This window comes from Trachurus japonicus, chromosome 15 (genome assembly GCF_045865225.1).
Source record: "Trachurus japonicus isolate A0001 chromosome 15, Traja_1.0".
NCBI classification, from domain to species: domain Eukaryota; kingdom Metazoa; phylum Chordata; class Actinopteri; order Carangiformes; family Carangidae; genus Trachurus; species Trachurus japonicus.
The window spans coordinates 17,133,524-17,417,276 of NC_140921.1; the positions used below are offsets into that span (position 1 = coordinate 17,133,524).

Here is a 283,753-nt window from a genome sequence, read left to right on the forward strand (position 1 = left end):
TGATCGCGTTCATCCTTGAAATAATGTTTCTTTAAAAAAAATAAAATTGTTTAATTATATTTTGGATTTCTGAATGAACTTATTCTAAAGTTACTCTAACATTATGTTTGTAATTACATATGGTTGTGGTATTTTCTTTGTGAAACTACATTAGGCTACAAATATAAAATACCACAATCATAGAACAGGAAAAATCACATTATTCAGATTGAACCACTAACAGGTCTTTTTTGCCCCAGGGTCAAGCGTTAAATACCATGTAATGAAATACACTCATGTATGAATGAGATTTGAAAGTTAAAGCAGAAGTAAGTGATATATTTGTGTTAATATAAGTCTTAAATAGTTATATCTTCCGACAGCAATCACTTACATAGAGTGTTTGGTCTGAAACACGGGTCTGTCAGTCACTCTGCTCTGCTCTGAGCCGAGGAGAAAACATTTATCGTATCCTACAGTTTTTATCCAATGAGGAGAGAGAACGGCATGCAGGGCTGTGTGTGCAGCCAAGGGACGCCGTGAATGTGGCGACGTAGGGATGAGGACTGTTATGGTGCGTTCAAGGAAACTCGTATTTTTCCGACTGTGAAGTGGTACCAGTTCGATCTGGTACGAGTTCACCGGTCGGAAGTTACGAGTGGCCGTTATAGTGACTTTCACCGGTAAAACAGGTCGGAAAAACACGAGTGGGTTGCCTGAAACGCTACAAAGTCGTAAGTTGTGACTTGAAACTGTAATTTACGATTTCAAAAGCCTGCCTGGAACGCAGCATTAGCGAAAACGACCGGACCACTTACTTCTGCTTTAACACATTTGGACATTTGAATGACATTTCTACCTTGAAGAATTAAAGCAGAAGTAAGCGATCCGGTCGTTTGGGCTAATGCTGCGTTCCAGGCCGGCTTTTGAAACCGCAAGTTACAGCTTCAAGTCACGACTTACAACTTTGTAGCGTTCCAGGCAACCCGTAACTTGTGTTTTTCCGACCTGTTGCACCTGTTTTACCTGTGAAAGTCACTATAACGGCCACTCGTAACTTCCGACCCGTGAACTCGTACCAGATCAAACTGGTACGACTTCACAGGTCGGAAAAACACGAGTTACAGGTTGCCGTAAATTTGTCTGAATGGGACAAAATGTCCAAGAATTGTTGAATATTTTGGAGAGCATGAAGGCTAGTTGGTGGGATAACTATCACAGGATTGCCCCTAATGATGATTGAATTCAATGTAGCTGCTTCACTGTCAGGTTTCTGGTGCACAGTCATTTTCTTCTATGCTGCCATGTCTTGAACAGAGAACAGATCCATAGTTAATCCAAATTAAATAGCTAATTATCAACATTAAATCACACAAACATGTGAGGGAAAAATACAGACACACTGTTATTGTTAAAATGGACCACTTTACTCTTGCACAAGACATAGTACATTCTCAATAGAAAAATAAAATTGCCTGCTTTGCTTTGGAGCACATTTTAATATAATTGTGGCTCTTTTCTAGAACAACCCAAACCAACACACACAATTCAAATGTGGATTTCAAAATGGTCATGTCTCTGCAGCACAGATTCCTTCAACAAAACACACATTCATTGAGCTTGTTTTTTTTTTGGTTTTGGCTCAAGTGTCGTTTCCTTTTTCAGAAAAATAAGACAGATGCTTGTCACAGTAAAACATGAAGCATAGTTACCGACAGCACAGCAATGGTGGATACAGCCAGGAGGTGCTGACAGAGGAAAAAGGTCCAAGAGAGGCAAGAACCATGCATAGCCATGTGTTTGGAAAGAGAAGTAAAAATAAAAAAAACACAATCCAAACAGCAGAAATGACTTAAATTAGCCAAGTAGAAGTAACTGAATGGTTTATTTAACACAGTTGTGGTTAAACAGTGGATGAGGACGATTTATAAAGAAATTCTGTCTGAACCACAAAGAACCCCTTCCCACCCTTTTCAATCCAAAATTAGTTTCTTTTAAATATAGTTTCTTTTGACTGAATTCTCTTGCACATAAATAGCATCATTATTGCTCATTAGAAAAACAAAAATCTCTGAAAAGGTACAACTCACACATACTGGCATCTACAATATGGCATTTTGTTGGCCACGCTAAACCTAAAGCAATGGCAAATAGAAATGGTTGCGACTGAATTTAATTTACTTAAAACTATGAAAATAAGCCTTTCCACGCTTTAACATACTTTAAATTATGCAAGGTATGAAAAGTAACTCCTCAGAAAAGAAATCTATTGTACACAGAAACTGAGGTCAATTTAACACGAGGGAACTAATTAATTCATTTATACATGTACATGGGAGACAATAGGTCCAAATAAAACAAATGATGCTTGTTTAGTGAATATTTACATTTTTTTTTTAAGATGATCAGTGTTACAGATTAGCTTCATTTATTTTAAAAGTGTCAGTTATTCATCAGCGCCGTTTGTCTGAGATATCCGAATGTGATCACCAGAGACTTCTTCACCAGACTCGTCGACTTCCTGATCCTGAGAGACAGAAAAAGCCATCAGTGAACGTAAAGTTACTTCCTGCTTCAAGATAAAAATGAAACGGATCAACAGATGCTGAGTTGTTTTTTTTAATTTTTTATAAATACTGCACCTTTTTCAGCACTGCCAGCAAGCCTTTGACAGTAGACATCAAGGTGTTGGACGTCTTGCTCATGTGGTCATGGTAGATCGTCTTCTTTTCCTCTGCAGCCTTCAGAGTCTGCTCAGTTTGGCTCAGAGTGCTTTTTACCTCCTCCAGCTCCCGGGACAAGGCTTTGTTACTCTGCTCCAACTGTGCTTTCACCTTAGCATCTTCATCTGGAATGAAAACAGCAAACTTTGAGAAACAGCCACACAGAAGTTTGGGAAACATTTAAGTAGAGCTGACATCACGAGGCCAGGTGAAATTGCATTTTCTTTTCTACCACTGAAGAATCAGAATAATGGTGCGTTCCAGGCAACCCGTAACTCGTATTTTTCCGACCTGTTCCTATGGTTACCCGTTAGAACGTACAGTCAAACTCGTAACTTCCCACCTGTGAACTCGTACTAGATCGATCTGCTCCCAGTTCCCAGTTCGTAACTCGTAACTTGCCTGGAACGCTACAAACTAGTAACTGGTGACTTGAAGTCGTGACTTACGGGTTAAAAAGCCTGCCTGGAACGCACCATAAGATACTACGCCTGTGGACAAGGGGATTTTCAAGCTGCACAACAATGAAAATGATAATGTTGTCAGTTGATCAAACACAAGTTAAAGGTCCAGTGTGTAATATTTTTATTTATAAAACGGAAAGGTGAAATCCGGCAATCTGATTGGTTGTTAACCGTGGTATAATGAGCATATGCCACGGCTACTATTCTAAAGCCTTATCACAGCACAGGGTATCACTCCGCGTCAGGCACGTATGAATGGTATGAATGGAAGTTGTTGTCATGTATCCATGACAACGGACTGTTGCAGTCCGTAGCAAAAGACAGTTGATGTTTTTACGATGTTAAAAGATGGACTTAAGTAGTTGAATTCACATGTTTAAGGTGAACTTTCACCTCCGGGGAGGGTTAACAATGGTACAGGGGATTGAGCAGTGACTTTCACCTGAAAAAAAAGACGAGGAAAAGACGAGATGCAGAGCTAACTTGGAGCTAACGTCTGGAGAGGTGGGACTGTTTTTTTCCACAGTGAGGCTATTTTATTGGATATGTATTTCTGGTTGAATAAAACTACGTGAAATTGATTGCGTATCCCTCTTTCATATTGCCTTTATTGGTAACCATTTTATAAAAGCAATATATCACTCCAGTCCGTGGTATATGCTCATTATACCACTCTAAGGGGGTTGTCGTCCTGTCATATACCACGGCCTGTCGTGATATATTGCTTCATGGCCTATTGGCCTTACAATTCTTTTATATATACACATAGCAAGGGTCTTGCTTAGAGAGTGTCGCCATCTTGCGCCGCCATGGTTGTACGGAGTGGAAAATCCAGCCGACCAGAGAGCACGTTTCAAGAGTTTCACGTTCATAAATAAACAATAGAATTACTTAAAGGTTGAATATGTAGAATATTTATTAAAAGCTATATTTTTTCAAAAATAATACATCCATGGGGCCTTTTGAGGGGTACAGAATGAAAGTATTGCTTTTCCATAAAATTTTTTTTTTTAGTCTGAATTATTATTTTTAATTTTTTTGACGGGCTCGACAATGACTTTCTGTCAACGTTCTGTTTACATTCGTGCCTGTAGCCGACATGTGGCTCAGTTCTCCGCTGTTTTCCTGCCTCCTCCCGGTCCTACGCGTTTGTTTCCAACCAAGCCTTTTTAATAATCAATCGGTGGATCAATGGATTATCATATACTTGTTAGGATGGGTGTATTTGTGTAGTCTTATCTGTCATAAACACGTTTATCGTCGCGGACTTTCGGTGCCACGGAGCTCCTTTTTTTTTTTTTTTTTTTTCCAACTTGACGAGAGCAGTGACAGCGGAGGCTCTGAGGCTCTGAGCAGCAGCGGTGTGAAGGCAGAGAGCCTCCACTGTCCCTGTAACAAGCTACAAGTCATTTATTATGCTGTTAATGACGGTAAAAATGAAACATAAGGTAAATATCCTGCTTAGCTCTCCTCCTCTGCTGTCCTCTGATCAGAGCGGAGTCCCTAGCAACGGCCCGTTTTGCCTAGCAACGGTCTGGCAATCGACTGCTGGAATTCTTTTTCTGTTGTTTTTCTTGTAATTCTACATAGTCAACCTTTAAAGCTTCAGTTGGTAACAATTATTCAGTCATATTTGCTGGAATTGACACTATATTCTGATGGTCAGACATTAAATGAGTAATTTGGGACAAAATCCAACTCCTCTGGCTCCACCTACAGCCTGTAATCGTATTTGCCAAAATCCACCGCGCCCGACGATTCTCCACCAATCAGGTAGATGGAGCAGGAGGAGCAGCCAATCGCCGTTCCTACACGTCGTAGTAAACTGACGAAAGTGAAAGTAAAGTCTGTGACTTGGTCGGAAATTTTAAGACAATACACCGTCAGCTCCCTCTTTTCACCTCTGTCATACCCCCCCCCCCCCCTCCACACACGCAGACACACACAAGAAGAGTGTGTTGGTGAGAGAGATGTGAGATCGTTTTGGAGTCTCCGGTTGCTATGGATACGGTACGTCTTTTGTGGGTGCGTTTATGGCTACTTTGTGTGCGTGCGCCTACACGTGTGTGTGTCTGTGTGTGTGGGGTGCTTGGCAGAGGTTCATAAAGAGACCTGACGAAGTATTGTCTTGAAATTTCTGACCAAGTTGCGGAATTTACTTTCACTTTCATCAACTTACCAACTGGAGCTTTAATAGATAAATAATAGACACTTTGTATTGACTTAGTATCAGCAGTATCTGTGAACATACATTGATTGGATTGATAATGACATCATATGTATGGAAACATGCCTAACACAGGCCCATGCTGAGAGTTTTGTGTCAACTACTGCACATAAATTGCTGTGGTGCCTTTTGTGTTTGTTTATTATTTTGGTGGAATTACTGTCTTTGATGGAGAGACAAGAACACACTTAATGTCCTGGTGGGGTCCTAGATAAGATGCTGTGTTCCTGGACAAAACATTTTAGCATTTTTTTTTTATCACTCTGAAAATAACATTGCTGAATCCTGTTTTATAGTTTGTAATTTGGAAGTTGGAAGCAATGTGCCAGTCCACATCTCAGCAGATTATCACAGAGGGACGAATGCTGAATGAAGTGAGACTGGGCTTATTTGTAGCAACGCTCAAATTGAGCCAGATCACGGTCCTGATGGACTACTGACACAGAGTGTAGCTTGCAACTCATGACACAACTAAATGATTTTCGAAGACAACATACGGTAAGTGGTAGAAAACAGTTAGCATCATACCCATTTTAGTATCCTGCACCATGAGCTTCTGTTCGATCTCCTCTCTTGCCTTCTCACTCCTCTCCAGTTTCTGCATCATACTGCCAACGTCCACCATGGCTCCATTATAGACGATCAGATTACCAGACTCACTGGCCTCCGACTGAGTGCGAACTTTGGGAGCAGGAAGTAGTCCTCGGTTACCTAACAGAGCAGAGAGAATTTTATTGGGCCATGTGGCTGCCATTTATTTTATGACGCTTTCGATGTCATGACAGATTTAAAGGTGGGGTACGCAGTGCATTAAGAAGATGTTGTTACCCAAGAGGTTTTCTATGAGGGCTTCATTAAAAGAGGGAGTGGCTTCTTCTTTTCCCCTGTCAGTCAATTTACGGTAGTAACACGACTCTCTGACCACCGGTTTGTTCAGCAGCTTCTTTATCTGGAAACAGTCAAGAACCAAAAAGACAATTTATTTAAACTGATGTGCACATCCTCCAGATGACGTACAGATCCAGGAACGGACTATGGACGTGATTCAGTTTGTGTGGGTATGTGTTTTCACCTGAGCACGAGACAGGTGTAGCCCCAGTGTGTACAAGATCTCCTCCAAGTCTCTCTCCAGCAAATAACCACAGTGGCTCTGATCAAAGTAGACGAACGCCATCAGGAGCTCCCTGTTGTAAGTGACCATCTGCTTCTTCTCCTGGCATAACAACAACCACATTTATAACAACAAGCACAATGACACTGGATCAGAGTGTAAATAACAGGCCTACACTAGTGACAAACCAACCTTGTCTTTAGAGGACCTCTCCTTTGATGACTTGCTGTCGTCTTTGCGGTCTTTCCTGTCTCTGTCATTAGAGTCATCATCATCCTTGTCTAAGAAATAGTCCAAGAAAAGTGAGGAGGACCGAGTGGGAACACACAGAGCATGTTAGTCAAATGAAAAAGGTGTTGACTTCCTTTGTTATTCCTCATCAAAACCAGAAAGCAATGTAGTATCACAGGTAGGGATGCACATTTTGATTTAATTTTTTTTAACCGAAAACCGACGCTTGTTATTATTAACCATTAACCGATAAGATTGAAAAATGCTAAAACGCTTGTGGGTGCGATCAACAGTGTTTTTTTCCCCCCTTGACGTTAAAAAACAGCTGATCAACCCCACATCCATTGTTCTCTGCCTCAGCTGATTGTGCTCAGTTGGAGGTTTGATCGTCCAGTGTTGAACTGTTTTTATACAAAGTGCAGCCAAATACCAGACTGAAGAGAGAAGAACAGCAGATCGAGGCTCCTCTGACCGCTCGTCTGTGGAGCTGCAGGTGAACCGGCTGCCGTCCTCTTTTTTTTTTTCTCCCAGCACCGTTGTTACAGGCGACGCGCATCTATGTCCGTGTAGGCTACATTTATTGTCGGACCTTCCTTCATGGGGACTGCACTGCATAACTGGCACATACTGTCAGTCCTCTTGTGTAACTCTTTGCTACTAAATATGACTGAAGGCACGTGGAAGTCTGCACGTGTCGACACTCCCCCATGAGTTGACAACATAAGGAGCTAATAGAAAAAAAATGTTAACCGATAGTATTAATCGGTCAAAGTTCTTGCTATCGGTTAACGGTTTATCATGTGCATCCCTAATCACAGGTCCAGCATGAAGTATGATTTCTCAGTACTGCCTATCTCATATTGTGTGAAATTCAAACTTAATTGGTACTGAAAAAAAACAACAACATGCAGTACCATCATCATCGTCATCATCTGCATCTTCAGCCTCCATGGGGTCGTATTCTTCAGCATTGACTGCACTGCCATCATCTTCATTCTCCTCTTCATCACGTGACTCCTCCTTTTTCAGAGACTTGTCATCCGTCTGGTTAAAAACACAAGTCACACAAATGCATGAAAACACATTATTTGTTAAGCAAATGACAAGACTAAAAACCCCAGGCAAGATTAAATGACTTACCTTCCTCTTCTCCTCCTCATCTTCTTTGGTCTTCTTTACTGCTGGTTCTTCATTTTCTTCTTCTTTTTCCTTCTTTGTTTCACGCTTTTCAACATCCTTCTTCTCCGCCTCTTTTTTGGCTTTCTTCTCCTTTTCTTTCTTCTCATCCTTGGCAGGAAGAGCAGCGAGGGCTTTGTATATGCGATAGCCAAAGTCTCTCTGTAGCATCTCATTAAAGAGCTCAGCAAACAGGGAGACCTGGACAGAAAGAAAAACAGACATTACTAATCTGCAGAGGCAAAAATGCTGGTTTATGGGTCAAACCTGATGCTATTGGCCTTACACATAAAATATAGTCAGGCTCACCTCAAAAGAGTGTTCCTTGTTGTCTTCCAGTCTGTAGTCCAGGAGTACGCTCAGGGACATGACACTGCAGTCAAATTTGCCATTCTTGGCTGCCCAATTAGGGTGTACAATGATGGTGGGTTCGTCAGGGAGGATGTAACGCCTCTCCCTCCGCTGGCGTTCAAGCTCCTCCAGCCTCTTCCTTTCTTCCTCCTGACAGAGAATGACACTTGAGTTAGAGAAAACTTAAGGTGAAATTTGAAATACCATATGAATCAGTCCAATATGAAACGAGAAATCCTTAGTGCAGCAACAATAACAAAAAACGATTTGAAACTATTCTCAAATCTTTTCTGCAGAAATATTTGGTTAATAATACATTTCTCAGTACCTCTCTGTCTTCCTCAGTGCGAACTGGCTCCTCTTCCTCAGCAACTTTGGGCTCTGGTTTCTCAGGCTCCTTGGACTCCTCCACCTGCTCCTCCACCTTCAGCTGCTTTGTGAGGCGAGCGATCAGCTGCGACTTTAACCCCTTGGAGCTTAGAGAGCGACAATCAAGTTCCTTCCGCAGGTCATTAACCTACAAGGAGAAAACCGGAGAGATTTGTCAATTTTAAATTTGTTCTTCGTCTGCTCTCCACTCAGATTCTGCTGCACCTTTAACTCCATCTGTGCTGAGTCTTACCTTCATTGATTTCGGGTCAAGTTTAGCCCAGTGTGTGGGATTACTAACATCCTTCGATTCGTCATCATCCTTCTCCTCTTCCTCCTTGACAGGAAATCATTAAGATAGAGACAGGCAGAGAGAGAGAAAGAGGAGGGATAGGAAACAGTCAGAACAATCCTCATGGCCTCTGTGAGCTTCAAAGTTGATCCGTGCAAGAAGCAAGGTCACATTTGTCTTTCATTGTCTCGTTCCTAGTGAGCTCTCGACTGTGTTTAAGTCCACTGCTACTGAAGCGTACACAGGGAAGCTCTCTAGCTCTTATGAAAACCAACAGAAATGCCCCCCAGCTGCCAATCAATCAATCTGTGGAACACAAAAAAGGTAAAAATCAATGAGAGGTGTGTCCAAAAGGTGTGTAGGTACATCAGGTGAACTGAAGCTGGGCTCCAAACGGAGTGAGGATAGGGTGGCCCTACCATGGCCTATGGCTGGGGTATTGGGTATTGCCATTTATGGGTTTTATACACCTACGTCAGATAGGAGCCATCTGTCCTTCTGTCCAACCAACTGCCCTGGAAAAACCAAATTCTACATATAGTCCAAATGAAAATGTAGAACCCAACAACAAGAACAGACAAGAAACAGCACTTAGGGGAGGTTGTCTTTTCGAAGTCAGATGATATCAAATTGATGTGAAAAATCATAAAAAAATACACATTTCTACAAACACATTGTTAACGTGCAACTGACTCCACAGATTCCAGTTTTAAGAAAAATTATGGATTTCCAGTGTTTTTAAAAATAACCACTGGTTAAAATGTGTGAAAATTTGTGATCAAGCAAGTTGCAAGCACCCAAAATGAAATCAGGTTTTGTGAGCATTTTTCAAAGTAATGCTAAATAAAATGCCAGGATTAAAATTAATTACTACACCAGGATTAGCACCCAATTATGAAGCGCTTGAGGAACTGGAAGCTGTTGTATCAGTTGCGATCAGGGCCTACACAACACAACCTAGTCTCACTGCTTCCACTGTATGTGTCTGCTGGATGTGAGGGAAGGTGGGAGTGCTGATGGAGGAATGGAGGAGTTGGAGCAGAGGAGAAGGGATAAGGTGGAGGAGTAAACAGAAGAAGCCTAGGTGAGATTTGGTGGAACAATAAGCTGCCTGTGTTCGTGTCTGTGTGCGTGAATGGTGAGGTGTGCAAATTGTGTCTGATGTGTATCTGGGGTTTGTTTTTGTAATTCCTGTGCCTTCCTGTGAGAAGCGGAAATGAGAAGAGAGGGATTAGCGGTTCAGTGCCTGTTCTCCATCCGCCTCCTTTCGCTCGGCCGACAGCTTCTCAGCCAGCTGCTCCCGGAGTCGCCGTGACAGCACCTCCCACTCTGAGCGGGTAGGAAGACAATGCCAAACATCCGGAAGAAACAAAACCACTGTCTCCACATGAGCAGGGACTGTCCGCCCCTTGTGTGTCTCCTCCGGCCGATGATAGCGAATCTCTGCAAAACGATACCTGTCGCAAAGGAAGAGGGTGCATTGGAAAGAAACATTCTGGTCAGGGCACAATATAAAAGGCAAGCCCCGCTAAGGCGAGCCTTCTACAGCTACTCCCTCCCATTAGGTCACTGAATGATAGTACACATCATTTCAGTGACCCTTCTCCCACAGAACACACAGCATAGACAAATGGACCCAGTCTGCAGCTCTCCAACTGTTGTCACAGGTTACGGCAGCCATTTTCAGAAAGTTGACAGACAAATCACATCAAATGAATCACACCCCCAAATTCACCCCCATTATAGCTTCAGCCAATTGTGGAGGAGTGTTCTGCATTTAACCTAGGATACACTTCACGCACTATATTAGGGTTGTGCGAAGAGAGACAGAATCAACAGGACAGTGAAAGCCAGTTAAATATGTAAGATATTTAACAGAGGGAACAGAAAAATAAATTAAAAGTAATGGCAGTGTCTTCTGGTCCAGGCTACTGCTTCCAGCCACAAAGTCCATGCGTTTGGTTTTTCATCACAATGACATATGCATATGTACGTATAGTGTGACAGAAAGAGAGAGCCAAGACGACAACACACAAAAGGCCAAAAGAACATTGCACACAACACAATAAATAATAGTAAATAATAGGTAGCAAATTAACAACACAATAACCATTAATATAAAAAGGAAACAAAGAATGTCACCCAACATGTTCAAAATGAGATTTAGTATAGAGGTAGTAAAATAAACACAGCATATTATAGATGCTCAAATTTGAATTTTAGTAGCAGCAGTGTTAATAGGTTTTGAAAGAAACACAATCAATAAGACAAATAAATACTGATGAAAATAGCAGCTCTTACCACTGAGTGCACAGACTAAGGTCTATGCCTGTGAGTGCCTTGCAACAGCGTATGGCTGTCTTTATGAGGACTGAGGGATCCTTCTCTGGTTCAGCTCCATCCAGAGAGGGAGACCAGTGACCACCAATGGCCATGGCCTCATCTTTACCTCTCATTCCCACCAAAAACTGAAGGAGAAAGACAGACGGGCACAAAGGAGAGCCAAAGAGTACATGTTAGATGGAAATGTGGGAATATGGACAAAGAGGTGTGGAGGGTGAGAAGAGCAAAATTAAAAAATAAAATAAAAATAGAAGAGGACAGAGACAGAAACAAACAGGTCAGCAGTATGTCTGGAGAGTCATACATCTGAGGAACCAAAACAACCAGACATTAAACCACCAGGGTCATTTAAACTTGGAGGCCAACATCAGTTGGGAGGTTTCCACATTGCAATTTCTCAGCAATGGAATAGGATCATTACATCACTGCCGGCTCATGTGCATGTTACAAGCAGGGAAAGGATGTGATGTACCTTAATGAGTCTAGCAGGATGTTGGAAGGAGTCTCTCAACTCCTGGGGGTCTTCTGCGAGAGCACAGGACTTGTGGTAGAGCTCCTCTATACTGGGGTTAGCCAGCAGCATCACCTGAACCATAGAGACGCCACATTGACTCATCAGTAACAGTCTGAACTAGAAACATCCTGGTGTAGGGACCGAGAGGTTGTTCTTGAGTAACTGTAGCAGCACTAGCACCACATTCACCGACATATAGACCTCAATAATATCAGCTACATGTTGTGCTTAACGACAAACCCATGCATTTGTTTCTCATTTTCTTCTTTAACTATGTGGCTTATTCAAAAAAAGGAGGGGAAATCTTATTTTCATTTTGAGATTCAGTTTGTACTTAGTCTACCTTTAGATACACATATCTGGAATATTTTTAGATGTACTATTTAGTTTCATGTTGAGTACAGTTTTTGGATCGCTTCCTCCAAGCGGAGGAAGCGATCCAAATAAGACATAAAAACATGCGATGACTTTTCTCGACATCTGCATTTATTAGTTGCACATTGTTTTGTACTGGAGGCGCTACAGTGTGTGTTATGTATCAGTGACAATCATACCTTAGCACTGTAGGTGTGGTTGGCATCAGGGGGGTCAAGCACAGCTGTGTTCTTGACTAGAGGATCCACCTCTTTGTGCAAGATGTGAAAGTTACAGGCGTTGTTCAACAGGAAGGGTCGTGTCAGAGGGAAGGCTTCCACCCAGGTGAAGACAGCATCAAAGAAGTCGCTGGGAATGTAGAGGCTCTGATAGCGCCTCCTCAGCTCCATCATGTCACAGCTAGAGCTGGAAAACACAGACAACGGTCATTACCTCAACTATATATACAGACAATAAGACGTACTGAAGAATGTTTGACAAATCATGGCACTGTGATTAGGGATGTCACGATTACTTGTTTTCACAATTAATCGTGGTATTTAGGGCTGACCTCCAAAAGTCGACTATTCGACGATTTGATTCGGAGGGGTCTGATTCGACTATGAACCTCGTAGTCGAATCTAACCAAGACCGTACTATTCTGACTATATGGGGGTGCCCATGGGCTGCTGAGCATAAATTGTTACATAAAATGTCTTTTTTCGTTATAAAAAGCCTATTTTGATACAAAATCTGCCTACTTTCTGTTAATAAAGAGTTCAAAATGATGTGTGCGTTTAAACGGTAGTCTTAGCTTCTTACTACGTATTAATAAATCACCCACTGCAGTTGCACAATCAAATGAGCGGAGGGTTTGGTTTTTTTTTTTTCTTCAAATGAGCGGAGGTGAGCAGTAGGACCGTCAAAGTCACGGTACTCAGAAGTCACTGCAGAACACTCACGGAGTGGCAAAAAGACAAGAGGCAGAGCCGCCAAAGTTTAAAATCAAGGAAGTCTGACAGTCTAACTTTGTCAGCATTTATCATGCATGACCTAACAGAACAGCAAAACATTGTGAGGATACATCTGACTTTGACCGAGTTACATTCAAGAACCTGCTTTCAATCACGGAAAATAAATGAACTCCAGCAGTGATTTTTTTTCGATGGATCAGCTGTGTTTACCATTTCAAGTGTCAATCGTTCTGATGGTTAGACAGATGAATTAGTCTCTAACACATCCTAAAGTTTGACATGTCAGAGTTTTTCAGAAGAGGAACTTGTTTTTTTTTCCGACTTCCGAGTTGTAATGAACGCACCATAAGTGTCGGGAGTCACAGCTGTAATCTCGTCCCTCTGCAGCCTGTCTGTCTCTCTGCCGGTGCCGCGGTCACACTGTGTGTGTTACAGGATTGATTAACGTAATGTACGGATTGTCGAGTTCTTCTGACCTCAGTTTGTTTTGATACTACATGTTTTACCCAGTTTCTCTGTGTCCACGACCACCGCTATCCTTCATCACGTTGAGGGATGTTTGATTTGCCACTCACAGTCCGAGCAAAAGGAGCGTTGTCCAAGGCAACGTGACATAAACGCATACCCTGGCTCACAATGGCTACTAAAAATCATCCAAAGTGTGGGAAATAAATAAAGGTATTTGTTTTACACCTACCATATTTTTTGGGTGTTTTAGCTCTTTTGTTTGAAACGGGAAAAAGTCGCAAATTTGCTGCTATCTAAAAAAAAAAAGAAAAAAGAAAAGGTTCGACGATCAGTCGACTATGGCATGTCTGACGAATCAGATTCGACTATGAAAATCCTTAGTCGAAAACAGCCCTAGTGGTATTAAACAGCACAATTAATTAATCGCAAAAATTCCTAAATACCGTCACTTTCCAAAAAAAGATTATGTATGAACCGTGTTGGCAGATGTGCGCCAAAGTAAAGGTAAATGCACAGATACTGGTCCATTTACCATTTTAACGTAACATTGAATTGGTAGGAATTTAAATGCTAGAGTGTCATTTGTAATTTTAAAAAAAAAGATTAAAATTAACTTAAAACATTTGGTTTCGATGACAATTAACAGGGGTAGACAATAAGGGAAATTTGCTTTTGAAGATCACTGGCCCCACCATTCTAACCACTGGCCCAAGACAATAGGTATCGATCCCCATATTAACGAAAAACAACATATCCCAGCCAATTCCTGCGGTCTCGCCATCGAGGCTGGAACTTTCTGATACCATTACTAGTCAATTTCCAACATTCTTGATACTTATTCAATACCACGATCTTGTAGTTTCTTGAGATTTTGGGGGATTATTTTGTTATATGTATTTTAGTGATTATGTATGAGTTGGTATATTTGTGTTAAATTTTTGTATGTTGTTATTTATTTGAGTCTGAGGATTTATATCCTGTATCAGATATTTTTCATTCAATTTCATTAAAGAAGGTCAAAAAAAGTGCTTTTAAATTCATCAGGCTACTTTATTTAATAAATAAATAACTGTTTCACATATTTAGCCTCCACTGTGGTTTAACAATGAAGTAAAAACAGAGTTAAAATGGTAAATATGCCTCAACACAAACATGAAGTTATGTAGTCATTACTTTTATCCTCCAAGTAGTTCAGTGATATAACTGGTGTTCTCATTCATTCACGTTTAGGCTGTTTCCACAGATTGGTGCAAAACTGACTCATTGTTTCATTTTCAGCTCAGTTTTGCGTTTACACACGTTTTTTTGTTGTTGTTATTATGGTCTAAATGTCACGTGACGTGCCACCGCTGTGGCGCACACCGAACAGCTGGCGCCCCAGCGCGAGCTCTGGCCCGTGTGTAACGTTCGCGTCGGTCCCGACAGGACTCGACCCGACGCGCTGAGGAGGAGGGAAGTTTCATGGTTAAGAAAAAGGTTTTTATCGGTTCTTGTGACGACCTTCTATCAGCAGCAGTGAGTGAGCTGGAGCTGCAGCTGCAGCTGCTTGCAGGTGGTGCTGACGTGCCAGGGCACAGCGCTGGCTGCGCACAGAAAGTAGATGTCTCTGTCGTTGATCGGGTCGGGATCTCTTAGCACTAATTACCGAGACGATTTGACAGTTATCATTTCAAACCACAGGGATTTAATGTGAAATTAGATTTATTTATTTACTTGTTATATTTTTTTCAAGGCATTATTTTCACTGGCCCCACCGGGCCAGTGTTTGGAGCGTTCTGGTGGCCCTGACGGTTTGAAAAGTACGTCCGGGCCACCGGGCCATTTATATTGTCGACCCCTGATTAATGACTTTAATATTTCAAACACTTCCCCTGGCGGATTAGTAATTGGTCATATTTTAATAGATATTTAAAATATTTCATAATTAGTAATGTATATTTTAACTATATTTGATTTTACACAATAATAGTGTAGTGAAATTAAGTAATGCATAATAATCGTGATAATCGTAATACCGTGATTATTTCTCTGACAATAATCGTACAAAGAAAATCTATAATCGTGACATCCCTAACTGTGACCCATTACTAGGTATGCAGCATGAATGACTGAAAAGATGGCACTCACCCGTCTAAGCTGAACTTGGAGAACTGGACAGTGTAGCGAGGCACAACCCTGCGAGGCCGGCGTGGTGAGCGGTCGCGTCTCGGTGAGCGGTCTCTGGAGCGCTTGCGCGTTGGTGACCGCTCTCTCGACCGCCTGCGTTCGCGGTCTCTGTCTCGGCTGATGAATCAAATAAAAACACTGAAGTGAGTAACCGACTGATAGTGGGCAGAATTACACAGGAAAATGACAGAAGCAGCATTTAATAGTAACTGTTAGTGGCATCTCACCTGCGTTCTTCTTTTGTCCTGAGGATGAGTTCAGGGCCTCGATCATTGCGACTGGGGAAACGAGGTGGAGGTTCGATGCGTCTGACAGGCTGCGGCTGTGGCATCATCCTCACTGGGGGCTGAAGCAGACCCCCTGAGAACACATCTACAGGAAAAAGATAAAAAAGCAAAGCATCTGCTTGTTTAAAAGCACTTAAAACACCACATACACGGCTTTGATTTTGTAGTTGTACCAAAACAGCTACAATAGTGATGATAGTGACGGTGAATTTGTCCAACTTTAAATCCAACACCAGATAAACACAAGCAAGAAAATGTTAACCTTTGGGCGGAGGCTGAGGCAGCAGAGGCTGAGGAGGGTTTTGGAGGAGCGGGGCCAGAGAGGCAGCAGAGAGCTGGGCCTGCAGGAGGGAGGGAGGGGGAGCCTGGGCCGGAACACTGAAGGTGGTTGGGGGAGGTAGCGACTGCAGCATGTTGGGCGCTGCTTTCATCATGTTCGGAGCTTGAGGTTGGGCCTAGAGAGAAGAAGAAACATAAAGATAAAGCAAATGTTCAAAAGCACGCCTGAAACAATCCTCACTTTAACATGCCACTGACTGCACAACAGATTAGATGACGAGTTCTACAAAATCTTGGTCAGTGGCTGCTTGAAAGAAAGAAGCTGGGAGAAGATCTGAATGTCTGCTTGAATGAAACAATTGCAGAAATCGTATCAGAGGTTCCCTGTCAGGTCGTCCTAATCAAAGAGAACCGGGTGTCAAACAAAATCAACCCAACGGGTGTCTGGCTCATCCTAGTTTTCCCTATGGGACGCAGCCCTAATGTCAGAGAGACTTCAGATGAATTTGCCAAAAATAATGATCCAAGATTTAACCTGTTTGGAGCAAAAAACAGAATCTTTTCATTTGTTTATCAAACTTTTGGGATGAAGAAAGTAAGAGGCACCAACAAAAGGTGAAGGATAAAGATACATTCTCAAAGAGAAACCTGTTAAATACTGTTTAAGAATTTTGTACTTTTGTACTTGTGTCATGCAAGATTATTTTACGTAAGGCCAGATACAAATATCTGTATAATAATGTGTCATATTCCTTAAATAGCCATCCTCTCATATTCACAGTTGATGCCTGACTTGTTATCTTACATGTTGACACAAGAATGTGTAACCATCTTTTAATATTTGATCATTCACTACTAAATATTGTCTGGTGATTTGAATTTCATGTCCAGTATAGAACCTGTAATCCAGACAATTGGGAACATATACCGGTACTAAAGCTATGTATATATACACACACATATCCCACTGCTTGGTAAGGCACCGATTAGTGTGGTTTTTCAAACCAAACTGTAACACCTAAGCTTATTGCAAACCAATACAGCTTCTTTAAATGTATTTTTAGAGCAGCATTTACAGCATTTAGCGTTATCACACTTCTACAAATCTGAGGTATGTTTCTGGCATGACTTGAAATAAGGTGAAAAATTATTCCTATTTATAGCAGCTTTTCCTGAAATCCCTGTCATCAGCAATGTCCCCTGCCGAAAGTGCAAAAAACCTCTCAAACAAGTATAATAATAAGTATAATCGCTCAAGCAACATTAGTTTGCTTTCCAAACACCGCAAATATAATGTGGGTAAAAAAAAGACTCATCTGCCACCCAAAGTACATTCAAAATGTGTTATGAAGCAATTGTATAATATTTGTTTCTCTGTCAGACACATTAATGTACCTTAAAATAGAGAAATGTATAGTTAAACCACAATTGATTTCTTTCTATCCAGTAAACTAAAACAACCAGCAAAAACTGCATTTAAGAAAAGATTTAACTATGTGTACATTTCACCTGGAATAGGTTAAGAAAAGGGAAACCAACTGAGTGGGGGAAAGGACCAAAACAATGTGATTCAGGGCTTGGGGGTTACATTTTGTCTGTTGTCCGCAGTGGAGTGCATGTCTGAGTAGCGCAGCTGCATTCCTGGCTCATTGTAAAGGCTGCCGAGCTGTGGGGAAGCTTGAGGTAAAGGCTGAGGCTGCTGCTGATGCTAGGAGGGATTAAGAACACAACAGTCAATAAAAGACAGAGAGGTACAGGGATAAGAGCAAATCTGAAAGAAATAAACACATAATATATTAGGAATCTCCTCAGACTAAGACAGGTGGGTTGTCCTGGGTTTAAAATGAACCCGTGAATGCCATTTTTTAAATATTCACAATTCAGATGGATGTGTTATCATTATCTCCGAGGCAAGTAAGAAAAATGTTCCAATGTTCGCTCGTATCAGTAAGCTTAAAATTAACTGACACAAACAGACAAACATGAAGCACAGATTAATTAAACCAGTTTCAAATGATTAGAAGGCACTTCCTGTCTGATGAACTACTACACTGGTACATTAGTGCAATCTTGTATTATTGTACTGAATTGTATTGTACTACTAAATTGTACTAATGTAATGAATGATAGGGTTATTCATGAAACCTCTGAGTGTTCTCACCGACTGGTTTGCTAGCTGAGGTAAGGTCTGGATACGTTGGGCGTTCCACTTGAAGGGCATATTTGGGTTGTACACAGCTTCCACTAGGACCCTGTCGCCCACCTGGGGGGTCTTCCCCTTCACAGCACTGAAAAGATATATTTTTAAAAAGCATTCAGACATTATGTCATGTACAAGGCACGTGTATATAAATAACAGTTAAAATGAAGGCCTGGGGAAGGAGTTGGATGAGGTGACACCGACATTTTAATGCATACAGTGAAGAATTCACGAGATGCCAAGGGCCACAATCTATTTCACCTTAGCTGAAAGAAGACATCTTCATCTACAAAGCCAAATGTGTCATGTAGCTTGTTGACGACACCAGTGAAGACTCGCTGCTTTTGTGGCTGCGTCTGCTGTTGGTGACTTGAACGTGGTGTTGGGTAGGACACAGTAATCTGGGCTGTCTGCTGGGGATTGGAGAGGCTCAAGCTGGTGGGCAGAGCGACGGGGGGCTGAGAGTAAAGAATAAAGAGAATGGTTAAAAAACGGCCCGATTAACACACTTTCTTTGTCTAAACCCAGGTCATTAAATATCAGTGTCACTAGGTAAGAATGCAAAAGGAGGCATTCTTCCTTTTCTCCTAAAGATAAACTAAACACAATTACCTGAGAAAGGAGCGCCTGTTGAGGCTGTGGGAGCTGTGAAGGAAAGGAAAAAAGAAAACATGAGAGTAAATATTTTGCTGACTTGATTAGTGATGATTTGGCACAGCAAACAGAGCCACACTTTGTGCTCTTCTGACAGTTCTCTAAATACGATTACTGTGTGTTCACTAATGGATCTTGCTGAAACAAGATCAATTTAGTGCTGCATATAAATCATGCTGTCAGTTGAGGGGCTGTATCAAATTACAAAAGCCTTTTACTTTCACATTATTTGACACATGAGAAAACTGCCTAGTTATTGGAAAATATGTAGCACAAAAGAAGCGGAAAAATTGATAATAATGATTTCCGCAGTGAATTTAAAAGCCAAGAAAGTGATACCATCCATAGGAAAATCGATGCTTGGGGAATTTTGAATATGGATTGTGTATAACATGGCCTGTGCTCTCACAAATAAAGTGTGATGCACATAAGTAAAATAAGTCTACACCTCACCTGATGAGGTACATTGTACAGTTGCTGTTGAGGGGGTTGCTGGGGAGGTTGCTGTTGTTGTTGCTGCTGCTGCTGTTGTTGCTGCTGCTGCTGCTGATACTGCTGGAGAGCTGAATTGATCTGAGACTACACAGTAGTAAGAAAGAACAAAGGAACATGGAAGAGATCATAGTAATGAAATAGAGTTAGATGGGACCGTGGCATATGACACAGATTGATGACTGCTGGCTTTGAGCTAGCTTGATGTGACTGACCTGCTGTAGTGCTGCTGCAGCCGCTGCAGCAGCCTGCTGCTGCAAGGCAGCAGTTTGCTGAGACAGCTGATAGTTTGCAGCAGACTGGTTGCTAAGAGAGGCTGCAGCCAAGGCTGACTGCTGAGAGTAAACAGAGGGAGATGCTCCCAGAATAGATGACTGCTGCACACCCAGAGCTGCAGAAAAGGAAAATAAAGTGCCAGGTTCAGAGAAGTGTGGACACATGGGAAACATTTTCGAAAAAAGAGATGGAGATGTGTTAGCAGGTGTAAAAGTCATAGAGAATGAATCATTCTAACCCAAAGAGTTTCAATTGGCCTTCTGATGACTTGGTATACTTACAGTGCAGGCTGTTGAGGTCAAGAGACTGTCCTGAGTGTCCCGGCTGGGACACTGCTGTGGCGGCAAACTGAGTCGCCCAGGGCGGATTCTTCTGTCCCCCAAACTGGGCCATGACTCATGCAAGTTGAGGGCAGTCTGTGTTCACCAGGCCAATGCTTGTTACTAAAAACAAATCAAGTAATAAAATCATTGAATCGCTATTAATAAAACATTACAATATGCTATGTCCAGTTTGTAGTAGCACACTCCATGAATCTCTGGCAGTCAGGTTTTTGCTCTGAGTATCGATCAAATAAGGTGCAGCACAGAGACGTGTATGCCTATGCCTTTGCGGTCAAAGATAGCAATCAGTGAATAAACAAAAAACACCCAAGTCAGCATAAACACTGCACAAGAATCAAGGGAAAGACCATTAGGCTACATTATGAAGGGAATGCGGCACCTCTCTAACCTCTCTGGTTTTTAAATGCGAGAAAACACATTTAATTTCTCCAAGGCTAGCACATTGTTAATACTGACCGGACAACCCACAGCAACGTTTGACTTTAGCGAGCTCCTACTGTTATAAAAATATATATTACAATCACTAAACAGCAACAAGAGCAAGTGAAATGGTTGATGCATTTGTGGGAAGAAGTCAGTATTTGAAAAAGAACATGTGTTTCATTTTCAGAAAAGAAGTATCATGACATGTTACCCTTTATTCTCTGCAGTGCTGCGGAGATTAGTATAATAACCGCTGACACAGCAGGCTGGCTAACGTTAGCCTCACGATCAATTGACAGTAGGCTAACATTAGCATACGCCGATGCTGTTGTGGTTAACAGCAGCAGCTTGGAAACACTGTTTGGGGGTTTAATTATCGTGCCCCTCACCGACACTGTTAAACATGTCTATTTTTGTCAGCGACGGCCACGTTAAATCACAGCATCGACGCTAAAACACACAGTATGCTGTATACACCACTAGCTAACAGTTAGCATCTGCGCGTCGCTAGCTTTGTTGCCAGATTAGCCTCGTGCTGGATTTGTTATCGAGCGCGAGGCCCAAATTAACGCTGACCGGGCTGGTAATGGTTTTTAAAAGCATAAAACACAGTGCCGCTAATGAGAGCAAGTATCCTACATGCAAATTACCATTGCACTTTGTATGTACATTAAATGTTAACATTAACTGACGTGGTAAGGTTTTGGTCAAAACATAATCAACACATCCTACCTCTGTCCCCTGCACCGGCCGATGTACACACAATCTGCGCGTGCGTAGGCTGCAGAGAGAGAGAGAGAGAGAGAGAGAGAGAGAGAGAGAGAGAGAGAGAGAGAGAGAGAGAGAGAGAGAGAGAGAGAGAGAGAGAGAGAGAGAGAGAGAGAGAGAGAGAGAGAGATCACCATGGTCCAGTCGGCGATTAGAATATAATGGCCTATCTGTTTTATCTGTCAAACAAACGGTCTGTGTTGCCTGTAGCTTTAGATCAGGAATAGAAGGGGATTAAAATGTAGTTTCACTGTTCTCTTAGAAATTATAAAATAACTAAAAAATATATATATATATATTCCAGCCTAACTTGAAATCTTAATGTCCATGAAGGTTGTTTTGGAACATTTTGCTGGATCTGTGTTCAAGAGGGGTTGATTCTTCTGTAGGCTTGTAGGCTATGTATCATACATCTGTTTTTGAGCTTACCTTTACTGATTTGAATGGGCTGGGTGAAACAATGGGACTACCTGTCTACAGACTGCAATACAATGCGGCATCACCACTAAATTCAGCAATGGTTGGTGTAAACAAAAACCATACATTTCAACCTCCATCTAGCAGGACTGTAGCATTAGTGTACTTATTTACAGAAGAACCTGAGTATATCTTCTATGCATTATCACTCCAAAAATAAAGCTTTTTTCTTTCTGAATGCCTTGGTTTATACCAATAACAATATTGTATAGTAGTAATAAGGAAATCAACAACAAATTATTTGCGTTCATACTGTGAACTGTGTTTAATGTGATACAGTTAATCTTATGAGTGGAGCACAAAGCACATATATTGCATACAGATCTTTTATGATGCAAAGCCTACTTCTGCGTGGTGAATACTTGTAGCCTTTTACATTTAATTGAATTTAATGAATGATGCATAAACAGGAAATCATGTACAGTATGATTTTCTTTGGGTTATTACGATGACAGTGTAACACGCTATCAAATCATTCATTCTGAATGATCGTAACCAAAACCTCTCCATCCTATTAAAATAGTCTTTCAAAATATACAGTATCTTTAAGTAATAAATACAACACAACATTTACAGTGCTCAGAGCAGACCATTTTTGTTCAGAAAATGACTGCATCTTCTGTACGGGTATACAGAATATCTTCTTTCCTCGGTGAGAGTTGCGCATAGCGTGTAGACACAAATTACAGCTCAAACTCTAAACAGTATATGCACATAAAATAGCAGGAAATCATTTTCTCTCTTCATTCACTCTTATAATGGTAATTACCGGAAATAACGCACAACTGTGCTTTTACATAGTGAAACATGTTTCTTTTAACAAAGTTCATGAGTGTGTTGGTCAAGGAAGTTTCTAGTCTTGTAATTTGCGTTCCAACTCTGAGAAAACCTTTGCATTGACTTCATCCACTTCGTCTTCCACCTGAGGTAACAAAAACAATTGACAAAATGTTTAATGTGACACAAAAGTCTGGAAAGGCTTTCCACTAATAAATGAGTAAATCATCTTTTCTTTCATTGTTTCACTCTACTCTAGGCATTAAAGCTGGAAAACTGATGGACAGAATCCTGCTTGGTTTCATTGCTCTGTCTTGTTGGTCTGAAAATTCAAATTCAAATTGCATGGCACAATTTGTTGCTCAACAAATATCCAAATGCAAACTTGTCCAGATTTTGATAATCACCTGTTCCACATTGTCTACTTCAGGGATATAAAATTGCAGCATGTTCTGAATCCCGTTCTTCAGGGTCACTGTCGAGCTGGGACACCCTGTGCAGGAGCCGACAAGCTTCAGTTTGACTGTACCATCCTCAAAACCTTTATAGATGACATCACCTCCATCCTCCTGCACTGTAGGCCTAGTTAAGAGAAAGAGACCATATCATGTTGAACAGAACAAAAAACAAACAGGACAGATAGATTAGAGTAGAACAATACCACAGAGGAAATATTATACCAACTATCTAAAGATAAGTTTTCCAACTGGAACAAAATGATTTGTACCTGATCCTGGTGTCGAGAAGCTCCTTTATCATACATACAATCTCGTCATCATCTTCAGAGAGAGCTACAATACAGAAAGAACAGTGTGGAGATTTGCATGTCATGACTCATGATATACTGTATAGTGAAGCAACTGCCTAACTTCATGATGGCCAAAATGACCACAATGCAAACTCACTGCTTTCATTGTGAACTGCCCCTGTGGTTATTGGATCACCACTCTCAAAGAACTTGGCAATGGCCTCCAAAGCATGGCGCTTGATGTCCGTCCATTCCACATCTTCATCTGTCTGAGAGGACACCAAAGATCTCATGCATGTGTTATCTCTCCACTAAGATCTCAAAGCAAATAAAAATCACAGTGACAAGGAACAAATCCACATTTAATACTTACTTTAGTGACTGTGATGAAGTCAGGGCCAAAGAAGACACTTTTTACTCCTTCGATTTCAAACAAGACCCTGAGGCAAAAAAACTTATCAAGTTAAAAATGAAAAACATGCCATGACGCACTATGGTCTGTGTTCATTTTAGTTCATTTTGTGATGATAACATCCATTTGTGCTGCTTTTATCAATGTTTTCAGTTTAGAAAGTTTCAGACAAAACGTATCAGCACAAACATGACATAGGCTCTGACATGACATTGGCTGCCCGCGAGTTTTAGAATTGATTTTAAGATTTTACTAATTGTTTTTAAAGCCCTGAATGGCCTGGCTCCTGTCTACATCCGTGATTTGCTTTTACCATACGAGCCTGACCGCTGCCTGAGATCCGCCGGTGCTGCCCTGCTTACGGTTCCAAGGTCCCGTATTGTCACCAAAGGTGACCGGGCCTTCGCTGTCCATGCTCCACAGCTGTGGAACACCCTGCCCGGCGATCTCAGGCAGGCGAGCTCAGTGGCTTCTTTTAAATCTCTTCTTAAAACTCACTTTTATCGATTAGCCTTCTCTTAATTTTGTTTTAATTTTGTTTTACCATTATTGTATGATTACTTTGTTGTGGGTGGGTGATTTTATAATTTTATAAAGTTTTATTATGTTGTTGCCAGGAAGTTGTATTTGACCTGTTTTTATTTCTGTTGTTATTGTACAGCACCTTGTAACTTGTTTTTGAAAGGTGCTATATAAATAAAGTTTATTATTATTAAAGTTTATTATAGTGTAACTATCAAAATGTCCATTTGCCACATCTCCTGTTTGTATTCTTCAACTGAGTAAATTTCCATTACCTTCACAACTTGAAGACACAACATTGAATTAGATCAATAAAGGTAATATGTCATTTTCAAATGTCTACTTAATCAAACTACAAACAGTCTTGTGAAAATACAACATAGTACAGTAAAATTGAAACACAACCTGGCTAAAGATGAACTTTCAGCTGAACTTGGAGAGGGAAAGTCAAGTGTCCCACTTCCTAGGACAGGTTTACCAGGGAGAAACTTCAAACTTCTGGGGTTTGGAGTGTCTTGAGTCTGGATGGAAAGGTGTCTTACTGAAAGATATGAAAATAATATCTTAGTAAAGCTTTATGTTTTTATTTTTCCTGTCCACATATCTGAAACCATTAAGCAATGAGTTAGAGCAAGATGACAATGATTAACCTCAGATTATTGGACAATCTCCCCTTTGTTTATGACATGCTCATCATTTCCCCAGGTGCCAAAAATACAAAGCACAATGCTATATTGGTGATATTACGAGACAAACACTAAGTTAGTTCACCTTTTCAGTAAAAATATGGGCAACAATTCATATAACAAAAGGGTTTACAGTCATTTTAAGCACCGGGGCCCAACTTTAAGTGGCCTCAGTGGCACCTGGGGGTCCCTAGGCTTTGATTAAGGAGGCCAAACAATGGTCTCTCACTTGAGAAGTGTGTGGTTCCCCTGCCGAGCTGAGTCTGGACTCTTCTGGAGCTCTGGGCCGAGCACTGTGAATGGTATGAGCTCCTGTAAAGAGTATTACACAGCGAAAAACTCAGTGAAAAAAACAGGACCTCGACACGTTTATCAGTCATTAAATACTTGTGGCGGCGCTGATGGACGGAAGCAAATGTTGAGTCGTCGGCTCAGGGTTTTTGGTGTATATATAAAAAAAATAACTTACATACGTTTCTAGCCGACAATTAATCACGTGGAGATGACAGAGGATTTTATGTGGCTGGCTAATATACATAACAGGGATTAGGAGAAACATACGAACTAATTTAAATACAATAAACAGTGGATATGGCTAAACCGAATAACATTTATCGATCTGCCCACATGGCCATTGGTTTGATGGGATTAGCGACAACTCGTTGCCTAGTGTCGCAGTTTGCCTGTTAGCTGATTAGCTTAGCTATTAGCACCATCACGTCTGCCACTCGCCGCTATGCGCCAACTTTATGCTGTACACACGCATCAAAACGCATCCTATCAGTGGTACACAATAATAATATGCGACAGAATTAGACGTTCAAACCTAAAGTTGGCCGTATTTCTTCTTCGTAACAACTGCTGAAGACCCCATCTCAAGTGCGCGGCCATTTTGTTTGTTTTGAAAATGAGGACCCCGTGTGGTCGGTAGAAAATCAGCCTGATCATCACAGGTCGGTAACTCCCTCGCTGAAACAGTCATATTGATCACATGGGAGAAATATGAAGATTATCCATTGTGAATTAATGTCCAGTGGGCCTAATAAGATCTGAATAGTTCATAATTGTGTTGTCATTAACATAGGGTCTTGGTTGTTCTTCAATTCTATATTTAGGCCTAGGCTACATAAAATGTACAATTGATAAAATAAAAACTCCCCAAAAATAAATAAACGAATGGAATAATAAATTTTGCACAGAATCATATAGGCTATATGTTAAGAAAAAATAAAATAAAAATTCAAGAATAATTGCCTTAAGTAGCTTTAGGCTATTATTGGTTGGAGTCTAAAACACAACTGGTAACATTAGGCTATGTAGTGGAGTGAAAAGTAGGCTACAGTACAACATTTCCACCTGTACCATTATGTTTTGGAGAATTCACACGTCAGTGAGGACTGAAGCCCATGTATTTCAAAATTTCAGAAAGTAGGCTACCTTTATTGACAAGTTCCTCTCCACTACTGAGGTTGTTGTTATTTTTCTCAGAATAACAACACATTAGGGACATGACAGCAGTGACATAATTTATTGACACAAAATTCCTTGCAACAAAATAAAATAAAAAATACTGATGTTAAATAATGATAACTCAGGCATAAATATGCCACTGGATGACAGGAAAAAAAACAAAGCACATTACACAACACATTCAAAGCCTTTCTTAAGTAACCAAGATTACAGAACTAACAGCAACAGTTTGGTTTTAGAAATAAACCCTCTCAAAATTGGTGTCTGTGCACACAAACACACACATCTTTTGGAAGGGTTCATATCACAAATACAGAAGGAAAACAGTGCAGCCTGTCTAAAGATGTGACATTAAAGGTGATTCAGTTTGAAATGAAACAAACAACTTGTCTCATCTGTGAGAGAGGCCAAACCCATATTTCCCAACATTTACTTCAGACAGAGCAAGGTGGTGCTCAAAGGAGTGGCAAAGACACTAAGACTCTCCCATAACAGGGCTGTACTTGTAGAAGGCTAAGAACACCATCAGAAGCACAACTGTCTGCTGAACCTGACTAACATTATATATCAATCAGGGCTATTACTTGTTTTTTTTTTTGTTTTTTTTGCTACGTATGAGACTGACTCCATGAGGACTCTATGAACACCTGAAGAGATCGGCAGCTGAGTGCGTGAAAAGGCAACAGGACTAGCCTACAGACAAAAACTAATTTTAATTAGTCACTTGTCGTCTCACTTACCATCGCAACATGGTGCTCTGGATTTGGGTCCCCATGTCTCTCTCCCTGGTTTCCTTCGTTGGAACATGGTCTGTGTAAGTTAACCCGAAACTCACACTTTGTTTTAATTTGTCTTTGAGACCATGTTGAAACTATTAGAACTTGAGTTTTTAAGTTTTTTAAGTACAACTTTTAATCTGCATTGTCTATGTGTAGTCATACGAAGTTTACATTACTGTTAGACATATTGAAGATCTTAAATGAGCCAGTAAATTAATCTGTGACTTCACAATTATATAACTGTTGAGAGAAATACACCTGCACTCCTTCACAATTATCAGCATTTCTATTTAGTTGATGTATGCTTTTATTATAACATTTATTATGATATTTAAGGTCTGTGTTTGTGCTGATGTATGGTTAGAGCAGCATTTATAGGAATGGAAAATGTCCCAGCTGTCAACATCTGACATTTACTGGAACAACAGTCCTTGAAATATGTGATCTGACGAGTTTTGTCTGTTGTGTAGGTGTGTAGCTACACCAGACAATCAAGAAAGACCAAGACACAATATTGTTTAGAAAAATATCTCCTTCAACTGAGACATGAAATATCCAAATTAATGTGGATAATTATTAAGCTCCATTAGACATTGACCATCCAAGCTGTGGTTTTTTTGACTATTATTTTTTTCTTTGTCATTCACCTCTGTTTAGTCTTCAACTAAACATCTTATATTTACATGCAGTTTTATTAAACTGTATTAATCAGTATTGGAGTTACATCTTCTCATTGTCAGCAATAGTTATAGCAGTTTATTGATTAATTAGTATGATTTGTATAGTGATGAACAGATGCCAGAAATGTTAAGAACAAAGGTGATACAGTAACCAGAACATTGGAGTTCTGGGAAGTCACGCTGCCATGGGTTTTACTGAGTTGGAAAATATTTATTTAACCTCCCAGATATCATAAATCTTAAACTAATGTAGTCAACAGGAACAAACTGTTAATGATCTACTTTTAGTTTGAAAAAGGTGGGAGATAAGGTTCTTTGATGCCGCATTACAATATATCAATAATGGAAGAAAAAAGAATACAGTATTAGTTTGAATCATAATTCATATTCAATCAATAATCATCTCACATATTTATAAAACTGCAGCATTTTTCCTCTGTTTTATATGTATCCAGATATGGCCTAGCCTTCTCCAATGGTCACGTGTGCTCCCTCAGTGACTGGTAAGTGTCATGATAACAAAACAAGAAAACAAAGATATATAATCATCATCTACATTTGGATGTGACAGTTTCTCCAAAACTTTCATTCTCAGGGACACTGACAGGAACTGCAAACCGGGGATGTCTGGATGTTGCTCTGTTCCCACCATAAGGTAAATTATAGTTTACCTGCGCCCACCTTTTGCTTATTCTTTCCACTGAAATTGAATAGTAGACACAGTGAAATGAACAAATAATGTGATTTCAGCGCCAGTGGGACCCTTCCACCAGAAAATTCACTTTTTACTGCAACAATCAACGCTGCAGCCTTTCTGTGTGAGTTTACCGAAAGCCGAACACATGTAATTCAGAATGTACTGTGCATGATGTGATTGATATGTGTTACACCAACTATGATGTCCCTTTTTAGTTCTGGTCTTCTCCATACTCCACCATGCCCACGTGATGGAGAAACATGCATGTCATGCCATGCTGAGCAAGGTTGCGCTGGCCTTTGGTGTGGTGTCAGCCCTCGCGGCCTTCGCAGGAGGAAACTGCAATGTAAGTCGTGGACTTCCTGCTGGGTTTGAGAGCGTTTACTTTGCCGCATTACAATCCTCCTTCAGTTTTACATGGTTGAAGGAACATACTAAGACAGAGAACAGTGAGCTGTGTTCTCATTGTGTAATGTTAACAATGTGGCAGAACTGCTTTGATTTGCATAGCACACAAAGTAGTTAGCTGAGTCATATCACAACTCCATAATCCTCAATTCCCCAAGGCTATCAGTCTAGTCAGAGCTGGCCCCAGCCATAAGCGAACTAAGCACCTGCTTAGGGCCCTGTGACCATTAGGGGCCCCCCAAAGGGCAGGCAAGTAACCTTTTAAAATTGTAGTGCGTAACTTCTGTCGATCCTTGGACAACTCTGCGTAATTACAAAAAACTTTAATTGCTGTTACATTTCAAATTGTTATTGCAGTTTGCTGTTACAAAACCAAAAAATTGAAAGAGCAGATGATGTGTTTACAGTAAATGTATTGTCTGTTGGTTTATTTTGTTACTTTTAGTCGACCTTTAGGTGACAGTCAGTATCTCAGTACTATATCAATTTAAATACTAAATGTAAATCAACTGCAGGCTGCAGTTTTAGCTGAATGCCATTTCAGAATAAAAACCATAGATGGGTAAAAACCTGCCAGGATATGATAATGACAGATTAGAAAAATGAAATAGTATTATTGGCAGTAATAGAGGTCACCGAAATAAAGATTTTGCTTAGGGCCCCATGGAGGCTTGGGCCGGCCCTGAGTCAAGTAGCAGTTTTTTGTAGCCTATGATACATTTTCATAATACCAGACCATAAAATCATTATTAGCAAATATTTCTTCCCCTCATATAAACAAGGACACACATATGAATGTTCAGGGAGTCTCTCCAAAAGGATTGGATTAAATTCATCAGGTGGTAATTATTCTTGTTTCACCCTGTCCCATTATAGTTTTGATCAATCACTAATTCAACGATACAGATAATCGGTGAACACTAATCATTTACAAGTTTCTGCCCTGATTTCAACCATCTCTCCATGTATTGATCCTGGAAACTGCTCTCCGTCTTCCACAGCCACGTCACCTGGTGCTCCTTCACTCCCTTGGAGCAGCCATCAGCTTCACGTGCATCTGCTTCTACACTGTACTGCTCACTGCGCTGACCGGGAAGTGTGCTCTGACAGGATATGAAAAGTTCCTCTTGCCTCTACGCATCGTCCTCAGTGTGCTTCAAACCATCGTCACCATCTGCTGTATCCTTTCATAGAGCTTGGGGTAAATTGAAGTGTTTCCTTGTGGCTGGATGACAGTCAAGTTTATAAGGTTCATTTGGTGTGGCTCTAAACAGGCCGTGTCAACAGCTGACCTCAGCAGTGACGCTTGAGTAACACACTCCAGCTGCAGTACTACAATCCCCTTTGTGCTTTCCGTGTATCCTGCTGCTCTGTTTACAAAGTGGGACCGGCCACTACAGTCCCTCTGACAGGAGTAGATATCAGTAGCATTTTAGCCATTAATCTTTACCTATTTATACTTTCCTTGTAACACTTACCTTCACATTTCACACTCATACATAATAGAGCCTGCACAACGACACCACATCCTGGAGTTTAGGGTTTCATCAAGTGTTGCCACCTGTTTTTCCCAGAATTGTTCTCCTTTTTCATCAGCTGTCCCAGGGAAAAAGAAATCTCTCCCGGGACACAGTTTGTCCCGGTTTTTGGGGGAAATATAAAAACCTTGATTTGGTTTATAGCATGTCACCATGAAACTCCTCCAAAGCAGAACACATTCTATCCATTGCTGTTCTACACTCTTGCGCGGACGCATCAGTTTTTTTCCCCTCGGCCAGATCACACTTGTCTGCCGTTTGATTCAGAGTGTAACGGGATGATAATGAACGGACAACATGGAGAAAAAAAAAACTTTGCTCATATCACACTGGGCTGATTTTATATTATTATAGCCTATTATTATTATTATTATTATTATTATTATTACACAGCCTATCAACCTGTCCAATCAGTAATTGGACAGGTTTAAGATGGATGTTGCAACTTTATTTTTTTGGATCAAACAAGTAGCCCTTCGTGAAGTTTTTCAAGCAGATTGCAAAAGATACGTTTTTCAATTGTGTTAATACAACAAAATGAAAAAAAGATGAATTTGAACATTTTAAAAGTGTCGCCTTGGTCTTCTGGGCATCTCTAGACCTATGTGCTATTAGTGCTTTAAGACATTTCTGATTTGTCCATAGTCTTCAATAGATTTATTATAATCTGTTATCAATTTTGTTGGGTGATCAACTGGCTGCCACTAACTTTCTCTATCTGTCCTTAACTTGAAAACCTTCAGATACGATTTGTTTCACCCAGAAAGAGCATTTTTACGTTCACGTATCGGCCATTTTTGAGTGGATGCTCAGTGTCAACTTGGAGTTGTTTGAGCTCAGCTACGTGGTGGAGTTTTGCTTCTTCTCGTCCTTCATGATTTCAAATCTGTTGGGCAAACGAGGAGAAGAAAAGCCTCTCATGATGACGGTGTCCTGATGTGAGGCTGCCAGGATCCAGCTGAGGCACAGAGGCAGAGATGATAGACTCACTCAGACATCTGTAAAGACAGTGGCTGGACCATGGCTAGAGGATCAATGACTCTTTTTTTTTCTCCCCATTGCTCATCTGAAATGGATTTATATTAGTTTACAGATTACGATTTCTCCTCCTTCTCAACACTGTTGCCTGCCATAGTGATTTTCTTTCCTGGGTATTTCTGTTCCTTTGGTCAGATGTTCTGTATTTATTGAGACAACAGGGTTGTACAGCCAGTGAACAAATGATGTCATGTTGTACTACTTGTTCTACAAGTGACGTTGATACTATATGCCACAGAACAATTAACCTGAAGTGTGATGTTACACCTCACTGTATGTTTTTTGAGCAGTACCTTCCTGTTGGATGAAGGCATGGTCAGCAATGAACTTAGAAACCCTCATCAGGTACACAAGTATGGACCAAAAGTTGTGAAAATCTCACAACTTATTTGTTGTCATCTCTCACTATCGAGGTTCTTTAATGGATTTAAGCACTTAACACTTTAATAAAACCATGACCAGCACACAAACTAAAACATCCTCTCACACACAGACTAGAAAGACTCTCTTTGAGAAGAGAGGACGTTTTAAAATGCCTATTAGGTCATGTGACGTCTTCAGACCCTGTTAGACTGGATGAGTGACAGAAAATAAGTTGAACAGTTTTATGACGGCACACTCTGAAAACCTCAACAGTGTAATATGCACAAGTATGCAATGTTGTTAATGTTTGTTACGCACAGAATGGGGTGTTGCCTGACCGTATCTGTTCCTTTATAAAGCTTGTGGGTGTGTCAAACTAGTGTGAAGATATCTGAATTATGTTCCTCCACAGGTTTAGTTATATTGTCAACCGTTTGTTAGTCAGAAGGATTACACAAAAAGAATTGAACCTATTTGCACCAAACTTGGCAGAGGAATAGAGCATACGGAGGTCTGCACTCTGAGCATATCATGTTCACTTTTGTAAGGCACCTTGAAGGCCCTGACAACAAAATATCCTACTTGGTTGAACACTGGGATCCAACATAATAAAATCATTTTTGAACCAATGTAGGAACAAATTTGGGCTATTCCGCTTTTTTCCAGTCCAAAATTTGAGCTAAGACACTGATTATCAGATTAAGATGAATAGTAATGCTGCTGGATATAGACAACAATCTGCCAACAGGTTTGAGTCATTTCCCTCCCAAAGTCACCAAAATAAAGTACTGCAAGTTTAAATCTTATTTTTTGTGATTCAATGATGCACCTGAGACACAGATGGCCATGAATTCTCACAAAACAAGGCAACATGGTTCTGGTTTTAATGCAAAGCACTTAACCTTTACTTGAAAGAAGGTAATATACATCCTGGAATTACAGATAATAAAGATACATTATGACCAAAGTCATTTCACAATGAATATCATCTTTCCTTCGCATCAACCAAGAGAGGAGTGCGACATTATCTACAGTTTTTGTTAGGAAGAAAACAGTGAAAAGCACACCTAGTCTGTCAGCATCTTTACTGTATGGTACACTGTAAAAAAAATGTCATCTATATGCAGTAGTCCACATTATTAACCTTAACAAAAAAAGAGGAAAAAAAAAAACAATTTGAAAAACACGAATTTCATGGTTGTGTTTCAACTAAGTAGTTCAACTGCAATGCATACATTATAAATAAATGTAAGGGGAAGAGGGGGAAAAAAGTTCAAAAAGTACTACAAGCAATATTTAATAATTCCAGCATGGCTGAAACAATTAGTGGCCTTACATCCAAACCCTACACTTTGGAGTGTGACCACAGCTTTTACAAACCTTTAAGATACTGTAGATTCTTCAAACTGCTGCTGTCCGAAAGTCCAACTCATGCTTAACACTTCTGGATAAATCAAGTTAAAATTGCCCTTAAAATTTGTTCAGTGAAAGGATAAGTTGCCTACCATCTTCTCCTGTGAGGTGAGAAACACTTATTTTTTTAAGGAATGAGAACTCAGCATGAGAAAAACACAAGGCCTTATAAGAAAGAAATGTTTTTTTTTGTTTGTTTTTTTGCAACTCAAAGCCATTAAGTACTGAAAAAGCGTGTTCTCAGCTAAGCTAGGGAAGGTCACTGGTATTATCACAGAACTCTTCAACTCTAAAAAGGAAATTGTTTGTGTTCTCTTGCTCACATAGGACATTTCAGCCTTATGCTATTCTCCTTTCTGGCCTTCTCCTATTCATACCTATAGCTCCACTGATTTCTCTTATTGGGGGAAGCTCCAACTGAACGCTATGAACAATCGTCTTTTCAGTAAAAGAAAATGACACTACAGTAGTTGACAACTCAAAAAAATTATTAATGTGATGATGTGGGTTGGTAATTGTTTAAATCTACAGCAAGTTGAAACGGTGGAGGGCGGGTGGGGAGGGGGGTTCAAACGGAGTACATGTTCTTGGTGGTGGATCCGCTCTTGCTGGACGTGTCGTCGTGTGACTGGTAGCCGATCATGGCTTTGATGGGGAGGTTCAGGCGCTCTTTATAATTTTGCCTGTGGAAACAAGATGGAAGTTGAATTGCTGGCGTAGTGTCACCATCTAGTGGCCACCTGCGGTATCCGTGTGTCTTTTGCACTTGAATCCCACTGACACGGTGACTTCACTACTTACCCTATCGTCATGATGGCGTCCCTGTTTTGGCAGTTGCTTGTCCAGATGGCTATTTTGTCACCTTTAGGTCTGACGTTGACCACAGCACCACACACATCTTCACTTGCCTCATCGAATGACTCACCGACTAAACACAAGAGCTGGAAAACACAAAATGTCAGACACCACGTGAATTATACTTTTTTTCTTTTTTTTTTTTTTAAAGCCACGACTCTCATGACGATGTCAGCTCACGGTTTTTGCTTGCTCAGTGAACACTGCTCTTACCGTCTCCATCCAGTAACGGTCGAGGTCATTGTGTCTTTGTTGTTTATTGAGAGTCATCAGCCATCGACCCCCCAGCTTGTTCCTGTCGTCCTCCCACATTGGTTTAATTCCATCCTAGCGCACAAAGTCAAACAGTTGATATGAAACACGAGGACCAAAATGGTGTCACAATCTTGCAGCACTACTAGGAATTTACACTTAACTGATGCTCAAATTAGTGCATTTTTACCTGCTACAAACATCCCAATAGTTGACATGGGAAACAAACTGTATTTTTCTAATAAAGGAGATATGATACACACATAAAAGAGCCTTACCTTAAATAAGCAATAATCACAGCCAAAGCCAAGTTTGCTTGGTTGCTGTATGTGGTTGTATAATCTGTAAAAAAAAATAAAATAAAATGGATAGAGTAAGAAAAATGATGACTTGGGGATGAGTTTCATCTGCTGAGGGTCAGACTGAATATTAGTTAATCGTTCAGGTATCATCTATTATTATATAATCGTATTTCATATTTTGGGTAGAAGTGACGCCGCTACAACCCAAGGTACAGGACAATTATAAAAAACATGGCACATGGAAAGAAATACTGCAATATTTGATATTATCAAACCAGATTTTAGAAATCTGAACCTTTTGTCAAGACAATACCTTAAACAGCAGATGTAAATACTGAGAGAGGTGCAGCCAGAGTAAAATGAAAAAGGCTTGCACCAGTCATTACTTTGTTATTTTTCTGTGATATGTGCGTCTGTCAATGTTAGATACAGTGTTAAAGGGATAGTTCAACATTTTGGCAAATTGGCCCATTGCCATAATCGCTATAGTCATAGCAGTAGGTTCGTTACCTTTAATTGTAGGTGTAAGCTATTTTCAGTACGGCGGAGCGCAGCAGCTGGCTGCTCAGAGCTACGCTATGGAGGCTAACGGAATTTCTTGGTTTCCCTCATTAAACTCATCAAATTCAAAATCCCAAAACTCCACAGCGCTTTTGTAGACAAGTTGTGACCTGCACAATCACCACGCTATGAGATAATGACGGAAGGATACGAAACGGAGCCGTTTTCGAGGTAAATTCATACAAAACCGCTGATGCGCGTTGCGTTCAGGGACAGTTTTTCAGCAAGCAGTCTCCGTATTTACCCTGTATTTACCTCGAAAACGGCTCCGTTTCGTATCGTTCCGTCATTATCTCATAGCGTGGTGGTTGTGCAGGTCACAACTTGTCTACAAAAGCGCTGTGGAGTTTTGGGATGTTGAATTTGATGAGTTTAATGAGGGAAACCAAGAAATTCCGTTAGCCTCCATAGCGTAGCTCTGAGCAGACTGCTGCTGCGCTCCGCCGTACTGAAAATAGCTTACACCTACAATTAAAGGTAATTAACCTACTGCTATGACTATAGCGATTATGGCAATGGGCCAATTTGCCAAAATGTTGAACTATCCCTTTAATTTTGATAAGAATTTTTTATTTCATTTTAGTCTTAGTCACTCACCAAAGACTGGATTTAGTTAGTCACATTTTAGTCTTTTAGTTAAAAATTATCCGTGGAAATCAGTTTTAGTTTTTGTCTCATTTTAGTCTTTTGAGTTTTGTTATACTGTACTAGATTGTGCAAAATGTTGTTTGTCATGGTAGTAAAAACTCCATTGTAAGCATACCTTTAAGTAGGCCTATGTGATTAGTAATTTAAACTAAGAATGTACCATATTCTTGTATAATAAAAAAATAAATGTCTAAGGCTCGTTAGAAAAAGTGCAATACATAATCATGTCCTTCACAGTGAGTTAGTTAGTTCCAGATAAAAAAAAAAAGTTTTTCCGAACAGCTGATGCATCTTAAATTTTTTTTACTTCATATCGTACTCTTGAACTGGTGTATTATTTGAGACGGGACTTCTTGTAGGTGGCGAAAATGCACTGATTAGTTGTCTCTCACTCACAACAGTTGTACTGCCTGTCTCGGTGCAGCGCGATCAAGGCGCTGAGGATGGTTGTAGTCTAGACTGTCTGGCAGGCGTCACCTTTTTCTTCACATTTTTACTTCTCAGTTCATAATGAACAGAGATTTCATTTGAGTTTTTGTTATCAGTACTTCTTAAATTTAGATTCTCGTTACAAATTAGTCACAGAATAAAGGGTCATCAATGAAAAGTTTTCGTTAAAGTTTTAGTTGACAAAATTAACACTTTGTTTTGTTATACCAAAAACCCTGTCTCCATGCTTGTTATCAAGTGATAGAAAATTCATTTTACAGTAACCATTCTACCAAACAGTTCAGACATTCCAGAAAGTGAGAAAACCATGAATACAATGCAGATTATTCAAGAATACTTACGCCCAAAAGTCTTCCACTGTGTCAAACTTGGAAATGAGACGCAAGTTCTCTGTCCAGCTTTTGCTCTTGTCGTTTTTGAAATACCACAGGGCCCATCTGACAGAGGGAAAGACAAGAATCAAAACACTCAGCACTGGGAGAACTGTGGGAAAATGACTTGAGCACAGTTAGAGAATTACAAACATTTCTTCTTTTTACGGAAATCATGACATTTTTAAACAGGAAAAACAAATCGGGAACATTTCTAATAGTCTCAGAATGATGAAATGTCTAAAAATGCATTGGCTAGAGTTACTTTGTGTGAAAAACAAAATTAACTTGAGCCTGATACCATAGATACACACGCCCAATTTCCCAAAAGAACACAACAGCTCGTCACAAAAGCATGCATATCAATGCAAAAAGAACAGAGAAAGCCGGCCATCAGAAGCAGCACAAATGCAGCCTTTGTTTATGATGGGTGCTGTTATTCTTTCATCTATCCCCAGGACGGGTGGGGCTGGGAGGGATGAGGGCAATGCAAGGACATCATCTGAACCCTGTGCCCCCCACCACCACCACCACCACCACCGCAACAGTAACCGAACAAAGTCAAATTATAGGAATAGAATGTAATTGTGCCGTATAGCAACTCTACTGACAAACATTATTAGACAACACTGCTCTGCTCTCAAGGCGATCTGTATTCATGCCTTGTCATGCCATATGGAAAAACATAGCAGACAATAGATCAAGTCAGGGATGCTCCTCTCAACTTTGACAGACTAATACTTGGTGAACAGATTAAAATATTCTTAAATATTAGTCCAGTTTAACCTTTCTCTCAGGTGTCGGTTGCCACCTGAAATGCCAAACTCAGGTGTAACCACTTGAGCCAACTGTGGGCTTTGATTTCGAAATAAACAATATGTGGTGAGACTTGATGATCAGCAGAGTGTCTGAAAGCAGCAGCGATCTTTTCACTTCAGACTGAACCATCAGAGGCATTTCTCTTCTAACAAGACAGGGGAAAAACCTGGAGTTTGGCTGGACTGTGTGATGGTTAACGTGTGAAAAACTGGGGGTCTATGATTCAAAAGTTATATGGAAGAGCTGCAAACAACTACTTTCAATCGATGGTGGCTAAAGTCTGCTCAAGAGAGTTGTTAAATTACGCATGATGACATCCAGCCAAAAACACACCATATGATGCTTCAGCTGGATTAAAATATTCTGGACTAAAGTGTTGTTTAAAATAACCCACACTTTGTCCAAATAGGTAGAATACAAACAGATACTGAATATACATTTGGGACTTGGAGAAACAAAACTGTACTGTAAAGAAAGATCTTTATAGTAGAAGAAGATTAAAAAAAAAGTCCAGCCTTGTTCTCAGACTTTCTCTCAGAGCCAGATAAAACATTATCCTTGTGATGAGTAAACTGAATTTCATGTGTGAAAGAAAGTTAACAATGTTAATTTCTGTGTGGTTGTAGGCACTTGAGATTTGAGAATAGCAGCTGTTTGCTGAAGACTGTAGGTTTGTCTTTTAACACCAGTAAATCTACAATTTCTTTCAGGAAACAGGTTCACTTCATCAATTCATTTATTTATTTTACACAGCACCTTGAGTCCTCTGAAGGAGAACATGTCTTCAAATGAGTTCACAGACTAAATATGAAGAATATTTGTGTTTCTCATTCTCAGCCCATTGATTCGACTGTAGACTTATTAACACAGAGCTTTTTCAATATGAGAATTCAGGGTTTCAAAAACTGAATGTGTTTCCCCTATTTATCAGCAGCTGTTGGTTTACCCTTTATTTCAGTGCCAAAACCATGTTGCATGACTTGAAACTTGAAAGTGATCATGTCTACTTATGTTACAGCGACATAGAGCTGCGCAGCCTGTTCAAATCCATCTGTGCATTCATCTTCGCAGAACACAGAGTAATATGCAGGCTTCTGACAAAAATGAAAGTGCATATGTTATTAACACTGTTGCATTTCCCATTTCAAGCAAGTTCCTACCAGCTGACTTTCCCATGAGGTCAATTACTTCAGCTGTCCTGACAACTGAGACTGAACCTGTTTTTAATTGGTGAGAATTGGCTTTGAGGAGCAAAAAGCCATTGTGGCAAACTGACGCTACATGTACCTGACTAGGTGAGTCATTCATAAAGCAAAATGATCATTAGTGTTGACAACACCAGGGAGGCTACAACATGTTTGTAAATAATATTTGACATTTCATGTGGTTAAGTGAGGCAAGAATGAAGAGGCAACACCTTGCCATCTCAGACATTCATCATTAAGGGTGTAGTACGGTACAGGCATCACAGCACAACAAAGCATCTACTACGCACTATAAAAATCTGGCACCTAAAACCAGATTTGTGGGATAATGTGGACCAGACAAGAGCAGCAGAGGTGGAACAACCTTGAACCCTGAAGCTGGGCTGCACAAGCAGAATGGCCTAGAAAGTGACTTACTAAGTGAACCATTCAGCAGACCGACAGTACAATGAATGGGTCGTCACCACCACAGAACTGTTACAACATTTCTAAAAGGACAATAGTGAACAACAATTGCAACATTAACGTGCAGAACAGAAAGCAGAATTCTTCTATGCTTCTGATTTTAGGGTAACTAAACCCCACATATATGGTACTTTTCACCTTTTCACCTGTAAATGACATAGTACTTCAACAAAATACCAATATCCACCAAATGGGTCTGAATTTTACTTTTGGTGCTCTGAATCATTTCTCTGGAAAGACAGTTGTTAAAACACATTACTACAGAGCACAGGTTTACAAAGCTTTATCAGTTAAAACAAAGCCTTTGTTACAATTTGACTTTGTTCTCTACCCAAACATAAAAACTAGCAGTGTCCTTTATCCAGTTTCTGTAAGGAGGTCTAAGCACTTTAAGTTGAAATTCCACAGCAGTGACTAATTTTGGATTGCAAAATCCATAAATGACCTTTGTGTGTCTGATCAAAGAGCAAGTGCCAAAGTGAGGACCTTCCCCCAAACAAGATAGACGGATGAAATGTGCTCTTCAGGGCAATGGGGATGAAATGTCGACTTAATTTGCCAATTGTTAAATAACTATGTCAAGATAGACCAGAATAAGTAGATAATTGACCTTCTAAAGGGGAATGCACTTTACAAGACAATTCAGTTTCACTGCCTCTGATGTGTTACATAGCTTGTTTCACAGTGAAGGTCTCTCCTCCAAGTTACTGTATGTGAAATAAGTCAAGACACCTGGTAAAATGTTATGTCATCGTATGTTGTGACTATGTAGCCTATGAAGAACCAAAATTTGAAAACAAACACATTTTATTACCACGACAGTAAAGCATAACGTTGTCAAGATGCTGAGTTCTGGTATCTGTTCCTACAAAACCTCTTCAACAACCTCTGATAAAGTTAATACGGTACTATCAGTGCTGCAAATGATGTGTATGTTTAAGGGACACACACCTTTCAGTTACAACATCCTGCCAAACAAAACAGATGTTTAATTCTCACCTGTTTTGCAAAGGGTGTTTGACATACTGCTCGGGATTTGCAACGACTGGGGTCTCAGTCGGCTGTTCTTCAGTTTCAGCTGCTTTCTGTGGAGAAATAAGGCATAAAAAAATGTTGTATGTAAATGATGTATCTTCTATGATGTGGTTTTGGGTCAGTCTCATCCTTGCATTTCCACTGATCACTATCATAAAAGTGCTGAGTTTGCACAAGCTTCACGCAAAGGTGACATTAGGAGGACATAAATAATTTTCCAATCTTTTATTATGAGGCTAAATTAGGGATTTTGGTTAGTTATTGGGGCTGTAGCTAATTATCGTTCTCAAAAAATCTGCAGCTTAGTTTTAATGATGAATCAATTAAAAGTTTTGTCTAGAACACATAAGAAAATAATGAAAATATTGCCCTAAAACCATCTCAGAGGCAAAGGTGACATCTTTGATTGCCTTAAATGTCTTTACACATCCCAAACTCATGTTAACTTCAGTTAAGTATGAAGCTCCAGCATGTAAATTTCATCACTTTGACGAATAAAACAATCGATTATTAATACAGTTACCATTTAGCAATGGTTTCAGTCCCAGCTACATTAAGTCAGCATCTTAAATGAGGCCTTGTTCTGGTTTTAAAGACATTAGTATTAGTTAGTGGCCTATTTTACTGTTCCAGCTGCATAAAATAAACTCTTGAAACGCCATCATGTCCACAATAGAGTAATTGGTCTAATACCCGAGCAAACATATTTCATATTATAACACATTGTCACTCAATCGAAACGTATTCATTTTTTTAAGTGGGCAACTAACCTAGATATTTGACAATCGTGTCTAACTCTGCAATGTCATCATTTTTGGACATTGTGCGCAACAGCCCACATGAAACAGCAAGCTTTAGGTTGGTAAAATAAGACATAAAAATAAAATGGCTGAGAATAAAGCCTGAGCTAACCAACCTCAGTTTTAACAGACGAGCTATGCTAGCTACGGGCGAGATACACACGTGTCCAGACAGGCGAAAAAAATTAATTAATAATATAAAAGTATGGGCATTTAAATGTGCTGACGATTAATTACAACCACCATATGATATTGACTCTGATATCCAAGTAGATAAAACCACATGAATGACTGGAGTTTGAATGAACGACGTCCAGTCAGTCAGTCCCTCCCTGCCAACAAAGTCTCATGCATCACATTGCTGCTCATGCTAATGCTAACCGCTAACCGAGACCCACGCCAACAAGCGACGCATCTGTCAACCTAAACTCTCAATACTTCACTTAAAAAAACACCGGTCGCCTCCTTTTCGAGGGAAAAGCGCGACTGTACAACCGACCCAAACGATACGGTTAAGGATGTGGCTAATCTTCCCGTGCACATTGGGTCGTTTTTTCCCCCCCAGCTCTCTTGTCTCTCCCTCTTACCGGCTCCGATGTCGCCATCTTGACAGTAGAAGTGTTCTGCCCGTTCAGCAGCGCTCGCTCCGCTCCTGCGTCACTCCCGGTCACTCCCCAACCACTACGGAAGCCGCCTAGGGAGCGGTGGTGTATCAATAAAAATATAATTTAAAAAAATGCTTTGGAGATCACCGCTCAGGTGTTGAGTCTCAGTCTGCCATCACTTTTTAGTCTTCAAATTAACATTGGAACAGTCTTGAACGTTTTTCAGGCTAAACTGATGGAGAGATGGAGCAGGGAGATATAAAATTGCGTTAATTAAATGGGCCTAGTGCCATATTCTAATAGCCTAATAATAATACAAAGGGTCAGGAAATTACACAAACTACCCTTGTATCGAGTCATACATCAGATCAGTGTGAGCAAAGTTTTTAAAAAAGCATCATGCTATCACTGTTCAACACACAACCGTACCTTGACATCTTGTTCTCATAGCACCAAAAGGAAGTCAAACTAATGGAGAGATGGAGCAGGCACCCCCTTGTACACAATTGTGTTTTTATTAAACTGCCTATATGTATAAAGCTAATCAGGTTCATATATTAAACAGGTACAGTGAGGATGTCCCACTGCCATTTATAAACAAACCATGTTAACTGATACCAATGAGCAACGTCGGTCACTTGCATGATAGGCCTACCTCTGAGACAAGACATCTGCACTATCTTGAACCACCTTCATGTCGCCACTCCCGCTTCAGTTTTATGTGTATTTTTTTTTCTTTTCTTTTTTTGTTGTCCAAGAAAGTGACTGTATAACTTAATTTGAATACAGACAGACCTATGAAGATATACACCACAGAGACAAACAAGACAAGAATGTAAAACTTAACATAAAGGGTCAACACATGAGACATAAACAAAACCATGCTGTGGCAGAACTGGGTCAGTGTAACACTAGATAATAATACTGATAAGTAATAGGCTAGGCTACTACAATCATTGTAAAGAGGTAATAAAAAATAATAATAATGATGAGGGAGTGAAAGTGAAAGATAAAAAACAAATGTGTCATCAAATTAAACAAGGACACAGTCCAGTATGACTAACAGCTTTACTGGCCCCCAAGCTTCTGGGTACCAGTGTCACCATGTAGGCTATAATGTGGTAGAAGTATAGTAGGCCACTTTCTGATTCGGCTTGTTGCACATTTCTAAACCTAGATATTCTGAATATTCTAAATACTTAGGCATCATCACGTATTTGAACAGAAGAAGTAAATCCAGGGTTGGACACAAGGAGTGTAGCCTTTAAGACAATGAGTTAGGATCTACACTCATACTGATACTGGGTGTGACCTAAAGTGGTGGGCCCGTAGCCTCACTTTGGTTTGTTTCCAATAACTCTTATAGCCAAGGATTCTTCCAAAGGCTGAAATTCAGGAGGTTTTTCTGTAATGTTGCCACTGTTTGAGCATTCAGTGCCCTTAGCTTTAGCACATTTAATACACAAAGTTATAGTGTGCATGCACTAAAGTAATGGCCTTGACATGCCTTCAGAGTGGTCAGAATGAAAGAGAAAGAAGGGTGTGTCTTTTTTTTTTTGTAAAGAATGACTCAAATTTCCTTATGGTCCAAGTTGTTATTAGTTTCAATAGTTGACAAGAAGACAATTTATAGCCTACTTGGATTGTTGCACTCCCCAACACCTGCAGGGTGGATATGGAGACAATGAAGGGACATCTACTGGGCAAATGGAGTACGACAGATGATTGTCCTGGAGGGAACCAAACAAGAAAATAAAAAAAATGTTATCCTGTTGACACTGTTGACTCATTAGATGGTGGCATTGTTTTTCCCTCTCTGATGCTTGGCCGATGTATGAGCAGCTTGTGGCCAGAGTTACAACTGGCATCAGCTGAAAGAACATTGCATATGGTGCATCTTTCCTTCTTAACAGCTCGTTCCCAACCACAATGCACTGAATGGTTTTATAAGGGAAACTGTTTCTAAAATTTACTTGTGTGGTTTTGAAAATGATCATAGTGCTGATTTTTTTTAGATTCGACCAAACTGTTGCTCCCTTGTGTTTTTTTGAGTCATCCCGGTGAGTCAGGAGCAAATGATTCTACAACGTCAGTGTCATCTGAGAGAAAATAACAAGCACATACTGTATTTATAGCTCTGTAGAGAAATTGTGTAAAAAAACAAGTGATTCATTTACTAGGTAAGGACAAACTCTAATAAAAAAAATACTACATTGATGTTCCCTAGAAGTGAGACACAAAGATGACTTTTTAATTAATTTACTAAACTGCTGATTGGCTCATGTTTATCACACACATACTATACATGAACAACAAAGAAAGACAGAGGAAATCATGATCAGGTCCAAAATATAAATATGATTTTATTTCACAATCCCGAAAGAGATCAGCCATCCATAAAAGGAATGCTAAATTTAGTCTCTTCTCAAGTCTAAACTGTATATACTTTCAGCAACGTACAGTAATTCAGTTTCAAAATAAGCAAGATCATCCATTGTCTAAACACCATTAACAGTACAGTAAAAACAATATGGTTCACCTACATATTTACACATTTTCTACTATTAAAAGTTCTTTTTTTTTCAGATTTCTGAATGCTGGTGCTAGTTGTTAGTTCCTTGTTGATACAAAGACTTTAACTGTGGACTGAGAACATCCTCCACAGTGGATCAAAAGAAACATTTAAAAGTGTAACTTTGTCAAGTGATGTTCAAAATCTGTTCCTTCTAAATCAACGGATTAAAAAACTGTATACATTCATTTCATTCTGTGTGTACGTTGTGATTTTTGAGAGTTGCTGGAGAGTTGGGTTATCCGTGGAAGACATTTGAGCTCTACATGCACAACTATTTGCTTTTTTTTTTTTTTTTTTAAATGTTACTGATACTTGAAAGACATCATGATTAATGGTGGGATACTCGGTTTGTTTTTTAGCCAGTAATTATCCAGAGAACTTACACAAACTACCTTTGTATCATCTTATACATCAGATCAGTGTGAGCGGAGTTTCAAAAAAGCACCATGCCATCACTGTTCAACAAACAACCAGGTTAAGTCAATGCATGTACCTTGACATCTTGTCCTATTAGCACCAAAAGGAAGTCAAAGTGTGTAAAAAAAAAAAAAGGAAATGTTATTCCACCAGTGTTAGTGTGAACATCAGTGAAAGGTCGTAACATTTGTGCTGAAAAGCTTCTCTTTGATGGGTAAAATATGAATAAAACAAATAGAAATCCTGATTCACCCGGAGTTGACACCAACCCCCTTATTCAGACCCTGTAAAAGAAAAAAGCTATCTGTAAACAAAGTCTTCACAAGGGTCGAGCACCCGAAATCGTCTTAGGCATTTGTCTGAGTGGGATCTGAGTAGTTTGAGTGGTTTTCCAACAAAAACAGAAAGGAAAATAAATATATTGATTATTCAGCATTAGCTAACACAGTTTTGTATTCAAATCCAGAGAATGGACATAAAAGAACTGGCAAACTTTTGTTGTTATGTATGTGACACTTTGTGATATCTGATAAAAACCGAGGTTTCGTTAGCACCAATAAAATGTACAGTAGGTTTCTGAAATCCTATAGTCACACTCATGCCCTATGAGAGACATTTTGAATTCCTTATCCAGAAGGTGGATACAAGTTAAGTGCCAGTAATGATAAGCACCTCATTGTTGCAGCATTTTATGATTCCTCATTATGCTAAGTTTTGAATTTCCTTAGATATGTATGCCATTTTCATTGAAGTGAATAAAAGTCAAATAAATGCAAACAGCTGTAAAAATAAAGCGGGGTTCATGCTAAACTGTCTTATATATCTCTATCTGTACATACATATTCAGGCCTATGGGTTGGGACCTTTTTCAAGTTAAGTTTAGGAAAATAAAAAAAGTGCTTCTTTATATGCCATACATATCTGTGAATAAAAGACAAACCATTCAGACGCAGAGAAAATAAACAAAACGACAAACCAAAGAAGTACGTTTCTCTCATCCACTGCCCACAGACGTCAGAGGCAGCAGAAGGAAAAGCACAATGCTACATGTGATAATCTGTAGTAAATAATATGAACAATATTAGTCTTGTTTTCTACATTATGTGATGTAATGAGTTTGCTTAACAAAGGTTACAGTGAGAATGGCACCAATGTAAAAGCCAATGAGATTCATCTTATGAAAAGAGAACTATTGGCTGAAATAAAGAGCATAGTCCTACTGTACAACATAAATTCTGAGCGTCAACACATAATGCAGGTTATCATAGAAATCTTGCAGTAAACAGGCTTACACCAGGAATTAAATAGAAATCGTTATGATCACAATAAATAATCACATCTTTTTTGTTCTTAATCATGTATATAAAACCAGTTTAAAAACGTCTTTAAAATGCTTCAAAGCACCATCTCTTTACAATGAAAACCAACACCGAAAAACTCACAGTTAAAAAGCCGACAAACTTTGGTCTTCCTCATCACTTTGAAGGCAGAGACGAAGAAGGGCAAAGTGAACAAACGGATATTAGAAAAGCACAATGAAAATGACATAAAAATGAGAGTAGCAGTTTGAAGTTGGTTGAGGTAAGGCAGAAGCACAGGATGTAGGAGTTTTCTGTGTGTGTGGGTGTGTGTGTGTTTTTGTGTGTGTGTGTGTGTGAATCATGTCGACTAAGTCCAGCGATTGTAAGGGCCTGTCACTTGGGTAAGAGCATACGGGGACACGGTGATGACACCATCCCTCGGGAGGGTGCATGCTTGACGTGTGGGGACATTCATGACCCTCGTTGTTTCCGTCTCCTCCCCTGTCTCGTCCTCGAGCTCCACACCTCCGGCTCCGTTGCCGTTCTTTCCCACGCTGCCCTGGCTCTCCTCCATTCTTAATCTCTCAGCCTCCTCCTCCCGGTCCCGCTCCCTCTTGGCCATTTTTGCGTCCCACATAGCCATCCCGTGGCCTGGCTCGTTCAGAGACTTGTGCTGGTAGAAGACCAGGGAGATGCGGGTCGGGTGGCTGCGGTTCGGCCTGAGGATGGGGGTGGTGGCGTGGAGCTCCCGCCGCGCACACTCTATCAGGATCGAACCGTGTGACGGTGCCACGGCAACTCCGCCGATGTCGTGGTCCAGGAAGTTGTGCTCGCTGTCTGACCACACCTCTTCCTGTTTAACTTCCTCTGGGTCAAGAGGGGGAGTTTGTGGGGGAAGATGGAGAGACGAGAGCGGAGGGAGACCCCTCACCTCTGCCGCGCCATCTCCTGCAGCCCTGTGGAGTCCATTGAGCCTGCTGAAGAGGCCCTCGGAGGTAGGTCTCGGGGAGAAGGAGGAGGGAGGAGGCGCACTCCCGCTGGGGGAGGGTCTGGGCAGAGGAGAGCAGTGCTCCTCTTTGGGCTCAGTTTTAAAAGTACAGGGGTAGTCACTAAGGGCATTATGTGGAGGTATACGTTCTGAATGAACACTGTGGTTCCCAGGTGCTGGAGAGTAACCATTCACGCTGTCACTCATCGTCTTGTAACTGAGAGCGGAGCCGTTATGTCCGAACTGGAGGCCTGCCATGCCGTGGTGGTTGGGGGAAACGATCTCCCTCTGTGGGGCGACTCCTGCACCCGGAGTGGGGAAGCCACTGATGCTCTGGCTGTAAGTGCTGTGTTGGATCCTCTCCGGTGGATACCTGTCAACACTGGCAGGTCTGGGTGGGACTCTGTACGAGCCGTAGCAGCCCTGTGGATCTGTGAATGAGGAAAATACATATATTTGTAAAAAAAACTTGTACATTGAAACCTCAGTAGCCTACATCACTTACTATAATTAATTAACAACATGGCCGAATTTAATACCTTTGTTAGGCGTTTCGCTTTTCACTTTCCCAGGAGTCCCAGGTGTCAGCCTGAGCTTCTTCTCCATTCTCTCTGCCTGAGCCCTCTGACGAGCTTCCTGCCTTATCTTACGGGCTGATTTCACCGGCTCAGCCAGTAGACGCACCTGATAAATACATGAAAAGAAAGTGGTTTAAAACATGATATATGTTTTTTATTTCATTTTGCATTTCTGCAACAAAGGACTCAATCCACTGACTTTGCAGTTAGACTGAAAACGAAAACGCCACCCCTCTGATTCCTCACCTCTCGGGGAAAGGCAGACAGCACTTGCAGAGCACCACTTCGGATTTTAGCCCACTGGCCCTCAACATGACCAAACTCATCCCTGTCAGAGATCTTGTAAAGTGGCAGGACATGGAGCTGCTCATCCTCTGGTATGTTACGCACTGCACGGTTATCTTCCTTGGTTAAAGTGCAAACCTGAACAAGGACACAGACAAAGGAAAAGTTGTTCAACCAAATAGCAGATGACTTCCAATCAGTAACTCAAGAGGCTGGAACAAAAGTAGAAGCAAAGACCTTTGACATAGCCGGGGGTGTGTTTACACACATGACATAGAAGTAGACGGCACGATGTCACACTCATTGCTTGCTTACCACAGTGCTGCCATTATTCATGTTGTGAGTGTCCTTGTGAGCGTGAGCACAGAAATCCACACAGGCTGTGACCCCAGAAAACGGACGTCCCTCCCTCTTTCCCAGTCGGCAACCGTTCCCTGTCTCCTCATTTTCCACCTGTGAGAGGTGAAGGACAAGACATGGTGGTGGAAACAATAAACAATTAACAAGAAAGTCAATAGAAATCATATCATATCATATCATATCATATCATATCATATTATATCATATAATATCATATCATATCATATCATTATATTATCATAGGCATAAATATTTCATACCTGGTTCTGGAAAGCCTCAGGAGCCAGTCTTTTGTAAAGTGGTGCAAGGTCAGTGGCGAGACTCTGAAGGTTGTTCTCTATTTTCTCCTCCTAAAAGTAACAGATTTAGAAGTTTGGAGGTGAATAAGAGCTGATTTTAAAAACTTCTCAAACTGCTCTGTTGATCAACTGGGTTTGCTTTTATTAATATAAAATGCACAGAAGCAACAGAACTTGTTTTTCTTGGTATTCATAGTGAAAACTGACAAAACTTCAAAGCCAAACGTGACAACAAGGAACCAACACTGATTACACACAGGAGACTCTGTAACACATGTTTTCCTTCAGGATCTTTGCAGGCTAAGCACTACCTCACCTCCTCGCGGTAGTCTCCAAGCAGGCGAAACTTGCGGGGCACTTTGCTGCGGGCAAACTTACAGCCGTTGAAGTACATACTCCAGGAGCAGCCGAAGGAAAATGAAGCTCCACATGTGTCTGGGTCCAGACCCTGGCAGGCACATGTACGACTGAGGAGATGGAGAGGAGGGGGTGTTAAATGAAATAAAACTGCAAAGAAGTGGTGTCACTGCAACTCAGAACAAAGAGGTACCCACTCCTCATTGAGGGCGCAGCGACGGCTGGTGGGGGAGCCAAATTTAAAAAGGGTCTCTGTGAGCTCCTGGTAGAGGTGGTCCGCCACCGGCCGAGGGATTCCCTCCCAAGCCAGGATGAGGATCACCAGCACAGCGCTGTCGCAGTAGTGCCCCGGCCTCTGGCGGACCAAACACAGCAGCTTCTCCTCCTCACTGCCACGCCGGATTACCTGTTAGATGATTGTGAAACACATGCAAACAGAAAACAAGCAGGTTATAACCATAACAGAAGAATGACATCACTGTAACAAATGCAGAAAGATAAAATGAGAAAATGATGGATCCCAGTGACCTGCCAAACCACAAGTTTGGTTTTTAAGAGCCGGAAATAACAGAAAATTGTTATGTGTATGTGTAGGCCTTAGGGATTAAGTTGGAAATGATTATATTTATACAAGTTATAGTTACATGGTTGCGAGCAGGTAAAGGTTTTCTGTGGTTATGGTGAGAATCTTCTTTGTCACTAAATATAGGTGGGATCCTCAGGAATAAAACAGACATATTGAGGACATTCGGGAGATTAGCATCAAAATCAGCCACATACCCATTTAGCTATCGGACACCCTTGGGAGCTCTTTCCTTCCTTCCCAGTATAAACAACGATTTCCACCCTCACTGCACTTCCTTTGGCACCGTACCTGTGACATATACACAACACACATAAGACAAACCATACATTAATGCCATTAATCACAGAGAACAAAACACTGACAACACATTGGTCAACATTTCGTAGCTACCCACAACTGGTGACACAAGACAAATCAGCAATGCTTCACCGTAAGTTCCTCTACTGAAAATGTATAAGTAGTGTATAAACACTTCATATGTTGATTATGATGCACTATAATGTAGAAGAAGATTGTTTATCAAAGTATTTGCCAACAGTTCATTTTCCTCCAGCTTCTATCATAAGGTGAGGCTACCATTATAATTGCAGTGTGTGTATTACAACACAGGGAAAAATATACTTTGAGCAACTGATCAAATATTTGCAACCTACAATCAATAATACATTTTAATGCTTTTATGAGCGAAAAAAAACCATTAACTGCAGGATTTAATTTTTCAGTTAGAAGTGGCTGTCAGACGGACTGCAGTGGACCTCTAGTTGTTTTAAACACGCTGTCGTCTTGGTTTACGGGCCCCTCGTCTCAGCTTTGGGGGTTTCCTGTTTCAACATGCTGTGTGTTGTTGTGTGTAGTCGAGACGGAGCGTACATGTGTAGCGCTAGCTCAGCAACGCTTCCTTTTAATGACAGACTCTTTGGTGCGTGACCCCGCCCCATTCCACTGAGCCTGCGGTTGACTAGCAGGTTCTCATGTTTGATAGTAAACACACCCACACACACGCACACACAGTGTAAACAGAGTGGTAGTAGTAAGTTACTCTACCGGTTTTCCATCAGTTCCCTCACTGCAGAAACACTAGGTCCTGCCCCAAGGTGAGTGTAGTAAGGGCCTTCCTCCTTTTCAATGATTTGATCTGTGGAAATAAAAAACCCCATAAAGATCTATTGGACTTGTAATGCTGGTATATATTTGAGAAAAAAACACGATATAAATACATGATATGATGATATATATGATTACACATACTCTTTATAAGGGAGTTAGATTAATGTTAAAGTGATATGCACAGTAAATGTAGCTGGAATCAGTTCAGGGGACACCACCTTGGAAATCCACATTTCAAGACCAAATACAACAGAGCGGGTCAACAAGGCTTCACTAAGTATCTCAAAGCTTCCTCCAAATATGGCAGAGAAATGCGGCCTTCTTTTGCTTGAATTGGCCCTTAAATTAGGACACGGCTAGTGTGTGTGTGTGTGTGTGTGTGCTTGCATCAGAGAAAAAGAGAAAAAGAAAGTCAGTTTGAGGTCAGAGCAGATTTACTCACTAAGCTGAATACAGCCAATGTGATACCAATGTAGACTAAGGGGGGAACAACTCACCCATGCATTGACAGGATGGAAGATCAGCCAGTTTTTTGGAAGGTGTATTGAGCAAGTTCTTGGTAGGGGTATCCAGAAAACTCATCGGAGACTCCAGAAAGCTGTTGATGCTATTCTTGGATGGAGTCGACTCCGCTGAGTGGCCCATATCCCCTTCAGTAGCCGTGGACAGGACAGTGACAGGCCCTGACCTCTCCAGCTTGTAGTAGCTCTGCTGGCTTGGAGGAGGGGACTGCCGAGCCCCTGAGAAGCCGTTAGCCAGACCGTGGTGCCCAGCCGTGTGGCTGAGGAAAGCGGCGTTGGCCGGGCTGGTGTTAGGATCAGCACCGTGTTGCAGCCCACCACAGGGCTGCGCTACCTGAGATAACAAATGCCTTTCGCGCTCCTGCTCCGGTCCTGCAGGATGACCATTGCATGGGTTGTGTTGGTGGAGAGGACCATGTGCAAGAGCCCATGGCTGGTTTTCTTGACCAGTGTGGTGAATCCTTGACTGAGGGTTATGATTCTGTGGCACTACGGGGGCTGTATTGTGTGTGTTGCTGTGATGGATGTGTTGCCTCCTTTCCTCCTGAGCCTCCGCTAAGTATCTCTTCATGTCTATTTGAGCCTGAGGCAGAAACAGGTTCCTCTTGTGGTGAAGGCCTGGTTTCCCTTGTGGGAGAGCCTTCTGGCCTCTGCCCCTGTGGGGCGTCTCTCCGTTTGGCATGCGTTTTGAGAGTGGGGTCCTGCGGCCGACCCCTTCATTCGGCCCATCGCTTTTCTTCTTCCTGGGCTTGGATGGTGTAGCTTTTGTTTTTTTCACAGGGGTCTTTTTCTGACTTGGGGGGAGCTGGGATTTGAAGGTGTATTTAATGGCCGGTACGGGTGTTCCTTTGGGAGGGTTATTCTCCGACTGCTGGCTGTGTCGAGCCTGGATGATGAAGGCCAGGTCTGCCAGCTGAGCTGCCACCTCCTCCTCATCTCTGTTTCTCCTCACTTTAGCAACCATGTCTCTGTCCTCCCCAAACATTCGCTCATGATCTTTACTGAACTTCACGTCAGCGGGATCTCTGAAGCCGCCCTCTGACTTGATGACATGAGAACCAAAGCCCTGCTCTGTTCTCCTGCAGGCTGCTCTATCACTGTCTGAGTTGGCGTCCAAGAGATCCTGCAGAGATGGTTTGTTAGAGTTTGACCCCCTGGAGCACTGGATGACATTCCCTTGTCTGGCCACAGGGGGGCGTATGACTGACATCTGGTGTAGTGGTGAGCTAATGACGGAGACTTTGTTGTAGCGGATAGCCGGTGTGGGTTTGGCTTCTTGAATGGTCGTACTTGGGTTGGAGGTTGAAAATGGGGCAGCAGTAGAAATGGGATGTTCACACTCACTTTCAGCTTTAATGGACCCTGGGGTGCTTTCGGGTGTAGCTGCCAGCTGAGTCAAGGCCTCAATAGCAATAGCCTGATCAACACTGAGATTTCTGCTCTCTGCCAAAGACTGCACGCTTGGTAGCAAGACACTTGGAGGAGGTTCACTTTTAATAATCTGGGGAGTCCTTTGCAGGCTAATGGGAGTGCTTTTCGGACACAAGTCAATCACAAAGTCCTCTGGCTCTTTTTTGACAAAGTGCAAATCTGGCGGCTCTGTTTTGATGAAGCGAAGAATGGAAGAACTTGAGCAGAAGAGTTCCTCCTCCAATCCCTTCCTCTCTGTGACAGAAAGACACACCACAGCGGCCAGCGTGGAGAGCGGGTCTTCACAGACCTCATCCTCATCTCTCCGCTGTGCGGTGGCCTGTTCAGTGATCCACGTCCACGGCTCCTTCATCTTGATCTTCTTCAGAGGAACTGACATGTCATCTGGAGGAGTCCTGGGTCCATTCTCAGAGCAGTCCTTAGGGATCGTAGCTATTATAGTCCTTTGAGGCTCTGATGTCATCATAGTTCTTTTCAATGCAGACTTCAGATCAGAGTGTGACCCACTGGTCATGTTAGCACCATTAGGTTTTGTCTGTAAAGTTAGAGAAGAGCATACGTGTTGGTGAAGTGCAACGCTGGTCAGCTCCAGCCCCGGCTCTCTTTTAGTAAGTGCTGGCCGTCCAGCTTGGTCCAAGACCGGGTTGCGGGTGAGCGAGTCGTTGATGGGGGGAGACTGTGTGTAAGGTATGTGGCCTTCCTCCCCGTCATCCTCCTCTGCTGCCGTGTGGGTGTCATCCATCTGTGCCTTGCCTTTGCCATTTACCGACTCACTTTCTGGAACCACCTGAGACAGAGAGAGGGAAACAAGAGGAGAGGGGTGACTCAACAAGCTCTGGCAGCGTACAGTGATTCAGCTTGTTCTAAACAGTCACGGCACACAGCACAACAGATTGGCTCTCTGCATGACGTGAGCATCTGCTGCAGCCACTGTCAAGCCTGTGGAAAATATTATGACATGTGAAAACAAAGAATCAGCTCTCTCTAAATCTTGCAGAAACCGATCTCTATACAGAGTTGATAAAAAAGGAGGCCTCAGTTAGGACTGAATTCCTGCCGGAGCTGGGGAGGGCTGAAAGCCACAGACCCACAGGTAGCAGAGAGCCAATGAGTAAACATTTGAAGTCACGCATAGTTCAAGATTGCGTCACTACCGGTGGGTCACTGAGGGCATCTGTGCAACGTGCATGTGCATGTCTTATTTGTGCTGAGTTGGTAGGTGTGTTCCTGAGCATGTATGCATGTGCATGCAAGCACATGTGATTATTCGCAGCTGCCTGAGTGATTAACCCACTAGGGTTCTTATCCACATGGAGCTTCACTACAGCACTGCTTGACCCCTCAGCTAAGACGGATTCTGACTGAGCTACAACCATGCAAAGGTCCACAGTACTGACACATAGACTGGCCCTAAAAGGAATGCTGAACACCCAATATCCTAGATTATGAAGTAAAGATAATCATAGACGTTAATCTATAAATAGCGGCAACAAGAGGAGACAAAGGTTAATGCAGTTTTTTTTATCAAAGTCACTTTGCTACTGCATTGTGTCAGAGTTGTTTACATGTTATCTTGAGCCAGTGAAGTAAACCATGAATGAATTAATACAGTAGTCGTGCAAGTGCAACTAAATATGTAAAAGCCGCTCATTATTTTTTCAACATCTTGAGTGATCATATGATCAACTGAAGTTCAGTCAAGCTGTTTCTTATTTTAGGATTTAACCCCACATCACATTTACAACTAAAGCCTCCAGCAGTGAAAGACTGATTTAAAATGCTGCAGCGTGACAAAGATAAACTAAAATTACCGCCTCGTGGTTGTATGCCATGTCTGTCCAGACCCATATAATTTCTGCAGTCAAGACTTTGAAGAATGATCCTCGTGTGTAAGTTCAATGAGAGGAGCAAAAAGGCCGTGACAGGAAACAATGCTTCATATAAGGATGTTTCTGCAAACAAGCTACATAAATCTAAAGCATGTACAGTATGTTTCACTCATGGCACAGAAGATCTGTACAATCACCACAGTATCAAGGGGGGCATCCAAGATTAGTGTCACCCAGTTCAGTATTTGCAAAAATGTGAAATATGGTCACAATGTCCCTTTCTGTTCTGCTCTGAGTTATCGTGTTGAATAATGGCCAGAAAAGTGTCTTTTGCAGAACAATACACTTTCACCATGAAGTTGACCCCTGATCTTTTGCATATAAAAGAACATCCATTCATAATTTTAAATACTAAAGCACATGTGTGAAATTTTGTCATTGTCCTATATGTTCTCTCAATAAGATCCTGAGATATACAGACATATGGACGGACGAACAGATGGAAAATCCCAAAACTCAGGATTTGGCAACAGCACTGAGGCATAACAAAAGTGCATCATGTGCCAAGACTCAGCTGACAAAAGCATCTTAAACTCATTTGCAGGACCTGCAGGGTTATGCGTGCATTACTGTGAGCTGTGTCAACAGCATGTTTATGTGTGCGTGTGTCAGAGGCATCACATTTTCCCTCTAATGAACAAGTGTGATTGCAGAGGAGCCGGAGATTCATTTTTTATCACTGTTTACCTGACATAAACACTCATTAAACGCCATCACTGCCACTGTTTTAATGCACTTTACAGACAGAGACTCTCACTCCAAGCTGACAGATCAAGAGCAGCAACAGTACTTCAACATAAACCAGACTCTGTGAGTGCAGCAACCAAACAGAACACACTCAGGTTTATTAGCTACATGTGTTCAACTTTGTTCGTCTCTCTGTTTCCTCCAGACAGGTTCAGACAGAATTAGGTTACACCGATATACTAATTTACTGCTTTTAACAACAATCAATAGTAAACCATGTGCCATTAACCATGCAATTACTGACGTACCTTCTACCTGCACAGCCACATCTGTCCAGGAATTGACTGATAATATAAAAGATAAGAAATTCTGACACATCACATTGTTTGAATTTCAAGCATGTTTCAAGCACCACATGTGTGATGGCTGGTGATGATAACTCATGAAGGGGAGAGCACCAAAAAGTAAGAGATGAAGTAGTCATCAGCGCTGAAGACTTGGATAAAGTTGGGAAATAAAAGGTGTTGAAGCAGAGCTGAGGACTAAGAGGATTAATACTGAACCACTTTCGAATTCTAGACCTGAAGTGCATTTCAAATATAAGGAGTTTTGACAGAGAAGAAGCTGCTGTGTGAATTTTGTTGTTTGATTACAAATGTGGTGACAAGAGAGTAAAGGGGGTAAAAATAATACAATGTCTGTATTGTATTGTTTGGATGGTATGCTCTGCCAATGTCACTGGAAAAAAAATATGCATCTACTTCTTCAGCAATATTATTTTCCCTCAGTCTAATTTCTGACATGGAAACACTTGTTCTTAAAATATGCACAGGGCTCGTACTGGTGAAGCCGTTGTTTACCAGTGATGGCTGCATGTGGTGGCTAAAAATGTTTTTCATATTTACCTACAGTGTAGCTATGCCTGAAATATCTCTCAACATGGCACCACCGTGTGTATGTTCTTGGCCAGTTATCCACAGGAATTCAACGCAAACTGCCAAAAGCTGTTTATTAAAACAACGTTCGGGGAGGATTTTTCTTGTAGGCTGACACTAAACTGTTGCCTGACAAAGCCTGAGAGAGTTGCAGTGACCGTAATAAAACATTGAGATCAGACATGATTAATCTGGTGGAGCTGATTTATCACCGAGCCTTTTCACTCTATGATCCATTACGCTTTCTCCCGAGCCCACTACACTATGTCAGGACCGTGGCTTACTACTATAACACAGTGCTGATGCAACAGATAGCCGGAGCTCAGGCTGAGGCAATACTGAAGCTGCCAATGCAACGGGGTGAGATGCCTACTCTGCACAGCACGTGGGAACGGTCCACCACGGCGTTCAAATGAGGCAGTGAGAAAACGAGAGAAAAAGATGGGGGGCAGAGAGAGAGAGAGAGAGAGAGAGAGAGAGAGAGAGAGAGAGAGAGGGAGAGAGAGGGAGAGAGGGGGGAAAAGGCAGTGTGTCTGCCACAATAAACTGCTTTCAATGACAAAGCAGCACTGGCCGGCTTCCAGCACTGCACCAGACACACGCGTGTCTCTATGTATGTGTATGCGTGTGCCTGACTGTGCATCCATTTGTGCATCCAAGTGTTCATGATTTGAAGCTGACATCAAAGTACAGCCCCTGTTTTTAATTATGTTGCATTTAGCCCTTGTGATAACAAAAAGCCTAATTCAGGATGTAAATGCGGAGTCATGTGCTCTCATTTAGCCGCCGGGTCTCTGGAGAGATCTGGGTCTGTGGTGTGTTTAGGGCTGTGTCTTTTGTGTTGTGCATGTTGTGTCTGCCTTGGGGGGGTGGGTGGGTCGTCTCGAGCCACTCGCACTGTAATGTGCTGTTTTAAATGCAAACACAGTCTTCTTTAGCGTCACACAAACAACTTGCCCAACGGACCGTCAGAGCTTTAAGAATCAACACGACTTGCTAGAAAGTGTAGCCGAACATTCAGAGAGCGACCCTGGCAACACAAGTGTGACCGCCGCTCGAATCCTAACAACCCTCTCTCAAGGGACAAGTCTCCTGGGAGGCTGGAAGTGGTTTGTATCCATTCTTGACTCAACACAAACACACTCACATAGCTAGTGGTACGTATAAACACGTTCACTTCTGGGCAAACAAAAGACAGAAGCAACTTGGAGCTTTGTTCTTCTTGTACACTTTGTGCAGAACTCGTACACAACACTGCCTCACAATGAAATGTTGAAAAAGCTGCTGCTTCCTTCCTGGCTGAGTTTATGTAGTGGTTTACATGTGTTTCTCTCAACACGTGAAAATTTCCTTCATTCATTGAAGAGAGCGTTTCCTGTGTGCGCTCAGCTCGATGTCACGTTGTCAACACACAAAAACATGCTATATAAAATGACAAAGAAAAGCCTCATATGTGGCAATTTACCTCATAAAACTTGAAAGATCTGGCTCCACACTACAGCGTGAAACAGAGCTTAATCAACTATAAAATTATACAGATTAAGACGGCATCAGAAACAGAGCGACCTTCTCTGCAAACCGCACAATAATAATACCATTACTACTGCAGCCAAACAAGTCAAGCCTGCCAAATTACAAGTTACGACCCAAGGCTTACAAGCGCTCCACTCCTCTGCTGAGCAGTCACAAAACAGCAGGTGTAGAAATATGGCTGTCCAAAACATTGCAAGAAAGAAAGAAAAAAGGGGAAGCAGAGGGGGCTTCTGGCACAACGCAACGGCTTAAAAAAGACATGCAACGGGGGAAAGAGAAGAAGAAGGGTGTCTGTTACCGTGGAAACTGACCTCTTTGTCGCTGACTTTGTTGTCACATCCTTTAAACCCACCTGGAAAAGACAAGCCAAACACACAGAAGCCCAGATCCTCAGTGATTCAGTAGGAACAATAACAACAGCAGCTTCCAAATAAAGCGCTCCAATCAGCTAAATCCAGGGTGGCAGAGAGAGAGAGAGACAACAGATGATAACCTCTAGATGAGCTCCACTGTAGCTGACCCATCTGCAGCGAGACAATAGACCCCAGGGTGAGCACTCAGGCTGCCTTTACCTTGTCTGTCCTCGGAGGAAGCCCCTCCGGTTTAGGCAGCATATCCCTAAAAGGTATTGGTGGCCATCTTGCTTTGCCTTCCTTCAGCCTCAAAAGACAACGCTGGCTACAGTAGCCGTGCGCAGGGCAAGCTCCTGGGTGTCATGACTAGGGCGACTGTGAGCCGCTGTAGCAAAGTGCTGCTACAGCAGACGCGCACACATTCGCTGCACACACACACACAGACATATAGACACACACACATACGGGATGCCTTTCGCAGACGCAGACAGAGGCTCATCAGCCAATGGCGTGAGGACCTTAGCGGCTTGTAAATTATCTTCCATGCCTAGACTCTCCTAAACAAAGGATCCCCTATGTGGGCTTTTTACTCCAGCCTTACGCACATGGATTGGATGCAAGCTGTGGAACGGATACTGCACACATGCTGGATCGGGATCAGAGGAAAACAAATCCATCACCGCTGAGACATTAACCCCTGTGGCAGCTCACCAACACTTCTTTTGTGCTTATTGCTGATTCTCCCTTAATCCCTTTGCCCACTGATGAAATGATCAGTCCATTAAATGATAAGTTGATAGTATATCTACAACTGATTTGTTGCGTAAGTGCCATGATGAAGTAAAAATGCCAAAAATGTTGCTGCTCCCAGCTTATCACATGCTTTGTTTCCCTTGTTTATATCAGTGTAAATCACATATCCCTTGGTTTTAGACCGCTGGTTGGACAAACAAACGAAAAACAATTTGAACACTTTAGTTTGAGCTCTGGAAAAAATTGATCTCTAACAGTTTCTGACATTTTATTGACAAAGCAATCCGCCAGCTCATCAAAAAAAGTCAACTGATTAATCAAAATACTTATTCTATTAGGCTGAGGCTGATATCACATGACGACGACAGTGGCCAGCTTGCAGATGTTTTGAGGCATGTGATCTATTATATTATGAGGAAGTGATGCAGCCTGTCATATTAGACACAGTATTAAGCGTGTTACATCATGCTATGCCTTTTAACAATTACAAACACTGTCATCCACATGGCAACATAATTTTACGCAGCGCCTCAAACACATCGCACACGATCCAGGAGGAGGGAGGATGTTCTCAGCATCCGCGCTCTTCCTCCTCTCAGTGTCTCAACAAACCTCTCACTCGCTCATCTCATCCACCCCTGAGCTTTTCCCTCTTTCTAAACGATTCTCTGAGGAGACACTGTAGCGAGAGAAAAAGCACCAGGACAGAGAGCAAAAAGACAAAGAGAGAAAAATGTTATGTGAAAGTAAATTGCTCCCCCCCACTTTTTTTTAAGGCAACCATGTGGCCAAGAAGCCGAGGTCACACCAGGACACAGAAACATGAAGGCAGCCTGAGCCAGAGCCTGTCGGTAACTCTCTAGTAATCAACCTCAGCCGTGTGTTTGATCGCGGAGACGGAGAGCGTGCAGTTACACACAGACACAACAATGAAAACTTATATCTGTGCGGTGCGCCGCATGCAATAAATGGTCAAAACATCAGGGATGAAACAAATGCGCGACCAGGTCACGGTGGAAGATGCAGTCATATTGATGGATTTAGCAGTAAGCCTTGCCAAAATCAAAAAGGTATTCATAAGCACATTACACACAGTAGTTCAGTGAAAGTCAAAGAGAAGTATGCACACCTGTGACAGCATTCGTTATGTCCCAATATCAGGAATTAACTGGAATGTTTGAATTGTGCGTTGAGCTTCAGATTTGTGTTCCTCGTCCTTGTCCCATTGTCACGAATGTGTTTTTTTTATCACGCTGATGAGTTCAACTGTCAGTCAGTTAGGCAGTTACAGGCTTATAACTTATCATAGTCAAACTCCTGCATGGTGTGGCTTCGTGTATATGTGCCTTGGAACAAAGCCTGGCGGTCGATGTCATTGCCTGTTGAGTGCATTTGTTTTTGTCTCGATTATTTTGATTTATTTTGATGAAAGGAACAGCTTCAAAGATACGGCTTCTAAATTCATGAACGTACAATCACCATCGACCAAACCAGAGAAATCCTATTCAGCGTAGGTCATTTTCCCAAAGCTTTCCAGCACACTGTAAAACAAACACAGATGCAGACAAAACACTTGAAATATACACAAGGCATGTGTGTGGTGTGCTGGGGCAAACTTCAACCCACAAAGTAAAGATTTCTCCTGCTCTGTCAGTAACAGAAAACCTCAGTCCACATTACAACAACTGTTATTCTCAGCTGTTTAATCACACTGTGGATTAGTGCCTGCATATTTAGAAGTTACAGTGCCCACCCACGAGGACGTACTGTAGCTTTTCATTTTTGAAATCAACCTTGTATGGACTCACCGCCATGTACAGCTTAATAATTCTGTATTTCACTACTATATATCTCAAGATTAACTCCCTGACTAACAGTAATGGATATGACCCACCTTACACATGGACAGGTTAAGGATGGTAATTCATTCCACGCTTTCCAAATTGTCGAGAGTTAAAATATTTTCAGATTGATGGTGGCAGTTATCGGTGAACTCCCAGTTGAATGGGAATGTGACAGGTCGTCAAACGGGTTTGACATTTATGGACACTTCAAAGAACTGTGAAACAGGTTATCAAAACAATGAAGCACGCCTGTGTACGAGACACACCTACAAACCTCTGTGAAGTCAACTGTTACCTGCCATGTGCAGCATATGGACTTAACACTTAATTTCTCACTAAGGCGGATGTTTTTATCCAAAGGGACTTACAAATGAGGGATATAAAATCATAAAATTCAACAACTAAAGAGTGCAACTTCATTTATACAACATTTAAAAATATATATATGTCCTTTAATGTATAAAACACACCATTTCAAAATATTACAGTTTTAAAATAAGAATATTAAGTACAGTAGCAGTAGCCTACAGTGCACCTCAACCTTCAAACCACTCCTCCTCCTGCAGCCACTCCGTTTCTTCATCCAAAAATACTCCACAACTACTAACAATATTCCACCCCACCCTTAATTTGCAGCACAAGTGTCCCATATGTTTTCCTCCTTTAACGAGCTACCCAGCTCTCGTTAGGAACAAGTAGTCTGGACATTAATCACCCTAAGCTACAGTACACGGGCATGTAAGCGCGATAAAGAAGGTCGCTCTGCAAGAGAGTCGTAAACTGTCTCTGACACATCTGGAGGCTGACCCGCTGGAGACCAGCCCGGTGATGGAGTTTCGCCAAACGCAAATGTTACCCATGGTTGTCGTTACTGCTGCTGAAACTAATGTAAACTTGTCTCTCGTTTGCATGTCAAAACTACGTATCTCTGAAGGAAGGCCAGTTTGTAGAAGTTACTACTCCTCTGATCTAGTAAAGTTGGTCTCTGAAAGGTGTATGTGTGTGTGTTTATTGGCTGCTTTAGTCTCATAAAATGTAAGTAATGGAAAGTCAAATATCAGGTCTAATTTATTGTTTGTCCACTACAGAGCGCTCAGGGTGAGACCTTTCCGGCTTTTGTGGATCTGTGCCCTCCTGGTAAGATGCACACTTTCAGGTGTGATGCATTAATGGAGTGACATAACTCAGATCCCCACTTAAACACTTGTGTCATCCATGTCTGCTATTGCTGCAACAAGCCACTAACTTTATGGTCCTATGGTGGCTGAGTGCCGGGGGTTTAAAGCCTGTTAGCCAAGCTTCATTTTACGTTTATTTGTCAAAGCTGGAAGGGCAGTCCTGGTCAGTAAACTAACAACATCGAAAGCAACTGTTTTTAGCAGTTTATCTGTTACTAAGCTAATTAGCCACAAATCTAACTAATGCTTTGGTTTGTAAGGAATAGACATGAGCCATTAAAAGTGTAGCAACATATTCATTAGGCATAAGTAATGTAATAGTATAAGTGCTGGCTAAAATAACAGACCATGATAAAGACTATGATTCAAATGAAATCACATACATAGTGTTGCATTATGGGTTGTTTGTGTTTATGTTTTCAGAATGAATGCTAGCTTCTTTAGCTAACACTTGCCCATCACATGCATAAGAGGCTGGCTATTGCAGTGTTAATGAGAAAATACAAGAAACAATCAAATGCACAATTAAATGACAGTGAAATTTGATTTGCTCCTCAAGTTTTATCTTATCAAAAGGTTATGTTTGTTTTTTTTATGTAAGCAACTGTTTTTGGCAATAGAACAAGTTTGTTTTTCAGCGGCTGACTAGGCAACATAACAGAGAGGCATACGCAACACAAACGTTTTATTCTAAAATCATCAAAATCAGTATTGAAATTAGTATCAGCCTAAAAATCCTTTCATGGATGAAGCTCTAACAGGAGTTGCTTTAGTGACACATTCAAATATCTCTTTGCACAATAACACATACAAACATACAGAGACCATGAATTATGAGTAGTAATATACATGCATGCAGCTTCATGTGCATTTAATCACATTAAAAATGCAGCCATAGACCTTGGCCGAATGAAAGCTGATCTTCCTTGAGGAGAGACCGTAAAGTCTGTGTTACCTGAGGAGGCAGCACTATGGCTCATATCTAACCGACTCCAGAGGCTACTCACATATCACACTGCTCATTTGTCCAAAAGAACATCTGTGGACTCAAGACTTTGACTTAATGTCTACAAAACAGCTTTCTGCACTGCTTTATGAATGTTCTCTGCCCCTACAGCAAACACAAACAGATATGAATGCAGGTTTGCGGCTTTCACATTTCCTGTGTGGATGATTTGTAAACCATGGGTGAGGATATTTTAAGGACACAATGGACTCACATTCAAAATTCCATTTCACACACATAAACACAGAGTGCGTTATGTAACATACTACAGTCCCGCTGCTGAAAGGAAATATGCACCATTCAACACCACACCCTAAACCCACATGGACCCAATTTAAGGGCTGGCGGTGGTTGGTCAAGGGACACACATGAAGGGACAGTGGGTCACTGCAACTCTTAAACCCCCCCACTCATCATAGACAGGAGGGAGAAACTTTAAAGCCTGCAGGCATTGACAAAATTCCCTCTTTAATCTCATGTCTGTGTTGTCTTTCTATTTATGTGTTTGTACCCACTAATTTTGTCAGGAAGACAAACACACAATGAGAGATAAACACAGACATACACATGTACGCACACACACTGACCCATATATACCCACACACAAACACCATGCAGCCCGAGCAGCATGGGGGCCCCCCAGATCCTCTCACAATGAGACAGGAAAAGGCTTACTTAAGTTTGCGCTAGTGCAACATGCTGACTTAGCATGTTGGCCATTTGACTGCACGTGTCTGTGCACGCACACGCTTGCTCCCACACTCACGCGCGTCTGCAGACAGATGCATGCAAACTGTAACGGTGCATTTAAGAGTGACGGATAGCTGAGTGGATAATCACTGATGAACAATAGGAACACATGGACAAGGCAAAGAAATAAACAAACAAACATGTGAATTCATTAGTTTCATTACAATTCAGTGGATCTCATCCTGGTGGAGAAGTTGTTTGGGAGTGAGAGAGATGAGAGTTTTATCCTCTTCAGGTGTATGTACTAAATTAGGCAGGTCAGGTTGATGCATGAATAAACTCCAGAAGGTTTCTCTAGAAGGAGGCCATTGTGTGCCCTTGGTGGGATTTGAGTGGCATTTCTTTTGGGAGTGCAAAGTGAGGATTTCTTTTCACCCAGAGAAACCAAGTGGCACGACTTCAAAGCTTATCCAAGGACTTAAAGCCTTACAACAGTCAGAACACGGCACAAATTCACAGATGCAGGGACCCAAAGAGAACCCAGGGGTGGAGCATTAATGGTATCACAGTTTAACTCTACACATGTTGAACTAAAACACATACAAACTGCCAGGTGTTTATACGGCTCCTTGCGTTACAAATGACTGACTGTGCGTTAAAGCGAACAGACACCATCTGAGTGGAGTCCCACACGGTCCCACATCATTAAGTGACTGTCTCTGGCTGGATGTGAGGCGTCCACCAGGCACGGGCTGAGCCATACACCTCCTCTGATGTGTAGTGTAGTGGGCTCTGGCCAGATCAGTCACCCTAAATCAAATAAAACAGACATTTCCCCTCGTTCACAAACCCTATTTCTGGGCCACTATCCAAGCCCCGCAGCTATTACAGATAACTACCTCACAGCGTTGTTTTAAATTTAATTGGCTTGGAGCAGGTTAAGAGGAAATACAAAGCAGCCCTCATCAGAGGCAAGTACATGTAATAAAATGTGCGGCTGAGCTGAGGATGGGGAGAAGTCCGAGGAGAGAGAGTAGGCTAAAAGCACCACGCACTCTGCTTGGTCATAATGAGTTGGCTCTGTTCAAACGTTGGCAGTCTCTCTGACATTTCACGAATCTTCCTCGCTACCTCGGCCCCCTTCTGTCCCACACGTTTACGTAATGAAGAGGGCAAAAAAGAAAGAAAAAAAAAACATAGTGTGGAAGCGCAGCTGTCCTTCAGCTCACTGCCAGGGAGCCCACATGGATACTGTAAAAGGAGGAACCTGCACACAGTCCTTGATGTTTTTTTCTGTCAGTGACGAATGCAGAATACAGCAAGACACACTTAACTCTATCATAGCTGATAGAGTAATGATCATTGTCTGCATGGTTTTCTGTCTTCCAGGCAGCAAGTTTTTTCATTTCCCCTGGGCAAAGTAAGGCATCATCATCTCTAACAGACTTGCAAACTCCCCAGAGAAAGATAATGCACGGCAGTGAACATTTTGTCTACTTGTTGCAGAGGTTTTTAGAGTTGTGGGTTTCTATATTTTCCGTTCAGTGAAAGACATGATCTCTACACACAGGTCACTCAGAGGCCAAAAAGAAAGATGTTTCAAGTGAGTTTGTTTGTTTGTTTGTTTGTTTGTTTGTTTCAAGCCAGCTTTACAAGTGACAGAGGTTATAACAATTTGCTTTTTGGTTAATTTTCTTAATTGCTTCATTATGTTTTTTTTAATGCGATCATCACAACAAATCATCCCACATATTATATCAATGAATGATGAACTACAGACTAGTTGCAGACATTATTAAACATTTAATTCTATTTCTGATACTGTTAGATGGCAGCACTACAGACTTTTTCTCAACTTTGACACAATTATCAGTTACATCATGACTATAAAATGTCTTGTTAACAGATTAATCAATGAAACTGATGTGAGTATCTGTGCATGTACAGTTCAATTCTGGCTTGTTTCAGGACATTTTTACTGTATCTTATGTCTATTTTATCTACTAACTCAAAACCCCTCATCATCTTTGTACATGTTGCAGATGAATCAACTCACACAGAACATAGTAATGTGTAATTTTCACATTGCTGCAATAGTGCACAAAAGCTTACTTTCTAATTCTTATTGTTACTTAGCAACATTTACCTCACTGAATGGGCGGATTTAGAGTGACGATTAAGGTAGTCTTGTCTTGTTTATAATGTTTATCCCATGTCGGCAGCCCCACCTCGCTGCTGACCCACTATGAGCCAGACAACCTGCGTAGTTTAACCTAATTACCTGGATGTAGGTTACCGAGTTCGTAGTCTTAAACCCACCGTAGTGCGCGTCCACTGGTTATCTCCACTAATCCTCATTACAACCCTGAGAATACTCCATCGGACGAACGAGGCAGGTCAAAGGTCAGCACCAGACAATAAGGTCACCATGGCAACCGTCGGTGCTGAAGACCTCCACAGCTGCGCGTGAGAGGGGGAAGAAGAGTTCAGACCTGACAGGACCGTCTGCGTGGGGACAAATCACTCTCACTTAACATCTTTACATCAAGACTGATCCATTCGAGAACAACGAGTGTGTTCGGCTGCACGATGGCAAGAACGAGCACGAAAGCTAAAGACAAGCTAAAAAAATTAAAAAAAAAACCTCATTCAAACACACATGCAGTCATATGCATGCACAGGTAAGAGTCAATCACATCTAGACAGATACCGCTTTGAATATCTGCCTTAATGCCAGAACAAACATTCACTGCTGGGGGCTGGAGGCTGTTGTCCTCCCTATCAGAAAGCTGTCTGAGGGCTCAGCAAGTATTTTCCTGATACGCACGTTATCTCAGCCATGTTATTCCTCTGGCTAATGCATTGCAGCAGAAAAAGCAGGAGAAAGGGAGACGTGCAGAAGATAAAGCAGTTTGCAGGAGGAGTTGGGCTGAGTTGGCTAGTTTAGTACAAGCCTGCAGGTTGCTATTTGTAAGAAGTATAGTGTCCACTGTCCACTGTCCACCTGCAGCTGCATTGTACTGAAATGTGTCCTTTGCTATGTAATTATGGTGCACCTCAAAGTCACCTCAAGTGCATAATACACTGGTAGGAAACACCAGCACTCACAGATACAATACTATCAGTAAATGTATTTGCTGGACATATGTCATATAAAAAACAAAGGTATATCACAAGCCTCTTCACATTTAAGTTGTGGTCATCTAAGCTCATCTCCTTCAGACGACCGAATAATTTGTGTGTGTTTTTTTTTAGAAATCTTAGTATATCACATCTGCGTTGGACGGGAGGAGTGAACAGGTCTCAACAACATACCCGAAATGGAAAATACTAAATCAGCTGAATGCAATGGGTATTACCTGAACTGGAAATTGTCCTTAACTGAACTCTTAATGTATGTTTCACATTGTGTTTTTAAGAGTTTGTGTGACTCCAATGTGCTGCCAGCACCGGCCGACTGAGGGGGCAACTGTTTACAACGGGTCACTTCCTGTTTGTTCAAATGCCAATGATGATCGTGCGCTATCATGTGTTTGTTTGTCCTATATTCCCCAGATGTGAACGTTGATGAGACTGTTGATGAGTGTCGACGTTACAGTTGTGAGTCCATGAAAAAAGTGACTCAGTTCATGCAGCCTACAGCTCTAAACATGTCAGGACTCTCAGATAAATTCACTCCACAAACACAGCAACCTTTGCACTCTATGAACTGTGCAGTTGTGTTTCCAGCGTGTATGCTCCAGCATGTGTGTGTGTGTTTGTGTGTTGTTCAGGGCCAGGTCTCAACCTTGTCTTCACTGCCCAATACAAGGCGAGGCCATGAGGGGGCCATCAAGTCTGAGTGAAACCAGACTCCACTCTCACTGTGCACAACACTCACTCTTTTTCTTACAAACACAAAATCAAAACAGTTTTTGTGTTTTGTCTTTGCCTACACAATCCCTACACTGTTGACTTCGTGTAGTGTTGTGTGTGTGTTTCATGTCATGTACATAATGAGCTCAGTGACCAAACTAAATCAAATATGGCCACACCAATCTCTAATATCTCATTATGGTAAAACCAGGAACAGATCAACATGCCACTACATGACATGAACTCCTCTGTGGCCTCTGCCCCTTTCTGTTCACTGGCTCCTGGAGTTGGAAAAGTTTGTTAGAAGGGTGTGTGAGCTTGATCAGCAAGACTGGCCAGCAAGTTTAGCAACGTATTAGTCACACTTTACATAAATGTAACACTCATAGCAACCATGCCGTGCTTCCTTGACTTTCTTTTTCTTCACATTTAAATACAAGTCAGTAGGTGTGGACTGGACCTGCAGCTCATGACACCAATGATGCCAATGACCTTGGTGGATGACAGCGGTTCACACATTTGTTGTTAAGAGAGAGATGGGGGGGGGGGGGGGGAGGGGGGCACTTGGCTCTGTTGCTTTCCAGTGAGTCACACTGTCTGCTGTCTTCCAGCAGCAGCATGCAGCACGTGCTACATGAGCGCATATGCTGTCAAGCATCAAAAGTGACAACCACATATACTGTTATAAATGTCCCTTTATGGCTGTGGCACACACACACACACACACACACACACACACACACACACACACACACACACACTGACCCACATTTCAGGGCATTCCAAATAATACGTTTGTAAATCTCTGCCTGGCCTGATCTCTCCCTCTTCGCCCACGGTTATACTCAGAAATAGAGCACAAAGGTCTTCACTACTAATACAGTAGGTGTTATATAATCAGCCCCAATCTCCTACCGCCACTGCTACCACTCTGAGGTGTCTGCCAGTGAATGCATGCACATGGACCCTCACTCACTCACTCACAGTTGTGCACACACATACCTTCCCCCGGCCACATGGACACCACTGAACTATGTACATGGTTATGTAGCTCTTGTAGCCAGCTGCTCCGAGGAACTCCTATTCCCATCTAACAGAATGATAGAGACCATGTGTCTTTCTCTGGCCCAATGCAAGTATATTATAGATAAACAGCCGTAATTACAAAGGCTTGGTGCAATTAAACCAACAGCTTGTCTGGATAATTGTATTACTACTTTATTATGTTCCATTTACAATTAAATGTTGCGCACAAAATTGAATCTGGCCCGTTGAGAGTTAAATGCAGATGGCGTCTTCTTCTTCTTCTTCTTCTGTGGACTTACTGCATATGGGAAGCAACATTTTTTATCTAATTGAAGTCATGTTTCTGGTGACTGAACCAAGTCCAATGTTCACTCTCTGTTTAACTTCTGCTTCAGTCTTAACTATCTCCAGAGAAAATACCTGAGTTTCTAGGCTATAGCCCACTGAACCTTCAACAGTAACTTACTCAATTTACTGAATGAAGCTGATGACAAACCTGCTGGCAAAGCGCTCCTTATCTACACATCCAGAAGTTAGGGTGCCACATTATTATTCATTTGAAGTACGTAATTTCTTCAGCTATTTCTTGGCTCTATTATGTTCACCTACTATTAACTGACTTTGCCTATGTGCTGTTTAGTGCTGAGCAGGTAAAGTACGATGGGTTTAGAGCTTTTTCTCTAAACACACCTGCTTGTTGTGATAGGAAAGGACACCCTGAGAACGGTGAGAGAGAACCAAAGCAGTGAAGCCTGGTAAACGATGAGCTAAAACTCACACAAAGCTCCATAAAGTCAACGGGGAGCGGCAGATTCAAGTGACAAATCTCAGTAGGCTCATCACTACAAGTGACAACTTTCACACGGTCGCACTGGAATTGTCACTTTGTCGTCACGGTGACATTTGATAGAAAAATATTGACTAAAACTACTTTAACGTTCACTGTGATAATATTCTGCTAAAACCAGCATCATGGAGGTTTATTGTCTGACCGGGACTCTTAAAAGTTCACAGTGCCACTTTGTGCAAAACCATCCAGCTCAAACTGGCTTTAATTGCATGGCCATATCCTTCCAGACAAAGAGGCATGCACATACACTCACAATGTGCAACTTATAAAACAGCCAGTTCTCCTGCTTGCACGATGGACGGCACACACTTACATATGCAAACACACACACACACACACACCCAGAGAAAAGAAGCATACTCTCACCACGTGCTGAACTGCCTCCAGTCATGTGACTGCACCTTCCTGTTTCACACAGGTCATCTTCAACACTCTTCTACAATGTCATGCATGCATTCACACCTGATCTCTGCTCTCCACGTGGGCGCTCTCTCACACACACACTAGAGTACTTCCCCTTTTATCACTCAGCTCATTCCCCGACATATAACAGGAAGACACAGTGAAGTTAAGCGTACAGCGTCTGTTGAAACCAACCGAGATAATTCACAATGCGAAAGTGAAACCTTCTGTTTCAACTGTCTGGCTGACTCAACTCCCGATCGGTGCTTTGAACAGTGGACAGCTGTGGAAGCTTGGAGATCAAATGCAATGATGTCAGACAATAACAACCTACTCTTTTTTTTTTCCTTCAATTGCTTCAGATCAGCAGTTTGCAGATGTAAAAAGTAGCTCCGGTGTAATCACACTCAAGTTGTCAACTAAAGACCTGACTGCAACAAAACCCTGTGATGCTATTACATGTGATTAACGTGATTGCAGTTTAACACAAGCCTCACCTGTGTGGCAGACAGAGATGAGGGTCTTCTCCTCTTCAGTTCCACACACTTCCTCAGCTTACAGATCTGGTGGCCAGTCCTGCGGTTGAGGCAGCAGCTGCACTGGCCGCAGTTGATCTTCCTCAGACACGGCTCGCAAGCCCCACACCTGCTCCGCTTCTTCCTCTCTCTCCTCTGTGATTTCGGAGCGGTCCAGGAGGGCGAGCGGCCGCCGTCTGCCCCCCAGGATGTGGGCAGAACGGCAGCGGTGGGCTCTCCGTAGCCGGCCTCCGACTCGGTGTCAAAAGAAAAAGAGGAGCGAGTGCTTTCTGAGCTGTAGGACAAAGTGGAGCTGCTGTCCAGGGAGGGAGTGGAGATCTTTGGCACCGACTCCGTCTCTGCCACTGCGGCCACAGGGCCGTCCTCGCTGAGGTTTGGCTCGCGATGAGCTGTAAGAGCATCTGTGCTTGACTGAGGAACTGCTGACAGCGGAGATGTCTCTCTCTGGCTGCGATGCTCCGACGCCTCTGTGTTGGACTCGCTATCTTTGGTCTGCGTCTCTGCTGGTGTGCAAGCTTGTCTGTCTCCCTGAGGAGAAGGGATCTCCGGGCTTTGAAGTTGGCGTAGCACCGCCTGGCTAGAATCCCTCCAGCTTTTAGGTTTGAGGGAGTCACTGTGGATAATAACCGGTGTGTTTCTTTTCACTAGTACAGTCTGCAAAGTCAGGGCAGTTTCAGGAACCGCTGAGGACTTTGGGAAATGAGGTTTAGCACCATGAACTTTAGGTTGCATGTCTGTCTTACCCTGGCTCAGTACCTCTGGTTCAAGTGCCTCTGAGGCGGAGGGGGCTTTGGTGGGGTTTGAGGTAGCTGTGTTGGAGACTTGTAACAAACTTACAGGTGATTCTGACTGTGCTGTCAGTTCATTGTTAGACTTAGGAGGATCTGGAGGGGGAGAGGCTGCAGCACCAGAGCGGAGGTCAGTAGCATCTTTCTCCTCTTCTTTTTCTCCTTGATCTGCTCCCTCGCTGTTTCCCAGCCTCTCAACAGTCTCCTCCTTCTCCTCCACAGTCTCTTTTTGTCTCTCCACCGCTTTTTCTGCCTCTGAACTCTCTCCTCTCTCGCGATTTATCTCCTCTTCCCTCTCAGTGGCAACAATCGCTCTCTCATCTGTCCTATTCCCTGTCAAATCCAGCGAGTTACCTTCTTGTTGATGGACAGCGCGCGTGTCGTCTTGGTTGCTGTCACCGTCGAGATGATCCGGCTTATTTTCAGGGACAGATGAAGTGGAATTTCCCTCAGAGCGACCGGGCACCCCCGGTGAGCAGCTTCTCGTTAGCGCAGACTTCTCCGAGGGGCTGTCTTTGCTTCTGTCGCCGCAGAGTTGTAGCCGTCCGTCAACATCATCGCCCACGAGGACCCCCGTCGTCCACCGCGGGTCATCCTCGCTGTTATCACAGACGGTGTTTTTGTCTCTCTGGGTTGCAGTGCCATCACAGCTGCACTCCACACAGTCCTCCAGTGTGTCATGACACGGTGCCGAGTCCGCCTTCAGAGGGCTGCCCTCTTTAAGGTTTTGAACTCCCGGACCCAGGTCTTTGATATTTGCTGCAACTTCAAACTCGGTTTTGAGAGACACTGGGAGAGTTTCGTCAACATCATCATCGCCAGGGTCCAGCTTCTCATCTTCCTCTTCATCCTTGTGAGGAGCCGAGTCGTTGACGGTGGCGCCTGAGGGCTTGTTTCTTGTGTTTCCATGCTGCGATGCCGCCCCTCTCCCTGCGCTCCCCCTGCCGTTTCTCCCTCCTCTGCAAGGTTTAGGAGGCTGCAAGGGAGTAACAGACACCCGCGCGCCCCGCAGGGACGTCCTGCGCCCTAGGGGGGCTTGTAAGTCGCCACAGTGGTCGGGCAGATTGCTCGGCCGTCTAAGCCTTGCAGATCCTGTTACATTTAGGGCATGGTTAACTCTGCCAGGAGACCTCCCAGGGCCCTGACCGGCGGCCCCACTCACCCCTCTTCCACGAGGGCTTCGGCCCGACTGCACCTGGGTTCTGGTTGTTGGCTTTTTTGGCTCTGCCGGTGTTTTCTGAAGCCTCTCTGCGGCTCTTCCTTGGGGCTTATTGGAGTTACAGGTTTGCCTCTTGGTGCTGATTACTTTCTGGGCATTTTTTCTCTGAGCAGGTGTCTGTCTCCTGGCAGGTTTGGTAGTAGCAGGCATGGCTGAGGGTGTGCAGGAGAAAGGTTTCTGGCAGCCAGCATGGGAGCCAGGTGAACGTTTATCTGTCGCTCACCACACAATTTGTTTTTAATGCTTCCTCTTTAGTGTTTTCCTCTTTGAGCCGTAAATTTGGGTGCTGTTTCTGCTGTGTAATTGCAGTGCATGACCTATAAAGGCATAACAACAAGAAGAAAACAATCAATAACAGTCTATAAGCAGCTTTAAATGTGCTTCCAGTGTAATAATGACAAATTGTAAGCATAGAATAACACACTCAAACACATACATTACAACTTAATGACTGAAAACATTATAGTATGAACGCCATAAAGTTAAATCTCCAACATGTTGTGTTACCATGTGCTGGAAATGACACTTTCGCCCCGCCTGAAATATACTCGGACGAGCAAATGTTGTAGATAGACGTGAATAAAGACGATTCAGTGCATCTATACATCGCATAATATCGTGAGTAAAGATGTCATGAAACCAGAAAAGTGGATAAAAACATATGAAGTAAAGCTTCCCGAGTGGCTTCAGCAGTTTAAAGGGCAGGCAGGTTGAGGAGTGGGCTCTGGCCGGAGGTCGGATCCTGTTTTCGTCTTTCTGACTGGCGGAAGAGGGGGTTATTACCGTGTAAAAAAAAAAAAAAAAAACGCCTTCAACGTCGCTGTTTATTATTATTATTTTACTGCACTTGACCGCTGTCATTTAAAGCGCCGCGTGGATAGAAATCTCAACACGTCCGGAAAGCTCACTTTAGTCCAGGTTGTTTTGTTGCCCGCGAGGTTTTATTTACACGTTTACGGCTGAAATGCTTTACATACCAGAGAGAGACAGTTGCACTGTCTGAACTGCTAATAATACTCCGCTCCAGCGAGACAGCGAGACCTTGTATTGGTTTCCCTCCTCGGCAAATATAGACTGCTGGCAAGTTCAATCCTCTCACGACGATGACACATGGACATGGTACGAGCGCCGACGTGAACGCACATCGAGTTGGTTTTTTAAAAACGTGCACCGTGTTGGTCTTTGCGGAGCACGACACCCGTTAAAATGTAAATCCCTCTTATGTCAATCCATTCAGGGCAGCCCCGCTCACTCTCCCTCCACCAGACGCAACCCACGGTCTCCGCTGGCCAGAAGCTCGTCGTCGGCTCTGGAGGGAAAACCGGAAAACCTGGGGTGGATCAGCAGACGTCATTTACCCCCAACGCTCCCGCTGCTGCTGCTGCTGCTGTGTGTGTGTGTGTGTGTGTGTGTGTGTGTGTGTGTGTGTGTGTGTGTGTGTGTGTGTGTGTGTGTGTGTGTGTGTGTGTGTGTGTGTAAATGTGTATATAGCCTATGTGTGTGTGGAGCGTGCTAGAAGAGAGGGTAATCAAAGATAATTAATCTTTGATCAAAGGCAATCAATCTGTGATATGTAAACTGAATGGGCAGACTGGGGTTGAATATTTTATACATTTAAAAAAAAGTTTATTGAAATGTAGTAAAACTCATGTAATACGTTATGGTATTACAATGGTATAGTGGACAATATAGTTGTATTATTATTTTACAATATTGTGTTGTGACAAGGATGACATTCATTTGACAACAACTATCAAACATCAATTTCACACTTATGAAAAAGTAAAGTAGGCTACTTATAATATACTTTTGACGTACAGTATAGTGCAAAAAGTCAGAATATAACCTGGATGTACAAGGTCATAACATACACAAGTTAATGATGTTCATGGGAATCAATGGTAAAAGCATTGAAAAGTGGATGTGAATTAAACACACACACACACACACAAAAAAATAAATAAAAATAAAGCAAACGTCATTCAACATTAAATATATTTTAAAACAATTCTACAGGCAGATAGCACATTTATAATAATTATGATAACCTACAATAATAATAATTTACCATAATTATGTAATTTCATAATTTATTATTTCATGGGCCATATCAGAGCCAATAAGACTGAGATTAATAGATTAACAGTCTGTTATATTTTGTTTTTATTTTCATGTAAGAACAGAATATAGGCTCGTATATATTTCTGTTGCTTTGATTGACAAAATAATACACTTTTCATTCATTGATTAAATGCATAAATCTTGAAATGTTAGAGTCGGCCATAGAAAATATTATAACCAACTTTACACTAGACGTCGTGTAACTAATATTGCTAATTAATGGTCATTAGTTTGTCGGTATGTTTTTATTTTTATCGTGTAGTCCCGCCCCACTTGTTTTACGTCGGCCTACGTCACCAACATGCGACCGTTTGCGGCCACCAGCCCCTGAGTCGTGAACGGGCGAAGGACACTAATATATTTCCGTGAATCTTGGAAGTGGCTCTGATTCATTCAGGACTTAAGCTTTTGTCACGGTTACTGTTTAACCCGGGACAGTGAAGGTCGGGCTGGTCCGGATGGTAAATCCGCCCGTTCAGATCCAGGATTGTCCCGACCGAGGCAGGTGGGAGAGGAGACAAGAAGCAACTCAGCGAAGGAGAAACAGATTTGTTGAAGATATATATATATTTTTTTATTATCAGACCAAAGCTTCCACTTGTTTCGCTTCTTTTTGCCCCTCGGACGGGTTTTTTTTATTGTGAGTATCACTTCTTATCAGACAGTCACAGGAGTGAGAGAGTGAGTGGCGACTCTTGACTAAATCCTGGAGGAATTTATAGCCAATGATTGTAAACTGATAGCTGCACCTGAGTATCACTTTACTTTCTTGTACTTGACTTGAGTCTCGTCATTCTTTGCACTCCATTATAGCAGAGGGGAATTTATAGCTGCTGTTATTTTACCTGTGACTATTTGACACATTGGACATGCAGAGCTTTTAGACTATCATCCGCTTTTAATCAGTAATGCACGAGCATTGAGCAATAATGATAACAGGCAAGGCAAGGCAATTTTATTTGTATAGCCCGTTTTTACAAACAGTTTGTCTCAAAGGGCTTTACATTGCATCATAACATAACATCCTCTGCCCTTAGACCCTCACATCGACTGAGGAAAAACTCCATAGAATAACAATCTAAAGGTTAAATGTGTTTTCTGAATTTACTGCTTTTTTAAACTGATACTTTCAGTATATTTTCTTGACCATGCATTCATAATTTTGCTTACAACATTGACATGAGTCACATTTCTATGCAAGACTTTTACTTAGAGTGGATTATTTTGGCAGTGTGCTAGACACATGTTTAGTTAGGATCTGGATGCTTAAACCTCCACTGGAACCTGTGCACATTGTTAAACCATGATTTATCAACCTTAAGCCTTAAATCATTTTAAAAACAGACAGGGGTTTGCTCACAGAGATACATGCAGTATTTTCCAGGATGATGAACGGTGCGTTTGTGTTTCCACTCTGTGCAGCCATGGATGTGGCAGATTCCTGAGCAGAAAGGATGACATCGGAGGCCGCGGTCTCCACCCCTCCTGCGATAAGCAGCAGCCCTGCTCAGAGGGACTACTACTGGCTCCGCTCCTTTGTCGCTGGAGGTAAGATCTGACTAATCACCTTCTACCATCAAGGTAAAGATTTGCCATTGGGACAGAGGTTCAGGCCTCTGTGTCTGCAGGACGGCATTCCTCTACCACAGACAGACACACCTCCTCCTTTGCCTCGCTGTCTCCTGCTTTCTTCTGTCACCAACAATCAGCCATCTTACTGACCTTAACCATGCTGTAGTAGATACTCACCGTCTATTTTCTGCAAATGCCCACTAAAGCTGTAGAGCCCAAACATGTAGCTGACGCGTGCTTCAAAATAAAACCCCACAGTCCGTGTTCCTCATTCAGAAGGTTTACTGAAAAACGTTTCTTTCTGTTACCAGTCAAAAACGGTGCTGAAAACTGACAAAAACAATAATCCTGTTCAAACAGGGTAGAAAACTAGCGTGCTCTCTCGACTCCATGGCTTTACTTAATTAACTAAAATACATACAACTACAGTAGTTATTAGTCTTAAATAAGCACTCATGAAAACCTTAAAGACCAAGTTATTAACTTGCTTTGCCTCAAACAACATGCAAGCTACAGACATGTACCAGCAAAACATTTGACTTTAGACATCTGACACTTCCTGCACCTGACCTCGTGTGACCCTACTCTAACGTCTGTGATATTTAGTGATATCTGTGTGAATGCTCTGTTTTCTTTTAGGTGTTGCAGGATGCTGTGCCAAGACTACCATCGCTCCTCTGGACAGAGTCAAGATCCTCCTGCAAGCCCAGAACCCCCATTACAAACATCTAGGTAAAGTTTTAGGAGGCAGAACATCCAGTAACCCAAGTAAGTTCTCAGACATCTGTATGAGGTAAAAAAAAAAACTCTGATCTTTTTTTGCAGGAGTGTTTTCCACCCTTAGAGCTGTGCCAAAGAAAGAAGGCTTCCTCGGCTTGTACAAGGGCAATGGGGCGATGATGGTCAGGATATTCCCCTATGGAGCGATCCAGTTCATGGCCTTTGACAATTACAAAAAGGTGCAGTGTGTGCTTAAAATACTTTCAAAGGCCAAAGTTATAAGAAGTGTGTGTGTGTGTGTGTGTGTGACAGGCTTTTGTGGTGTTGGTGTGTGTGTTTTGTCCTGCAGTGACATTTTTAAGTGAAATACTGGGAATCTTTTATTGGTGGACCTGTTGACCTTTGTTTCCTCCCTGCTGATCCTTTTACAGCTGCTAAGTAAACAGATTGGGATCTCTGGACACATCCACCGCCTCATGGCAGGATCTATGGCAGGTAATTCATCTTCCAAACCGATAAGACGAGGCTGGTTCACTCGGTGCCAGCTGGATATCATGTGCTGCCCTGGCAACTTTCTTTTCTCACATACGGTTCCTTTATTGTTGGCTTAGCACACGTTGTTATTTGTTCCTCCTGAATCAAAGACGCTTACACGCGTCACCTCAGTGCAGACTTATATTGCGACAAATGCATCACCAGGATGTGACGTGTCTCGCTTTGTTAGTGTGTGATACTAATGTTCAAGAAAGTTACACGTGCCTGCATCAGCATAAAGAGATTGAGAGCGGAGTTATTTTAGCAGCCAAAATGTGTGAGTCAATTATGATGAAGCAGAACTGTAATTACAGACTGTGCCTGTCTAATGTGTGTTTTCAGGGATGACTGCGGTGATATGCACCTACCCTCTGGATGTGATCCGAGCCAGACTGGCCTTCCAGGTGACAGGAGAGCATCGCTACACGGGCATCGCCAACGCCTTCCACACCATCTACCATAAGGTGATCCACAAGTGTGAAAAATGGCAGCATTGTTTTCATTGATATTGTAGCATTTGATTTAAAATGCACACAAATTAAACGCTCTCTATAACTTTCAACTGCAATTCCTGTTTTTCCTTCTCTGTAAAGGAGGGCGGTGTTCCTGGTTTCTACAGGGGACTTACACCAACTCTTATTGGAATGGCTCCTTATGCAGGTGATGATCTGCTCCACCAGCCTCTGTTTACGATGCAGTGAACAGTGTCCCTCCTGTTGCGTTCGCTTGATTTCTCTTCCGCTCGTTTTCATCCTCCAGGTTTCTCATTCTTCACCTACGGCACCCTGAAGAGCCTCGGATTGAAACATTTTCCCGAGCCCCTGGGACGCCCCTCCTCGGACAACCCCGAAGTCCTGGTTCTGAAACCACACGTCAACCTGCTCTGTGGAGGAGTGGCCGGTGCCATCGCTCAGACAATATCGTAAGTGCTGCAGGCAGCCGGGCAGCTGACGAGCTGCAAGGAGGCGAGAGCCGCACAGACGATGAGCTGACAACGCGGCTGGTTAATTTGTGGTTTCTGGCCAGGGTGTGGTATTGATAGCACTAATTCATCGGTGGTCAATGTGTCACATTGTGTTTCCTCTCACTAGATACCCCTTGGATGTGGCCAGGAGAAGAATGCAGTTAGGAACAGTGCTTCCTGACTCTGAGAAATGCGTGTAAGTAGCACAGATTTTTCTACTTTGCATGTTCTCTTATACCATATACAGCTCTGGAGAAAATTAAGAGACCACTTCAAAATGATCAGTTCCTCTGGTTTTACTATTCTTAGGTATGTGTTTGGGTAAAATGAACACTTTTGTTTCATTCTATAACCTACTGACAAAATTTCTCCCAAATTGGAAATAAAAATATAGTCATTTAGAGCATTTATTTGCAGAAAATGGCAACAGGTCAAAATAACAAAAAAGTTCTGGTGTTTTCAGACCTTGTATAATGCAAATAAAACAAGTTCATATTCATTTTAAAACAATACAACACTACTTTTTAAACTTAGGAAGAGTTTAGAAATCAAGATTGGTGGAATAATCCCAATTTTTAATCGCAGCAGTGTTTTTAAAATGTATTTATAATCTTTATTCCTAATTATATATGATTTGGTTCAGGTGATCAGCTAAGTAGAGTGAGGTGTGCTTGTGTTGGAGTTCAATAGACACTGGAATCGATGGCTGCCATACATGTAGAGAAGCTGATTTATTAAGAACATTTTGGAGTGGTCTCTTTATTTTTTCCAGAGCTGTATAACATCACATAAACATGACATTGAATAACTAGACCAATTTGTGTTTGTTACATGTGTCTCAGATTTGTTATGAAGTGAAACTGTAGTCTTAGGGGTGACACTTAACTCATTGAGTGCCAACCACGTAATTTCTCGTTTTTCGTTCCCATGCGTTGAGTGCCAAAAACGAAATTTTTCGTTTTTTGCTTTTTTTTTAAATTATGAAAATAGACACTTTAATACACATTATATGTAAATTTGGGGACTCTACGACGAGGAGAACTGAAATAGATGACGATCAAAGTCACATGACAGCTCATGATCTGGAAGTTTTTATCATAACTCAGCTTCTGCAAACGGAGTTCTGCATGCAGATGCAGCGCAGCTGCTCCGCTGCTGCTCCGCTCTCACCTGCGAGGCTGCAGCAGCAGCAGCTGGGAGCTGAACCAGGAAGCTCTCAGCCCACTGTCCCGCCCGGTCTTCATCTGGAGCAACACCGTGTCCTCCCCAAAGTCCTCCCGCGGTAAAATCTGATGGTCTCTGGACCAAAGCAGACCGCCGGCACCGACCCGTACCACAGACGGACCGCGACCACCGGCGGGACCGGTGTTCGCGAGCCGCTGTGGCCGGCAGAGCCTCACGTTCCGCGGCGAGAGGCTGTGACACGGCACGGTGCGTCTGTGTTATTGTTGTTTAGTGGCGCCCCCCCCGCCCCCGATGGTGGTTTTGTGAATAGAACAACAATTGTTGTGTATATTTATCTTATACGAGCCCTTTGATCCAGAAATGCGAGTGTCAGAAGAGCGACAGGCACAAACAGCGCACCTTTCATAAAAGACGCTCTATCTCCTTTTCTAGAAAAAAAGGAGGGATTTTGGTGAAACCCAGCCATGTTTAGCTTGACTTTTCTCAGGAACGGAGGCACGTAGAAACAAACGGTTTGTGGCCATTTGAAGGATAAAGTTAAACCTTTCAAATGAGCTACAGTATGTGTTGGTGGCAATAATATAGAATACACTATGGCTCTAAAATAAAAAGTCAAATATGGTCTAATTTGCCGGTACACTTGACTAAAACTTTGGAAAGGAGCGCGGCACTCAATGAGTTAAAAAAGAAATTAGATGAGAACTAATTGCAAGTGTGTACAGAGGGTAATTATTGAGTGGAAAACAGCTCACAACACACTGCTGATGATTTTCATCCCATCATAAGTAATTGCTGAAGAGCTTATTTAGCTAAAGAATCAATTGGGACTCATGTCTGTTCTGAAGAAGTCAATAATGCCTCTAACTGGAGGCGTTATTTAAAAATGAAACTGTTTACAGCAGCTTCAGGCAAGTGGTTGTGCACTTTCCTCAATCTGGGGATCTTGATAAATGATGTTCGACCTCCGTTTCTCCTGTTTTCTCTGTTGCTAGGGATCCATGTTTTTAAAGAAAGAAATCAGGAAAAACAGAAGCAGTGTTTTGGATACAAAATGGGGAGTTTCCACTTGAAATAGTTGGTTCCACATTTGGTTTTGTAAGCAGAGGATGATGGAATCCATCCTTATAAGTGAAGAAAAAAGATTCCAGGGCTGTTTACGTTTGATAAAATGATAAAACCGCAGCACTTAAAGAAGTAAGAGTAACAAATGAGCTGTAAAACTGCAGCAACATACCGGTCATACCTGGACAAGGTCACGTGAAGGCAGTGCAAACATTGCACAATGCTCTTGCATCATCTCTTCCCGTTTAATTATTTAAGATTTTTTTTTAAAGAATGAATTCAGTGACTACATCACCGCTCTACAAGGTCATTTGTCTCTTATCCAAGAAAATAAAGAAACATAGAAAACATAATGTTTTTTTTTTATGTATCTGAATCAGTTTGAATAATCCACAGTATCTTGTTTTGCACTTGAACAGATCACTGAGCAAGACCCTGAGGTATGTGTACACTGAGTATGGGGTTAAGAAGGGATTGTACCGAGGCCTTTCTCTCAACTACATCCGCTGCGTCCCCTCCCAAGCTGTGGCCTTCACCACCTACGAGTTCATGAAGCAGACCCTCCACCTGAACTAGCCGCTGCGTTTGCACATGGACCCGTATTCACTCTGAGCCGCGAGAGCCGCCGGACCTGGATGCTCTACATCAGACTGAGCCGAGACTCGGTCGCCACTTCTTGAACTCATCAACGTGGGAATGGCCTTTTCCGTTAAGTCACTGAAGGCGCCGTGGAAGTGAGTTAATGCCTGAAGTCAGAGGAGGCTGGACGTCAGACGGCGAATGTCTCCGTGTCCGTGCCCTTTCGTTGCCTCTAACTTCCTGCCTCTGTGACTCGCCACCTCTCAAATGATGATTTACGCAACTGCACGACATGTGGCTTTAATGCGAACAAATCCCTCATCAGTGTCTCCATGGATACAGCGGGGCAGTGACATCTTTGGTCGGGATCTGCTGGTTAGGATTGGCTCGGGGCAACGATCTGCTCTTAAACGGTGTTGTTGACAACACAACACAACACAACACAAAAACCGTCTGATTGTGTAGCAGCCCCCTCTCTCTCTAACAGAGACGCCCACACAGTCTCACTTGTCTCTTCCAGCTTAAAATGATCAAATTAAGTGTCATTATATTCCCCCAAAATCGTTTATTTTAATCCTCTGTCACCCTAAGCACTTCGAATCCACAGCTACACATTTTCATTATTGTTTATCATGTCTTCTTTCTAACGACTTTGCCATTGTAGAGAGGTGGCTGAAGCTGATTCATTCAGAGATTCATTCAAATGAGATTCATATTTTTTTTTTTTCAGGGCTTAGTGTGTCTTGAACTTTGTGGTGCAGTAACTATGGGAGACAGATTCTGTTCTGTCTTCTACACAAATCTAAGATTAATATATCAACTAATTTCACCTGCAGGGTTTTCAGTTTGAGGCAACTTCACATTCTATTGCCAAACATTGATTAGAGCAGTTACTGTTGTCTCTGTTTTCATTGGCTGAAATGTTTTTTTTTTATGTTTGTCAATGTGCTTTCAGAGGTTTAGTGTGTAGGTTTGATGATGACGACTTATGTACATAGATGCTCGGCTGTAATCAGAGGGATATTACGGAGATGTTTAAGATGTCGGCGCTGCAACGTCAGGTTCGACGTTTGTCAGAGGGAACTCAGGAGAAATTTGCACTTCATGACTGTAGCTTGTTCTTTGTGTAATTATTGATTCAGCAACCTGTTGCCACTGGGTGGCAGCACTGATCTTGGATTTAATTGTCTACCATCAGACCTAGGTAGTGGGTACAACGCTCATACACTTTGGTATCTCTAACTTTTAGTTAGAGTAGGGTCTTTGTTAAATTTTTTTCCCCGTTTTTGCCTAACCATAGCCAGTTGTCACATAGTGATTATAATGTACACAGTGTTTTTAACCCAGTCCAGCCAAGATGTCGTTTGCATTTATTGCCCACGACGGCTGAACATTAATCACTGAATGAAAGCGTTGTTTAATCATGCACCATCAACCCACCACCGGTGTTTTTGCGAAGCCTCGTCAGTTTGCTGTACGAGCAGCCGCCCCTCTCTGCCTCTTGCTTTTCTGTCTGCATCCAAATGTCTTACTTCACCAGAGAGATTGATGTGTTTTATGGGAGTTGCTCCACATGCCTCAGTTGCTGCCTCAGCTTCTAGATCACTCTATGTCAGTGGAGAGAAATGACAAAAAAGCAGATGCCTCAGAACAGATTTTTCCAACCTTTTTAGCCGGTGACCCCCTTAAAAGATTTGTCCTTCAACAAAGAGGCGACGTGGTATTTCGAAAAAGAAAGCACAAATGACAGGAAAGTCAAAAATCAGGCAGTAAAATGAAATATTTTTCCTCTTTTCTATCCTATGAATCAGTTTTTACATTTAATACTTGATGTGTATTGTACTCTGTTGATCCTGATCCAAGTTTTTTTCCCTTACTAGAAAAAAAAAAATCAAAACACACCCTTAAGCTAACTATATGTGCCATCATCAAATGCATATTGTAATTTTGTCAGGTGTTGAAGCTAAAACCCTGGGGTCATAACTGCTGTGTCATGTTGTGTCCCAGTGGAGGGGTCCGAACATCCAGGTTGGGCATCACTGCCCCAGATTGCGTTATATTACGTTAGATATACTGAGTTTGCTTAGACTACTGAGCACTTTGAAAGCTGTTTACTGTGGAAGAAGTGGGAGTGTCAGAAAGGCTTCAGTCAGATTTAGCAACTAGCAGCTCCTGTTGGACGGTTGCCACCCATCAACCAGAACAACAAATTATAATGATAATATAACTTATATAATTAACCTAAGACATCAAACACTGAAAAAATATCTACAGGTACGTTTTGAAGATGAATGTAGACGGATACAGAAAATTTTCATTTCCACATTCTGTGTTCAGCCTCGTTTTAATGTAATAACTGGAAACAGGACGGCTGCTCCAAACAGCTGGAACGACTTGTTTTATTTAGACGGCGCTGAACAAAGAAATGAAAGAAACAAAACCTACAAACCTATAATTCTTACAAATCACCATGAAAAGTGTGTGTAAATGAGAAACTTCTAACTATTGATTGTACGTAAGAATAAATGGACTCCAGTATCCAACTGTGCCCACCTGCCTGGGCCTGAGAGTATAATCACATACTCACTGGTGATAAGTGGCAGCCTCCATTTGGGGAAACAGAATATAGTTTTCAGTAACATTTCTGCTTCTTTTATGTTCATGTGCAGTACTGCTGTTTACACGAGCTTTCATCTAGGCTACTGCTCTTTTGATTTCTGTGTCCTGTCAAAGCCTCCCATCAGCTCAGCTCTGTTCCTGCTGCTCGCCGCAACAGATAATTACATAAGGAACGAGGAACAAGAAATATTGAAGATATTTATAGATGTAAATGTATTTAATGGCTGTACCACTTTATCAGGCTCTGTTGGATGTGACTAAACAATGAAAATGCCTAATTTTTTTTATGTTTTCAGTTTTATTTTCTCTTTGTATGTGTTCAGTTTTGTCTGCTGTGCTTTTTATAAGCAGAATTACATTATACAGTATGTCTTAAAACCATCACCCAGCCTTGTGTCTTTATTTTGTCATTGGATGTGATCACTGATGCTGTGCTGTCACACTATTAGATCCTTTTTTTTTTTTTTTTACAGTAACTGAGGAAGAGAAATGTGAGGCAGCAAACGAACGAGATTATTCCATTTCTCACTTTGCGCTTCACACGTTCGCTGGCCTGTTAATGCTGCTGTTCCAGTTCAACCTCCAACGCTACAGAGGAACTCTTAGGCCTCATTTGCATTTTTTTCTAAATACTGAAGCTGGAATACACTGCCTGTTGTTGACAGATGCCACATGCTGATTTGACTGGTAAATGTGATGTGTAAAAGATATGTACGTTCACATGTTCCCTCCCTGCAGCCCACATTATTCCTGTTACTGGAATTCATTTTTTTATACTTTAATCCAATCAAATCTCTCTCTTGTTGTTTGCAGATAAAGAAAAGTAATTTGATATCAACTTCAGGAAAAATAATAATGCTTCCTGTTCCCACGTTGAGGTCGGTCCCCCAAAGAGGGATGGACATGCCGTACTATCGTGTGACTTCATTCAGTAAAGGTGGAAGTCACCTATAACAGTGAGGGGAGGGTTGTGTGTTTCCTGCTCCACCTTCTTCTGCCCTATTTCACATTTTCTTGGTGTTTGTCAGTGAAACAGTGTTTTGAGCAAGAGTGGGGGGGAAACGTGCTATCGTGAAAACCTTGATGCGAACCTTTCACCGTTTGGATTCAGAGTTGTTTTCCTGCACATTTCTTCATCCTGAGAGGACGTTTGGACATTACTGTCTGCCATGTCTTCTTACACAGTGACAATTGCCACAGGGAACCAGTGGTTCGCAGGGACAGACGACTATATCTACATCACACTGGTGGGCACGGAGCAGTGCAGTGAGAGGACGCTGCTGGACAAACCTCTGTACAACGACTTTGAGAGGGGGGCGGTAAGTGATGTTACACTGCTGTAGGGCCGAGTGTGTCGGTTTAAGTCTCGACACCTGCACACAGACACTGGGTATGTTGACACTCTGCATGTCAGTACAAAAGAGGAAGAAGTTACTTCTGAGTTGTAATTGAAGATTAACGCTGTAATAAAATCAACAGTTGGAGGGAAATGGATCTTTAAAGTAGGAATTCAACAATCATCAAGTTTATTTAGTTTTTTCATTATATATGTAATATTGATAATATATCTTTTAGTCTTAAATTTTGTTCTTTATAAATTACACTGCCATCATTTTATTCTCTTCTACTCTCACACCTACAAACATCAACCAGATGATCAAATTTTATTTGCATACTGTAGCACCTCTCTAGATCTGACATGGCATCATGTTTTTCAAGCGTTAAGTAAAAACACATTATAAAAGGAGGCTAATATATAAAATAAATGAAGCAAAACCAAATTATAGTGGGTCTAACAAAACAAAATGTTCTTTATGCTGTCTGCCAGTTCTCAAATATTTGTTTTTACCTCTCATGCAAACCTTATTTGAGTGAAAATGTAATGTAGTTTCAAAAGAATGATTAACATTTAGGTAAAAAATAAATATGGCTCACTGAGCCAAATAATGTTTTCATTACAATCTTTGTCATATATATCTTAACCTCCTAAAACTCTCTCTACACTGCATATGTACACTTTTTTCCCCAACCTAAGTTCACATCTAATAATAAAACAAAGAATTAATAAGCCCAATAACATACAATTTCCTGTTTTAAAAAGCATCTGTGGTTTCACCATGGTCTGAACTTCCTGATGAGATAAAAACTAATGTTACATAACCATTTCCCAGCTCATGCTCCTTAATTCAGCTGCAGACTATGTTGCAGGTGGACTCCTACGACGTGAGCGTTGGGGAGGACCTGGGGGAGATAGTGTTGGTGAAGATCGAGAAGAAGAAGTACTGGGTGTACGATGACTGGTACTGCAGGTACATCACAGTCAAGACGCCGTCGGGAGACTACGTGGAGTTCCCCTGTTTCCGCTGGCTGGTTGATGACAAGGAAGTGGTGCTCAGGGATGGACGAGGTAGTCGTCACTTCATTTGCTCAGAGTCTGCAGCACAAAAGTCAAACAAGCTCTTCCTCCCCTCACTTTGTTTTGTGTCTATCACAGCATATCTGCCGCAGGATGATAAGACCAGTGTGGTCAAACAGCACAGACAAAAAGAGCTGGATTCGAGGAGAAAAACCTACAAGCAAGTTCACACCACACACACACTTTGCCTTTGTATTCAGTCACAAGCCACTCACTAATGAACCTGATGTCTTTTTCAGATGGAAGGAGTGGCAGCCTGGCTTTCCCATGAGCATAGATGCGAACAGACACAAGGATTTGCCCCGGGACATCCAGTTTGACAGTGAGAAAGGAGTGGATTTTGTCCTGAACTACACTAAAGCGTATGTGCTCCATTTGAACTGAAAAGGCTGTTTCAGTAAAGCTTCAACAGGTTTACACAGCTTCGCAGACAGCTGACGCCCCTCAGGACAGGGCACAGCGAGTCAGAGGAGCCGAGCACTTGATGTCAGCTCATGATGTCATGATCAGATGTTGAGCTTCTGCCTGAAAACATGTGTCTATTTTCAGCACACAGGTGTACCTGGAAAAAAAAGAGAGGTGTAAATGTTTGTTTATGGACAGGGATATTTGCATTGTGCCTCCAGGCAAGATGTGTGAGCCCAAACTTAGACACAGTAATGCAAAACAGGTCCGAAACACAACAGTGTGCATCGTGCAGTGGCTCTTGAAGAGAGAGGGACAAACCTTTGAAAATGGATGCATGATGATGTTTACTGTGCGAACTGAAGGAATGAGCTGAGATGGGAAATGAGTCTTGCAATTTTACATAGCGAGCTTTAAATGTGTCTGAACTGCAGCTGCATCTTTGCAAATGGAAAGTTCTGAAGTTCTGAGTTTGCATTTAAAGCAAAAAAGACCATTAAAGAGTACGACATGTAGTTTACTTGTCCATTTTAATGGCAGAGTCAGGACACTATTGCCCTTTTCTAATGTGACCATAATGACAGATGATGATGATGATGATGATGATGATGATGATGATGATGATGATGATGATGATGATGATGATGATGATGATGATGATGGTGGCTTTCCAGGATAGAGAACCTGTTTGTGAACCAGTTCATGCACATGTTCCAATCGTCCTGGAGTGACTTTGCGGACTTTGAGAGGATCTTTGTGAGAATCAAAAACACAATCTCAGGTATTGTATTATATTATATTATATTATATTATATTATATTATATTATATTATATTATATGATATTATATTATATTATATTATGTGTGTAATTTTCATGTCATTTTATTTTACTCAGAGTATGTGATGCAGCACTGGAGGGAGGACTTCATGTTTGGATACCAATTTCTTAATGGCTGCAACCCTGTAGTGATTCAAAAATGCACCAAACTCCCAGACAAGTTTCCTGTCACTCATGAGATGGTGTCTGTCAGCCTGGAGAGGGAGCTGACTCTGGAGGAGGAAATAAAGGTAGACATGCTTTTTGTCTGTGTCTCCGAATCTATTAAACTTTTTGTCAATTTTTCCGTTTTTCCAAAGATAAAAACATTGGCGGTCAGCTTTTTTTTTTAACGATAACTGCTCACGACGGTGCTTCATGTTAGAGCAACACTATAAAAAAAAAGCAATGTTCTGTTCTGGCTCCAGGCAGGTAACATCTACATAGTGGACTACGAGGTGTTGGACGGCATCAGTCCTAACTGCACAGACCCGTGCACGCTGCAGTACCTGGCAGCTCCCATTTGTCTGCTCTACAAGAACGCTCAGAACAAGATCCTGCCCATAGCCATACAGGTACAGAGACGCTGAGCAGCAGAGACATATTATTATTCTATGAGTAAGACATTTCCTTCTGCAGCTGACATGTTGCTATAGACACATTTTCTCGCATGTCCTCTGTCTTCTCCAGCTCGGGCAGATTCCAGGTGAGAACACCCCGATCTTCCTGCCCACTGACGCTCAGTACGACTGGCTGCTGGCTAAGATCTGGGTGCGCTCTGCCGACTTCCAGTATCACCAGACCATCACACACCTGCTCAGGACACATCTGATGACAGAGGTGTTTGCGATTGCCATGTACAGGCAGCTCCCAGCTGTTCACCCTGTGTATAAGGTAAAACTCTAACTGATCGACTGGTGAATTGATTGGTTGATTGACAGACTGACTCACTGACTGACTGATGTCTCTTCTCCCAGCTGATCATCCCACATGTGCGTTTCACCATCGCCATCAACACCAAGGCCAGAGAGCAGCTCATCTGTGAATGCGGCATCTTCGACAAGGTGAGAACATCTGTAGTTTCTTTTCCTCTCGATGCAAGACGGGTGAGACGTGGGTGGTGATGATGTTGCTGCTTCTTCTTCTTCTCCATCCTCATCCAGGCAAATGCAACAGGTGGAGGTGGTCACGTTCAGCTGGTGCAGAAGGCCATGAAGTCTCTGACCTTCAGGTCCATGTGCTTCCCTGATATGATCAAGTCGCGTGGCGTGGAGATCCAAGAGGAGCTGCCCACCTACTTCTACAGAGACGACGGCACCAGAGTGTGGGAGGCCACAAAGAGGTGAGGGACAAATGTCTATGGAGGAAGACTTTGTGCTTTTGAGGGAATAGGAGGAAACAGTTGTGACAAAGCATAAACAATGGGAAGCGACATTTCTATCGCCATATGTGTGTGTTTGTTTGTAAGAGAGAGAGGGAGAATTTCAAAAGGAGCAAAGTTGTAGAAATTCCTCTATATGTGACCGATGTGCTATTTCTCTTCCTGGCAGTTTCGTGTCTGATGTGGTGCATATTTATTACACCAGCGATGAGAAGGTGCAGGAAGACGAGGAAATCCAGGCCTTCATTAAAGATGTGTGCAGCTTTGGGATGCAGGACTTCGATCACTGTGGTGAGTGCACGTTGGAGATCTCCATTTTTGTATAAATTTTTCCTTTAAAATTTCAACAACAATCGAAAACACAGCAGCTAACCAAGCCATAAAGTTTCTACTCTTCACAGTGGGAAGCGCCTCACTGCTCTTCAATATTTCATTAGTCTAGGTTTTTCAGGGGGAGGCAGGTACGACTGTGAACAGACAGCACTGCAAACTCAAATCTGTTCTGTCGTAGATGAATAGTCTGAGGGTGAAGAAAGGACACTGATGGTGTCACTGATCGAGCAGCACTGTTGTAACATGCTTCCTGTGTTTCACCATCACCTGAGTGCATGGTGCAAGGACCCTTTTTTTTAAACATGGAAACTTGCAAAATAAGAGGAGTGAGGTTTTGTAAAGACTGAAGCTCAGTGTGTTAACTCAATCTGCTGACAATCTGTGCACAGAGTTTCCCAAGTCTGTGAAATCACGTGAGGAGCTGACAGAGTACCTGACTGTCGTCGTGTTCACCTCCTCAGCGCAGCACGCAGCTGTCAACTTTGGGCAGGTGAGAAATAGAAATTTATTTTGAATCTGACATTCAGTATTTTTACTTCATGAGGCTGATTCAAAGTTTTAAAGTTACATGAAATCACAGTTGTGTATTCTTATATTAGTTGACATCTATGCATTGTGCATTTGTGTGTGTGCTCTGCTGCACACAGTAGAAGAGGGAGTACTCATCCTTGACTTAAGTAAATGTCCCAAAACTAATTAAAAAAAACCTCTTAATTCAAAATCCTGCAGTTAAAGGACAGAGGAAGTAGCAAATAAATAAAACCCAAACCCTGATTAACCCTAGTATCAAAGGTAACAATGCTGGTAAAGTACAAACTCAAATACAATAAAATATGGCATGAGTCAATTCTTAATATCGATGCACACAGTGTATAAATAGCATTTTACATTTGTGACTGAGTTGGGTTTTAATACTTTAAGGTTTAGTCCAGTGGCTGCATGTACTGGATTAGAAAATGACTGCTTCTACTGTCTGTTAATAATTCACCTCCATCCATGAAACCACATGAAAACCCCTCAGAAATAATCCTTAATCATTTATTTCATTTACTAATCTCATCATTAAATCATATTGTAGCATAAATAGCTGTGACGACCTGTAGTACTTGATGTGACTACTGCATATGTGTATATTGTGTAGTACGACTGGTGCTCCTGGATCCCCAACGCTCCCTCCACCATGCGGAGGCCCCCGCCCACCAAGAAAGGCGTGACAGATGTGAACTTGATCATCGAGAGCCTCCCTGACCGTGGTCGCTCCAGCTGGCACCTGGGGGCCGTCTGGGCCCTCAGCCAGTACCAGGAGAACGAGGTACAAGGGGAAAGGACACACACTCACACACACACACACACACACACACACACACACCACACACACACACACACACACACACACACACACACACACACACACACACACACACACACACACACACACACACACACACACACACACACACACACACACACACACACACACACACACACAACTCATGCCAGACTGGGTTGTTTTTGAGGACGAGCCAAAACAATCATAAGTTTTGAAGGATCCCTCTGCTTCAACATGTTTTTTTTCCTCGCAGTGAATAACCTGCCTCCTCCCTCCTTCCCTCCCTCCCTCCCTCCTTCCCTCCCTCCCTCCAGCTGTACCTGGGCATGTATCCTGATGAGCGCTTCATCGAGAAGCCAGTGAAGGCGGCCATGGAGAAATTCAGGAAGACGCTGGCAGAGATAAGCAACTCCATCAAGAGGAGGAACGAGGGAAAGAAGCTGCCGTACTACAACATGTCCCCGGACAAAATCCCAAACAGTGTGGCTGTCTGAGGAGTAAAAGTCATCATCATTAGGTCTCTCCTTGATATTTTACATTGAGGTTTTGCTGATGTTGCCGAGCTGTCCAAACATGCTGTTAGGAAACTCCTGTGTGTGTGTACGTGTGATTTTGATACTGCTGTAAATTTAAATCTGTGTGTTATAAACCGTTTCCTCATTAGTTTGAGATGAAATTTAGAAACAGGAAACAATAGAGGTGCCAATTAAAGCATGTTTTATAGCTGTAGTCGTCCCCCATCCTCGGAGATAAAATGTCAATTTTTTTTTTTACATTTGATCTTACTGATGCAACTTTTTTTTTTCCTTTTGTATCGTAACATTTAAATTAAGAACATAAGAAAAAGACACATTAAGCATTAAAAGTAACTTAATTTTTATTTGGTTGTTCTTTTATACTCTACATACTTTGTTCAAACATGGGAAATTAAACTGAAAACACATCAATATTTTTTTTTAAACAAGTACTTTTACCAAATTCTTTACAGTTACTATTCCAAAGTAAATTCACAGACAAATTTGTGGAATGATATCATAAGACAGGGGAACAGTCATATATGTTCAAGTCCAGTCAGTAGTAAACAAATGTAGCTTTATGCAAGTTACACTATTCCCAGACATGATGGAGTGGAGCAGACAGGGCAAGGACAGAAAGATCTAGACTCAAAGTGCCTTTCCTACTCAGCCGATATCCTGCTCAGAGACACTAAGAAATAAAGCAAGAGTGAAAAAGCTGCTCTCAGAGACACGCCTGCTTGTGAAAGCATCCTACAGCGGCTTCAATCTTCATCAAGACTACATCAAAACATCTGTCTCAGACTTCATGAAAGGAGCCAGCTCCTATGAGAAGAAAGTAAAAAATAAGAAGCACAATCCACCGTTCATCTTCACTCCTCCATTTCAAAGAAACTGAACGTCAACATGTTCTGTGTTGTGTTCATGTGAAAAACAAGAAACATTCAAATGTGATTAAATGTCTAATATTCTGCATATTTTAAAAACAAATTTCAGCAAGCAATTTAAAAAGCAGATACTCACATTAACCTTTTTACAACACCAATATCTGAATGACAAACTAAAGTGCAAAACAAAAGAGTGGAAGTGATTTTCTGTTTTTTATGACTGGGAAAAAAACTAAGTGTAAGTTGCATAAAATTACCAATGAAAGGGGATCTTAAATGAACAAATTGTACTCTGTTTTCTTTTAAAAATAAATACAACACAAATTCTTTTATACCCAGAGGACGCCCTGGACATTAAACACCAGTACATAACTATAGAATAGAATAACAACAAAAGGGTAATTGCACTTTTTATCTGTCTAATTGCACTGAGCCTCGTGGGTTTTGAAGTTTCAGACACATGTCTCATTACTAGGTCTTAATCCAACTCGGCACACAACAACTCCCTTGGCTCATATTATGTATTAAAATTGTATTAGACTCCAGATCTCAAGTCACCATGGGGCATATACACAAGTAACACAAGTACGGTATGCACTGTTGCAAAAAACAAAGCGTTGATTTCATTTATTGCTGCTGCTGAGCAGTAACTGTCATGTACTGTTGTATGTATGTCGTTGGACCATCGCCGCTCACAGACAGTACACTGGTATCAAAGACAGATTTTTAAAAATGTGTGTGTGTGTGTGTGTGTGTGTTGCTGGAATGGCTGTGAGGCTCAACATGAGCCCGGCATCGCTGTGCTCCCACATACACAAAAGCACTTACAATGACTGTAAGCCCCAAAATACAACGCCCCAGAAATCAGCCGCTGCCTACATCAGGCTGCATCTTCAGCTTCACACCAGCAGGTGGCACTGGAGTCAGCTCAACAATGGGCTGACGGCCTCATCTGTCACAGATACTGTATAAAGCATATGGATGTATTGGGTTTTATTGCAAAATAAACAACCTGATTGTTGATGAATGTCTCAACATTTGGTGCTGGACTACTGCAGTGACACTATTTAACATGTGCTTCACTGTGCTTCTATTAGAAAGAAAAAAAAAAAGGTGCTGGAACAACTTGTCATGTTTAAACCACATAAGGCCAGATGTGATATATACTGTATATATATATATATAAAAAAAGAAGAAACACACTCAATCAAATGAGCGGGAACACACTGGCTGTCTTGTGATTAATACTAAAATAGACATCCTCCACCATGTGAGAGACTCCAGCAAGAAGAAACAAGACGCTTTCACTGACACTGAAATTTCTACTCATCTGAAATGCTCAGTAATGATCCTAACTGTCATGTAGAAACATCGCATCAGGAAACCTGGTGCTCTGTGCTGAAATGTGTTAAACAGAACTGTGCAGATGGATTGTAAAATGTGCCTGAAGCTCATTCTGCATGGTGTTTTTAATCCAAACTATCTTTTTGGGATCAATTAATGCACCGCCTGCCCAGTGGGAGTGACAGGAGGACAGACTGAAAATAGGCAGCTGCAGATTTCCCAAGGCATATCCCATGACTAAGCAAACAAATCAACATATTAAAAAACTGCACATATCACACTGTAAATACTGTGTCATTCGCATGATAGAAAAACACGAGCGACTTTGTTTATGCCCAAAGGCTCTTGTTATGGACATGGAAATTATCTCGCAATTTCCTGTGACCAGTAAAAAATGTCGTTGTTGATTTTTTTTTTTGTATATTTTATTCATTTTTTAATCATTTTTTAAAAAGTTTACATTCTCAAAGCCTTCAGAAAGTTCACGCTGGGGTAAAGAAGTCATGTGGCTGTTTTTTTTTTCCATCACTACAGCCATGAGTCTGACGTATAATAGACCCATCAATCAAATCTTTCTTTTCAGCACAATTCCATTTTTTAACCCCATTTCCTTTTTTGTCATCCATGGGAGGTTTTATATATATATATCTATATATATATAGATATACATATATATGTGTGTATGTATGCATGTGTACGAAGAAATGCAATACAGGAAACCAACATTTCCGTGTTTGTTTGAGTGTGCTTCCCCCCCGCCATGTATGACATATACGATTAATTCATATTAGAGACAAAAAGAGAGGAGCTATAGAGAAAAGGAACTAAAAAACAAAAGTGCTTCGATGCATGTCCAGATCGAGGCCTGGTAGGATCCAGACCGGCTCGGACTTGACAGACCACAGCAACAGAGATGGCAGTGGCTGGAATGTTCCAGAGATCCGATGCGTGGCGCTACATACTGATCCACGGAGGGTTAGCCCAAGACTCACAGGAGGTAAAAACGAACAAATCTAACAAACCCACAAGCAAACAAACCACGCATCAGAGACGTGTAAACCTCCAGAGCCGTTTATGAGTCCACTTGTCTCAGTCCTGCTCTCCCCGAGGTGTACATACAAGAGTGTGTGTGTGTGTGTGTGTGTGTAGAGCAGTATGCTCCAGGCCTCTTTAGACATTTACAGAAGTCAGTAAAAACAGTCCAGTCTGAGGAAAGCAAAGAGGCGGGGTGGGGTGGGGTGCGGGCTGTGGGTGCAGGTGGATGGAGGGACAAGGACTGGAGGGAGGGAGGTGAACAGAAGACGTTAGTCGTGGTCCGTCTGTCTCTGTGGGAGAAGTTATATTATATTATTATAAGATGACCAGAAGAAGACAGTGCGTCAGTCTGTGGTCACGGAGGGAGCGTCTGATCGTTCCTCAGTCATGGTGGGCCTGTGTGTGTGTGTGTGTTTAAGTGTATGTGTTTGTGTGTGCAGTATGGGTAGGACAACCAATGGCATGGACTGCGTGGTCAGACATGGAGCACCTCCATACTGTAGTCCTCTGTCTCTGTGTACTGGGAGGAGTTTGTGTCCGACTGGGTGGGGGCCAGGGCCTCTTTGTTCTCCAGACTGGGCTCCATGAGCGGCGGCTTCTCCAGCACCAGCTTTTTACACGTGTCTGGCCGGTTCTGGACGTATATGACCCGGTTGTAAGCCTTGAGTCTCCTCCATAGATGGATGTAGACTTTGCACTGGACGTACATGAAAACCAGTCCACCCGTGAAGCCGATGGCCACGACCACCAGCTTGGTCCAGAAAGGCCATTCCAGGATCCCTGAGGAACAGAAAACAAACACAAAAGAAACATGCACAAGTCAGACAGAGACCAGACTTTGAAAAAAATGTAAAACAAATTGTCTACAGTCTAGTACAGGTTCTATGTACAGTCTTGAAGTTCACGAGGTCACAAGGTCAAAATGCACAAGCGCAAAAACAGGAGGGAAAAGAATGGTTCAATAAGCTGCTGCAAGTTTCACAGGTACTTCAGTCAATCATTCAACAGATCAACCTTCAACTACAATATGCTTCAACAAGGAATGTATGCAGTTGGGGAAGCTATCGTACAATGCAGTGTACATGTTGTATGGAAGACAAATGGACAGGAAAGCATCACAATGTGCTGTGTATTTTCAGAGAAGCAGTCTAAAGTTCAAGGGCCACACCAATGTTTTCACAAAGCACAGACTGTAGAATTTCCAGTTTTCCAAGATACTAAACTGTACCTTTCATCATATGTGTTTCAAGACAGATATGACGTTCATTCTGAAATTATCTAACCAAAACAGGTTTAAAGTTTGGAGTTTCGTTCTGTGGCGACTTGACTAGACACAAATTTGACCTCGTCATGCCTCTCATTTCCTGTCATCTCTTCAGTGTCACTGTCAAATTAACAAAGTGTCCCTAAAATAATAGTACACAACAAAAACAAAACAAACTGTTTGAAAAGTGGGGCCAACACAACCACACACTAAAATAAACTACAACCACAGCAGGCATTACAAAATGATTAGCAGTAATATACACTATGAACTATTGTTCATTTGCTTAACTGTGCAAAAAAAAAAAAAAAAAACATTTCTGTGGCCCCTGAGGCTGTTGCAGCATTTCTGCAAATTGCTAAACCTTGAAACATAAGGCTCCTAGCAAGGGGTAAGAAATGGGCAATTTGCAATTTTTGGGGAAGTGTAAATACTGCTGCGTAAGAGTCAGCTGCAACATCATCAAAAACAAAAACTAAGAGAAGAAATATTGAAAAACAAAATCAAAAAAGTCTGTCTTCTTGGAAAATACACAGCTGCCCTGCAATCCTTCGGTCTTTTCATGTGAGCTATTACATGTCAGGTGGAAGGAGGAAAAGTTAAGATGCTAAATCCTACTTGAGTGAATAATGTATGAGATGAAATGCAAGAATGCCTCATATTATGGGAGGAACCAATTGAAACAAGGCAAACATAATCACCTTGGTTTTAAGAATGCTAATGTTCAGTGCTTTCTAAACTGTGTCAGCCTGTGGACTGTGACTAAATTCACTTGTAAATCAATACATGAGGTGACTGTTGTTGCTGGTGCTGCCTTTCTTTATGACTTGGTTCTGGGGAATATAGACACTGCTTGTTTTTAAAAGGCAAAGCAGTCGGCGGAACCAGTGCACCTGTTTCCTCTTATGAGCTCAATACGTCGGTGCGGTTTGTTCTAATCAAGCCACAACACAGGAAAAAAATAAATGACAGTGTGTTCTTCGACTGTGTGTCTGTCTGCGTTCATTAGGTTGTGACATTCAGTGGGTGAGTGAGAATATAACCAGCCTGGTGAAGTATTATTTCTATATTTAAATAAAGGCAGGAAAGGCAGGGGAAGGGGTGTAAAGTGCAGTTGGAAGAGAACTGGATACGGCTGAGAGAAAAGGCTGACAGGGAAAACACAATTTGAAAGTCAAAAGGTCAAACTTGAAATGTTTACCTGGGATTCTTCCGGCTGCATGAGTAAAGAGAGTGTAAGTATTACCAAGGACACAAACAGGTTGATAGAAAAAGGCAAAGCCAGAAATGCAAAGTGAAGTCAAATATTACAGTTGCAGACTTTAGGGTGTAATTCATCATGCAACATACACATGGAAACTGCTTCACAAATCACAGTAGACAATAAAATACATTTCAAGGTGTCTTACATCTAATCGGCTGAAATCTGCAAGCAGAGCGAGAGAAAAAGACAAATGTGGTTCTGTGCTTGGCAGACGACAGCCGGTCCTGGTGAGGGAATATTTGGCATCACCATGGTGATTGAACCTGACAGGCCTCAGGGACTCCAACAAGTCTGAATCATCAGGTTGGGCTAAACAGGCACAGGCTGCTCTTCCATCTGCACACTGTCTCAGAAAGCACCAAATATGCCAGAGAGGAGTGAGTGGCAGCAGAAGACGTGCCACCGGATGTTACAGAAGCTCATCATTAAGACCGCCTTCTCCATTTTTAGCCTTGATGGCAGCAGAACGGCGCTCTGAGGAGGACGGTGGCGTCAATCTTTCCGTAACTAAGTGCTTCTGGCCGTGTTGGTCAGGATGGCAGCACGCATGCTACGAGCCGCTGAAAGGCTCTTGAAGCGTCTGGTCTTGTTTTCTTACCCTTATTGTGATGTCTTAAATGATCACAATGCCCTGCTGAGCGCCTGCTGGAATATTGCCTGCAGCTTTTACAGTCCACGGCTGGCAGCAGGCTTCATGTTGGCGCATGCATATAATACTCCAAAATGTTGGTGACAAAATCTGAAAGCTCATCATGGGCTCAGACAGCCCTCCTCTCTAGGAAACAGAGCACACGCAGGCTATGGGACAGAAGGAAGTGCCTGCAAATTTCTTAAAGGAATAGTTTTTGGGGAAATACACTCAAGACTTCAGTAAGTGTCCAAGCCGCGCCAGGAAATAGTCTGGCACATATTAGCCCTAGTAAAACCACACCAGTTTTGTTTTTTGTACAACAAACTAGATCTAATGTGTTAATAAGACAGCTTTATTGGTGCTGGCAGGCGAATCTGAATACACTTGAAGAGAGGCAGTCTGCTTGCAGCCTTTATACTAAGCTAAGCTAACCAGCTGCTGGCTTCATATTTAGTTTGAGGCTGTAACAATCTTTTGATCTAACTCTAACAAAGAAGGAAAATAACTGCCACAGGATATTTTATCTTTGTATTCATGATTTTTATTTTTGTAGGCTACCTTTAACAATATGACTAACTATGAACTGCTGGCCATTTTAATTTGCAGCACACACACGAATACAAATCCTGATCTAACCAGAATCACCTCTCTTTGCAATAATAACCTCTGAGAATTTCAATCTAAAGCTGGATCTGGGACGATAAAAGCCTATATCTGTTTTTTAAATCTCCTTTCTTCTCTTCTTTTATCTCTTAACTTTCTCTTTCATGAGCGTCAGGTCTAAAATCAAAGTGAACTGACAAAACCCTTCTACACATTCGTTCGTTCTCAGCCGTGACTTTGATGCCCACTGAGCTTCTGCAAGTGAATTACGCCCCCGCATGTATTCCAGTCTTGGAGAACATTTCACACTATTCACACTCACTACTCACAGCACTGAAATTACACTACAGTTATGCAGAGCTGTCATTAAATACTATGCATGAATGACTTGGAAGACGGAGGTGAATTTGTGGATGAATGGATGAATGTAAAACTGCAATGTTCTTATGTTAATTCCTGTGTGTGTGTTTGTGAGTTTGATCCTGGCGCTGACCTTGTCTAATTTCATCTGCTGTTCTGTCGATGAGAACGTACAGCGACCACACCACGCAGGTGATGGCGATGACGTGGAAGGTGACCGAGCACATGATCTTCCTTCTCTCGCTCGCCGTCATCTGTAGCTTCTCCCACTGCAGAAGAAAACACAAAGGAAGGACATTTGAGGAGGTCAAAAGGGACTCGGACAAATAAATCAAAACATGTTTCAAAAACACAAACTTCACACTTCTTAGCTGCTGGCTGTCTTGAGCTGTTTTCTGGGCCGACCCAGAGCGTGAGCTAAATATTTAATGGTGAGCAGGCAGCTCCTGTGATCAAGATCCAATGCTACATAAAGCTTCTTGGCAGTGTGAGCAGGATAGAAAAGAAAAGTGGCATGCAGCACTGAGCGCACAAAGGCCAGCTACCCCGCTGCCTGCCAGCCAGCTCAGTTAACACACAGTAGCACCTTGTCTGTCACTGGCTGCACAGCACGTCAGGAAATGAGCCCAGCGACACAAGAAAAACACAAAACACATCGCCGGCATACGAGCTGCGCAGACTCTCAAAACATTCAAATGCATTACTCATGTACTCATTGATGAAATGGCGAGTTTGCAGTGTCATTGCGACAAGGAGCGGGTCTGAGATGAAACCGAGCATCCTTTGATAAACACTTCATACCGAGACCGACATCCTCATCTCATCTCGAATTTCTCTGCACGCTCACTCAAGAGCAACTTCAATGTTCACCACTGGGATTCAGAAGCCATTAACAGTGGAGCATTTGTTTAAGGCCTTTTGTGTAGCTAATGAAGGGTGGAGAAATTTTAATTAGAATGTCCTGCTATCTCCAGGCCACGGTGATTGATAAGAGTCTTTAATGAGAGTGTTCTGCCTCTAAAAAGTTCCACTTACGAGAACAGCTTCAAAGCTCAGTGTCACACTCGTGTTATCTGCGTGACAAATTGCAGACAGTGTCTGGTATTTTCAGCTAAATAACAAAAGAGCCTAAATGTATGAACCGATTAAGACTGAACTAACAAATATGAGCATTCATTGACTTCAGATCCCACTTCAGGCAAATCTGTACTGTAGGCGTGCACACTGTGTTTTACCTTGCGCAGCGGTTTGAGCTTGGTCTCCATGATGAACTCGTATTTACAGAGCTCACAGCAGCGAGTGTCAGAGCTCTTGATCCACTGCTGTAGACAGGACTGGTGGACGAAGCGCAGGCTCCCCGTGCAGTGGCATGGTGTGATCAGAGGACTCTCGTCATCGCCTTCACAGTGACAAATCCTGTGGGAGCCAAAAAATACAGTCAACACTAAGCCAAAGGCAAGACAGCTGTAACAGAAGGCAGACAGGGGGGGAGAGGAAAGATCAAAAAGAGAAAAGTTGGCAGGCAACGCTGACAGATATTTCCCAAAATTCAAGCAAACTTGAATTGTGGAGGATATGTCAGCCAACTTGTAGCGTTCTCCAGTGCAAGGTATAATAAGATAAGGTGTTAAGAAGATGCTCAGACACAGATGAAGATATATGCCACAGATAGAGAGATATGAAGCACACCGAGGTGGAATATAATTTCCCAAATATGAAATGCACATTAACACCCTGGACACAGAATCAATACACGTCCCACATGAATGAACTCGATCGAGAAAAACTAATTTGATTCAGTGCACATCGTTTGCAAATCACAGTGACAAATGACATTTACAAGAACTCAGAGGATTATTCTTTGAAAAACTGCAGTGCAAAATTGAACACAACAAATCTAACCTCAGATAATCTGCAGCTGGGGCAGCAGCAGTTTTAGTTTTGGAAATGACTGACACAAGTTCCCTGTAATGATACGCTCATTAATTTGACTCGTACAGGAAGAGACGACTATCTGATCAACAGCGATGTACATCCAGTTTCTCATTGCGGTTTTCTGTCAGATGAAGTCAAGTGACTCTTCATCATGGTGCAAATGTGTTGAACGAATGAATTACAAACTGGATGATGCTATTTTGTTGATTTTTTCATACACTTCAACTGTCAGTGTTTAGGGAAGTACATGAACCGCCTGGTTGGCAAAACACCATTTTTTAACAGCTTCTTCAGTCTACAATCTGGATTCACTTTATCAGGTGTATGCACTATGCAATGTTGTGTTCATCTCCTGTAGATGCCTGCAGAGTCTTCAATAAGTTATTCTGAGCACAGATACTGACAACTGGAACATTTGATTAGGTGTGTGCGACCTCTGGACAGCTTCTTCTCAGAGGAGAACCAATCAGATTTTTATTTTTAATATCAGACTGGAGCGGTTCCCCTCTCTCTCGTCCTCAAGATTACAGATATCGGACACTGTCTGACAGGTTGGAGGACGACAGCTACAGTATTAATCAGCCCACACTAAAAAAGAGACTGTATTTGTCCAAGTACGACTCTGCCTGTGCAACTGCTGCTGAGACAGATTGTATGAGAATCCAGACTGTGTACACACTCGCAGCAGTAGGTCAGTCAGACTCAGGCCAAAGTGGTGAGTTTCAAAATGAGGTGGTTGGAAAAAGGTTATATGAGCAACCTATTGGCCTTAAGTGAAGTCAATATCACATGCACACATCCCTGCATGGAGGAAGAGGAAGATAAAGTCGTTACGATCTCACAATTCAATGTCAGAAATCTGACCTTGTTGTGGCTGCTCAGACCGGGGCTGAGCGCTCACTGAATGAGGAATGAGCCCAAAAATCAGCTGCTGTTTGTTTCACCATGACACAACTTTAATTAAAGGTCAGGCTTATGTCCCTGGCGAGACCAACAGAGCCATTGTAAAGGGAAAAAAAAAATCTGTTGCACTGTAGAATAAAGTGCACACGATTCGTTTGCAGAGGCTCCATAGATACACGAAGCAGCTATACTTCAAACCCACTTTTTCTTCCAATTTCTTCCAGCAGATGCATAAACTAGCAAAGGCTTCTACTATGTTTTCCCCAGAGTGAGTCGCAGAGTGCAGTGGCACTTCTCACTGGGGAAGAAGAGACAAGTAAACAAAAGCATAGAGAGGGGTGAGATGGGAGAGGGAGAGAGAAATATTTTTTTTTCAAGTGGTACTGTCCTTACTCTGGTTCAGAGGAGGATAAGAAACACACACATGTACTCCCACGTGACGCCCCCACACATTAGAAAGTTAGCAAGCAAGATAACGTCTATTTCCAGACTTTACTGATCTGGCCGAAGCGTTACAAGATTAAGAGACAAAGTGAACGAAGGAGGATAAAAATAGGTCATTTCTACGGATTTCTCAAACAGAGGAGGAGGAGGAGGAGGGAGTGCAGTGAGGACTGAGGGATTAAAGGATAGACGAGGCATAATTAACATCTCTAGAAGAGGCTTTTTTTTCTCTCCTGTTGGTTATGGCCAGGCTGCTTTGTTTGTGTTTGTTTGTATGGATTGCAAGATGAACTGCAGATTTTCATCCCACACATACTGTACTGTATTCCTATTTCAATTTTTAAAAGAGAGAGAGAGAGAGAGAGAGAGAGAGAGAGAAGAGAGAGGGAGAGAATCAGCCTAAGGACTTGGACTCTCTTGGTGCTCACATCAAAGGCTGGTCAGATTTAACAAATTATTCTAATGTTCATGTGGATTCTCCATAAGCGTAGGAAGGGATAACCATAGAAACATCCCTACACCTCCACATGGAGCAATGGTGGATATAAGATGATCAGTAAACAGCATGAGAATCGTCTCTTCTTCTATCAAGACATATACTGTAGGTTTCTGCTAGAAGGAGCCTAAATGATATTACTGATTCAAAATGTACCCAAAGATCCAAATATCACAGAGCACAAACACGGTGTTGCCATCCAGACATATGAAAATAATAATCTTGCAGATTTACAGCTAAATTATCTGTATCTGTGTCGTCGCAGCAGCACGTTCCAAGCACCGTTAGGCATGGGAGGGAAGTTAAAATTTAATTTTCATCACTCGAGCAGCCAAAACACTCCCTGTTTAACAGTAATTTTAAGATGGCAGATGCACCGTTAGAGTATGTCAACATTAAAATGTGAGAGGGAAAACAGAGTCGGGGAAAATCACAGGCACCACAAGCTGAGAGGGAAACAAGCTCGGCAGTATTACAGCTCTGGCATTCGCTTTCTTCCTGCTCTCACTTGTCTGTCTCCTCGTACTATTTTCTCCTGTGGCATTCAGATGATCTTTGCACTCGACTCTCTCTGTGTGTTGCTTTAAAATCCCCTCCCTCCGGTTATTTCTTGCTCTGCCTTCATCCTGAAATGTTTATGTATTTATTTTCAAATTAATTTTTTAGCACCAATCTGTTTTTTTCCCCCCTTTCTTCTGCTAAACAGATTTTCATAGGGGCGGTGGCAGCGGCGGGGTGAGACGTGTGAGGCGTTTTGTTTCCTCCTGTTTAAGTTTAAGCTCTACACTCTCTGCCAGAGACACGCCGATCATAGGAAAACACAATTGAATTAGTGGCAGTACCACTAGGAGCCATCTACCTATTTCCTCCTTTCCTCTCTCTGCATGTCTAAGAGGTTACTTGTCTCTCTTTGTGTGGCCATGCTTGCCTTGAAAGAGAATATTACATTTCCTGAGAAGGGGCTTATCATTCAGGAGAAGGTTAAGGAATTACACAGACTCTAGCTGGTTTATATTGCAGATGTCAAAGCTTTAAAAGGTACCCTATGGAGGTTGTGAATACTAGCAGCTCCATGCCATTTTGTGGTTCTCTGGTAGTACATGCATGAGGATGACAGGGGGCGGTGATGCAAATAAATAAGAGCTACAAGCCATTGAAAAACAAAGAAGAGAAGCGGTGAGTCAAGAATTGGAGATGGTGAAAAGGCAGTAAAAACAAAGAAACCTGAATGTTAACGACTGCCATTTACTTCAAAGAAAGAGTTAAATGTCATCTGTGTTTGCCGCTCTGCTGATCAACCGATGCCAGCAGTGAGGTGTAAAGCAGCAGAACAAAGCGAAAGGCAAGTAAAAGCATAACCACAAAGCACAAGCAACACAAGCTTTCAAAATAATCAGAAGCTCCTGAGATGTTTTTGAGAAAGTCAGTTCATTAGGATACCCACAATGCATTTGGAGGAGAAACACTGACTGCAGATATAGCTTAGTTTGTGCCGCTGATGATTTTCTGAAAGGTGACATTTCGGATAAGGAAATGGTGCAAGTCAGACTTATCAGACATCCAACTGTTCTGTTCTGAAATGTTGTCAATAAAAGCACTAACTAATAATTAACACGTTGCTCCGTGTAAAACAACTACACGCCCAGATTCACACACACGCACGCACACACGTGAACTTTGACAGGTGAGGTCAGCCTCTGCTTTGAGCTCACGTTTTAAGCCACCTGACAGAAAGCTGGCACGACATGTTTGTGTGTCTGTGTGTGCAGTCAGAGACTATGCAAACTATTTGAAGCCAATAATCTCTCTCCTGATCTCTGGCCTTCACCTTGCCAATTCTAAGCTCGTGTTTCTGTACCAGTCCACATCTGACGTGTAAGGCGTCTAATCTGACCCGAGTACATGCACAGAGTAGACCACAGCTCAGGAGACAGACATACACTGTACAACTGACATTTTCTTTCTGTTTTAGACTCAATTCTCATTAATCGACTTAAACGCTTCCAGGCAGGATATTGACACAGGTACTGTGAGTCAGATGAAGTCGGTATTTATTTCCTTGGCAGCTTACCACCAGCACACCTAGGGTGTAGGGTTACATGCAGCCACGACCAGGTCTGTAATAAAATATTCCTCATCCTGTTCCTTCTATCATGGCCTGGCAGTGAGAAAGACGGATGACAGCTCGGTTCAATCAGACAGACGCCATTGGTTCAACACCATTTATCGTACTGGGTGTGCCTCTGTTCCACTATTTATAAGACAGACACACACTCCATTCCTCAATACTATTAAATTCTCGAGCCTAATCTCTGCTCCTCTATAGTCTCCTTAACGGTGCCATTGCCCCTGTTCCTGCCTTTACGGCAAAGCTCGAAGCTTATGGCCAAAATCCATCACAAATTTCAGCAGCACATGTACGACACTTTAAGGCCCCATCGATCTGGTAACAGTGAAATATTATTTAAAAAACTCAGTTTGACAGCACAGTGAGAAATATGGCAGAGCACTGAGCTAACAGTGAAACAAAATGAAATGGTATGAAATGAAATGAAGCCACATTTTCTGCTCTAGACACAAACACAGACACGAGGGGTTGGACCAGGGCAGCTGAGGGTGAGGAATACAGTGTTGCAGTGTGTGTGTGTGCAGACTAAAGCGTCTATGTGTCGGGTTCCTCTGTTTAACAGGTCCGCTCCGAGCAGAGGTTTTCAGGACAAATGCAGCTGATTGCTGGGTAGTTACACTACGGGATGAGAAGCTCTCCACTACTCCACAGGGCTCTGGGGTTCACTGCCACGTTAACGGCACAGGGATGGTCTGGGCTCTACCAAGTCACAGTAAAGGGTCGGTGTAGATTACACCATCCAGACAGTCACCCACCTGCAGCAGTCCCCAGAGAGCGAATAAGGTGACAGTGGCCCAGTTTTCTCTGACAAAGGGGATGGGCAGCAGTCCAAGTCACTGTCCTCATCCATATAGCACAAGGGGGCAAGGTGGCCGCCCGGCCCAGCCACGGCGACTGTATCTGGGTTTGCCACCTGTCCCGTTCCCTTTGGAGCTGGATCCTCAAACACGTCATCGTCTCCTAGCAGGTCCTCGGGGGGAAACCCTGACTCGCTGCCTTCCAGCAGGGCACTAGAGGACTTGGTGATGTGGAGGTGAGAGGTGTAGCTGCCCAGCTCAGAGCACTGCAGGCTGGCCGAGGTGGAGGACCGAGAGAAAGGGAGAAGGAGACGGAGGAAGTGGGCGCTTGGGGACGGATGAGGGTGGTGGAGGTGGGTGTTGGAAAGAGGGGGAGGGGGAGGGGGAGGGGCGTGGACGGCAGGGTTGGATGGATCACAACTGGCAGGAGGGATGCCCAACATGTACTTGTAGTTGTTGGTGAAGGAGGGGACGAGGTGGGGGTGGGTGCGTGTTGAGAAGCCGGGATTCGGGTGCTGGTGTGTCGGCGCCGCGGGCAGCTTTCCACCGAGTGTGTGCGCCCTTCGATCCAAGCCGGGCGGCGGCGGAGCGGGCTCGGGCTTCAGCTCCAGCTCTCCCTCGGAGCAGGTGCGATCTATGAAGTGCAGGCCGCGGCAGAGACTGTCCACGCGCTGGCCCACGTCGTTCAGAGACGCGGAAAACCTGAGCGAGCCGTTGGGTCGGATGTTGACGGAGGAGGGGCGGAGCAGAGAGAGCCAGTCTCGCTGTTTGGCGTGTTTGGAGGCCGGCGGGGCGTCCGGGCAGAGGGTGGTCACCGAAACGCCTCCTGATCCTTGACATGTTTTACCGTTAGAATTCAACAGAACCACTGTGGCCTGTTTCTGACAGTCCTGATCCTGACTGCTGGTGTGAGCGTGATTGCGCATGTGTGTGTTTATGAGAGGAGAAACGACAGTGGTACAAAACAACAGGATAAGGAACAGGAAAGGGCAAAAAAGAGAAATGAAAAAGACATCATGCATTTGAAATCAAAGGAATTTGAATAAAAGGAGATAATAGGTTTTAGAAGCTCTGCCTGAAAATGCCAGACGAGACTGGACGACCCATTTTACAATCACATCCGTTTTACAGCAGGTGACACACAACTCCACACAATGACACTGTGTTGTTCAAAGGTAAAGGGTAAAATATCACCCACTGATAAGGCCTTTTGCCAGTAGTGGACTAATAAATGGATCTGATTTATTCATATTATATCACTCAGTGGCCTTTAGAGTGAAAAGAGGCTGGTGGGATTTGTACCTGCAGATGTCCTGGCTGGAGGGAGAAACCGACGTCCTTGAAAAACTGCATGGTGCGTTGACAGAAGTCGGGCTCCCTGCCTGCAGAAACGAAACAAAAAGGACAAAACAAGGCAGTTTAGGATAGACAATACAATAATGAGATGTCTAAGTGAAACCTTCAGGCGAAACAACTGCTGTATTATTCAGCAAACGAGATCAAATCATATCGCTCCACCAGGAAGAATCATGTGTGGTGAGAATTATCAGTCTGTCAGCGACGATCTCTACTGAAGAAGAGCAAAAACACGTCACACACTAATGCACAGGATGATAAAAAGGAAAAAAAAACCCACAATACTGGCAGTTAATCTATCTGATTAAAGTAGTGCCAGGCGAAATCTGTCTCCACGCGTCACAGAGCCTGAAAAAAAACAAAACAAAAACACACAAAGTGAGGGAGGCAGACTGCGAGACGGAGAGAGGGTCATGAAGAACGAGGAGTTGAGAAAGGCACAGCTGGGGCTGGAGGAGGAGGAGAGATTCAACATCCACAGAGAATTTCTCAAAAGGTGCAGGTCTGCAGTTACAAGGCTATTAGCTACATATTAAAATAAATATCTGCAGTATTATCCATTGGAGGTTTCACCAATATTCATTTTCCACAAATGATAGGGTGAGGACTACTTTAAATGCTCCTGAATGTCAAAGGAAACTTCTGGTTTATTAGCAATTGAGTTGAGATCTGGCAACACAACAACAGTGTTACTGCTCCTGCAAAGTCTGACAAGGTAAGAAGAAGTATGTCAGACAATCAGGCTGTAAACAAATCAACAGATTGGCTGGATCATCCTATTACATACATGAAATATCAGTGATAAAGTTGCTTTCAGGCAATGACACCAGAATGTGAAGAATAGGAAAAACTCCAGCCCTTCCTATTAAGAAATGTTCATGTATTATGTGAAGATAGTGCTAGCCTTGTAGTCCCATCACATAGATATCCTATAATTGCTGCTTCTGCTGTGTTACAAATTTGGAGTTGTTCATTAACACATGCAATGAGATACAAAATCCCCAGCTCCCTTTAAATGAGCTGAATCAATTGTATTAGCGTTAATATTGGATTTTAATTGGCTGCAACTGCCAGATACGGTGGCCTTTGAGCCTGTTTTACTGCAGATTTGTTGTAATTTGTATAGTTATTTTTTACAGAGAGGGTTTATATTGTTGCTGATGTTTTCAGTTTGGAGGCTGAAATTAACTTCTTTTTTCTTTACTCAGCCTGAAACTGAAACTGTGACCGTGTCTGTCTGGTCATCTGACTAAGTTCCAGCTCAGCAGTCAACACGTGTGCATACATTTGGGTATCATTACCCATGGGAATGACAGCTAAAGCTAAAGAACCCATAATTAAGGAATAGTTTGGCCTTAAGGGAAACTTGGGAGAGCAGCAGCAGGTTAACAATGACTTTTTGGACTCATCACGGCAACAAGACTCCATAAAGTTTTTAACCTTTGAACAGAATCAGAGCCGTTTCCCTTTACTCCCAGTCTCTTTGCTAAGATTAGCCGAGACATCATCATTTGGTTCTAGTTTCGTGTAAAGACATAAAAGTGGTATACATATTCTCATCTTAACCTTTAAGTAAAAAAGAACATTTACTAAATGTCAGACTATATCCTTAGTACATGGCCCCAGGGCTCTTACACAGTGACAGCGACTGGACAGGGAACATAAAGAGCAGGATCAGATAGTGTTTGGGTTACTAACGTAAAGACACAGGGGGCCTGGCGATTTCAACGAGAAACTAATTACCTATTGATTTCATTTCTAACTAAGGGGAAATTTATAGCTCATGGCCTAACACTGGTCGATGTGGAAATTCAATGCCCAGCTTTGTCCTTCAGCCTGTTATTCTGACTGGACAGCACAGCTCCTTTTTATCTGCCATTTTTCTCGCATGACCACCCACTCTTTTGTATCGCTGTTGTTTAATAGCTAAGCTCATTATACATTGAATTTTACCGCAACTTATTTCACTTCTCTAAAAGATTCCACTTAATTTTCTTAATCTAACAGTTGAAATTCAAGCGTGCTGCCTGAGGCTCCTGCAGGTGTCAGCGCTAAGGGCTAAAAGCAAAAACAAACGAGGCAGTTTTGAGAAGTGGCTGAGAGACAAATAGATCACATCAAAGCAATGAAACACTATTATTTTGCAACTAACACCACTGTATATTTAACTACGTGGGTGGAACATGCTGCTTCAGCGTTACACTTATACAACAATAATAACCACAAACAAAGAAACTGATGACACACGCTGAGCTGAAGCCTCGAGGGACTGAAACAAAAACAGAGGTGGATCATAACTGCACTGATGACACTGGGCGGTGTCTGTGTTCACTATATTACTCTGGGTGCGTAAACACAATGTTCCTGTGCTGAGTTACCCCCTGTTAATCATTCATATCGCCATCGTCGGTGTCAAACAGTCAAAACGACAGGGTGATGATAACACCGTCGAAATAATAACGATTAACTTCCTCACAGTGTGTATGACACTTCAGGTTGCCAACAGCCCTCTCCTGTGACGAGGACCTTTGATGAGTAAATGAGAGGCTGCGTTTGTTGGAGACCCTGAAGGCTGCAAACGCTGATGTTTTTTACAACCGATGATAAATTGTGTTAGATGGCTTCAATAATGCAACCTCTTACTTTAGAAACTGTAAACTGTGTAAAGAAGCATATTGTGAGGTGCTAATTAGATAAAAAATCCAGCCACACATCATATTCCCATTGCAATGAACACCTGTTTCTCATGTTCGGTGAAAATGTCTCCCAATTCATTATGATGACTACTCATTTAATCTTTCTCCTTAAGGACTTCCAGCATCCACATCTTTCATTCGTGCATAAATTATTCGCTCTCCTACTTATTATACCTGCTCTTGTTCCTCTAACGTCTCTTTTCTCCCATCTGCTCTTGCACGGCCTCCATTCTTCTTTTACCTTGGGAGATGCAGCTCTCATTTTATAGCCACAGGAGCCTTTCAAAGAATAACCTTAAAGATCTAACACTAACAATGAATCACTGTCTCCTGCAGCGTGATGCTTCTAACAAGCTGGACACACAGCTGGACAGACAGATGTTCACAAGATGCCAACAGAAAAGCAACGCAGAAAATAAGCTTAAAAGTTTTAATATTTCTTCCTCACCTTGTAAAGAGAACAAATCCACTTTCAACCATATACCACACGGTCTCCATCAGTGGACAGAGTTGGTGGTGATGTGAATGAGCTAGGCCATGTGATACAGACCAATACCACTTTCTGTACAGTAACTGGTCAATCCATTTGAGCATACAGAGTAGAGAAAGAGGTAAAAGCTATGTTGGCTCACACAGCTTCAGTTTCCCCTGTTGCTAATATCTATGCTAACTGTCTACTATGGCTGTAGCTTCTTATCTAACGGGACAGATACAGAGCCGTCATCTTCTCAACGCAACAAAGTGTACATCTTTCAAAACTGCTGTTCTATGTGAGAGGTCCTTACTATTAATCTGCTATCAGTGGATTCATAACAGACACTGAGCTCATGTGTGAACAGATTCAGCTTAACGACAACTGAGAAAATTGATGAGCAGCACCACGTGTCACCAGATAAATCTCAAAAGTGGATCTTCAGTTTGAGAAGTTTTTGGGGTGTGATATAAAAGTGAAGAAGACTTTCAGTTTTTCCATTGAACTTCTGGCTGCCTACACAGGGATTATACAAAATGAGTTTTGCATTGATTCACTTGAGACTAAGAAGATGTGTTCGCTTATAACCTTGGAGCAGGTTGGTGCTTTATGTTTTTTCAAGCATTATGCAACAGTGCTATGCAAAGTACTATAAATTAAATTTTTAATCAGCAAGTTCTTTTATCATTCTACTTCAATCACAGTTTATTTTTTCCCAGATGACTCATTTCAGTGTTCATTTCAAGTTTCCCCACAGCTCTCACAAGGTCACAGTTAAATCAACATTCAGGATCCGAAGTACATCCCTGCTGTAATATACAATAAGTGTGCTGACATTATGTACACAGCCAAGGGAGAACCCACCGACAGGTTGTGCTGATAATGAATATCTCTGCGATTCCTATCACACTACGTTTCAGTGGCGAGCATTTCAACGTAACTGCATCATGGCTCCGGGGTATTCAAACATCACCAGCTGCAGGAGACGCACAACAAGAGCCGGAGGGAGCAGATAGTTCAAGAGGAAAGGCTAGTTTCTATGATTACAGTCTAGTATAGTGTGTATACAATCACTGATGTGTGGCGCTAGAGCAAATCGCTGCAAAATTCAGTCTCAGACCTAATCTCTTCTTCTGACACAAGCAAGTGCAGAAAATCCACTGTCAGCTTAGATGCTACTTTTCATAAGCTACTCTGAGAAAAAGTCAAACACTGTTTTTTTTTTTTTTACTGGGGACACTCCACGCACATTAGAGCCGGGGTGACTAAGCAGCAGTTTGTGCAGAAGGCCAAAGGAGCGTTGGTTGATCTGACCGGCCAGTCATTTCTCTGATATTTTACGTTACGTCATCTCCGTGTTTTTCTTTGGGATTTCATGATTGCTGGCACTGGCACAAACCAAAAACTGGCAATTGCTTCAGCTCTTAACTGTCACAACTGGTTTGTGACAAATTTGTTATCTATTGAGATTTTAATAACATGTAAAGAAACTGTCCTTTACACTGACAAGGCATTTGCTGCTCACTAGGAAACAGATGTTTGTCAGAGATACACAGGGAAGTCTGTCAACAATATTTATGGGAAAGGACTGTTATTTTGAAGGGACTGATGCCGCATTCATGTCATGTGAACTGGATAACAGAGATAGAAAGTTTCCCACTGTGTGTTCATGTCGTCTGACAACTGAAGATGTCTCAATAATTACACAGCTGATAATGTGAGAGTTAAAACTTCTGTGAATTGATTTTGTACAGCACTCTACTTATTAAATCACAGCTTAATTACAGTGAGCAACAGACTGTTTTTTTTAGCTGTCTTCATTTTCATTAAGCACAAGGAACTCATAATTAATTGCTGATAATGATAACACAGCTGGCTCATCATGGCATTTGAGACTGATGTCAATGTTTTTTGACCATTTAATCTCTGGACACAGATGATTTGGGTCATTTAGGAGCTCTATTTATTTCATATTAAAGTGTTTGCTGTAATTCTTCGGTGGCTGTAGAGTTGATATAATTAGCTGATTAATCGTTAAGTAGATCAGAAGAAAATTATGTTTTATTACTGATTTATTCAGTCACCACTTGTAATCATAACTGGCAAACAGTTTTATTCAGGTTATCGCCTTGAGCTCTGAAAATCTGAAATAGTGAAATAGTAGTTAGTATTTTTCTAGTTTCTGACGTTCTTCAGTAAAATGGCTCTTCTATTGATTGAACAATAATCTGCAGATTCATTTATCATTTGGAAATAATGATATTAGTTGCAGGACAACCAAGTATGAGCAACCAGCAGTAGCAGTGATTGCATGATTTGGCTACTTCAGAAACTGAAGAAAGAGAAAAGTGCATTTCAGTCAGTATTTACACTTTTTGACTACTGCTGATAGCTCCATTTTACAGATTTGCAGACAAATAAGCAATAATGGCCCTTTCCACCAAAAGCATTTTGTAATGAAATCATTGAAGTCTGGTTCCTCCGAGGACCAGAGGCAGCTTCAGCAGAAGAAAATGAGCAATGCTGCCAGACTGAGCAATTCAGCAAAGACCACCAAAAGTATGATGTGTTCCAAGAAATTAACAATTAACTTCACTTTCTACAGAATAGTGGTTTGGCTCGGTGCCGGCTTTTAACATCAGTGGTCTGCCAAGCTGAACAGAGCAGCAGAACTGCTCCCTCAGAGATCTGGGGGGAAAGACCCCGGTTGTGCTCTGTAGCAATGGAGCCTAAAACACCAAAAAACTGCAGCAGCTTGAATTTTAGAGCACCACCAGATGTTTGGCTGCCTATCAGCAGCCCACTGAGCGGTGGGTCGCTGCTTTGTGTCTTTATGAGGACTTTAATACTTTAATTCCTTCCCAAACAGTGTAGGAGGCATCGCACAGCTCCCTGGCACTGTGCTAAAGAGAGAAACGGCTACAGCTAAGCCTCCTGACCTCACTGAGTGGAAACTCAACTCACGCCAAATCAACGGGTAATCCTCAGCCCACACTCTGTGCACAGATAAACCTTTCACGGCTGCTTTTGTATGTTCAACACTGACCGTCCTTTCATATGACAAAAAAAGAAGAAGCTGATTGTTTGCCCTCAGCTCCACCTCTCTATCACAATTCTCCCATTTCTTCTAAATAGCTCAATAAAAGACACTTTCTGTACAAGTGAATCAATGAGACACACAAACATAGAGCAGACAAGAAATAACAAGTTTCTGGCTCTCGATGTGTCTGTGTTTTTCGAACTGAGACCATACACTTTAACCCCCCACAGCGACACGTTCACTGATGGAGGTAATATCATCTTCATGAAACACTTTGCCCCCTGGCGAAATGCTGCAGCTTGTTTTCCTGTTATCACATAACCCTCACTCATGACAGGTGTGTGTCTCATGACAAGGGAGTGTTACTGGATATCTAGAAAGTGGATTCCTTCCTGAGTCATCCCCAGAATGATTAAAGGACTCGCAGCAGTTCACCAACTGTCGACATGAAAAATGTCAGAAGCTACAGTACATCCTGCCAGGTTATCTGTATAAAAACTAGAGCAAGCATTTTGACAGAATTAACAAATTCTTTGGATGTTTGAGCTCTCGCATACACATGATCCAAACTGCATTTCTGCGCCAAGCTAGAGAGATGTTACGAAATATCCCTCTCACGCTGATGCTGTGGTTATTTATGTAGAGAGAGAGAGAGAAAGAGAGAGAGAGAGATCTTTTAAATAGGTCAACAATTGGATTCAAGCACATTTTGATCTGACACGAGCTGATGTGATTCAGCTTGAATTTGTGCCACGTGAAGCAACGGAGGGGTTTGTTTAGGTGTCCTTATCCTGAGTCTGGCTGGAATTCATGTGAAAGTGAATGAAAACAATTAAGTCAAGATCGGCTGTTAAATCCGCAACTCGTACAGACAAGATACATGTGTAAATGAAGTGAAGATCTTATCAGCTGTGTGTTTTTTTCTATGATCCAAAAAGTGCTTCGTCTTTGCAACATAAATGATCTTGAACAACACTGTATATTCTTTCGGCAAAAAGGAATATTTGAGTCACAGTTGGAAACTTGAAAATCTTCCATCCCGTCCTGCCAATACTGCAGAGAGCAGGGAAACTTATAAATTCACTGCATATATGCATAAAATCCTCCTCTGTAGTCGAACAGATCATATTCTGATTCAAGCAGCTTCCCGGGAAAGTGGTTTCAGGAAGACGGTGTGTTACTGATAATATATTTCCCCTCTATCAGTAATCCTCTGTTAAATCTTGTTGTGTGTTTTTTTTTCCATTTGAGCATTTTGTAGTCTCTCAAGAGTTTGGAGGTGACTTCTTGTACTTGTTTCCTCACTCACTCAGTCCAAAGTTGTCCAATGATTCATAACTTTCCTTAACCACTGGGACTCTCAGCAGACTTGTCCGTCCAGAGAACAATTAATACAGATTTAAAACCTGCCAGTCGGAGGTATTTCCCTTTAGGAAGGAGCAGGGAACACCAGCTGGCATGCAGACTGCTGATTATTAATTAAAGCTGTCAAACTTAAGAGCCCTGTTCATACTTTATGTCTATCACTCCATTACGCTCACATTTGTCAGAGGAAGGGCAGTTTGGTTAGGACATTCAATGACAATGAACGGTGCCCGGAAACCATTAACTAAATAAATCGGGGGCCTTGATTTACGGATGAGATAGCTGGACGTTCAGGTTTCTTGGTCGTCTCGTGTGTGTTTGTTTGAATTTCTCAGACTGCCGGGGATGACCTGAGCCAATCTACAAGATAATTGATCTGTCTCAGCTATTTTAAGCCCCGTCACAACTATTGAGCCAAAATAGCCTGAGCCAAAGCAACTCCAGTCTCTCTGCAGACACTAATCAAAACAGTGGACAAGTGGAAAGTGAAAGTAAATTCACTTACCAACATCTCTAAAGCTCACCGCTGAGCACGTTCGTCTGATTTGTTTAATCAAGGTGTCATTGTTTGCTAAAGTATGACTCATTTTTTAAGCGGGAAAATGACATCAAATTACATGTTTTAATTGTTATAAACCCATGACAGTTAAAGCAGAAGTAAGCGATCCGGTGGCTAACTTCTTGTCAGCCGATGGAGTTAGCAGCAGTCCCCGCCCTCGTCATGGATCTATTGGTCCTCGTCCCTACGTCACCACATTCACACGCATCCCTTGGCTGCACACACAGCCCTTCATGCCGTTCTCTCTCCTCATTGGATAAAGGTTGTAGGATACAAGGAAAGTTTTCTCCTCGGCTTACAGCAGAGCAGAGTGACTGACAGACCCGTGTTTCGGACCAAACACTTTATAAGTGATTGCTGTCGGAAGATATAACTATTTAAGACTTATATTAACACAAACATTTCGCTTACTTCTGCTTTAATGTGTAAACGCTTTACCTACATTTGGTTCACTTAAAACTGATTTGTATAGTGCCAGATCATAATGAGGCAGGTACTTTACATGGTAAGGTCAGGACCTTACTTTATAATAGAGAAACCCAACGGTTCCCACAGAGCAACGACAGCGTGGGAGGTTGTCAACTTCCTGCTTAACTTAGTTAGTTTCACATTTTAACATACAGGTGAGAGACTGGTGTTCATATTCTCATACAACTCTCAGCAAGACAGAAAACACATGTCCCAACATGAAAACTATTCCTTTAAAATGTTGTGCATTCAGTTTCTGCTTTTATGAGTTTCAGTTACATAACATATCCCATATTTTTTAATCAGCTACCAAAGGTTGTTTATATGGAGGTGATGATATTTGTTTTTCCATAACCACATGAGCAAAGGTGCACGGATCATATCTCATACTTTGATTTGTGTACTTTAAGACATAACATTTGTTTTTATAGCTGTGCTTCCTGGTTTGACCTTGCTGGACTTTGTACTCAACTGTGGTTAAACTGGGGATGTGTTCAGCTGGTCTGCTCCTTAAAACAGTCTGGAAATGGGCAAATGTGACAGCCAAATAAAAAAAATCTGCATATTAAATAGCAATTAAATTGAATTGAATAGTTAAATTTTTTTTTAACACCACTAAAACAGAGTCCTCTTAAACTTCATTTAGGTAAATGCCATAATCAATCAGTGAAGCAGTTTTCATAACGCGGTCAGTGTCTGTTTTATGCAGCCATAGAGTATAGTTCTTTCTAACCTGGGACTGGTACACTGTCTTAGAAAGCAGTTTTTATGTTGAACCATAACTGTGACCCAGAGAATGAGTGTTGGGTTATTTATCATGAAGGTGCAGTAACTCCCATCATGTTCACAGTTAAAGAGAAATTGGCTTGTGGATCAAACATAATTGTTCGAGTGGTCCCATGGTGATGATGCGACCCTGACATCTATTAGCACAAGTAAAGGGTTTATCCTCTAAGAGGCTCAGGAGAGAAAGGTTGAAAAACTCTGCAGCCGGATTCGACGCAGGCCCCAGCTTGGAGAGGAAAGAGGGGGAGAAAACAGAGAAAGACAGGAGTCACCGAGGACAGAGGTTTATACAGTCTGTCTGACAGAGAGCCACGTCGAGCTGAGATGCTGAGGTGTTAAGACGTGTCTGTTTTGTGGAGGTCGATCAAAGAGGGGGCTCTGATTGGGACGATGTGACGCCAGAGAGGCAGGTTATCCATCAGCCACTCTCACGCTGCTGCATGTCTATCTGTTCTGTCAATCTCAGCCTCCACAGCTCACCTCACCGACGCCCGCCTATACTGAATCCCTCTTTTCTCTGTAGAGGCCATATATCATTCATTTAAATTTTTCTATTTGCTTGTGTGCTTTGCTCACCTTTGATATATTGCTGGACCTGCTTGCCGAATGACCCAGAGGCTTCTCATTCTGCAAGAGAAGAAAACAAACACAAAAAAAAAACTCAGTGAGTGAAAACACCAACACATTCAGACACAGGAGAGAGATGCTGTATAGCCTCAGACGAGAGCTGGTATGCGCCTCCATAATTACTATCCGCATCACATCTTATTTGTAATGAATGGTGCCGTACTGTTTGACATCAACATGTTATTTACATTTGACCAACTGAGACAACGCAGATGTGTAAAATCCACATGTGTTAATTGGATTCATCCTTTGGGTATCATGAATGTGTCTGCACCACGTTTCGTGTCACTCCATGCAATTAGCTGAGATACATCGGTGGTGGAAACACCAAACAACACAGTGACACTGCCATCGCAGGAGCCTGACAGTAGCAAAGCTAAAAATGGGAGTGGAGGCAGTTGTCATTATCATGCAAAGACCTTTATGGTGTAGATAGGGATTGAAGAAGGTCTTGTTACACAGCAGGAAAAGGTGCAACTGGTGGTTGTGTCTGTCTAACAAGCACAGCAGAACTACATTTCTCAGATGCTCAGGGACTAGTGATCCTGAGCTGTTTGGCATCTTAAGTTGGTGAATCAAGGTCTTCTGGCGCAAGACGAAAGGAGGACAAGCTGATTACATAACACATCCGTCCAAACCTAAAATCAAACAGTGTCACAATATTTGTATCACTACCCAGGGAGCGAAACAGGGCAGCACTTCCAGCGCTCGGCACAGTCGAGTTTTGTTTTGAGCCTGTAATGATCCTCCAATCCCACTCGGTGTTCCCGGCTTGCATCAGAGACTCACAAACACTCGCTGGCTTGTTGTGCTGCATTCAGCGCGGGTATTAACGCCTTGCGTGGTTCCTTAATGAGTAATCAATCATAGTTGCATAATGCAGAGTTCACACTGGGCCTGACAGGGCTGTGGCGCTTTGGACATAAACAAATCTTTGCAAAGGGAAATCAGCTCAGTGGGGAGAGAGAGCATGGACGGATTAAACCGTTAGGGGGGCAGAAATTCACTGCTGCTGTATCTATTTGCCCCCTCCATCTCCCCCATCTCCCCCCCAACTTCTCCTGCACACAGTGGACCACACAGCTTTATCGTACACCCACCCACACAGCCAGGAAAACAAAGTACTCCTATGCTAGAATAATACCACCAAGCTATAAAAGTGGCAGTTCATGATAATTTCATTACACTTTGATTTATATAATAAGATCCATGTGAGCACAAGAGAAACTAATCCAGCTGATACCGACACAGAACAATACATCACTTTCCTTATCAAGAATTTTTTGACTGCCTTAAGCTTCATTCTCTTCAGAGGGGGAGTCTGCCACAGCAGTGAGAATATTTCAAGTATATTCTCTTCTCCAGAGGGATTACGATTCATCCTGAGGGGAACATCAATGTCTGCACCAAAATTTTGTGACAGTCCATCCAATAGTTGTTGAGAGATTTCAGTAGTTGGAAATTCAGCCATGCAGAGGAGGAGGGACACAGGAGGACCCAAATACACACACACACACACACACACACACACACACACACAGTATATATATCTCAATCCTGACAACTTTCCTTATGTTTTTAAGATACACCAGCAGCTGAAGTGCCATCCTTCTCTTAACAGGACACACACACACACGCCACAAAGAGACTACTTGACATGCTACCAATTCTTAATTACTTCAGCACTTCACTTGTGTCCTAGCTGCGACTTGTTGCCATGGTGATGGAAGATGACTGTATGTACCAGGTTTCCATCAGTCTCTGTTTCTCCCCGCTTCCTCTCATCTTAATCCTTCTTTTCCTCCCATCTCACTTAAACGCCTGAGGACATAAAAACACAAGATATACACACACACACACACACACACACACACACACATTTTTGGTCCCTGCCATGCTGATAAGATGGAGGCTTACGATTTCCGAGATCCAACTCTGTACGATGACTATGATACGAAATATTTTTTATTATCTGCAGTGCTATAATGTTGTAATGTTGTGGTCAGTGCAATAGACGTATATCACATATATCTTAAGTCTCACAGAGCAATACCAAAAAGTTTCTGTTATTTGATGAGGTGAAGCGCTGACATTTTATGATGTCACCCATAATCTCCTATCTCGATCTACATCCATTTAACGTTTTAAACTGCCAGCCTCTTATAAGATAAACATGCAGTTAGATTCTATATATTGAGTGTAGATAAATAGAAAATAAACACATCGATGTTGGCTTGTTGTCGCTAGTACTTCTGCAGACTGCAAAGAGAGGCAAGAGCTCTGTCGTGCACTTTTCTAATGGATTAAAGCAAAGCACATCTCCATGTCATTACCTCTTCAATGTCTTCAACACACTGTCACAAAATGGTAAATGCAGCTCTCAGTGGGTGCAATTTGTAGAGCAAATCAATTGTCAGATTGACACAGAGGGTGTAAAGTTAGTTTTTACAGGGGACGGCATGCAGCACGGGGATAACAGACAGAGCAAAAGAACAGAACAAATTGATGATCCTTGCCCTTAATCCTTCCATGATGGAGTAACAAGCAGATATGCTCGGACTGGAGGTTTCTGGCGAATAACAAGGTCACAAATAGGCTGATGGTTTTTATAGACACAGCGGTGATTAGAGCAGAGAGGACAAGAAGATGAGAGGGGAAATAGATCAACACCATTTCTAGTGTGTCCTCTCTTTTATTCCACATTTTTTCACTCCCAAACTGTGTTAGCTACAGCACAAGGTCTGGGAGTCACCTTCCCTGCCACCATGACTGTAGTAGACTATAAAGAGTCTTATTCTCTGGGCTCATGCATAATTCTGATAAAGAAAGACTCAGGTTTCACTCTCTGCTGTGTCTGTCTCTCTCCGCGTCCTCCGAGGGTCTGTTAGCAGCCCAGGCCTTTGATAAAAACAACTTTCACACCGGACTCTGAAGAATCGAGCTGGTGAAAAGCTTCGGAGAGTATGACAGAGGAGGACAGGTCATATTCAGAGGCATTGCCGTGTCCTTCAGGGCTCTGTTCTCTGCCCACAGAGAGGAGGGCTCAGCTCAGTTTTATGCAAGAATCTCTAAAGATAAAAACCTTTGTGAATTTAACTGTGCCTCTTTGAAATGTGTCTATTCTTCCACAAAGTTTTTCTATCCTTAACACAACTTCCTCAGTTGAAGCCACCATCTATGCCGTCGTGGATGCAGAAGTCACAGATTGGTCTGCAGACTGTACAGGCTCAGGCTGACACTATTTCAATCAATCCGGCAACAATTTTTATATCAATTAGCTATTTACCAAATGTTTGTGTGTTAAAATGTGAAGTTCTGCTGATTTCTCTGTAAATTTACGTTTATAATTCCATCAAAGTGCTGAAATTAAATTGTCTTTGTCCGACCAACAGCCCTAATCCCAGAGATACGCAGCTCACTGTCATAAATGATGAAGACAAGAATTTAATTCTCACACTGAATTAAATTAATCAGAAAAAATGGGCAGTTTGGCAGAAACAGAAGAAGATAAATACGGTATACATCTCTGTGCTATTTTCTATATCAAATCCTGTTACTGTAGGACGGGTTGTGAAAAGAGCCAGTAAGTTAGGAGAATACACCAAGCATCTAAACGCAAATGTCCCGTATTTTGTGTGAAAATTCAATATTAGTGAAGTGGATCTCGTTACCAGATGCTTCCCTCCTGGTTTCTGCACCATTTCACACCAGCTTCGTGCCAGGGGCAGAGCATAAAGATAGGTTTTGTGTGTTTGAGGTCAACCTCTTCTCAGAACACAAACCTGAGACTCTCCGCCAGGGAGCTGCTTACAGCACCATCTGCGCCCGCCTGTCCCAGCACAGACATGAAATGGGATTTCACACGATAGGTCAGGGTCGCCAATGAGAGATGCTTGTCAAGCTTGTAACCTTTCACCTCGTACTTTTTTTCTTTTTCTTTTTTGTCATGAGAGATCAAGAGCTGGGGTGCAGGCTGGTCTTTGCCACAGTCTTATGTATTATCTAAGCACACACACACTCTCACACTTTCACTGACATTGTGTCTATTTTCTGGAACTGCCTCTATCCAATTTGACTTATCTTTGTTTCCTGGAGTATCTTTCAACATCGCTCGGAGAACTTGCCTGGACCCTGCCGCATCTGCTCTCCAGCTGAGAGAATGATAGTTTTTGTGACACTCGTAGAAATAGTAACAGTGCATCAGTTTGTTTGTCCAGCTGTGAATAAGCAGCCCTGGTCCTCCTAAGTGACGGTAAGTCATTTGCTGCAGTGCATTATGGCTGTTACTGCTTCCATCAGAGGGGGGAAAAAAACAAAAGCTCCACCATCAGACCTCATCAATGCCAATAGCAACACGAAAAGGCCAACATTTCTATTGCCTCAGAGAAGATTCACTTATAAATGCATCATAAATATAAACATGAAACACTGCAACACGCTTGGAGGAGAAAGCAAGAAACTCTGTCGAGTCACTGCAGTGACATAATTAACTAACACCTTCATCTTCCTCCAGCTCCACTGTCTACTGTAATAACACACTTCCAGAGGTTAATGGATTCACACAGAGTAAGAAAACAGCTTTTGGACTGATGACTGGTGGGATATGTGAAAGCATCTTCATTCAGCATTCAGTTTGAAAGAAGGAAGATTAATTCTGACAGATAAAGAGCAACAAACACGTTGGGAAAATGGCCTCGATCCAACAGCGGCTACTTTGCCCAGTGAATTAATATACTATGTCTACTGAGCAAAAACATATTTAAGGTCAGCGTACATACAAACAGAAGCTCTTTTCTGTGTGAGGGGCAGTCGTTTTATGTGGCAGCCACTCTGTTGAAAAAGGGCCAAATAATACACTTTATCATCTCCTGCTACAAAGTGCTGATGTGGTAACAAGACAAGGAAGGAGATCGTAGGAACAAGACAACGCAAAACACACAAAGCAAGACCCAGAGCAGTCAAATGAATGATAGCTATCAGACAGTGGTAATGAGGTGACTGTCAAAGGAATGAAATCAGGGAAATTAATGGCCAGAGCGTTTGTGTGTCTGTGCGTGGGAGAGGTTTACTGGAAATGACTTTTCACATCTCTCTCTTCTTCCTCCTGTGTTTTTTTCTCTGTAAGTGTATTATATCAAAGTGACCTCTGCAAGCTGCTGAACTTCTCCAACCAAGAGAGACGGTTTCATTTCTCCACTCATCACAGTTCGATGTCCAGGAGTTTCCCCACACGCCTTTCAGAGCTTCAATAAACAACAGGGCTGCAGCGCTCGCTGTATTTATCTTTTCCTTATGCACAATATATTTTAAGTTTTACTACCTGCTGTTCTGCCGCCTGAATGCAAACACAGCGGGGATCTTTGAATATAAACATGTAATATACACTATGTATTGATTAGAAAACTGGGAATAATCCTGGAACAATGCACTGCAGGGTATATACTCCAATCATAATACAAGTCAAACCTCAACAATATAGTCCCTCTACCTTTAGATGAGTCTCTTCAACAGTATCAAACATCCTTATAAACCCGAACTAAGTCTTTGTCTGTTTAAAACAATGGACAGTTTTTGAAAGACAGACTATACATCCTCAAGAGGCTGATCTAAATAGTGCATGTACTTACACTTGTTTTTATCAATCAGTAATGACTAGTGTCCTTTGATGCTTTTGTCTGCTGGAGCAGCAGTATATTCAACATTGAACAGAAAGAGACAGGACAAGTTGGACTTATTATTATTATTATTATTATTATTATTATTATTATTATTACTACTATATTACTTATGAGCTGCCTACCTACCTACCTACCTACCTACCTACCTATCTATCTATCTATCTATCTATCTATCTATCTATCTATCTATCTATCTATCTATCTATCTATCTATCTATCTATCTATCTATCTATCTATCTATCTATCTATCTATCTATCTATCTATCTATCTATCTATCTATCTAGCATCAAAGAGTGGAAGGCTCAGGGTCATGACTGTGTTGTTAAAGCCTTTGAACACCAACACATGTGAAACTTAGCGTCTCCTCAGAAGTGTGTGGGTGTGTGAACGGCGTCTCCACACTGCTTTTTGCTCTGCTGCTTCTGCCAGGGTGGGACCAATTACACCTTTGTCATTCTTACTGGTGCACGGAGTCTGGTGAGCTCCTGTAATTCCCAGCATTAGCTCTGCCCACCTTCAACCTGAGAGAGGTCTAATCACCCAGGACAAGTGAAAGCCTCTGTGCAGAGCCTTCAAGTCATTTGTGAGGCAACAGAAGTGGAAAGTTGTATTTCTACGATTATTTGCTGGACATCAATAAACCTAACTAACCTTTTGGAAAATCCTATCCCTGAGGGGTGTGGGTTTGTTGAAATTGGGAAGTATAGGGAGGGGGATGAGTCAACATCTTGTCTGCTTTCACATGGCATGAAACCATTAAATGGCTTTACATTGCACGCCAGACTTCACTTTGAGACAGCTTGCAGCATTTTCTGTGGTCTGGTGTCAGTGAAACATATGCATGGATGCACACACACTCGTGCATCTGACATTCAGGACTTCAAAGTCACTGTTAAATCAGCACCAGGCCAAAAATGGTTATGAGGATGATTTTTTGCAGAGGCAACAACCATAACCACTATTTTAACATTATTTACACTGACATTTATGCCGGTATAGACAGGAAACGTGGGGAGACAGAGGGAGAGGGCTACGACACGTGACAAAGTTCCCATAGAGTTGAACCATGAACATTGCGATTATATGGTCGGTGTCCCCACAACCATAACCACTTTGTTTTGGGAAAAGCAATAAAGTTGAAGACAAACAGACATTAAAGTGACAGGTAAAGGAGTAAAGCTTGTCAATCTCCAGGGATGACAACAGAAAACAGAGGGTTTAGCCCGTGGCAGACAGCTCAGGGAAGTGTTTACATCTGAACAGCTTTCACTCAAGTAAATGGCATAAGCATACCATGATCTGCTTAGGGCTGATCCTTCTGCCAAATACAGATCTTACAATCAGGCCACTGTTTCGTTTTTTTTCCCCCCTCTCATTTGTTTTTTTTATTGCTCACATTGCTCCAGACAAGCTCACACTAGATCTCCTTCCCAGACGGAGATAACTGGGATTCCTCTGAATATCTTCAACTCCTAATAGACGTCTCTCTCAAATCATACACATCAAGTGCCAGCGATGTCAAGTAGGCCATTACAAACACACTTCTTGACTAGAAACAACAGAGCAGGCATGCACAAACATGCAGACAAAGATATTTTGTGAGACAGAAAGATATTCGAGTAAACACTAGACTGAATGGCTCCTCCCACCTCGGAGGTCACAGTCACACATCCGTTCGGCAAAAGCCAATATCAAACACCCACCCCCCTGAAAAAGAGTCCCATCAGGAGAGGAAGCCAGGCCTTTATGCGGTTTCCTGTCCCTGTCAGCGTCCAGTGGCCACTTAGGGAGGAAATGCAGGCTGCGTCTGAGTGGGCAGCTGGGCAGGAGAGCAGAACCAGATGAGAAATCTCAACTATGCACAGTGAGAACAATCAGCAGAGAGCTCGGCTGACCACAGACATCTAACCAGACCCAGGACGACTGCATCTGGGGGGGGGGGAAAGGGAATCAACTGTATCCTGGACAGTACGCTATACCGGCAGGTCATGCACAAAACGAAAACAACTGTAACGAAAGACCTATTTGAGATTTCGCTCTCCTCCAAAGCACTGTTACATTTGTAGACCCTGTGTCTTATATTTGAGGGTGTTATCATGCGTTCACACAGAAGGCATGAGCTCAGCAAAGCCCCAGCCTCACTGTGTCACCCTGCCTGCAACATCTGTGTCTCTATGCAAGTGTGTGCTACAGCCACATCAAAGTGAAGTAGCATTTAAAACCAGACAAGGAGGAAACAGCACAAGCCGGTGGTGGTGCGCAAGTTCACACACTTTGACATGTCTGTGAACAAACACATCTGACTTCTTTCTTTCCTCTTCTGCAGAATCTAAGCTGTGGTTTGCCTCCTCTTCCTCCGCCGCCTCCTCCTGTTGCTCCGTCTGCCCCTCATATCTCTTCATCGTGGACATAATTGCATCAGTATGTCCAAACAGGATATGGTAGAAGACAGACAGTGACCATCATACAGTATACAGTGCATTATGACCTGTGTGTCTAATCAAGGTTATATAAAACTGTATTATAGCAGAATCTAAGCCTACACCCATAAGACTTATAGCAATGAGCAGCCTTGATAAGACAGTACCAGAGGTCAGTCATGGAGGATGAACAGTGAAACAAAAAGTAAAGTGAGATATGACAGCTCAGGGTGACCGCCCAACAAAGAGAACAGGAGATCCAAAGACTGCATGAAATATTTTTGTGACTGAGCGGTAAAGTCACATTTCCTCATTAGCTGCACTTTGGGTTGTGCTCTTCCGCATGACATAAGTCATTATTTATGACTAGTGTGAAAAAGTCAAGCTACAGATAATTAGTTCAGCGCAGTGCCTCCTAATTAGCTGCGTCATTAGTGTGTGAACCTTTGGTCCCCTTGTGATATAATCTTTCGATCACAGGCTCACAGAATCAAAGAAGTGCTTGCACAAACCATGGGGTCGCCTTAGCAGAGAAAAGAGAGACAAAAATGACCGATATTCATGTTAGAGGACAAAATAGAAAACATCAATTCAGAGAAACTTCAGCTGTGAAGGGATTTAAACACTCTGAAAACGAGTCCCGAGGCCCGAGCCCCACCAAATATCTTCTTTATAGCTAGCAGCACTTAGCAGCTGCTCAGAGACGCATGGCGCTCTGGCACCATCTGGGAATGGGAAAACCATATCTGAAGTGCAGGAACATTCACAACAAGTTTTTCTCTCAAGGAAAAAGCATCCTGTACTGAATACTAACAGCGTTAAGTACTCAGTTCTCAGCTCTGTCGAAATTTAAAAACCAAGCTCAGAGCAAAAACGCGAAGTGGAAAGAGAGGAGACAAAGCTGTGAACGGATGTGCTACTGTGGCCACGTTGCAAAATATCCAGTTCAGCCGTCATCACATCTCTTGCTCGGGCCGCAGCACTCTGTCTCTCTTCCTTCCATCCTCTTCCTCATTTTTTTCCTCCATCCATCCTCTCCTCCTCCTCCTCCTCCTCCCCCGTTCTCCAACAGGTTTTAAGCTCTGCCATGACATGTGACTGCATTAATCCCAACCCCCCCTCCTCCTCCCAGCTGCAGATTTGACACAAAGCTCTGTGATTTGGTGCGTCAGTCGATGATGTGATATGCTAAGCTCTGGACAGAGAGTGGAAGTATATATCACAGATATACATTTGTATATTTCTATTACTCTGCCACTGAGGCAGTGTGTTGTTGTTGTTGTTGTTGTTGTTGTGCATCCATTAGTAAAACAATCACACTCCTCAGAGAAACTCTTTGCACTTTCACATCAAACAGTAAGGCAGGGAGCAAAGACAGAAAACTAAACAGAAAAAAACTCAACATGGTTCAGCAGAAGGGTGAGTGAGTTCGCGTGAACCTAATCTGACCAGATAAGGTATTAATAATCACTTAGTCTAGCGATCTATAACCGAACGCTGTGACAACACGCACATACTGTAGCCTAAAGAGAAGGGAAACAGTGGTTAATTAAAAAAAGGGGAAATGACTCTTGTGAAGTAGACGCATAATAACAATGCTGATGGGAAGTGCAAGTTCATGTTTGCTAGTCATGTACAGTATTGCTGTGCTGTGCTGTGCACCCCCCGCTCACCCTGAACAAAGGGCAGAGGCGCAGGAGAAAGTGGGTCAACCCTTCACACTGAAGAGGTGGCAGATGAGCCTCTCAACCGCATAAACAAACATGCATGGTAACGTCATGCATGCATGCCCAGATAACATGCACTAAATGTGAAACTTATACAAGGTTCAGAGTCCAAGAGAGAGATAACATAGATACATACAAAGGATGAAAACAAACAAAATGTACCTGCAAATGTAAACGTATAAACTCAGATATCACTCTGATGGTGCTGCTTCTGCTTGACAGGATGAACACATTTCATGTATCCCTTCCTCTCTCTCGCTCTCTCACACACACACACACACAAATACACACACATTCCTGGCAACTCGTTCATCTCTGGGCTACTGCAGCAGAAGCGCTCTGCCATCACCACGGAGACAGAAGGCCTCACCATAACAACCACTCAGTGGAAACTACGATGAGCTCCCCTTTCAATTCATTGTCATCGTCCTTCCTTTGCAACAGGCCTTCATCTACACACGATCAGCTGTGCATGTAGATGCGGTGTAAGCGGCTGCGTTTGTTTTCTGACATGTTGCAGATCATAACAGCCCCTGGAGGAGAGAGCTGTGACGTTGGAAATAATCACGACAGCGACAACAACAACAACAACAACAACAACAACAATGGCACTGGCAAAAACAGCTCAGGAGGAGACAAACATCCACAACAGCAACGGCATCAAGAACAAGAATGTGTTACCTGAATCTTCATCTTCCAGCAGGAATTCATGTCTGGATCCTGAAGCCACCTCACCTCTCTTTCACACACATGCACACACAGTCACACACGTACGTACACCCACACACACCCTCACGCAGACAATGGTTCCTCAGGGAGGTTACATGCCCCTTCTGTAAATCCTCGATGTGAGCTCAGACAGGGACAGAGCGAAAGAGAGAGAGAGAGAGAGAGAGAGACAGGAAGGAGAGCGAGCGAGCGAGCGAGCCAAGCCTCAGCAAATACGGAAGCAGAGCTGAGGCAGCCGTCACCGTGGCGACTGCAGCTACGGCAGCAGCAGCACAGCGCAGAAACAAAGACAGACAGAGGAGAAGATAGCGAGAGGGAGATGGCAGGCAGAGGGAGGGAGAACAAGCGGCTGCCCTACATTTTCCACACACACACACAGACACAGAGGCAGAGCTGCTGCTGATAGTCCAGGCTTGCGCCCTCTCAGCTGCACACACACACACACACACACACATACACACACATACACATAAATCCACACACACAGAGTCAATCCGGTGCTGTAATCTCATTGGCCGAGCAACCACTTCCTCCAGCTGATCTTGATGAGGGGTGGGGGAGGGGCAAACTATTGTTGAATCATTCATGAGAAGGGGGTGGTATCCTTTAAATAGACTCCCTCTGCTCTGCACACTAAGCTTAACCTTAAAGAACCTCCTCCTAACACGACTTAAGCCGGTCCTGCAACTACTGCACTACACACCCACACACACACACACACACACACAGAGACGTCTCTCTCTGAATCCATGACTGTTTTTGGACAAACACTCAGCCTCCAAACCTCCTCTAACCCCACTATCATCGTCCGCCCAATCAGAGGAGTCATTACTGCTGGCTTCACCAATCCCCAGCAGGCACTGAGGGATGTGAGGTGGAGCAGAGGGTAATTTACTACACACACACACCCTCAGCTGTATTCAAGGGCAAAGCTTCAGCACCATCACTCACATTCTGGGCAACACCACAGCAACACTGATGGCTGACGTCCACTGATAAACACGGCAATTAAACCTTAGCTGCGATTCAATTACAATAATGATACAGGGTTGTTGAAACAAAAAAAACCAGAGCAAAATAAAGCCATAGAAAGGAAGAGACTAACAATTTGTGATGGAGATAAATAGTTATCCAACATAATGTGTTAATTACAGCTCTCTAAGTGGACTGAAACCAACTAGAGACACATCACCAGTATACAGTTATGATTCATACAACTCAGCTCTGGGTGAGTGGCACTTTATTAGGTAAATATCTCTTTCACTGAGTGTTTTATCATCAACCTGCCATGAGTGGTGGTTAATAAAGATAAACCTTCATAAATGGCTTTTTTTTTTTTTTTTTTGCAACCCTGAGGACGTTAATAAGGACTTTGATATGAAAGTTTCAGGGCATTATAATAGATGGTGTGTTATTTCACAGCATGACCTGATAGGCTATGTCACCAATTTGTGTTCTGGTTGTATTTGAAATACTTATAATTATGTGTCTGGGTGAAATGCTTTCAATGGCCAGCTCTCCTGATCAACATTCATTTCAATATTCAATTCTTAGTGCACATTCATATAAAGCTGTGAAAAACTACATGTTCCTGTGTGTGTATGACATCTCTGGTGACAGAGGAACAATTTGATGCACAATGAAACTTCCTGTTCTCCATCTACACACTGGAGAGACACATCGGGGCCTTTCCATTGGATAATGAGCTGAGCAGCACTTTGCTTTCATTGAGGAACTCAGCTTAAACAGCTTTAGCCTCTAAATACAGTCTTACAGCGGGTCCACTAGCCCGGCTCGTGAACTTTGTCCAGTGAACACAACAAAGAGATTTTCACAACAACAACAACAACAACAACAACAACAACATTTACTCAGATTTTTCATTTACTTTCATTTTATGTATTTCTGATTGAAATATTGCATTGCACTTTGTTTATATAAGTTACTCTGATGAATCCGATTAAGACTTAAAGCAGAAGTAACCGGAATGTTTGTGTTAATATAAGTCTTAAATAGTTCTATCTTCCGACGGCAATCACTTATATAGAGTGTTTGGTCTGAAACACGGGTCTGTCAGTCACTCTGCTCTGCTGTAAGCCGAGGAGAAAACTTTCCTTGTATCCTACAACCTTTATCCAATGAGGAGAGAGAACGGCATAAAGGGGCAGTCCTCTCTGTGTGTGCAGCCAAGGGATGCGCGTGAATGTGGTGACGTAGGGACGAGGTCAGGGACTGCTAACTCCATCGGCTGACAAGAAGTTAGCCAAAACGACCGGATCGCTTACTTCTGCTTTAAACTATGTATCATCTAGCAAGTTTCTAAAATTCAGCGTAAAATACAATTATGACATATGACAGATTTGTATGTATTTATTTTCACACACTCCAAATCTGTATAAAAGAATTACTCTTTATAGATACAACACTGAAATGGCCAGTGGGTAATGATTAGGGCTAATACTTGTCTCCCAGACAAAATGAAATGTCAAAAAAGTTCTCTGACATTTGTCTTTAAACCAGTTTTATCCTTTGCAAACTCTTGCACTTGATCACCTAAGGGTATCACGAAAGCCTACAGCAGGCTCCAGGTTTCTGTGTTAGCTAACTTGACTTCCTTCCAACCTAATACCAATGCTCTCTTTTCCCATCATTTAAAATGCATACATTAGGTAACAACGGCCTTCAACTGCACTTACAATTTGAGCTGGTTGGCAGACATATAACCTAATGAATGTAATTTATAGTCAAAACACTTGCGTATCGGCCTTGTCTGACCAACACATTCTGTTTAACAAGGTCAGTATCCAGACAGTCCCAGCTGTAAATCCTTATTTTACACAGAGCGGAGTAAAACGCTCCATTCTAAATATTCTGGTATTTGACCAGGCTATTTTTTCATGTGTACTTTAATACCGAATGCAAAGTCCTACAAACAATATGAGAGCTGGTAGTCTCTAAATGAACACTGTGGAATTGGTTCCAGGCAGCAGTTAAGTGATGAGGCAACAGCAGGCAACAAAAGAGCTCCTGATTTCTGGAGTGAGGTGAATATAACGACTCCCTAACTCCATTCAGAGGGACTCTGTGCATGCTTTGAGACAAACGGATATGATTCGGCCATCAAGTCTCTAAGGGGAGAAAGTAGGACAGAGAGGAAAAGATTAGTAAGCCAAGGTGAGACTAGGGTAGAACTGCGGATGACGCAGACACAGCTTTCTGGTAAATGCTGGGGAGAAGTGAGCTACATGTAATTAAACCAACAGATTAACTACATTTAGCAGGAACCTGCTGTTGGTTAAACTACTTCTGTGTGCATAGAGATTTAAGTCATTTCCTGAAACTGCAAACAATATGGGGCCTTTAAAGGACATTTAACACTTTTTTTCTACTCTACAGCAACTGAACCCCCTTTGACAAGTCCTGGGGCTGCTGTAAAGGCATGTCCAGGCATGTCCAGGCAATGTCCAGGCAATGAATTTCGTCATGCAGTCATCACCAAACACTACAACAACGTCATCCGGGGTTAGGCCTTAAATCACCATGGCCATCCTTTTCCAATTACCGTACACAAAACCAAAACATGTTCTGTTTCCAATGAATAGTGGGTTAGGGTTATAGGGTATTTTAGGCACTGTATCTAAATTCAATTCACTGGCTTTTTTTTATTATTATGTTTTATTAAGCATCACATACACATTGAATTAATAAAGCTACTTAGAAAAAGGAGCGACTTTGTTAAAATTGACAAACTAGATTTCTCCCAAGGGTAGCTTTGCAGTAGTTCAACTTCTTCCAGTGTAGAATAATTGGCAGTTTGCTAAGATACGTCTCAAAGTGGCTTCCCCAAAACTGGCTTACAGGCCTCTTGACTGTAACAGAACATAATAAGCTGGTGATCTTTAAGCACAGCTCGACAGCCTCTCTGCAGGGCTTTCAGACTGAAAGCCACAGAAAAACATGGTTTGCAGAGAGCAACAGTTGGACTGAATTTAGCACCTGTCAGAAAATATCAATCATCACTAATATACAAGGCTACTGCCTGATTGAGTTTAAGATTAGGATTCAGGACAGTGCAAGGTCAGACGCCTGAATGGAGAGGACACAAAATACTGAGACTTGAACTTGGCTTAAGAAAGAAACTTAAGGCAAAATGTGAAGGGAGGGAGCAAGGAGAGAACTCTGACAGTCTGATTTCTACTGGGGGAGAAACATGTCAGATTTCCCACTGGGCGTGAAATTGAGCTGTAATAGCCTTTTCAGTTCATATTCAAATACAGTCATGCATACTGATAGCTACAACACTACAGCTTGTCTGCCTGCTGCATGTTTCAATCAAATCCACCGTAAATTAAGAGAAAGAGACAAGAGGAGAGAGACCAAAATGAAAAAGAGGAGAGATGGTCCGTGAGAAAAAAAATCAAAGACATACTCTTAAAGTTACCTACATGGAAATCTTTTGCTGCTTATCTGCTGTAAAGTGTGCAGTGCTTTGATCTGGAGCTTTGCTTTTCATTTACATATCTGTGCTTAATGCAGTGGAGGATGGTGTCTGAGCCGCATGTTTTCATGCGACAAAATCTTCAGACACAAGCACAAACCTTAAGTGGGCCGTCACTGCGGCAGCACGACCAGGGCATAATACCATCAGTTCACTGTCCCAAAATAACAAGTGGCTGACTGGAGCAGTTTCATTGATTTGTGGCTCTTCCCCACCGCCCACTGTCCTCTTGCCCTATATCCTGCAATCTTTTCAATTTTGACACCCAATGAAGCTTATCCATCTCGACCTGTGAAGGCTGATGGAGATTTGCGGTAGGGGGCTCCCGCTGTGAGCACACAGGACAGTCAGCAGGGTCGTCACACAGACGGTGGGGGGCGGGGGGGTTAGGCAAACTTTAGAGTGACCTCCTTCTGGAAGCCACACTTTAAAAGGTTATTTCTGGCAGATCTGTGAGGCTGGCAGCAGGACTGTGGATTACTGCAAAATCCAGAGTATGACAGTCACAGCCGGGGCAATCACAACTCCTCATGGACAATTTTGAATACTGTGTAAATTAACTACTATTAACTGTAAGGATTTCAGGTTTCTCCCTCAGGTTATAGAGTTTGAAGTCGATTTTGGAAATTTGGATCAGTAAAACTGTCTTGACTTGACCTGGGACCACAGGTGGATGATGATAATCACTAAAAACAACAGCAAACAAAAGTTGCATCTCTGATGGTGTAAAAAGTTCAGGGTTCATCCTTACCGAGCCTGATCTGACACTTTCACGTCAGGAAATCTTTGATTGTTTGGTTTTGAGCGATCTGTCCACTCTGAGAAATGCACACAGTGCTTCTGTCAGGTGTAATCTGCAAACATCAGATGTGATGCGTGAGTCTTTTTGTGGTCTGGTAGTGTTTTCCAGGGATGAAGACTTCAGTACAGAGAAGAAACAGCTCTGTATCGCTAATGAGTGACTCACAGTTATGTCCCAGATGAGAACATACTGTACTTAGAAGAAATATGGTGATAGACAAGGTCACTGTGGCTTTATCAGAGTAGCTGTTATATCACAATACAAGAGAGTAGAGACTGCATGAGACTTCTGTAATATCTGCTAATGAAAATAAATGAGAAAACAGACAGTCCTCACTAAAGTACCGGTAACTAATTTAAAAGAAATTCCACAGTCCTGGGCATATTTGATCCAGAGTAGCCTACACTAGAATAATGCATTCACCCAGCTGTTCATAGTTATCTTTTAATAAGTTGTTTAGAAGTACAAGCAGGTTTGGATCTCACCACTATGTAATAAAAAATGTGTTTCACACTGAAAAAGACACGCACATGATTTTGTAGAGGAGGTGGGTAAGTTCATTTAACAATCTAACAGGAAAGTACACAGAAAACCAATGCAACGGATGTGATATGTACAGAGCATCTGCCTGGAGCTAAAGCCTGTTTGTGATGGCCAATGCCCAATATGCAGAAAGCAGAAATGAATGAAGGAGTGAAAATGCGAGTGAGCAGCAGCTATTTGGATCATAAAATGCCTCATAGCAGCAAGAACTGGGGAAAAATAGTAAATATCTTGCAGCCACTGAAAGAGACTAGTTGAAATTATTCCAATTGAAAAGCGAAGGGAAGCGACAGATCAAACCAAACCAAATGTAAAACCAAACACTTGGTCCTCATACTGAGAGTTTTAACTGTGGGTGTTTCTCTACCACTCTGGCCAATTAATTCAATGTTTTGGTTTGGCAAATTGATACCTCATTAAGTTTGGAAAAGGTTATGGAAGTACATCCATTTGCCTACTAACAAGGATAACCACCTACTGCTATATTATTCCCTATTCTTTTCAATTTCACAAGTGCTCAGTTGTGTTGTGAGAACACTGTCATGTCCATGTACAAATCTTTTTCTTTCTCTAATGAAGTTAGAGCTCTGTTTACCCACTCAGATTTATTCTGCCACTTTAGGGATAAACCCAGCAACCTCCTAGTCACACGCTGTGGCACTGAAAACGGCACCAAATAAGAGCATGAGGGGTAAAGCCCCACACACACACGACTGGTCAAGCTGTGAAAGACTGATTTGCGGCTCTTTTAATGATTTCCTCACTGAGCTCATGTTTGTTATTCAATGTGCAATAACATCCGCACTCGCACGCACGCACACACACACACACGCGTCACACTGAAGATATGCGCTTGCCTGCAGCCAAACAGCCCTCTCTTTAATGTCTGCCAGCATCTGGGATTATCAGCCTTTGGAAAAGCGACAAAAACAGCACCTGCAGCATTTACTGTGTAGACCTAAGCAATGACTATCAGTATCCACATCAGCACCGGGGGCTAGTGATAACCCTCTAAATTAGATAAGTATTTCACTAGTGCTTTGGGATCTATAAGGAGCACAGGACGACAGCAGAGGCTGGCGACAGACATAGATCCTGCGTAACACTTTCAGCAGGGTGGATGGATAAACCCTAAATGCTTCTCAAGTCACAGTAGAGGGCTACTAAGTATGACGAAAATCTCAGTCACTTAATTAAATCTCCATGTGAGGGTGCGCTTGAAAAGACGAGTCATCAAGAGCTATTGAGATGCAGACGGTGGCATGGAGCCACGAAGGCTTGTGCTTTTTTACCCTCAACCCGGCTGACCCCGTGTCTCCGGCGTCAGACAATTAGCGTGACATTGGGTGATATGAAAAAAGAATAGCCCAGATATTAAAGGTTGAAACCGAACGGCCACAAATGTAAACCGTTTGCTCATTCTTCTTACTGAGAGGGGAGTAATTACAACAGCAGTAAGCATTCTTTGAGGTAAAATCAATGGGCAGCCTAAGCTCTGTCTCCTATAAACATCAGCAGCCTGATGAGGGCAATTAAGATTGCTATCATGTTGTTCTCAAATCAGAAGGAGGCATAAACAGTTTTAAGGCCAGCTCTGCTTTTTTATTTTCTAAGACTTTTTCAGCCGTAGTAGAAAAAGGTTCACTCAAACCATCCATTTCTTCAAAAACTCTTCTGCGTACAACTCTGGCTGTCCATGTGGATCACTGCATGTATTATTTATATATAAAGATGTATACATAAAAAAGCCCTTCTCCATCTCTCCCCTCAGTGCCTGCATCCACTCCCTTTAGGCCACTAGCTATGACATCATCAATCATTGCCTGCTGTTAAGCAGATGGCGCCTTATTACTGACCCCAGACAGGTGGACAAGTCTGTGCATGTGTGTGAAAAACCCTCAGTGTATTTGCACACTCATAAAAAAATCAGTAATATCCTTCTTCATCCACAGCTGCACTTTTACTTTCCCTGCCCTCAAAGATCTGATCAGGATTTCAGGGTTGTGCGCAGATTCCCTGCAGGATGCAAACTCACAGCAGGGAGCTCCTGGCACACAAACACGCCCGGGGTTACAAAGCTACCTTTCCTGCATCTAAATCGTCCTTCCATGTGTTCAACTATGGCCAGCAGGTTGAAATAAAACTCAGTAAAAATAACAAAAAAAAGGTCTTAGGTATTAGCTCATGTTTAATTACAGTTATGGAGACGCGGCGGAGCCAGAATGATGAAAATGGCATGAAGTTGAACTGATTCAGCTCTGATCTGGATGAACAGAAAGCAGCATGCTTCCTCACACTACACAAAGAGTTGGTATAAATAATTCCTCTACGTCCTACCATCAGAGGACAGCTTCAGAGGTGTGCTGTGTTGCCAATGAACAAAAAGATGGTAAAACAGTAAACAGAAACTCCTCAGACAATTTCATTTCTTCCCAACTTAGCTTGTTTGTAACCTTAGATGCTTTGATGTTCTGTACACCAGTGGGATGCAGCACTATTCACTCCTTTACGCTACCGCTACCTGAGGCGAGTAACCTTGGAGTTTCACACCCTCTTCCTCTCCCACCTCCGTGTGCTGATGATGGATGGATGGATGAAGGATGGCGCAATGAATCTGTCCTTCTCCCACCTTTTCCAATCGCCATTTTAAAAAGGTCCAGTCTCATTTGGTTCCCAGATAAACATGGTCCAGAGCAGCAGAAGCAGCAATTTGCATTTAAAAGCTGCTCCCCTCACATGCCTCATGCCTGCAATTCATTGAAAGGTACATTTGCATTCTGATTGCCTGAAAATGCTCAAACCCAAAAAGGACAGAATTTCAGTCAGAAGGAGAACCCAGGGAGCTAAAATACTCTGGATATAACTGCTGTAATTGCTTGTAATTACAGAAAATGACACGTTGGAGTCAAGATCACAGAGTTAGTGGAAGAAAACAGGGCACGATTAGGGCGAAATCTCTCAAGACATCTACCAGACATTAAGAATCCATCACATCGGTCTGGAGGCAGGTTGCAATCAAGTTTAACCCAAAATTAGAGATATTTAAGAAATCAGATTGTTGTGATGCATCAAAATGCATGTTCAAATCCACTGGTCATGAGAGGGTAGAAGGACCAAGAGCTAATCTCAGCTCTACTGCCCCCTGCTGACATGGTCCAGCACATGCCCTTACTCTAAAGGTAAAAACAAAACACAAAAAAGATATGAAGCTATCATTGTTTAACTTTCGTTGACATTGTCAGAGAGATGAAATGTGCCAGTTTAATGTTGGTGCTTATACCGTTGGTGTCATAGCTACAATGTTGCTGTATAGAGGTGTTTCTCATTTTCTTATCCCATCGATTTACATTGTGGGATGCTCTTCTGAGTGGTGAAATCATCTGAGAGAATCACTGGGACCAGCCCTTCGACAACCGCTGCCTCAGACAACACTCCTCTAATGCTGTACTCCTAACACACACATTGCACTTAAAGCCCTTTAAATGGACTGAACACAAGGGTTTTGGGGGGTATTTCTGTTTATGCAATTGTATGTGTTGCCATGTATCAAGATGCTACAACGATATCTTGTGTCTTTTCAACAATGACAGTCAACTCTTGAATTTAAGCGGAATATTAGAAACAATGACGCACCATCAATAACTATGACATCAGTTTTAATTAACAACTCTGTGTCAGTGTCAACAAAAAATAAACCGTAAATATATACATCTTTTTTATTGTAATGGATTACATTAGACTCCATTTGTGTACCTAATACAGTGAACACTGAGAGTGTCTATATACAGATTGATGATGTTTTTGATAGCCACCTGACTTGTTGTGCATTCACTATAACAACATATCCCTTAGGTTTTGCTCATCTTAGCCTTTAATTGGAATGTAATTTAATTTAATTGAAGTGTAGCAATTGTAAACTTTCTCCATTTTATCTATGATTACTGTGAAATTAAATGTTCTAGGAAAAGAGGATTGGGAATTTACCAAAATAAGAGTTGCATGGCACAGAAGACCAGTGGAGCGCAATAACAAATGCAATGTTATCCAGGTATTTCAACAAACCCGCAGACCTGGAAGTTTCTGGTGAGTCATGTTGACAATATCTGAAAATTTGGCAGTTGATTCGACCCCAAGGTAACAAGTCCCTCCCTTTATTCTCCCCTGCTGCAATCCCAAACATGCCACACCACAGCCCCGTTTATGACTCAGCTGAAGCTGAAACATGGCCTGTCGCACGTCCTTCCACCTTGTTATCAAGTCTGAGACCACGTTGCTTGATTGACAGGAGAAAAGGTGTTGCTTTCACATGCTAACTAGCTCGCTGCTTGTCAACACGCTCTTTCCCATTTCGCCTCCATATGGATGAAGCTTCTACGACATCGTGCAGGATTGTTCGGTGCCACATGCCACAGCTGCGAAGGGCTCACAATGAGGGTGCAGCAAGCTGTTGTGACTTGCTTCAGATCATTTTTATGACACTGTGTGACAGCGCCAAGATGAGCACAATGAATGAGGAGCACATCGAGGAGACAAAACAAAAAGGCAGATTTGAAATCACAATGCTGCGTTAACATGGTGCTCACTTTTGATTGACTCCTAACTCTCGCCCCTTGAGGGTTATTTCGAACTGTTACAGCAACTGTCACACTCACAAAGTGCTGTGCTCCATGACCGCTGCTGCTCACATTAGGCAGAGGGGGTAACGCGGGGCAGAGGCTTACATCCAGTGCTGAATGAGCGAGCTCCCCAGGACACAGAGGTTGTCTCTTTGAAAGAGAACTGCATAGCTTATCAAACCGTAACTATTAGGCCTCACATTCTCCGAAATGATCTACTTCACCCCGGGTTAGGAGGAGAGAGAGAGACAGAGGGGAAAGATGGAAGAAGGTGTGCAGAGGGGAGCAGACCACATTTTACAAGTGAGTCTTTTGAAGTGATAAGCATGAAGTTAAAATCCCATTGCTCCCAGCTCGGCCCACACTCCAACCTTTACTTTTTTCTCTCTTTCCAACTCCCACTGCTCCAATCGGAGGCATATTCCGCGACTCCCCATCCTCCTCTCTCATCTCTCACATCTGCCCTCTCTCTGTCTACGTTTCATCTTCATCTTAATTTACTCAAACCTCCTTCCAATCAGTGCTGCTATCTCACTCCACCTTGTCAATATTTATACCCGTTCTGCCCTGCGTGTGTGCTAACAGCTTAAAGCAAATATCATTGGTGAAGAGCATGATTTCCACATGAAATGGGACTGAAATCAACTCTCAAAGAAGGAGCAGATGTTGATACTTTCCTGATGACATCTTTTGGCTCTTACAGCAATTCTCCACTGCATGTTCCACCCCTCTCTCTCTCTCTCATTTTTTATTTAAATAAACACTTCTTTAACACACATAACAGCAAAACACAACACCGAGACACAGCTCTAAGTAATCAGCTTGGTCTTATTTCTCATATTATGGTTGACACGACAACCTCACCCTTCTGGAGTAAAGATAATTAAATACAGATTAAAAAAGAGAAATACAACAAAATGAAATCTAATTTGGGGACAACTGGGGAAGGTGATGTTCTTTGCAAAGGAAAAGAAACACCCCTGTAGCTTTTAGAATTGCTTGGAAGAATCTTTCAGTGTACATTTTTGATTGAAATGTCTTTTATCCACAATGTGAGAGGACGTGTTGGTGATTTCTATCTCTTCAATATTAGACGTCCAGCCAATAACATCACTCAAGCTGTCGGATCCACGTGAAGCCTCAGTAAAGACAGCTGAGGGATGCTGAATGGAGCAGTAATGGCATCAGGCTCAATAAGTGTCCCACTTTCCATCCATCAAGCATTTACAGTCTAATATGCCAAGATGTGCACACCCAGAACATGTGATCTGCAGGTGTGCTGACATTTTCCTCCACACCTCTCCCTCCAACACAGCTTGAGGCCTTACAACAAGTTTAACAGCGTCTCCTTAAAGTTTAGAGCTTTGTCATGCATAGAAGCGCATTTTCATGCCAAAAACAAAAAGTACATCACTCCCACCTATTTCACAGAGTAAGTAATTAGTGATAATTAGACATCCAGTTCTCTTAGATGCACTTGTTTTGTGGGTTGTGAGGGGTGTCGGTGAGAAAAGGCATCAACCAGCTAACAACAAAGATATCTAATGTCCTCAACAGTAGAAACATTTGATGGGAACAGCCTCCTAAATCGTACAAAGTGTCCTTTTTGCAGCTTTGTTCGGATCAGTGGCCATCTATATGTTTTGTGTCCAGCCCAGTGTTTTGAGTGGTCAATAGGAGGAACGCATCAGATCCTCTTCCACCAGCAATACACCATTGTCCTGGCTCCATTTTCTGTCATCACATTTTTGTCTGCCATAGCGTCTCTAGGTTTGGAAGTTGGACACACACACACACACACACACTCTCTCTCTCTCCCTCTCAACAGGTTTGCAACCTATCCAAGGGAAAAAAACCTTTTTTCCTGCCCAGATCTGCACACTTCCTGGTGACAGCCTGAAACGCAGCAGTCTCAGTGTCTGCACGTCAGCAGCTCCACTGTCAAGACGACTGTCATGTCTGTCAAATCACACAAACATGCAATGTAAAATAAGTAAATACAAAGGAAAACACAGACAGGTCTTAAGTGCCCTCGACAGGCAGCAGTTTGCTCTCTCTCTCTCTCTCTTCACGCTTGCCTGCATATGTGCTCTGCGGATGTAGCTCAATATGCAGCATTTTAACAGATTCATAATGCGACAGCGACCCCAGTGCAAAGAGACAAATATGTTCTCTCACATAAACATAAACATCCAAACTGTTTTTTTTCTTTTTTTGCCCCCAACTGTATTTCCGCAATACTGAGCAACTGCAGCTCAGGCCTCGACGTGTTTGGTACACAGCACAGAAACAAACAACATATGCAAGTGTGTACAAAGCATTCCTGAACATTACTGCTAATATAAGCAGTGTGTGCGCTCCTCTGTACGCGTGCCAAAACAACAATTGCAGTCAAATTGAGTTTGTTAACCTAAAACTGGATAATGGTGGTTCAGAGAGAGAGAGACGGGGGGAGGGGTCTAATCCTTGAAAACCTATAAAAGGGGTCCTTGTGGTGCAAAGTGAAAAGATAAAAACAAAGATGCTTTAGGTCATACAGCTCAACAAAGTCCTTGTGTGGTGGTTTCCATGGTGATGACTCATTCCCTCTGCATGATTGTCCCCTGTGCTCATCCTGTGTCACCGGTTTGTGAGATTTTTCCACATATAGCTCGATCATAATCTATTCACAAGCCTGAGGGAGGCCACGGCCCTGAAAGAGATAGAGGGAGAGCAGAGGGGGGAAGAAGCGTGTTCGTACAGACGTGCATTCAAAAAGAAGCAGCCTGATTGCTGTCAGCCCTGGCAGCGTGACCTGAGGCGACGATGGATGATGGAGCAGCCGTAAGCCTCCTTGGGCTCGTGCGTCAGGTGCCGTGGGGTCAAATAAACACATCAATCAAAACGATGGAGGACTGACTCTGAGTATCCACACACCACCTGCTTTTTTTTTTTTTTTTTTACGAATAGGCTTCACCTGGATTTCTGATTCAGGTGTCTCTCTTGCAAGATCTGCACCACGGAGGACGGAGGGCGATATCGGTCCTCTAGGGAGGGACCGCTACCTGGAAACTCATTGAAGAAGCAGAGAGGGAAACCGCAGCGCTCACTGGCACATACAACACTCGACAGCTCTGACAGAAGCGAAGCTGATGCGTGTCTGTGGTGAACAGCAGACAGTGTCTCTCCTCACACTGCTTCACTCATGCCAATACTGCTCTTATTCGGTCTTAGCTCCCGTTTCTACGGCAACAACATGCTCCTCTCTCTCTCTCTCTCTCCCTCACTTCTTTTGTGATGTTTACGATGGACAATAACTGTGCGCTCTTTCACCTTATCTTTTTTTTTTTATTCTCGCGCCTGGCCTCTCTGTCCATTGCTTGTTCGGCGCACGCTACCTGCACTCAATTTCTCCTCCTGGTAGAAGGAGGTGGATGTCAGAGCCAAGCTGCAGTCCCGTGCCCTCTGCAGTGCTCGGTGAAAGCCTCATCAGGACACCAGGCACCGGTGCATTCATGCAGCTGTGCCATCCGCCGAGCAGGAGGGGATGAGGACAAGCACTAAGAACACAATTTCATGGCTTCAGGAGTGGCTTATGACCCATGTTACATGTCATCTAGCCTCTCGCTTCCTATCATCTGTATCGGATACTCTCTCGTCCATAAGTTGGAACAATTGAGAGAAAACATTTGACCTAAAACTAAACATGTAACAGCCACTGATTTGCCAAAAAGGTCAGGAGATAACCTGGAAATACAACCTACCCTAACCCTCTTTATAACCCTCAAAAACCTTCGTTATCTCTGCTCGAGGTGGACCTCAAGATTTTAAAATGTGCACTAGGTTTTGGAGCTGCAGACATTTACTAGCAAGAAACATCTGGCATTTTACTCTGCCTATGGGAGCTCTTTGTGAATACCGTCTTTCTTTTCAACATAACAAGAACAGACACTGCCCCACGAGTGAAGCACAGTGGGGATAATGTAGCAGATTTGCCCATTAACTAAATTCTCGTAGTATACAGTGAGATTGCACCTTTGATTTAGAAAGAAAAAAAAAACTGATGGATTTAAACCGACCTGCTCATCGTTTGATTCAAAGAAGCATTAATGAAAGAATCATGATGTGGCATGAAAGCTAATTTGGCTCTTTAAAGCTCTCCTGTGACAATGTTACACAACTGATCTCACATGGTGATAATATTTTGTTGCTAAATGGCACAGATGATGATCAGCGCAGCACAGGTGGGTAACAAATATCCCAGAGGAGGATCATAATTTGGAGCAAACAATTTTCATAATTGATTAGATTTGTAAATTATGTATTGTTAACACATAACAGTGAGTGCTGGCATTTATAGCAACAAAAGGCTTCAATCCTGATCCAGATCTTTTTTTTTAGTATAGTATCTGCCAATACAATGTTCTCATTTGTGATCTATAATTTCTCACATCACACAGCAGCACTGTGTGCACTTAAAAAGGAACGGCGAGCACTTCATGTTTTTTGAAGATGTGCTTCAACAGCAAATGGAAAACAATGTACAGCTTTGATGTTTTCATTTTCTCAAACAGCATCAGCTATCAAAATGTCACTAATTTAAATAAAAAAAAGCAAAAGCACAGAGCATCTTTAAAAATAGGACAGTTTGTTTCTCTTTGCTGCTTTCCTATATGGCACACAAGGATAGGAAACAATACAAGTGCTTTTTCCTTGGTGACTTAGTGAAAACTTGACGACAGCAGCTCTTAAACGCCATCACTCCTAACACATGTTGTTCAAATATCACAAATGGATGTTGGCCTGCTTTAATTTTCCATTTTAAAATAGTCCCACACAGACCAGATTCTAGTTGAACCTTAACTTTTTAGAAAATGTTGGACACATGACACATGCTGCATATAATGTCCACCTCCATGTCCATGTGGCAGCCTCAACAGACACACTGTAATGTGGTAATTTAATCTGAGCACTGTGATTGTATTGTGCTAAATTTAACTATTCTCTTTCAATCAAAAGACGTCTAGAATCTCGATCTAGACGTTTCCCAGTCTCTCAGGCCGATGCTGGACCTGCCAATTACAGCCTCTGTTCTCTAGCTTTCCTGCCCACAGTAGAAACAATTGGACTCGTCTCATTTGGTTCTGTCCTGAGAAAAATGACTTCAAGGCCCAAATCAAAGGTAATGATGGTTTGCTCCGCTGTGCCATTTTATGCTCTGAATACAGTGCCGAGAGGTCACAGTCAAGCCGTTCTGGCCATACAATAAAACAAAGAAACTGAGGTAGAAGAAGTTTGTAACTGTGTTATTACACAGGAATAAGTCACATATTTAAAGGAGGAACTGTAAAAGAATGGTAAATATCCTTCAACCAACTTTCCCTCATTAAATCTGACCTGAAGTATCTGCTACAACTATTTTGCTGTGAAAAAAGGGATCATAACAAACATTCTGCTTGCATACCTTGCTGGTTCATCTGATCTCTTGCTGTTAGCCTGGATAACGTGCTTCAGCCTGAATGCAACTTGTTATAACAAAAAGGATACACAAGCTCTGCCTGACTGAGGTGCTGATCCCGCTACGCGAGTGCTACGGCTCATGGCAGCAGCATTACGGTATAAGCAGTCGTAGGATATGATACAGACAAGTGAAAAAAAAAAAAGCAGCAAATGAGTAAACATGTGCAGCTGTTGGGCATCTGCCTCCCCAGACAGCCAGACAGCAACAAAGAGGAGTTCACGGTGTGGTCACAAAAGAGAATCCATAGGCAGAGAGATTAACAGCACTAATCTGCCACTGGATAACACCATGAGAGGATGATGGAGGATGAAGAAAAAGAGGAGAAGGCGGGAGGAGGAAGAGGAGGAAGACGGATCAAGACATTGAGAGAATAAGGGATTGGACAATGATGAGATGCAGCCTCGTGGCATGAGACTGGGTTGTGTGCTTGTGCCTACAGTACATGAGTTCATGAAATGTACTTCCCCTACAAATGACCGACAACTGGGAATCTCATTATCATACCTCACTGAGACAAACCAGCAAGCAAACTGCCCCACTATCCTCACTTTATGCACGAGGGACTAATTAGGAGCCCGTGTGCTCCCCTCGTACTGGCCACCACACAATGGAGTATGACAGAGATGCGAGCCGAGCTGGGGGTGTGAGATCTCCATTTGAGGCAGCGACTGTGCATGAGAGTTTGCAGAATCAAACCAGGGGAAGCATCTGCAGTCCCCAGGATGATGATGATGAATTTGGGCGCAGTGGGGGGAGCCTCCACCATTGATCTGGCTGGATGTTGCGGTGGAGCGTTTGAGGCCATGTTAGTAACAGGAGTCAAGTCGGCAGGGCACAGGCAATTAAATGGCATCCTCCGACACCCAGCGGTGACACCTCCCCTTGAACTGATGGGAGAAACAGATGCAGATGGGGAACAGAGCAGAGACTGAGGCGACAGTGAGATCTTCTACCTGTTCCTAACTTAATCTATCACCACACTTTACCTCAAAACTTCCTCCTGCATTACTTTTTCTAGCTGTGACGGCTCTCCACTTGTGTCTGTGTGCACTACTGTGACAGCCATTCCCATAACAGACGACATCTGAAGCCTGAGCAATATGCTTTTGTAACTTTGTGTAAAAATAAATTAGTTCTCTTTAATGTTATTCTGGTGAATTTGGTGGCTTTCGCTGCGGAGAGCTCTTATGGGTTCAGGCGCACTTTCTGTTCCTGTAGTGTGTGACAGGCTGAACAAATCTCCACAGGTTAGTAGGTTAATAGCTATACATCTGCTGAACTAGATTATACAACTGCCCACATAATATGCAAATCACGAGATTATCATTTGAAAACATGTTTTTCCCTAAGAGAGCATCGTCAAGCAGATTAACATATAGACGCATTCACTTGCAGAGTCTTAGCAGTAAAGTGTTAATTTTGCGATGTGAAAGTGTGTCTATATATGCTGTGTTAGTGCATGTGTGTGTGAGAGAGAGGGTGTGTGTGTGTTAAGCTAGTGGAAGGTGATGGGGCAGCGGTTAATTAGAAGATATAGTTTCTTCTGAATGTCTCTCCCTGCTAATAGCTGCTCTTCTGAAACCAAAGGCTGATGCGCACACACACACACCCCAACACACCCCCACACACACACAAATGCACCCCCTCACACTGGAAACAAAGCAAACCCTCCTTCCACTACCTTGCACTACACTATGTCTACTAGCATACAGGGGAGCTTAGGGGGCTGTAATTATTTCTCGCCATTCCCCTCAAAGTCTATTTTCCGCTGCCATGGGTCAACTGTAATCTCATATATAAAACTTAATATGGCAGAGTGTCACAGTTATCGAAAGAAAGTAAAGTAACCCTAGTGCAACCATCACAGAGGGCTAATGAAATGAAATCTTTAACAAAGTGAGGCAAAGTCCTAGCTCTCTATGCAGTCAAGGCCGGGCCATCATGTCAATTCATCCACATTTAATTAAGTGGCCCGGCACCGTCAGGTCCAGCAGGAGTCGTGTGCTAAAAACAACATGCACGCGTGTGTGTACCTGCAACCTGAGGACACATCTTCACATGCGTGTTAGCGGATAGAGACTCAGATAGCGAGACAGAAGGAGACACAGGTTGTGAATAATGCAGGTTGGCGGTGAAACTTGGGGTTGATGAGTCAAATATTGACACGCTGAAGTTCATTTATCAGGCTATGATGTGGTTTGATGGTTTCACACTCTCAGAAGGGAATTTGCTGCTTTTTTTTGTAACTGTCATTGCAAATATGAATATTTGTCTTTTTGTGAAGATAAACATCGTGTTTGGCTTACAGGAATTTGGGAAGGGACATAAACTAAAAAAATAAAAAAGAAGTTTTCCCTAAAAACTGATTCAATCCATCACCTTACTACCTACTTCCAGAGCACATACAGTAAGTAAGCAGTCATCACTGACTTTATGTTTTCAGTACGTCAGCATCTTATGGTGGGATGTTACCGGGTTTTAGTCTGAATTCCCTGAGTGACGTATGTACAGTAAAGTAAGTTAGTTTGCTGACATGCAACATTCACACCTTTATGACCACTGCTGCCAGAACAAGGAGAATCCCATTTCTCCTGTGTTATCTGCTCTCTCCAGCCTCTTCTCTCTAGACAGGCTGCACCACCTCTTTGGCCTCAGTACACCTACACTAGGATACATGTATACGGTGGAGTTTATACGCAGTTTGTGCTAGAAAATGTGTGCTCCCGTCCACGTTTTAGTGACCTGAATATCAACTGGATTAACATGTGTACAGTAAGTTTACATACTGTGCACGTGCATGTGTGTGTTTGTGTCAGAGGGAGATAATTCATGCATCGGTCGGTGTTCATCCTGGAGGAAACACAGATAGAGCCGAGGCATGCAGGATAAACCGATCACATCCTCCGGTTCCAACCAGATGTGACCACCTTGAGTTGACTCCTTCTATACTCGAGTCACACAACATGTCAACACTATTTTTCCTGATAATTCAGCATTTCACGCCTATTTTGCCCAGCCCCAAGGCTTTCTGAGCAATTATCATTTTATCATATTTCCATTTGCGAGGCCCTAGGCACTGCAATCTGGAAGGGACTGATTTGGACAGTTTAGATCTACCAAATGTTTGGAAAATGTTTCCTTGCCTCGAGAGAAATATATTTTTAAATAGTTTTAAACACATTTGTAGAATTTAATCGAACAGTGTATGGACGGTATTTTAAAGTACTGGGTGTTTTCAGTCTGCCACTTCAGCCAAAATGGTTCAAAAACATCATAAATGTGAGGGTGCTGTCTCAAGCGGTGGACAAGTAGTAGCAAATTCAAGGAGCAAAAACAAGTTGGGCCAATAAGCTAAAAGTTCTCAGTCAAATAAGCAGAGACAAGCCCATTAAACAGTTCCTGTCTAGCCCGGAGGCTGTGTTGGAAGTCTCTGCTGTGGTGGTCAGTGTTTGATCTCAGTCTCTACAAAGAGAGCAGCAATGCTCCACCAGAGCCCAGGAGCTCTGCAGAGCGCGGCTGTTATCAAGCCGCCAAACATCAGAGCAGAGACAGGGAGTCTTTCTATGTCCTTGACTCTGACACTCTTGTACTGAAGGACAAAGCTCCCAGCACTCTGTGCTTTCATAAAAAATACATGCGGCATCAAAAGGGCGGATATCGAGTATCACAGTGTTCAGTTTGTGCACAGTCACACAGATACGCTGCTAAATATAAGACTAGTGTGAAGTGAACAAGGCCCTGTGCGTTGGTGTGAATACATGTGCGACGGTGAAAATGAGAGCTACAGCTGTGTCCACTGAAGCTTTGCTATATTTTGCTGGGCGCGACCACATGATGCACATGTAAATAACTTACAGTAAAAGTGGCAGAGTGTCTTCGTAGATGGGGTTAAAGAGACAGGACAATCAACAAACAAACCGTCCTTACAAATCTCAAACAGCAAAGCGAGTTTGTTTTCTTTCCTTCGCTGCCAACCTGTACCAGAGCTTACTTTATTGTCAACTCATGCATAATCCATTCGCTGCACTTCTTATCAAGAACACCAGACTCCAACAAATCTGACCGTATTATTTGCCAAGGCTGAGAACTGTCAGGGAATTTTTCTTTTCTTTTCTTCTCTTTTTTCAAAGTCTTTTTTCCCCCAAAAAATGTTTTAAAACTTAATTTATCTGCCCAAATACATGTTCTCAAGTCCACGGCACATGGACACAAAGCCCACAAGCACATATCCAAGGAGGATTTCAAAGAAGACAAATGAACTTGAGTGGAGGAGAGAGGCCGGGGAGGGGCCAGCAACAGTTAAAGATGTGTTGGTCTCTAAAGGAGCAGCTGACTAACTCTGAATCCTAAGTAGAGGAAAGTTCTGATTTTTTTTTTCCTTGAGGCGCTAAAAGACCAGTTGTGTTGTCTAAGAGGGCCAGATGGGCCTGTGCTCTGTGACTAAGCTCTGGGCACGCACACACACGGGCACACACACCTCTAGGACCCTCAAGCTGATCAGCATTCAAAGTAAACGCTGCCGTTCCTCCCTCCCCTCTCTACGTTTTCCTCTCCACTCTGTTTCTCCATTCTGATGATGGTCCCACAGGGAGGACTGGAATAGCTGCTGTTTATCCACTTATTCTTAGGGGGAGAAAAAAAACCAAACTTCGTGTTTCACTTCCATTTCCCAGCCAAATAAAGGTAACCTTGCTATGACAGACTATGACAAGCCTGTTCAGCATGCACTGTACCAAAAGGTATCCAAACAAACCCACATCTGTATTCAACAGCAGGATGTAATACCAATTTTTTAGATTGATTCCGACTTTACTTTCACTTTTCTGCAATGACAGGGCGCCGTTGTAAGTTTCACAGTGAGTACAGATAAGGACAGTAAATGAGTCATCATCGAGGAGTTTGAACAAGTAAAAGTACATCTGTTAATGCTCAATTTCAGCATGCGTACTATCACTTGTACAGCGCTGGGAGGCTGAATCGTTGTGCCATATGCAGCATGAAGAAGCCTCTTAAGAACACCTGTGCTGCTGCACTTGGCGCCCAGGCTCTATTGTGATCTAATGAGGCCGAGGAGCGAGGGCAGACCACGGACATATTGTCTTAGCACCTCGCTTTGTTCCAGAGCTCAAAAAAGCAACTGCGCTGTGAAGCCACTTCACTGAGGTGTTTGTTGGTGCTGGAGTACAGAGAGGAGATGAGATACACGAGACTGAGCGCAGAAATTAACCATGACTTTTGTGTTTTAGAGAGTAACCTCTCCTGACTGAACTATTGGTTATTCTGCCCTATGAATCTCCCCATAGCAATTTCAACATTCAAAATGACCTCTTCACCCCCACCCCCCACCCACCGAGGTGTTATGATTGATGACCAGCTCTCTTCCTCATGCAAGTCTGTGCTGCATCTGTCTCCCCAGTGTGCAATAAGGAAAACCTGTCCTTACCTCACCTGCCAAACAACTCTAAGCAGAGGCCATGGTTATGTCTCTCATATCGACTACACTACAGCAACACGGCTCTATCGAACCTGCTTTCATGCACAATGAGACCCTTACAGATCGTCCAGAATGGCAGAGTGGCATGTCTGCTTTTCAATCACCCTGAAAGGGTAAATGTCACTCCACTGCTCATTGACCTCCACGGGCTACGTGCAGCCGCCAGAATCAAATTTAAGTCGATAATGCTTCCCAACAGAGTGACTTCTGGGTCTGCATCTACTTGAACTCACGCAGCCTTGTGCTCCTTTTTCGGCCTCTGCTTTCCACCAGGGAATGTCTTCGAACACTACAGTCGCTGCACACTAGACAGCCACACTGCAGCCTGTCCTTGTCTGTGGTTTCCCAATGGTGGCACAAGCTACCACACGTTAACAGATCAGGGGCTTCCCCCTCCGTCTTCAAGAAGCTCTTGAACACCTCCTCTCCTGACGCCTCTAACACTCCAGCACTGATGATTTCCTTGCACTTTATCTTGCTGAACAGATTGAAGACTCTAAGGTCTCCTACTGTACTGACCTTTGAATGTTGTTCATCAGTCGCTTTAGGTGAAGTGTCTGCCAAATTAGGAAATATAAATATAAACTGTAAATCATGCACCAGATTTTTTTTAAAAATTAATTAAACTATGACCTCTGGAATAAATAAAAGTCAGACTAAGGTCAAATTCTGTGCTCAACTTTTCATGTAACACTAATCCTCCTCATAAGCAGTGACCAGATAGACTGGTTGAGGCCTGTACTTTAACAGATCAGCAATTCCATTTTCTTTTTTTGGTGAGAAAATCTTTTACTACAGAATAGATCGTAAAAAAGAAAAGAAAAGAAAATTGCTCCATGTTGGTGATTTTACCGATTCGTTTTGTAAATTTGAGGTAGTAGTAGTAATTTACAAACCATCATGAATGAATCTATCACCATGACTGCTGTACCTTTACGAGTTGACCACATAACTGCAAAACCAGATGGCCCAGAGGCAGTTTTAGGCACAAATGGAAAAGCAGACCAGACTTTGACCACTCTCGTTAGATGAAAAAACCTCTGCTCAACCCACAGGCAGCACAGGAATAATTTATTAATGAGAGAAATGCTGTAATGTGGACTTTATCTTGCCATGTTGGGACTGACACCCGTGGCATTGAAAAATACTTCCCGATTGCCCTCTGATGAAACACTACAGGACACCTGCGGTAACTTTCTCCACCTGCCATCCTGACACACATTTGACTCCCATCATTTAGAATTCAAACCCATTTGCTTTTGTCTGATGCCTGGCTGACATTTCCACAAATATTCAGTGTATTCAATAGGTTTTCTAATTATCATGTGTGGCAACAGTCACTTTTTATAAATAAAAACTTCACACTGTCAAACTTTGCAATGGCACAATAAATAAATAAATAAAAAAAAGCAACAGAAGGCATCCGGCAAAAATGACTTCCTGTGGTTCCGTGTGTGAAGGCAGGAAGAGAGTTACTAACGGTCTTAAAGTGGTGCTGACAGGATAGACTTTAGACATATGCAACTCAGGCACATTAAAAACTACTGATGATATTAAACTAAGGCTTAAAAATGAATAGTTTTTTACAGTGTATAAATACAAATGGCGGCCAACGCCTTTTATGGGGGATGAAAATTGGGTTAGCAACAACTTTGTTAAGCTCTCATCAATAGTGTATTTTCATTATTCCTACAAGCACATTTAAAGAGCAAATAATGAAAATCAAATATATAATAAGAGAAAATTAAACAGCACGACAGGTCCCTCCCTCCACAACTGAGACAACACAGTCCACGTATATGAAATCCGATACGTGGTTTAGTTAGGTTTATGCTCAAACACAGCTTGGTTAGGTTTTTGGAAAGATCATAGTTTGAGTCACAATTGCTTCTTCGTTTGGATTAGAGGAGCTTTAAGAAGAAACTTCAAGAAACTAACAGTGACAGTCGGTAGGAAACAGGGAACAAACAGCAGTCTCACATGTTTAAGTCAAACATTTTGTGCCGATTCAGAGCTCCTACAGTCAGTGGAGGGATTTGTCACTAGAACAATCGAATGTCATATTTGACCATTTGCTTAGCCTTAGATAAGTGATGCTCTTGTTTTTCTTGGTGAGACAGTTTGGACTTTTTCCATCTTACTGCTCTGCCTTTTATTCTCTGCTGAACTTGCGGTAAAAGTTAGGTCAGAAATATCAAATGTAGGCAACATTACTCTACTTCTGCCCAGCTGATACAGTATATGCTTCATGTGATCAAGCTGTATCCCCAGCTTTAAGTCGTGTGACCTGATTCGACTGTTTAACTCTTCACGTACCTGCTTGTCCTTGTCTTTAGCTTTCCCGCTGCCCGACACCCGCGATGAGGTCACATCGCGGGGGATGACAGAGATTTGGTGCAGTGGCATGTTCATCCCAGCAGAGCACAACCAGGGACGCTCACACACACACTTCCTGTCCTGCTGCCAGGGCAAAGGGCATGATGGTCTGAATTGCGACGCCTCACCCGCACAGCCCTGCAGAGGACACACAGAGGACACATGGAGATTAGCTACAAGGGAATGAAAACATGTATAAATTAGAATATAAAATCCAGAGCTGGTGGGCTGAGATTAAAGTTTACCGTCAGATACAATAAATGATTTTTGTATTGGCTGGTTGTGTATATCCTTCATTATAGGACTCATCTTGACTGCGCATAACTTTCATCTGCATTTCCATATCATCTGGTGCTAGCTCTTCGGTATCTATTTATTATTAATCCACTGCATATAAACCCATTCATATGCAACACTATTTACTCATCTGCCTCCTTTCCTAGTTTATCTTTACTTGAAAATCTTTTTTTTTAGTAAACTGTTCAAGTGTAGTCTTCTAGTTGTCTGAGGAAATTGCACTGATGTCAGTGTTGTTTTCTTCTTGTTTTTACTTGCTGTCTTGACATGCTCTTTGTGCCTTGGAATTGCCCTAGGGGGACAAATGAAGTTTTTTGAATTGGGTTAAATTTAAGTGGTGAAGCTGCAACTGTGTTGTCACTATTGATCATTTGATCGACCGATCTTGCCACTAGACTTCTTCAGAACCCAAACAGATTAAATTAAAATTGTGATGTGGAGGATTGTCACCAAAAACTGTTCATTAATTGTATTTTGAGTAGTTATCAGCAAGGATTTGCACAGAAACCTGTGTTGTGTTCTTGTACTGTGGCTTTTTACTTCAACTCACCCACATTTTTATTCTAACCTGAGCCACACTTTGTGCTGGAAAAAAAGACTACCAACCTCAGAGGTTAAGGACAGAGTAAGATGTGCAGACAAAAACAAATCCATGAAGAGTCTCAAGCCCAGGTTCATTTTTTAAAACTTCCTCAAAAACAGGCAGGTGAACTTTCCTCGGCGCTGACCTGCAGTGCAGCGTAAGAAACTTTTAGTCTATTCTCAAAGAGTTGTCTCTTGTGATTTTCCACAGGAGAGCAGAAGTTTGTCTCAAAATAGCACAGGCACAGAGTACAATAAATTACCACAGAGGTGATCCCCAAAGTGTGTAATAAATCACAACGGGGTTGATCCCATGAGTGCAAGAAATCTTCCAAAGACCTGGAAATTCAGGATCATGATTTCCACGAGAGAGAGAGAGAGAGAGAGGAGGTGGTGCATTACGCAGAAAGTCCCGGTCGTACTCAGATAGATTCAGATGGAGTTATGAAAGCAGCAGCAGCAGCAGTGTGGGGCTGTCCTGGGGAGTTACACAAGAGGTTTTACAAATGGGTCATTTTAACTTCAGTTAATGCAGCCATCTGCACTGCCACTGACAGCAATTAAGCTTTAACTCCTTTTCACCACTGTGTGTGTATGTGCGCATGTGTTTGCACACTAGCCGGTCTGCCAAGCAAACCCTCGAGCTCTGCAGTATGAAAATGACAGGATTAAGAAACCAAAAAGCAAGCAGACCGATGGGAGGTCAGTGAAATGACAGTAATCACAATCTAGAATTGATGGAGGAGTGTGTGCGCGTGGGTGCCGGTGTGTGTGTGTGTCTCCCTGCTAAGTATTCATACAGAGTTAGAGGCGATGAGACTCATATGAACTCATAAACACACACAGTCACAACACACACACATATCAGCTTCTCATGAAACAGCTGGCGGACATGACTCAGTGCCAACGCAGTAGATGTTGGAGGATCACGCCAAAGATGGACACACACACACACACACACACACACACACACACACACTTTTAAAAAATAGTTTCCGTTATTTGATTTTGTTGCTACTTATCAGTATTATTCTCTGTCCATGTTTTATCTGGGGATAGCACACTGTTTCCATGGAGATAGTTAGTCATTGTTAACAAATTCGGGCCCTGCATGTTTTTAGTTTTTTCATTTATTTAAATTTTGGTAATGTGGCACCATGAAAATGATGCCCAGTGAGCTGATAGCAGTTCTCATTTGGAAAAAAATATCACTGCAGAGCTTTAAAAAGAGAAGAAAAAAAAAAACTTGATGCCTCTCTGACAAATCCTTTCTCTTCAGCATTTCTAGATGGACTTAAGGGGATTGATTTACAGCAGAAATCAGAGATAATGATATCACTGGGATGTATACTGAATATAAAAATATGTACAGTGTGTCTGTCTGTTGACTACGGCTCCCAGAAAGAGTAGTTACAAGGTTTAGTGAAAGCTCCAGGTTGCAAATGTCTGGCTGTAACTAATTATGCTCTCTGTGGCAAAACATAATTTAATGTAAATGTTTTCATCGGAGTGGTCCGAATTGTATACAGGGCCGCAAGTAATGGTTAGTTTTATTATCGACTAAACTTTAGAATATTCTCTTCATTGAGCGGTTGATCGTCTGTTCCTTGAAAGGTCTCCATCCAACTGGAAACCTACACTGACCACAGCCTTCACTAGGATGCTGTTCAGAGTTGGCAAGTTTACACCGAGGAGCACTGAGGCTGCTCCGAAGCCTGGTGATGTTTTCTCTTTGATTCGTCTCTGTGCAGCTGATTTAAATGAGCTTATACAGTATCAATGTTAAGTCAAAACCACCAAAATGTGAACAAAGGAGAGTTCACTCCAAAGACTAACGGTCAGTTCTGAGCTGTGATTTACACCCACACTTCCCTCTCCCAGAGAGAAAAAAAAGATTCATATTTTAAGATCCAAGAGAATTTATTTATCTGTATGTAGAGGTCAAAAAGGTGGAGGACAGAGTATAGCTACACCTGAGATGACTCATCTTTTTCAACAAATCTTCAGCTCAAACATAAACCTCCAGGCAGTCAGCATTTTTAAAAGGCTGTTATGACTGAACTGTAGCTGCACATGGCAAAACACTGTAAGATTGATATCAATAATAAATCCATGCTTTTATCAGTCCCCATCCACCTCTTTTTTTTGGCACACCTGCCCTCTAAAACACACAGTCTTGATTATAGTCCCTTTAGGTATAATAAATCTTTTATGTGGTGTCACTGCTAGTTAGTTACAATACCGGTGACTTTGATGGGCAGAGACCACTAGGAGTCCTACTATGTGTGTGTGGCTAATGAGTTATATGAGCATGGGTACGGAGACCAAGTTACCCACTTGAGGGCATCATCACATGGTGGTACTGTATCATTAAGCTCTTGCTGTATTTCAGATGCAAATGTTTGTATTAATTACAAAGCAGGCATCCATTCCCCGAGCTACGATGTGAGGTAAGAGGGAAGAACAAATGAAATCTTAATACATCTAAAGATGGTTTTGTGCACTGCATTGGCAAGGATGTGGTTCTTTCATACAGTTTTGCGGTTGTAGGCGGAAAAAAAAACTGCATCCATCACTGTGGCCACAACACAGACTCGTCTCTGCACCAGCCAGCTCATTACTGGACATCTAAAGAACAACAACTGCAGCAGAGTCCTCCACTCGGCTCTTAATTGGCATTGTGTTTCAAGCCCAAGGTCTTTGTTGGACTGAGAGGTTGCACTAATGGGCCAAAGGATGTGCTGGATAAACAGGCAGTATTACTCTATGGCCATATAGGCTACACACACACACACACACACACACACACACACACACAGGCATTGTATACATATCAATCAAGCTGTCACAAAGTCCCTTAGGTGTGAGATTAGGCCATTTCCGGTGTCTGTATGCGTGTGTGCATGTCCTCCAGGCTGGCTGCCAGTCAAGAGTTTACTGCAACAATATTAAAAACTACAAATCCAGACCAATCACAGGCCTCCGGTGACACCAATTGGACACTGACCTGTTGCCATGGCAGCAGCTCCAGGGATCAGTTTAAGCTGTCAAGGGGACGATAGCGTCAGTCAGATAAATGGATGCATCTCCGAAAACTGTCATACTAGGATTGAGGACAGACAGGTTTGGAGTAATCACCAGCGATAAATGCGAACCCCACGTCTTTTACTAAACTGACTTGTCCCATTGAAACTTAAGACATGATGTCACATAAAGACTTAAGTACATCTGTTGCTAGGATACAGTTTCATCCCTTTATGCCACCTCAACTGGCCTCATTTACCTAGCTACACAGCAGCTACACCTTAAGTGAGACAACCTGAACCTGACCAGCTGCAAGCTAAAAAAAACAACAAAAAAAACCAGAGCTCTATCTGTATGTGATTATTCTGTGGAAAAACAATCGTTATTTCGGTCCAGAGGGAAATTTTCTTCTGACAGGGCAAAGAAGCAAAGAAAAATATTAAATACCACTAAGCTGAGGGGAAAATAACACATCAACACTTGGCTGACTCAAAAGGAACCTGATAAGATTTTGACAAGACGTGGTTGAATTGTTTGTGTTAGTGTGCGATGGGAGAGTAACCAGAGGGTGGATACAGTACACGCAGGAAGACAGGAACTGAATATCTGGAGAGTAACAGCAGGGAGTAAAGTGTAAAAACATCAAACAGCAGTTTAGTGCGTTTCAGGTCAGTTATGTCGGCCACACTCCACATAACCTCATTTAAACGTCTCTCTAATGCATAGTGCTGAAATATTAACAAGCTAAAGTTTGCCGTTTGTCGGGCAGTCATTTAGCCAAACAGTTACACCAGACTTTAATGAGGTGTAAATATTTATTTCATGTAGGCCAGATGACGTAAACTTTATTTTCAACAAACTTCAACAGCTACATAAGTTGTTTTTTCAACCTTGGGAGCATCAGCTGAAACAGCAGCAGGTGCACTGGAGCTCGGTTGTCTTGAGTTACTGTCATAAACATGCCACACGATTGGTTTGGTAATGAAAAGCTTGTAGTTTTGGTTCAAATATGTACTTTCTGGATTTTGTGACCTTTGTCGTCATGGTTATTAAATAATTACATGGTAAATAAAACAATCTGCTAGTTTGTATGAGAACTGAACTTCAGTCTGAAACCCAAAATGCCCTTATGCGTGTACTTTAGCATCTTTAGCTACTACGTTACTGAACATCTCTTTCTGCTCCTGTCATAATTATTAGAGTCACTAGATGTTGCATAACAACAAAACAAAATCATGGGTTATAATATGCCGCAATAATGACTTATGGGATCTTTTTTTTTTAAATAGGCGTTAAGTATTCAATTTTGAAGTGCAAAAAACTCCATGCATTAAATCTTGGCTAATGGTATTTAAAACACAATGAGTTATTGATGGTTTTACTTCGCCTGTGTGGATTTTTAAAGACCTAATCCCAGCAGCGGCTCTCTACAAAGACAAGGCCATCAAAATATTATCATAGCTTCTATTATTCCACTGAAGTCCATTTATTTTACAGAGAGACAATTCAGCCCGTCTCTCCATCTCTCTTCCCCTCCCCGCTCCTGCTCCAGGTAAATCACAGTCCTGTCTCTGCTGCGTTCTGCTCAGCTGCGCTCTGCTGTTATTCAGTTTACCAAGAGGCCCCTCTGCGTCCCTGCTGTCAGATCAGACCTGAGATATGGCCAGGAGCCCGCTCTCCGGTTCTGATGCGCAACCAGGCAGAAAAACTAGGCTGTGTATCAATCAATCCAAACATTACTGTACTACGGCTATAGTCTATATTTAAAGAGGTGTCTTCCCCGTGGGCGGGTTATAAAAGAGACTTACAGCACATTTCAGATGGGATCTTAAAAATTCTGAGTTTAAGAGATAGCCTATTACATTCTGGATTTGGAGTTCAATACTTCATGGGGTAGCCTCGTTATGAAGGGGAAAGGATTTTGCTTTTCCACTTATCTTAAACTGATATTACAGCAATAGAGAGAATTATTTGGAAACGGAAAAGAGGATGGTGCAATAACAGCTGACTATGGTGGTGTTCCTCATTAAGACACTTCTCAGAAATCTGACTTCCCCAGAAATGTATTCAGAGTTCATTTGGCAGGTGCAGACTAATGCTTGAAAATTTAATTTCTAGCTTTTATCGCTGTTCCCTCCAGGGACGTGTCACCTTGTCACCGAATTCCTTTTATGGTGGGAGAGGACTTTCTAAAAATGAAAAGGCTACAAATTCCTGTATGTTGGACCGGTGCCTCAGCTGAAAGGTTCGAATCAGGGGAGAGAGAAGAAGGGGGGAGCATTAATTTCATCATGGCACAGATGCCATAGCTGTGTTGGCAGCAATGATTGGACTTAATGCCCTGCCAGAACTCACACACTCACTCTCTTTCTGTCTCACATAAACACACAGATTAACAGAGCGACAGTAAAACCTGATGGGCCGCTCTGATAAAACCTGCTGCAGCTCACTTCCTCGCACACACAAGTGGAGACGCATCAAATCTGGCACCGCAGTTCTTCCCAAGTTTAAGATAAAGTGTTAAACAAATCTAAATTTCAAGCGTTAACTGTTAGATAATTTAACCATCGCTGACATTGTATAATTACATAAGCAGACACACAAACCGCCAGAGCCTGGGAGACTGGTGATTACTTCAACGCTTTTTCATATCGTACTGGGAATAAATTATCATAATGTTATTTTTTTTCAGCTCATTGTCATTTCAAATGTAGCTGCATCATTTATCAGCGTCAGAGCAATCTGACTAACTCCTCTGCCTCCTAAATGTCTCCATGCCTATTTACCCTATACTATGCTGGATTAATCAAAAGCTTCCATGATATTTAAGTTTGCTGCATTCCCACTGCCTCTGTTTGCTGTCCTATTTGATTATATGCTAATGAGTCCCAGTTTGGATGTGATTAATTGTGTGGTTGGCGAAATGAGCTCTGAATAGACATCTGGGATAAACAGACTTGTTGCTCGGGGAAAACAAAAAAAAAAACAGGAGCTGATTCTTTTTTACACACCCCAGACGAAATGTCTCAGGGACTTAAACAACATTTGCGAAAATGACCTTCACTTTTCACACGCGCTTCCTTGGCTTTCAAGGAGGCGTGAAGACAGAGACACAAAGGGATAAAGAAGATGCTGATATGAACACACACACACACGCGCGCCCTGTGAAAGTTCCTCTCCTGTAAATCTCAGTGGATTAAAGAAAGGAGGGTGGATCTTAATTCACAGAAAACATCTCTTTTCAGTAGCATAACCAGAACAGGAACAGGCCTTTCAAAGTTCAGTTAAATACTAAATTTCAACACAATTCTTTCTGTGACTTCTTGATTCACCGTAGTGACGTATGAGACTCATTATGTGACGCGTGGAGACAAACTGATCAAACTCCCTTCCCCAGCCTTAACACACCATCATTTCCCGACAGGCCCAGTGAGAAGAGTGCTTTCATTCATTCTGTTTCAAGTCGAAATGGCTTGAAATGACTCTCACCTTGTTGCCAAATTCAACATGCCATAAAAGAAATGTTTTTTTGTATATAGTGTTTTGACATCAAACTATTTACTTTCCCTTCTCAGAAACCATGTGTCTGTGAAATCAATCCAATCCTGCCAAGAAACCTAAAACTGAACCACTCTCAGAATGAAGGGCTGAAAATCTGACTTCTTTTTTTTACTCCACGCTTTCATTTTAGCAGTAGTTTAGGAGAATTATATTTCAGAGAATTCAGTTCAGACTTTGTGACAGTTTGTCATGTGTAAAGCATTGAAAACTTTTTGACGGTCCCTCTCGCTCTTAGAGGAATGGTTCGACAGTGACTTCCAGTCATCCAGCAGAGACTTCAAGACGAAGCTGCTGCTTGGCAAAGAAAGTTTTATCATCATGTAAACCACAGCTTCTCATCCATACACTTACAGTAGCTACAGAATAGCAGCTTTACAAATCCTATAAGAATTATTTTTAACCTATACAGACAGAGCCAGTCTAACTCTTTACCCCTCTTTCCAGTTAAGTGTGGAGATACATTAATTCAAGATCATTTTAAAGCACCCTTTACTTTACTGGAAGTGAGACAAACTGAATTTGCACCAAAGCTACCTGTTGATGAAAGCTATGTATTTGGTTCCAGGTATAAAAACAAAAATCACCCTGAGTCACTAAAATTCAAACAAACCTCTTCTTCTGTTCTTTAATATATTTTTATTAACCAAGAGTGCTGTATAAAATATTCAGACAGGCCTTGCCAGTTATAAAAGTTTCACCAGTTGAAATGACTAACTTTGCCAGCAGCAGATTATATCAGCTGTAGCCTGTAGTTAATGAATGTTAATTCCCTAAGTACTTTACCCAAAGGCCGAACTGGAAATGTACTTGTCTATTTTTGTGAACATTAGACAGCCACTCAAAGCCGCTGCTTCTGTGTTGTCATCCCGGTAAAACTGATTAGAGATTCAGAAATTATGTTTTTGTGTTAATCAAAGCTTTTTTTCAGATTCAATTAATTACTAGACCAAACCATTACAGCTATATATCCAAACAACATGGTGCTGACATGAGATTGTGTGGTTATAATGCAGCAAGAGTAGGAAGGCAAATCAAAGAGGGAAGGACTTGTGTAAGTGATTTGCCTGGGAGTAAAATCATCCTTATCTCTGTGCCTAACCTCCCAAGCTGCCAGTAAGAACCGGTAAATACCAGTAAGTAAAAGGGAAAAATAACATATCAACGGTTGGCAGATTCAAAAGAACCTGATAGGAGTTTTTGACAAGATCCTGTTGAAATCCTTCATGCGTGATGGGAAGATAAGAGAAGGAGTGGGACAGAGTAAACAGAAGGTGCTGATCTCAATTGAAGAGCAGAATGAAATGGAGCAAAAAGCACTGAGAAAAGTGCAAACACATCAAAACTCCACAAAGCAGAGAAAGGAACTGAAATTGTAAAAAAAAAAAAAAAAAAAAAAAAAGTAACTTAGACTCCCTCCACAAAACACACATCCACTGTGCTACAGCCTCTACTGCTACCACACAGTGAAGGGGAAGTAGAACATGAACAGAGGAAGCTAGTGCCCTCAAGTCTTATTATACACAGGCAAAATAAGAGACCTTGTTTTCATTTTGCAGATGTCTGAATCAAAGTCATATCTTTTCACAAAAATAAAAATGCAATGCAAGTCTGTAGTTGTAGGATTTATTCATCTATCTGCTATCAAAAGCACCACCATGAAGCTTGATGATTTGTTTGCACAAGCAGAGATCCACGTTTACATTTTGGGAATTTGGCCAAGCTGAAATCCTGATCAAGTTACACTTGATTGCATTAACAGGTGCAGTGAAGACGTACATTTCCTGTGTAAAGAAAGATGTCACCAGCAAACTTTTCGGTACTCCGACAGCAAGACGGAAAACTACCTAAAGACCTCTGTACAGGGACACTTCTTTAGGAACAACAATGGCTCTCAGCTGATGTGGCCTTGTGCTTCATGCCACATTGGACACTGGTGATAAAGTTGTGAGAAAACCTGCTCTTAACTTTAATAAGGCACTGCCAAAAAGCTGAATGACGCACTCAGCAGGTGAAGTGCAACTTTTCTTGGACTTGGCCAACCAGCAGTTTCACGAATTCTTGCTAAACTTTAACATTTTGACGTACTTGCAGTGTTTTTTCTTTGCTTCCTGGATGTGTTGTTTTTTTTAACCCATGTTTGTGTCTACAGCTGAAATGCTTCAGTCTGGTAAATCATTAGGGGCTGCCCACTCATATGCAACTGCTACTGAAACCAAAAACTAAACAACTGAATCACAGTTTCTTTATGGATAAGCACATGAATCAGCAATGTATGAGTGAAAGATGAGGCCAGACACTTATCCACAAGTTTCCGAACGTCATCTATGGTCAAAACTGGCTTCCGGTTTGCCGGTTTGGTGGAATTTTACGTTTACGTTTCCATGGTTTTCAGGCGTTGTCATAGTTGCGGTAAACGCATGGATCTATTAACGCTGGCTTTTAACACAGATGTCAATTTGTGTGATATCCACTGTTAAAAGCTGCTGTGATGATCCATGCGTTTTACAGATTTTCTTTGGGGGGGGGGGGGGGAATCCATGCATTTACCGCGGCTACTGAAACCATGGAAACGTAGGTGGATAAACACACTGAAATATTATAGATATCAGATCAGATCTATCTAGAGAATGTGCTGTTGATTTAGTATTCCACTGTGGCCTAACAAGGCATCTTTAATGGGATAAACTCGCCATGCAGCAGAAAAGCCACTGTGGACACCCCTCTACAGTCGCACCATGTTAACATAGAAACACAAATAAGCTTGGTAAAAAGAAAGATAAAGCAATGAAAGGTTATGATAAGATAAATCATGCTGATTCATTTTGGCAACTGTGGGAGTTTGAGTTTGTTAATTGGGGTGGAAATCTACAGAGACCAGTCACCCTGCTGATTTCATACCTAACGTGTTACTAAAGAGTTTCCACATTTCCTTGTAGGCCTACTTGCTGTTATATGAGATGATCATTTCATAGGAATTTCACCCACTGTGTTCCTGTAATTAATAATGTTGAAAAAAAAGAGAGAGAAAGAGAGAAGAACCCTGCTTAAAACAGGATGCAGCTCGCATTTCTCCAGGCAGCTACAGCTGTTTAGTATATTCAAGGCTGACAGCCTCAAAGCTACTGACAACAGACAACGACGAATACTGCTGCTGCTGCTGCTGACGCTGACGCTGACAGGGAATTGTACTGTGCATCTGCATTCTGCGCGTTGTCAACCAATAATGTTCAGACCGAGGGGAAAAAATGGCAACTTGTATGAGGAAATGAAAACTTGACTCGCCACCGACACAGAAAGTGAAAGCATTTTCTTTGTAACCACTGTTCTGAGCCTGCCAGTAAACACAGGCCTCATACTCATGAGCGTGTGCTTCTCAGCACAATGACCACTCCGCCCCTCGGGCAAGTGTTTATCTTCTCTCTGTGTAGCAGAATAACCTGACTCTGAGTTGTGCACCGGCAGGCAGTAACAACCCTCCACCATGCTACATGACCGTGAGTGTGTGCAAGTGTGTGTGTCTGTGTGTGTCTGTGTGTGTGTGTGCTTGGTGCGTGTACTCAGGAAACCACACACTGAGAGGCAGCTTGAGAGGCTGCTTGTCTGGCTGATGGTCGACTCAGTGGCCGCCAGCAACAAAAAGCACTGGTAGCGGTACGACAGTGGGGCGGAGAGTTGGACAACTGGCCTCCAGCAGCCATTTATTTACACAGCAGTTCAGCAGCAAACACACTCCCCAACATAAACTGACTAATACAGACACTAAATCTAATTCCCCAAAACTTAATATTACAACCAGTGGAAAGAGAATCAGTCTTAATCTTAAAGGGTCAATTCACCCATATTACATAAAAACATCAAGAGATATATTTTCTCATTATGTCTGGTGGTATTAAAGCGATTCCATGGGGACTGTTTCTTTGTTAGAAAGAAGTTTCAGTCCATCCTCGTGGCCTAAGGGTTTAAAGACAGATCATGTAATAGCAATGTTCTGGCTTCAAATCCAGCCGGAGACCTTTGTTCCATGTTATCCACTCCCCCTCCAATCATTTCCTGTCAACTCCCTATTCTTCTCTATCTAATAAAAACGAAAAATATTTCCTCAAAGTCATTTGGAAAGAGGTACGCACGAAAATAGGAGGAGGGATTGTGTTAACAATTGTTCTACTGATTATTTTCTATATTAACTTATGAACTATTTTATGTGTAACATGTGAGAAATAAATAGGTAAATCACCTCAGTGAGAGCTGGTTTTATCCAAACAACAAGATATTCAGTCACTATCACAGCCAACATGTCAGTGCATGAAATCCTCAGATCTGCGAGACTGGAACCAGAGAACAAGGAAAAGTTACATGATTATCAAAATAGTTGCCATCCTCTAAATTAACCTTCTGTGAACTGAATCGCTAATGAATCTACTAATTGTTTCAGCTCAGTTTCCTTTGTATTTGGATGGTGAACATAAAAAAGGAAACAAATAAGGCATTTTTTCACACGTCTAGATGCCATGTGAAAAGAGAGAAAAAGATGATACATTTTCAGTATCTCCAGGATCAGATACTGATGTTGAGAAATATGGCGCACATAAGGAGAGTGGGTTATTCATCACGCAGCCACTGATACATCGAGACGTGTCTTGATTTAGACCCTCATTCTCCTCCTTTTCCATCACAGCATTTCCAAGGTAACAGGACAAATAACAGGACAAATAAAGATGTCAGGTTGCTTAGACCCAGCGTGCTCCTCTTGCACTCCTCATCTCTGTGTAATTGGGATAATCAGACTTCCGTGCCTCAAAAATCACCCACCCTTGAGTCTGTACAACCTGACAAAAAACAAAAACACATGTCTGCTGAGACAGTAAAGACACGTCTCACCATGTAATAATGCAAATACAAATACAAAGCTGTTGGGCAAACAGTTTAGCTGGAAATGTAAAAATAAATAAATGTCTGCATCAGCTCCTAATGAGGTCACATACAGCAGGTGTCATGTCGATTTCTTAACCCCAAACCCAACATAATAGCAATCCCATAATCTCGCCCTGGACGATTTAAGGTCGTCAAGGAAAAGAAATAATGTACCCCATCCTACTCCTATAGGTCAATACAGCTGTGCAAAAGCCACACACATACATCCACCTTGTCATATTCATAATGAAATGACTGCGTGCACTCATTGTGCAGTTGACTACACACTTTATTGTTTACAAACACTCAAACAAATTACATATGAATAGTAACATTATTCTAAAAGAAAAGGCCAAATATAAAGTTGAACGCCACATCCCAGCAGTTGGTGATTAAAATGCAATGACATCTGAACTTTTTTTTGTCTGCCCCGGCTCAATTACAGTGTTTTTCCTCCCGTTAGTCCAAACAAAACAGATCCTGCATGTTGAGAAGCAAATATAGAAACTTTCTTGAAATGCTGACAGGATGAGTCATTATGTGCATAATGTCTGAGAGACAGAAAGTAACAGAAAGGTCACAGGTGATCAGTTCAGCATATCAGACTTGTTTGGATTTTCAAGAGAGACTGGAAACTTACTTTCACTATTGAGCATGATGGTAAAAATGAAACTTCATCAGAGAATAAGATTTACTGTTTCAATTTCTAATATGAGAAGATGCACAAAGAAGCTTCTGATGATATTTTAATACGATGCTATCAAAACGATTTTGATTCTTATAAATTCTCAACTTGACAGAAAAGTGAATGCGAACATGATGTCTGTCAGGCTATCACCGCCACATGAACGCACCAGAGGACGAAAACACCTCTGAAATCAACACGTGGATCAATGACGTTGAAGCCTTGACAAAAATTAATTTGGGTACCATGTTCACTGTGATGGATTACCTATCAGACAAGTTTCTGCAAGATGATTTTTGTCACCACAAGCAAATTAATGAAAATAGATGGGCGACTAGCTCTCAAAAATCGAATCAAATGTGATACGATGGAGGAAATGTTGTTGATGATGATGTAAAGTGGCGTGTAGTGTCCCGCAGTAGTTAAAAAAAAACAACCTAAACTTAATCGGATGGATCAAAGTTAAGGTCCATTACACTGAAAATTATGATTCAATAATGGTAAGATAATGGTGAGTCCCAAAGCTATAAAAAATAAAAATCATTCAAAGTCATGTTAACAGCTTGCATTAATGTGAGTAACTGGGTATAGCCTACTATTGACAAACACAACGACATCCAGATGAATAAAATACACAGAGCTGTTGCTCTTAAAGTGGAACCTAAAGACATTTTTCATTCTCATTTCCACAGTCGCATGATCATGCAAAAAGCTACTGCTGCTTCAAGCAGCTGTCAACACTGTTGATCTGCAAGTACTGAGTCCACAGTCAGGCCGCCAATCACATGCAGACAGATGGCGGGTCATTAAATTGTTTTTTTTAAATATGAAAATGATATGAATCTTATGCTGTGGCCTTTAGGGTCTCTAGATCTTAACTTAATTGATCATTTGCAAGCTGTTAGCATAATTTATCAGCTGCAGCTAAGCTATCAAGCTAATGAAAGTAACGTGAGCTTAATGAGCTTGATAAAAAGACTGTCTGTAACTGACTTCTTCATGTTTCCACCTGACTCGTTTTTAAAATGAGACCTCTGTAAATGAGTCTTGGTTATGTACTTCATGGGGACATAAGATGAAGTGTATAGGCTACTATGAATGTAAAGAAAAAATATTGCTTTGTTTTACTTTTAATGTTACCGGACAGACAGCTAGGCTGAGGACTGATTAATGTGCAAACATAACACCATCCTGGGTAATGTTATCTGGAGCTACTGTGTGTGTAAACTTCCAAAAGGTACAGTACAGAGTAGGCTATAGGTCTGCTGACATTAGTTTTCATGCTGAGAGCACAATAAGGTTTTCACACAGTGAGGAAAATACAGAACAGTGTATGTGCTGGTCATGGATGGGTATTTTTTATGTAGTGTAAACTATAATATCCAGAACTGATGTGGTTAGTCTATGATAGTAATGTTTGGTTCTGACTGTGATAGTAAATTCTTGGTCAGCCAAAAAACTCACAGTTTAATCCATTCTTTACACTTTTGCTCTCTAAGAAAACAAACACCACCCTCCACACTCAATGCAGCCTCATTTAAACTGCTTCAAATCTGCAGCATGACAGGACTTAGTTGTTTTGTTACATCTGTGTGAGGCGAGCTTCTGGACCAACCATTACAAAAAAACACAAAGTCAGCTGCAGTATCTAAAATAAAACATCACACGGTCACATCTGAAACAGCTTCCACAAAAACTGAGCATTAAAACCTGCACAAAGGAAGAATTTTACTGCAGGACATTACTTTTAGTTAGCAGCAAGAGTAAATCATTTCACTGGCTCAAATGTGTGCCGTGTCCAGTCCACATTAACACAAAGTATTTTATTATTGTGGCTCCTTCCTCCACACTCTTTGTTCTTGGTTCGCTGGACACACAGACAGAAACCTTGGAAGATGGTGAAAGTGCTAATGACATCATCAACCACAGCCTGCTACCTGCTGCAGAGCCATCCCACAGTCGCTTCAGCTGAGCCAGCACCTCTGCACGGTTGATATATAGCAGCTGTCGAGAGCGCCCCCTTCCCCCTTCATCCCCTACATTATAATTTCATTGCATCCGTGCAACATACACATAGGCAACTACACACAAACACACAGAGTAAAAAGTGTGAGGGAAGAGCGCTGCTTAAGGTCCATAAGAAACATCAATATAAACACTGTCCTGTTGTTCCATCACCTATGCTTTTTTTTAAACTGCTGCCATTAGGATTACTGCAGCAGCGTTTAATTCACAAGGGAGTATGACATCATCCATAAGAGGAAGTCATTAGATTGGATCAATACTCTTATTCCCTAAGGATGAGGACCGGACTCAGTGGGACACAGGAGCAGGGCAGGTCGGGACTGAGTTAGTGAAGAGAAGGCAAAGAGCAATGACACAGTATGATGCCTTCATTATGTTATTACATTAAAGTCCAGCCAGATGCTGGTACAACAGGACTAGCAGGGGACATATCCATCCAATAACAATCCAGGATCAGGTGGTAAAGACCATACGGGGGAGGCTGCACAAAGTCTACACAACACTGGACAATTTGTGGTACATTTGCTGCTGCAGCCATATGGCGGTGATATCGTTAATATACTTTTAATCCATTCAGGAGAAGATCAATTTAAAAAGTAAAAACGTGCTGTGCTGCAAGTCTAGTGACAGACATTATAGCTGATACTACTCCAGCTTTCTTACAGTCACAGGAGACCAGGAAAACCCCACATCCAGAAAACTACACGCACATTCTCCTGTAAAACGGAACAGGATACGTATGACGGCTGATTTCATGTTGGCCCGGTCCATTCCCTGTCTCTCCTTGCAGGACGCAATCAATACTTTTTTTCCAGGATTAACCACCAAACACAGGAGTAAGCGGCTAAAACAGAGATGCAGTGTGTGTGAGTCACAGAATCACGTCTGCAGGTGCCATTTTGTAACAAGTTGACATTTCAAAATAGAAATTGGAATAGGTTAGGAATTAGAAAATGCTGGTCACATGTGATGTGGTTAACTACAAAATCATCACATCCTTCAAAACGCTGAGTTCATGTACGGGAAATGCTCTAAAAAAGGAAGTGTGTGTGTGCATTGGAGAGAGAGAAAGAGACTTGATATGAAACTGACAACTGATTAAGTTCTTACATCTTCGTATATATATAATGTCTTGTCTTTTCTTCTTCATCTGCTATGATAGTAAATTTGACATCTTCAGGTTTGATGACTGTCAGATAAAACAAGACATTTGAATACATCAAGCCGGGCTCAGGAAAAACATGATGGGCATTTTTCACTGCTGCCTGACATTTTATAGATCAAACAGTCAGTGGAGAAAATACCATCTACAAAATGGAAAAAAAAAAGAATCAGTCAGGTTGGCTTTGCAAAATTAGTCAGCACATAAAAATGTCATTTTTCAGCTGTGTGCCCTTTCAAACTTGCCGAATGTGATTAGTAAGAACAGCTGTTGTAGAGTTGATTCAAACTAATGTGCTCAGACAAAGATGTGGACTAAAGCAGAGCTAAAAGCCTTTTTCCCTGAAACCCCTCTGCAAGCCCAACTGGTTCAGGCTCTTGTTAAATTAAATTTGATTGAAAACACTATGGATTCGTACAATAGGTGCTGTCAAACCCATCCTCTTCTCCATATTTTTTTTAAAATACTGCAGCAGGCACATTTCACCATCGCCACCAATTGTGTCAAACAATGACGGTAGTTAATTGGCACAAAGCTACTATCACAGCCTTCAGATACTTTTGATTGCATTCATTCCCCCCTCAAATTACTTTCCTCGGAACCTATCTCTGAAGACAGCAAGTATGAGTTAATTTGCAAGTGCACAATGGCAGAGTCTATTAAGACTGCAGGCTCCTTCACTTGCAGCCATAGCAGCTTAACAGACTCGGTCTCAGTCGCCCTCTTCCTCCTGTTTGGAACCATTATTATGGCTTTACTTTCTCATTTCTCCCCATAGCCAGTTCCGTCAGGATGCCTGACAACTTCAGAGTCTGTTGACAGTTGAGGCAGCTGGAATAAATGAGGTTTTTTTTATAACGGCACGACGCTTGTGGATCCCGGCAGAATCCCTTGTTGTCAGAGGGCACAGCGTCAGCCAGTAATGAAGGAGGACCAGGATGAGGGAAAAGGAAACCGAGAGAAATGAGCAGACTGTTTTAATTGTTTGATGTGATCATATCAAAAGGACTTCATGCTGAAAACAACACGGTGGTATAAGTGCAGTCAATGCTCTTGAAGTCAGACTTTTGGATGAAAACAAAACCTCAGTTTGCAGTGAACAAAAAACCAATCCAATCCTGAGCATTTGATATCATTGCTGTGATTCAAGAAGTTGAAAGCAGCTCATGAATGAAAGGCCGACTTGGTTTTTTTTTGCCCTTATTTTTTCTGCAACAGTAGATTAAAAATATTCACAATTACTTTTCTTTTTTTTCAAAGCCAAGATATTTTCTTTTGTTCAGCTCAAGTATGAAACCAAGATTAGAGCCCCAGCTGCTTGGCTACAAAAGAGGCCATCGCTCGTCACTATTGCTCAAACACACTGTCAGAAGCTTAAAGTGTGTTTGTGTGTGGAAAAGAAAGAAACTATATGCAGTAATCGCATGTGAGGAGGCAGGATTAGTTACACAGCAGTTCAACACAGAGCATAACCATTGTGTTATCTGCAAGTTTATGCATGCACTCTCCACAGATACCAATGGTACAATGAGTTGTCTTATCACAACAAGCACTCACTATTCCACAACACAGGCTGAGACATAACTAAAGGCTACAGTGATGTAACACGCGCAGACAGAAGCAGCTGGTTCATCATCTTGCTCCGACAATGGCTGCACGGGCACCTTGGTGAAGCCTCCATCATGACAAGGATGTTTTTTTTTAATTATTATAATAAAGAATCGGTTTTTGACTTGAGGCCAGGAGCTGCTTGCCTTGGAATGAGGAGTGCTAGGTTTACCTTCCACTTAAATGCCAAGAGGAAATGAGCACTGAAAGCTTTTCAAGCACACACAAGCGCTTTGCATCTTTGAGACGTTTTAAAACAAACTGCAAATGCAATATACATGCACTGCAGCAGGTGTATATGGCACAGACAACACAGGGCAGGAGTGGAAGGTTATGAGGAAAGCTGATCCTACTGTGTAATTTGAGAGCCAGTGTAACAATCAACACATAAAGCTTGTTATTTATCAGACTGCAACATTTTAATGATGCTCAGCTGAAGCTATGTATGTTCGTGCTGCTTTTTGACTGTATAGAAGCAGTGGAGCTATGCAGGCTGCTCCCATGGCTTCATTATGGCTTTGAGGATCCAGCCGGACAGTGCGCCTCAGAGCTGAAGTCAATACACAGGGGCAAACGCTCCATGAGACAAAACAAGCCCTATCTGTACTCCCATCATGCAAATTCGACAATCAACATCCCAATCAAAATTGATCCGCTATGATAAACTAGAAGGCGACTGCTTGATCTCGCACTGTGACATGTTCATTTGTAGAATAGAAAAAAAAAACAACCGAGTGGAGCGACGGGATGAAAAAAAAAAGAGGAAATAGTCAAATATCCACCAGGCTGGGATTACAGTATCTTCATGACCCCGGTGTCCCATCACAGCAGGGTGTCAGGGAGGAAACAACATACAAGATCTTACATGACGTCTCCAGGAGAAAGCCCGAGGGGATACAGTTTTTTTTTTCAGCTGATACAAATGCGTTTTTTTTCTTTTGCTGCAGAGTGCACCAGCCGCTCGCATAAAAAAAACAAAAAAAAACTGAATTTCCTTACCTTAATCACAACAGCCTACGGTCACCGTCGCCAGGCAGGGGACAGACTGTCGGCTTCTACAGCGGGGAGGTGAAAAAATAAAAAATAAAAAACAAACAAATTGTTCACACTATCACATCCGAGCACAGTCCAGACGCTCAGTCAGTCAGTCAGTCAGTCAGTCAGTCAGCTCAGCTCAGCTCGGTCCGTCAGTCAGTCCGGTTGGGTTTAATAGCTTCAATAAAGCGCGAGGCGCCGCGGACAGTCGGGAGCCTCGGTGCGGACGGACGCATAGCTGCACTGGACCAAATGTTGCTCCATATTCCTACTGACACACAGGAGGGGGGGAAAAAAACAACACACACACACACACACACACACTAGACACTCACTCACCGCTGCGTTTGGCACCGACTGCCGACGATGTTTATTTCATTGTCACGGCTGAGCAGCTGAGTGTGGTGGTGCGTCACCGACTTCCGCGTTAAGATGGAGCAAAAAAAAAAAAAAAAAAATCCTAGGGAGAAAAAAAAAATCAATTTAAAGGACAGGCGACGGCGCACGCGGACGCACCGAGGATGAAGATGGTGGTGATGATTACACTAGTGATGATGACGATGATGATGATGATGATGATGATGAAGATGGTGGTGATGAAAGTAGTGTGGAAAATTGAACTAACCTTACCTAGGATAATAGCCTAATCATGGCACATAAGTTATAAGCTATTTTATTTTTCTTTGCCACAACTGAACTGTTTCCTTGTGTCACAGCTATTATCAGCAGTGGGCACATGGAGGAAACCTCACCAACTAGCCCACACCCTACTTCTCCCACACAATCAACACAACAGGCTAACTTAAGATAATATTGTGGTGTAGCATATAGAGGGTACTGTAAGAGAGCAAAGCATAGCTCTTTGGAGATGGTGGAGAAAACTGAGATAAAACAAGTATGTGGTTTACCTTTGCCAGGTGAACAAGGGAGCTGCAGATGGATGCCAATGTTGCTGGATGTATAGCTAGGGTTAGGTTAACCTCTACCTGGTCTTTTTACTAAACTTAACCAACTCCTTTCTTCATTGCCTAAACCCAACCATTGGGACAATTCCACTTCTCACTCAAAGTCACAACTCAACTTCTCACTCAAAAATAGGCAAAAATATGCCAAGTCACAACTCCACTTCCAGGTATGGGACCAAAAATTGCATGTTCCCCGGGTCCTTTTGGGGAAAAGCGGGGAACATAGGACCCTTTTTCTAAAAAAGGGTCCTATGTTCCCCGGTCTGGACACAGAGGGGAACATAGGACCTTTTTTTTAGAAAAAGGGTTCTATGTTCCCCTGCCCCATACAAAGTGGGGAACATAGGACCCGGGGAACATAGGGATGATCCTGTGTAGGCTGTTATAGCTGCACCGTCTATGAGCTGCACACAATGTTATGTGATCAATATGACTTTTATCTCTAGTGGTATTGATAACTGTAACACTCTGCTTTACAGTATAGTCTTCCAAAAAAAAAAAAAAGCCTCTCAAGCCTACAACTTTTGCAGAACTCAGCTGCACATGTGCTGACAAGACCAGAAGGCGGGCCCACATTACTCCAGTTTTAAAATCACTGTATTGACTCCCTGTGTGTTTCAGACATGATTTCAAGGTTCTTTTAATGGTTTTTATATGTGTTAGTGGCTTTTAGCCTTCTTATCTTTCAGAATTGCTCTTACGTACCTTAACGAACCCTCGCAGGCCCTGAGGTCTTCTGGCACCAGCCTCTTACCTAAGGTAAAAACACCTACCCATGGTGAGGCACCCTTTTTATATTATGGCCCCCGTCAATGCAGTGGCCTGGGGGCTGCAGGGAATTTTGATATTCTTAAAAGCAGGGTTTGCATTGCTTTTACCATGTAAAGCACTTTGTGCTGACCATTTGTATGAAAAGTGCTTTATAGATGAAGATTTGATTTGATGAGAACAACTGGGCAGATTCTGCACAACGATAACAGAATCCCCCTAGTCCACCCAAACCTCACCCCTGCCTGTTTCCCCATGTTTCCAGTATTTGCGCGAAGACAGGCTAACAAGTTGCTAGCTTATCTTTAACTCACCACAGCTAGTAGTCATGTTTTAATGTGGTTTTCAACAAACACTTTTGGATCAAATTGTGTGTAGTTTTGATATTGGGGAACCAGCTTGTTCTCAGGTTGTGCTCAAGATTTGGTTTCTGCTTTAGAAAACAAGTCATGTCTGAATCGATGCAGAGACACAGTTAGTTTTTCCGTAATGAAATACATCCAAGGTTTGAACATGAAGGCATTAAGGCAGCAGGGTGGTGAGTGGAGTTGCTCAACAAGTTCATGAATGGTAGTTGTCTGTATGACAATCCAAGCTGGAGTGAATCACTGTAACTCCACACCTCCTGCTCTCTCAGTGCAGTATGCTGGGAGAGGCTCTCCTATTAAACGAGGGAATGTATTCCTCTGTTGACTTAAAGCCTCGGCTCTATCTCTGTGAAACCTGGTATTGTGTTTGGGCTTATTACTGATGCACAGTCCGCCACTCTGTCCTTGGGGTGGGACAACGGAGCCTCTGTGCTCTGTCTGGACAAAGTGGGCACCTCAGAAACGAGTCTGCCAAATTGTCATGCATGTGTCCCTGCGTCAGAGAGATAGAGGCTGTCTTGCTGCACGGCATGGAGGGATTACGACATGGCATGCAGAGCGGCAGGCATCTGTCGTGATGATAACCAAACTGTCTTTTTACCATATTTTACAGGGCGTTAGGAATCCAAATCTTACTTTTTAGAAAGAGGGGAACAGCGGCGAGAAAGAGGTGATCCCATGAAGCCATTTACACCACTCCCAACCCAACACCGACCTGGCCAGCAAACATATCACATTTCTGTGTTTGTTATGGGACAACTACATGATTGACATACCAGGTCCCATTAAGTGAACGAGACAAGGTTTTTAAAACAGAAGGAAGCAGAGAGAGCGAGAGGGGGAAAGTAGAAGGAGATGAGGTGGTAAACGGTTCAAATACGTTTTCAGAGTGTTAAGATTTTTCTTGGTGTGCACTGGGATGCTTTCATACATATACCCTGCACACTGAACCTGTCAAGCTGGTTGTTCCTGATCATTTTTAGGTTTTGATTCCTGCTCGGCGATACCTCGGCTCATAACAGTATGACTCAGCACTGCTGATGTTCTTATGTCATGGCACTCGATGCATTTTCACAGCAAAGAGTGCACACACCTTAACACTTGGACCATTACCACTTTTTTAGTATCACAGTTGTGTCGAATTTTAATGTCTGTCGGCCCTGTTTAGGTTTACTTGATGTGTATTTGTTGATTTCCAATTGTGACCATTATGTCATTGCATGCCAAGGCATGAGTGAGTGTGTTTTGTTTCATCTGTTTCAGTCTGTCAAGGATTGCAGATGCCAATTCAGACACTACAGTATAAACCACAGTCTGAATGCGAACAAAAGATGAGGGGTGGGTAATGAATTTTAGAAACCGTTCAGTTTAACTGATCCAATGAATTACTATTAAATGGGCAGTCAACAGCCTTTCATTTTTTATATCTGAGATCACTTCTTTCCTGCCCTGTGGACATTTCAGTATGAAATATGTTCACTGCTACCCTCTCTGAGCTGGATTTCACCATCCAAAAGCCAAGTTTAGAACAAGAAAGGAGCAGCATTGTTTTTCAGTCTGAGCAAAATATAGACTTGCAGCTCTTGGCATGAGCTCCGAGAGGCAAGCTGAATAATCCTAAAAGAAAAAAAAAAGGCATTCGGGTGGTGTGTATATGCGATACAGTGCACAGGAGCAGTGAAGACTGTTCAACTGAACTGAAGAAACAACTGAAGAAAACCAAATCAAACACTCAGACAAAAACCTGTACATATCCCAGAAGGTACACTATGGTATGGAAATGAAAAGAACCCAGTCTTGGTAGTACACTCCAGCAATGTAGTGATGCACTTTCATGGAGTTGGGAGGACTCGCAAGAGAGAGAGAGAGAAACAAAAGAAAGAAATGTCAAATTTGATGATGCATGACTTTTAGCCTTTAAAATCAGACAGGGCTCCAAGAACACAGTTTCCTACAGCTCCCATAATGCCCATTCCCAGGCCCATATCTTTTAAACTTCATGTCCCAGTTTTTGACAGATAGGCTTTGTTGAAAATTTGGAGTGTCCCAGGCTAAACTGATACCTGCGTGATGTCACTTCACCTGTCAGATTTGACAAAGGTCCACCAGAGCTACAGAGGACTTCATTATGTAACTCCCTTCAGGAGTACAGTAGCGCTCCCAGGAGAGTGGATGCGAACAGTTTGAATGCCAGTCTGACACCAGTTTTTACTTCGAGGGGGAGGGGGGCTACAGAAATGAGTGGGTTCAGTGTTTTTCTGCTTGGGGCAATGCAGCAAGTCAAACAGTCGCTACTATTTTGGCTCAGTCGTTCTTAAGGCCACTGACTCAGGCAGCAGTGTTAACCATCAGGAGTTACACAGCCTATATATCACACACGCTTTTTAAATGCATAGTAGATAAAACAATCTCTGACAGCAAACTTAATACTGAGTGAAGGTTAAAGTATGTTTGTGCCAAACATTACAGTATATCATCTAAAATATGTCCCTGTAGTGTTGGGAGCACATTGCCCTATTTGAAAGAGACAAGTGAATGACATAAGACACAAAGCAAATGGGAATATGAGTACACACCCAATAAATAAACACAACATGAAACAACCTTTTATCTCCACTTCAACTTGCTGAAAGAAAATTACATCATAAAACATAGTATCAGACATGCTGAAGTGAAAAGAATTGGTTTATGTGATGGCCAATGCAGGACTGGTGCTAAGTCATGGTCACAGTCTGGCTCCACTATCTCCACAATAAAAAAAAAAATGGCTTTAGTTTCGACAGGTTATTATGTATTTTAAAACTGAAATTCATATCTTGTGTTGTGGATAGTGTCAAGTATAACATTTGAAACAGTGACACACTTTGCATGATAAAATATGTTCCCTCCTGCTGTATGGAGGAGTTCTAAGAAAAAATCTGCGATGTATTTTTCTAAAATTCATCTTGAGATGCCTGTATAAAGATGCTTCTATTCATTTATCCGTCAAGAGAGAGTAAGCAGTGTTTCAGCTGTATATGCTACACAGCCCAATTATCCTGGATCAAGCCAGTCAACATGAAGGAGGAGAGTGTGGATAAAAACACCAAGACGTGACTCAGGTCAGGGTTTGTCTGTAGCACAGGAGCAGCATCCACAATGAAAGCAGAGTGAATAATAAGCAATGCCCCCACTTATTATTTGAACCTCTCAACTCAGTGACTCACCAGCAAAGAGAGGACGACATTTGTGTTTTTGATTACAGTGTCTTTGAATTCTCTGATTGCCACATTATCTGCTCCATTTTTCAGGATCAGCTTGTGTTTTACATGTATATACGTAAACAAATTACAGCTTTGAAGTGCTCTCACTGACAAAAATATAAATGTGCAGACATTGCATTTAAAAATGTAGAGCAAGCGGCAGAGGATCCAATGGGATCAGACACATCAAAAGATCTGAAATCTGAATTATTTGAAATCATACATAATATCATATTTCCAACGGAACTTTAGTTTTAGTAACATCTTACTATTTGTCATGTATACACAAACAGTATAGTCCTGCAGCAAATTACCAGTTCACACATCGGCTCATGTTTCAGTTAGAGATGTTTGCTAATTAAGGGTGTTAACGTGTTGTAGCATTTGTGGTGCACAATCAGCTAAGTGTCAAATTAGCAAGATAGCAGGCTGGTAAGAGCAAAGGCTAATCCTGAGGCAGCCCCCTTAACTATATTTGTCACAACTTTGACGAGAATTATAGGTGCGTATAGGGCATATGGGGGTGGGGGGTTGAGTGGGAGGGGGTGGAGACTAATATTCAACAGGTTCAAAGAATTCCTGCTTGTTGCTAAGGAACTAGCCGAGGGTCTGAGTCAGGAGCGCTGCGTACTCAATGTGAGAAGAATGAGTCAGTGATACCAAACGGAAACGGCGTCTCATCTACTTCACAGCAGTGCGATGATAACTATTAATGGTGAGCGGCAGGAAAGGTCAAACATTCAATGTCACAAATAATGAGGGAGCACATCAGCAGGACTTGAGGGAGACTGCAAAGAAATGACAGGAAATGGCAGCAGGACCAAGTAGAAGAGGCTGAACTCGGCGTTTCCTTACAAATCGAATTTGGTCGGAAATATGATTTTAGACAAGTGTGGGATCTAAACGCTTAGAAGAAACTTTATTAGATCAAACCCCTGTAGATACTTTAACAGCATTTAAAGTTTTTGCAACAGCTGAGCAATAAAAAAGACTTACAAAAGATTTTTTTTTATGGCAACCACCGTACTGTAGACACATCATAAATACCATAACCACGCCCCCCCAATCCCAATACAGTTTACTTGATAGGCATATGGATTACAACTGACATTCACACCTACACACATTTGCATACTTGCTATTTTAAAACCAACCTTGAATTTAAATAAGTAGTATTCATTAATAAATATTAAGTATTTCATCAGTAAGCGGGTGTGTTGTTCTCTTTTAAAGAAAGATTTCATTAGTAATGTCGGTATGTATGTGCCCGTGTAAGAAAGACGTTTAGCGGTGCAGAATATAAAAATCTTGACGACGACAACATAAACACTTCATAAGACAAACACAGAAATGTAAGTATCCTTTCCCGTCACAATAAGGAAAGTCAAATGTATAAATATGATAGTTCTAAAGTGCATCTGTCAAAGACTTGTCGAATGAAAAGTCATCAGTGGTCCTATTAAAAAAAAAAAAGGCTTACAAAACTAAAAACAGACATGTTTGAACGTGCAGCAGATATATTTAACCAAAACTACCTACATACATGCACAGGTTTTTTTTTTGTTTGTTTTGTTTTGACGTAATGGGAAAGGAATAAGGTAACAGATAAAAAGGATAAACGTTTTCACATTGTCAAGAGGTGATAATTAGTTCTGTGCCAATTCAGTCAACTCTTGTTTGTTCACACTTGGCTTAACAGACTAGTTTATTTGAATTCGAAGCAAACTTGGCTGATAAAAAAAAGCACAGTGGTGAATAGGTGCCTTCTCTCTGCTAGAAATTACTCTGCAAAATCTCTTCGGTTCAGTCACTGAAAACCTGTGGATTCTTCAGGTTGTCCGTCGTCTAGAGGAGAGGGTTGTGGGGTCTAGATCTTAGGCAGCTTGGGAGCACTGATAAGAGGGTTGGTCTCTTGCAGAAATCGCCGTCCGGCACTTTTGTAGTCATACGTGCAGTCATGCGTCTCTGCGTAGCGGTGGGTGGCACAGAAGTTGTGACCGCACCTAAAAGATTTAAATAAACACATTTCACTATGTATGCAAAAAACCCACCTCATCAGGACATAATATTTTATTTTTAGTCTTCCTCTCAAGCCCTTTCAGTCAAAAAATGACAACAGTTTCTCCATCAGCAAACATCATCTGCTCAGTCATAAGGCTGTTCTTCTCAGTCACATGACTCCCTCTTTTTAACTTCTCTGGAGGAAAAGTTTTCTTTGACTAAAAATCCCCTCACATGTCCTCTAATCGATTCACAGCAGTCCAATAGTGGAGAGAACACACGCTATTATAGACGTGTAATTTATTTCATCAGTGAGCAACCTTAATCACACAGGTTACCAGCCTTTTGGTTAACAAGGAGTTCTATCCTTTAATGACTCATCCTCTTCAAGTGGCCAATGTCAAGAGATTAGAGTTACATACTGTTGCATCAGATTCAATGTGTACGCCTGAAAAAAGACCCAGGAGACAGAAGTGATCTAGACTGATGTCGTGGGGAGAAACTCTAATAAGCTTAATAGCAGTGAGCAGAGATAGCGATTCAATGGAGAGACAAAATGATAAACTAAAAAAAAACCTCTTTGTACAAAAAGGGGGTTTTAAAGGACAAGACTGAGTGACAGACGGAGTAACTGATTGAATGACTGAGTGAGTGTGAGTGACTGGAGGGATTTGTACCTGCACTCGTAGCTGGTGGCCAGGCCAGTCTTCTTGCCACAGAGGAAGCAGTGCTTTGCGCTCTTCTTCTTGCTGCCTGTGGGAGCCTTGACTGGAGGTAGGTGGTAAGTTGGAGTGCCTGAGAGAAGAGGACATTTTTTTTTATACTTCACAGGAGCCTCTGTGGAATAAGCTGATCATGCAGTGAAAAGGTTTCTATCGGTGGAACAAATCTGCACAGTCCAATAATGTAGCTAGGCTCTCCTCTTTGAATGAAAACATTTCAAGTATCCCTGGTGTCTGCACACGGCATAAGACTTGTTAGGAATATTTCTCTTGACATACAACTTTCTGATGAAGTCGGGTTGGTTTCATTTGTGCTTGCATAACACAGAATTTAAATTTGCTTAAGCCACATCCATCACATTACTCAGAGAGTCAAGGTTGGATCAAGGCAGAATCGTGCAAGTTAGGTAAAATTGCATTTCTCTGTTTTGCACTTCAAACCCATGCAGTGATGCCAAAGTAGATATTTTAACCACCTGTCAAAAGGTAAAACACCTACTGAGGCTCAAAAAACTGAGTTTGGCCGGAAACCCAATATCGTTTAAAGTTTGTCTCAGTTTCTGATTCATCGTCTTTCCACTGAGCAAAAGGAGAGTATTTTCATACCAAGCATTATATCTTATTAATGTCTATCAGATACCAACTGCCTCAAAATAATCCTTCAAAAACACGGCGTTCAAAACTGTCAGATTCAATTCTTCTCATCTTGGGTTTCTTTGTTATCCCTGGCAGTTGTATTAGAAATGATGTGTGAATTTCAAATTAGCTGCAGTAGATTGAACTTGACCTAAAAAAAGGAGTAAATCTGTGACACTTTAACGGATTGGTCATGTATGTTTCAAGCAGAAAAGAATTTGAGGAAACAGCTTTGCCATAGGAATCAGTGCCCGTTATAATTTCAGGAAACATGTCACAAAATACTCTTCAGTTCATTTCCGGGAGTCAGGGAACACTGGTTTATGTCAGCATGTACTCGTGATAATCGTGTCTGTGGAAGCATGCGGCTCAGCTAGGTTTGTGAGCCGTGGGGATACGGGAACATACAGATAAAACTGACAGCTCTGTGATGAAGGTACAGGAAGCTTGCTGTCAAGCAGCTGGGCGTGGGATTGGATTTTTATTTGTTTCGTGCACTTTAATCTTCTACCATACAGGCATACAGAGGATTCAGATATATTCAGACCCATTCACATTTTCTACATTCTGCTGCACTGGAGCCTTAATTAGAATTTGACTACATTTGACGACATTTAATTTAGGGCTGTCCCAGTTGAGTTTTGTTAACTCTTGATCCTTATCAGATTCATTAAATAAAGAGGATCTGATCTTTCAGCAGATCTGGTTCTGAAGACACATGATGCACCGAGAGAGACAAAAGTCCCTTTTTGGTGTAACAAAGTATGTCAGCTTGTTTCAGTTGCTGTCAGTGCTGATAGCTTCATTAAAACTGCTGACTGCTGTTTGTTTGTGTTGCCCTGCAGTTCAGTCAGTGGTCACACAGGAAAAGGTTCCAGTGTTTTAATGAAGCACAATGGGAAGTCTGTAAAACTGCAAGTACCTGGGGCCCAATGGGTTTTTATGAAAAAAAAAACACTGAATTATAGAGCAATTAAAATATTTATTTACAGGTCTGTTCTTTCCTAATAATTTCCAAGGACATTTCCTGGAAATAATTATGATATTGTAATTATAGGGAAATAGATTTACCTTGAAACATGTCCACCTAAACCCCTATCATACAATTTATTATTGGAAACTTTATTCAACTCTGTTTTCCCTAAAATTAGTACCAAATTACATAGGTCTTGCCAGGAAATATCTGGAAAATTATTAGGAAATTGTAGACCCTAAAATAAATCATAATATTTGCTGGTTGTTTCAGATGCAGATTTTCCAGTGTAGCTTTTGCTACATCTCTAATTATCCAATGATGACAATATTAGGACTATTTTTTAGCAAACAAAACAATAATATCTACATTTAATACTCTGTGAATATCACTGTCAACTCAAACCATTGTGGGAAAAAAGTACTCTTGTGTGGTTAGACAGAACTGAACTCTTTGCCCTGAAACGCCAAATGCTACTGTATCCACCGCCTACAACTGGACAACACCCTCCTACAGTGAAGCATGGGGGAGAGCAACAAGCTACTAAGGATGTTTCTTCCCAGACAACAACCTTGAACACATAGCTAATTAGTGCCTAAACAAAAAATAGTCATTAGTTGGTTTGTTCATCGCTGTTTGAAGCTGACTCAGGCTTGACCACCTCCAATAAACTCTCCGCCTGTGGTAAACACTGAATTCAAAAATGGTAAACAGAGAGTCTTGACTCACAACTTTGTGCATCGATCCGTGTGTAGTTATGCATATTCAGTCTAAGCATATCAGTGGCTGACATAAATAAATAGATGAATGTGCTAGTGTGTAGGCCAGCCGCCTTCTGTTGTTTGTACTGCTTTTGCGCTTGTAGAAATAATGAGTACGTAAAACCCTTGTGGTGCTTTGTTGTAGCCCTCAAAGAATGTGTACTGAAGGTTTCCACCATAATATCATCTCTGTGTGTGACTGCACCTTTCAACAACTATATATAGTTCATAGTGCTGAACTGTTTGGCTACAGTGTGTGCACTCCAGCACAGCTAGCAGCATTTCAAAATTACAGTGCTGCAAGGTCCACAACTCAAGTGCCCGATCGAAACAGCACAATGCAACACTATCTTGATATACAAGTTCTTAACATTTAGGTGTCTGCATGTCTCCCTTACCTATTCTCCTGAATGAGGTCATGACTCCTCCAGCTGATGCAAGAGTGTTGGTGGCCTGTGAAAAACAGCAACATGAAATGGTTTTAGAGCAGATCAATAAAATGGGCTGCAGTGCTACTACTGAGAAAATTAGATTTGGAAAAAAAAAAAAAAGATGTTGTCCTGGAAAAGAGTCTAAATCACTTTAACAGTCCAAGTATGTTCAGTGGTTTTACAAGGAATGAACTTGCTGCAACAGGACAGCCTATTATTTGGAAGAGCCAAAGAGATATAGAAAACCGATGCCCATCAGAAGGGTAGCTAAATACAAGATCAAATTCAAGATAACTTTTTTCATAGACCTGACTCTGATTTCTAATATTTTAGCCAGACATTTTAACTACATAATACATGTATGTATCCGCTAAAATGCAAAGCAATTGGAATTAATTTCATAAACCTGGCTGAGATCTGACGATATGATTCTTAACTATTTAGCTAATATCATAAAAAGATAATTTTGACAATTATAGCAAATTATAGTTCTAGGGACATTATTTCTTAAGTTTAAGTGAGTACTTTGCATAATGCATTCTTTGATGACTCACATCAATACTTCAAAACACATCAGATTCTTTGAAGCTCAAACTAAACGTGAACATTAAAAACATTTTCATAAATTTAATTTCAAGAGCAAACACTGTTACCATGTAGGAGGCTGATGCTTGGTGCAACGGTGACATTTGTCTAATGAGACCATCCTGAAGGAGCCTGTTAGTCGGGATGGATGGTAGTCTGGAGCCATGGCTGCTCTGTCCTGAGGCAGTGGCAGGAGGCAACGCCAGTGAAAGTCCCAGACTCTCTCCAAGGCTGTCCCTGCTGCTGCTGCTTTCTGGAGCTCTTGTGGAGAGAGAAGCCAAGAGCTCAGAGTTGTTCAGAGGCCCCAGTGGCTCCTTACAGGCTTGGTTGGCCAACTTAGCGATGCCTCTTGCTTCCCTTTTTGAGATGAGCTCTGGCCTCTTGCCAGGTGACTCCACTTTCACGCCTCGAAGGCGTGGCGGAGGAACTGATGAGGAGGTGGAGGGGTGAGAGGATGCGTTGCCTGGCTTCACTTGTGCAGAGGATTGTGCTTGAAGGTTGGGCTGTAAACAGGAAAGCGTGGGATCAAAAGGCTGAGGCAGCAGTCTGGTCGAAGTGGATGGAGATGTGGAGGCAGGTAATGGAGAGCAAGGACTCATGTGGAAAGATGTGCCAAGCTGCGTCCTATCAGTTCTGCTGGTGAGAGTATCACTTGTCCCAAGTGTCCAGGTACTAAGTGGGGTTGGGGAGAGGGGCAACGGGTGCTGAGCCCCAACCTCAAGGGACCGACAACCCCCCTCCGGCTGGGTGGACACATCCAGACTCAGAGGGTCCAACAAATCCCCAAACGGAGCTCCAGGTTTTGTCGGCGCCACCAGCCCTGCAGCCTCCTCTAACAAACCCAGCCCGACCGCTTCCCCTGCAGGCTCAGCTGCGTCGAAGGCGGCTTCGGGCGGCCCCCTGGTACACAGGGGAGGGAGCTGAGGGTACACGCAGTCCCGCATCAATCTGGTGGTACCTATGTCCAAGCGAGAAACTTTGGGAGGGGGCCGTATCTTTGCAAAGGGCGGGCACGTCTCCCACGGCTCCTCCTCCTGAAGCATGTAACAAGACGGCGAGGAGAAAGAGGGAGGCGGTCGTCTGGGAAAGGACAAGTGGGCAGAGGACGCAGCACTGGAGGGCAGGGAGGGGTCTGTGTATTCATGGTCGGTGATCGGAGGTAGATGTGCATTCGACTGCCGGGGCGGGTTGATCTGAGGGAGTGAGCGCAGCAGGCGGTGATGGTGTCGTGTGGTGGAAGGTCCTAGCGAGCCACTGCAGGGATGTGGGCTGACAGGCGGCCGCGGTTTGACCTTTGCTGCCTTTTTCGGCTGGAGAACAGAGAGACAGACATTTCAGATTATACTACAGCGCCGTAACACAAGGCACAGTATATTCTCAGCTGTTGTAAAAATTATAAATCAAAGTAGTTATCTCATCGCTTAATTTAGGATGCTCATAGAAATCAATTCTAAAACATTAAAATGTCAGTAAAGTTTACAGTCATGAAAAGCTCTATCCTCTTACAAACGCATGCAAATTAGTGTTTGGTGCAGTGCATCTGCATTATGCAAAACGATTGCAGACAACCATTTTCACACCATGTTTATGACATGCAGGAGTGTGTGAGTCTGCATTTTAAAAATGGTGTGAAAATTAATGCTGTGTCCAGGCTGCATTTGCACTCTGACAGGCAGTAAAACTGTAATTCTGTCACTCTGTGATCCGGGCAGACTCCTACTTTCTTGTTGAGGTTCATGTCCTCCATCTTGGCTTTGAGCAGCTTCATTTTGGTCATGGTGATGAAGTTCTCCAGGCTCTGCTGTGCCGCTGCAGAACTCTCTCCATCCTCCTCCTCCTCTGCATACACGTTATACACCGAGCCACCACTAGAAAATATGAGAGGCAAAAACACTCCCTCCGTTAGTGATCTAAGAAACACAGCCTGACGCTGTAGTGGTTCACGAGCATCATTGAATAATCAATGTTGAATACTGAACTCCAAACTGGCTGCATAATTATATAATGATACTAATTTATTCTGTTGGTTCCTCAGTCGTGACTCCTTTCTGCATAATTCTTAAAACTTTAAACCTAATGCAATAATGTGTTTACAATTCTGATGTTTTTGTTACATGACTAATGTGGTTCAACCAACCCCCAGATTCATTAATCATTAAATTATCTTAAAATAAAAACATTATGACAGTATCCTGACCTCAGAGATTCAGACAGAGGAGTCAGGGTGCCATCTCCCCTGTCAACCACTCGGAAGAAATTTAGCTGGTCGCCCTCACGATAAACCACAAATGTGACCTGCTTGTTTGTCACGCTTTTCTCCCAGCCCTCCTCCTTTGTGCTCTCCATCAGATCAGCCACCTCTTTGACAGGGTCCTCCATGGTTACTGAGAAAGATATTATTAAAAAAACAACAACAACAGAAATCAGTACATTTTGATTGTCTCATTTACTATCATGTGACTATGCTGTGTTTTGGTCTGTTACCTCTCCTGGTGTTAATTGGCCCTCCCCTCATGGCTAGGACCAACTTCAAAGTGCAGCCCTCTGCAATGCTGCAAACACAAACAGGATGATGGTTAATACAGAAGAATGGATGAACAGTATTAGACATTAGATATTGAAAAGGTTATGTGAAAAAGAATTTCCCTAATAAGGGACAATAAAGTCTAATGTCTAATGTCAACCTCCCAGTGTATGCAACTCGAACAGGGGAGAAGGGACTGAACAGTAGGCAACATCTACATTAAAGGGCAAAAAGGTTTACTCCTGGAAGAGGCTCTGATCTAAAGTAAACAGCACTTTGAGGGTCAGGATGATTTCCAGATGACTTGAGCACGCCTGGGAATATCACTGGAACATTTCTTTCATACGAGCAGATGTTTCATTGCCTACTCTACCTCTTGTGAGTCTAAAACTCCAAAAGCGTACTGCAGTGCGATAGGCAAGCCTAGCAAGATCGCACCAGAGGCTGCTCATGTGGAAAATTAAGTGACAAGCCTTCATAACAATCACCATCAACAACTACCATCTGCAGCCAGCAGAGCACTGGAGGGTGAGGTCTGCATCTCATAAACTGACAAGAGTTAAGGGACAAGCTCTCTAAATATGACCATGTCACTTGTCTCATCTAGCTCCGAATCTGTGGCTCATTTACAACTTGCTGAATTAAATCAAGTCTGAGTCACTGCCACAGCAGGATGGCTTATAAAGCGCACATGCAAATTATACTAAATGCATGTTTTCAAACATTACCAGGAATTCTGTAACAAGCCTTGTCTGTGTGATTTTGTCTGAGTGTCAGTGCTCTGAAAAACAGGCAGTATTGGGAGAGAGAAGATTTACCCATAGTCATGAAGACAATGTTCATCGTCCAGCTCCAGATTATTCCAGATAAGATGTTGCTGGGCAACAGGGATACCTTTGCAGATAATAAGAGGGAGAAGGTAAGAGAGAAAACAACCACAGTTGACAGGACCTGTTTATATACTACTACCTTCAGGAATCTGAGAGACAACTGAGGTAGGAATGCTGACAACAGAAGCAGACACACACTGCTAAAGATGATTCATGTCTGCCCCCTAAAGACCGGATTATGTAACTGCTGAAAAACTGCAATTTATAGAAATGATGCATTGTCCATTAAAATAGTACAAATTTTGAGAATGTGATTGTTTTTTACCGCACCATACAGGAAGCTTCTTTTACAGCTTAGACTGGCAAATGCATGAGGTTGTTTGGACTAAACTGTCTCCACTGTATCTAACGTCATTGAAAATTAGACAAAACAATAAAGTCTCAGAAGGATGGCAGCCTAATGAATACAAAGGCTCTCCAGATCTACTCCTTGGAATGAGATGGAGAGTATGCATAGTCAGGAAGCTCTCTCTGCCCACAGCGAGTGAACTTGCTGACCCAGGGCTGGAGGTGAGCCAGTGTTGGTGAGAGAGCAAGTGGTCCCTTCATTGCTGAGTGGTATGCTCCATCACAAACACACAGACTTGGCTAACACATCCCCACACACAGAGCACAGAGAGGCCTTTCTGACCAAAACTGAAAACAGCTGCAAAGAATGTAGATATGGGAGGTCATATTGATCTACAACAAAGCAGCCTTGAAGGATTTTCCATGGTGAAACTTTGAAGAAAATCATTTCTTGATAAGTAAGAACCACTGAACACATTCTTCTCAAACTGATGAAAACACAATATGCTACACTCCTACACTACACTGCAGAACAGATTTTCTCTGTGTTCATTCATTCGTGGTGCCTCCAGTGTCTTGTGAGGAAGACAAGCCAGCAGGTGAGCCCACAAATTTGTTGTGGTAATAATATTTAAACTGCCTGACCCTATTGCACAGTTCTGAATGAAGAGTGCATCTATTATTTCTTTAAAAAAAATAGGACAGAGAAGGAAGATTTTACAAACAACCCACTACTGGAGCACAAGACATGGCCTGCAGTACCTACATACTGAATTTTAGTTTGAGTTTTCTATCCATTCTTTTGTTTAATTAATTTAACCTATTGAGCAGCTCTAAATTAATTAAATTGCAGGAACATAAAAAACAACACTTTGAGAGCAGTTGTATACAAATGGCCAAATGGCCCAATTAGTACAACATCCTGGGTTATAAAATATGGGCATTATTTCTTAAAAACATGCAAGCAATAACAGGCAAACTTTAAAATAATACACTTTGTACCTTCCAGCCTCTGGATCTTTGCCTTGACTGAAATGACAGCCTCATAGGGCAACACACGCAGCTCAAAACAGGTGCCTGTCAGCGTCTCTATGAAGAGTTCCATAGTGTCATAGAAAGGGATCTTATAATGAAAAGCTCCCACACTGTCGTCATTAAAGAAGGGTGGCTCCTTCCTGTCGGTCATCTTGGCAGGTTGGAGGAGAGAGACTTCAGGGAGACAGTGAAATGGGAGGGCTGGCCCAAGATGAGGGAGAGAGGGACAGGCACTGCTCACCGGCCTCACAACCGTCACACATCCTGCAGGATGACCACTGCTGTAAAGGAGAGTCAAAAACATTGACTGATTAAAATGCATTTTCAGACGATTTGATTAGCTCACACACTACCAGCCTCTGCAATCAATTGTTTTAGACATATGTGCTCCCCAAAAGTTGACACTGTGATCAGCGGTACCGGTAGTTTTTTTTAACACATAAACCCAGAAATTTGTCATTTCACCCAATAATGTATTTAATAGCATTTTCTCTCTGTGTGGGGGTCTATTAAACTAGACTATACACATTCTATACATAGGAAACAGGACTGTGGGAGATATTCACACAATAACTTAGCAATTAGCAATTAAATTATGTACCTGATGGAGTAGTTCTGATAGTAAAACACTTCACACTATGCTCATGCATACGAAAACAATCTCCTTGAGAGGGAACTTGAACTTGTCTTGGAGTACCTTTTAAATTGAGTAGCACTTGTTTGGGAGCAACAGCATGTATCTGTGGCAGCAGACATGTGCAACCATCTTATGAAACATTCAGGGCAGCATTTAGGGCACTGGCCAAAATTCAAGATCAGGTGTGTTACATAAGCCCCATCAGTGGTATGAGGTGTCCTGTGCCTGAACGCAGCCTTTGAGAGATCACCTCTTGTGTCACTTGACTCTCCAACATTTTATCACATATAATCTGCATGAGAGCCAGGTCTGGATAAGGACCAAGTGTTGGATTCAGCGTCTGAAATGATGCTAGGTCATATAACCATATGGGCTTCTATCACTTCACTGCAGAGACAACAGAAGATTGTAGGTTACACCTTTCCCATTGAGAAGCCAACAGTTCAGTTTCTGCTGCACTGATGAGATCAATATGTGGATACAAAATATTATCTTGTCACCATGTTTTTTTTAGTACAGCTATCCAAGGCACCCATAATGCACTGAGCCAGTCAGCGGATATTTTCTACTTTGCTGTTTATTGAGGCCCAGCACAGGAGCTATAGTAACTCACTCACGCGTTTAAGTAAGGTATACGACACCGAAGACGACGTGTCCTGCTGATTGTTGGCTCTGTATTGTTAGTATTCATGGACTGAGGTGTACCAATCCAGAGACGACAGGGTTGTCACAGCAAAGCAATCTCTGGAAAAAAAATGGCTTGGTTGTCAGATTACAGACAAAGCTGTGTGTGTGTGTGTGTAAAATGCCTCTAGCGATAACAATAAAAGTGGTTGACCACATTACCAAAGCGGACACCAAGGGCCAGGTCGGGGGAAAAAAGAAAGAGAGATCATCTGGGTCAGCTAGCTGCATGACAACGGGGATGAATGGAGTTGGCATTCGTCTCAATACATTTCCAGTGGCTAACGTTAGCAAAGAAGGGTCACAAGCAGTATTTCTTCGTCGCAGTTTTAAAAAAAACACAAAGGTCTTTACCAGATTTATGCTGTTAAACCCGCGCTTACCCGTTATCCTTTGCAATAAAACAGTAGCGAAGCCCCGTTAGCCAACGCTGCTAACGTTAGCTTTCGTTGCCATGTTAGCCAACAACTCAAACAATGGCTACCTTTCTTGGTGGTTGGCTAGCAGGCTGCTAGGCTACATCCACAGGCTTCAGTCCGGTCCAGTCCGGCGCAGCTGTCGAGGGAAACGTTACGTCCAAAACTAAACTCATGACGTTTCCAAGCTTAAAAACTACACACGGAAAGAAGTCAACCGCACCGCCGATGTCGGTCGCCGTTGTCCCATTGTTGGCGACAGCATTATACTACCTGTCAGACGAATGAACAACACCTTTGTGATGCCTGATGATTGACAGGACAAAGGAACCAATTGGCGCCACGTATGGTCGATGTGGGCGGGACATGACGTTGTCAGCGCTGGGTGTCAAAGGTGGTCACCTTTACCATAGACACATCCTGCTGTCTTATTATCATACCGTACATCTAATACTAAAAATCAATCAAATATGTGTTTACAACATTAGTACAAATTACTTTCCTAGTACATTTTATCAGTTTATATTAAAAAGTCTAAGAGCTGCTTCATCTTTCAAAAAAATAATTCATAAAATACATTGACAATGATATGAATAAACATGTTATGATGAAAGTGAACATTTTCTAATATGTTCACATGAAATTTGACCTTTTCCCATACAAACGTTACAAAAATTGTATCTTTATCTAAACTGTCTCAAGTCAGATGTTTGTCGCTTTGTAGCACCTAAGGTCCTGATCCTTCAAATGGGACAAGAAAGACTTAATATCATCTTCAAGAGCTTTCAGCCTGTCATCTACAAACTGTGCTTTCACTGTGTATGGAGCTTTATTTACAACCTAATGTGGAAAAGGTTACAGAATTTCTAAAAGCTAGATGGGTGTTCTGTGAGTGCTAGAAGGAGAGCAAATGTTTTTTTTTAACTGCAATGATGATACTCATTTAAAACTGAACCATAGCCACAAATGAAAGAGAAATGTTGTTACTGAACAGATCTAACGCTCCTTTCCTTTGGAGTGAGCTTTCTGCTCATATCAAACAGTGATAAATATTTCAGACAGAGTGCACATGAAAACAAGTTAAATCGGAAATAATCACACACATTTCAAATAGCATAAAATATGTTTCTTTTTAGTTATTAAAAATGAATTTCCTTTTTCATCACAGCCAAAGTTAAGAAATGGATGAATTTCTTATTAATAAAAACATTGTCAAAATGCCTAAGACGCTAAGTAAACATAATGATTTCTCATAACCGTGATATGGCACAAACCCAAAGACATGGAATCTCAACATGGCAAAGCCAAAAGATAAACATCTTCAAAACAAACAAGACAATTTACTGTTAATTTCTGCAGGCTTTGAGGCTAAGCATATGGTATGCTTATAAAGTGCTATCATGTATAATAAAGATTAACAGTATATAATAACTGTTGTATAATATGATCTGATGATGAGATGATTTTGGAAATGCTGTCAGAAGATGACGGAACCATTTTCATTTGAGTCTTTATCTGCCAAAAATAAGCCACAGTATTTATATGAATTTATATGAATAAATACTCTATCAACAGTGTATTGATCTCCAATCTTTCAGCGATCCAAATGACAAAAGAATTAATCCACATTCCACAAGTGTACAAATCCGATTACTGAGAAACAACAGTTCAGTTCCCACCAAGAGCGTTAAGTGGATCATCAAATATGTTGCCTGAATCTGCTGCTGCACTGGTTTCCTGGGATGGCGGCGTCTTCTTTGATTTATGGGGAGCCTTTGCCACTGGTTTTACTGTGCTTGGTGAGAAGATGTCATCTTTAAAAAAACAGAAAGATGGACACAATGTTTGGTCGGTTTTAAAAAGAGAAGCTAGACCACAGTACAGTAGCAAAAGCAAGCATCAAAAGCACATAAATGCCTGCACACATTTTATTGTTACTTACCCATGTCATCATCAAATATCGACTTGGTCTCTCCCTTTGTCTTGGACTTCTGTTTTGGTTTTAAAGTGTCCGACAGGTCAGCAAAAATGTCTACGTCGTCACCAAACAAGCTGGCATCAATGCTCTTCTCTTTGTGCTTCTTGTGAACTTTAGGCACAGTGGCTACTTCATCCTGACAACACAGATATTCAGCCAATAAGAACAAGCGAGAAAATTTCATCATGGCACAGACAAACATTTGACCACATTACCACCAGTGTAAAATCAAGGTACCTGGAAGATGTCCTGCTTTGAAAAACTACTGCTGTTCTTGATTTCTTTACTACTTGTGGATGAGGGAGTGGAACTGTTGCTCACTCCAAAGATGTCCTCATCATCATCATCATCCTCCAAAAAAGACGAGGCCTTGGCTTTCTTAGTGGTTGACCTTGGTTTGACCTTTTGGAAAAGGTCACCGGTGTTGTCATGATCAAAAATGGAAGGGAGTGTGCTTTTGTCTTTGTCCTTCTTCGGTGCTGCCCCACTACTGGCCTGAGGTTGCGTAGTCTTGGTATTTTGTCTGGTAGAGGGGGTGTTAGTGACTGAAGGAGCTTCAAACAGACTGTCTGAGCCAAAAAGGTCATCCTCATCAGAAGAGGGCGGCCCCTTGGCACTGAGGCTGTCCTTACTAGAGTCTTTCTTTCCAGCGTTTGTAGATACTGGCAAAGTTAGTACAGAGGGTCTGGGGGAGATTTCAGAGAGTGGAGGTTGGGGGGGTGAGGAGGTGGGCAAGGCTGTGGGAACAGCTGAGTTAGGTCGTGGCAGACTGGCAGGCGTCTGGCTGGATTTTTCGGGGACGGGTGAGACCAAACCAGAGAGACTGGGGTTTGGCCCAGGAACATTTTCACCAAGGGTTGCATCGACTTCCTCCACAGATCTCTGGGCAGCTTGCTGCCTTGCAGCTCTCGACTGGGGTCTCCGAAGTGCAGAACCTTTGGCACGACCCTGCATGACAGAAGATTTGCTCTCAAGAGGACAGATCAGAAAACCCCCCAAAAGTAAAAGAATTCAAGCTTGATATCAACAGGCATCATGCTCTCGGAATCACAAACCCACCTTGTGTGCACTCTGCAGTGTTGTAGCCTGGACTGGGGTGTCGAAGCCCACTGCTCCCTCACTGTCTGCCTGGGCTCCTACAGGAGTTGTGGCAGGACTGGGGCTCAGGCTGGAGCTAGACACCCCAGAGGAGGAACTAGGACCTATGCCAGGAAGTACACCCACAGCCCCTCGCATGCTGGGAGCAGCACCAGGGAGCAACGCTGCTGTGTTGATCATCAGATTGGCCTGAGTGTAAAATGAACAAATGTATTAGTAAAAATATTTAAAAAGACACGATGGATCCTGAGTAGTGAACAAAGAGCTTTACACAGACTGCCTAATTAAATGTCATTGCCTCACAACTACCCTTTCCAACTTCTCTCTATTCCAAAGTTTATACAGTGTGATTCCACGCAGCAGACTTTCAGAGGAAAATGAAAAACCAGAACTGTAGATGGAAATGAGGCAAGAGAAAGATGAACGGATACCATCTAATGAAAATGAAAGAGAGTGAGCAAAATGTTCAAGTTAAGCAAGATCAAAACAAAGAACTATCTTCATTTTGACAGTCATGCCGCTCTGTTATAGCCAAGTTTTAAAGTTGGAATATGGAAAAGCCCAGACAGAAGAAGAAACCTTCAAAGACAAATTATGTATGTCGGAATTGGAAAGTCTTTTTATCAGCAGGAATCAGAGTGAAATGTCAAGAATGAATACTTCTGATTTCATAAAAGATTAAAAAAAATAAATAAAAATTACTTGAAGTTTCCCAATCTTTGATGAGGACTCTTTAGGTTTTACAGGGCTCGGAGCAGGTTTCTGTGTAGTCAGATTACAGCAGGATCAGAACTATATTTCTTGAGTTCACTGACATTACAATCTTTGAATAGGCAGTGAATTAAAATTATTAATAAAAAATACAAAAGCAGAAATACATGGGGGAAAAAATGAGGAAAACATGACCACAAAGTCATGTGTTCATAGCTTCAAAAATAATGTATTTCATAATATTACTGAAGATAATATATTCTTCGAGTAGACTCACCTGAATCTCTGACACAGGCTCTGGACTTGCTAGTGGTGCTTTTTCAGTAGGTTTACTGGGCTTCTCTGCTATTTTCTGCAAATGGAAATTAAAAGAGGAAACTCAAGAGGGCTGACATTTCTCATGCTGGACTTCAGAAATCTTTTTACACAGCTGAGCTGGGAAGAGGGAATCTGCCTCAATCTAAATCACCAACATAATCAAATTGCTACCGGAGGAGAAGCTTTTGGCTTGGTGGAGCTGAAGAGGTCATCCTCATCGTCGTCTGCAAACAGACTTTGTGCTGCTGGCTTCACTGAGCTGGGCTTGGAACTCTAAAAAGTAAACACAGTCATGATTTCTTAACAACTAGAAAGAAGAAGTAGATATATAAACATATGAGACTATGTAATATACTGACTGCAGCTTTCCCTGAGGTGGCAAAGAGGTCAACATCTGGGTCGTTGTCCTTCTGCTGCGTCTGACTGAACAGCAGCTCCTCGTCCTGGAACACACCAGTGCTCTTTGCCTGTGGTCGCTGCTCCGTCGGCTGCAAGAGGGAAAAAGAGACAGATGCAACTTAATCAATTCTTCACACCACACTCGGGTTTGCTGGAATGCATACAAACCTTTAGTGTGTTTCTGCTAGTGGGTTTACTCGGTGTGAAAATGGGATCATTCCAATCTGATTCATCTTCCTCCTCATTTTCAAACAGACTAACAGCTTTTGTTTTAACTTTCTCTTCCTTCTTCTCCTCCTTAACATTTGGTGGTGGGCTGTCCTTGGAGAGGAAGCTGTCATCATTGTCATCTTCATTCAACGGGCTCTTTGCCTTGTTTTCCAGAACGTTAATGCCTCCAAAGAGACTGACGGCTCCGGCAGGCTTCTTTCTACTTTCACTATTCTCTGGCAACGCTGACGGTGGAAAAGGCTCAGGGGTCTTTGCAGCTGGCTTCTCCTGGAGGGCAGGCTTGTCCTCTGCTGCTGTCTTAGAAACTGCAACCTCCTCTGATTTCTGTGAGAGGGAGGACGACTGAGGGGTCTGAGGAATACAAGTGATAAAGGAATTTAATCTCACAGAGGGAGATAATGCAAATTATTGGTTTAAAAACATTAGCAATCACCCAGTCACTGTTGCATGACAAACTCATAGAGCCGGCGTGATTTTTTAAATTTGGTGTTTTCTGTTAAACTGCGAGCTTCAAAAGTGTGATTGTTTTTCATGACAAATTAGAATAAAATGAGGCAGTTCACTCACTTGAGCAGCTGGGGCTGGAGTGTTTGTGTTGATGGCTGGTTTGATGCCAAAGAGGGATCCTTTAACTTCATCATCATCACCCTCATCTTCAAATAACAGTGCGACTCTCTGAGGCTTCTTTTGACTATGTGAAAAGTGACAGAGCAGGAAGATAGATAAGAAAACATGGAAATACAGTTTAAAAATGGTTATTTATTTAACTTAGCACGGTGTCAGAATGAATGCAATTATAACAGTGAGGATGCAGGTTGTGTTTTTATATAGAATGTAAAAAAAAAGTCATAAATACTACAAATACCTTGACTCTTTTGATGGAGCAAACAGATCCTCTTCATCGTCGCCGTTGTCAAACAGGCTGCTCTTCTGAGGTGTTCTGGCACTGGGGAGACTGGAGGGGGCGCTGGCACTGGGCTTCATGCCTCCTGACTTGGTCTCTGGTGTTGTTGCACTACTCTTGGAGCCTATCCACTGGTCCTGTCATTGAAGAAACAAATCTATCATATTGTCCCAAAACTTAGATACTGGCAAGCTGTGGACATTTTTTTTTTTTTTTAATTTTCCTTATTGTCATACCTCATCGTCACTGAAGAGGGAGCTGGACACAGTCTTACTTGGCTGTGGTGTGGAGGGTTTTCCTTGATTAGGTTTTGGTTTAGATTTAGATGCAGATGCAAACAGATCCTGCAAGAAGAAAAAACAAAACAGTTATTACATGTGCACTGAAAACAACAACAACCCTAACCTATTTCAGTTTTGCTTGTGTGTATAAAATATTTGTAAGTTTTCTACCTCTTCTTCCTCATCATCAAATAATGAGATTGGCGGTTTGCTGGCTTTGCTCTGGCTCGTGAGTTCAGGTTTAGACTGACTCTTAGGAATGCTTGGGTATACCTGTAGAAGGTAAACACATATATTGTGTAATTAAAATTCACATTATCATTGTTGTTACAGTTTTTTCCTCGGTAGATTTTGAAAGCCTTACCTGTGTGTCTTCATCATCAGAGAAGAGGCCTCTACTCTGGGGGATTGGAGCCTGCTTGATAGCAGCTTTACCAACATCTGTAGCAGGCCCATTCTGATGGAAATAAAATGAAGATGAATGAAAATGAGAAACAAAAGTAAGTTTGATATAAACAGTTTCTAAATTCTAACTTGAAGTTTTAGTATTAGGTTGAGCAAAGATCAGTGAACTGTGTCAACAAGAGTAAAGGCCAGCAGTCAACTCTAAAACAAATCAAATATGGCTTTTTGCACTCGAATATGAGCAAACATCAATATACTGACTGCAACTAGGTCTTTTCATCTTTGAGTTTGTGAGTCATTGTCGGGGCAAGCTCAACCTCACAACAAATTTACCAGGTGGTGTATAGAAGGACATTGCAATTTAAGTTGAGATTGCCTGCACACACTGCGAATTACAGAAGACCAAGGGAGTTTTGTTGAGTTAAAAACATGTCACTTGGCATGTAAAAACACACCAAATTTGATTTTGGCAGAAAGATATAGTCAGACAATGTTCTATTCAGACCTCCTCAGATTTCTCAGACTCCTCGCTGGTAGACGGCTGACGTTTTTTCAGGCCCTCACTGAGCAAGCTTTTAGTCCCAGGCCCAAACATGGAGATGGCACCAGCTGGCATCTAAATATGACAATGAATTATGGGTATTATAGCTAAGTCTCACAAAGACACAATGTGGCTATACCACACTAAATATAGAAGTCATGCAACTGTAAATACTGTGAGCCTTCAGAGAGCAAATGATATGAATATATGTACAAAGCTGTTACCTTCTTTTCAGGTGGTTTCGTCTCTTCCACAACCTCCTTCTTGCTCTGAGCCGAAGCTGGCGTACTGTACTTATCACTGAAAATATCGCCATCTTCATCGTCTTCATCAAAGAGGTCGATAGCTCTCTTGGGTTTGGGTTTCTCCTTCTCAGCTGCAAAAGAGCAGAAAATGCAGTTGTTTGATTGTGAGGATCTCACCTGCATGGACGATAACACTGAACAGTCCGTTCTCACAGCCTTACCAGTGTCGGATTTTTTCAGACTTTTACTACTGAAGAAGTCATCATCCTCTTCCTCATCATCAAACAGCCCACCTCCTCCTCCACCAACAGCAGCAGCTCCTGTGGGGGCTGGTTTAGACGCAACACTGGTCTTGGGAACTGGAGCTCCATTCTCCTTGCTCTCCATTGAATCAGAGTCATTCCCTGAACTGAACAGGCTGTTATCTGTTGGGAGAAAGCGATTGGATGTGTTTGAGGATGATAAAGCAGATTAAAAAGTGATGTCATTATTGTGCAAGTGACTACCTGGGAATATTGAAACAGCACCCGCTGGAATCTTCTTTCCTGATTCTTTAATGAAAAGGAAAACATATAAGACAACATGCTAGTCCACTTGTTCTTCAGTGTATGCCTCTACACATATACTATATTGCTGTCTTACCTGTAGCTTGAGCTGTGCTTTTTGTACTTTCATTCATTGCTTTTTTCTCTTCAGACACAGATGGTTTTGGTGCCTCAGAGAAAAGATCACCCTGAACGGAATTGAGTAAACATAGCACAAATTAAAAACCTGGCTGCAGTCCAGAGTCTCTGTAGAGTGGAATTAGAGTCAATCACAGAGAGCACTTAAAGTCATGTAGTTTAATGTACCTCATCATCATCGTCAAACAGGCCTCTCCCTCCACTGAAGAGGCCACTTTTCCCCCCAAATGGAGAAAAGTCGTCATCATCCATCTTTGGTGGCTTAAACATGTCATCACTGTCGTCTTCAGCTGCTGTTACAACACACACAAAGTATTGAGCTGCGTGCTGGGGAAAATTGGAATACTGCGGAGATAACTACAGCAAGGTTAAACAAATGTTTGAATTGCATTGATGATGAATGAAAGTCCTACCCTGTGACTTTGAAGGCTTTGGCTCTTTTCTGCTTTTATTTTTCTTCTTAGATGTCAGTGCTTCCAAGATATGACATGGTAAAAAGAAAATATCCATAAGCATGCACATGCAATGATGCCACACATCCCTGACATGCTTTCAATGTCAATCTTGAATGTAAACATTGGGACTTTTACAGAAATGAAATATGTGTGACAAACAAAAAATAAATATTAAGTGACATAATATTAAATAAAACAAGTTATTTTGATGATAGGGACTTACATGCACGATCTACCTCCGGTTTGTTAACTGGATCACCTTTGATTCGGGCTGCCAGCTCATCAGCAAAGGATGACTGGCCTGTATTCTGAATGTGACATAAAAACAAACCAGAGCTGATTTTTCCTGGAGGCAAAAGCCATGTTTTGTGATTGAAATTAGAAAAAAAGCCAAGAGAATGAATGATATATCTGCAAAGTTGGAGCAGGCCTACCTTTGTGTCATCATCGTCATCTTTGTCTGATTCTCCGAATATGTCAGAATCCTCATCCTCCTCCTCCTCGTCATCATCATCCTCATAACTCAACATGGATGACTTCTAGGGAATGTGGAAGGAGAATTAAAAATCATTACTTTTTTCAGTTTAAATGTTTTCTCTAGGCAAAACAAGTGCTACAAAAATAAACATCTAGTGTACCTTCTTAATATTACTGTGAAATTCATCGTCCTGGTTGAAGTCTTCATCGGAATGCTGTTAAATTAATAAGTAAAAGAAATACAAAGATGTTTAGATTTTGCTCTTTAAGATGCAGGATTAAAAACCTTCAAATACAGTGAAAATGGGTCTTACATCTTCTTCTTTGCCATCCTCACTCTCAATCACACTGTCTCTGTCACTGTCAACTGACATCTCTGTAAAAGGAATGATAAATAATCAGATAAATAAACAATACATTATGTGAGGTCTGATGGGCCATGCACAGTGAAGACAGTATACTACCATCACTTGAGAGGTCACCAAGTCCAACATCATCTTGTTCCATGAAAGCCTGGGAACCAATCAGATATGGGAGTGGTCTATCCACATAAAGATCCTAAAAGACAAGGAAAAACAGAAGCCTATTAATATACAGATTCATTCCCACATGTATTTTTGCAGTAATTCTCTGATCCAAGCTCAAGAGCATACCTTAGGCTCTAGGATAGCCTCCACTCTGTCCGTAACGTCCTCATCCTCCGAGTCAGAGTTTCCTGCTTTGATGTCCAAATGCTCAAAGGCTGACTCCAGGACTCTCAGACCATAATTCACAGCTTCCTGCATCTTCGGGATCAACTCGGCCTCTTTTTGCTCTCGAGTCTTCTCCTTGAGAAAAAACAAGAACGCCAGTCACATAGGAATACATGCAAATGTTGTGGGAAAGCCATAGAATAATAGCACTGAAATGCATCATTGGTCAGTGTCAAATTTACACACCAGTAAATGTTACGAGTAGGAAGAATGAATGTGTTATACCTGTTCAGACTGCTTCTCCAAAGCATCCACTTTTGTTATAGTTTCTTCTACCTCCTCATCATATACTCTCTGCAACAGCACATGAACAAGAAAGATGTGTTTGTTACTAAAGGTGTAACAACAGTTCATTAAAAGATGCAATTAGATTTCTGAGTGAATTGTCAGAGTAATAGTGTAACAAATAAAACCAAAGTCAATTAAATATTTAAATGATATACATTACATTTTCTATAAACTGTGTATTAGAGAGCATGAGGAAGTCATTAAAGACAGAATGCAAGCAGCTGTCTGTGGCCTTGGTGTCACGGATAAGACTGTCCAACTGCTTTTCAATGTCATGTGTCTTTGAGAGCATTCTCTGGGAGAAGTCTTGGAGGAACAGGAAGAGCTGTGAAGACAAAAAATAAAAAAAAACATTGTGGAGACAGCAGTGGTTGCAGAGTTACTTCAATTGCACCAAAGCAGAATACATTTCACAATCCCTTTAAACTACTATAATTTCTAAAGATTTTTTTTAAATCAATTTCCTTGATCTATGGCTGGTCTGAATCATCTTTCTTAGCCTGTATCATAGATGGGGAAGACATTTCTGACTTACCCCTGAGTCAGCTGCCAAAGACCAACTGGCACTGCTCTGCCGGATTTCTTCAAGAGACCAGGGTCTCTCCCAAATCTGAGCATCATTCTCCAAGTCTTCACTCCGGCTTGGGCCATTTGCCATCCCATCCGGCAGCCTACTCATCTGCCATCAGATCACTTGTTGTTAGTAATGGCATTAATAATTCAGAAGTGCTTTCAAATACTTGGCATGAATACATCATCATGAAAAATACATTCTTATATCACAACATGGCCCATGTTGTGTAATTGTACCAGTTTCTACTTGAGGTAAACAGTTGACAAACTGTATGGATGTAAAAGCCTGTTAGAAAACACTTAAGCATCTTTATATGGACACACCAAGGTCTCCTCTGAAATTTTGTACCATTCTTTCCAAAGTCCAAACCATAAACTGTAGTGATAGTATAAACCAGTCGCACACAGTAGTATGTAAGCGGACTGGTGCATTCCTGCACAGAACTGTGGGCAAAGTTAAGGCCAAATAAGCGATACATGGGGATGGCTTTGAAAAAGGTTTTAAACTGTAAAGTAAACCACGCAGATCGATCTCCAATCATCACTATTCAGCGTCAACAGCCCGACTGATGTCAAATTTTATCCTCCGATTTCCTGCTCACAGGGAACTGTGTGTGTGGATAGAAACTTATGGCGGTGATCTTGTCACAGCAGTATGTTCCGTACTGGTCAATGGTCTGTGTCATATATTTATGTTTATGGTGTTTTGGTGAATGTGTCATGAGGCTCCTTGTGTTGTTACGGAATGTGAAAACGATTATCCTGGAAAGGTCGAATAAACTAAACTAAAGTATAAGTTTACAGTCTGAGAGCCACAGAAACACCTCATAGGAAATGCATTTAACTTGTAGCGTCATTTCCCCTGTAACAAATGTAGTTTTGATGCTACTCTTGCAATACAACAAGCTAGCTTTGGCTTTGAGTAAAAAACGTTACATATTTATTGAAAACACCTTGTTGTGTCTTCACAAACATGCCAAAACGTTATTTCCCCTTTCTAGCTTTCACGTTCAAATAGGCTTGCTTTTGCAAGAGAAAGCCGAGACTGTTTGGCTAGCAGCTAGCTCAACTTAGCTAGCCAATACTAACGTTAGCTTCAGCAGCTCCAAGTAACACAGAGCGATATTTTCACCCAAAATTTAAGCGCTCCCATGCTTACCTTGAATACCTCAGGTCAAATGCTGGGCACGGCGGTCAAGTGTGGTCAGAAACGACGTAAAAAAATTAGATCGATTATGCTAAATTTGGCCTTTCCCTCATTGGTCTTCTGACAGGTCAGCCATGTTCTGTCTGCAGACAGTCACCTGACTACTGTTGCCTGGCAACCCGGCGAAAGTGGGGCGGAGTGGAACAAACAACCAAGAAAAAGAGGAGGAACCGACCTGAAACCAACTCGTAAAAGTTGAATTTACATGGCCTCTTCTTTTCACACATATTCCTGTAACGAAGATACATGGTATTTAATGTTCCGTTTAAACGTAGTGTTCTTCAAATGCATAACGTATTGGAAATTAAATAAACTTAACATACACAGTTCTACACATGGATGTTTTTTTAAATATATTTCTGCACAGCAGTAACACAACAACAGAGAAACGTTTGTTTTGCTCTGTTGTCGTCGTTTTAGCACTTGAGTGACTCTTTTGCCATTTGTTTTTATTTAGTTACTTATTCCTTGGATTAGTAAACACTGTTCAAAGATAACTAACAGTTTCATGTTTTAGCTGGAATAAGTTACATTTAATGTGAGAAAAAGTAACTGGAATCTCATTTCACTTGGTTCACTTATCCAAAGTGTGTACAATTACACCTACTGTCCAAACTAATTCTGTGACATTATTTGGAACTAATTACAACTTCATGGATTTGCCAAGTATGGAGTTGAAGGCTGCTGTATGTACATTATGTGTGAGATGTTTTATTAAGGGCAACAAAGAATTCAGTTAACATGTAAATAAAGTTTATTATCTCTATTTTTCAACAGCTGTAAAAAAGAAAACAAAAAGAAAAATAATTTTCAACCATTAAAAAAAATAAACAACGTGCACACACTTAACACAAAAGTAAGAGTTAAACAATAAATCAGCAAACAAAAGAAATAACTCTGGGAATAATTAACAAAGGAAGTACTTAACTGAGCATTGCATAGAAGTATCTTTGAAACTCCACACAATATATTTATTTAATGTAACTACAGGTTCTTCAGAACATAACACGCTGCCAACACTTAGGAGCAGTTGATCGAACTTAATGGCTCTGCTGCCTCTTCCATTTCATTTTTCTCATCCATTGGACTGTCTCCTTCTGATTCTCCTCTTCTTTCTTCTCCCTGCTCTCCTGTCTCCTCTTCCTTCTCCTCTCCTGTCTTCTCCTCTCCTGTCTTCTCTTCCTTCTCCTCTCCCGTCTCCTCTTCCTTCTCCCCTCCTGTCTCCTCTTCCTTCTCCTCTCCTGTCTTCTCCTCTCCCGTCTCCTCTCCCGTCTTCTCCTCTCCTGTCTCCTCTTCCTTCTCCTCTCCTGTCTCCTCTTCCTTCTCCTCTCCTGTCTTCTCCTCTTCCTTCTCCTCTCCCGTCTCCTCTTCCTTCTCCTCTCCCGTCTCCTCTTCCTTCTCCTCCACCTTATCAGAAGTCACTTCAGCATTGTTCTCAGCTTCATTGGTTTCTTCCTCTTGTTGATCCTCCTCCATCACAGGATTTTCTGTCATCACAGTGTCCTCTTCATCATCACTGCTTATGACAGGCTCCTCCTCTTGGCTACTGAGCAATGTATCCACAGGTAGAGGTTGCCAATAATCGTATAGCTTGCCCTAAGGGATAAGAATATAGCAAATGAGAATCATAAACTAGTTGATTTTTATTGGAAGACTTTAGAAAAGCTGACTACTATTGTTGTCCAAACAAAAAAGATGTATATCAAGATTTCATGGGTGTGTGACTACTGTACATTGAGTGGTCTGGTCCTCTGAAGTAGCATCTGCCACTTGGTGTAAATCCTGGCCACTAGGTCCTTAACCTGGAGTAAGAGGAGGAACAGAGTACAGGGTACTTTAAATGAGGGTTATTATGTCATCACTACTGACACAGCTACAAAGGAGTTTAAGAGACTGAGTTTAACTTAATGTCGTCAGGAAAATGTTTCTATATTGCATCTAGGTCTACATAAAAAAATGCATACCGTACATGCAAAAATCAATAACTGAAGTTTCTTTTGAAATGACACTTACCTTGCTCCGGTAAAGACATTTCTCGCTCTCTCTGATGTCACACTTGACGTGTGTTTCCAGCTCAGAGCAGAGGTGCAGTAGCTGTTTCTGGTAGTCAGAAAAACAACAGGTAACTCAACAAAAGAATATCAACATCCAAACATTTTAAATCCTCCCTGACCCAAAAGAGGCCAGAAAGAATTTAGGACAAAGCAAACCTTCTGATGGGCTGGGAAGAACTGGAAATTGGAAGCTTCATTTGCCAAGGTCAGAAGGCTGTAGCAGAGGTAGTAGGACTGAAACACATAAATAAACAGAAGGAAATTTAAATAAGAATAATGGAAATGTACACTTAAGAAAAGTCGATATGAAAAATAAGGCATTAAAATTCATTTTTAATTGAAGCTTACGCCATCAACTCCATGCTCACCTGTTGGTCAAGGGTGGCCATGTCCTCTTCTTTATCTTTCTGATTCCTGAGCATGCTTCGGAGAAGGGTGGAGGGTTGCATACGGGGAAGGTATGGCCTCAGCATAGAGAGCTAAGTGAAGAACCACACAGGCATTATATTTAATGATTATTGACATGATTCAAAAATGTGTAAAAAAAAAAAAAAGCTACCGTTTCATGTTGCAAGAACTGGCCTCTAAAGAAACTGCTCAGGACACACCAAAGCACTTTACCTGAAACTCTGTTCCTGCAGGTCTGTAGGTGCAATTTCCATCCAACAGCTTGGAAATCATGGACAGGCTCAAGTGTCGACGCAGCTGCCTGTACAAATAAACAATAAAATCAATACTTTTTAATGGTGTACTACTAAACAAACAAAAAAATTCGAATATTGAAAAATATCTAAAAACAAGCTTAGATAAAAAGGAGAAAGATAAAGACTTACTTTCCACGTGTGTTGTCAGGCAGCTGTTGAACGACCAGGCACATGTTGTGATGGTCATCTGTCAGATCAGTAAGGGCCAGACAGATTCTGGGCAGCTAAAAGGAAAATATTAAATAAATTCACAAGAGGACTATAATTAAAAAGAATTACAAGGTCAAATAAAACATATGGTATTATAAACTGTGATTCTCACTTTCTGGCTGAAATTTCTGTACATCAAAGATTCAAGCGCAACACATGCTCTCACCATAGTGTCCCAGTCCCTGATGTTGTTGATTATTTTGTACTGTAGAGGGTAGAGCTCCACGCTGGACTGGAGGATGAGTCGTGAGTCCAGGGCCACCCTTCCCACCACAGTTAACAACAACAGCAGCTCATTGTCACTGTACGCCCGCGGACACAGGCCCATGCAGTAAGACAGATACTGTAAATGAGGAAAAGAAAAAAAAAAAAAACAGGAAGTGAAAGATCTAAAAGGTGAACACACATGAGGCAGCTGTTCTTAACATGTCTGTAGTCTACTGCGTCTCACCTTCAAGATGTTGTTGCAGTTGTGCTCAGGGAAAGTGCTCTGTTCTTTGTTACTCAAGGGGATGTTGCTATCGATGTAGATGTCCTCCCTAAACAAGATATACACACAGATATCATTTTGAAATGAGTCTGTTTTAATTTCATGCAGCTTGTTTCTTTAAGTAGGAGGAACAAATCAAAGGGAAACTTACAGCAAGTCTCCTTCTGTGAATGGAGGCTGCAGATTCTCAAAAGGGAAGAGTGTAACAAACGGAACTCCCATATTCATCAGGACCAGTGTCAAATCAGCCAAACTGGGAACCCACACTTTAAACTGCTGGCTTCCATTTTTCACTGAGAAAGGATGGACACAAAAAAAACCACAAATGTTTTGGTCTGCCTAAACAGCAAGCAACGACGTGCCAAAAAGCTTGACTATGGGTAGAGGACTGACCTATCTGGAAGGCAGCAGTGCAGGCGATGTCACACAGGGCCTGCAGTATCTTTTCAGATAGCATCCTCTCACTATGGACGGACATCATCTGGCAAGATCAACGAAGAATAACTGCTCATGCTCACACACTGGGCAAAAATCACAACTTAACACTCTACAGGCCTGTGTGGGGCCTACCTTGAACAGGAAACGTGTAACCTGAGATGGGCAGGGCGAGCGACAGTTGTAAGCTTCCTGGAACAATCCAATATTTACATGTAACCTCAGCTGAGCAGGACTGGACCTGGTGGAAGGGAAGGGTAGTGTAAGTGGTGAGGGAAAATTGGAGGGATTAATTATTCAGCAAAACTAACCGACTAAATCTTTGCTCATGGCCAACAGATTATGTTAAAAGTAGTAGTAGTATAAAGTGCTATAAAATATAAAGTGATGGAAGATATGATTTGAGGCTATAAAAATAGTTTGTGATGAGGGCGGCTGGTTAGGACACAACAACGATGTTGGATCTAAAGGCCAGAGTTTATCAAAATGATTGATAGACAGGGGCTCACCAAAGAAGTGTTTTCTGTGCTGTTCCCTGTGGGTTGACCATGCATTTTCTGAGCTGCAGTGTATCCTGGTTGAAGATCTGGCCAAATTTCTCCAGGTTGAACACAACTTCTCCTGGAGGCACCTCCCTGATGGCATTGGACATCAGAGAGTACCGCTGCAGGAATTCCCTGGGAAACAGAAGAGACAGATCAGCTCTCTGAGATACAGTATATCGCTCGGTGACAGAGAAATGAGAGTGAGAGAAATATGTCATATAATGCTCTATCTTTTATTTCATTGTGTTGCTGGTCGCACTCTTTGCAGCCACAGTTTTGGACAATGATTTCCATTCTTCCTTGTGTCCCTGACGCAGATGGCAAATTTGCATGGAGGCAACACAAATAAACATAGAAAAGAGTAAATGTGGTATAGAACTCATAATCCTGAGCAGGAGGAGGAATCCAACCACCCAAGGAAAAAACAATCTTATACTTTAATTAGTAACTGGTACATTTTTCATTTTTTCTCAAATTCAAAACCTTTAAAGATAACAAGGACTTGTATGGATCTTGCCAACAGTTCAAATTAGAGTTATGGGAGGGGAGTCATAAAAGTACAAGTTACGTTAAGTTTGCAAGAGGCTTTTGCACACAGCACATCACATCACTAAGAATTGTAAAGTTGAAAGGAGATAATAGGCTCATTTGAGATGAGTCTTCCTGTATATTCTTTGATGGCTTTGCAGCTTTTTGTCACCGCCCCCTGCTGCTGCCGCCTGGTCTCGTCCACCTTCCAGGCGATCATCTCAAACGAGCCTAATGGCTACTGTTACAACTTGCATGTGGAAGACGTGGCCCAATTTAAAAGATGTTAGTAAGGAAAATGTATTAGACATTTTGGTCATATCATATATCCCTACAATTTAAAATGCAGACTGGAGTTAATTAGTGTGCAAGGACTGTGATCAACAGACAAGGCATCATGTGCTTCCTCATGACCTACTGTTGTTCAGTGGAGATGTCTTCCTCCTGGTTCTCCTCAGCCTCCTCATATTCGGCTATCCTCAACAGGTCCTCCTGACATTCAGTTAGCAGCTTTGTCTCAATCTCTTTAGCCCTGATGGATGAAAATAATGTGGAGTCCATTTATACCGAGAGGCTAAAATAAAAAACATAATTAATGGTAGTGAAACTTTCTGAAAAACATACTTTTTATTGGTGTTTATTTCCTTCAGCATCTGATCGAGGTTGTTCTTGTAGTTGCCCGGCCTTGTGGTGGATTGTAAAGGCTGCTGTGAGGAACAGGAAACAGAATATAAAACCCACACAGAGACAGTTGAGTTAAATGGTCTTTTAGCTCAGCTCAGGTTGATGATCATCATATATTAAGACCTTTATGGACAACAAAGACGAGCCTTTTGGAGCTCACTGTTTTTACCTGGCTGCTGCGATGTCCGGGTGTACTCGGCTCCGAGAAGGCTCCCTTCTCCGGTGTGTCTGGGGGCATTGTAACACGCTCCATCATCTCTTGCAAGGAAAGCAGCTGCTCTTCCTCACTGCTATGGGAGCTTTGCGTTACATCAAAATCTAAAGCAAAGCTCAGGCCTAGGTCCAATTCCACATCGATGGGATCTTCCTCTTCACTCGCCTGCTTTCTACTCACTTCACTTGTCTGTCTCCTTAGTGACGGAGACTGAGGACAATGGGATGAAGAAGTAGATGTTTGTTGGGAGGCAGCAGTGTCAGCCGTTGAAATCTCTTTGTTCAGTAGGCAAGGCACGTGTTTATCGCCAGATTTAACACTCTCTTCCTTGAGCTGACTGTTTTTGAGTGGACTGTCTTTAGAGCAACGGAGCATTATATCGTCAAGGTTTACCCGATGTAAAGCTACAGTCGGCTGGGTGACTTGTGGGATACTTGCTGGGTAAGAGACTTTTGTGTCCACTGTATTAGATGAACCAGTGACTTTGAAGTTCTGAGTTTTCTGACATGTGGATCTGGCAACTGGAGTACAGGGCACAGCGGACACAGCGCTCGATGGACTTTTCTCTGAGGGGAACAGTTTAATAATTTCCCCATCTGTCTTTGACTTAGCAGTCTTTTGGCCAGGACTAACTACATAAGTCAGAGGATCAGGGGTGAAGAGCTGATCTACATCATCAGGAATTACTGAAGGTCTTCTCAGACGGGAGGTTTTACGCCGCTCTGCTGTTCGATAGCGCAGAGGATCCGAAGGTGGTTTGGAGACGGATTTGGGAGTACTACTGTCCGTCTTATTGCTCTCCTCACACCGATTAGCTTTGCTTGGGGCCTTGGCTGGTAAGACTAAGGTACTATGGTAAGAATGAGAAGAGTGGTGGCTGCCCTGCTGTACATGAGGTAAGTTACTTGTGTCCCTCTGGGGAACATTGCTTGATAAAGTGCTTGGTTTAATCCTATTGTCATTTTCCTTGCTTATTTTCTTCAAACCGTCTTCATGAGACTTTGCAGGTGATGCGATCTTCACAATGTCATTATGACAGGACTTAATATATGCCTGCTTTGCTCCAGCCGATGGTGGGTGCCTTACACAGAGCTTCGGTGACAGCGACGCCCAGGATGGCTGGGCAGGTTTAAGTGTGGATGGCAGCTCCGAGCCTGTTGACTGGCCACATGCAGGCTCCAAGCACAGATGGCTATCTGTGGTTTCTGGCGGCAGTTCCAATGAAGGCTGCCTCGATGACGTCACCAGTGAAGTGCTGCCCGAGCTGCAGACAGTGGGTTTTGGTGTTTGTGCTTTGCCAGAGTTTGGACCCTGAAGACACAGTTTCTTGGCGTTGTCGTCAGAGCCTTCAAACTCCCTGGACCTCTTCTGTGATGAGCAATTCATGTCCCCTGCTGAGGACAGTGAAAAGCATAAATATTTTCCCTTTCTCACCATTTAAGTAATTAAAAAAAAATATTTGTGTCGCAGTGTTGTTTTAGTCAACTGATACTCTTTGTCCTTTATACCGTTGGTCAGACAAAACAAAATGATGGAAGCAATTGAAGAGACATATTTGAATGTATTATTCTAATTACTACAGAGGAGACGATACATGTAAAAGTTTAGTTGATCACAGTACTTTGACCGTCTTACCTGGTATAGGCTTTCCATTTGAAGGTGTCTGTTTAAGTTGCTGGTCCTAAAAAAGAAAGCAAAGTAACTCCTTAAGAAGCAGATTTCCTTTAGTGAAATTTTAAAAGCAAGGCAAATTGCTTTGCATCCCATATTCCTTGATCCTACCCCTGGATCAGTTGCTGAATTTGAAAACAACTAGCTGTTACTGTTCAGCAGTAGGAATAGAAGTGACAATATCAGCTTTTGTTCTCATTGATGTCTGCTGCTGCTGCTCCTGAAATACTGAACATTTCCCCCTCAATGGGATGTCTTAACCAACACATGAAACACCTCAAGACCAATGGCTTTTTATGTCATCCATGACTGACCAACCTACCAGCTCAGGTCTAGCTGGCCATAAGCCACAAATAGACAACAAAAAAGGAAAAAAGAGACAAAAATCTTTAACCAAGACTTGACGTACTCGACGCACTTGACACTTAACATGTAACAAACTCTACCTGGTAAGGTGCTACTGGGCTGTGCGTGTTCGGAAAACTGGAAACACTACTCCTCTCAGAGGACACAGTACTTGGCAACAGCTGGTGGCCCTGTACAGGGCGCTGGCTGTTACCAGGAGTCAACCGCTCAAAAGCTAAGAAGGAAGGTTGGTAAACGTTTTGCAGTGCACTGGTGATGAATGACGGGGTCACAGGAGGCCTGTGCAGCTGTACAGTAGGCATGGGAGTCCTCACATTGCTGGATTGAGCCTACCAGAGTACAAGCCACAACAATTCAGCATCACATGACTGCTGTGGTACAGGTTACAAAGAAGATACCTTTAACAAAAAAAATGATTTCACTAACTGACATTAAAAAAAGAGATACAATACCTTGTGCAATCCTTGACTTCTTGCGGTTAGATTTTCATTTCCTGAATAAGACAAAATGAACATGGGCTCAGTTTCTTGATGTCCCTTGATGTGTGAGGACCGGGAGTGGTTGTTTAAATCCTTCATGAAATGTGGGGGAGCATGGTGATTGATACCAGGAGGCAAGGGCTGTGGTCTTTTTGCTGTGGTATCAGAGTGAGACTGGCTTCCTGGGACAAGTTGTGATGAGCAGAAAGAGCCTGAGTGTTGAGCAGAGTGCGGAGGTGGACCCAGTCTGTCCCTTGGCATATGATGGGGCCGAAGTGTTGGGGTCCCAAAATTAGTTGAGCTGCCTTGATTAAACTCTGTTGAACAGATCGAGCCCAAGGCATGAGGAGGTTGCCGTGTTGGACCAAACCTGTCCCTGTGGCACTGCTCAGGGCTTAGAAGTGGCAACGCTCTCCTGGGTTGGGGTAGAGAAAGCCGGTTGGGGACCTGAGAGGGCTTCATTGGAGTCTCCTGGTTGAAAGATGTAAAATGCGGTGACAAGTGCTCTTGGAGTGCGAGGTCCTTCACTAAAACATGAGGAAGAGGAAACATGCCAATGAGTATTCATGTGTGGACATGTTGTTAATTCAGGAACATGTTCATTTGGACAACACTTTATTTATTTATTCATTTATTTTATTCAATGGAAGTACCAAGGGGGGTTATTGCAAGAATGTATCAACCTGAGAGATGTTTTAAATGCTACGCAGCTGTGTTTGGTTGTTTTGCTGTTTCAGGTTAGGGTTAAGGGTCTAACTGCTTTACAATAATTGTCATATTCAGCTATATGCACACCCATACCCTGATGGTTCAATCAACAGGGGGCAATATCTTGTCCAAGGATTTATGATAGATGTAAATAAATGTCCCTAATTAAAATATTTTATAAAATATTTCATATTTTTTTAATAAAATATTTTATATTTGTTGTAGAAAAATCACAAGTCCAGGTTCCAAAGTTTACTGTGGTGTTGTGAGTTTAATAGTAATCCGGAAAACGGTGAGCCTACTGACACAGAGCAGGTCTGCGACAATAGACTGACCCAGAATGAAGGGCACGGGAGACAGTTGAAGGAAGCGGGGGGGTCACATAGGGTTACATGGGCATTTGTATCTAAAGGTTCTGATGGCCAGACAGGATTGAATCAACATGAGTGGAACTGAATTATCAAGGGGTAGAGGAAAAGATAATTGTATCAGAGAAACAAAGACCTAGACGAAAAGGTGTGTTGAGTGAGCGAGTCAGAGACACTCATAAGGTTTTGATCTCTCCACTACACCAAATGAACATTTTCTTCCACAATTTCAATCTCATTTTACATCCTTTCAAACTCAGTTAAAATAGTGTCCAAAGGCACTGCTCAGAGTAGTGTATTTGAGACACAAACTGACACCCAGCAAATCCCAATATAAATCCTGACAACAGATGATGAACTCATCTTACATATACACAGTGATGGGTGTATTAAACTAAACACATCCACTGGCCATAAACACAGGCAGAATAATAATAACAATGTTTATGTGGAATGTCTTAACAAAGATCTGCAATAATTCAACATATTTGCATACACAGCATGGATGTTGCATAAAAAACTCATAAAATCCAATTCAATCTAATACCTAACATGGCAACAGTCATGAAGGTTTATTTCATGGAAGGTGCATCCAATAAAGTCAACTTGCAACAAGTAACATCAGACAGCGTTTCTCCCTCCTTTGCGAGCTACAGAGTGAGTTAAAGGTGACAACATGTGATACATTGTAATTTCCAGAGCCATAAACGCTTGACAACAGGGAGCACCCACCTTTACTCCTCGGGGAGAAATATTCTCCATGTGTCCTGCAAGAAGCCAAAGAGGGGGACACCTGTCACTCAGACAATCAAATCAATACAACAAATCACATTACGAACTATTAGAACTTAAATCGTTTATATACACGTTGATAACCGCAGCGTCACACCCCGGCAGCCAACAAGAAGCAGACACCTACCTGTCACTGTCTGCACGCCACCACTCACAGCATACTATGTTAATGGCCACATGAGTCTGGCAGCAGCAAGTGTAATGAAGCTTTAGGAGCTCAACTTTAACACTGTAGTTAACTTCACTTCACAACGAGCAACAGTCTCGTTGACAAACTGCCACAGCAACATTAGCCAAGTGTTAGCAGCGTTTAATGTAGCGAACCCACGTTTGGTGCGTGTTTACATTTTTTGTTATTAATGGCAACGTTGTTATAACTCTTTAACTTCATTGTGGCAGACTCGCTTCCAAATAAACAACGACAGGTTTTGGGCTCATCCTGAAGAGAAATCACACCAGCCGTTATTCACAGTGCCTTCCCTTGCCTGAAGATAAAAAAATGTGACATTAGCAAGTCGTTGTCGTTTGTTTCAGGAAGTAGCTAGCCGGGGCTAACGCGCTTGCAACTTAGCAATGGAGAGCAAACAAACTGGGCAGGTTTTCTTACCGAGTTTCGTCTTGATTTTCTGTTGATTTTCTCATGTCGAGGATTGAGCAATCTGTCCATAACCCCAGACAGCGACAACAACTGGTGGTGTAAGAGCTCCAATATTGGACTCTTCTCGAGAATAATAACACCTTCTCCCGCCTGCAGTCGCACTGACCAATGCTTCCCGCGGTGCATTGTGGGAGTTGGAGTCCAGAAGTATGTACGTCACTGTGAATTGATATTGCGTATTTCACCGATTATGCCATCAATTATTCTACGAAAAGCATGTATAGACAGGACGTACAACTCTTAGAGATAATAATAACGATAAAACACAATTAATTTAAAAATAAGAATACGTGTATACAATTGTTTAGGAATTTATTTGGGGTGTCCCTCTCTACTCCAGAGAGGTAGCCTAAGCATTTCTAAAAAAAATATATGATCCAGTAGCCTATTTCACAGTTGCAAATATTACTTTAAATTTGCTGTTGAACTGTTAACATTTAGACTAAAACTGACTAGTCAGGTTAGAAAAACCTGCCAAACTTTGGTCAGTGAGTAAAAATGACTCAAGTTAATGGTTTAACCGAAAACTTGATTTGATATTGTTACTCCAATATCAACATGAGGAAAAGACATTTATGCACAATATCTACAGAATACTCTGTAGTAGAGAATAAACTGAAAAATAGAGTCAAGCAGACATGCAAGCATTAGATATGGACACAAGTATACATTTATTTCATCAGATCTTTCCGAGTACATTTAACCAACAGGAATTTACATTTATTGAAGAAAAATATTTTAAGACATAGGTGGGTATTCCATTCAGACTGTTTGCCTAAAACCATCACTGCTGCCTCACAAGGCTTTGAGATGCAGACATTTGCTTTGGGAAAGGGAACTTGAGGCACATATAAATACTAGAACACGAGGAGGAACAGACAAACCAAAGATGGTCAAAGAGAGAAACAAAGATATTGGTTGAATTTAGATGGTTATAGTTCATTATTCTTCACAGTGATATTGTGAAACCTGGCACGCTAAAATCCAAATAATGGATTTGTCTCTTATGCAACTCAATACTGAATACTGAAGTAGTGTTGGCACCATTCAAAACTGGATAAATGTGGTAAGACATAAAAAAAAGAACATACAGATTGTAGGACACAACACAGACAGCAACAACACATAAGGACACTGCACACATACATTTCACAGGCAAAAAAAACAAACAAGATAAAAGGATTGTTTAGCAGTCTTAACTTTCCCATCCAGCTCTCAAGAGATTGTACAACTGTATTCCAATGGAAGACATCAACTAAATGCTTTGATGAGTGCAATACAATAAGTTGTGCATAATCTGCAGTGGTCCCTTTTGACATGTTAAAATTAGTATTAGTAAGTATATCTTTAAGTCTATATGTTTTTTTTATATAATTATATCTCCAGTGTATTTCAAAAACAGTATCTAAAAAAAAAAAAAAAAAAAAATGTACAATCTCTTGAGAACTAAGCCTCTCTAGGCCCTAATATATTCCAACCACTCACTATCTACTATCCCAGCACTGTACAAGTAGAGTCAGGTTTCCTTTGACAACAAGCAGTATACTCATCCAAAAATAAATTAGGGTTTAGGAAAAACACTAATCTGAGGCCAGCTGTCTGGTACAACCTTTGCCATCATACACAGCGATTGCTTTTTTCCCCTGCTTTACTTCTTGGCCTTTCCCTGAGCAGCCACTGCCTCCATGGCTTTGCGTACAGTCTCCTCGTCTCCCAAGAACTGCATTGGCTTCACAGGTTTCAGGTTTTTGTCCAGCTCATAGAGGATGGGGATTCCTGTTGGCAGGTTCAGCTCCATGATGGCCTCATCTGACATTCCTGCAGGTGAGAGGACATAAAAACAAAACACTGGTTATCATCTAATTATGCACAGTTCCTATCATCATTAAATGACTTAAATGCTAAAGTAAAAGAGTTAAGATGAGGTATAAAGGGGCGTCACTGTGGCTAGTTAGAGCACTGCCTATGTACCAGAACATATCTACAGCAGTGCATCACTTGCACTGCTGTAGATATGTTCAAGTAAGTGATGAGAATGATCATGTGCAGGGCCACCCACCCTCCAAGTGCTTCACAATCCCCCTCAGGCTGTTTCCATGGGCAGCGATGAGCACCCTCTTCCCCTGTTTGATCTGAGGAGCGATCTCCTCGTTCCAGAAGGGCAGCGCTCGTGCGATGGTGTCCTTAAGGCTCTCGCAGGAGGGAAGCTGCTCCTCGCTCAGATCTGCATAGCGACGATCCTGGAAGGGGAAGACAGTCACCCACAAACCAGATTAAAGACAGCTGAGATACAGTATGCTGGCTCTCTGGACTGGATCTCTTCCATCTCTTTTGACTTCATTAGAAAGTTACTGCACACTTTGCTGCACCTGCTTGAAGCGAGGTGATTCTGCAAATTAATAAATGTGAGATACATGTGAGTAAAGTCGTTTATATATCAAGCTGGTACTTATAACGCCTTGACATCAGACATGATTGGTTTGTTTCTCCCTTGACTGAACTTTGCACTTGAACCTTCCAGATCTCATTCTTGTCAGTCATACATTAACTCACCTTGAACATAGCCTACTATTAGGTAATAGCATTAGCAAATAGTAAAGGACTGTATCTCTAGTCAAATTTCACTTGCACTGTTGTTTGTGTAACATTAGGATATTCACGCTGACCGTGCTGCAGACAAAAAGACAGAGGCACATGAACTTAAATCCACCGTTTGCACTCCAGTCATTTCTGCTGATTTCATTCATTCATTCACGGAGACACTATTTACTGCCTGTCTGCAGAGATCAGCCATAGTCATGCTCCCTTTTGCTAATCCTGTGTGGACATAGGAGATCACCTTGGTCAAAGCATTGTGTGAATGTACTGTGGATATCATATCTTACCTTGCTGATGATAGTGTAGTAGTCATGGTCTGGGCCCATGGAGGGAGGAGGGATATCAAACGAGCGCCTCCAGATCTTCACCTGAGCCTCTCCGTGCTTGGCGGCCGTCTCTGCCTTGTTCAGCCCCGTCAGGCCTCCGTAGTGGCGTTCGTTGAGCCGCCAGGTCCGATGCACCGGCACCCACATCTGGTCGATGCCATCCAAGCACAGCCACAGTGTCCTGATGGCCCGCTTCAGCACGGAGGTGTAGCAAATGTCAAACTCAAAACCAGCATCTGTTGGAATGAGAGACATAGGAGTTCAATGCATTTTGACTGCACCTTACTAAAAGAATGAGGAGGGTAAATAAAAAGCCTCAAACTTTACTGAAGACATCTTTGCTCACTTAATGCCCAGGGGTCATTTTTGCATGTTTATTGGGAGTGCCCCGGCGTGGTTGGATTCTGGAAGGAAATATCTCTCACTTTAAGTGATATTCTTAAGATCAGGATCCCAGTCTCCCCAGCCTTACTTTTGCTTAATGATGACTCTTCTTTAAATTTGTCCCCGCAACATAGACGTATTCTATGGACAACCGCCACATTCCTTGGCTTGGCAGCAATGGGCCAGTCATAAGACTTTGCAGGGCTGGGAGGCAGCACACACGTTAGTTAAAGAAAGGGTGCAGCACGGCCGACCTTGATTTTTCAGTTTTGTTTTTTTTGTTTGTTTGTTTTTTTGGTTGAGATCCTGGGTGGGAGGTTCATACAGAGTCGCCTGGGGGAGGGAGGGTTGTGTGTATATGGGGGGGATACAAATGGGTTCAAATATTGTTACTGCCCTTTAAATGTGTAAGTGACTTTGTATCGGTTTGCACTTACTGTGCAGGAAAAAAGGGAGAAAAGCAATGTATATGATGTAAACATATATAGTACATTTTTCAATAAAAAGTTGATCAGAAAAAAAAACTTTAGGCCTGCTGAAGACAAGTAGGTACATTTTATGCTGCAGCTAATAACTGCTATCATCATCAATTAATGAGCTTATTTATGCAATTAATGAGCATATGAAATTATATATCTACTAAATATATCAATAAATAAAATTTTGCAAAGCACAAGGTGACACTTGTGCAAAAACAGTGCAAAACCTGAATTTTCAATGAAATCAAAGAAAACACGTTTGAGAAGACAATTTTTGCTCAGGGGATTTAATTGATATCAAAATTAGTTGCTGCTAAATTTGCTTTCAATCCATCAATTGATTGATCAACTAGTGCTTGCAGCTCTGTGTAGCCTACCGCAGCCTGGTTTATTCAGGCCACCGGCAGTGTAGCTACGGGCCCACAGTGCACTGGTTTCTCCTCTGATCCCTCCCTGTTCTCCTGCTGAATCAGAACAAGCGACGGACATTTAACATAATGAACTCAAATATGCGAGTTGAGCTCTTCCTCGCGAGGGATTGGTGCACCGGTGAAACCACATGAATGCATCACTTCTGCACGTTTGCACATCCTCCACATATTCCTGGCACGCTCGGGGGGAAGAGTGGGGGTGGGGGGTATGTTGGTCTGATGCAGAGGCGATTATGCAACCGCGGCCGTGCATTGGCCTCTACAGCATGTCAGAGATATTACAGCGGCTATGGTGAGAGAAAATATCCAACATCGACTGCTGCTCACCTTTCAGGGCCAGTCCTCCTCTCCTCGCCTCCTTCTCCCCGGTTTCACTCAGATCAGCGTCAAACCAGCCACAGAAGCGGTTCTCCTGGTTCCAGTTGCTCTCTCCGTGACGAATCAGCACCAGTTTGTAGGCAGCCATGGTGTATGGTGATAAAAAATCACTTATAATAATGAAAATTGGTCAAAAAGATTTTTTTTTTAAAAGATGGATGCTGGTGAGGTTTAATTCACAACTTCAATGCAAAGAAGCAGACAGGTCCACTCGGTACTGTCAAACCAGTGAGGAGCTTTATAACACGGATTGGTTCGTCCCACACTTCCTGGTTGTTAACATCCAATGAGAATCCGCTGAAGTACGTCATTTTCCTGAACCCCTCCACCAATGACAGCGGTGGGCGTCAGCGACGGGGTCTGTTCCTGACCTTCATCCTGGGCATTGTACCTTTATTGACTCCCATTGTGTCAACCTGTCTGCGTTCATGTGATAAAAGAATGCAAGTGAGAGAATAGTGACATAAATATCAAATTAACCACTAACTGACTAATTCAGATCTCATGGTCAGTTTGGTCAGTTTCATACAATGACATGTTTTGCTTTTTTGCATAACCCACCTCAAAATGAAATAGGCTTTTCTCAGAGACTTTTCTTGATTTAATTGTAATACATTCAAGGATGTGTGGCACACAGACTATCACTAATTTAGGAAGGCCAAAGAAACATAAATACTGTACTAAAAAGTATGCAGACAGTCTTTGACTGACAGAACATAGCTGAAGAAACAATTAACATCTGTGCTGCTTTGGTCAGAATATGATTATAGGCCTATTGCATATGTATGTGTAAAGACCATAGACTGTAAAAAATAAGGTAAAGACATCTTTCTGATTGCTCAATGGAAACTTTCTGTAATGTCTGCTGCATCTTTGTGTTCTCACACAACTGCTTTTCTTCCTTTGTTCCATTTCGTGGTGACCGTTACAGTAAAAAAAAAAAAAGGTTATATAGGCAGTGCTTAATTTGTAAATCATAAGGTGCCGCAGGATCCGGCTCAAATTAACCCCTGTATATAGGTGGTAGATTTGTTGCATGCGGAAGAACAGTTTCATATCTGTGATTAAAAAAATAGAAATTGCTAAGACTTTTTGAACTCATTGTGTGATGTGTTTAAGGAGTGAATGTGAGAATCAAACAGCTGGAAAAAGTCAAATGCATTATTTTGTTTGACTTTATGTCGCCATCTAGTGGGTGAATTACAGACATTTACACTGTGGGAATTTTCAAGCAGCAGTCTGAAATTTGAACATTGCTATTTTGACTTTATTTCGCAGCTGCTGTTTCCAAAATAGGTACATAATTATGACAATGCATTTTTTTTTTTAATTAATATATTTTATAACGATGTGATTTTATGCAGAGCATAAATAAAGAGGTATGCAGATACTAGATTAATTCTGGGTTGTCTATACTCTATCATAATATTGTCAAGGTGTGCATCAGACACAAAACAAAGCCTCATACAACCTCTCACCAGAACTTCCATGTTTTTGGTGATTTTGTGCCAAAACCTTCTTTGTCTTCTGCTTCTCTTCCTGTTTCTACAGTGATACACTTCTGAAGAACTGGACTGAGCCTCCTCTGTGTTGTTCAACAGGATAATAATGGTGAATTGTCTCATCATACACAATAGATGCACTAACATATCTAAATGTATTCCCATTATGAATAACTGTCAATTATCAAAATCAAAAAAAAGATTTTTTTTCTACCATAGACCTTCAGACCAATAAATCCAAACCTATACCTTTCAAATACGTAAACTTCAGTGTGTGTATCAGAGTGTGTGTGTTGCTATAGGTGAGCTTGACACGGTCTTTGGTCAGATCAATGCTTCTCCTCTTTTTTGCTCAGGAAGTTGTGCATCTTCACTGTTGACCTGCTTCTTGGCTGGACAGGTGTCTGAGCTTTAATGTCAGTCAGAAGAAGAAATGATTCAATCACTTGGATTTTAAAGCAGCAGTTTGACATTGTGACAACTTTCTTGCTGATATGTGATATTAATGTCAGTCTCAGTAAATTGGCTATTAAACATTGAACTCTCTGCATATAGAATATTCAACTATATTTTTCTTCATTATTATGTCAAACACCAGTTTCCATACATACCTTCAACTGCTTCATCTTCATCCCCCTTCTTCTCCTGTACGGACTGTTTTCCTCAGCACTGATGGGTCTCTTGAGGAAATTATAGGTCTTCTCACTAAGTCCATCAGGGACGTCCTCATCATGAACACTGTGTTTGGCTGAGCTGGCAGCACTGTTAGTGGACTTGTCAGGCATGAATGTGTTCAGTGTTGTCTCTGCCACATCTTAAATGTCCTCACAGGCTCTGAGCAGCTCTACACAGGACTTCACACTGGAAGATATCAAATCACTGTGTCAGACAACTTTATCTTTATCAGTGCACTGTACATCTACATCAGCATAGAGATTATAGACCCAGTATATAATCACTGACTAGAAGCTGTTATTGAAGGTACAGACGAGGTGTTTGGTCATGATGAGTGAAGGCTGAAGACTGTGACTTGGTGTAATTCTTCTACCAGTATCCACCAACAGCATCTGCTTCAGCAGGTTGGCAAAGCTGACCAGGACATAGTCATATGTTGTCATAAGATGTTTTAGGACCAGGAATTGTTTTTAGTTCTTCCAAACTGCATGTTGAAATTATTGTAATCTGTTCTAATATACAAACTCAACAGCTCCTGTTATCATTTCAACTGAAAAGATCAAATAGACCAAATTCCTTTATTTCATAATCAGGCTTTAATCAGTAGGCCTATGCTGAAGTAAGCACATTCATTTCCACTTACTGTTGTTCATTCAGATCCGCTAGTCTCTTCATCTTAGCAGTCACCATTAACTTCCACCACCCACTCTCTGTTGTTGGGTGTGACAAATGTCATTCCTCTGCCTCCCATAGTAATAACAATATGCAATGAAAGTAGGGTTAGGGTTTATTTGCTATAATGGAGGAGAGGATTAGTGAACTGGAAGCACCACTTCACTTCCCTTCTGCTTATTAAAATTGTGTTTATAGACTCTTAAAGTGTGACAGTATGGCGTAATTAAAATGCTGAAATGTTGGTATTTTAGATTCATTAGCTTTCAGGAAATGACAAACATGCAGCAAGAGAGAGAGTAGGTGAAAGAAGTAAAATAATAAAATATTATAGAAACCACAGAAGAGAAGAAGTCTTCAGGCCCACTACTGATGAGTCCTCCAGTTCATTTCCTGACATTCAGCCTGAAGGTTTTGCTTTAGATGTGCTTTTGTTCAGTAAGGGTGCATGTTTGTACTGCTTGATAATGATTGGAATAATTTAGGGCCAGAAAAGTAACAAACCATGACTGTAAAACAAAAACCCGTAGATGATGAAATTACATCAATTACACCAAGCAGTGTCTTCCCCAACCAGGTTATTCTCTAGCATGCAGCATGTCTTTATATTGTATATCACCAGAAGAATAACAGTTTAAAAATATTTTAGTATACTATTATTATTTATTATAGAAGTCATAGAGTTATTATAGCTGAATATATAAATACCAGTGTAGTGTCCTATAAGTTCGGCAATAGAATTAATCTCAGTCATTAGGTCAAATAAACAATCCAGTGGTGTGTGTTGTGTGCATTCACTGTCCCATTATGACTCAGTGGTGGGTGATGTTAAGTTATGTTTTCACCCAGCAGTGTTTTGCTTTTCACCAGCAGTGGTGTGTAACAGAGAGGAGGGAGTCGGGCTCTGTGGGAAAAGTGTTGCTGGGAATCAGTTCAGAGCCGTGTGGGCCATTATCAGGAACTTCACATTTGGAAAGAATGTTTGTTTTGCTTCACAACGTGCGTCCACTTGCAATGCGCACTAAAAGTTGTAATGTTTGAAGACAGTTTTCCTCTAAATCACTGTGGATTTCAGTCATGGAGATTACTCATCACTCGTTATTCCCTCTTTTAAAGTTTAAAAAAGACAGGTGAGTAATGACGGAGGTGTTGCTAACGTAGGTTCCGATTAAATGTCAAAAATCATAAAATGTCAGACAGGAAATGAGTGAATTCATCCACCCAGCGACCAGAAAACATTCCCCTTTTCTGTTTCCGTCTCGCCTTCTCAGGCTCATTCACTGTAAAACACTCTCAACATCTCGGCTAAGGATTGGCAGGATGAAGGAAGCCGTGGTATTTTCAAGGCTCTATAAATAGCTATCATCATTTCTCACCACTGGCTGCCATTGCCTTCACGCAACACATGAACACTGCGCCCATTCAGAAGTATCGTCTGGGCAAGAGAAGGCTGCAGCAGATGTGGAATCGGTAATCCCTGTCACCATGTTAGGAAACTATAAACTGGCAAATGTCAGAGGGAAAATACAGGGTCTGTGTGCCTATAACACTACTGATCTGGATCTTTACACAAACAGGAAATGTCCATCTCAAACTCATCTTTACGCAAGGCATTTTTGCACATCTTCCTCTCTTTCTGTTTTCCCCCTGCACATTCACTTGTTCTGTCAGTCTCCATCTGTTTTCCCTGCCCCTCTTTCCCTCTCCTCTGCAGTGGAATGTGCATCTCAGCAGTATCTGATGAAAGTGTGGTTAACAGGGCGCTGCTGAATGCGCCTGTCTGTGTTTTCATGTGTCATGTGCGTGCATGTTGGCCTCCCAAAAACGAGATGGGAGGCTAGAAACGTGAGCAGGAAAAGAATCAGACACTCTTGGGGGAAGGATTGGGTACTTCCACTGCAATCAACCACAAAAATTCCAGGTAGGTCATTTCCAGTGGAAGTGTCTCTGTGTCTCTGTCCCGGCTCTTCCAGTCCTGGTCTACTACAGCTGAGTGAACTCTCACCAACCAAGTACACACACCTGGTTCGGTAAACTCTAAAACACCGGGCTGTGGTCTGAGAGAAAGCCCTGTGGAAACAAATCTCCTGAAATGAAAGTTAAGAGTGCATGGTCAAGTGTTAAACATTGAAATTTCCTGTTGAATAATGCTGAGCATGTACAAATTACCCACAAATATAAAGGACAGCAACCTCAAGTTTGTCTTTAAAAAAATAGTGATGTTGATACAATGTAAGAAATAAGAGAAATCCTAGTTCTGTTCAAAACAATTATTCCAAAGTTTAGAGACATAAGACTTCTCTTTTTAGAGCAAAATTCCCGCACAGCATTTCCTCACTGTGCTTTGGGTGGTGAAAGAAAAAAAACTGTCATCTTTGCACAACATTACTCATTTGATTTGACTAACTCAGACTGCTTGAGTTGGGCTGCTCACGTTATCTTTAGGTTAATGTTCAGAGAGCATCTGTGCACATGGGGACTTATGGTTTTGATTCCCATCACATACATTAGAAGCACATTGGGAACAGATTTCTTCTTCAAGGAGCAGCACCCAGAAGCCTCCCAGTGATATATGAGTGTGTGTATAAAGTAGTGTGTTGTTTGTAATCATAATTTTATTTTGAAAGGTGTATCATGTATGTTGTCAGACCCAGTATATAATCACTGACTAGAAGCTGTTATTGAAGGTACAGACGAGGTGTTTGGTCATGATGAATGAAGGCTGAAGACTGTGACTTGGTGTAATTCTTCTACCAGTATCCACCAACAGCATCTGCTTCAGCAGGTTGGCAAAGCTGACCAGGACATAGTCATATATTGTCATAAGATGTTTTAGGACCAGGAATTGTTTTTAGTTCTTCCCACCTGCATGTTGAAATTATTGTAATCTGTTCTAATATACAAACTCAACAGCTCCTGTCATCATTTCAACTGAAAAGCTCAAATAGACCAAATTCCTTTATTTCATAATCAGGCTTTAATCAGTAGGCCTATGCTGAAGTAAGCACATTAATTTCCACGTACTGTTGTTCATTCAGATCCGCTAGTCTCTTCATCTTAGCAGTCACCATTAACTTCCACCACCCACTCTCTGTTGTTGGGTGTGACAAATGTCATTCCTCTGCCTCCCATAGTAATAACAATATATGCAATGAAAGTAGGGTTAGGGTTTATTTGCCATAATGGAGGAGAGGATTAGTGAACTGGAAGCACCACTTCACTTCCCTCCTGCTTATTAAAATTGTGTTTATAGACTCTTAAAGTGTAATTAAAATGCTGAAATGTTGGTATTTTAGATTCATTAGCTTTCAGGAAATGACAAACATGCAGCAAGAGAGAGAGTAGGTGAAAGAAGTAAAATAATAAAATATTATAGAAACCACAGAAGAGAAGAAGTCTTCAGGCCCACTACTGATGAGTCCTCCAGTTCATTTCATGACATTCAGCCTGAAGGTTTTGCTTTAGATTTGAAACTTCAGTAAGGGTGCATGTTTGTATTGCTTGATAATGATTGGAATAATTTAGGGCCAGAATGTTCCAAAGCAGAAAAGTAACAAACCATGGCTGTAAAACAAAATACATATGACGAAAAACCTACATCAATTACACCAAGCAGTGTCTTCCCCAACCAGGTTATTCTCTAGCATGCAGCATGTCTTTATCATACTGTATATCACCAGAAGAATAGCAGTTTAAAAATATTTTAGTATGCTATTATTATTTATTATAGAAGTCATAGAGTTATTATAACTGAATATATAAATACCAGTGTAGTGTCCTATAAGTTCGGCAATAGAATTAATCTCAGCCATTAGGTTGGGTCTATGTCAATTTAATTCTTATTTTAAAACTGTAAAGAGGATATATCTTGAAAAAAAAACAAAAAAAAAAACGGAGTATAATACATTTCTGCATTTTATTATAGCAGGAAGACCTGAACTGATTTACTTTGATGACAACCATCTGGTCTTGTAAAATAGATCTGAACAAAATATGTTTTCCCTACTCCAGCTCCACTGGAGATGTTCTGCAGCTCACACTGTTCTCCGTGCCACTATGTCAAGACACAGAAGCAACAAAGCAAAAATGTTGTTTTATTTATTTTTTATTTTTTTAATGACTCTAAAAGACAAACGTAATTTCTCCATGATAATCTGACCAGAGAATGTAATGACAGTAAAAAGTCACAGACATATTGCTATTGTCCCTTTAGACTTCAAAACTCTGCTTCAGAGTTTTTGGGCAGGGAACACTGTGTCAGTTTTTCGGATAATTGACATCAGCTCATGGCAACATTACGCATGATGTGCTTTCAGGGAGGGCCAGAGAAACCATTTCAAGGGGTTATGGCGACTGTTGGACGTTTGGTCTCTTGCGAACGGGTGGGAGAGCACATACAGGAAATGTCTCTTTGCTTGAGTAGCCAAAGTAAATATCACACGATGGGCACTCCAGAGAACCACCTGGCTCTATACCTCTTTATACCAAGTTGTCTGAGTTTTCTTTACTGTCTGTGTTGCTGGAAGAAAATTCCAACTACACAGCAACTTCACTTTAGCAGCGCCCACACCCTTGTATAATGGTGTTAGGGCAACATAAGACTCCAAAATTCATGTTAAGACCTGTGATGGCAAGCGTTGGGATATTTAAGGATTGAATTTGAAATAGACTCATGCATGACAGACAGGACATCTATAAACTGTGGCCAATATAATAATAAGGAGCATGTTAATGTTGGCAGCTCAAAAAGACTTTCAGGTTAAGTGTGGTGAATCCTTCTGTAGTCGTAATTGTCAGCACATGCTATAGTTTAGATTTCTTTCAAAACTTAAAATGATTCACCATGGTTACTTTCAATATCAAAATAAGCTGTGGATCCAGTGTTTTGTTTATGCGGCACGCGGGGGCTGTTGTGTACTGCTGTCTCCATTTGGCTGTATACAGCTGTGTGTTTCTGCAGACACCGACACGTGGACAGGACAACACTTCAGTGGAAATCTCAGAGGGGGAGAGGGTGGATAGGACTGTGTGCGGTGGGGGTATGGGAGTGAAGGAGGTTGGGGGGCTCCTCTCCTCTCCTCTCCTCTCTTCTCTTTAGAAGTGCTAGATTTATATCCTGGGGCTGCAGCTGGTTAACATTAACCCTTCCAGTCCTGTAGCTCTGAGCACATATGTCACTTTGGACTCAACACACCCACATGCAGACTGGATCCTTCTCATCATCATTGCATAGAAAGACAACTTGCCCAGAGACGGACGTTCTGCACGGCTGGTCTTTTGGCATAATTTACCAAGGAAGTGCAGACTGAATAAAATACTTCTATAAAAATTAGGCAATGGGTTTTATAGTTTCCCTGGTTGCAGTCTGATCTGTCTGTATCCTTATATGGCCCCATTTTAGGGTCACGTTCACTGCTGAAATTCTAGTACTAACCAATCCATGCATCCAAGTAAAGTAATGCAAATATTCATGAAAACTTTTTTCCCGTCTCTTTTATCCACCTGTCACACTCACACTTCTTTCATTTAAATTTGTTTTATTGCTCCTGTTTTAAAACTCTATTTCTCCTGCATTTCTTGTTGCGCTGATTTTGATTATTGAATGTAGATCTGGATCTGGATCTAGATCTGGATCTGGAGCAGCAACGGTGCAATGTTTTATCCCCAGTGCTCCTGTCCAAGAATAACTCATCACATTCAACTGGAAGTGTACAAGAAGCGAGCAATGGCCCAAAAAGGAAAGGAAGCGTGTTTATGTGTGAGTACTGTAATCTGCAGCCCTTCTCACCACATTCCTGTCCCATGGCAGCAGCAAGTGTGCAAAGCAGTCACACATAGTAATGGTACTGTCTCGCTGACTGCTTTTAAGGCAACCAGATAGAGTTGTCACAGTGGAGATTTGGGTGCTGCTATAACAACTTGTCTGGAGTCTGTTCTTAAGAAGCGCATGCCGACTGGAATAGATGAGACATTGAATCATCCTCCACTGCTTGGCTCTGTTTTCATTGGCTGAACGTTAGCCCACCTCCAGAACCCCAACAGACTGTTCCGGTAAGAACAAGCCTCTTTCCAGATTATTACACACATCAAACACACACACCAGTGCACTCTCATGCAATACACATTTTCTATCATGCAGCAAATACATGCACATTGTCTCCGCACATGCATGTGTGAGTGACTGTCTTGTAGTCTTTTAGAGACACATAGTTAGAGACAGATAGTTTCAAGAATCTGCGTCTTTCATGTGGTTTAAGCGGCTTTAGCATATAAATGATCTCTGCTGATTGGCCCAGGCTTTTATCTCCCAACAGGAAGTTCCTGAGGGCTTCCGTCGTTAGCCTCCCAAATCTGTGTCTCATTTGGAAAAAGCCACCAATTTCTCCATATGGCCCAGCTCTCTCTCTCTAAATTAAACTCAAAGTATTAAAACAAAATCAACAAAAAGCATTTGATGAACATTTTCCCCTCAAGCAACTTATCTAAACACTTCCATGAACAACAACAACAACAAAAAAGATTATAACCAAAAGAAACGCCTCATTGTCTCTCACTTACTGGTCTTTATTCTTGCTCTTTTTGTTCTTTGGCTTTACATAATGAACACTTATATTTTTTGTTCAGCATACACATTTTAGCACCAATAACATCCATATTGTTCAGAGGTTGTTGTCACAACCTAGTTGAGTATACAGCATTCTGACAGAAGCTCACTGATAGGAAAAAAAAAAAATACTGTATGCAATGTTTGAATCTGACAAAACAAAAAACAGAGCTGGTCAAAAGGAAATCTGCAAGTGTTTTTTGTTTTTTTAGTCCATCGTGTGTCGGTAACTGTTCTTTAATGTTGGCTGTCGTACAAAAAACATGTAAACACATAAAAATATATACTTTAAGAAAAGATAATGAAAAATGATCCCCTGTGAAAACAAATGCACTAATCATATGAGAGCCTTAAGATGGAGACAAAGCTAGTGCCTGAATATATCTACAAAACATGTTAAGGCATTGTACTGTAAACTTATATCCACTTTAATTGAGATTTGGATTAAGATGATAATAATATAATTAAAACCACTCTGCCCTCATAACACATCTCCAGTCCTGGGTAGCTTCAGGGACCCTGGGATGTTTTCATGTCATGAATACACTGACTACAATGTCTCTGTTGCATCATAAAAATCTTTTGATGATTCTGCCTCGACCACCAAGGACAAAAGAGAACCTGTGATTAGAGTAGCTGTTGAGTTAAATTACAGTGAAGTTAACTATTCCTCATCTTGCTGTGGACCCCCCCCCTCCCCTCTCTCCCCTCCCTTACTTGTTGCCATCACCTCTCCAGTCTCATCATCAGACCACCGTTTGCTCGCCCCGACACTTCCTGCACGCCCCATAAATAACCGTGGGGACATAGGACAGGCAGCACAGGCCGGCGAACACGGCGGCCGTCAGGTAGACCTTGTACAGACACGAGTGCTTGTACTGATCCAGGTTGCAGTACGCGTTGCGGTTCGTCTTGTAGATCATGATACCTATGGCCGGCATGTAGAGCAAGGTGGCGGCCACGTCGTGCGCCAGGTTGGTGCACAACCAGCGCTCCCCTCCCAGCAGCGGCACCAGGTCCTGCTTCTCCAGGAGGGTGATGAAGAACAGGGCGAGGGTGAGGAGCCAGAAGAGGACAGCGACGAAGAGGACGAAGTGGATGGAGCCCTCGTACTTGTTGGCAGCGATGGTGACCCACAGCCCGGCCCCGAACAAGATCTGCAGGATCCGGAAGATTCCCAAAAAACTCCTAAGGAACTTCATGCTATCCCTCACCACCGGCGGGGGATGTTGGGGTGGCATCTCTCTCTCTCTCTTCTCTCCTCCTCCGGTCACTCTCCGGTTCAGTTTTTCACCCCGAACAGGGCGGGTGCTTTCTGCCAGCTGCAAACAGCTGGTGGGAAAAGATGGGCAAAGAGTTGGGAATAACGGGCCGGAAGGGCGGGTTTGTGGTCTAAGAGCGAAGCCAAAAGTGGACAAGTTGAGGCATTTGAAAAAAAATGAACTCTCTGTTCTTTCCACAGCCCCGGGGTTTTGAAATGAAAACCCTTCTTGAATGTTTCGTCTTTTCCGTTTCCTCTGTTGAGTCCGTGCTGGGGGGGCTGGGTGACAGAGAGGGGGCGGCCTGTAATTCAAAGCCTGCTCCTCCTCTGCTGGACTGGACGTGCTGGATCCATCCGTGTCCACTCATCTGCTGCATTTCCCAGTTGTGTTGGCCAGTTTCCCCCATGGGCGTGTGTGTCGGACCTCCCTCCTTCTGTCTTTTCTAAGTGGAAGTGACATTATAGGACTTCATGAAGCGTAGGTCGGCGAAACTAAAAAATAAAAAGTGTAGCCTATAGAATTAAAAGGGTAAAGATTTTGGCGCAATAGACTATTTCATAGCTCAACTTTTTTTTTCTGTTTCTTTGTTTCTTCCAGGTTTATAATAGACTATTTTCCCCACTGGAACATAAACGCATCAAAGGAGCCTGTGTCAATGATAATAACAACAATAGGCGAATTATAATAATAAAAAAAAGATCTGTTCAGTTCATATGGCCGGGCTCCTGCTGTTTGGAGCCCATGCGTCATCTTGTTTGCGTCTTTGCACACAGGATGCTCACATGTTAACTTCCCTCGCACATCACTGACAGACGCTTCTCGTGCCAGACCGCCTCATTGACGTCAATGGATTTCAGCGGACACGCCCTATACGTGGCCGGGGGGGTGGGGTGGGGGTTGGGGGGGGGGGGGCGCTTACACCCCTCCCCTCCTCCACCTTCACACCCGTGATTGGTCGAAATAAAGCCCCCTCCCTTAGAGGAAGGAGGGATCAGGGAGCAGCTGCGCCCTCATTGGTGGAGCGGTGACCCTTGATTCATGATCGGCAGACCGCTCAAGGACAAGAAATGCGCTGCAAGTGAAGCTCGGGTAAACAACAACCCGACACTCTCTGTGTTTCGGCAGTTTTATCGGAAAAGGAGTAGCGATGCATTAGGAAGCAGAGCTGCGCTGGAGATACTTCGGGTAAGCAGCTCTTTTCTTTAGCCGTTTTCTCGTGACTCTCACGGGATTCCCGTTTAGGTCAGGCCACTTGGCCTTTTACCCACAGTGTAGGCTGAAACCCTGCAGAGCTGGCGAGACTAGTGCAGTAGTTAAGTGATATCAAGTAAATAGCCTATCCACTAAAACCAAGGATATTAGCCTACAAGGTTTGTACATTTCTACTTCTTGATTCTCAGTTTTGCAGGAGAGTCGGTGTGTGTGCACTGAGCCATAACAGTTTGTTATTCAAACAGCAGACTGTGACGTGTAATCAATGTTAACCCACTTCTAATGCAAATACACGGGCCTGCGGATGTGTTTCTCTGTGTGGAGCCACTTTCCATAATGACCATAGCCTATGAGAGAATTTCAAAACAATAGCAGCTGTTATAGAGCTGTGATGGTGCTCATAAGTTGACTGTGATTGTGTTGTATAGGCTACTTGTGCTTCTGAATAGATCTACAATGTAAAAAAATATATATATAGTAAATTAGACATGCAGAGGACTGAGTAGTTCAAGTGATTGAGGAAAAGTGGGAGACTTGGACTCCTGCAGAAGGAAGCTTAACTAAAAGAGAATAGATCTTCAGAGGATGAAGCAAACTCAGTCTGTGAGATGATGCTCTGGAGAAAGCTCTAAGTGGAAAAGGCTGCTGACCCACATGCAGTCGTGACCTTGGTCACTCAGCTAATTCCTATGTGTTTGTGTCCCACTTAAACACATATGTGAGAAGAGAGAGAGATAAAGGGAGCATCTGCAGTTTAATAGGTCTTAAAGCACAGCTCATCATCACTCACTTCCCAAAGCAGGATTAAAGAATCAGAGCAGGTGGCTGGCAGCGTCTCACTGTGACGGCCGGGTGTCCACAGGTGTTGTGACGCAGCCTGTCTGTGCTGCTCTTCTGTTGGGTTCTGTTTTGATATTTATCAGTCTAATATCAATGACAAACGAATCACAATGTGCTGAATCTCTTGTGTCTTGCTCCACAGACTCAAACCTTTGTATGCCACCTTTTCCCGTGTTTCTCTGGATGGATACCGGACACGCCTCTCCGCCGTCCTCCATGGTGGCGGGCCCTTCCTCGCTGTGGCGTCTGGCCCAGAGGAGGAGCAGGAAGGCTGGCTCGGGGAACATCTTCAGCGACGTGAACCTGTGGCAGCTCCAGAGACTGTTCAGGGCAGCGGGGGACCAGGACGCGGAGCAGAGGGCCCAGCTGGTGTGGGGCCACAGAGACGAAGCTGAGCTGGCTCAGGCTTTAATCGGACTGAGGGCCCGAAGTCACCGGAGAGGACTGAGGAGTAACGGCAGAGATGCTCTGGGGTCACACTGGCTGCGTGCCTTCAATCACCTCAGGTAGAAACACTCCTAACCTGAACACATTTTAATATACATTCACATTATCCAATGTTATATTATATTACATCTGTTTAATCACTTTTTTTCTATGCAGGATAGGGGACAGCTCAACCAGAAGCCAGGGAAAGGATGCAGGAGAGGAGAATGACTCAGAGACAGGAGGCCACAGCAGTCCGGAGCCACGTCGGGGTCCCACTATAGGGACAACAGGAAGAAGCACAGGGGCCACAGTGGTGCAAACGGAGGGCCACGGCTCTGCAGGGATGAATGAGAGATCACTCAGATCTGGGTCAGGACTGAGGAGAGGAGGAGACAGTGATCCAGAGAGGTACCTCCACCGAATACTCCACTGATCCACCGGCCCGTACTGTACGCCTGAGGGTCAACCAGCACTTTAACAACCTGTGGGTCTTCACCTGAAGAAATGTCCTGATGCGTTCAGGCACCGGGGTGAGGTTGAATGAACCTCTGCCAAGAGCAACATGGACACAAATCAGGTTTTTCAGGTTGAATGAATAGTTTCTCAAAATGCCATAAAGTCACAGACCAGACAGCGCTGTACTGTTAATTATTGCAAGCACATCTCCACCCAGATTATGTATCAACATGAACCTCTAACTGGCTCCTGGTATCCAACAACTTTTTACTGTGGTTGCCTTATGTGCTTTCTTAAATTGATCCCACCACGAACACTAATCATGCATATCTCTAATTATGGATGATATTTGATACAAAAATGGTCCAATCTTCATTTAACCTGGCAGTAATCAGACTAAATGTATTGTTATGAATATCTAAGGCAACAGTGTGGTTATGAAGTTGTATCTCTTTCATATACCACACACAAAGCCATATATATTTAGATATATATGAGTGAGATGATGTACTGTAGCTTGGTAACTTCCTGATTATTGCATTTGACACTAACTGAAGTTGAACCTTTTCCATGAATATGTGTGTGGTATGATACACAACACTAAACGCTAAATGGTGCGCAACAAGAGCAGTGTCAGTTTACACACTACGGCTGCACATTTGACTCAAGCTTCCTGACTGACATCTGCACCAGTCGCTGGTTTTCACTCGGTGAGAATAAAGCACGAGCTGGTCAGTTCTGCCAAGAGACCACACCCAAAGGCCATAGCCACAATGACCCTCACTGTTGAGAGAAAGAAGAACTTGAAACTAACGTGTAAAACTTTATGTGGCAACAGTGTGAAAAAACACTGTGCATGTAAAAGACTTTATGCCACCAACCTCATCAGATTGCTGGAAACTTGATGAAGCTTTTTTTGGTTATTTTTTGATAATAACTGTTTGATGTGTCATTTTTAGATATGGTAATAAAGAATTGAGTCTTTGTATTGTTTATAAGTTTTATTTTATTTTGTGTGACTACAGTAGCACTGACTTTATTGAAAATAAATATGTAGGTTTTTGTTAACATATTTTTTTATGGGTTGATAGTGATACACATTCACATTTATTTAACATAAGATAGTCTGTTGTTTTGCATGCTCATTTCCACTGTTTCCTTGCATGCATATGCAGCCCATACACATTTTGCACCCTGAAGTCTGTCACTGTTAACCACTGTGCAGCTCCACTGGACCAGTTGGGTGTTAAGTGCCTCACTTGAGTGCAGCTCTCGAGCAATTTTGAATGATGATCGTGAATAGAGGAGCATAACACATCGCTTCCAGATGCTCTGCTGTTATAAATTACTGTTTGAATTAAATTTGAATTAGCACAGTGACATCAATCCACATGTATCCCATATATTACATCTCACATAAACATGCAGTGAGAAATTGCACCTCATAGAAAACGGCCTTGTAGCAGAATCAGAGACAATACCGCCCTCCAGTGGTTATAACTGTGTATGAAGCTGTCATGTGTGTCCACTTGGAGTCACTAGATGGCACTAAAGGCTTTGTTTTGGAAGAGAAAACCACTACACTGAGCCAGTACAGAATTCATACCTGCCATGCATGCCACAGAAAACTTTATATTGCAGCATATGTAATTACGACCTTGAGGGACACACTCATTTTAATAGTCAATATGATTTTACTGATCCCAGGTTTTCATGTTTAACTTCTCTTTTATGCCAGGTCTACCAAATGACCTCAGTGTGTGGTGATGGCTAATGAGTTTCTCAATCTCTAATGCAAACATCCAACACTTCTGGTAGTGTTTTATCATAATATAGTGAAATATTAGACTGAATGGATGTGCTGTCTGTCCATTTAAGCGTCAGAATCTGTTCTGGTCTATTTATCAAGGCTCTACGAGGATTTCTGTATGTTCTGTACTTTATTTCTTCAGGTCACACAAAAGCCAAGCGCTGCTGAGTACAGATCAGGATATACAGTATAAGGGCTTTATCTCCCACATTTACAGTTGGACATTTGGACTATAGCGATGCCCTGCACCCACCAGATGTCTTCTTTCCTATCATTGTCCTCCAGCTTCCTCCTCCCTGATGCCTGGAGATTAAGAAGTCATGGTGGAGATAAAAAAAAATCTTGTCTGTGTATCCTGGGTCTACTCAGTCGTGCATGGCCGGTTCACCGGGAAACTGAGTCATCTGTCGGGCAGCTTTACAGGGTGCTGAAACCTCAGCTGACGCCCTCAGTGTAGAGAAAGCAGCAGATTGACTCCGAGGTAATCCTCAGTCCGCTGAGCCTCTCACCTTGTTGTGTCAAAGTGAGCTCACTGCACTGCACAGAAAACCTAATTTTAGAGCCTATACCGTATATACACTGTCGGTTATCACAATTGTTCATTCACACCATAAATCCTATGACTATTAGATGAGATGTGCAAGGATGATCCTGCAATAAATTATCTGCATCTTCATTTAGTGGTTTGCCTTGGAGTGCAGCTCACCCATCACCATTAGTTTATTCTAACATACTGCTACTTTACCAAATTTAATTTTTTACATGAAATAAAACACAACAAGATTTCAATCTGCTGTTAAAGATAGACAAAGCAGTGTCTATTCAGGGTTATGTGTCACATTTTAGATATCTACGAGTTGCTAAGTGCCCTATTTGACCTTCAGCTGATTCCTTTAATAACACCTACTGTATATTTACTATTTCAATTTCAAATTCAAAGTCAGATATTCTGGCCTTGGTTGACCTGTAGGTTAAGGTACTATAAAATCACTGAATTTAGATTTGTTGGTGCCTGATAATGATCACTTATTGGTCAAATTTAGAAGTAAATGAAATGAGAATCTCAAACAAGGTCAAATAATAACGGAGTTGCAGAAAAAAAAATCCAACATCGCTGACTTCTGTACTTGTAGCTATTATACTTCTGCACACAATAACAGTGAGGTGGCAAACTGAGATTCCTTTGTGAAGCACTGTTGCCTTTTAGGCAACATGCAGATCTTAGCAGTTTTTCTAAGTTATGTGCATATTTATGAATATCTTCATGCTTCTAAAATCATTAGCCCAATTTTGTAGTTAATAAAAAATGACAGAGAAAGGTTTTTCTGTGTTTGTGGGAAGTTGTAAATGGCATGTATTTCTAGCACTCGCTGTGTTGTGCTGCCCTTAGTGGTAGAAAAAAAATGTCCAATTTGAAGCAGAGTAGGGTAAAAAGTAAAAACCGTACGAAGTATTTGCATATTCCGTCCCATTCCTGCTTAATTTCACCGACTTATTTCTGGTGTTTGTGCAGAAAGATGTGTATGTGTTTGCTTACAGTGCTGACCACTGAGACCTTTCCCAGTGTTTATTACAGCCCAATTTATCTGGTCAGCACTGAATGCCCACTTCTACAGATTCTCCCTTAAAAACCGCAGTGGACCAATAACTTTGCAGACGCCTCTGCATCTTGATGAAATCATAAATTTGATTTTGACAGCAGCCTGTCTCTTCAATCAAGCAAGCAAAATTAGATTTTGATGGACAACAAAGTTTTCATGATGCTGTTTCAACAGAAACTTCTTCTCACATTATGAATGCACTCAGATGTGCTCATTTTTCAGCGTTCCTTTCCAGACATTTTGGAGAAGATAAGTCAAGACAAAGCTGACAAAGGATGAAGAAAGAGAGGAGTGACAGCTGTATGGAGAGCACAGAGAGCAGATCAGATTTTCAAAGGGGAGACGGGGAGAAGAAGAAACAAATTTTTTTCTCCCTGTGTCTAGATCTGTTCATGATTGACAACGGAAGCAGTATAGAGATTTTTACATTCGTAAGGATCTGAGAGTTGAATATGTCCTTGCTGCATTGTAATTAGAGAACGGAACGGTAATTAGTGAAATGATATATACAGTGCTTGCTCCTCATGCTCTGATAATAATCCCTGGCATACACACACACACACACATATACTGTACACACACATCCATCCACACACTCGCACATGCGCACACACAACCCCTGAGCCACACTTTGTGTCTTTGTTCACTGTAGAATCACACAACACTGCGGCACAGCACTCATTGTTATTCCTTCCTCTGTGTCATTGTGTGCCTTTGTTCTTATTCTCAGTGTACAGCTCAGGCTCTCACTTGCTGCAGCAGTCTCAAAACACGGGCATGGCAGTGCCTCCCTGCCCTCCCTTTGAGGTGAACGCTGAACATCAAACAAGACTTAACAAGAGTGTCCTGCTGAGCGAGGGCACCTTTTTCAGTTTACTCAAATTTAAAGGGACTCAGGTACAAAAAGAAAAAAGCTCTTTATGGAAACGTCAGAAATAAAAACTGCTTTATTGATCATTCTCTCGAAACTACGAAAAGAAGATTTAATGTGCTCGAATAGCCGCAACTGGTCATGAAATAAAACTTGAACCTGTCTCTGTTGCTACTCATCTAACGTGGACTCTGACCAATGGTGCCTTCGATATACGTATGCACAAGGCCAAACTGCTTTCCACATCTAAGACCTTTCTGTCTGGCTTTATGCTTTGCTGCCTTCAGGGCTGTTCTGGGCCGTAGAGAAACGTGTTGAGCCAACTTCACATCACATCATATTACATTGCATTGCCCACAACCAACATCCTGAACCATTCATAAGGGCAGGGGAGGACAGGGGTTTTAAAGGTAGCTAACCTTGTTGTACCTTAATCATATGCCATGTATCATGATTGTGTTACCCCTTTGTTATTTGGCCTTTATCTGAACCCACATAAGAGAAGCCACAATGTTCTTTTTGCTACAGTACTAGTCTGTTGTTTTTCATTTGAATTTATAAATGTCCAGTTTGAATTTTTTTTAAAACATTGGAATGTACCCTATTTTTTGCGTAAGCCAAATAAAGCCCTGAATATCTGAGGCTTTGCTTCACTAATATTTTCACATCAATACTGTACATCTGGCCTGGGCATGGGATGGTAATACTGAAACAGTGCTGATATCCAATGCATTGATAAGACACAATCAAAATATATAAGTATTTCTCACCTGTAAACCAATCAAATTTGGGCTTCATGACAGTAGTATTTGCAATCTCTGCATAACTTGTATTTATGGATCCATTTATGAATTAAATTACAAGTGTACTGAGAGAAGCTGCTGGGTCATTAATATAAACGACTGAAATAAAATTCTTGTTATGAAATCAACACATAAGTGGCATAAAGGAGAGGAGGTTTCCATGATTTATGCTCAGGACGTCGCTGATCAAGCTGGAAACTGGCAGGACAAACCTTCAATCACTTAGTGTCTGAACCTCATCACCTTTACCTCCAGCTGGATTGGAAAAGCTAGTTGGTGTGTGTGTGCGTGTTTGTGTTTGTGTGTGTGTGTGCATACTGAGCTCTTAATAGTAATCTCTAATAGAACAAAAGTGCAGAGTGCAGTGCAAAGAAGTCCACTGTGTTATTTTTGTTTACTGCACACAACATTTCTTTCTGTTTTCTGTTTTTTTTTGCTGTAATTTCAACCACAAAGTCGTGAATTGTTAACAGATTTCGCCGCGTGTGTGCAAACACTGCCAGTGCAGCACAATCAGTGCAAATTCTTACCAAACAAACACCGGGAGAAAAAAGGGGGCTGCTCTCATACCCCATTGACTCACACAACTTGACGTAATGCAAGCTTAATTTATTCAGAGATCTGGTTGCAGTGGTTGGTTTATTGGGATGTGTAATAACAGCATGTGCACGTAAAGATCAGCAGGGTAAAGTGGGACTAATTTCACATTAACACGTACCACTGGGTTGGAACTAAGAGGGAAAGCATGTCTGAATAATTAACTTCAAAAGCAGACTTCAGAATAACCTTGACTTAATGAAGAAAGTAGCATGCGGACTTGCTCATGTATCACACACATCCACGTTATGCAGAACTGGTGCTTTTGCCTCACACGAGTGCAAAAACATGCATGGGTGCACAGACTTTATCTCATGCATCTGAGGCCCTTTCAGGCTTCTTTAACCTCTGTTTGCTCCCGTAGAGGAGGATGATATCTTTCAAACATGTGACAGTACACAGCACAGGACAACAGCTTGCGCATTGATCTTTTTCAAGTCAGTTGCAGTTACACAACCTCAGGGATGCACACACTTTGTAACTCTGAATACACACAAGTATTCACACATGCTGCATACAGACTGAACCACAAAGTGACACAAATTCCTCCCCTCTGCGAACATAAACATGAACTTTTTGTGAGTACAAAAACATCTCAGCAGCGCTTTAGTGGGTGTGATGATTTAGGTCTTTTCAGAGGGAAAAGTGATGCTGAATAGCTGAAACTCAAAGTGCTTATACTGGCAGACCCAAGTGATATACTGCTGTGGCTCGTTTTCATTACTTTGTCTTCTTACTCCTTTTTTTGCAATATACTTTTATGGAAAAAGAATGGTATACATAAAGAGCAGTTCTTCTGAGGGTTTGTTTTTTTATGTATTCCTGTTCTCCACCCTATAGTATTTCTGTTTCCATGCCTACTCCATATACATCACTCATAGGACCCATACATCAGATATGTCTAGCCCACGCTTAAAAACTTAAAAACTCCACATCCTGAGCTAAAGATCAAACTCACAAGTGCATTAGACACAAAGACAAACATTAAAGAGAGAGAAAAATTGAAAAAGAACAAAGTGCAAAGACTAATGACATTATTGTCATCTCATAGTCCTTCTGTAGTGCACCCCAGAGCCACAGCTCACAGATGTGCCACTGAAAGAGAATATTTACAGGGACAAAACTGACACACAAGCAACTCTGCAACTATGTTAAAAAATGAAAGAAAAAAAAAAAAATCCTCCAGTTCTCCAGAGGGTTGGAGCCCTCCCCTCCAACACCAGCAGCTCCACTGTCCTCCCCATACTTATACTGTAGTTCATGTCTGTGGAGAGCAACAAGACGCATGAAGGACTGATTGTCCCCAGATGATGAATCCTGAGGACAATGGTGATCGTCTCACTGCTCTTCTACTGCCACCACCAGGTCCACATTTGTGGTTTTGAGTGAACTGATTTATGATCAGTTGGTTTTATGATTATTTGATGCATTGCCATTCATGTTCCTCTGAGGAAAGATTGTGATAAAGTTAGTGAACCCATCCATCCATCCATCCATCCATCCATCCATCCATCCATCCATCCATCCATCCATCCATCCATCCATCCATGGGTATTTCATATCTTTTTAAGTATATTTCTTTGGATTTTCATGCCTTTAGTACAGTTGAGAGAGACAGGAAATCGAGAGGCTGAGAGAGGGGAATGACATGCAGGAAAGGGCCGCCCAATGCGGGATTCAAATCAGGACCGCCTGCAGCGAGGACTATAGCCTCTACACATGGGCGCCTGCTCAACCTACTGCCACCCAGTGCCCCAGGTATTTCATATAAGAAAAACTAATTTTTGAGAAAACAGCCTGAAAGTTCTGTATTGTAAAATTCCATACATTTTTATTTGAAACTGCTATTTACACAACACTGAATCACACCATTAGTAATATACATCCTAAACACATGAATAACACAGCATGAAGTTATTCATATGAAATGAACAGAACTACACGCACATACAGTGAGCTGTGCGAAAACCTACTAACTTTTGGCGAATTTATGAGGAATTTACAGACGCAATCAGGCAAAATGAAGTAAAATATACAACTAATTGTGTGCTATTGATGTTTTATTGCCACTAGTTTGAAAGAAGACATGCTTAGGAAGCAAAATATGACAAAATCGACCAAAAAAAGGGAAAATGGCATTTTCGGGGGTGCTGTCTCGCCTTACACCACTGCTGACATGGCTGTGTAGACTCTGAAAACTTCCTGATTCCACACATCTGGGAGGCTACATATTAATGTGTGTGTGTTTGTGTATGTATTTGTGTGTTAGTGTTCGCATGTGTGTGTGTGTTTAGCACTTGAAAGGATGAAGACCCAAGAAAAGAACCCTGTTAAGTCTCTTTCCACCAACACCTTTGAAGTCAGTGTGTAGCTCCCAGGGAGGACCTGACAGAGAGCTAAAACGAATGAGATCCTTAATGGAAAAAGACCCCTGCAGCCCTTTTACCCTCCCTGATCCCATGTGAGGACACAAAGAACGTGTGTGGCAGATAAAAACCCAGGCACCTTTACAGACGTCTCCCTCCCCATCACTTTGCATTCACATTACTCTCTTCAAAGGGCCTAATTCAAACGCTACAGACGCAAATATGTCTGAACACACTTCACCCGTAGGCTCTGACGCTTTGAGGGAGAGAATTTATTTGAGATGCCGTGTTGAAGACAAGTGGGTGGTTGGTGCCAAAAATTGGCTTTAAACAACAGTAAAGGGCCTAGGTTGGCAGAATGTCACACAAAATACAAGAGGCTGGTAATTGGTTCTGAGTGGTGTGATGTGCTATGGGGAGAAAAAAGTGATTAGTTTAACAAATGACTGACAGACAAGGACTGGAACTGAAGTGAGCAGCTTTGTTAGAAAGTCAGCTGTTGGGTTTTCTCAAGGAAGTGGTTTGTCGTTTTGAAAATCAGCCAGACAGACAGCGAGTCGTGTCCCAGTACAACCTGGCTCTCACCATCAGTGGCACCCAGTTTAATGCCTCACATCTCCGGACCTCCATGATGTGTTATGACACCCGAAGATGGCTTTAATGGATCCTTGCATAAATTATGAATATAACTTCATCATTCTGTAGCTCTTAGTGAGCGGCATCAATATTAGACTCAGATATCAGGACATTAGCAGGAGACACAGTGTGGAGTGGGATGAGGACTGGTGGTGGTGGTGGTGGTGGGTGGGGGCCATCATCTCACGGTGCTTTCAAGGTTGGCAGGCTTTCACCACAAGCAGTTATCAGCCTCTCTGGTCTCTATTCACTTCAGCACTGAAGAGGTTTGCAAGCGTTTAGTTGACTTTATTGTAAAAATAGCTTTTTATTGTGTTCAGACCAACTCAAGCAATAACTGTCCCCCCCCCCCCATCCCCTCCACCCCGTCCGCCCTCAAACAGCACCACAATGTCCTTTGCTTCTGAAAAGTAATCAGATTCCCCCTGATCTAGGGACGCTCAAAAATCCAATCACGTCCAACCCCGCCTGTCAATCCCACAAAGAGAAGCTTTTGTGACGGCTGTTGAGTGCTTTTGAATTGTCCCATGAAACATAATAGTGTGCGACTGATGGCCTCTTTCACAAAGTAACAAGTGGGCGGCTGATGAACGGGCACACAACTGTCAAAATTACATGTTGCATTGATTGGTTAATAGCAACTTAGGACTTTAATTGTTGATTTTAACACACCAATTAAAAGGAAAAAAAAAAGAAAAGAAAATGGAATAAAGTGAGATGAATTTGTGCTCTTTTCCCTCAAACAGACTTAAGAATTATATAATGTGAATATGAAAAGAATACAGGCACGACTCGGTGGATTTGTGTTTGCATAATTGTAATGTCTCATATTCAGGGCCAGTCAGACATTCAGGTTGAGGTGTCCTTCTTGGGCTGATCAACACTGAACACCATCATTCACTGACAGTCGGTCTTCATCTTCGAAATTATCTGTCAGTGTTGTCAACTCTTTGAATAATTTGTTTAATGACGTGGTTCTCAAACCTTTTTCTTCTCCAGTTGCAACCTGAGAGCTCTATTAAATCAACTCAAGTAGCCCTTATGTCAACTTAAATCACAAAGGGATATTTTGACAATATGTTTTTTTTAATGTAAGACACAGTAATCATATTCTTTTTTCCAATATGTTTTTTCAAGTCATCATTTGTGAACAGACCATTTACCATTTCAATAGAGCTGAAGCATGATGCATTCAGGTACTGTGAGGACAAGTGTCTAGTCATCATTTGTAGTTTTTTTTTTTTTGTAACAAACTAAAATAAAACAGAATAAACCTTGCAGCAACTGCTTGGATGTGTGAATTTCATTCCTCAACACAATAAACCCAAAATGTTCTACTTTTTAATCATCATTTAATTATTAGTATGTTGAGCTACTCTGCAACAGCAGTCACACCATGACTGCAAATTTTGTCAGCAGTTTGAATGTAATTATAATTGCTGTTTTTTCAGTCTTCACTATTATGTTCATTGAGTGTAGTCCTGTACAAGTGTGTGCAATGGGTTATGTGCCATGAAAGAGACTAAGTAGATGAATAAAATCTGAAAAACCATAATGTGGTATCTGCGAAAGCTGTGTGATCTCCTCTGGAATTCAAATTACAGTTTTTCTCGATTGTTTACACACATTTTCTGAAAGCATGCCTCATACTCTCAGAACTCTACACACAAATCCAAAAAAACACACACAATGGGCAAAACCCCTTCTCCTGCAAAATGAAACTTTACATTCAAAACAATGTTATTTATTCTCAAAATGCTATTTTAGTCTCAAATGACACACACAAACCATCATATGACTAGACATTTATAAGAACCAGTTGAACACTAATGTGCTCAGTGTAAAACACTAGGATGAATGGAAAACACTTCTACTCCATTCATCATAATGACTTAGGTTTTTTTTTTACTGCAACTACAGACAGTACATATATACTGTGAATGTGTGTGACGATGCAGCCGTGCTGATCTGACCACAAAAGAAAGAAAAAAAAAGAGTCGGTCGGGGTCAGCTGGTTTACGGCCAAACAATTGTGAAAGACTGAACACATAATTTTGACAAGATGAGAATACTGTAACATGTGGCTCACCTAGTAGAGCAGTACTCTTTGAAGTCAAAGACTTTGTTCTAGTCTAGGTTCGAATCCTTCCATTGACATGCAATTTTGGTGATCAATGCATTTTCTTTTCTCATCATCATTATGACCACTGCTATATATATATCGGTGTGTGTGTTTGTGTTGTGTGGCCTCTCTCCTGTTTGGTTTCTCTCTTTTTGGTGTCAGTCCATCACTGCCTGTTGCCCTTTTTTGCTAAAGCTCTGACTGCTAATTGTAAAACTGTGTGACAGGTGTTTACCCATGTAATGAGTCAGTGTGAATAGTAGGGAAACTAACTTTAGAATTTTGAATAACAGTGTGTTACTCATGAAAACAAGAGATTTTCTTCATGAAAATTGTGCCAAATGCAGAGAATTGTGTGTAGTGTTTTGAAAAAAGTGTATTATAGAACTGCAAATTGAGTGTAAAGCAGGAATTGTGCTTGTAGTTTAGCAGACTTGGTTCAGGGGGTTGGTGCATGAGTTAGATGTTGAGGCCATTGTGCCTCAAGAACCAGAAATTGTGTGTAAACAATCGAGAAAAACTGTAATTTGTCCCATGTCTTGCTCTTATAAACACATCCTATATACTAATACACTACACTTATGGTGCATGGAAACATACCTTAAAACCTGGCATCAGATACGTAAGCACTTTAGAATAATAGATCAGTACTCTATACTTGCACCCATTGTATGCAATCCTGACTTTGCACCCTCGTGTTCAGATGTAGGATATAAGACCTGGAATAATGTTGGAATTAATAAATTACAGGACTTGTTTCTGGATGGAACTCTCAAATCCTTCTCACAACTTATGTCTGAATTTGATCTTCCTCGAGCACAATTCTTTCGCTATTTACAACTTCGGAGTTATCTTCAGTCTATACCAACATATAAGAATGACTTGCATATTAACCCGTTGGAAAGAATATTGCTGAAGGCATCTTCTTTACAGAAAAAGGTTATAAGCTATGTTTATGATCAGCTATTTGTCAACATTCCTTTTATATATAGTAAAACTTCTTGGGGGGAAGAATTTGGATCCCATATTGACGATGACATGTGGCGGAATATCTTATTGAATGCAAAAAAAATTACATGTTCTAATAAGTCTTATGAAACTCAATATAAGATTATTCATAGATTACATGTCACCCCAAATATTAGATGTAAATACGATGCTACGTGTTCCCCATTATGTTTGAAATGCAAAAATAGTTGTGGTACATATAGTCACCTAATGTGGTCATGCCCCAAAATTGAAAGCTTTTGGAGAGCTATTCAAAACGAGATAAATAAAATTTTTGGGATAGCTATACCCTTAAATCCACACAATTTTGTATTGGGATTAGATTTTAATTATGGCTGTGGACACAAGTATATTCTTAGAGTTGGTCTTTATGCAGCACGCCTCACAATATTACAGAAATGGCTGGACGAAGATCCTCCGGATATAAAAACTTGGTACGAGAAACTAATGCACATATACCATTGGAGAGATTATCACATGTACTAAGAGGCTCTCTTGAGCAATTTGTAAGAGACTGGTCCCCACTGTCCATATTTTTGAAAGAAGAATGGTCAGAGGTTATTAGCATGGGAATTACAAATGTATCCCCCTAGGTGCGAAATTATTATAGTTTATTTAAAATAATATAAGGTTGTTATCGTCATTGATTTTGTTCGCTTGGTTTGTCTGTTTATGTTTGCTCGTCCCCTTTGTTTTGTGTGTTTTTTTGTTTTTGTTTTTTTTTTGTTATTTTTGTAATGTCTGTTTATATGTCCTGTTATTGTGTTTTGAATTTTTTTGTATGTATATTGTATACATATGTATATGTATATGTATGTATGTGTGTATGTGTATGTATGTATATGTATGTATATATGTATATGTATGTATGTATGTACGTATGTATATATATATATATGTATATATATGTTTTGTTTTTTTTTAAAAGCTTTTTCGCCTTGCAAAATTGGATTATGTCTTGTTATGCCATATTTGTTCTTATGAATACTCTGGAATTATTACATCCGGATACACGGGCTCCTGGCTGATCGTGCACTTAAAGGTTTAGTCAGCGGGGGCGGGTCCGGGTATGGGAGCTGAACACGCAGCGGCCCGGGCCCGTCACTGCTAGGAAAGGTATAGTTGGTTAGGGTAGGTAGGTGAAGTTAGGTAGTTAGTGTGCGTGGTTAGCTGGGGGCGTGTGATCCCAAATTGTATATAAGGCGCAAAATGTTTATTTTCTATTTTTTATTTTTTATTTTTTTTACTTGTGTTTGTCTTGTTGTCTGTGTGGTATGATGAATTCCTTAATAAAAAGAAATGAAAGTGGAAACATACTGTGACCTGTTTAGGATGTTTTACAGTGTCACAAACTGAGGAATATTTAGATGCATGCTTATTTAGATCACGTTGTGCCTTCACAGGCAGCAGGCTTTATAAGTAGTAGTAACTGTGTGTCTGAGTGTGGCTTCACTTGCAGATTCAAAGGCAGGATATCAAATAACTGTGTCACCACTCACACTCCCTCTCTTAAATCTCCGTCATGACACCTTCGCATTAGCCTGGCACTGCACAGCAGATCTGCTCTAATTATACTGAAAGATACAACTGTACCGCACATTAGTGTATGTGCGTGCATGTGTGTGTGTGTGTGAGTGATTTAGTGTTCTGACTGAGCTTCATTAAACACTGTGAATCTTCAGAGGAAACCAGCTGCAGCTCAGTGTGTTGATCTGGTTTTCACGCTCTGTGTGTGTGTGTGTGTGTGTGTGTGTGTGTGTGTGTGTGTGTGTGTGTGTGGCGCATCCTGTGCCTGTGTGGCTGAGGATTAAACTCAGGGGGGACGAACTTTGATCGTGGTGCTCTGTGCAGAGGAGAGTGGGGAATAAACAGAGGGGAGGAGAACACAGTCGGCAAATATATTAGCAAATGAGTGATGTTTGTCCTCTCACTCTTCATGCTGTCCCTTCCTTTTCTTTTTCCACTCTTTCACTGTCGCTTTCAAACCCAAACCCTCCCTCATAATCGCCAGTGTTCTTTTTCACATTTCTCAGCGAACAACAAGAATAAAGACAACATTGATTTTCCTCTCAAACGTTTTCTGTTCACCTTTATGCACTGATAGATTCCTTGTATTGCGTTTCTCTCATACCAGCAGCTGGTACGTATATGTATGGAGTACACCAAAGTCCTCTCTCTGCTGCAGATGCAGACTTTTGGGTATATATAGGTCAATGATCTACAATTAAAGATTTAAATCAATCTGAAACAAAATGACTTGTCTTTTTCTACAAAGGTCTATACATCTGTCTTGAAAAAAGCATCTGAAACATGCAGGAGGAAATTTATCTTTTAAACATTTAGATTTCATAATGGCCCTCCCATCTTATTTTAGCTTAGTTCTCTGTGTATGTAGATGGAGAACCTGCTTCTATGCAGTTAATCAAATCAGTCCATTTACACTGTATATGCAGGCTGTTTAGCTCATTAGCTGCTCGGCTGCAGCACATTAAACACATGTCTCTCCCATTTTTGCAGAAATTATGTCTCCGAACTTCACTAAGACTCAACGGTGAACAGATTCGATTTTACTGTAGGGGGCCAAAGGTAAAAAAGGTCAAAGATGTGGCAACCTCAAAAATCATGCTTGTGGCCTTGTGAATTGAATATCTCCTTATGAGGAGTTCTTTAAATATGACAAAAATATACAGCACTGAAGGATTGGGATTTAGTGGCTAATGGTCAAAGGTCAAATGTCTCAAAACACAAAACACGATTTTGGCCTTGTGAATGCAGCATCAAGAACTCATCGGGCAATCACTTTCAAATGTGCTAGAGACCTTCACTTGGACTTTGTTGGCAAAGGTTAAAGGTCGAATGTCAAGAGCATGGTGATATTGTAAAACGCTTCTTAGCCATTTCCCAAACCACACCATGGTTAATATTTCATACAGCTCTGTATAAACAGATACAGATAACCCCAGAGGTGGTAATTCTGTTTTTCTTTCATTTGGTTTACCTGTATATTCATGCAGGCACAGAAGCACACAACCCCCTCCCTCCCGCTCTGAGCCTGCAACGATGTGATGATACAGTAAATATGGATGAGTTTGTTGCTTTCTCTCAACAGTTTCTGGAGATTTGTGTTGAACATCCAGCCCCTGGAGCACTCTGGCAGTCAAACTTTTCATGAATCTTCTGTTCACTGTTCAATTATTCAGCCTGGTGCCAAGCTGGAGACAGCAACAACAGGCCGAGAGGGTGAAGAGACGAATGCCACCAGTTTACTGTAATTGTGCGTGATGGATCTTTTATTTCCTAAGGTGGTGGTGAGAGATGAGCAGGTGAGAGTTCAGGAATTAGAGTAAGTTTTTGGAGTCATGTGGAAAAGTTTCCAGCCTGTCTTCCTACTCTCTGGTTGTGTGTGCTCGTCCTCGTGGTTAATGTGGTGGGAAGAACTGAACCCCTGAGAGCTACATGCATACTGATGTTGTGACTAAACTCTTGCGCTCAGATGACAGGGGCTATTTATGTTAGCAAGGACTAATAACTTCCTCCCAGGTTTAGTTACTCTCCTCTACTGAGCTCACACAGTTTGTGTGTGTTCTTGGACTGAATCCAGGAATGTAATTGTACCAGCAAAGTGGGTTTTAAATGACTCCTTCACACTCATGGCTCATGTTCATGACGTCAAGTGATGCGAACCCACCAGCTTGCTCATGCATGCATGCAGGCTGGTACTTTTTTTTTTTTTTTCCACAAACACGCACACTGTGTCGACCTCAGTCAGCGGGTAGCTTTCCCACACAAGGTTTCATTTGTGAGATGGAGGGATGAGATTCAGCAGAGAGAGACAGGGACACGGCACAAAGCAGCAGGAGGGGAATGAAGATTAATTAAATCTCCAGGGTCTCTATGAAGTTTTTTTTTAGGCAGAGCAGGGACTCTCATTCCCCCTCCCTCATCTGGGTAGTAGTGGCTCTGATGTCATGAAATGATGGACGAGGAGCATGCATCACCACGGGTCCTCAGGCAAACACTGAATACTGAACTTTTCTTTGTCATTAGCCCTCTCTGCCTGAGCTGCTTTCACTCATCGACAGCATTGCTCCAGCTTTAATCACACAGAAGTTTCAGTTTCAGGATGTTTCAGGATGACATCAGACAAATAAAAAAAGTGGTGATAAAGACAAAAAGAGGCATTTGCAGCTTATATCTGCCTTCCAGTGTCTGTGTGTGATATCACTTTGTCGTAATACTATCAGAGAGATGTTGGCTTCTCGAGCCTCGATCACTGACACAGAGCCAGTGGTTTCCTTTCACCAGCATGCGATTGCATTACAACAGGGCCCATTGCCTCATTTCAGACCCTCACATTCTATTACCTTCCACCGTACATATCTGAATAGTCAGCTCAACAACTGCTTCTCTCTCCTCCCCTCACTCCCCGGCCCCCTCCACCGCCTATCTTCCTCCATTATGCCTCTTTGATCAGCCTCTCTCCATCTTTCTGTCTTTCTCAGTGTCCTTTTCTCACTGTCAAAGTTTTGACTGACAGCTGTGAGCTTACACATAATTGCATCATAATTTCCCGCTGCTAAGCCCATAATAAATACTGCAGATGTGCATTCATTTGTCTGCTGCCCTATGTATCTGTGTAGACCTTATGGATCATTATAGCTGCATAAGCAGCATTATGCTATTTTATTTGGCCAATAAGGCGATAACGATATCTCAGGGCATAAATTGAGTAATTGCACTCAGTACTTTATACCACTCCTTTATTTCATATTTTTTATTTATTTGATATGACTTTGGCCTCATTCATGCTGTGGGTGTGGCCCTGTGGTGTGTAGAACTAGAAGTCGATAAACTCTGGCTGGGCGCTTGGCGTGGACAGAGCGTGCTGCTGGACTTGCCCTTCCCTCATCATCAGCAGAAGAGAGGGGCTGCTAAATGTGACGGCCCTGCTGTTTCCCCTTTAAGTCAGCACAATCAGATCCAATGTGACATGCACAGTGCTGCTACGCAGATCTAAACTGGCTTCTCACTTCACACCAATCTACACGGCCTCGTCACAGGGCAAATGCTGCTGTCTCCTCCAGCACAGGCATGACACACTCACACAGACACACACACACTGGGGCACACACTCACACACAAAAAGACATAAACAACCTCCCCGCTCAACACGCATAGAGCTACAGTAAATGGGCAATTCATTCTGAATGAAAAAATCTTTAGCTTTCTGTCAATTTCCCCCACGAATCCATCTCCTTTGTCTCTGTCTCTTTTTCTGACTCTGACTCTCCTCTGTTCTCACTCCTGCTGCTCAGCTCTCTCTGGGGTCTCTGATTTTAAATTGAGAAAGTAGAAATTCATCAGGGAGCCTCCAAATCTATCAGAGGTTAAATGAATACTAAAATGTGTTTTACTATTCCTGGAATGGAGATAGGAATTTTATTTCAGTTTTTCTTGAAACATGTGATACAGATTTTTGTCTTTCTGCTGACACACCCTTGTGATGTACATTATGAGCTCTATTTCGTGGGGTCAAGCAGTGACACTACATAGGCATCCAATGTGATTATACCTTTTATTTTTCCATCATCTTATTCATCTTCTTTCCAAGGTACCCCCCAGGAGCGCAAAGTGAAATGTTTTGAACACTGAACAGGGACACTCCTGTCTGTGACACTTTTCACCAAGTTTCATGCTTTAGCGCCTCCAACAGGTCAAATTCGGAGATGTGTTCATGTCTGTAACTTTTTGTTTGTACGGTACCAATGGATTCCCTTGATCAAGCAAAGTCTAACACTCACTATGATCTCAATTTACCACCATGTTCCACCAACATTGTTTTGGTTACTCCAGCAAAAACAGTGTGATCCCATGAAGGTAGGAAATCGTTTTCGGGAATCGTTTATAATTCACAACAACAACCAAAATAAATTCAGATTTTCTTACCATCTTCCTTTATTAAAAGAGTTTGAGCAGCTTTGTCAACCTGCTGAAGATTAGATGCTGTTGGTGGAAAGAATTACACCAAGTCACATCTTCAGTATTTATTCATCATAACCTCATCTGAACATTCAACTACAGTAAATTGTGATTAGTAGTAGCCTAAGTGATTATATACTGGGTCTATAATCTCTATGCTGAAGTCCTGTGTAGAGCTGCTCAGAGCCTGTGAGGACATTTAAGATGTGGCAGAGACAACACTAAACACATTCATGCCTGACAAGTCCACTAACAGTGCTGCCAGCTCAGCCAAACACAGTGTTCATGATGAGGACGTCCCTGATGGACTTAGTGAGAAGACCTATAATTTTTCAACCCATCAGTGCTGAGGAAAACAGTCCGTACAGGAGAAGAAGGGGGATTGAGGATGGTGCAATTAAAGGTGTGTATATGGAAACTGGTGTTTGAGATAATAAAAAAGAAAAATTGTTGAATGCAGAGAGTTCAATGTTTAATTGCTCATTCACAGACATAGGAGTGGTATAAATATCACATAGCAAGAAGGCAAAGAAGTTGTCAAATTTCAAACTGCTGCTTTAAACATTCTTTTTCTGACTGACCCCTATCCAGCCAAGAGAGGGAGGAGTCAGTGGCTCACACTGCCGACTGAGGCAGGTGGGAAAACGAGCCCAGCATCACAGCAAAAAACAGAAGCAGGTCGACAGTGAAGACGGATGCACAACCTCCTGAGCAAAGAAGAGGAAAAGCATCGATCTGACCAAAGACCTGGCAGACAGTGTCAAAAGTAAGATCACCTATAGCAACACACTGATACACACACTGGAGTTTATTTGAAATCAGCTAGGTTTGGATTTATTGTTCCGAAGATTTATGATTTTAGGTTTATGAAAAATTCTAATCTTTGACCCATTTCTAGAGAGGCTAATTTTTCAATTTGACACAAGGAGTTTTTTTTTGATGGAAATACATTTAGATATGTTAGTGCAGCTATTATATAAGAGACAATTTACCATTATTATGTTGCTGAACAATATATATATAAAAAAACCTCTGTTTTTAGAACTGCTGACCAGCACAGAGGAGACTCAGTCCAGCTCTTCTGAGTGACAGTTAAGAGTCTCCAGAGGCTCAGTGGAAGAGAAAAAAGATTGACACACCTTAAATCACACAAGTTTTGCTATTCTTTTTCAATAGAACTTTCTTCAACCCTTCATCACTGGCCCCAAATGAAGGCCATATCCAAGGTAAATAAATTGTCGTACCACTGAAAAATTTGTATCTATCTGAAGGAACAATGTTGATATTGAGAATAAATTTTACTACTTAAACAAAGTGTCACAGTCGCAGTAAAGGTACGGTATATTATATATGAAACTATTGATGGCCACAATTTGGATAAAAATTGATGGCCACAATCTGGAACTCGTTTGTTCATAAAACTGTTGCAAACCCTCAAATAAACTATCCTTAGCAGTAGTGGATGGTCTAGTCTGTACCTGGTTTCCCTTTTAGACTGTCTGACCTGCCCTAATATTTTTCACCTGTGATCTATTACCCCTGACCCCACTGTGTATTTAAGTCCATCTCCTCTCCTCTGTCTTTGTCAGTCTGTCCTGTTTTACTTGGCTGTGCTCCTGTTTTGTTCCTTTTCATGTTCCCCTTCTGTCTCCTGGAGCTTATGTTTTCCCCCAAGGTTTTTACTGTTTCCATTTTCGAGTTTCTCTTCGCTTCAGTTGCAAGTTTGATTTTCTTATTTGAATTACCCTTTTTTTTTTGTCTGTCTGCATTTTGAGTCCTACAGTAGGTTTCTCGTACCTGACATAGCCTCTTCTGGCTCTGAGGCAACAGTGCGAACCAATGCACCACTAAGCCATCCATATTTATATCTCATTTAATGAACTGTGATTTGATGAACTGGGTTGGGAGCCTAGTAGGCCTATTGTTATGCACAATATTGGGATCATGTATAACAGACACAGTATACAGCCATTGTAGTCAATTACTACATCTGTGCTTGTTATGTTGTACATGCATTTTAATGAAGCATATAGCCTATGGTAATAACTCAAAAAGCTGTTGGACACCACTGAATGAATAGTGGCAGATAATAGGCTACACAGTAAAAATAAAATAGATCGATAGAATAGATAGATAGAACTGTGTATTACTTTTTAATTGTCATGTTTTCACTTGGCTTGTTATTGGCCTTGTTGACAGCAGAGATGGTGACATGCCACAGCAGGAGAGCACAGGTGTACCTAGTTACACTAATGATGGCTCTGTTCTGCACAGGTGTCACAAGCAGCCATTTAGCCAATGCAGCTAGCCTACATTTCAATCGACAGGTTTGGGCACCCATCGGAAAATTACATACAATAGGTTGGTCTCTACACAGTCAAATGTGTAGAAGGGGCCAAAGGTTAGTCCAAAATTCAAGATTTTACAGTTTTTCTCAATTGCTAAAACACTAAACCCTATTGTCTGAACCAAATTCTCAGTTGTCACTGATTGAATCCGTCACTCTTTTGGCAAAACCATCAGCACTTTTCACCTGTTTAGACACAACTTACCAACACATTTTCATTGTGATGCACCTGTGTTGCATAATGCTGAGCACAGGTGGCAAACGTCAAACACAACTAAAGCACAAGTTTCACCGGTTGAACACAACAACTCAAAATTGATCACACTTGTGGCTAATGATGTGAGGGAACATATATAAGTTGAGGATGAAGTCCTGTGGCCTGACCCAGTACAGAACAGAGAAATGATGCTGTGGCTGAGTTGTGCACTTCTCATTTGTATATTTTTGTACTTTATTTTTTACGTAGGCTTAGGCTACTGCATACAAGTGCTAAATGCACAAGATTTCTGTTTGTTTTTGTACTGTACAAGTGCTAGGGTGAATTCAGGTATATTGGGACAATTTTTGTAAATTCATTTTCTGAGCCATTTTTTGTCATCAAGATTAATAAATAACCCAACAAATGAGATAGCCTATGTCTGTATTCCTCTAGGTGTCTGCATTCTTTATGTGAAATAATTATGTGCTAAAATTCTTTTGTGAGAGTACAGCACTCTATTTTAAAGGTTTTGACACAAAACTATTTTTTCGCAACTTGTTTGGTAAATTGGGACAGTAGGTTTGGTAATTTGGGACACAGGCTTGTGCAATGGGATTTTGCATGGAGCTGCAATTACATTAAAAAAGGCATGAATAGATTGCTTATTTATGTATATTAGGCCTATAGCCTATTATTTTTATGTTGTGTATTGTTTATAATCTCGTGATTTGTAACCAAATCAACCAAATATACTAATTATTTCAACAAACAGCAGATTTAATAGCCTAAAACATATTGTGAGCAGACTATTGACCTCAGGAGAAGCAAGCATGTTTTTAAAAATACATTTATTTTTATATTTTGTTAAATATAAATATATAAAATAAAGATAACTCATGACATAATAAGAGATAAAACAATCTGACCTATTTTTGAACGTCACGTCACATATTCAACATTAACCACTGATATGATATTCTGAAATGTACAAAGGTACTTGTTTTCCCTATATGTGTAAGAATTTCTCACTTTTAAGCATGTAAGATATGACTACACTATTGAAATATTTCAATATAAACCCAGAAACACTGTCCCAAATAACCTGAACATGCTGTCCCAAATTACCATACCACTATTGGTAATTTGGGACAGCAAGAAAATGTCCAAATTAAGAAAATGTAAACATCCTCACAAACCAATGTTTGTTTATTTTAGTACACCAATGCATCACACATCTTAATATAACTTTCATACCTACAGTAAATTAGTCATACAAATGTAATAGCCTTATATTAAATTCCAACAAAAGCACATGCCGTTTTGCTTACCTCCTGATATTTGGGGTCAGCGTCCTGTTTGATGCTGATCCCACCCCCCTGTGTGATGTCACCCAAAATATTTAATGTGACTTTTAATGTAGACATCCAAAGGAATGTATCAGCACCTTTAACTTTGCCATCGCCCATTCAAGGCAAGTGGAAGCACTGTTTTTCCTTATCTGTCCCAAATTACCTGATGTCCCAATATACCTGAATTCACCCTACGCGTAAAATGCACAGGATTTCTGTGTTTTTTTTTTGTTTGTTGTTTTTTACAGTAGCCTACTAGGCTACAAGTGCTAAATGCACAGGTTTTTTGTTTTGCAACATGCATTTAGCCCACAGTGAACAATAAACATTTATTTCTACAGCTTCATGTCCTGAGCATTGTGTTTTCTATTTTTCTAGTGGCTGCTCAGTAGTGTTTTTAATTTTGATTGACTCGGGGCACGATTTGACAACAGAGTTCAGTTTTGAGAACAGATTAAACTGTTTTGAGGTGAAAGTTTGGTTTTGCAAGAAGAGTCTGAGGTTTTGTGAATGTAGCTTGAAAATTGGGGTTTGTGTTCACAGTTTAGAGAAAAGGTGAGCAGCTTTCAAGAAGTGTCTTAGCAATCCAGAAATCACATTTTACAATTTAAATGAATGGAATAAAAAATAACAGTGAACTCATCTTAAATACGAGTTGTTTACTCCAGGGAGTATAGTAGCTAACTTCTTGTCAGCAATCTGTCATTATCAATGTATTTAATTACCTATATTATTTACACCTGTGTCTACGAGTGTCCCCTGCCCCCACGTGGTGTCGCTGACACACTGCTCTCCCACTGATGTAGCTACAACGTGAATACGGTATCTCGCGTGATTTCAGGTGGCGCGCGCTAACTAGAACTAGCCAATTTACAAATTATCTTAAACTTTGTTGAAACATGCACAGTTAACTCGTTATGTGTGTTTAAACAAAAGAAGCAAGACGAGAAGAAACAACCGCGTGTGTCAGTGACAATGAGGAGGATAATGGGAGCAAACATCTTGTGGAGTTACATTAGCAAGGATAAACCTAGGAGATGACACCTTGGTAACCAGCACCTTGTTTCAGGTAAGCCTAGCTATAGCCTTTCTCCTCCTGTCACACAATGTTTTAATCTGAACGGCTGGTGTTGTTGGTCTGTATGAACATTGCAGAGGTCATTGTCTGTCTGTCGTCGACGCTTTTGCTCATCGGCAAATTAGCAGTGCCAGTGTGCAGGTGTGGCAGACGGTGACGTCTGCAGGTGGATTGATGGAAAGTGGAGCATTGTGTTTATGACTGTCACCAACAGATGTGTGTTGATGATGAGTAGCACCTGTGTGCACATAAAGGGAGTTTTTCCCACTGCAGCTTAATTAATTTAACTCACAGATGCCTATTTGTGAGGCCTTTATAGCCTACCTGTAGCCTATATAAAAAACAAATTTTGTGCTGTAATCTGCTGTAGCACAATACGTTTTGTTTTTATGTGGGCAGACAGCACTGGTTTCTGTATTTCCAATCTGTTGTGGACTGTACCTTAATCACATCAATTATGAAGCTCTGGGAAAACACATACTCATAGTTTTGTACAAACAAGTTGTTTGTTTAAAAAAAAAAATCTGTTCTTATGTTTGTGCTTTTCCCTTAAGTTTTCACAACAAGATGATTAACCTCCTACATTAACTCTTATATCACTGTGAGCCACATACAGTGACACAAGGGTCACAGTCTGTAGCATTTGACAAACATTGGAGCTTGAGTTTATATGATAGCTTAAAATAAAACAAGTCAACTAAACTAAAAGTAAAACAAACACATTGACTACATACTGACAAAAGGATTAGGCCTAATAGTATTAAAGTAGTACTTCAGAGGGTACTGTATTTGTGTAATTGAGCTGCTTTTATGAAGTTCATATTTACTCAGATTCGGAAAGTGCCTATAATAAACGGTTGTTGCTGGTTTTTTTTTTCTGTTGGTACATGAGCTTCTCCCTCTGGCTGCCCTATAGCCATATCAATCAAATAAATCCCAGAGCTGTCACTGGATGTGTCCTGTTCTGCCAGCATTTCAACATTCCTGAGGAAATGTATCGGCTCTCCAAGTTGGCTTCATAATGACTTCAGCTTATGGTGATAGTCATCATGAGGTAGTCTCAGCATAAACCATATGGGAATCAGTGTTTCGATTGATGTAATCCATGATATTTGAACAAGTAGCCTATTGATGATTTCCTAATGGGAATTGATGACGAATGTAAGGATACTGTTGTTTTGACATAGTGACATAAGCATTGGGAAAATCAATTTAATGTTCAGCCTATGACAGTATACCAATTACTTAATTTAAAGAGTGAACTGTAAAATTGTAAATGTGTCTCGTATGAGTTAATAGCCATATACATGAGTATTCTGCAGTGGAGATTTATCTTAATGGCACAATCCACATTCAAAGCAGGACATGATGTGGTATAGAAATATGGAGAGTAAGATATGCTGATGGTTGTAGTATAGCCTGGTTTCACACTGTACCTCGCATTTTTTATTGACCACAATGACAATCTACCGCACATCAGCCATGCAGGTGGGTTTAGTTTCCTGAGCTCAACAGTAAAAATTGCTGGAAATAAATGTTTGATCAATATGATCATGATATGTTGCAAGGAACAAAATCTATATTTTAAACGATATTTTCCACATCGTTTTCAAGTGAAGATCGTTGACAGTCTGTTTTATACTCTGCATCTCTGTTCTTTCGTGAAACCTTTCCTATCTGCATCTGCTATCAAGTTATAAAGCATAAATTCCATTTCAAAATGTAAACTCCACTCAGTCGATACCCGCCTTGCTGAATCTCCCTCAGTACTTTTCAAGTGAGCAAGCAAGAGTCCGAGAAATAATTTATTTCTCTGCAAGTGGGTCACTAAGCAGCTGCAGAAAGTGAAATATTGAGATGCATTAAATCATTGGTAGCTTAAAGGTGGGATGTTGTGAGCTTAACGGAAGTGTGAGTACATCAGGCTGTCTGCTCTCGGTGTGTGTGTGTGTGTGTGTGTGTCTAGATGTGTATTTGTGGGTGTTACATACTCTGGGTCTTTAATAAGTTAGGGCCACTTGAGTCCAAGGTTTAATTAAGAGTTAGCGACAGATTTAGGCCGTAGTCACCATGCTGGTCTCGTCCTTGGACAGTCACTAATGCACACATGCTATAGGAACACGGATGTCCTTGGATGTTTGATAAATCCAACCTCGGAAATGCAGGAAATAAGAGGTAAATCCTAGAAATAAGTGAGAATAAAGAAAAAATAAAGGGGAAATGAAGCTTTAGGTCCAGAATGATAGACAGACAGTGAGTAATGTGAGAATGAATTGCAGTAGAGACATAGGGATGAGGGCGGATGAGAAATCACAACAGTCTTCTCCAACATTCAAAGATTTATACTTCAGTTCTGAGGGTTTATGAAAGCATAATGAGGAGGGGTGAGGGGAGCACAGGCCCGTCAGGCCCGATAAAGTTTGCCACAGATTTATTTATCTCAGCTGCATGTGGAGACCTGCAATATACAATTTAACAAAAATAAAATTGCATGCGTCTCCACTCTTACGTCTTTGGGTAGTTTTTTCCCCCATTACACAATAAATGAGATAGAAAGGTGGAGATAAGGAGAAGTAAAACACAATATAAACTGGGCATTATAGAGTGTAGAATAAAAGATGAAATTAAAGCTAAACACCAGAGTCTCTCATGCAGTAAAGATTCAGGCATTGAGCATTTTTAAAATGTAATCAAACATTCAAAGTACAATGCTTTAAATTCTTTACATGTTTTTTTGTGCTTCTGTGCTGGTGACAGCTGTGGTCGGAGGCATAATGTTTTCAGGCACTCCGTCCTACCCATTCTTGTGAGCGCAAAAATCTCAAAAATTGCTTGAAGGAATTTCTTCTTTCAGTGTGCTCCGACCAATCAGAGCCCAGTGTGCTCTAGCTGGTTTAACCTTCATATCTTATGTGTTGCTGTGCTGCTTTTAACTAGTGTGATCTGGTCACTGGCGACCTGGTTCACCATCACAAATCCTAATGCAGCCTTGCAGGCTGTGAACCTGAGTCTCCTGCTGGGTGACATAAAGCAGCTGACTGCTCCATGACCATTGTGACAATCCAGCGATGAATTGTGTGCAGTTTTTCAGCAGTTCTCTTTGAAGTGCTAGACATACAGTAAGATGTTTGGAGCAGTGCAGGGAACTGTGGTAAAAATGAATTGGAGCTATTGAGGTGTTTGTGGTTCGGTAGTTGGCAGACATACAAAAGAGATTTCTCCAGGCAATTGAGAACACATTGTCTTTTCTCCATTACTGCAAAAAAAAAAGAAAAAAAAGAGGAAAAACTCCTGGCATTCATTTTAAGTAGATGTGCTGTGTGCCAAACGTGCAGGGACTGTCCAGCTTGCAAGTGTGTGTGTGTGTGGGGACTTACAGTAGGCTCATACCAATGTCAGTATGATGATCGCCCATGTGATGGGTGTTTTTTTGCCCTTTCTTTAAGGGCATGAGACCTCACAAAACAAGTTTTTTTGCTATTACTCGAAGAATTAATATGACATTAGATAAATTGGATAAAATGAGGTATTGATTTTATCTCCAGAAGGTCAAAGATCAACATCACTGTTGCACGATAAAATTCTGGAAAAACACTTTTATGGCCATTATTCATCACTGTGACTGAGGAACAGAGCGGGACTGTAACCATATTTCCTGTGACTTGGGGGCATACGACTGCAGGATGGTAATTCTAGTTTTTTCTCCATTTGTGTCATTGTCGATGGCAAAAAAAAGTTCTTGACAGCATTTAAATCAAGAACACAGCTTGATTTGTGTTTTCTCGTTTGAAGTAACTCTCTTCACAATATAAATTGTTGAAAAGACCTTTTAACTTTCTGTCGAATTCCTTCTATACCCACAGACAGTTCTCTTGCCCTTTACCCTATACAGCTTTTGAAGTTGTGTCGACTGGCCATAATGTCCTCACAACGTTGTCCAGAACCGTAGAAAGACACTCTCCCCAGTGCAAAATGAACTATGTGTTGTCACAACCTTCCATAAAGCTGTTCGCATTTTTGCTGCGTCAGTGATGCAGTGCTTCAAAACCATAACAAATCATTTCAGCAGTGAAAACAAATCTTTACATCACGTCTTTATGAGAGTGTGGCTGCGCTGAGATGTGTCTTTTGGGCTTCTGTAGTCAGCTCTGATCAATCTTAATGTCCACTTCAGGCAAACTGGCAGAAAGTGTGAGGAAATCCGTTTTTTCTTTCTCTCTTTCTTTCTTTTGGTCTACAGTTGGTATTAGACTTAAATGAACCCTAAAAACAAAAGTTTGGTTTGTCTCAAGGATATCTGTCTAATAAGATTCAGTTGGCTCATTCCCATCAACAACAGTGACCATGGCAACCAAGGTTATAGAGGCCATTATAAGATTAAAAAGGACAGTAAACAGTGTCTCAGTGTCTTAATTAGTCACACAAGTTCTTTTTTAGTAAGACAGAGGTATTGAGATAAACAGCATCATGTGGGTAAAACACGAGTAAATGTTTAACCAAAAGAACTCACTTACACATGTATGTAGGTGGTGTCATTAGACAGAGAGTAACCTGATTTTATCTGTAGTACGTATAGGCTACCATGAGACTATCTGGATAAATACACCCGGCTGAGGTCAACCTTCAGAACTGGGTGATCCTGGGTTGCTTTTCTCTGACACAGTAAACAAAATTTCTTGTGATTTTTTTTTGGGACATTTATACACAGCCTAACTGTTTTGTCATTGGTCATTTTAAGTAGACGGTTAATTAATCAATTGAGAATACAGTTGGAAGATTAAGCAATGATGACAGCTCTCCATAACGGGTCTAGTCTCGTGTGCATGTAGGAACTTGTTGTTGAGAGTGTATCCGTCCATGATTTCACAGCCTGTGTGACGCAGTCTAGTATTCAACTCTTTCTGAATTATAGTTGAGCATGGAAGTCGAGTGAAGGGCGACAGTGTTAGGGAGGGCGCCATGACCCCTATTCAAAGCTAGCAGGCTGTTCATAGTGTGGGAAATGCATGAGGTGAGGGTTTTCATCTGATACTCTATATCCACTAGCAGCGGAGGCCTTTACTCAGGGCTACCTTTTATAATAAAGTGAGATTAATGCTGCAAAGTTGTTCAATCATTGGTACAAAGCGTAGATTTGATTTCGCTGATGAGGCTCCTCTGCTTTCTCTCCCCTACTTTATCCCTCATCCTCATTCCTCATCATATCCATTTGCTTCACAAGTGATTTTTTTTTTTTACCCAAAAATGGGGAAGAGCTTCTCGTTAGTATGCAGAGCAGCGGAAGTACAAACGGCACACTTCTCTTTTTCAGGAGTATGAAAATGAAATATTCATGACTATAGAGAGCTATCTTTGAGCAGGGGAGATGAGGATGGAGAAGGGACCAGTTGTCATTTTGACATAAGCTTCCATCCAAATTTCCGTGGTGTCCGTGCCCTTTTTCAGGACAGCTGCACTCGTCTCGTACCTGTTGGCTCCTTTGAACGTAAAGAACAGAGAGCGATAAAATGACTCATCTTATCCCTCACCCTCTTTCAAGCTGTCTACTTTGCCATTTCTCTCCTCCTCCTGTTCTCTATCGTTCTGTCGTTCCTCCACCAGCTGTCACATCAGCACTGCCGGTGATATCTCGACAGCAGCGAGTAAAAAAAAGACAAACTGAAGGTGAATTTTTGGCACTGCTGCATTACGGGGAGATGTTATGTGCAAGATTATACAAACTTTTTAAGTAGCTCAAACAGTGGAACACCCCCCCCCCCAAATTTCTCAACATATGATGATGACGATTTTAAGTATTTTTCTGTGATAAAGAGAAATTCAGGTACCAACTAAATGAAATGGTACTGACATACTAGAAAAATATCCCACTATTATATAACTGTCCTGAAAACAACAGTGTTATTTTGGGCATGGCTGTATTACTTTACCATTTTTTTTAAGAACTCCTGTCATATTACATCTAGTTGTGTTTGTTTTGGTGTTTCAGTGTTTCAGTCCTGCCTGTGCCCGTGGCAACTGTCACTCAGGTCACAGAAGAAAAAGCACAGGTGTAAATAATGAAAAGTAATAACAGCTGAATTTCATTTAGCAGCTTCAGTGTCACAGTCCTGACAGTGTGCATGTTGCTGGCATCCAGATTCTGCAAAAAAAAAAAAAAAAAAATAGGGTTAATATTTATCAGATGTTTGTGATAAGTGTCTGTTCATCTCCTTGGTTTTAGAGACACTTGTTGGAAAGCTTTTACTGCACTTAACGTAACGATGTCCTATTACTCCTCCACTCTGCTCCATATGTGTGAGGAAAGGTGTGTTGCATGCATATGGGAATATGAATACAGGCTGGTAGGCCCCAGCTTCATTCATCTGAAATATATGCTGTGATTTCAGTTTCCATGTTGGATGATGCTGTTAAACTGTTGTTCTTCTGATGGTTTTGATGTTGTTGGCAAATAGCTTCTAACTGCCACCTTGTGTGTGTGTGTGTGTGTGTGTGTGTGTTTACTGGTTAATGACACTGATGTTTGTTGATTGCAAATGTGTATCAGTTCACTGAAACCTTGATGTTCAATGAACATGCCTTTAGCTTGTTCATGCATAACACATGTGTCTGTATAAAGGTTGATAAGCAAGGAAGTAATTTCAGACACAGCCTAATCCTAATCTTAGGCATCACTTCATTTGTGTGACTTTGCCATAGTGGGCCTTAAAACAACTTATGTTATAAGGCTTAAATTTATGTGAACAGTTAAATTGTTGTACATGTATGTGTACATAGACTGAATATCTATCTAACTCCATTTTAGATAAACTGAGCCTATTGTTGAAGGGATATTTCAACATTTTGGCAAATTCGCCTATTGCTGTAATCCCTATAGTTTTAGGAGTAGGTTCATTACCTTTAATTGTCGGTGCAAGCTGTTTTTGGATTGGCGGGGCAGAAACGTGAGCTCTGCACGGCACGCGGTATTTCCGCCTTTCCCTCATCGAACTCATCAAATATACAATCCAATAACTCCAAAACGCTCTGTGACCTTCTTATTCACCACGCTATGAAATAATAATGGAACGTTATGAGACTGACTTGTTTTTGAGGGAAATGCGTAGCCGGAACTACATCCCAGACACGGCTCGGCAGAGTGACTTCAGGCTGACTTCAAGTAGTTCTGAGTATTTGCTTCATGTGTTGTAATGTTACATAATTATATTAGTATTTCATAGCGTGGGGAATGTGCGGGTCACAACTTGTCCACAAGAGCGTTTTGGAGTTGTTGGATTGTGTATTTAGTTTGATGAGTGAAACGTGGAAATACCATTTGCCTCCGATGCGTCAGCTGAGCATCTCATGTCTCTGCCTCGCCGTTCCAAAAACATCTTGCACTGACAATTAAAGGTAATGAACCTACTCCTAAAACTAGGGATTATTGCAATAGGTGAATTTTGCCAAAAGGTTGAAATATCCCTTAAAATGATCTGAAGCATCTGAAGAAAAAACGTTGTTGTAAAATGAGATAAGAGAAAGAAAAGGAGCTTTATCTTTGAGGCTTTGGTCGTGATAAAAACATTTGTTTTTTGCGAATTTTCTTTTTTGGCAGCTTGCATTTTTCTCTCTTGCGTCTCATGAGTATGGATGTGTTTGTATGCAAACATGTATATGGATGTGTTGTGTATTTATCTTGGATGATTGTGCAGCCTCAGTAGCCTACTCTTCACAGAGGGTAGATGACTTATTGATTAAAAGGACTCATTTATTCAGATGATGCATCTGGAGAGGCCCGGGGGTTTGTTTAAGTCATGAATTCAACCCCCCTTTCTTCCTCATCCCCCTCCCTGAAAAACACCTCTCACACACACACAAAATACACACACAGAACAACATCCACGCTGCAAACTCTGTGGCTTTTTCTGGCAAAAACAAAAGTTTTTGGAAATTATACTTGGTTATTTATTTCTTAGAGATTCAGTATCATATCTCTGTTTGGCAGACTCATAACCTTTATTTCAGTCCTTCGTGTAATGAGGCCATTATGTTTGTTACCCCTACCATGCAAAATGAATATCACTTCTGGGTTTGTACAAATAATGGATGAGTTTCCTCTCCCATCTCTGCAGTGCTTGCAACAGTATTTACTATTGTCTGTCGGCTTTTATTTTACTGGTGCAACCATCGTAAGCAATAAGTGTAAAAAGATAAATCTTTGCTCTTTATCCGCACCAGTAGTAATGATCTCAGGAGGGTGATGTCTGTTGGTCCGTCAGTCCAACACTTTGCTGCAAACTCTGTGAAATGAGACCCTTGGATATTTCCCAAACTTAGTCTTTTCATTTCAACTTCCAGCTGTGTCAAGGCTCTCTGTTTGTCTCAGAAAGTACATAGACACAGGTGATACAGGTCAATAACATGAAACTGTTTTTTCCCCTAATTACATGACATGATTGCAGTTAAAAGTTGTTTAACTGCATGGAAAAGCACTGCATGTTTTCTGTACTCCCTGAACCTCTATCCGTTGGCTTGCCTATTCTGCTGTCCTCCCCATGAGCTCTGCCAAATGTAAGGGTTCATGGGGGAGGGCACTGTTGCTTGTTGTGATGCCAGGCCATGATTCACCCATGGATGACAGACTAAATCTTGTGCTAGGTTGCGGCTGATATGACACGTGCCAGCTGGGTTGTGAATGCCTCCGATTTACTGTGCCTTTTCACCAAGGTGCCAACGTAACCTGCCACTAATCTGCCCGAGAGCCCAGGATTTACCCCACGCTTGCGCTGGGGTTCTGTGTACACAAACTCCTCGGGTGAGTGAGACGTGGGCTCCGGGAAACTAAGGTGTCAATATTTATTTATGAAGCGAGAATGCACCATTAGGTGTAGAGATGTCCACACGTTGTGACGGTCGGTCAGGGGGGAAAAAACAGCTCAATTGGACATCCTGATTGAACTCTGTTTTTCCAAGATGTGAATCCATGTTATCGCCTTCTCTGTTGTACAAAGCCTTTAATCTCAGGCCTACGTCTTTCATTATACAACCCTGTGTCTTGGTTGAGTAAGTATGCCGCGGCCTTCGTGCAACTCCTGTGTGTGAAATCAAGTGGAGGTTCTCACAAGTGCACGTGAAAGCGCCTGTTTTGACAGGTGCTTGAATCTGGGATTAAAGAAGGGATGAGAGTTGCATTAATCAGAGGATTCATCCTCTGCTGCTCCTCTCATCCCTCTGACTAAATATACCGCACCAAGCTCTGTGAGCCAGGGAGGGATCGAGAGAGGTGGAGAATGACTGAGATGGTGTAAATGTGGTTTCCGAGCTGTCAAGGAGAGGCTTATTACTGGAGGGCTAGACATGTTTTCATAGGTCCTTCAGCGTGTGTATGTCTATGTGTACACGTGTGTGCGCGTGCCTGGATATAGACGAAGGGCTCAGTTGAGTGATGAGTGTGTATGGTTTGTTTTATCTTGTTTTATCGCTGCTCTCTTGGAGCCAGTTTTCAGTCCCTAACAGACTAATGCAAGAGGCAGATGGCTCTCTTCGTCTCTTTCTCTCTTCTCTCTTAATGTTTTCATCTATTCCTCTGACTCAGGTCACCTCTATAGCCTACAACACACCATCCAGTGTGTGTGTGAGGTGCTGACTTCATCTCACGGTCTAATTGAGATGACATTTCTGCTCTCCAAATTAAATTATTCAGCTCCTCTATTCATTTGTTCTCTTGTTCCTTTGTTCCCCATCCACCAACTGCCTCTCTTTCTCTCCGGGCCAAAAACCTGCGCTCATAAAAGCACTGACCCCAAAAATAGAGAACCCATAATTTGTGTCTTTATTTGGGGGCTTTGTGAGGTGGCGGAAACTCATTCTGAGTGGTGTGACCTTCACGGAAAGTCACGGAGTAATGGCAGACGTGTTGCTGGAAGGAATCCTCTGGTTATGACCAGAGGTTGAAAGCAATTGACGAGCTTTGTTCAGACGATCTATTGTGAAGGTGAGAAATCAAAGGCGGAGACGGACCTCTTTAGAAAGAGTCTCTGAGTTCGGCCCGGCTCTCTAATCAAACCTTCATATTGTATTTTAGCTCTTAATGTCTTATTTTCAAACCTATTATCCACAACATCGACCGCAGGGACGATGTGAAACTGTAAACACTGTGTCTGTTTCTAAAATTGGCAGAACTGACAGGAAAAAGCGTCTCTCTTTTTCGATTTTTTCTTTTTCTTTCTTCCTTGTGTTTTCACAGCTTGGCTCTCGTCCCTATCTGCTCGTGCCTCTGTTCTCTTCGGCTTCATCTTTGAAGCGAGAAGGTGTGGGACCAGAAGCCAGCGTGATAGTTAGCAGTGTAAGGAAACTTCTCCTCTCTGGTTGCATCCTGCTTGCATCACAAACACACACACACACTCAACTTGCTCGCTCCCACATATCGGTCTTTGTATGTACCTTTCCCTCAGTTGAGTTTCTGTTTGTGCATTATTAATGTAACTCCTGCATTTTTGTGATGATCTGGATCCCACCTTTCTGCTAGTACCTGGTTATCTTTTTTTTCCTCCTTTTTCCAGTTATTAGACGTGTGCTGTTGGCATACTGTAAAAAAAAGTCTGACATTGCTGGTGAAAAAAACTATTTACAAACATGGACTGTTATGGGACGCTGTGTTGGAGAACTGTGCAGAGTTGGCAGAGGTTTGCTCTCTGCCTCATACCCTCTAGCTTGTATTTGAATACGTGGGCAGAGTGTTACAATATGTGGGCGTTGATATTTGCATGCCTAAGGAGTGAATGAGATCTAACATGACACTTTGCTGCAGACACCTGAGCTTCAGCCCAGGGGCGTTTGTCTTGATTTGCCCTTGAGCTGTTGCTACACCTTAATGGGTGTTTACCTGTGGCAAAGCCATGTCCAATCAGTTGAAGGTTATAACACGACAACCTTCAACTGAAGTTTCACCAAGGTGTAAAAATATGAAAATGAAATGAGAAATAATAATGTAAAATTCATGTTTGTTCTTCTCTTACATCTTGATATGATCTCCGTAGCAACACTTATGGTGCTAACAATGCACAACAGTGCTGTGATTTGGATATTGAACTCCGCTGTATTGCAATTTTGATTACATTGTGATTAACTGTGCTGCCCCGAAAACACACAATTATTCTTGAGTTAAAAAAAACAAAACAAATACACAGGACTGATTTGTTCTTTAACATCATGTAGCAGGCCATGTAGGAGAAGCTCTGTGGTGGCAGTGAAGGAAGTACCATGCAGTTTTCCTCTGTTTATTTCTGAATGTATTGAATGTATCTTCAGATAAGTTTTGAAACGTTAATATCAGAATGGATTTTCGAATAACTGTTGCTTCAGGAGGTAAAGGCTCGGTCGGAGGTTGAAATCTAAAGTGAGAGAGTTGCTGCACTGCAGATTACTGCAATAGTACAAATATAGATCAGGGACATGAGTTTATGTTTATGTGAATGTGATGTGTATGCCTCTGTCTGTGTCTGTCTGTGCGTCTCTCTGACTGACAGAGTTTCATAGGGTGAATCTCTTCCTCTGTGAAGTGAATGCAGTAAACAAACATCAGTGCACAGTGAAGGCATGCTGCAGCGACGCTGTGAATCTGCTGGAAGCCTCTGAAATTGTTTTTTGATTATTAATAGGAAAACAATTTCCTCTGATCAAATCAGTGAGAGCTGCTGACTGATGCCGTCTACTTTTTAGGCAAAAAAAGAGAGGAAGAGATGGAATTATAAATCGTGCTAAGCTGAATAAGTCAAACTAACTTTCAGATAACACAAGTTTCTAAATGTGTTGAGTACTTATAAGATGGGATTTATTGGAAAGTTTTTGTTGATGCCTTTCACCTTATGTAACCAGCTTCCGTCTTTCCGTCATATCATTTTATCTCCTTCTCTGCCCATTGTCTATGAAGCTCTGCACTGATAACATCACAAGGGAAATTGACACTATTACAAGTAGGGCCCGACCGATATGGATTTTTTGGGGCCGATGCCGATGCCGATTATTAGGGGGAAAAAAATCCGATAACCGATTAATCGGCCGATTTTTTTTTATTTTTATAAAGTTTTACAATTTTATTAATTTAAGTAATATATCTACATATATTATATAATATATAAATTAGGGCTGCCAAATGTTCATTGGTCAATTGGTTGCAGGAAAAAACAACAACATTTGGAGCCCTGTCTTGTCAAAATTAAGTCAAAATCAATGACTGAACTGTGAAAGGCTATAGGGCTTTTATTTTGAAGGGCCAGATACAGGAAGTCATGACACGTGACACTTTTTGTTGTTGTTGTTGTTTTTACACGGCACGGCGGTCTCTCTCTCTCTCTCTCTCGCTCTCTCTCTTTTTTTTTTTTGAAAAGCACTTTTTCCAGTGTTGTTCCAGACGTTTCTGGTTTGTTGAACTCGACGTGGAAGCGCGTATCACCGCTGTTTTCAATGTTTAGCGGGTGCTGCCGCGAGCCCCGGTCCCACAGCGCTCAGTGTGTCACGGAGCAGAGACATGATTGTCCCGCTGCAGTCAGAGACCCGCACCGCCGCCCCCCCGCCCCCCACACAGCCTGAGCTCAGTCACTCACCCTCCTCATCCACTGTGTTTATTGATAAACGGGCGTAGCTACTGCCGGTAATAACTGTAAAACCCGACCGGCTTGTTGAATCTCGGACCCAACACGGCCGGAGTCACGAGCATTAATTAATTAATTCACAACCCGACCGCGGTGTAAAAAAAGAAAAAAAGAAAAAAAAAAAAGTAAAAAGAAAGCCAGCAGCAACACTGGTTTTGAGACAGTTAACAGTTAATCAAGTTGTTAATAAGCTGTGTGATGTGTGTGAGTGACAAGGCTATGGCGGAGCTGTCCTGCTGCAGATCAGTCACTCTGCTGTGCTGTGAGGTGGTTAGTGGATGCAGTTGGATGCGCCCTCTACAGGATAAATAACCTAATGTCGGGGGATCTTTTCAAATGGGGGAACATTTTCAAAGTAAAACCAAATCTTATTCCCTGCATTTTATTTCTGAAAATATCGGCGACAATCGGCGAGTTTTGGCCGATTACCGATTATTCTCAAACGGGCTATAATCGGCCGATTTAATCGGCTCGCCGATAAATCGGTCGGGCCCTAATTACAAGTGGTTGCAGTGAGAGTTTGCAGAAACAAACAAGATTTACCCACATCTTTTCTGTCAGTACAACAAAGTTATCATCATTACTGACTTATCTGTGTTTATTTTTTGATGAAGTATAACAGAAAAAGTATACAAATTGTGAGTAAACTCCATTTTACAGAGCTCACAATGATATAAAAGAGGGAATGGGTAAACAACTTGTCTGTCAATGAACTGGAACCAGCATTGTTGACACTTCTTAGTGGTGAAATATTAAGAGTTATTGTTTTATTTCATCATCATCATTTTTTGTCAGTCAAGTACATGGTTAGTCAACTTATCAGTGCTATTTCAAAGCTTAAATTCAGCGGTCTTCCTTTTGAAGTCTTTTTTTGTAATAAAATGTAGGTTAACTGATTCCAGAGTGTATTCCGAGCAGCGGGCAAGGAATGATTAAATAACCCTTAAAAAAACATCCAGATGTGGAAAGTAATTACTTAAATCTTCTCTATCTACCTGTTATTTAAAAAGCCCACCCTAGTGGTTCATCTCTTGCAGTGGCAGTGAGTGTTTGGTGCTGTGTGGGTCATTTTAGGGGTCAGCGTTTTTTAATTGGATAATCCAGTCCCGAGCCAGCTGAGATTAGCAGCTACTCCAACTCAGGGAATTGGTATGATAGTGTTTGACCTGCATGACCATAGTGTGTTAAGCCTCGTCACACAGCGGCACATATCTCTGCCGCAGGGAAACGCGGAAACTATCAGAGACGATGAAAGGAAGTTTGCTCAACAGCCCCCAGTTTCAAAATCAGAGATATGAAATTTTCTGCAGGACACCTCTGCTAATCACATCATAGTCTGCTTGAAGTGTCAACAGCACATCACTGCCTTCGAAGCATCCCACGGAGTGTATTAAACTGTCTTTGTCTTCACTTCTGATCCTGATCCTGCAGCCTTCAACAAGAGTTGTTGAATGTGCTCATCATTTCTGCAGCCATGTGCCTGCGTGCACAGTTTTTTTTTCTTCTTCCACACACCCCTAGTTGTGAGTGTGCCTCAGAGTCTGGCACCGCGTTAAACCCGAGAATGTGCTTGTGTTGGAGCTGTCCTCTTAATCCTTACAGCAAATAAAGGCAGGCTTATGCAGTCTGGTGCACACACACACACACACACACTAGAGCAGGCAAGCGAGCACTATGCACACACTTCACATGCAACAGCACATGCGTGTGTGGCACATGCTCTCTCGTGCTATTCATATCTTTCTTTCTCCCCTCCATCTGGCTGGTGCCTCATCCTTCCATTATTCCACCTCTCTGTCTACAATTCTCTCTTTTCTTTCTGGTGTCAGTGCCTCATCCTTCTCCCATCCCTCCATCCCTCCTCCCCCATGCCCTCTCCTTCCCGCCTTGACCTACAGATTCGTGCACAATCCCTGCTGCTCACTGTGTCTTTGCCCAGCCAACTGGGGTTTGGCAACTGGCTCAAAGAGCACGAGGATAACCTCCACGCCGACAACCATTACCCCCAACTTTCCTGAGCAGGGCACAACAGCCGCCGGTGTCCCATAATGAGAGGGCTGCTGAGCTGCTAAGGTGGGATTTCCGATTAGCGATGGTGTGCTCTGCCTCTCACAGCAGCACATGCAACCTCTGTCAGTGCTGCTGGCTGCGCTGCGCTCACAGCTGAGCTCAAGAGAGGGCTCTCCGTCCCACACCCAGGACTCAAAAAGCACTCACACATATGCATTATGTTTACGTGTCTGATGCTTGGTGTTGGTGCGACCGTCATAGTGAAAGCAACGAATCCCAGTTGCCACATGTTAATTTAGTAGCAGAGGTAACTAACACACCTTAGTTCTTGTCAATGTAAAAAATGAACTCCTATCAGTCCAACACAAATGTACTAACTGCCATTTGTGAAAACGTGATTTGCTGATTTGACCCCTATGCTGCTGCTTAAATACTTGAACTTTCCTCAACTTACAGTATACTGTACCACAGTAACTCAAAGCAAAGCAACAGAACCACAATGCACTTTTGAATGTGTGGCGTCAAACCATTAAAAGTAAATGAGAAATGTCTGTTGCTGCTGCATTTATAAACATTACCACATTAATATCCAGGTTTTTCCTCCAGTTTCAACCCTTATTTATATATTCACATCTCCTGCTGTTGTCATTGTTTGAGCACTGATATGATCAGTGAGTGGGCTCAGCTGTTTCATCAGCCTGATACACCACAAGACAGGCTGCAGATGACAGAGTGGTCTCAGTTGGATTGAAGGATGGGTTCACAGGTGTCTGTCTTATAACAGCCTGGTGCCCATATGATTTTGCTAGATCCTTTTGTGCATATTGACCATTAATTGATCCTTTCTAATGAAAGAACTGAAGGGAATGTAATGCAGAAAGGAAGGCCTTATTACTATTCACATGGACAGCTGACTGCTGTTTGAAGACCACATATTTAGAAACTGTGAATCTGTTCTTTTTAATCCTCAAACTTTACTAACTATAGTGTTAAATACAGTGCATGGAAATAGTTCTTTCTTTTTATGCTCCTTTGGTGCCAGGACTGGGGCTATTTTTGTTTTGGCCTGGCTGTCCATCCATTCATTCTCATGAACATGACATCTCAGCAACACCTTGACACATACTGTACTGACTTTGGGCCCGTGCCCCGCAACATAGAGGGGGTGGCGGTTATGACCTGTACTGCAGCCAGTCACCAGGGGGCAATCAAGATGCTTTAGCTGTCTTTTTGGGGAGCTATAATGTTTTTTTTATTTCCATGTGCTGAGCTGTGCTTAGGGATGTCCCGATCACAACATGGACGTATGGACAACGCAACGTTACATTTTTGATACATTAGTGATCTGGATCTTTTCCACCCGATTCCGATCCTTTGAAAATTACGCGATTGACCTTGATTTCCGATCACGTGATCAGGGACATCTAGCTGTTTTTGCACTTGCAAAAACCTGCATACAGGATCATGTAATGAAGCGAGCTATGCCATTACACTGTGCTAGTAAGAGCATTAGGAACTTCTCATTACCCACTGGGCTAATGAACAGTTTTTTGTTCTCTTGGTATGTTCAGCAGCATATTGCTCATGCATCTTGTCAGAGACCATTGTCCTGATGTGCAAAGATCATATAATCCTGAATGGTACAACCAAATCTCTGTTGTCTAAAATTAACTCCAAACCTCAACCCAAAGTAACTAAAAATAAAAGACGAGGCTCAACGCTCTTAAATTGACAAGACACAAAATATGTGAGGGCTGCAAGTGTGTGTGTGTGTGTGTGCGTGTGTGTGTGTGTGTGTGTCTATAGGAAGGTGCTTTAGTTAATGAAGCATAAAGAACTGACATGTCGAAGTCTGTGTTCCTGGCTTGTCCCTCTAATTTGAGTCTGTCACATTTTTGTACGCATGATTAAGCTGTCACAAGGTTGCTGCTTATGTCTTTGCCTAGAGGTGTATACATAGAAAGCAATGCTGCTGTTAGTATTAAGGAATGTTTAATGTGTGAAAGAATGAGCGAAGAAATCTGTGGTATGCTGGTAATATATGACAACAAAATAATAATTTCCTCAGCACTGCAACGCTTGTGCAGCTGCATTGTTTTTGTAAGTGTTTCGACCTGTGTGATTTATTCTTGCAAAAGTTTGTGTGTGTGCGCGCATATATATATAGTTTTAAGAAAAGTGTCATAATATAAATAACTATAACTATAATTTACAGATTTCCCACACCTCAGGTATTTGATTTTGGCATGGCTGGTTTTGCAAATGCCATGGGCTTTGATTTCTGTAGTACCCTATTTATCGCAGAAGCCAGATGCTGATACTAAAGATCTTTTGTACGAGACATTCAGCTAATGCTAATGCTAGTGGTGCATGGTTATGCTACATCCTGTCTCAGTTGTTTTTGCTATGTTGCAATGAGAAGTCTAACCAGCCTTCCGCTTCCTCCTCACTGTGTCTGTAGTGTCTGTAATCTTGTGTTGAACTTTGTCTGAACCCACAGGGACTTCCAAAGGCAACAGATTCTAACAGAAAAAATTGTTAATCAATAATTGACACTGCATCAATTTCTAATGAGTGTCTTGATGGAAAGTTGGGAGTTTTTGTTTAAAAGAAGTCCGTTTTGGATTTGACAGGCAGACGGCTCTCAGTTGCCTTGAGCCATTTTTTCTGTTTGTCCACCCTCAGCTCCCCTGAGGCACTGCACAAATGTGCATTTCTTAGTTCCACTGTGTGACAAAGACACTGACAAGCACAAACCTAAACTCCAGGCTTCAAACTATCCCTGTACAAAAATATTGTAGGTGGTGTTGCAGCTATAGATCCAGCCTTTTCTCAAATGAAAAAATAATCATGAGTTGTTTTGCGACAGCTAATATTTTGTCACTAAAATGAAGATATTGTGCATTATTTGTCCATTTATTTAATGTATTTCCTTATTACATCATACGTTTCTGGTTGCGATATAATGTGCTGGGTCGAGGTAGGATCTTGAGTAGATTTTCAATGTAAATTGAGGGATCACATAATAGTGGTACAATAGTAGTAGTAGTAGTAGTAGTGGTGGTGGTTGTAGTTGTAGTAGTACAGTAGGCACATGACTGCCTTTTATTTTTAGGGAGAGCTGTTTGCTTAGTGGAAGTCCTGTGTGCTGCACAATGTACACAGCATCTGAGCTTGTGCTGACAGATCCAAATGGAAGTGAAAGCTTTCCCCTCTGCATCTTTCCTAATTCTGCTCGTGTTTAGTTTGTCCTTGTGCTCCGCCACGCTGCTGCCCCCTCCGATTATGTGCAAAAGGAACATACACAACATCTGAAAGTAAATGCATATTCATTGTTATTACATCAAGAGCAACGATGTTGTGTTGCTCCTATTTTGATCACTGGGGTGAACACTGCTCGTGCCGCACACAGCGGTAAGAAACTGTTTCTAATTATAAAAGAATAATAAGAAACGGGTTTGTGACAAATAGATGTTGGTGATACATCTCAGTGTGCTCATTGCTCTTTAAACAGAGGCACTAAATCAGAGAGACAGAGAGGGACGAGGAGATCAAGAAGTCTGTTTCTTTGTATCTTAATCCCCTTGACATTTTATATCTACTGACTGAAGGATTGGTCAGACTTTGGTCGTCTGTCTCGAACACTGCAAGATCAAGAAGCTTCGGAGGCATGGCAGTTTCACAACGATTCAGCCTATCTGTGGTTTTCCAAATGCTCACATCTATTTTGTATCACGAGCCTTCGCTAGTTTTAGTCGTGTGCTGCTGCCTCTCGAACACTTTGTTCAGCTATTTCATTTGAATTGCAGTTCAGGATGATGCATATTATAAAGCTTTACAGGCGTGTTGGAGTTTATAGTGCACACTTTTTTCACATCTGTCTGTCTGCCTGTCTGTCTGTCTGACATTCCTCAAAAAAAGTTTGGAAATGTTTTTTCAGTCAATCACTTCTCCCCTTTTTTTTTTTTTTTAAAGTATATTTTTCGGCTTTTTGCCTTTTTATTTGATAGTGATGACAGTAGAGATAGACAGGAAATGGGGAGGCAGAGAGAGGGGGAATGACACGCAGGAAAGGTCTGCCCGATGCGGGATTCGAACCGGGGACGCCTGCGGCGAGGACTGTAGCCTCTACATGGGGCGGCCGCTCTACCCACTGCGCCACGCACCGCCCCCTACTTCTCCCCTTTTAATAATACCAATTGATGTTGTATTTTATAAAGCCTAAATAGTCACCTTTACCATGTGGTACAACACAGATAAACGTATAGGGGCCCTAAAGAAATGTGCCAAAACCCCCTGCAATATTCTCCTTTTGGTATTCACTCTTGTTTTGCACTGCTTGGTGGATTAGATGACTGCGCTGTCCCACAGTAATAAGGAAAAAACAACTCAGTTATTCGTTTTACACTGTCAGGGACCTCAGTGGCCTGTGGGATGGCCTCCCATTCCTCAACCAGGAGTTGTTGCAGGTCAACCAGTGTGGTTGTGTTGGTCACTCTCCAAACTTTTTTGAGGCATGTTACAGGATATACACACTCACAATACACACAGAGCTACCATAACGTACTGACGTGCTCCTGGCTTTCACCACCCTCATTTGAGAGTTAGTGCTGGAGATATTTTATATACATTTAACTGATTCATGAGTCCATAAGTTGACCCGCTGAAATAACCTTGAATGTAAGCAGGAGAGAAAAAAAATCTATATATATTACCAGTATTTCAGTATGAAGACTTGGTACTTGCTTTACACATACACATTTTGGAGGCATTTTGTAGTAGGAAATATAACATAACATGAACTGAAACACAACTGCTGTAATTGTCAAAACAAACAACCATATCCAACACGAACAGCAAATTGAATCCAAGACTGCCACTGTGCCGATTTTCTGTTTAACTCCCTCACACTCTCTCTCTCTCTCTCTCTCTGTCTCTCTGTCCGTGCTTTCAGATTAATCTCTGCCTGTTTAAGTAGTGTAGCATCATTAATGATAAGTGGTATTATGTGAGATGCTCAGAGATGAATGAGGGTGTTTGCCCTGGCTATTACTCCCTCTGTTAGAGCGGAGCATCGAGAGCACCTCACACTTCGTCTAGATCTGTCTAAATTTGCCTAAGGCAGACAAGACCAAGGTCAGTGAAGTCTTGCCATCACATTTGCATATTGTGTACTACACTATATAAGAGTTCAGGTAATTCCAGACTGCAACATTTGTGGGTGGATGAAGTTTATCAATAACAGTATTTTTTTATGTGTTTGCATACAAGTGTAATGAGCAGGGACTTGTGTATGTATTTAGCAGATGCATCCGTGTCTCTGATACCTGAGCCTGGTGTCGGTGCCTATTTATTCCTCTTATTGATCTACTCCTGGTCCTCTCTTTCACACACTTACTCACACACAACGCATTTCCCCAGGGGCTTCGCTGCTCCTTCCTGACCTTCATACAGTTCCCTTGTCTCTCTCTCTCTCTCTCTCTCTCTAGCTCAGTGTATGTGTGTGTGTGCGTGTGTGTGTACTGGAATGGGGCTGAGGGAGCAGTCCACTAATAGAAAGTCTATTGACTGGGCCAGTCACTCATTGCTGCTATAATAGCTGGCGGGCCCTCCGGACGCCAGTCGATAAAAGTGGCTTGTCTCTGTTCTCTGGTGAGAGGCCTTTGTCAGCAGTGGAGGAAAATGAAATGTTTGATCGACCACCTTTAAGATGCAGTTTAGAGTGCTTGTGTGTGTGTGTGTGAGTGTGTGTGTGAGAGAGAGCATGCATGAGAGTTGTGTGAATACATGCATACAAGTGTGTAGACAGATCAGAGAAAATGGAAATGGGAAGCAGGTTGACACTGCAACACTAAATCCTCTTTGAGTATCTCTCTCAGACTTTGCTGTGAGAGGAACGCGCATGTGTGCGTGTTTGTGTGTGTATGTGTGTTTTTATAATAGTGTGACCACAATACCCAGGAATCTTGTTCTTCTCTATGTCTGGACTGCAAACAGCTGGCACCACTGTCTCACCGTTTGTTGCTGCACATCCACGAACACACACTCCTGCCAAGTCTCTGCAAACAATTTTTGGCAGCAGAACTGGAGACAAAGTGACAGCAAATTAAACTTAAGTTTAAAAAAAATAAAGAAAATTGGACAAATCAACGGGACGTTAACCTGGAGCTTGCAGAGCAGGATATTGAATCTTAATTTTAAGCCGATCACATCAGACTGGGAGCTGGCGCTGGCAGTGGCACTGTAGTCAGAGATGACAATTTATCTAACCCTCATTTCTGTTTCTGATTCAAATCAGTGTCTCCCAGTTTTATTTTCTTGTACAGCTGCTTGTGTTTAATCAAAAGTAATAATTTACCACAATTTAGAACTTGATTATTTCTGTGTTGATTGAAAAGTTTTCCAGAAAAACATTCATATCTTGATATAGATTTACATTCTCTTGGGTTTGGAGTTTGGAGGTCAAAGGTCAAGGCTGTGATGACCTCACGAGATGGTTTTGGCCTTGTGGAAGCGATATGTCTGTTCCAAAACCTTCCTCAAGACGTCACACATGTTCACTTGGACTCAGGGACAGACTGATTAGATTTTAGTCCAAGTCAGTGTGACCTGAAACACTCAAAAGACTTCACACAGAAATTCTGACACAATTTCACAGAAATGTTTAATATTTATGATTCAGGATAAACGGGGATGTGACCTGAAACTAGTCTGAGTGTTGAAGTCAGAAACAACCGCAGTGTGGTTAGTCTAGTTTTTCTTGGCTCATCTACACAAAAGCTTGGCTGAAGCTGTCTATTTTTCCTGCACACACACACACACACAATCGCACACACACACTGTAGTGACTGTCCTTGTATGGAACAGTCTCATCGACAGCCTTTTGTCCCATAATACCAACATGGACCTCATTAGAATAGTCCCTACGGTGGCGCTGGGAGGACGTGAGAATTGTATTTGATTGACAGCGCTGGCATTCAGACACAGGAGGTGGAGACAGCGCGGCAAGGTCACTGTCAGGGGAGAATAAATATGGAGAGACCTGCTAGTGTTATAAAATCTGTGGCACATAGTGAACTGCCTCCGTCATGTCCACACCCACACCCACACACACACACACACAAAATGGGGGCTAAGGCCACTGGGTGAAGGACCCTGGTGAGATAATGGCATGCAGTGTGGATGTGTTGGTTGACACCCTTTTCTCCAGGCCACACGATCCTCAGGGGACTTCCCTCGTTGCAAAGTACGGCACCGTGGTGGAATTAATGCCGCCGTCTCGCCTTGAACCTCTGACACCTGATTCGTGTCATTACTGAGCCGCCACGGCGACGAGCCAAGACAAGGTCGTCACATCAGAGATTTCAGATTTCATTGTCTTCTTCGTCAGCACTTACGCAGCCTTTGAGAGCGGGCTCTCTCTCAACACTTAAGCCCGCCGTCTTCTGTCAGGAGAGCTGATCACAGGGAAGAGATAAGCGAGAGGGAAACTTGCTTCTAATTCTGTCTCACATTTGGGCTCGAGGCAGAGGAGGAGGGAGAGCGGCTAATATGATTATGGCTAATTTCTGCCAAACTGCTGGTAATGTGGCTTAGGGAGAAAACACGTCCATAATAGACACGAACACACACACATTCTGTGCATGTCCTAACACACACACAGTTTGCCTAGATATCCTTGTTAGGACACTGCATTGACTTTTCTTCATTGTGGACAGCCTCACTTTAACTATTATGCCTAACCTCAACCTCAACTCACACCTTCACCTCAACTTAACCTCAGAAATGATGTGTTGTGCCTAATTTTCACCACAAACTCCTCCCCAGGGGTGTGAGAAGTCCTGACAAGGTTGGTGTTTACATTGCAGAATGTCCCAAAGGGATAACAAAATGTGTATATACAGACTTGCACACACACACATGCACACACGCACACTGCCGGATGACAGGCAGCTGGTGATTGAATTAAAGTAAAATTAACTGGGAACTCTGTGAAAGTTGTGCCGCGTCCCTGCAGGCGACAATCCGATTAACTTCATTAACATACCTGGCTAGAGCTTCAGCGCTGGAAAGGAAGACGGGCTGACAGAGAAACAGACAATGTATGGATGTATGTCGGGGGTGATGTTGGAGGGGGGTGGGGTGGGTATGGGTAAAATTGGGATGAGGCAGTAGCCAGATGGAGAGGTGAAGCGGAGGAGGGAGAAGGGATGGAGGGAGGGATTGGGGGAGGGAGGAGGTAAGGGCTTTGCTGAGTGATATCTGCAGTGTGCAGGGTGTGAAGCGTGTCATCTGTCACCAAATAGAAAACCTGCGTGTGGCCGAAACTGAAATGCGAAAACACACTTTGATTTCCCCGTCTCACGCCTGCTCCCTGATACTGTTCGCCACCCACGGGACGACCGCTCCAATCAGAAACAGTTTAACTCCGCCGTCCCTGTCCCTTGTCCGTCCGTCCGACTCTCTGTGTCTCTCTCACCTGTCACATATGCAGCTGTGATGCAATTTCTCCACAACTCTGTGATCAGAATCTTAAGTAGGCTGTGACTGAGAAGCTGATTGGAGGCTGTGTTTGTGACAGTGTCGTTTAATGAAGATTTTCAGACGGAGCCGCGTTTGCAAAGCCAGGCTAACGAGCCCCTCGTTTTGTTTTCAGATGGATGCGTCTGTTTACCATTTGTCGGCAAACAGTTATCTTTAAATGAAAGGCCTGACTGGCAAAAGATGCTTTCAATTAGTCCTTTGTGTGCTGGAAAGAGGATGTAATCACATAAACATGCTGTCGTTTTAGAGCCGTTTATTGTACAAATGCTAATAAGGAAGTTACACGAATGCTCTATTGTCTTACAAGGGAATTTAAAAATCAGTCACACATGAGATTCACTTTAACTCACTAATGTTGCTGCAGCTGTTGTTCAAGGTCAAAGCGACCGAGCTACAGCTTTGTACAGTGAGGTGTCTGTAATGCCTATAAGCTGATGTAGACAGATTTAGTCTCTGTGAATTTTTCTCAGAAAGATGGCACCTGTCGTGTGTGTTTGTGTTTGTGTGTGTGCATGTATTTTCTGATGACAGGAGTGTGAATGCCAGCACATGGGCAACTTTTCACTTGTGCCATTTGTCATTGTCTAAAAAAAAAATACTTAGCAAACTTTTCGAGACAGTGTGGCTTAATTAAGTCACTTCTATTTGGATTAATGCTCAAACACAGAATCGTCATTCTTGCTTTGGTTTGCTTTGCTGACAAGTAAGAAGTGATGCTAGTTGTGACTCACATGTGTGAAGTGCCAACTGCCTTCGCATGGACGTCAAAACAGCTGCAGATTTTTAGGACGAATGGCATCATGCACCCTAGGGATCTGAGATATATTAACAGTCTATTCAAACCCTTGCAGTGTTTTTCATCCAGCAGTGATTGCGATGACAGCCGCCCTCTGGTTTGTGACCTAAAAGATTATATATTGCTCCTCATGGGGATCTCAGCCCAGTTAACTCCACGGCCTTTGAAATTTACCAGCACAAAAGATGAGTTTGCTTGCCATGCACTCGCTACCCATTTTCTCCTTCTCTAATGAAGGCTAAGTGCATTTTAGTGTTGTAATGGCTCCGTATTATACTCCGTCTCATCTGGTTCACTTACACAGCCGTGCCTGATTAGGGCCAAGACCCATTGATATCTTGCTTTAAAGAGGACAAGGGGTTGTGTATCATCAGAGGGTGAGAAGGGTTCATCCATTTCAGTGTTCAATTATTCATGTCATGCAACTTTTAAGCCCTTAAACACATGAACCATATTGCAAAGGGCCTCACTCTGACACTCTGCAATGATGTATCTTACTAAATTTGTTATAGACATTATTCTATACACTAAAAGGTTGCAGTGAAGTCTGAAATAGAGGCAGGGACACATTTTTATTGGGATGGCTTCATTTTCCAAGTTCTTAATTTGAGGTTAAAGTGCAAACTTCAACCTTCATTTAGTTTTTGTTTACATTCACCTCAGATACACAGAGTATGAACGGCAGCCTTTTGCAACTTATAGTCCTCCTGTAAAGCACCAAAAAATATATTTGAAAATATGTCACTATTACGATCTGATTTCTCTGAATTTGTTAGTAAGATGTGTCCATAGCTTTACATGTTCAATATGATTCAACTAGGCCTCCTCTTTCTTTGCCCAACCATCCCCCGCTCTATGACACTGAGCTGGCGACAGCCAAGGCCGAAGGCACGTTGTCTGAGGTTTGTCCACCCGTCAGTCTAATTCTTGTAAATGCAATATCCTTGAAGGGATTTCTTCAAATTTGGCACAACTATTCACTTTCAAAGACTATCTGATAAGAATTCTGAGGTCAAAGGTCACTGTGAACACGTATTTTACCACAATATATTCATTTACTTACACAAATTCAATACAAATCATTAATGCACCTGCCACTTTATATCCAAATGGTGAATGATAAAAATTCATTGTGACATAACTTTGCATGGACCTCGGTAAGATTGGGACCATGTTTCCTGCAGCTTGTCTTGTCGGTGGAGCCGTACAGCAGTCTCCCTCAGTCTCTTACACACGCTTCCATATTGCTGATGCATAATTTGTTACTGAGAACACCTCTGGTTTAGCTCATGTTCCTTTTATTGTAAGGTAATTTTCTGCTCAGCTGAAACTCTTAATTGAAACAGTGGATTTCCTTGTGTTTCTGTTCATGGATCAGTTTTTGTCTGACGTTGTACATGATTTCCAGCAAAGTCACTACACCCACACAGGTTTGCACTGCTGTTACCTTCATTAGGTACATCAGCTAGGTGCAGCATGTGTATAATTAGCACAGAGTGTAAAAAAAGACAGAATGAAATGTTGAAAAGAGTTTTTGTTTTTTAAAGTTGGAGCTCTTTTCCCCGGTTGTAAAGAATACAGTAACACAACCAGATTCTAGCTGGATAATTTAGTAGTGTATGTCGGTATAGTGAACTTTGACTGGCTCTTGACTGCGGCGTTGATTGACGCTGCTCTCACACGAAGCAATTAAGCCTGGAAATGGAGCAGCTGCTTCAAGCTAAAACATTAATACAAATTGTGCACAGTGGTGAGATAGACACAGAAAGATCTAAAAAGATTAAAGACTTTGCACATGATATCTTTGGAAGAACATTTGTTTTTACATCAAGTCTTGTTCGCAGCACTCTTCCAAAGGTTGCCATCTGTTGGTGCACATCTTGTGTAATTCCATGATAAAGATGAGTATGTACTGAATGGTTCAGTCCGGGTGTGATACAGTCCTGTTGCTGGAAGATGAAAGCGGGAAGATCGGTTTAGCCAAGGAAGGCTGTGCACTCTAAATGGAGCTGAGGAGCAATGGCTAAACAAGTGTTTGTCTGTCAAAGCAAAAAAATAATAATCCTAGATATAATGAGGCCAATGCACTGTGACCCCAGCAATGGTGGTTCTTGATTATTTATTTATTTATTACAAGCAGACACAAAGGCATGTTTGGTTGACGGGGGGAAAAGCACCTGACTAGCTAGCTGCTTGTAAGCTTTGACAACCTAATTTCAGCCGCAGACAGGCTGTCTGTGCATTCTGTGTGTGTTTGACTGCATGCTGGTTACAGATTTAGATCCGTGGTTCGGGGTGCGCTCTGCAGGATGAGAGCAGGATGTTGGGATGACAGCAGTCACAGGGGGGTAACCATCAGTTGTAGCCGTCAGCTGACAGACTGATTACACTCTCTGTCCCCCCCTCCTGAGTCCAGGCCCAGATACATACGGTATTAGGCCAAATTCTGCCTCACTGGCCCAGTTTTTGTGTAGCCTAGTTTGTGGTAGTGTAGGTATTGTGGGACATCCCTGTGACATTCCTTCACCCGGTCTCTCTTGTTTAATGTAAGAAGTGTGGCAAGTGGAGCAACTATATCAGATAAATTGTAAATATTTTTTTCTTATCTAATGTTAACCCGCCTGCAGTTTGAGAAGAGATAAAGTTTTATTTAAATTGAATGATTTTTCTTTGAACAAGCCAGATTGATTTGTCATCAAAGTCTCAAGATGGTGAAATAGATTTTAGATGGAGCATGCATCTTTGTAATGAATTTTTTAGGGTGCATGCACACTGCAAATGCTATTTGCCAAAACACCCGGATAAATCTCTCTCTGTTGCACACACACACACACACTGGTGCAAACACACATACCAATTTATATATACACACACATGTACTGTATGTGCACACACATGCACAGACTGGAAATCTGGTTGGAATGCGCACACACTTGTTAGCGTACACTGACTGGTGCAGTCAGAGGCAGATACAGTGAATGTGTCAGATCAGAGTTTTAATTAAAGCTACTCCGGCCAGCCATGGAGCAGAAACAGCAAAAAGCTTTTTAGTAAAGGAGTGTTTGGCAGTTGGCAAAGTTTCCTCATTTGAAAAACAGCAAGAGACGGATTTGGATTATAGCAGAAGCCAAAACAATGTCTCTGCTTGACTGGAGCTACAGCCTTGTTGTTTTTAGCTGAAAACAAGGTTAAAAATAGAGCGTTTTCACAGCTACTCACGATATAATTTCATAATGTCACAGTTGGCAAGAAAAGCAGAGAGGACTAAATTTTACTACAATGTAAACACAGCGTCTGACATAGTATCGCTCAAAAAACCAAAAACAATCAAGTAGTTTACAACATATTCTAAAATGTTGAATCAATGACTGATAGATATCACCTTAATATCATTTTAGGCATGCAAGGGATGGTTCAGACTGAAATGTTATAATATATTTTGGATAAGATTGGTGACCATCATGGGCTCCAGAGGATGAACCCTAAAGGCTCTGGAGAAATGTCAACAAGTGTTGGATTGATTTGCAATGAAATTTGCTTAAATAATCTAGATTAATACATTTAATGTTGATTCCACTGGCAATAACATTTTTTCAGAAAAATAATAAGCCAAATTATAACTGGATTTATTGTATGAAAAATTTATTGAGGATTTACTTTTTGAATGTCATCGCAGAATGCTGCCACTGCCATATGATGAAAATAACCTACTTAACGTTTATGACTTACTATCAGCAAAGAAAGTAATGAACACAAAAAGCTTTTTCCACATCTTGGAACTAATTTATTTCTGGAGTGTCAGCCATGATGTTGTCAGGAGGATCAGAAAATAACTTCACAGTGATGCGCACCAAATATGGAGTTCACAAAGGTCGGATCTGAGACAATGGTGAACTGTACGTTTTGTTCTTTCTGTCTGTGCATGCGTGGTCTGTCCATGCATGGCTTGTCACCTGGTCAAGCTGCCTCGACCTTTTTAAAAGGACAGTTGGTCTGCTCCGGGTCTAAGGTCAGTTTGTTGCCCCGCAAGGGGAAATCAGCCTGGAAAGGTCAGGCATCTCTGCAGAGATGTTAGATTGCTGGGATCTAACATCACATCTCTGTCCCCAAGAATTAGCCGAGCGCCACTTGCACTTTGGTGTTGATACAGATTCACTCAGCACTGCATATGTGTCTAGCTGCTTGTGTCACCCGGCAGCCTGTGATCCACTGCCTCAAATGCCAGCAGGGGCTGTGGGGCTGAATATTGTGATGGCAACAATGATTTTTGACAGGAAAGCTCTGACAGGCTCTGACAATGAACAGCCTGCCGCACGGAGTGGAGCAGCTCAGTGGAAAACTGTTGCTGCTGGGTCGTCTGGGGTCACGTCCCCACTGCTGACAGCAACAGTCAGCTAAGAGCATGCAGACACAACATGTGACAGAGGCCCGAAATTATGAGCCTGCTGTCTTTGATTTGTGGAATGGTGTATTTATGTAACAAAACAAACAGGAAAAAAGTGCCGCAGTGCTTGTTGTCTGTCCTTGTTCTTTGTGATCACTGTGAAAGGTTTTTTTTTTTTTTTAATAAATGGATTAATATCACTCTCTCTCTCGCTCTCCACCTACATCGTCAGCCTGACCTTTTCCATCAGACAGGCTTTGTTATCCCTCTACTAAATGAAAGTACAATTGAATCAAGAGGAAGTTCAGAAATTTTAACAGCCAGCGTTGTTCTTTTATTTCTCAGCTGGAGGGAGGGGGGGTGACTGTCACTGTTCACAGTTTACAGCTGTGACTGTGCTGTACAATATGAAACCATCACTCTACAATCTCCCATGGAACAGATTTTGCTTTGTGCGACCCCCCGTGCCCCATATGTCCTTTAAAATGTCAACTGAAGACAAATCTCCATCTTGACATTTTCAACAAACGCTTCTCATAATGATGCAGTTGTACAGTACAGGGGTCGGACACAGGAAGCTGTAACATCCAATCTTCTGCTTCTTTGAGCACCAAATATTGTGACTCGGTGACACTCCTTCACACGTTTTTTTTTCATTACACAATCAATTACAGCTGTTAATTCATGTTGAACTCTGTAGTGAGGCCGAGCCACGCTAACGTTTCAAACGAAGGAGTTCAAGGAGCCAAGTTGTGAGCTGCACCTACTGCAGAGAGATTACCTTTGCAGAAACACATCCCAGCGCAACACGGGGGTTACACTGATAGGGTCATGAATATGGATGAGCACAGATAACATGCCCTACTGTGGGCTAAGTGGAGCGGCGGCCTAGTATTCTCATACCCACTGACTTATGGTACGCAGAGGTTGGATGGGCGCAGTGAAAATGACATAATACCAGCTTTAATGTTTTATTTAGCTCATCTCCTGTTGACTACAGTGGGCCATTAGGAGTGCACAGCATCTCCCGCTCGCACTGATTTGCTCTCCCTCTGGCTGCTTTCTCTGCTCTCTCTCACACTTGTTTTCTTTTTTGCAGTTGTTCTACTGTTTTTTTTGTAAATAACGAGTTTGCTTTAGTTTGGAAAAAAACTACCACAAAGAAAATAAGATCAACATTTTGTGTTGCAACATGCAGCTCGCTCTGACTGTGCCCATGTTGAAAATAGGTGGGTTATTATGCTCATTTATTTCAACAGTGGTTCTCCTCAAATGTCTTCTGCAGCTACCAAAAAGGACCCAATGCTTATTTTTTGTGAAATGGGGGTCAGTACGATAGCATCAGCTGAAGCTTGTTTTTTTTCTTCTTATTAATCATTTCATTCAACTTTGTTTTTATTCTGTATTTTCTTCCTCATCCACGAACCCCCTGCAGTCGCTCTGTGGGACCTGCCCACCAGTTTTAAGAACCACTCTATTTAGGAACGTGTGTGATTCGGTGCTGGTGGATCCAAGCTCCTCTCTTTCCTCATCTAACAGAAACACCAATGTTACTATGGAAACTTACTATGGAAACTGTTGAGTGAACTAAGCTTTGAAGCTAATTGCTTGATGGCAGCAAACTGTTTATGTACAACATTTTCATCAGATGTTTTAAATGCCAACACCAAGTCACATCCAAGGTTCACAGAACCACACACACCCACACACACTCTTCAGATCACCCCTATATTCACTATTCATGTGCTTCCTTCTTTTCTGTATGAATTAGTGATGAGTTGTCACCATGGTGAATGTCTGTATTATGTGTTTGTGTGTGTGTGTATAGGACAATCCAGTGTTGTTGTGCAAGGACATTTGCTGCTGAATCTGTATTGGAGTTGGAAACCTAAAGGCATTACGCATCAGCATGTTTGATATTATAGGCTCATATGTGACATGTTGATGCTTTTGCTGCTCTGTACTTAAGGTCGTGTTTTCCTCAACATTGTCATGTGCTCTGGTGATTGATCACTGCAGAGCGTATGTATGATGTGATCAATAAATCATGGTCACCTGCTGAGGCGATCTCCATGCGTCTCCTCTCATAATCAATTAAGATACTAGCTGATGGTTTAAACATTAGCCTCACTCATGGTACACATCCTCGTTTGTCTCTGCTTTCTTTCCTTTAACCTTTATCATCAAAGTATTATAATTTCTTTAGGCATCAGTGAAACATAGGAGAACATGCAATTCCCTGAAAAAAAAACGGTTGAATTACACATTTTAATAAACTTCTATCAAAAATGTTATGTAAAAATAAAATATATCATTATAAAAAAGATATATTGGTATAAAATATCAAATTTCAAACTATCCCATGTTTTTGTTGCTATTAATCAACACTTTTCTGCCCATTTGTTAACAAAAATAATTATTTATTCTAAATTTGATGTTAACTACAGTATTATCTTCTGTTCATATAGGACTACACTAATACCTTTGGTTGCCATGCTGTATGATAGTTGGTAATGGAAAATTCAGAAAAAAAGGTTTAGGAAAGGAAATGGGTGATATTCAGATAGAGTAAAGGGATGGTAATTAACAAGATTAATAATTAAAATATTATTGTGTGGGTGATACTGCAGAGCTGAAGGTTGTGCATGTGTGGTAACAGCTGATCGCTGCCAGTTAAAGCTAATTTCACACGTCCAAATGGCAGCGCAAACAAACCAGAAAAGAAGAGGGGGAAAAAAAACACAGGTCTGGATTTTGCAAGAGAAAATAGATATAGTTGTCATCTTCATTGTATTCATAAGGTGTGTTTACAAATGTGCTCACAGTACACAGCTTACAGCGAGTCTCCCACTGCCAGTGCAGTTGACAGCTTCACATACACAGACACCCACCCACAAGCATCGTATCACAGAATTCCTACCCATAGATACATCTCTGTCAAATATTATGTAACATCTGCTAAAATATGTGACTCATGGCACAGTCATCCTCTGCACAGAATGTGATATCAACACACACACACACACACACACAGACACACACACACACAGACACCGCTTCTATTGTGAACACACCAGTGCCGGTGTAAATAATCATCAAAACAGTCGGGATGCACATCGCAAATGCCAAATGACTTGTTGTTTTTATGTTTCTCGTATGGCATTACCGACAACAGAGGAGGTGGTGGTTTGGGGGGGGGGGGCTGGGGCTTGGTAATTTTAGATGCGTTTAAAATCCAACAGTCTGTAGTCCCACGTCGCTGTTTTGGCGGCTTGATGATTCCACTGAAGGTTTCTCAGAGGGAGACGTGATGGTCGTGAAAACAGCTGTTATCAAAATCGCTCCTCAGCGGGCACGGTCGCTCCCCTGTCGTCCTCATGCTGGATTTTGGTCCATCATCACTCGCTCTGCAGCTCAGGATGACTTTATTTTTTTACTGATGGTTATCCATTCAAAACATGAGCCACCAAATAGACAGCTTATTCTCACTTTCACTGGCAGCATACTAGTATTTCTCAATAATAATAATAATATCCATTAGAAGTACATTTCCCTTATCGCCTGTTGCTCAGTGCAGATAAACACTATGAATACAAAACTCTTGTACTTTCTTTAAACACAAAACTTCACCTGCAGCTAATGCTTATTTATTTACACAAACCAATTTTTTTTTTTTTTTTGCTTCAGCTATTCCACTTCCAAACCACATTGTCATGGTTGTCAATACTACAGTGTGATTGCATAAAAACCATTACTCATCCATATGTCTGCAGAAGAAAAACAATTTCTAATCGGGTCATTCATAGTTCACTCTCTTCACCGTGAAATGAACAAAAAAGCACAAAATAAAAACATTTTTAATGCGTGTACAGAAAAAACAAAAACCTAAAACGGCTCAAACCAAAAAGAACCCACAGCAGATAGTTTAGCATTGAGTGCTGTGATTTTCACTCCTTTCCCCAGCGCATAGAAAAAGAAAAGCTGCTCGGGGCCAGCGCAGGACATTGGAGCGCGTCTCCTCTTTGCTACAAACCATTATTGAAACTCACTTCACAGACACTACACATGGAGGGGTGTTGAACAGCGGTGACTGGTCGAATCTCTACATATTAAAAGCTCTTCCTTTTTTGATGACTAAATTAGGTGTCCGCAAGAAGCCTGTTCGGTAGTAAAAAAAAAAAGTGTGACCTCTTTGTTCAGATGCAAGCATGTGCAGTAATGCATTACGAAGCTATCACTAGAAAGCAGCGCTATTGCCAAAAACGCGCAAGCAATAGGTTTCAAAAAGGCAAGTGAATGCAACGTTTTACATTTTGCATGCATTGAATTACATCCCCACTTGTATTGTACATCGGCTGCTACATGGATTGGGAGTGACTTTTTTTTTTATTTGTTGGTTTTTTTTTCTCTGGCCACTGCAACAGAACAATAAAAAAAATATTATCTACATGTCGCCCGTCTCAACAGAGAAGATAATTTTTGTCACCTCTGGATTGCATCTGACATCAGTATTCAGTG

The 283,753-nt window shown here is 41.8% G+C and overlaps 14 protein-coding genes across 30 annotated transcripts; 4 read left to right on the plus strand and 10 right to left on the minus strand.

The window, feature by feature from the left end:
• Positions 1-1,384: 1,384 nt before the first annotated feature.
• On the minus strand, positions 1,385-21,469 carry ccar1 (cell division cycle and apoptosis regulator 1). The gene is made up of 26 exons (XM_085800042.1): positions 21,430-21,469; positions 20,212-20,373; positions 19,870-20,045; positions 19,616-19,741; positions 19,121-19,153; positions 18,770-18,966; positions 18,470-18,596; positions 17,897-18,016; positions 16,292-16,484; positions 15,970-16,114; positions 15,704-15,859; positions 12,335-12,560; positions 11,739-11,852; positions 11,225-11,391; positions 10,170-10,380; positions 8,885-8,968; positions 8,591-8,779; positions 8,221-8,412; positions 7,876-8,112; positions 7,650-7,779; positions 6,697-6,785; positions 6,466-6,606; positions 6,222-6,342; positions 5,922-6,104; positions 2,622-2,827; positions 1,385-2,506 (listed from the first exon to the last, which is right to left on the minus strand). The coding sequence occupies exons 2-26, from the start codon at positions 20,321-20,323 to the stop codon at positions 2,426-2,428; spliced, it is 3,756 nt and encodes a 1,251-aa protein (XP_085656168.1). The 5' UTR covers positions 20,324-20,373; positions 21,430-21,469; the 3' UTR covers positions 1,385-2,425.
• An 850-nt stretch (positions 21,470-22,319) lies between these two features.
• Positions 22,320-25,996, minus strand: LOC146973468 (NFU1 iron-sulfur cluster scaffold homolog, mitochondrial). Its single transcript, XM_085800043.1, has 8 exons — positions 25,914-25,996; positions 25,317-25,399; positions 24,807-24,942; positions 23,841-23,907; positions 23,625-23,736; positions 23,447-23,510; positions 23,127-23,301; positions 22,320-22,864 (listed from the first exon to the last, which is right to left on the minus strand). Exons 1-8 carry the CDS (start codon positions 25,976-25,978, stop codon positions 22,796-22,798), a joined length of 771 nt encoding a protein of 256 aa, XP_085656169.1. The 5' UTR covers positions 25,979-25,996; the 3' UTR covers positions 22,320-22,795.
• Positions 25,997-27,062: 1,066 nt separating this feature from the next.
• Positions 27,063-32,153, plus strand: LOC146973469 (transmembrane protein 150A). Its single transcript, XM_085800044.1, has 7 exons — positions 27,063-27,371; positions 28,472-28,519; positions 28,612-28,671; positions 28,767-28,834; positions 28,929-29,059; positions 30,123-30,300; positions 31,403-32,153. Exons 1-7 carry the CDS (start codon positions 27,307-27,309, stop codon positions 31,594-31,596), a joined length of 744 nt encoding a protein of 247 aa, XP_085656170.1. The 5' UTR covers positions 27,063-27,306; the 3' UTR covers positions 31,597-32,153.
• Positions 32,154-32,935: 782 nt separating this feature from the next.
• On the minus strand, positions 32,936-41,861 carry eif4e1c (eukaryotic translation initiation factor 4E family member 1c). The gene is made up of 7 exons (XM_085800045.1): positions 41,824-41,861; positions 40,401-40,486; positions 36,883-36,978; positions 34,859-34,922; positions 34,542-34,655; positions 34,275-34,414; positions 32,936-34,156 (listed from the first exon to the last, which is right to left on the minus strand). The coding sequence occupies exons 1-7, from the start codon at positions 41,839-41,841 to the stop codon at positions 34,042-34,044; spliced, it is 633 nt and encodes a 210-aa protein (XP_085656171.1). The 5' UTR covers positions 41,842-41,861; the 3' UTR covers positions 32,936-34,041.
• Positions 41,862-44,179: 2,318 nt separating this feature from the next.
• On the minus strand, positions 44,180-73,508 carry tet1 (tet methylcytosine dioxygenase 1). 4 transcript variants are annotated; one of them, XM_085800048.1, is made up of 12 exons: positions 73,168-73,508; positions 70,145-72,507; positions 51,192-53,433; positions 50,632-50,722; positions 49,782-49,875; positions 49,199-49,407; positions 48,961-49,111; positions 48,606-48,695; positions 48,301-48,438; positions 47,947-48,123; positions 47,662-47,806; positions 44,180-47,553 (listed from the first exon to the last, which is right to left on the minus strand). In XM_085800048.1, the coding sequence occupies exons 2-12, from the start codon at positions 72,338-72,340 to the stop codon at positions 46,502-46,504; spliced, it is 6,585 nt and encodes a 2,194-aa protein (XP_085656174.1). In that variant the 5' UTR covers positions 72,341-72,507; positions 73,168-73,508; the 3' UTR covers positions 44,180-46,501. The 4 variants fall into 4 exon arrangements, with proteins under 4 accessions (XP_085656174.1, XP_085656172.1, XP_085656175.1 ...); XM_085800046.1 differs by having other exon boundaries at positions 70,136-72,507; XM_085800049.1 differs by having other exon boundaries at positions 72,698-73,502.
• A 1,065-nt stretch (positions 73,509-74,573) lies between these two features.
• slc25a16 (solute carrier family 25 member 16) lies at positions 74,574-83,367 on the plus strand. The gene is made up of 10 exons (XM_085800050.1): positions 74,574-74,951; positions 75,734-75,859; positions 76,523-76,615; positions 76,709-76,842; positions 77,035-77,098; positions 77,480-77,601; positions 77,731-77,797; positions 77,897-78,059; positions 78,229-78,297; positions 80,768-83,367. Exons 2-10 carry the CDS (start codon positions 75,766-75,768, stop codon positions 80,922-80,924), a joined length of 963 nt encoding a protein of 320 aa, XP_085656176.1. The 5' UTR covers positions 74,574-74,951; positions 75,734-75,765; the 3' UTR covers positions 80,925-83,367.
• A 1,232-nt stretch (positions 83,368-84,599) lies between these two features.
• Positions 84,600-91,594, plus strand: alox5a (arachidonate 5-lipoxygenase a). Its single transcript, XM_085800052.1, has 14 exons — positions 84,600-84,865; positions 85,755-85,953; positions 86,041-86,122; positions 86,202-86,324; positions 87,042-87,148; positions 87,265-87,437; positions 87,615-87,761; positions 87,877-88,080; positions 88,164-88,250; positions 88,350-88,528; positions 88,737-88,858; positions 89,290-89,390; positions 90,042-90,212; positions 90,545-91,594. The coding sequence occupies exons 1-14, from the start codon at positions 84,716-84,718 to the stop codon at positions 90,722-90,724; spliced, it is 2,025 nt and encodes a 674-aa protein (XP_085656178.1). The 5' UTR covers positions 84,600-84,715; the 3' UTR covers positions 90,725-91,594.
• A 310-nt stretch (positions 91,595-91,904) lies between these two features.
• Positions 91,905-169,918, minus strand: marchf8 (membrane-associated ring finger (C3HC4) 8). 8 transcript variants are annotated; one of them, XM_085800054.1, is made up of 10 exons: positions 169,820-169,908; positions 169,445-169,500; positions 150,531-150,728; positions 116,155-116,205; positions 106,139-106,218; positions 104,795-105,736; positions 99,369-99,549; positions 98,267-98,402; positions 96,477-96,491; positions 94,274-94,791 (listed from the first exon to the last, which is right to left on the minus strand). In XM_085800054.1, exons 3-10 carry the CDS (start codon positions 150,624-150,626, stop codon positions 94,487-94,489), a joined length of 1,806 nt encoding a protein of 601 aa, XP_085656180.1. In that variant the 5' UTR covers positions 150,627-150,728; positions 169,445-169,500; positions 169,820-169,908; the 3' UTR covers positions 94,274-94,486. The 8 variants fall into 8 exon arrangements, with proteins under 8 accessions (XP_085656186.1, XP_085656183.1, XP_085656180.1 ...); XM_085800055.1 differs by lacking the exon at positions 169,445-169,500 and having other exon boundaries at positions 169,820-169,900; XM_085800053.1 differs by lacking the exon at positions 169,820-169,908 and having other exon boundaries at positions 169,445-169,804.
• Positions 169,919-175,716: 5,798 nt separating this feature from the next.
• zfand4 (zinc finger, AN1-type domain 4) lies at positions 175,717-187,726 on the minus strand. 4 transcript variants are annotated; one of them, XM_085800061.1, is made up of 10 exons: positions 187,475-187,726; positions 185,637-185,950; positions 184,275-184,350; positions 183,417-183,484; positions 183,130-183,316; positions 182,653-182,800; positions 181,001-182,242; positions 180,315-180,369; positions 177,502-177,619; positions 175,717-176,826 (listed from the first exon to the last, which is right to left on the minus strand). In XM_085800061.1, exons 2-10 carry the CDS (start codon positions 185,818-185,820, stop codon positions 176,691-176,693), a joined length of 2,214 nt encoding a protein of 737 aa, XP_085656187.1. In that variant the 5' UTR covers positions 185,821-185,950; positions 187,475-187,726; the 3' UTR covers positions 175,717-176,690. The 4 variants fall into 4 exon arrangements, with proteins under 4 accessions (XP_085656187.1, XP_085656188.1, XP_085656189.1 ...); XM_085800062.1 differs by having other exon boundaries at positions 187,374-187,726; XM_085800063.1 differs by having other exon boundaries at positions 185,637-185,947; positions 187,475-187,715.
• Positions 187,727-188,517: 791 nt separating this feature from the next.
• On the minus strand, positions 188,518-199,055 carry washc2c (WASH complex subunit 2C). 4 transcript variants are annotated; one of them, XM_085800067.1, is made up of 31 exons: positions 198,905-199,055; positions 197,708-197,851; positions 197,333-197,497; positions 197,110-197,178; positions 196,786-196,959; positions 196,597-196,690; positions 196,447-196,508; positions 196,294-196,347; positions 196,090-196,194; positions 195,879-195,963; positions 195,614-195,673; positions 195,369-195,490; positions 195,160-195,250; positions 195,024-195,068; positions 194,739-194,942; positions 194,497-194,648; positions 194,237-194,347; positions 193,691-193,783; positions 193,498-193,599; positions 193,282-193,389; positions 193,007-193,182; positions 192,709-192,832; positions 192,079-192,492; positions 191,871-191,999; positions 191,683-191,784; positions 191,471-191,545; positions 191,185-191,244; positions 190,444-190,671; positions 189,622-190,332; positions 189,349-189,520; positions 188,518-189,220 (listed from the first exon to the last, which is right to left on the minus strand). In XM_085800067.1, the coding sequence occupies exons 2-31, from the start codon at positions 197,849-197,851 to the stop codon at positions 189,075-189,077; spliced, it is 4,377 nt and encodes a 1,458-aa protein (XP_085656193.1). In that variant the 5' UTR covers positions 198,905-199,055; the 3' UTR covers positions 188,518-189,074. The 4 variants fall into 4 exon arrangements, with proteins under 4 accessions (XP_085656193.1, XP_085656192.1, XP_085656195.1 ...); XM_085800066.1 differs by having other exon boundaries at positions 195,369-195,493; XM_085800069.1 differs by lacking the exon at positions 191,185-191,244.
• Positions 199,056-200,182: 1,127 nt separating this feature from the next.
• LOC146973477 (uncharacterized) lies at positions 200,183-209,977 on the minus strand (the record flags this gene model as incomplete). The annotated part of the gene is made up of 21 exons (XM_085799225.1): positions 209,808-209,977; positions 209,141-209,175; positions 207,306-207,859; positions 206,934-207,182; positions 206,452-206,497; positions 204,772-206,210; positions 204,543-204,622; positions 204,337-204,450; positions 203,355-203,522; positions 202,981-203,086; positions 202,804-202,891; positions 202,562-202,703; positions 202,372-202,459; positions 202,087-202,263; positions 201,840-201,934; positions 201,628-201,715; positions 201,375-201,485; positions 201,163-201,240; positions 200,966-201,052; positions 200,686-200,754; positions 200,183-200,548 (listed from the first exon to the last, which is right to left on the minus strand). Coding segments are annotated over exons 1-21 (4,215 nt in total), but the record flags the coding sequence as incomplete, so codon positions are not given.
• Positions 209,978-211,321: 1,344 nt separating this feature from the next.
• Positions 211,322-214,711, minus strand: LOC146973478 (phosphoglycerate mutase 1-like). The gene is made up of 4 exons (XM_085800070.1): positions 214,404-214,711; positions 212,744-213,018; positions 211,918-212,098; positions 211,322-211,676 (listed from the first exon to the last, which is right to left on the minus strand). Exons 1-4 carry the CDS (start codon positions 214,540-214,542, stop codon positions 211,507-211,509), a joined length of 765 nt encoding a protein of 254 aa, XP_085656196.1. The 5' UTR covers positions 214,543-214,711; the 3' UTR covers positions 211,322-211,506.
• A 6,859-nt stretch (positions 214,712-221,570) lies between these two features.
• Positions 221,571-225,148, minus strand: marveld1 (MARVEL domain containing 1). The gene has a single exon (XM_085800072.1). It carries the CDS (start codon positions 225,146-225,148, stop codon positions 224,654-224,656), a length of 495 nt encoding a protein of 164 aa, XP_085656198.1. The 3' UTR covers positions 221,571-224,653.
• Positions 225,149-225,535: 387 nt separating this feature from the next.
• Positions 225,536-229,104, plus strand: LOC146973480 (uncharacterized). Its single transcript, XM_085800071.1, has 3 exons — positions 225,536-226,354; positions 227,364-227,727; positions 227,825-229,104. Exons 2-3 carry the CDS (start codon positions 227,378-227,380, stop codon positions 228,081-228,083), a joined length of 609 nt encoding a protein of 202 aa, XP_085656197.1. The 5' UTR covers positions 225,536-226,354; positions 227,364-227,377; the 3' UTR covers positions 228,084-229,104.
• The last annotated feature ends 54,649 nt before the right edge of the window (positions 229,105-283,753 follow it).

Excerpts from the sequence above, each read along its gene's own strand:
- ccar1 (XM_085800042.1), bottom strand. The coding sequence starts at position 20,323 with ATGGCCCAGTTTGGGGGACAGAAGAATCCGCCCTGGGCGACTCAGTTT. Across the intron at positions 18,017-18,469 it reads CTCAGCTAGCAAACCAGTCG|CATCAGCAGCAGCCTCAGCC; the intron begins GTGAGAACACTC and ends AATCCCTCCTAG. Across the intron at positions 11,392-11,738 it reads ATCCTGCTAGACTCATTAAG|TTTTTGGTGGGAATGAGAGG; the intron begins GTACATCACATC and ends TTTCTCCTTCAG.
- LOC146973468 (XM_085800043.1), bottom strand. The coding sequence starts at position 25,978 with ATGGCCGCGCACTTGAGATGGGGTCTTCAGCAGTTGTTACGAAGAAGA. Across the intron at positions 23,737-23,840 it reads ACTTCATCACAGTCACTAAA|ACAGATGAAGATGTGGAATG; the intron begins GTAAGTATTAAA and ends GTGTCCTCTCAG. Across the intron at positions 23,302-23,446 it reads CTTCTCGACACCAGGATCAG|GCCTACAGTGCAGGAGGATG; the intron begins GTACAAATCATT and ends TCTCTTAACTAG.
- LOC146973469 (XM_085800044.1), top strand. The coding sequence starts at position 27,307 with ATGGTGCTCTGGATTTGGGTCCCCATGTCTCTCTCCCTGGTTTCCTTC. Across the intron at positions 27,372-28,471 it reads TTCGTTGGAACATGGTCTGT|ATATGGCCTAGCCTTCTCCA; the intron begins GTAAGTTAACCC and ends ATATGTATCCAG. Across the intron at positions 28,672-28,766 it reads TGCTCTGTTCCCACCATAAG|CGCCAGTGGGACCCTTCCAC; the intron begins GTAAATTATAGT and ends ATGTGATTTCAG.
- eif4e1c (XM_085800045.1), bottom strand. Across the intron at positions 34,923-36,882 it reads ACAGTGGAAGACTTTTGGGC|ATTATACAACCACATACAGC; the intron begins GTAAGTATTCTT and ends TTTTTTTTACAG. Across the intron at positions 34,157-34,274 it reads GACGCCATCATGACGATAGG|GCAAAATTATAAAGAGCGCC; the intron begins GTAAGTAGTGAA and ends TTGTTTCCACAG.
- tet1 (XM_085800046.1), bottom strand. The coding sequence starts at position 72,340 with ATGCCTGCTACTACCAAACCTGCCAGGAGACAGACACCTGCTCAGAGA. Across the intron at positions 50,723-51,191 it reads TCCATCCTGTCAATGCATGG|ATCAAATCATTGAAAAGGAG; the intron begins GTGAGTTGTTCC and ends TTATTTCCACAG. Across the intron at positions 49,876-50,631 it reads AGGGAACTGATGGAAAACCG|GTACGGTGCCAAAGGAAGTG; the intron begins GTAGAGTAACTT and ends TATATGTCACAG.
- slc25a16 (XM_085800050.1), top strand. The coding sequence starts at position 75,766 with ATGACATCGGAGGCCGCGGTCTCCACCCCTCCTGCGATAAGCAGCAGC. Across the intron at positions 75,860-76,522 it reads CCGCTCCTTTGTCGCTGGAG|GTGTTGCAGGATGCTGTGCC; the intron begins GTAAGATCTGAC and ends GTTTTCTTTTAG. Across the intron at positions 78,298-80,767 it reads CCTGACTCTGAGAAATGCGT|ATCACTGAGCAAGACCCTGA; the intron begins GTAAGTAGCACA and ends GCACTTGAACAG.
- alox5a (XM_085800052.1), top strand. The coding sequence starts at position 84,716 with ATGTCTTCTTACACAGTGACAATTGCCACAGGGAACCAGTGGTTCGCA. Across the intron at positions 87,762-87,876 it reads TCCTGCCCATAGCCATACAG|CTCGGGCAGATTCCAGGTGA; the intron begins GTACAGAGACGC and ends TGTCTTCTCCAG. Across the intron at positions 89,391-90,041 it reads CAGCTGTCAACTTTGGGCAG|TACGACTGGTGCTCCTGGAT; the intron begins GTGAGAAATAGA and ends TATATTGTGTAG.
- marchf8 (XM_085800054.1), bottom strand. The coding sequence starts at position 150,626 with ATGAACATGCCACTGCACCAAATCTCTGTCATCCCCCGCGATGTGACC. Across the intron at positions 116,206-150,530 it reads CTAAAGACAAGGACAAGCAG|AATGAGAAGCCTCTGGGTCA; the intron begins GTACGTGAAGAG and ends CTTCTCTTGCAG. Across the intron at positions 98,403-99,368 it reads AGCTCAAACCGCTGCGCAAG|TGGGAGAAGCTACAGATGAC; the intron begins GTAAAACACAGT and ends TTTCTTCTGCAG.
- zfand4 (XM_085800061.1), bottom strand. The coding sequence starts at position 185,820 with ATGACCGACAGGAAGGAGCCACCCTTCTTTAATGACGACAGTGTGGGA. Across the intron at positions 184,351-185,636 it reads AAAGATCCAGAGGCTGGAAG|GTATCCCTGTTGCCCAGCAA; the intron begins GTACAAAGTGTA and ends TTATCTGCAAAG. Across the intron at positions 183,317-183,416 it reads GCCAATTAACACCAGGAGAG|TAACCATGGAGGACCCTGTC; the intron begins GTAACAGACCAA and ends TATCTTTCTCAG.
- washc2c (XM_085800066.1), bottom strand. The coding sequence starts at position 197,851 with ATGAGTAGGCTGCCGGATGGGATGGCAAATGGCCCAAGCCGGAGTGAA. Across the intron at positions 193,784-194,236 it reads AGTCTGAGAAATCTGAGGAG|AATGGGCCTGCTACAGATGT; the intron begins GTCTGAATAGAA and ends TATTTCCATCAG. Across the intron at positions 190,333-190,443 it reads CACTGCAGAGTGCACACAAG|GGTCGTGCCAAAGGTTCTGC; the intron begins GTGGGTTTGTGA and ends TCTGTCATGCAG.
- LOC146973478 (XM_085800070.1), bottom strand. The coding sequence starts at position 214,542 with ATGGCTGCCTACAAACTGGTGCTGATTCGTCACGGAGAGAGCAACTGG. Across the intron at positions 212,099-212,743 it reads ACTACACTATCATCAGCAAG|GATCGTCGCTATGCAGATCT; the intron begins GTAAGATATGAT and ends TTCCCCTTCCAG. Across the intron at positions 211,677-211,917 it reads GATTGTGAAGCACTTGGAGG|GAATGTCAGATGAGGCCATC; the intron begins GTGGGTGGCCCT and ends TCTCACCTGCAG.
- marveld1 (XM_085800072.1), bottom strand. The coding sequence starts at position 225,148 with ATGCCACCCCAACATCCCCCGCCGGTGGTGAGGGATAGCATGAAGTTC.
- LOC146973480 (XM_085800071.1), top strand. The coding sequence starts at position 227,378 with ATGCCACCTTTTCCCGTGTTTCTCTGGATGGATACCGGACACGCCTCT. Across the intron at positions 227,728-227,824 it reads CGTGCCTTCAATCACCTCAG|GATAGGGGACAGCTCAACCA; the intron begins GTAGAAACACTC and ends TTTTCTATGCAG.